Here is a 288358-nt window from a genome sequence, read left to right as displayed (position 1 = left end):
CAACAAATTTCCTTCCACCCAGCGTTCCCCCAAGTCGCCAGATAAAAATGGTACCTCACTTGTGTGGGTAGGCCTAGTGCCTGCGACAGGAAATGCCTCAAAACACAACGTGGACACATCACATTTTCCCAAAGAAAACAGAAGCGTTTTTTCCAAAGTGCCTACCTGTGGATTTTGGCCTCTAGCTCAACCGGCACCTAGGAAAACCTACCAAACCTATGCATTTTTGAAAACTAGACACCTAGGGGAATCCAAGATGGGGTGACTTGTGGGGCTCTCACCAGATTCTGTTACCCAAAATATTTTGCAAACCTCAAAATATGGCTAAAAAAACTAGTTTTCCTCACATTTCGGTGACAGAAAGTTCTGGAATCTGAGAGGAGCCACAAATTTCCTTCCACCCAGCATTCCCCCCAAGCCTCCCCAAAAAAATAATACCTCACTTGAGTGGATAGGTCTAGTGCCCGCAACAGGAAATGCCCCAAAACACAACATGGACACATCACATTTTCCTAAAGAAAACAGAGGCTTTTTTCCAAAGTGCCTACCTGTGGATTTTGGCCTCTAGCTCAGCCGACACCTAGAGAAAACTACCAAACCTAGGTATTTTTGAACACTAGACACCCAGGGGAATCCAAGATGGGGTGACTTGTGGGGCTCTCGCCAGGTTCTGTTACCCAGAATCCTTTGCAAACCTCAAAATCAGTCTAAAAAAATAATTTTTCCTCACATTTCGGTGACAGAAAGTTATGGAATCTGAGAGGAGCCACAAATTTCCTACCACCCAGCGTTCCCCCAAGTCTCCCGATAAAAATGATACCTCACTTGTGTGGGTAGGCCTATTGCCCGCAACCGGAAAAGCCCCAAAACAGAAAGTGGACACATGACATTTTCCCAAAGAAAACAGAGGTGTTTTTTGCAAAGTGCCTACCTCTGGATTTTGGCCTCTAGCTCAGCCGGCACCTAGGGAAACCTACCAAACCTAGCCATTTTTGAAAACTAGACACCCAGGGGAATCCAGGATAGGGTTACTTGTGGGGCTCTCACCAGGTTCTGTTACGCAGAATCCTTTGCAAACCACAAACTTAGGCTAAAAAAATCTTTTTCCTCCCATTTCGGTGACAGAAAGTTCTGGAATCTGAGAGGAGCCACAAATTTCCTTCCACCCAGCATTCCCCTAAGTCTCCAGATAAAAATCATACCTCACTTGTGTGGGTAGGCCTAGTGTCCGCGACAGGAAATGCCTCAAAACACAACGTGGACACATCACATTTTCCCAAAGAAAAAAGAGGTGTTTTTTGCAAAGTGCCTACCTGTGGATTTTGGCCTCTAGCTCAGCCGGCACCTAGGGAAACCTACCAAACCTATGCATTTTTGAAAACTTGACACCTAGGGGAATCCAAGATGGGGTGACTTGTGGGGCTCTCACCAGGTTCTGTTACCCAGAATCCTTTGGAAACCTCAAAATTTGGCTAAAAAACCACTTTTTCCTCACATTTCGGTGACTGAAAGTTCTGGAATCTGAGAGGAGCCACAAATTTCCTTCCACCCAGCATTCCCCCAAGCCTCCCGATAAAAATGATACCACACTTGTGTGGGTATGCCTAGTGCCCGCAACAGGAAATGCCCCAAAACACAACATGGACACATCACATTTTCCTAAAGAAAACAGAGGCTTTTTTTCCAAAGTGCCTACCTGTGGATTTTGGCCTCTAGCTCAGCCGACACCTAGAGAAAACTACCAAACCTAGGTATTTTTTAACACTAGACACCCAGGGGAATCCAAGATGGGGTGACTTGTGGGGCTCTCGCCAGGCTTTGTTAACCAGAATCCTTTGCAAACCTCAAAATTTGGCTAAAAAAACACTTTTTTCCTCGCATTTCGGGGAAAGAAAGTTCTGGAATCTGAGAGAAGCAACAAATTTCCTTCCACCTAGCGTTCCCCCCAAGCCTCCCGATAAAAATAATACCTCACTTGTGTGGATAGGTCTAGTGCCCGCAACAGGAAATGCCCCAAAACACAACATGGACACATCACATTTTCCTAAAGAAAACAGAGGCTTTTTTTCCAAAGTGCCTACCTGTGGATTTTGGCCTCTAGCTCAGCCGACACCTAGAGAAAACTACCAAACCTAGGTATTTTTGAACACTACACACCCAGGGGAATCCAAGATGGGGTGACTTGTGGGGCTCTCGCCAGGTTCTGTTACCCAGAATCCTTTGCAAACCTCAAAATCTGTCTAAAAAAATAATTGTTCCTCACATTTCGGTGACAGAAAGTTATGGAATCTGAGAGGAGCCACAAATTTCCTACCACCCAGCGTTCCCCCAAGTCTCCCGATAAAAATTATACCTCACTTGTGTGGGTAGGCCTATTGCCCGCAACCGGAAAAGCCCCAAAACAGAAAGTGGACACATGACATTTTCCCAAAGAAAACAGAGGTGTTTTTTGCAAAGTGCCTACCTCTGGATTTTGGCCTCTAGCTCAGCCGGCACCTAGGGAAACCTACCAGACCTAGCCATTTTTGAAAACTAGACACCCAGGGGAATCCAGGATAGGGTGACTTGTGGGGCTCTCACCAGGTTCTGTTACGCAGAATCCTTTGCAAACCACAAACTTAGGCTAAAAAAATCTTTTTCCTCCCATTTCGGTGACAGAAAGTTCTGGAATCTGAGAGGAGCCACAAATTTCCTTCCACCCAGCATTCCCCTAAGTCTCCAGATAAAAATCATACCTCACTTGTGTGGGTAGGCCTAGTGTCCGTGACAGGAAATGCCTCAAAACACAACGTGGACACATCACATTTTCCCAAAGAAAAAAGAGGTGTTTTTTGCAAAGTGCCTACCTGTGGATTTTGGCCTCTAGCTCAGCCGGCACCTAGGGAAACCTACCAAACCTATGCATTTTTGAAAACTTGACACCTAGGGGAATCCAAGATGGGGTGACTTGTGGGGCTCTCACCAGGTTCTGTTACCCAGAATCCTTTGCAAACCTCAAAATTTGGCTAAAAAACCACTTTTTCCTCACATTTCGGTGACTGAAAGTTCTGGAATCTGAGAGGAGCCACAAATTTCCTTCCACCCAGCATTCCCCCAAGCCTCCCGATAAAAATGATACCTCACTTGTGTGGGTAGGCCTAGTGCCCGCAACAGGAAATGCCCCAAAACACAACATGGACACATCATATTTTCCTAAAGAAAACAGAGGCTTTTTTTCCAAAGTGCCTACCTGTGGATTTTGGCCTCTAGCTCAGCCGACACCTAGAGAAAACTACCAAACCTAGGTATTTTTTAACACTAGACACCCAGGGGAATCCAAGATGGGGTGACTTGTGGGGCTCTCGCCAGGCTTTGTTAACCAGAATCCTTTGCAAACCTCAAAATATGGCTAAAAAAACACTTTTTTCCTCGCATTTCGGGGAAAGAAAGTTCTGGAATCTGAGAGAAGCAACAAATTTCCTTCCACCCAGCGTTCCCCCAAGTCGCCAGATAAAAATGGTACCTCACTTGTGTGGGTAGGCCTAGTGCCTGCGACAGGAAATGCCTCAAAACACAACGTGGACACATCACATTTTCCCAAAGAAAACAGAAGCGTTTTTTCCAAAGTGCCTACCTGTGGATTTTGGCCTCTAGCTCAACCGGCACCTAGGAAAACCTACCAAACCTATGCATTTTTGAAAACTAGACACCTAGGGGAATCCAAGATGGGATGACTTGTGGGGCTCTCACCAGATTCTGTTACCCAAAATATTTTGCAAACCTCAAAATATGGCTAAAAAAACTAGTTTTCCTCACATTTCGGTGACAGAAAGTTCTGGAATCTGAGAGGAGCCACAAATTTCCTTCCACCCAGCATTCCCCCCAAGCCTCCCGATAAAAATAATACCTCACTTGTGTGGATAGGTCTGGTGCCCGCAACAGGAAATGCCCCAAAACACAACATGGACACATCACATTTTCCTAAAGAAAACAGAGGCTTTTTTTCCAAAGTGCCTACCTGTGGATTTTGGCCTCTAGCTCAGCCGACACCTAGAGAAAACTACCAAACCTAGGTATTTTTCAACACTAGACACCCAGGGGAATCCAAGATGGGGTGACTTGTGGGGCTCTCGCCAGGTTCTGTTACCCAGAATCCTTTGCAAACCTCAAAATCTGTCTAAAAAAATAATTTTTCCTCACGTTTCGGTGACAGAAAGTTATGGAATCTGAGAGGAGCCACAAATTTCCTACCACCCAGCGTTCCCCCAAGTCTCCCGATAAAAATGATACCTCACTTGTGTGGGTAGGCCTATTGCCCGCAACCGGAAAAGCCCCAAAACAGAAAGTGGACACATGACATTTTCCCAAAGAAAACAGAGGTGTTTTTTGCAAAGTGCATACCTCTGGATTTTGGCCTCTAGCTCAGTCGGCACCTAGGGAAACCTACCAAACCTATGCATTATTGAAAACTTGACACCTAGGGGAACCCAAGATGGGGTGACTTGTGGGGCTCTCGTCAGGTTCTGTTACCCAGAATCCTTTGCAAACCTCAAAATTTGGCTAAAAAAACACTTTTTCCTCGCATTTCGGTGACAGAAAGTTCTGGAATCTGAGAGGAGTGTCAAATTTCCTTCCACCCAGCGTTCCCCCAAGTCGCCAGATAAAAATGATACCTCACATGTGTGGGTAGGCCTAGTGCCCGCGACAGGAACTGCCTCAAAACACAACGTGGACACATCACATTTTCCCAAAGAAAACAGAGGTGTTTTTTGCAAAGTGCCTACCTGTGGATTTTGGCCTCTAGCTCAGTCGGCACCTAGGGAAACCTACCAAACCTATGCATTTTTGAAAACTTGACACCTAGGGGAATCCAAGATGGGGTGACTTGTGGGGCTCTCACCAGGTTCTGTTGCCCAGAATCCTTTGCAAACCTCAAAATTTGGCTAAAAAAACACTTTTTCCTCACATTTCGGTGACTGAAGGTTCTGGAATCTGAGAGGAGCCACAAATTTCCTTCCACCCAGCATTTCCCCAAGCCTCCCGATAAAAATGATTCCTCACTTGTGTGGGTAGGCCTAGTGCCCGCGACATGAAATGCCCCAAAACACAACGTGGACACATCACATTTTCCTAAAGAAAACAGAAGCGTTTTTTCCAAAGTGCCTACCTGTGGATTTTGGCCTCTAGCTCAGCCGGCATCTAGGGAAACCTACCAAACCTAGGTATTTTTGAACACTAAACACCCAGGGGAATCCAAGATGGGGTGACTTGTGGGGCTCTCGCCAGGTTCTGTTACCCAGAATCCTTTGCAAACCACAAAATTTGGCTAAAAAAACACTTTTTCCTCGCATTTCGGTGACAGAAAGTTCTGGAAACTGAGAGGAGCGACAAATTTCCTTCCACCCAGCGTTCCCCCAAGTCGCCAGTTAAAATGATACCTCACTTGTGTGGGTAGGCCTAGTGTCCGCGACAGGAAATGCCTCAAAACACAACGTGGACACATCACATTTTTCCAAAGAAAAAAGAGGTGTTTTTTGCAAAGTGCCTACCTCTGGATTTTGGCCTCTAGCTCAGTCGGCACCTAGGGAAACCTACCAAACCTATGCATTTTTGAAAACTTGACACCTAGGGGAATCCAAGATGGGGTGACTTGTGGGGCTCTCACCAGGTTCTGTTACCCAGACTCCTTTGCAAACCTCACAATTTGGCTAAAAAAACACTTTTTCCTCGCATTTCGGTGACAGAAAGTTCTGGAAACTGAAAGGAGCGACAAATTTCCTTCCACCCAGCGTTCCCCCAAGTCGCCAGTTAAAATGATACTTCACTTGTGTGGGTAGGCCTAGTGCCCGCGACAGGAAATGCCTCAAAACATAACGTGAACACATCACATTTTCCCAAAGAAAACAGAGGTGTTTTTTGCAAAGTGCCTACCTGTGGATTTTGGCCTCTAGCTCAGCCGGCACCTAGGGAAACCTACCAAACCTAGGTATTTTTGAACACTAGACACCTAGGGGAACCCAAGACGGGGTGACTTGTGGGGCTCTCGCCAGGTTCTGTTACCCAGAATCCTTGGCAAACCTCAAAATTTGGCTAAAAAAACACTTTTTCCTCGCATTTCGGTGACAGAAAGTTCTGGAATCTGAGAGGAGCGTCAAATTTCCTTCCACCCAGCGTTCCCCCAAGTCGCCAGATAAAAATGATACCTCACATGTGTGGGTAGGCCTAGTGCCCGCGACAGGAACTGCCTCAAAACACAACGTGGACACATCACATTTTCCCAAAGAAAACAGAGGTGTTTTTTGCAAAGTGCCTACCTGTGGATTTTGGCCTCTAGCTCAGTCGGCACCTAGGGAAACCTACCAAACCTATGCATTTTTGAAAACTTGACACCTAGGGGAATCCAAGATGGGGTGACTTGTGGGGCTCTCACCAGGTTCTGTTGCCCAGAATCCTTTGCAAACCTCAAAATTTGGCTAAAAAAACACTTTTTCCTCACATTTCGGTGACTGAAGGTTCTGGAATCTGAGAGGAGCCACAAATTTCCTTCCACCCAGCATTTCCCCAAGCCTCCCGATAAAAATGATTCCTCACTTGTGTGGGTAGGCCTAGTGCCCGCGACAGGAAATGCCCCAAAACACAACGTGAACACATCACATTTTCCTAAAGAAAACAGAAGCGTTTTTTCCAAAGTGCCTACCTGTGGATTTTGGCCTCTAGCTCAGCCGGCATCTAGGGAAACCTACCAAACCTAGGTATTTTTGAACACTAGACACCCAGGGGAATCCAAGATGGGGTGACTTGTGGGGCTCTCGCCAGTTTCTGTTACCCAGAATCCTTTGCAAACCACAAAATTTGGCTAAAAAAACACTTTTTCCTCGCATTTCGGTGACAGAAAGTTCCGGAAACTGAAAGGAGCGACAAATTTCCTTCCACCCAGCGTTCCCCCAAGTCGCCAGTTAAAATGATACTTCACTTGTGTGGGTAGGCCTAGTGCCCGCGACAGGAAATGTCTCAAAACATAACGTGAACACATCACATTTTCCCAAAGAAAACAGAGGTGTTTTTTGCAAAGTGCCTACCTGTGGATTTTGGCCTCTAGCTCAGCCGGCACCTAGGGAAACCTACCAAACCTAGGTATTTTTTAACACTAGACACCTAGGGGAACCCAAGATGGGGTGACTTGTGGGGCTCTCGCCAGGTTCTGTTACCCAGAATCCTTTGCAAACCTCAAAATTTGGCTAAAAAAACACTTTTTCCTCGCATTTCGGTGACAGAAAGTTCTGGAATCTGAGAGGAGCGTCAAATTTCCTTCCACCCAGCGTTCCCCCAAGTCGCCAGATAAAAATGATACCTCACATGTGTGGGTAGGCCTAGTGCCCGCGACAGGAACTGCCTCAAAACACAACGTGGACACATCACATTTTCCCAAAGAAAACAGAGGTGTTTTTTGCAAAGTGCCTACCTGTGGATTTTGGCCTCTAGCTCAGTCGGCACCTAGGGAAACCTACCAAACCTATGCATTTTTGAAAACTTGACACCTAGGGGAATCCAAGATGGGGTGACTTGTGGGGCTCTCACCAGGTTCTGTTGCCCAGAATCCTTTGCAAACCTCAAAATTTGGCTAAAAAAACACTTTTTCCTCACATTTCGGTGACTGAAGGTTCTGGAATCTGAGAGGAGCCACAAATTTCCTTCCACCCAGCATTTCCCCAAGCCTCCCGATAAAAATGATTCCTCACTTGTGTGGGTAGGCCTAGTGCCCGCGACAGGAAATGCCCCAAAACACAACGTGAACACATCACATTTTCCTAAAGAAAACAGAAGTGTTTTTTCCAAAGTGCCTACCTGTGGATTTTGGCCTCTAGCTCAGCCGGCATCTAGGGAAACCTACCAAACCTAGGTATTTTTGAACACTAGACACCCAGGGGAATCCAAGATGGGGTGACTTGTGGGGCTCTCGCCAGGTTCTGTTACCCAGAATCCTTTGCAAACCACAAAATTTGGCTAAAAAAACACTTTTTCCTCGCATTTCGGTGACAGAAAGTTCTGGAAACTGAAAGGAGCGACAAATTTCCTTCCACCCAGCGTTCCCCCAAGTCGCCAGTTAAAATGATACTTCACTTGTGTGGGTAGGCCTAGTGCCCGCGACAGGAAATGCCTCAAAACATAACGTGAACACATCACATTTTCCCAAAGAAAACAGAGGTGTTTTTTGCAAAGTGCCTACCTGTGGATTTTGGCCTCTAGCTCAGCCGGCACCTAGGGAAACCTAACACACCTAGGTATTTTTGAACACTAGACACCTAGGGGAACCCAAGATGGGGTGACTTGTGGGGCTCTCGCCAGGTTCTGTTACCCAGAATCCTTTGCAAACCTCAAAATTTGGCTAAAAAAACACTTTTTCCTCGCATTTCGGTGACAGAAAGTTCTGGAATCTGAGAGGAGCGTCAAATTTCCTTCCACCCAGCGTTCCCTCAAGTCGCCAGATAAAAATGATACCTCACATGTGTGGGTAGGCCTAGTGCCCGCGACAGGAACTGCCTCAAAACACAACGTGGACACATCACATTTTCCCAAAGAAAACAGAGGTGTTTTTTGCAAAGTGCCTACCTGTGGATTTTGGCCTCTAGCTCAGCCGGCATCTAGGGAAACCTACCAAACCTAGGTATTTTTGAACACTAGACACCCAGGGGAATCCAAGATGGGGTGACTTGTGGGGCTCTCGCCAGGTTCTGTTACCCAGAATCCTTTGCAAACCACAAAATTTGGCTAAAAAAACACTTTTTCCTCGCATTTCGGTGACAGAAAGTTCTGGAAACTGAGAGGAGCGACAAATTTCCTTCCACCCAGCGTTCCCCCAAGTCGCCAGTTAAAATGATACCTCACTTGTGTGGGTAGGCCTAGTGTCCGCGACAGGAAATGCCTCAAAACACAACGTGGACACATCACATTTTTCCAAAGAAAAAAGAGGTGTTTTTTGCAAAGTGCCTACCTCTGGATTTTGGCCTCTAGCTCAGTCGGCACCTAGGGAAACCTACCAAACCTAGGTATTTTTGAACACTAGACACCTAGGGGAACCCAAGATGGGGTGACTTGTGGGGCTCTCGCCAGGTTCTGTTACCCAGAATCCTTTGCAAACCTCAAAATTTGGCTAAAAAAACACTTTTTCCTCGCATTTCGGTGACAGAAAGTTCTGGAATCTGAGAGGAGCGTCAAATTTCCTTCCACCCAGCGTTCCCCCAAGTCGCCAGATAAAAATGATACCTCACATGTGTGGGTAGGCCTAGTGCCCGCGACAGGAACTGCCTCAAAACACAACGTGGACACATCACATTTTCCCAAAGAAAACAGAGGTGTTTTTTGCAAAGTGCCTACCTGTGGATTTTGGCCTCTAGCTCAGTCGGCACCTAGGGAAACCTACCAAACCTATGCATTTTTGAAAACTTGACACCTAGGGGAATCCAAGATGGGGTGACTTGTGGGGCTCTCACCAGGTTCTGTTGCCCAGAATCCTTTGCAAACCTCAAAATTTGGCTAAAAAAACACTTTTTCCTCACATTTCGGTGACTGAAGGTTCTGGAATCTGAGAGGAGCCACAAATTTCCTTCCACCCAGCATTTCCCCAAGCCTCCCGATAAAAATGATTCCTCACTTGTGTGGGTAGGCCTAGTGCCCGCGACAGGAAATGCCCCAAAACACAACGTGAACACATCACATTTTCCTAAAGAAAACAGAAGCGTTTTTTCCAAAGTGCCTACCTGTGGATTTTGGCCTCTAGCTCAGCCGGCATCTAGGGAAACCTACCAAACCTAGGTATTTTTGAACACTAGACACCCAGGGGAATCCAAGATGGGGTGACTTGTGGGGCTCTCGCCAGGTTCTGTTACCCAGAATCCTTTGCAAACCACAAAATTTGGCTAAAAAAACACTTTTTCCTCGCATTTCGGTGACAGAAAGTTCTGGAAACTGAAAGGAGCGACAAATTTCCTTCCACCCAGCGTTCCCCCAAGTCGCCAGTTAAAATGATACTTCACTTGTGTGGGTAGGCCTAGTGCCCGCGACAGGAAATGCCTCAAAACATAACGTGAACACATCACATTTTCCCAAAGAAAACAGAGGTGTTTTTTGCAAAGTGCCTACCTGTGGATTTTGGCCTCTAGCTCAGCCGGCACCTAGGGAAACCTACCAAACCTAGGTATTTTTGAACACTAGACACCTAGGGGAACCCAAGATGGGGTGACTTGTGGGGCTCTCGCCAGGTTCTGTTACCCAGAATCCTTTGCAAACCTCAAAATTTGGCTAAAAAAACACTTTTTCCTCGCATTTCGGTGACAGAAAGTTCTGGAATCTGAGAGGAGCGTCAAATTTCCTTCCACCCAGCGTTCCCCCAAGTCGCCAGATAAAAATGATACCTCACAGGTGTGGGTAGGCCTAGTGCCCGCGACAGGAACTGCCTCAAAACACAACGTGGACACATCACATTTTCCCAAAGAAAACAGAGGTGTTTTTTGCAAAGTGCCTACCTGTGGATTTTGGCCTCTAGCTCAGTCGGCACCTAGGGAAACCTACCAAACCTATGCATTTTTGAAAACTTGACACCTAGGGGAATCCAAGATGGGGTGACTTGTGGGGCTCTCACCAGGTTCTGTTGCCCAGAATCCTTTGCAAACCTCAAAATTTGGCTAAAAAAACACTTTTTCCTCACATTTCGGTGACTGAAGGTTCTGGAATCTGAGAGGAGCCACAAATTTCCTTCCACCCAGCATTTCCCCAAGCCTCCCGATAAAAATGATTCCTCACTTGTGTGGGTAGGCCTAGTGCCCGCGACAGGAAATGCCCCAAAACACAACGTGGACACATCACATTTTCCTAAAGAAAACAGAAGCGTTTTTTCCAAAGTGCCTACCTGTGGATTTTGGCCTCTAGCTCAGCCGGCATCTAGGGAAACCTACCAAACCTAGGTATTTTTGAACACTAGACACCCAGGGGAATCCAAGATGGGGTGACTTGTGGGGCTCTCGCCAGGTTCTGTTACCCAGAATCCTTTGCAAACCACAAAATTTGGCTAAAAAAACACTTTTTCCTCGCATTTCGGTGACAGAAAGTTCTGGAAACTGAGAGGAGCGACAAATTTCCTTCCACCCAGCGTTCCCCCAAGTCGCCAGTTAAAATGATACCTCACTTGTGTGGGTAGGCCTAGTGTCCGCGACAGGAAATGCCTCAAAACACAACGTGGACACATCACATTTTTCCAAAGAAAAAAGAGGTGTTTTTTGCAAAGTGCCTACCTCTGGATTTTGGCCTCTAGCTCAGTCGGCACCTAGGGAAACCTACCAAACCTATGCATTTTTGAAAACTTGACACCTAGGGGAATCCAAGATGGGGTGACTTGTGGGGCTCTCACCAGGTTCTGTTACCCAGACTCCTTTGCAAACCTCACAATTTGGCTAAAAAAACACTTTTTCCTCGCATTTCGGTGACAGAAAGTTCTGGAAACTGAAAGGAGCGACAAATTTCCTTCCACCCAGCGTTCCCCCAAGTCGCCAGTTAAAATGATACTTCACTTGTGTGGGTAGGCCTAGTGCCCGCGACAGGAAATGCCTCAAAACATAACGTGAACACATCACATTTTCCCAAAGAAAACAGAGGTGTTTTTTGCAAAGTGCCTACCTGTGGATTTTGGCCTCTAGCTCAGCCGGCACCTAGGGAAACCTACCAAACCTAGGTATTTTTGAACACTAGACACCTAGGGGAACCCAAGACGGGGTGACTTGTGGGGCTCTCGCCAGGTTCTGTTACCCAGAATCCTTTGCAAACCTCAAAATTTGGCTAAAAAAACACTTTTTCCTCGCATTTCAGTGACAGAAAGTTCTGGAATCTGAGAGGAGCGTCAAATTTCCTTCCACCCAGCGTTCCCCCAAGTCGCCAGATAAAAATGATACCTCACATGTGTGGGTAGGCCTAGTGCCCGCGACAGGAACTGCCTCAAAACACAACGTGGACACATCACATTTTCCCAAAGAAAACAGAGGTGTTTTTTGCAAAGTGCCTACCTGTGGATTTTGGCCTCTAGCTCAGTCGGCACCTAGGGAAACCTACCAAACCTATGCATTTTTGAAAACTTGACACCTAGGGGAATCCAAGATGGGGTGACTTGTGGGGCTCTCACCAGGTTCTGTTGCCCAGAATCCTTTACAAACCTCAAAATTTGGCTAAAAAAACACTTTTTCCTCACATTTCGGTGACTGAAGGTTCTGGAATCTGAGAGGAGCCACAAATTTCCTTCCACCCAGCATTTCCCCAAGCCTCCCGATAAAAATGATTCCTCACTTGTGTGGGTAGGCCTAGTGCCCGCGACAGGAAATGCCCCAAAACACAACGTGAACACATCACATTTTCCTAAAGAAAACAGAAGCGTTTTTTCCAAAGTGCCTACCTGTGGATTTTGGCCTCTAGCTCAGCCGGCATCTAGGGAAACCTACCAAACCTAGGTATTTTTTAACACTAGACACCCAGGGGAATCCAAGATGGGGTGACTTGTGGGGCTCTCGCCAGGTTCTGTTACCCAGAATCCTTTGCAAACCACAAAATTTGGCTAAAAAAACACTTTTTCCTCGCATTTCGGTGACAGAAAGTTCTGGAAACTGAAAGGAGCGACAAATTTCCTTCCACCCAGCGTTCCCCCAAGTCGCCAGTTAAAATGATACTTCACTTGTGTGGGTAGGCCTAGTGCCCGCGACAGGAAATGCCTCAAAACATAACGTGAACACATCACATTTTCCCAAAGAAAACAGAGGTGTTTTTTGCAAAGTGCCTACCTGTGGATTTTGGCCTCTAGCTCAGCCGGCACCTAGGGAAACCTACCAAACCTAGGTATTTTTGAACACTAGACACCTAGGGGAACCCAAGATGGGGTGACTTGTGGGGCTCTCGCCAGGTTCTGTTACCCAGAATCCTTTGCAAACCTCAAAATTTGGCTAAAAAAACACTTTTTCCTCGCATTTCGGTGACAGAAAGTTCTGGAATCTGAGAGGAGCGTCAAATTTCCTTCCACCCAGCGTTCCCCCAAGTCGCCAGATAAAAATGATACCTCACATGTGTGGGTAGGCCTAGTGCCCGCGACAGGAACTGCCTCATAACACAACGTGGACACATCACATTTTCCCAAAGAAAACAGAGGTGTTTTTTGCAAAGTGCCTACCTGTGGATTTTGGCCTCTAGCTCAGTCGGCACCTAGGGAAACCTACCAAACCTATGCATTTTTGAAAACTTGACACCTAGGGGAATCCAAGATGGGGTGACTTGTGGGGCTCTCACCAGGTTCTGTTACCCAGACTCCTTTGCAAACCTCACAATTTGGCTAAAAAAACACTTTTTCCTCGCATTTCGGTGACAGAAAGTTCTGGAAACTGAAAGGAGCGACAAATTTCCTTCCACCCAGCGTTCCCCCAAGTCGCCAGTTAAAATGATACTTCACTTGTGTGGGTAGGCCTAGTGCCCGCGACAGGAAATGCCTCAAAACATAACGTGAACACATCACATTTTCCCAAAGAAAACAGAGGTGTTTTTTGCAAAGTGCCTACCTGTGGATTTTGGCCTCTAGCTCAGCCGGCACCTAGGGAAACCTACCAAACCTAGGTATTTTTGAACACTAGACACCTAGGGGAACCCAAGACGGGGTGACTTGTGGGGCTCTCGCCAGGTTCTGTTACCCAGAATCCTTTGCAAACCTCAAAATTTGGCTAAAAAAACACTTTTTCCTCGCATTTCAGTGACAGAAAGTTCTGGAATCTGAGAGGAGCGTCAAATTTCCTTCCACCCAGCGTTCCCCCAAGTCGCCAGATAAAAATGATACCTCACATGTGTGGGTAGGCCTAGTGCCCGCGACAGGAACTGCCTCAAAACACAACGTGGACACATCACATTTTCCCAAAGAAAACAGAGGTGTTTTTTGCAAAGTGCCTACCTGTGGATTTTGGCCTCTAGCTCAGTCGGCACCTAGGGAAACCTACCAAACCTATGCATTTTTGAAAACTTGACACCTAGGGGAATCCAAGATGGGGTGACTTGTGGGGCTCTCACCAGGTTCTGTTGCCCAGAATCCTTTACAAACCTCAAAATTTGGCTAAAAAAACACTTTTTCCTCACATTTCGGTGACTGAAGGTTCTGGAATCTGAGAGGAGCCACAAATTTCCTTCCACCCAGCATTTCCCCAAGCCTCCCGATAAAAATGATTCCTCACTTGTGTGGGTAGGCCTAGTGCCCGCGACAGGAAATGCCCCAAAACACAACGTGGACACATCACATTTTTCTAAAGAAAACAGAAGCGTTTTTTCCAAAGCGCCTACCTGTGGATTTTGGCCTCTAACTCAGCCGGCACCTAGGGAAACCTACCAAACCTAGGTATTTTTTAACACTAGACACCCAGAGGAATCCAAGATGGGGTGACTTGTGGGGCTCTCACCAGGCTTTGTTACCCAGAATCCTTTGCAAACCTCAAAATTTGGCTAAAAAACACTTTTTTCCTCGCATTTCGGGGACAGAAAGTTCTGAAATCTGAGACAAGCAACAAATTTCCTTCCACCCAGCGTTCCCCCAAGTCGCCAGATAAAAATGGTACTTCACTTGTGTGGGTAGGCCTAGTGCCTGCGACAGGAAATGCCTCAAAACACAACGTGGACACATCACATTTTCCCAAAGAAAACAGAAGCGTTTTTTCCAAAGTGCCTACCTGTGGATTTTGGCCTCTAGCTCAGCCGGCACCTAGTGAAACCTACCAAACCTATGCATTTTTGAAAACTAGACACCTAGGGGAATCCAAGATGGGGTGACTTGTGGGGCTCTCACCAGGTTCTGTTACCCAAAATATTTTGCAAACCTCAAAATATGGCTAAAAAAACACATTTTCCTCACATTTCGGTAACAGAAAGTTCTGGAATCTGAGAGGAGCCACACATTTCATTCCACCCAGGATTCCCCCCAAGCCTCCCGATAAAAATAATACCTCACTTGTGTGGGTAGGCCTAGTGCCCGCAACAGGAAATGCCCCAAAACACAACATGGACACATCACATTTTCCTAAAGAAAACAGAGGCTTTTTTTCCAAAGTGCCTACCTGTGGATTTTGGCCTCTAGCTCAGCCGACACCTAGAGAAAACTACCAAACCTAGGAATTTTTGAACACTAGACACCCAGGGGAATCCAAGATGGGGTGACTTGTGGGGCTCTCGCCAGGTTCTGTTACCCAGAATCCTTTGCAAACCTAAAAATCTAGCTAAAAAAACACTTTTTCCTCACATTTCGGTGACAGAAAGTTATGGAATCTGAGAGGAGCCACAAATTTCCTACCACCCAGCGTTCCCCCAAGTCTCCCGATAAAAATGATACCTCACTTGTGTGGGTAGGCCTAGTGCCCGCAACAGGAAATGCCCCAAAACACAACATGGACACATCACATTTTCCTAAAGAAAACAGAGGCTTTTTTTCCAAAGTGCCTACCTGTGGATTTTGGCCTCTAGCTCAGCCGACACCTAGAGAAAACTACCAAACCTAGGTATTTTTCAACACTAGACACCCAGGGGAATCCAAGATGGGGTGACTTGTGGGGCTCTCGCCAGGCTTTGTTAACCAGAATCCTTTGCAAACCTCAAAAATTAACTAAAAAAACAATTTTTTCCTCGCATTTCGGGGACAGAAAGTTCTGGAATCTGAGAGAAGCAACAAATTTCCTTCCACCCAGCGTTCCCCCAAGTCGCCAGATAAAAATGGTACCTCACTTGTGTGGGTAGGCCTAGTGCCTGCGACAGGAAATGCCTCAAAACACAACGTGGACACATCACATTTTCCCGAAGAAAACAGAAGCGTTTTTTCCAAAGTGCCTACCTGTGGATTTTGGCCTCTAGCTCAGCCGGCACCTAGGAAAACCTACCAAACCTATGCATTTTTTAAAACTAGACACCTAGGGGAATCCAAGATGGGGTGACTTGTGGGGCTCTCACCAGATTCTGTTACCCAAAATATTTTGCAAACCTCAAAATATGGCTAAAAAAACTAGTTTTCCTCACATTTCGGTGACAGAAAGTTCTGGAATCTGAGAGGAGCCACAAATTTCCTTCCACCCAGCATTCCCCCAAGCCTCCCGATAAAAATGATACCACACTTGTGTGGGTATGCCTAGTGCCCGCAACAGGAAATGCCCCAAAACACAACATGGACACATCACATTTTCCTAAAGAAAACAGAGGCTTTTTTTCCAAAGTGCCTACCTGTGGATTTTGGCCTCTAGCTCAGCCGACACCTAGAGAAAACTACCAAACCTAGGTATTTTTTAACACTAGACACCCAGGGGAATCCAAGATGGGGTGACTTGTGGGGCTCTCGCCAGGCTTTGTTAACCAGAATCCTTTGCAAACCTCAAAATTTGGCTAAAAAAACACTTTTTTCCTCGCATTTCGGGGAAAGAAAGTTCTGGAATCTGAGAGAAGCAACAAATTTCCTTCCACCTAGCGTTCCCCCCAAGCCTCCCGATAAAAATAATACCTCACTTGTGTGGATAGGTCTAGTGCCCGCAACAGGAAATGCCCCAAAACACAACATGGACACATCACATTTTCCTAAAGAAAACAGAGGCTTTTTTTCCAAAGTGCCTACCTGTGGATTTTGGCCTCTAGCTCAGCCGACACCTAGAGAAAACTACCAAACCTAGGTATTTTTGAACACTACACACCCAGGGGAATCCAAGATGGGGTGACTTGTGGGGCTCTCGCCAGGTTCTGTTACCCAGAATCCTTTGCAAACCTCAAAATCTGTCTAAAAAAATAATTGTTCCTCACATTTCGGTGACAGAAAGTTATGGAATCTGAGAGGAGCCACAAATTTCCTACCACCCAGCGTTCCCCCAAGTCTCCCGATAAAAATTATACCTCACTTGTGTGGGTAGGCCTATTGCCCGCAACCGGAAAAGCCCCAAAACAGAAAGTGGACACATGACATTTTCCCAAAGAAAACAGAGGTGTTTTTTGCAAAGTGCCTACCTCTGGATTTTGGCCTCTAGCTCAGCCGGCACCTAGGGAAACCTACCAGACCTAGCCATTTTTGAAAACTAGACACCCAGGGGAATCCAGGATAGGGTGACTTGTGGGGCTCTCACCAGGTTCTGTTACGCAGAATCCTTTGCAAACCACAAACTTAGGCTAAAAAAATCTTTTTCCTCCCATTTCGGTGACAGAAAGTTCTGGAATCTGAGAGGAGCCACAAATTTCCTTCCACCCAGCATTCCCCTAAGTCTCCAGATAAAAATCATACCTCACTTGTGTGGGTAGGCCTAGTGTCCGTGACAGGAAATGCCTCAAAACACAACGTGGACACATCACATTTTCCCAAAGAAAAAAGAGGTGTTTTTTGCAAAGTGCCTACCTGTGGATTTTGGCCTCTAGCTCAGCCGGCACCTAGGGAAACCTACCAAACCTATGCATTTTTGAAAACTTGACACCTAGGGGAATCCAAGATGGGGTGACTTGTGGGGCTCTCACCAGGTTCTGTTACCCAGAATCCTTTGCAAACCTCAAAATTTGGCTAAAAAACCACTTTTTCCTCACATTTCGGTGACTGAAAGTTCTGGAATCTGAGAGGAGCCACAAATTTCCTTCCACCCAGCATTCCCCCAAGCCTCCCGATAAAAATGATACCTCACTTGTGTGGGTAGGCCTAGTGCCCGCAACAGGAAATGCCCCAAAACACAACATGGACACATCATATTTTCCTAAAGAAAACAGAGGCTTTTTTTCCAAAGTGCCTACCTGTGGATTTTGGCCTCTAGCTCAGCCGACACCTAGAGAAAACTACCAAACCTAGGTATTTTTTAACACTAGACACCCAGGGGAATCCAAGATGGGGTGACTTGTGGGGCTCTCGCCAGGCTTTGTTAACCAGAATCCTTTGCAAACCTCAAAATATGGCTAAAAAAACACTTTTTTCCTCGCATTTCGGGGAAAGAAAGTTCTGGAATCTGAGAGAAGCAACAAATTTCCTTCCACCCAGCGTTCCCCCAAGTCGCCAGATAAAAATGGTACCTCACTTGTGTGGGTAGGCCTAGTGCCTGCGACAGGAAATGCCTCAAAACACAACGTGGACACATCACATTTTCCCAAAGAAAACAGAAGCGTTTTTTCCAAAGTGCCTACCTGTGGATTTTGGCCTCTAGCTCAACCGGCACCTAGGAAAACCTACCAAACCTATGCATTTTTGAAAACTAGACACCTAGGGGAATCCAAGATGGGATGACTTGTGGGGCTCTCACCAGATTCTGTTACCCAAAATATTTTGCAAACCTCAAAATATGGCTAAAAAAACTAGTTTTCCTCACATTTCGGTGACAGAAAGTTCTGGAATCTGAGAGGAGCCACAAATTTCCTTCCACCCAGCATTCCCCCCAAGCCTCCCGATAAAAATAATACCTCACTTGTGTGGATAGGTCTGGTGCCCGCAACAGGAAATGCCCCAAAACACAACATGGACACATCACATTTTCCTAAAGAAAACAGAGGCTTTTTTTCCAAAGTGCCTACCTGTGGATTTTGGCCTCTAGCTCAGCCGACACCTAGAGAAAACTACCAAACCTAGGTATTTTTCAACACTAGACACCCAGGGGAATCCAAGATGGGGTGACTTGTGGGGCTCTCGCCAGGTTCTGTTACCCAGAATCCTTTGCAAACCTCAAAATCTGTCTAAAAAAATAATTTTTCCTCACGTTTCGGTGACAGAAAGTTATGGAATCTGAGAGGAGCCACAAATTTCCTACCACCCAGCGTTCCCCCAAGTCTCCCGATAAAAATGATACCTCACTTGTGTGGGTAGGCCTATTGCCCGCAACCGGAAAAGCCCCAAAACAGAAAGTGGACACATGACATTTTCCCAAAGAAAACAGAGGTGTTTTTTGCAAAGTGCATACCTCTGGATTTTGGCCTCTAGCTCAGTCGGCACCTAGGGAAACCTACCAAACCTATGCATTATTGAAAACTTGACACCTAGGGGAACCCAAGATGGGGTGACTTGTGGGGCTCTCGTCAGGTTCTGTTACCCAGAATCCTTTGCAAACCTCAAAATTTGGCTAAAAAAACACTTTTTCCTCGCATTTCGGTGACAGAAAGTTCTGGAATCTGAGAGGAGTGTCAAATTTCCTTCCACCCAGCGTTCCCCCAAGTCGCCAGATAAAAATGATACCTCACATGTGTGGGTAGGCCTAGTGCCCGCGACAGGAACTGCCTCAAAACACAACGTGGACACATCACATTTTCCCAAAGAAAACAGAGGTGTTTTTTGCAAAGTGCCTACCTGTGGATTTTGGCCTCTAGCTCAGTCGGCACCTAGGGAAACCTACCAAACCTATGCATTTTTGAAAACTTGACACCTAGGGGAATCCAAGATGGGGTGACTTGTGGGGCTCTCACCAGGTTCTGTTGCCCAGAATCCTTTGCAAACCTCAAAATTTGGCTAAAAAAACACTTTTTCCTCACATTTCGGTGACTGAAGGTTCTGGAATCTGAGAGGAGCCACAAATTTCCTTCCACCCAGCATTTCCCCAAGCCTCCCGATAAAAATGATTCCTCACTTGTGTGGGTAGGCCTAGTGCCCGCGACATGAAATGCCCCAAAACACAACGTGGACACATCACATTTTCCTAAAGAAAACAGAAGCGTTTTTTCCAAAGTGCCTACCTGTGGATTTTGGCCTCTAGCTCAGCCGGCATCTAGGGAAACCTACCAAACCTAGGTATTTTTGAACACTAAACACCCAGGGGAATCCAAGATGGGGTGACTTGTGGGGCTCTCGCCAGGTTCTGTTACCCAGAATCCTTTGCAAACCACAAAATTTGGCTAAAAAAACACTTTTTCCTCGCATTTCGGTGACAGAAAGTTCTGGAAACTGAGAGGAGCGACAAATTTCCTTCCACCCAGCGTTCCCCCAAGTCGCCAGTTAAAATGATACCTCACTTGTGTGGGTAGGCCTAGTGTCCGCGACAGGAAATGCCTCAAAACACAACGTGGACACATCACATTTTTCCAAAGAAAAAAGAGGTGTTTTTTGCAAAGTGCCTACCTCTGGATTTTGGCCTCTAGCTCAGTCGGCACCTAGGGAAACCTACCAAACCTATGCATTTTTGAAAACTTGACACCTAGGGGAATCCAAGATGGGGTGACTTGTGGGGCTCTCACCAGGTTCTGTTACCCAGACTCCTTTGCAAACCTCACAATTTGGCTAAAAAAACACTTTTTCCTCGCATTTCGGTGACAGAAAGTTCTGGAAACTGAAAGGAGCGACAAATTTCCTTCCACCCAGCGTTCCCCCAAGTCGCCAGTTAAAATGATACTTCACTTGTGTGGGTAGGCCTAGTGCCCGCGACAGGAAATGCCTCAAAACATAACGTGAACACATCACATTTTCCCAAAGAAAACAGAGGTGTTTTTTGCAAAGTGCCTACCTGTGGATTTTGGCCTCTAGCTCAGCCGGCACCTAGGGAAACCTACCAAACCTAGGTATTTTTGAACACTAGACACCTAGGGGAACCCAAGACGGGGTGACTTGTGGGGCTCTCGCCAGGTTCTGTTACCCAGAATCCTTGGCAAACCTCAAAATTTGGCTAAAAAAACACTTTTTCCTCGCATTTCGGTGACAGAAAGTTCTGGAATCTGAGAGGAGCGTCAAATTTCCTTCCACCCAGCGTTCCCCCAAGTCGCCAGATAAAAATGATACCTCACATGTGTGGGTAGGCCTAGTGCCCGCGACAGGAACTGCCTCAAAACACAACGTGGACACATCACATTTTCCCAAAGAAAACAGAGGTGTTTTTTGCAAAGTGCCTACCTGTGGATTTTGGCCTCTAGCTCAGTCGGCACCTAGGGAAACCTACCAAACCTATGCATTTTTGAAAACTTGACACCTAGGGGAATCCAAGATGGGGTGACTTGTGGGGCTCTCACCAGGTTCTGTTGCCCAGAATCCTTTGCAAACCTCAAAATTTGGCTAAAAAAACACTTTTTCCTCACATTTCGGTGACTGAAGGTTCTGGAATCTGAGAGGAGCCACAAATTTCCTTCCACCCAGCATTTCCCCAAGCCTCCCGATAAAAATGATTCCTCACTTGTGTGGGTAGGCCTAGTGCCCGCGACAGGAAATGCCCCAAAACACAACGTGAACACATCACATTTTCCTAAAGAAAACAGAAGCGTTTTTTCCAAAGTGCCTACCTGTGGATTTTGGCCTCTAGCTCAGCCGGCATCTAGGGAAACCTACCAAACCTAGGTATTTTTGAACACTAGACACCCAGGGGAATCCAAGATGGGGTGACTTGTGGGGCTCTCGCCAGTTTCTGTTACCCAGAATCCTTTGCAAACCACAAAATTTGGCTAAAAAAACACTTTTTCCTCGCATTTCGGTGACAGAAAGTTCCGGAAACTGAAAGGAGCGACAAATTTCCTTCCACCCAGCGTTCCCCCAAGTCGCCAGTTAAAATGATACTTCACTTGTGTGGGTAGGCCTAGTGCCCGCGACAGGAAATGTCTCAAAACATAACGTGAACACATCACATTTTCCCAAAGAAAACAGAGGTGTTTTTTGCAAAGTGCCTACCTGTGGATTTTGGCCTCTAGCTCAGCCGGCACCTAGGGAAACCTACCAAACCTAGGTATTTTTTAACACTAGACACCTAGGGGAACCCAAGATGGGGTGACTTGTGGGGCTCTCGCCAGGTTCTGTTACCCAGAATCCTTTGCAAACCTCAAAATTTGGCTAAAAAAACACTTTTTCCTCGCATTTCGGTGACAGAAAGTTCTGGAATCTGAGAGGAGCGTCAAATTTCCTTCCACCCAGCGTTCCCCCAAGTCGCCAGATAAAAATGATACCTCACATGTGTGGGTAGGCCTAGTGCCCGCGACAGGAACTGCCTCAAAACACAACGTGGACACATCACATTTTCCCAAAGAAAACAGAGGTGTTTTTTGCAAAGTGCCTACCTGTGGATTTTGGCCTCTAGCTCAGTCGGCACCTAGGGAAACCTACCAAACCTATGCATTTTTGAAAACTTGACACCTAGGGGAATCCAAGATGGGGTGACTTGTGGGGCTCTCACCAGGTTCTGTTGCCCAGAATCCTTTGCAAACCTCAAAATTTGGCTAAAAAAACACTTTTTCCTCACATTTCGGTGACTGAAGGTTCTGGAATCTGAGAGGAGCCACAAATTTCCTTCCACCCAGCATTTCCCCAAGCCTCCCGATAAAAATGATTCCTCACTTGTGTGGGTAGGCCTAGTGCCCGCGACAGGAAATGCCCCAAAACACAACGTGAACACATCACATTTTCCTAAAGAAAACAGAAGCGTTTTTTCCAAAGTGCCTACCTGTGGATTTTGGCCTCTAGCTCAGCCGGCATCTAGGGAAACCTACCAAACCTAGGTATTTTTGAACACTAGACACCCAGGGGAATCCAAGATGGGGTGACTTGTGGGGCTCTCGCCAGGTTCTGTTACCCAGAATCCTTTGCAAACCACAAAATTTGGCTAAAAAAACACTTTTTCCTCGCATTTCGGTGACAGAAAGTTCTGGAAACTGAAAGGAGCGACAAATTTCCTTCCACCCAGCGTTCCCCCAAGTCGCCAGTTAAAATGATACTTCACTTGTGTGGGTAGGCCTAGTGCCCGCGACAGGAAATGCCTCAAAACATAACGTGAACACATCACATTTTCCCAAAGAAAACAGAGGTGTTTTTTGCAAAGTGCCTACCTGTGGATTTTGGCCTCTAGCTCAGCCGGCACCTAGGGAAACCTAACACACCTAGGTATTTTTGAACACTAGACACCTAGGGGAACCCAAGATGGGGTGACTTGTGGGGCTCTCGCCAGGTTCTGTTACCCAGAATCCTTTGCAAACCTCAAAATTTGGCTAAAAAAACACTTTTTCCTCGCATTTCGGTGACAGAAAGTTCTGGAATCTGAGAGGAGCGTCAAATTTCCTTCCACCCAGCGTTCCCTCAAGTCGCCAGATAAAAATGATACCTCACATGTGTGGGTAGGCCTAGTGCCCGCGACAGGAACTGCCTCAAAACACAACGTGGACACATCACATTTTCCCAAAGAAAACAGAGGTGTTTTTTGCAAAGTGCCTACCTGTGGATTTTGGCCTCTAGCTCAGCCGGCATCTAGGGAAACCTACCAAACCTAGGTATTTTTGAACACTAGACACCCAGGGGAATCCAAGATGGGGTGACTTGTGGGGCTCTCGCCAGGTTCTGTTACCCAGAATCCTTTGCAAACCACAAAATTTGGCTAAAAAAACACTTTTTCCTCGCATTTCGGTGACAGAAAGTTCTGGAAACTGAGAGGAGCGACAAATTTCCTTCCACCCAGCGTTCCCCCAAGTCGCCAGTTAAAATGATACCTCACTTGTGTGGGTAGGCCTAGTGTCCGCGACAGGAAATGCCTCAAAACACAACGTGGACACATCACATTTTTCCAAAGAAAAAAGAGGTGTTTTTTGCAAAGTGCCTACCTCTGGATTTTGGCCTCTAGCTCAGTCGGCACCTAGGGAAACCTACCAAACCTAGGTATTTTTGAACACTAGACACCTAGGGGAACCCAAGATGGGGTGACTTGTGGGGCTCTCGCCAGGTTCTGTTACCCAGAATCCTTTGCAAACCTCAAAATTTGGCTAAAAAAACACTTTTTCCTCGCATTTCGGTGACAGAAAGTTCTGGAATCTGAGAGGAGCGTCAAATTTCCTTCCACCCAGCGTTCCCCCAAGTCGCCAGATAAAAATGATACCTCACATGTGTGGGTAGGCCTAGTGCCCGCGACAGGAACTGCCTCAAAACACAACGTGGACACATCACATTTTCCCAAAGAAAACAGAGGTGTTTTTTGCAAAGTGCCTACCTGTGGATTTTGGCCTCTAGCTCAGTCGGCACCTAGGGAAACCTACCAAACCTATGCATTTTTGAAAACTTGACACCTAGGGGAATCCAAGATGGGGTGACTTGTGGGGCTCTCACCAGGTTCTGTTGCCCAGAATCCTTTGCAAACCTCAAAATTTGGCTAAAAAAACACTTTTTCCTCACATTTCGGTGACTGAAGGTTCTGGAATCTGAGAGGAGCCACAAATTTCCTTCCACCCAGCATTTCCCCAAGCCTCCCGATAAAAATGATTCCTCACTTGTGTGGGTAGGCCTAGTGCCCGCGACAGGAAATGCCCCAAAACACAACGTGAACACATCACATTTTCCTAAAGAAAACAGAAGCGTTTTTTCCAAAGTGCCTACCTGTGGATTTTGGCCTCTAGCTCAGCCGGCATCTAGGGAAACCTACCAAACCTAGGTATTTTTGAACACTAGACACCCAGGGGAATCCAAGATGGGGTGACTTGTGGGGCTCTCGCCAGGTTCTGTTACCCAGAATCCTTTGCAAACCACAAAATTTGGCTAAAAAAACACTTTTTCCTCGCATTTCGGTGACAGAAAGTTCTGGAAACTGAAAGGAGCGACAAATTTCCTTCCACCCAGCGTTCCCCCAAGTCGCCAGTTAAAATGATACTTCACTTGTGTGGGTAGGCCTAGTGCCCGCGACAGGAAATGCCTCAAAACATAACGTGAACACATCACATTTTCCCAAAGAAAACAGAGGTGTTTTTTGCAAAGTGCCTACCTGTGGATTTTGGCCTCTAGCTCAGCCGGCACCTAGGGAAACCTACCAAACCTAGGTATTTTTGAACACTAGACACCTAGGGGAACCCAAGATGGGGTGACTTGTGGGGCTCTCGCCAGGTTCTGTTACCCAGAATCCTTTGCAAACCTCAAAATTTGGCTAAAAAAACACTTTTTCCTCGCATTTCGGTGACAGAAAGTTCTGGAATCTGAGAGGAGCGTCAAATTTCCTTCCACCCAGCGTTCCCCCAAGTCGCCAGATAAAAATGATACCTCACAGGTGTGGGTAGGCCTAGTGCCCGCGACAGGAACTGCCTCAAAACACAACGTGGACACATCACATTTTCCCAAAGAAAACAGAGGTGTTTTTTGCAAAGTGCCTACCTGTGGATTTTGGCCTCTAGCTCAGTCGGCACCTAGGGAAACCTACCAAACCTATGCATTTTTGAAAACTTGACACCTAGGGGAATCCAAGATGGGGTGACTTGTGGGGCTCTCACCAGGTTCTGTTGCCCAGAATCCTTTGCAAACCTCAAAATTTGGCTAAAAAAACACTTTTTCCTCACATTTCGGTGACTGAAGGTTCTGGAATCTGAGAGGAGCCACAAATTTCCTTCCACCCAGCATTTCCCCAAGCCTCCCGATAAAAATGATTCCTCACTTGTGTGGGTAGGCCTAGTGCCCGCGACAGGAAATGCCCCAAAACACAACGTGGACACATCACATTTTCCTAAAGAAAACAGAAGCGTTTTTTCCAAAGTGCCTACCTGTGGATTTTGGCCTCTAGCTCAGCCGGCATCTAGGGAAACCTACCAAACCTAGGTATTTTTGAACACTAGACACCCAGGGGAATCCAAGATGGGGTGACTTGTGGGGCTCTCGCCAGGTTCTGTTACCCAGAATCCTTTGCAAACCACAAAATTTGGCTAAAAAAACACTTTTTCCTCGCATTTCGGTGACAGAAAGTTCTGGAAACTGAGAGGAGCGACAAATTTCCTTCCACCCAGCGTTCCCCCAAGTCGCCAGTTAAAATGATACCTCACTTGTGTGGGTAGGCCTAGTGTCCGCGACAGGAAATGCCTCAAAACACAACGTGGACACATCACATTTTTCCAAAGAAAAAAGAGGTGTTTTTTGCAAAGTGCCTACCTCTGGATTTTGGCCTCTAGCTCAGTCGGCACCTAGGGAAACCTACCAAACCTATGCATTTTTGAAAACTTGACACCTAGGGGAATCCAAGATGGGGTGACTTGTGGGGCTCTCACCAGGTTCTGTTACCCAGACTCCTTTGCAAACCTCACAATTTGGCTAAAAAAACACTTTTTCCTCGCATTTCGGTGACAGAAAGTTCTGGAAACTGAAAGGAGCGACAAATTTCCTTCCACCCAGCGTTCCCCCAAGTCGCCAGTTAAAATGATACTTCACTTGTGTGGGTAGGCCTAGTGCCCGCGACAGGAAATGCCTCAAAACATAACGTGAACACATCACATTTTCCCAAAGAAAACAGAGGTGTTTTTTGCAAAGTGCCTACCTGTGGATTTTGGCCTCTAGCTCAGCCGGCACCTAGGGAAACCTACCAAACCTAGGTATTTTTGAACACTAGACACCTAGGGGAACCCAAGACGGGGTGACTTGTGGGGCTCTCGCCAGGTTCTGTTACCCAGAATCCTTTGCAAACCTCAAAATTTGGCTAAAAAAACACTTTTTCCTCGCATTTCAGTGACAGAAAGTTCTGGAATCTGAGAGGAGCGTCAAATTTCCTTCCACCCAGCGTTCCCCCAAGTCGCCAGATAAAAATGATACCTCACATGTGTGGGTAGGCCTAGTGCCCGCGACAGGAACTGCCTCAAAACACAACGTGGACACATCACATTTTCCCAAAGAAAACAGAGGTGTTTTTTGCAAAGTGCCTACCTGTGGATTTTGGCCTCTAGCTCAGTCGGCACCTAGGGAAACCTACCAAACCTATGCATTTTTGAAAACTTGACACCTAGGGGAATCCAAGATGGGGTGACTTGTGGGGCTCTCACCAGGTTCTGTTGCCCAGAATCCTTTACAAACCTCAAAATTTGGCTAAAAAAACACTTTTTCCTCACATTTCGGTGACTGAAGGTTCTGGAATCTGAGAGGAGCCACAAATTTCCTTCCACCCAGCATTTCCCCAAGCCTCCCGATAAAAATGATTCCTCACTTGTGTGGGTAGGCCTAGTGCCCGCGACAGGAAATGCCCCAAAACACAACGTGAACACATCACATTTTCCTAAAGAAAACAGAAGCGTTTTTTCCAAAGTGCCTACCTGTGGATTTTGGCCTCTAGCTCAGCCGGCATCTAGGGAAACCTACCAAACCTAGGTATTTTTTAACACTAGACACCCAGGGGAATCCAAGATGGGGTGACTTGTGGGGCTCTCGCCAGGTTCTGTTACCCAGAATCCTTTGCAAACCACAAAATTTGGCTAAAAAAACACTTTTTCCTCGCATTTCGGTGACAGAAAGTTCTGGAAACTGAAAGGAGCGACAAATTTCCTTCCACCCAGCGTTCCCCCAAGTCGCCAGTTAAAATGATACTTCACTTGTGTGGGTAGGCCTAGTGCCCGCGACAGGAAATGCCTCAAAACATAACGTGAACACATCACATTTTCCCAAAGAAAACAGAGGTGTTTTTTGCAAAGTGCCTACCTGTGGATTTTGGCCTCTAGCTCAGCCGGCACCTAGGGAAACCTACCAAACCTAGGTATTTTTGAACACTAGACACCTAGGGGAACCCAAGATGGGGTGACTTGTGGGGCTCTCGCCAGGTTCTGTTACCCAGAATCCTTTGCAAACCTCAAAATTTGGCTAAAAAAACACTTTTTCCTCGCATTTCGGTGACAGAAAGTTCTGGAATCTGAGAGGAGCGTCAAATTTCCTTCCACCCAGCGTTCCCCCAAGTCGCCAGATAAAAATGATACCTCACATGTGTGGGTAGGCCTAGTGCCCGCGACAGGAACTGCCTCATAACACAACGTGGACACATCACATTTTCCCAAAGAAAACAGAGGTGTTTTTTGCAAAGTGCCTACCTGTGGATTTTGGCCTCTAGCTCAGTCGGCACCTAGGGAAACCTACCAAACCTATGCATTTTTGAAAACTTGACACCTAGGGGAATCCAAGATGGGGTGACTTGTGGGGCTCTCACCAGGTTCTGTTACCCAGACTCCTTTGCAAACCTCACAATTTGGCTAAAAAAACACTTTTTCCTCGCATTTCGGTGACAGAAAGTTCTGGAAACTGAAAGGAGCGACAAATTTCCTTCCACCCAGCGTTCCCCCAAGTCGCCAGTTAAAATGATACTTCACTTGTGTGGGTAGGCCTAGTGCCCGCGACAGGAAATGCCTCAAAACATAACGTGAACACATCACATTTTCCCAAAGAAAACAGAGGTGTTTTTTGCAAAGTGCCTACCTGTGGATTTTGGCCTCTAGCTCAGCCGGCACCTAGGGAAACCTACCAAACCTAGGTATTTTTGAACACTAGACACCTAGGGGAACCCAAGACGGGGTGACTTGTGGGGCTCTCGCCAGGTTCTGTTACCCAGAATCCTTTGCAAACCTCAAAATTTGGCTAAAAAAACACTTTTTCCTCGCATTTCAGTGACAGAAAGTTCTGGAATCTGAGAGGAGCGTCAAATTTCCTTCCACCCAGCGTTCCCCCAAGTCGCCAGATAAAAATGATACCTCACATGTGTGGGTAGGCCTAGTGCCCGCGACAGGAACTGCCTCAAAACACAACGTGGACACATCACATTTTCCCAAAGAAAACAGAGGTGTTTTTTGCAAAGTGCCTACCTGTGGATTTTGGCCTCTAGCTCAGTCGGCACCTAGGGAAACCTACCAAACCTATGCATTTTTGAAAACTTGACACCTAGGGGAATCCAAGATGGGGTGACTTGTGGGGCTCTCACCAGGTTCTGTTGCCCAGAATCCTTTACAAACCTCAAAATTTGGCTAAAAAAACACTTTTTCCTCACATTTCGGTGACTGAAGGTTCTGGAATCTGAGAGGAGCCACAAATTTCCTTCCACCCAGCATTTCCCCAAGCCTCCCGATAAAAATGATTCCTCACTTGTGTGGGTAGGCCTAGTGCCCGCGACAGGAAATGCCCCAAAACACAACGTGGACACATCACATTTTTCTAAAGAAAACAGAAGCGTTTTTTCCAAAGCGCCTACCTGTGGATTTTGGCCTCTAACTCAGCCGGCACCTAGGGAAACCTACCAAACCTAGGTATTTTTTAACACTAGACACCCAGAGGAATCCAAGATGGGGTGACTTGTGGGGCTCTCACCAGGCTTTGTTACCCAGAATCCTTTGCAAACCTCAAAATTTGGCTAAAAAACACTTTTTTCCTCGCATTTCGGGGACAGAAAGTTCTGAAATCTGAGACAAGCAACAAATTTCCTTCCACCCAGCGTTCCCCCAAGTCGCCAGATAAAAATGGTACTTCACTTGTGTGGGTAGGCCTAGTGCCTGCGACAGGAAATGCCTCAAAACACAACGTGGACACATCACATTTTCCCAAAGAAAACAGAAGCGTTTTTTCCAAAGTGCCTACCTGTGGATTTTGGCCTCTAGCTCAGCCGGCACCTAGTGAAACCTACCAAACCTATGCATTTTTGAAAACTAGACACCTAGGGGAATCCAAGATGGGGTGACTTGTGGGGCTCTCACCAGGTTCTGTTACCCAAAATATTTTGCAAACCTCAAAATATGGCTAAAAAAACACATTTTCCTCACATTTCGGTAACAGAAAGTTCTGGAATCTGAGAGGAGCCACACATTTCATTCCACCCAGGATTCCCCCCAAGCCTCCCGATAAAAATAATACCTCACTTGTGTGGGTAGGCCTAGTGCCCGCAACAGGAAATGCCCCAAAACACAACATGGACACATCACATTTTCCTAAAGAAAACAGAGGCTTTTTTTCCAAAGTGCCTACCTGTGGATTTTGGCCTCTAGCTCAGCCGACACCTAGAGAAAACTACCAAACCTAGGAATTTTTGAACACTAGACACCCAGGGGAATCCAAGATGGGGTGACTTGTGGGGCTCTCGCCAGGTTCTGTTACCCAGAATCCTTTGCAAACCTAAAAATCTAGCTAAAAAAACACTTTTTCCTCACATTTCGGTGACAGAAAGTTATGGAATCTGAGAGGAGCCACAAATTTCCTACCACCCAGCGTTCCCCCAAGTCTCCCGATAAAAATGATACCTCACTTGTGTGGGTAGGCCTAGTGCCCGCAACAGGAAATGCCCCAAAACACAACATGGACACATCACATTTTCCTAAAGAAAACAGAGGCTTTTTTTCCAAAGTGCCTACCTGTGGATTTTGGCCTCTAGCTCAGCCGACACCTAGAGAAAACTACCAAACCTAGGTATTTTTCAACACTAGACACCCAGGGGAATCCAAGATGGGGTGACTTGTGGGGCTCTCGCCAGGCTTTGTTAACCAGAATCCTTTGCAAACCTCAAAAATTAACTAAAAAAACAATTTTTTCCTCGCATTTCGGGGACAGAAAGTTCTGGAATCTGAGAGAAGCAACAAATTTCCTTCCACCCAGCGTTCCCCCAAGTCGCCAGATAAAAATGGTACCTCACTTGTGTGGGTAGGCCTAGTGCCTGCGACAGGAAATGCCTCAAAACACAACGTGGACACATCACATTTTCCCGAAGAAAACAGAAGCGTTTTTTCCAAAGTGCCTACCTGTGGATTTTGGCCTCTAGCTCAGCCGGCACCTAGGAAAACCTACCAAACCTATGCATTTTTTAAAACTAGACACCTAGGGGAATCCAAGATGGGGTGACTTGTGGGGCTCTCACCAGATTCTGTTACCCAAAATATTTTGCAAACCTCAAAATATGGCTAAAAAAACTAGTTTTCCTCACATTTCGGTGACAGAAAGTTCTGGAATCTGAGAGGAGCCACAAATTTCCTTCCACCCAGCATTCCCCCAAGCCTCCCGATAAAAATGATACCACACTTGTGTGGGTATGCCTAGTGCCCGCAACAGGAAATGCCCCAAAACACAACATGGACACATCACATTTTCCTAAAGAAAACAGAGGCTTTTTTTCCAAAGTGCCTACCTGTGGATTTTGGCCTCTAGCTCAGCCGACACCTAGAGAAAACTACCAAACCTAGGTATTTTTTAACACTAGACACCCAGGGGAATCCAAGATGGGGTGACTTGTGGGGCTCTCGCCAGGCTTTGTTAACCAGAATCCTTTGCAAACCTCAAAATTTGGCTAAAAAAACACTTTTTTCCTCGCATTTCGGGGAAAGAAAGTTCTGGAATCTGAGAGAAGCAACAAATTTCCTTCCACCTAGCGTTCCCCCCAAGCCTCCCGATAAAAATAATACCTCACTTGTGTGGATAGGTCTAGTGCCCGCAACAGGAAATGCCCCAAAACACAACATGGACACATCACATTTTCCTAAAGAAAACAGAGGCTTTTTTTCCAAAGTGCCTACCTGTGGATTTTGGCCTCTAGCTCAGCCGACACCTAGAGAAAACTACCAAACCTAGGTATTTTTGAACACTACACACCCAGGGGAATCCAAGATGGGGTGACTTGTGGGGCTCTCGCCAGGTTCTGTTACCCAGAATCCTTTGCAAACCTCAAAATCTGTCTAAAAAAATAATTGTTCCTCACATTTCGGTGACAGAAAGTTATGGAATCTGAGAGGAGCCACAAATTTCCTACCACCCAGCGTTCCCCCAAGTCTCCCGATAAAAATTATACCTCACTTGTGTGGGTAGGCCTATTGCCCGCAACCGGAAAAGCCCCAAAACAGAAAGTGGACACATGACATTTTCCCAAAGAAAACAGAGGTGTTTTTTGCAAAGTGCCTACCTCTGGATTTTGGCCTCTAGCTCAGCCGGCACCTAGGGAAACCTACCAGACCTAGCCATTTTTGAAAACTAGACACCCAGGGGAATCCAGGATAGGGTGACTTGTGGGGCTCTCACCAGGTTCTGTTACGCAGAATCCTTTGCAAACCACAAACTTAGGCTAAAAAAATCTTTTTCCTCCCATTTCGGTGACAGAAAGTTCTGGAATCTGAGAGGAGCCACAAATTTCCTTCCACCCAGCATTCCCCTAAGTCTCCAGATAAAAATCATACCTCACTTGTGTGGGTAGGCCTAGTGTCCGTGACAGGAAATGCCTCAAAACACAACGTGGACACATCACATTTTCCCAAAGAAAAAAGAGGTGTTTTTTGCAAAGTGCCTACCTGTGGATTTTGGCCTCTAGCTCAGCCGGCACCTAGGGAAACCTACCAAACCTATGCATTTTTGAAAACTTGACACCTAGGGGAATCCAAGATGGGGTGACTTGTGGGGCTCTCACCAGGTTCTGTTACCCAGAATCCTTTGCAAACCTCAAAATTTGGCTAAAAAACCACTTTTTCCTCACATTTCGGTGACTGAAAGTTCTGGAATCTGAGAGGAGCCACAAATTTCCTTCCACCCAGCATTCCCCCAAGCCTCCCGATAAAAATGATACCTCACTTGTGTGGGTAGGCCTAGTGCCCGCAACAGGAAATGCCCCAAAACACAACATGGACACATCATATTTTCCTAAAGAAAACAGAGGCTTTTTTTCCAAAGTGCCTACCTGTGGATTTTGGCCTCTAGCTCAGCCGACACCTAGAGAAAACTACCAAACCTAGGTATTTTTTAACACTAGACACCCAGGGGAATCCAAGATGGGGTGACTTGTGGGGCTCTCGCCAGGCTTTGTTAACCAGAATCCTTTGCAAACCTCAAAATATGGCTAAAAAAACACTTTTTTCCTCGCATTTCGGGGAAAGAAAGTTCTGGAATCTGAGAGAAGCAACAAATTTCCTTCCACCCAGCGTTCCCCCAAGTCGCCAGATAAAAATGGTACCTCACTTGTGTGGGTAGGCCTAGTGCCTGCGACAGGAAATGCCTCAAAACACAACGTGGACACATCACATTTTCCCAAAGAAAACAGAAGCGTTTTTTCCAAAGTGCCTACCTGTGGATTTTGGCCTCTAGCTCAACCGGCACCTAGGAAAACCTACCAAACCTATGCATTTTTGAAAACTAGACACCTAGGGGAATCCAAGATGGGATGACTTGTGGGGCTCTCACCAGATTCTGTTACCCAAAATATTTTGCAAACCTCAAAATATGGCTAAAAAAACTAGTTTTCCTCACATTTCGGTGACAGAAAGTTCTGGAATCTGAGAGGAGCCACAAATTTCCTTCCACCCAGCATTCCCCCCAAGCCTCCCGATAAAAATAATACCTCACTTGTGTGGATAGGTCTGGTGCCCGCAACAGGAAATGCCCCAAAACACAACATGGACACATCACATTTTCCTAAAGAAAACAGAGGCTTTTTTTCCAAAGTGCCTACCTGTGGATTTTGGCCTCTAGCTCAGCCGACACCTAGAGAAAACTACCAAACCTAGGTATTTTTCAACACTAGACACCCAGGGGAATCCAAGATGGGGTGACTTGTGGGGCTCTCGCCAGGTTCTGTTACCCAGAATCCTTTGCAAACCTCAAAATCTGTCTAAAAAAATAATTTTTCCTCACGTTTCGGTGACAGAAAGTTATGGAATCTGAGAGGAGCCACAAATTTCCTACCACCCAGCGTTCCCCCAAGTCTCCCGATAAAAATGATACCTCACTTGTGTGGGTAGGCCTATTGCCCGCAACCGGAAAAGCCCCAAAACAGAAAGTGGACACATGACATTTTCCCAAAGAAAACAGAGGTGTTTTTTGCAAAGTGCATACCTCTGGATTTTGGCCTCTAGCTCAGTCGGCACCTAGGGAAACCTACCAAACCTATGCATTATTGAAAACTTGACACCTAGGGGAACCCAAGATGGGGTGACTTGTGGGGCTCTCGTCAGGTTCTGTTACCCAGAATCCTTTGCAAACCTCAAAATTTGGCTAAAAAAACACTTTTTCCTCGCATTTCGGTGACAGAAAGTTCTGGAATCTGAGAGGAGTGTCAAATTTCCTTCCACCCAGCGTTCCCCCAAGTCGCCAGATAAAAATGATACCTCACATGTGTGGGTAGGCCTAGTGCCCGCGACAGGAACTGCCTCAAAACACAACGTGGACACATCACATTTTCCCAAAGAAAACAGAGGTGTTTTTTGCAAAGTGCCTACCTGTGGATTTTGGCCTCTAGCTCAGTCGGCACCTAGGGAAACCTACCAAACCTATGCATTTTTGAAAACTTGACACCTAGGGGAATCCAAGATGGGGTGACTTGTGGGGCTCTCACCAGGTTCTGTTGCCCAGAATCCTTTGCAAACCTCAAAATTTGGCTAAAAAAACACTTTTTCCTCACATTTCGGTGACTGAAGGTTCTGGAATCTGAGAGGAGCCACAAATTTCCTTCCACCCAGCATTTCCCCAAGCCTCCCGATAAAAATGATTCCTCACTTGTGTGGGTAGGCCTAGTGCCCGCGACATGAAATGCCCCAAAACACAACGTGGACACATCACATTTTCCTAAAGAAAACAGAAGCGTTTTTTCCAAAGTGCCTACCTGTGGATTTTGGCCTCTAGCTCAGCCGGCATCTAGGGAAACCTACCAAACCTAGGTATTTTTGAACACTAAACACCCAGGGGAATCCAAGATGGGGTGACTTGTGGGGCTCTCGCCAGGTTCTGTTACCCAGAATCCTTTGCAAACCACAAAATTTGGCTAAAAAAACACTTTTTCCTCGCATTTCGGTGACAGAAAGTTCTGGAAACTGAGAGGAGCGACAAATTTCCTTCCACCCAGCGTTCCCCCAAGTCGCCAGTTAAAATGATACCTCACTTGTGTGGGTAGGCCTAGTGTCCGCGACAGGAAATGCCTCAAAACACAACGTGGACACATCACATTTTTCCAAAGAAAAAAGAGGTGTTTTTTGCAAAGTGCCTACCTCTGGATTTTGGCCTCTAGCTCAGTCGGCACCTAGGGAAACCTACCAAACCTATGCATTTTTGAAAACTTGACACCTAGGGGAATCCAAGATGGGGTGACTTGTGGGGCTCTCACCAGGTTCTGTTACCCAGACTCCTTTGCAAACCTCACAATTTGGCTAAAAAAACACTTTTTCCTCGCATTTCGGTGACAGAAAGTTCTGGAAACTGAAAGGAGCGACAAATTTCCTTCCACCCAGCGTTCCCCCAAGTCGCCAGTTAAAATGATACTTCACTTGTGTGGGTAGGCCTAGTGCCCGCGACAGGAAATGCCTCAAAACATAACGTGAACACATCACATTTTCCCAAAGAAAACAGAGGTGTTTTTTGCAAAGTGCCTACCTGTGGATTTTGGCCTCTAGCTCAGCCGGCACCTAGGGAAACCTACCAAACCTAGGTATTTTTGAACACTAGACACCTAGGGGAACCCAAGACGGGGTGACTTGTGGGGCTCTCGCCAGGTTCTGTTACCCAGAATCCTTGGCAAACCTCAAAATTTGGCTATAAAAAACACTTTTTCCTCGCATTTCGGTGACAGAAAGTTCTGGAATCTGAGAGGAGCGTCAAATTTCCTTCCACCCAGCGTTCCCCCAAGTCGCCAGATAAAAATGATACCTCACATGTGTGGGTAGGCCTAGTGCCCGCGACAGGAACTGCCTCAAAACACAACGTGGACACATCACATTTTCCCAAAGAAAACAGAGGTGTTTTTTGCAAAGTGCCTACCTGTGGATTTTGGCCTCTAGCTCAGTCGGCACCTAGGGAAACCTACCAAACCTATGCATTTTTGAAAACTTGACACCTAGGGGAATCCAAGATGGGGTGACTTGTGGGGCTCTCACCAGGTTCTGTTGCCCAGAATCCTTTGCAAACCTCAAAATTTGGCTAAAAAAACACTTTTTCCTCACATTTCGGTGACTGAAGGTTCTGGAATCTGAGAGGAGCCACAAATTTCCTTCCACCCAGCATTTCCCCAAGCCTCCCGATAAAAATGATTCCTCACTTGTGTGGGTAGGCCTAGTGCCCGCGACAGGAAATGCCCCAAAACACAACGTGAACACATCACATTTTCCTAAAGAAAACAGAAGCGTTTTTTCCAAAGTGCCTACCTGTGGATTTTGGCCTCTAGCTCAGCCGGCATCTAGGGAAACCTACCAAACCTAGGTATTTTTGAACACTAGACACCCAGGGGAATCCAAGATGGGGTGACTTGTGGGGCTCTCGCCAGTTTCTGTTACCCAGAATCCTTTGCAAACCACAAAATTTGGCTAAAAAAACACTTTTTCCTCGCATTTCGGTGACAGAAAGTTCCGGAAACTGAAAGGAGCGACAAATTTCCTTCCACCCAGCGTTCCCCCAAGTCGCCAGTTAAAATGATACTTCACTTGTGTGGGTAGGCCTAGTGCCCGCGACAGGAAATGTCTCAAAACATAACGTGAACACATCACATTTTCCCAAAGAAAACAGAGGTGTTTTTTGCAAAGTGCCTACCTGTGGATTTTGGCCTCTAGCTCAGCCGGCACCTAGGGAAACCTACCAAACCTAGGTATTTTTTAACACTAGACACCTAGGGGAACCCAAGATGGGGTGACTTGTGGGGCTCTCGCCAGGTTCTGTTACCCAGAATCCTTTGCAAACCTCAAAATTTGGCTAAAAAAACACTTTTTCCTCGCATTTCGGTGACAGAAAGTTCTGGAATCTGAGAGGAGCGTCAAATTTCCTTCCACCCAGCGTTCCCCCAAGTCGCCAGATAAAAATGATACCTCACATGTGTGGGTAGGCCTAGTGCCCGCGACAGGAACTGCCTCAAAACACAACGTGGACACATCACATTTTCCCAAAGAAAACAGAGGTGTTTTTTGCAAAGTGCCTACCTGTGGATTTTGGCCTCTAGCTCAGTCGGCACCTAGGGAAACCTACCAAACCTATGCATTTTTGAAAACTTGACACCTAGGGGAATCCAAGATGGGGTGACTTGTGGGGCTCTCACCAGGTTCTGTTGCCCAGAATCCTTTGCAAACCTCAAAATTTGGCTAAAAAAACACTTTTTCCTCACATTTCGGTGACTGAAGGTTCTGGAATCTGAGAGGAGCCACAAATTTCCTTCCACCCAGCATTTCCCCAAGCCTCCCGATAAAAATGATTCCTCACTTGTGTGGGTAGGCCTAGTGCCCGCGACAGGAAATGCCCCAAAACACAACGTGAACACATCACATTTTCCTAAAGAAAACAGAAGCGTTTTTTCCAAAGTGCCTACCTGTGGATTTTGGCCTCTAGCTCAGCCGGCATCTAGGGAAACCTACCAAACCTAGGTATTTTTGAACACTAGACACCCAGGGGAATCCAAGATGGGGTGACTTGTGGGGCTCTCGCCAGGTTCTGTTACCCAGAATCCTTTGCAAACCACAAAATTTGGCTAAAAAAACACTTTTTCCTCGCATTTCGGTGACAGAAAGTTCTGGAAACTGAAAGGAGCGACAAATTTCCTTCCACCCAGCGTTCCCCCAAGTCGCCAGTTAAAATGATACTTCACTTGTGTGGGTAGGCCTAGTGCCCGCGACAGGAAATGCCTCAAAACATAACGTGAACACATCACATTTTCCCAAAGAAAACAGAGGTGTTTTTTGCAAAGTGCCTACCTGTGGATTTTGGCCTCTAGCTCAGCCGGCACCTAGGGAAACCTAACACACCTAGGTATTTTTGAACACTAGACACCTAGGGGAACCCAAGATGGGGTGACTTGTGGGGCTCTCGCCAGGTTCTGTTACCCAGAATCCTTTGCAAACCTCAAAATTTGGCTAAAAAAACACTTTTTCCTCGCATTTCGGTGACAGAAAGTTCTGGAATCTGAGAGGAGCGTCAAATTTCCTTCCACCCAGCGTTCCCTCAAGTCGCCAGATAAAAATGATACCTCACATGTGTGGGTAGGCCTAGTGCCCGCGACAGGAACTGCCTCAAAACACAACGTGGACACATCACATTTTCCCAAAGAAAACAGAGGTGTTTTTTGCAAAGTGCCTACCTGTGGATTTTGGCCTCTAGCTCAGCCGGCATCTAGGGAAACCTACCAAACCTAGGTATTTTTGAACACTAGACACCCAGGGGAATCCAAGATGGGGTGACTTGTGGGGCTCTCGCCAGGTTCTGTTACCCAGAATCCTTTGCAAACCACAAAATTTGGCTAAAAAAACACTTTTTCCTCGCATTTCGGTGACAGAAAGTTCTGGAAACTGAGAGGAGCGACAAATTTCCTTCCACCCAGCGTTCCCCCAAGTCGCCAGTTAAAATGATACCTCACTTGTGTGGGTAGGCCTAGTGTCCGCGACAGGAAATGCCTCAAAACACAACGTGGACACATCACATTTTTCCAAAGAAAAAAGAGGTGTTTTTTGCAAAGTGCCTACCTCTGGATTTTGGCCTCTAGCTCAGTCGGCACCTAGGGAAACCTACCAAACCTAGGTATTTTTGAACACTAGACACCTAGGGGAACCCAAGATGGGGTGACTTGTGGGGCTCTCGCCAGGTTCTGTTACCCAGAATCCTTTGCAAACCTCAAAATTTGGCTAAAAAAACACTTTTTCCTCGCATTTCGGTGACAGAAAGTTCTGGAATCTGAGAGGAGCGTCAAATTTCCTTCCACCCAGCGTTCCCCCAAGTCGCCAGATAAAAATGATACCTCACATGTGTGGGTAGGCCTAGTGCCCGCGACAGGAACTGCCTCAAAACACAACGTGGACACATCACATTTTCCCAAAGAAAACAGAGGTGTTTTTTGCAAAGTGCCTACCTGTGGATTTTGGCCTCTAGCTCAGTCGGCACCTAGGGAAACCTACCAAACCTATGCATTTTTGAAAACTTGACACCTAGGGGAATCCAAGATGGGGTGACTTGTGGGGCTCTCACCAGGTTCTGTTGCCCAGAATCCTTTGCAAACCTCAAAATTTGGCTAAAAAAACACTTTTTCCTCACATTTCGGTGACTGAAGGTTCTGGAATCTGAGAGGAGCCACAAATTTCCTTCCACCCAGCATTTCCCCAAGCCTCCCGATAAAAATGATTCCTCACTTGTGTGGGTAGGCCTAGTGCCCGCGACAGGAAATGCCCCAAAACACAACGTGAACACATCACATTTTCCTAAAGAAAACAGAAGCGTTTTTTCCAAAGTGCCTACCTGTGGATTTTGGCCTCTAGCTCAGCCGGCATCTAGGGAAACCTACCAAACCTAGGTATTTTTGAACACTAGACACCCAGGGGAATCCAAGATGGGGTGACTTGTGGGGCTCTCGCCAGGTTCTGTTACCCAGAATCCTTTGCAAACCACAAAATTTGGCTAAAAAAACACTTTTTCCTCGCATTTCGGTGACAGAAAGTTCTGGAAACTGAAAGGAGCGACAAATTTCCTTCCACCCAGCGTTCCCCCAAGTCGCCAGTTAAAATGATACTTCACTTGTGTGGGTAGGCCTAGTGCCCGCGACAGGAAATGCCTCAAAACATAACGTGAACACATCACATTTTCCCAAAGAAAACAGAGGTGTTTTTTGCAAAGTGCCTACCTGTGGATTTTGGCCTCTAGCTCAGCCGGCACCTAGGGAAACCTACCAAACCTAGGTATTTTTGAACACTAGACACCTAGGGGAACCCAAGATGGGGTGACTTGTGGGGCTCTCGCCAGGTTCTGTTACCCAGAATCCTTTGCAAACCTCAAAATTTGGCTAAAAAAACACTTTTTCCTCGCATTTCGGTGACAGAAAGTTCTGGAATCTGAGAGGAGCGTCAAATTTCCTTCCACCCAGCGTTCCCCCAAGTCGCCAGATAAAAATGATACCTCACAGGTGTGGGTAGGCCTAGTGCCCGCGACAGGAACTGCCTCAAAACACAACGTGGACACATCACATTTTCCCAAAGAAAACAGAGGTGTTTTTTGCAAAGTGCCTACCTGTGGATTTTGGCCTCTAGCTCAGTCGGCACCTAGGGAAACCTACCAAACCTATGCATTTTTGAAAACTTGACACCTAGGGGAATCCAAGATGGGGTGACTTGTGGGGCTCTCACCAGGTTCTGTTGCCCAGAATCCTTTGCAAACCTCAAAATTTGGCTAAAAAAACACTTTTTCCTCACATTTCGGTGACTGAAGGTTCTGGAATCTGAGAGGAGCCACAAATTTCCTTCCACCCAGCATTTCCCCAAGCCTCCCGATAAAAATGATTCCTCACTTGTGTGGGTAGGCCTAGTGCCCGCGACAGGAAATGCCCCAAAACACAACGTGGACACATCACATTTTCCTAAAGAAAACAGAAGCGTTTTTTCCAAAGTGCCTACCTGTGGATTTTGGCCTCTAGCTCAGCCGGCATCTAGGGAAACCTACCAAACCTAGGTATTTTTGAACACTAGACACCCAGGGGAATCCAAGATGGGGTGACTTGTGGGGCTCTCGCCAGGTTCTGTTACCCAGAATCCTTTGCAAACCACAAAATTTGGCTAAAAAAACACTTTTTCCTCGCATTTCGGTGACAGAAAGTTCTGGAAACTGAGAGGAGCGACAAATTTCCTTCCACCCAGCGTTCCCCCAAGTCGCCAGTTAAAATGATACCTCACTTGTGTGGGTAGGCCTAGTGTCCGCGACAGGAAATGCCTCAAAACACAACGTGGACACATCACATTTTTCCAAAGAAAAAAGAGGTGTTTTTTGCAAAGTGCCTACCTCTGGATTTTGGCCTCTAGCTCAGTCGGCACCTAGGGAAACCTACCAAACCTATGCATTTTTGAAAACTTGACACCTAGGGGAATCCAAGATGGGGTGACTTGTGGGGCTCTCACCAGGTTCTGTTACCCAGACTCCTTTGCAAACCTCACAATTTGGCTAAAAAAACACTTTTTCCTCGCATTTCGGTGACAGAAAGTTCTGGAAACTGAAAGGAGCGACAAATTTCCTTCCACCCAGCGTTCCCCCAAGTCGCCAGTTAAAATGATACTTCACTTGTGTGGGTAGGCCTAGTGCCCGCGACAGGAAATGCCTCAAAACATAACGTGAACACATCACATTTTCCCAAAGAAAACAGAGGTGTTTTTTGCAAAGTGCCTACCTGTGGATTTTGGCCTCTAGCTCAGCCGGCACCTAGGGAAACCTACCAAACCTAGGTATTTTTGAACACTAGACACCTAGGGGAACCCAAGACGGGGTGACTTGTGGGGCTCTCGCCAGGTTCTGTTACCCAGAATCCTTTGCAAACCTCAAAATTTGGCTAAAAAAACACTTTTTCCTCGCATTTCAGTGACAGAAAGTTCTGGAATCTGAGAGGAGCGTCAAATTTCCTTCCACCCAGCGTTCCCCCAAGTCGCCAGATAAAAATGATACCTCACATGTGTGGGTAGGCCTAGTGCCCGCGACAGGAACTGCCTCAAAACACAACGTGGACACATCACATTTTCCCAAAGAAAACAGAGGTGTTTTTTGCAAAGTGCCTACCTGTGGATTTTGGCCTCTAGCTCAGTCGGCACCTAGGGAAACCTACCAAACCTATGCATTTTTGAAAACTTGACACCTAGGGGAATCCAAGATGGGGTGACTTGTGGGGCTCTCACCAGGTTCTGTTGCCCAGAATCCTTTACAAACCTCAAAATTTGGCTAAAAAAACACTTTTTCCTCACATTTCGGTGACTGAAGGTTCTGGAATCTGAGAGGAGCCACAAATTTCCTTCCACCCAGCATTTCCCCAAGCCTCCCGATAAAAATGATTCCTCACTTGTGTGGGTAGGCCTAGTGCCCGCGACAGGAAATGCCCCAAAACACAACGTGAACACATCACATTTTCCTAAAGAAAACAGAAGCGTTTTTTCCAAAGTGCCTACCTGTGGATTTTGGCCTCTAGCTCAGCCGGCATCTAGGGAAACCTACCAAACCTAGGTATTTTTTAACACTAGACACCCAGGGGAATCCAAGATGGGGTGACTTGTGGGGCTCTCGCCAGGTTCTGTTACCCAGAATCCTTTGCAAACCACAAAATTTGGCTAAAAAAACACTTTTTCCTCGCATTTCGGTGACAGAAAGTTCTGGAAACTGAAAGGAGCGACAAATTTCCTTCCACCCAGCGTTCCCCCAAGTCGCCAGTTAAAATGATACTTCACTTGTGTGGGTAGGCCTAGTGCCCGCGACAGGAAATGCCTCAAAACATAACGTGAACACATCACATTTTCCCAAAGAAAACAGAGGTGTTTTTTGCAAAGTGCCTACCTGTGGATTTTGGCCTCTAGCTCAGCCGGCACCTAGGGAAACCTACCAAACCTAGGTATTTTTGAACACTAGACACCTAGGGGAACCCAAGATGGGGTGACTTGTGGGGCTCTCGCCAGGTTCTGTTACCCAGAATCCTTTGCAAACCTCAAAATTTGGCTAAAAAAACACTTTTTCCTCGCATTTCGGTGACAGAAAGTTCTGGAATCTGAGAGGAGCGTCAAATTTCCTTCCACCCAGCGTTCCCCCAAGTCGCCAGATAAAAATGATACCTCACATGTGTGGGTAGGCCTAGTGCCCGCGACAGGAACTGCCTCATAACACAACGTGGACACATCACATTTTCCCAAAGAAAACAGAGGTGTTTTTTGCAAAGTGCCTACCTGTGGATTTTGGCCTCTAGCTCAGTCGGCACCTAGGGAAACCTACCAAACCTATGCATTTTTGAAAACTTGACACCTAGGGGAATCCAAGATGGGGTGACTTGTGGGGCTCTCACCAGGTTCTGTTACCCAGACTCCTTTGCAAACCTCACAATTTGGCTAAAAAAACACTTTTTCCTCGCATTTCGGTGACAGAAAGTTCTGGAAACTGAAAGGAGCGACAAATTTCCTTCCACCCAGCGTTCCCCCAAGTCGCCAGTTAAAATGATACTTCACTTGTGTGGGTAGGCCTAGTGCCCGCGACAGGAAATGCCTCAAAACATAACGTGAACACATCACATTTTCCCAAAGAAAACAGAGGTGTTTTTTGCAAAGTGCCTACCTGTGGATTTTGGCCTCTAGCTCAGCCGGCACCTAGGGAAACCTACCAAACCTAGGTATTTTTGAACACTAGACACCTAGGGGAACCCAAGACGGGGTGACTTGTGGGGCTCTCGCCAGGTTCTGTTACCCAGAATCCTTTGCAAACCTCAAAATTTGGCTAAAAAAACACTTTTTCCTCGCATTTCAGTGACAGAAAGTTCTGGAATCTGAGAGGAGCGTCAAATTTCCTTCCACCCAGCGTTCCCCCAAGTCGCCAGATAAAAATGATACCTCACATGTGTGGGTAGGCCTAGTGCCCGCGACAGGAACTGCCTCAAAACACAACGTGGACACATCACATTTTCCCAAAGAAAACAGAGGTGTTTTTTGCAAAGTGCCTACCTGTGGATTTTGGCCTCTAGCTCAGTCGGCACCTAGGGAAACCTACCAAACCTATGCATTTTTGAAAACTTGACACCTAGGGGAATCCAAGATGGGGTGACTTGTGGGGCTCTCACCAGGTTCTGTTGCCCAGAATCCTTTACAAACCTCAAAATTTGGCTAAAAAAACACTTTTTCCTCACATTTCGGTGACTGAAGGTTCTGGAATCTGAGAGGAGCCACAAATTTCCTTCCACCCAGCATTTCCCCAAGCCTCCCGATAAAAATGATTCCTCACTTGTGTGGGTAGGCCTAGTGCCCGCGACAGGAAATGCCCCAAAACACAACGTGGACACATCACATTTTTCTAAAGAAAACAGAAGCGTTTTTTCCAAAGCGCCTACCTGTGGATTTTGGCCTCTAACTCAGCCGGCACCTAGGGAAACCTACCAAACCTAGGTATTTTTTAACACTAGACACCCAGAGGAATCCAAGATGGGGTGACTTGTGGGGCTCTCACCAGGCTTTGTTACCCAGAATCCTTTGCAAACCTCAAAATTTGGCTAAAAAACACTTTTTTCCTCGCATTTCGGGGACAGAAAGTTCTGAAATCTGAGACAAGCAACAAATTTCCTTCCACCCAGCGTTCCCCCAAGTCGCCAGATAAAAATGGTACTTCACTTGTGTGGGTAGGCCTAGTGCCTGCGACAGGAAATGCCTCAAAACACAACGTGGACACATCACATTTTCCCAAAGAAAACAGAAGCGTTTTTTCCAAAGTGCCTACCTGTGGATTTTGGCCTCTAGCTCAGCCGGCACCTAGTGAAACCTACCAAACCTATGCATTTTTGAAAACTAGACACCTAGGGGAATCCAAGATGGGGTGACTTGTGGGGCTCTCACCAGGTTCTGTTACCCAAAATATTTTGCAAACCTCAAAATATGGCTAAAAAAACACATTTTCCTCACATTTCGGTAACAGAAAGTTCTGGAATCTGAGAGGAGCCACACATTTCATTCCACCCAGGATTCCCCCCAAGCCTCCCGATAAAAATAATACCTCACTTGTGTGGGTAGGCCTAGTGCCCGCAACAGGAAATGCCCCAAAACACAACATGGACACATCACATTTTCCTAAAGAAAACAGAGGCTTTTTTTCCAAAGTGCCTACCTGTGGATTTTGGCCTCTAGCTCAGCCGACACCTAGAGAAAACTACCAAACCTAGGAATTTTTGAACACTAGACACCCAGGGGAATCCAAGATGGGGTGACTTGTGGGGCTCTCGCCAGGTTCTGTTACCCAGAATCCTTTGCAAACCTAAAAATCTAGCTAAAAAAACACTTTTTCCTCACATTTCGGTGACAGAAAGTTATGGAATCTGAGAGGAGCCACAAATTTCCTACCACCCAGCGTTCCCCCAAGTCTCCCGATAAAAATGATACCTCACTTGTGTGGGTAGGCCTAGTGCCCGCAACAGGAAATGCCCCAAAACACAACATGGACACATCACATTTTCCTAAAGAAAACAGAGGCTTTTTTTCCAAAGTGCCTACCTGTGGATTTTGGCCTCTAGCTCAGCCGACACCTAGAGAAAACTACCAAACCTAGGTATTTTTCAACACTAGACACCCAGGGGAATCCAAGATGGGGTGACTTGTGGGGCTCTCGCCAGGCTTTGTTAACCAGAATCCTTTGCAAACCTCAAAAATTAACTAAAAAAACAATTTTTTCCTCGCATTTCGGGGACAGAAAGTTCTGGAATCTGAGAGAAGCAACAAATTTCCTTCCACCCAGCGTTCCCCCAAGTCGCCAGATAAAAATGGTACCTCACTTGTGTGGGTAGGCCTAGTGCCTGCGACAGGAAATGCCTCAAAACACAACGTGGACACATCACATTTTCCCGAAGAAAACAGAAGCGTTTTTTCCAAAGTGCCTACCTGTGGATTTTGGCCTCTAGCTCAGCCGGCACCTAGGAAAACCTACCAAACCTATGCATTTTTTAAAACTAGACACCTAGGGGAATCCAAGATGGGGTGACTTGTGGGGCTCTCACCAGATTCTGTTACCCAAAATATTTTGCAAACCTCAAAATATGGCTAAAAAAACTAGTTTTCCTCACATTTCGGTGACAGAAAGTTCTGGAATCTGAGAGGAGCCACAAATTTCCTTCCACCCAGCATTCCCCCCAAGCCTCCCGATAAAAATAATACCTCACTTGTGTGGGTAGGTCTAGTGCCCGCAACAGGAAATGCCCCAAAACACAACATGGACACATCACATTTTCCTAAAGAAAACAGAGGCTTTTTTTCCAAAGTGCCTACCTGTGGATTTTGGCCTCTAGCTCAGCCGACACCTAGAGAAAACTACCAAACCTAGGAATTTTTGAACACTAGACACCCAGGGGAATCCAAGATGGGGTGACTTGTGGGGCTCTCGCCAGGTTCTGTTACCCAGAATCCTTTGCAAACCTCAAAATCTGGCTAAAAAAACTATTTTTCCTCACATTTCGGTGACAGAAAGTTATGGAATCTGAGAGGACCCACAAATTTCCTACCACCCAGCGTTCCCCCAAGTCTCCCGATAAAAATGATACCTCACTTGTGTGGGTAGGCCTAGTGCCCGCAACAGGAAATGCCCCAAAACACAACATGGACACATCACATTTTCCTAAAGAAAACAGAGGCTTTTTTTCCAAAGTGCCTACCTGTGGATTTTGGCCTCTAGCTCAGCCGACACCTAGAGAAAACTACCAAACCTAGGTATTTTTTAACACTAGACACCCAGGGGAATCCAAGATGGGGTGGCTTGTGGGGCTCTCGCCAGGCTTTGTTAACCAGAATCCTTTGCAAACCTCAAAATTTGGCTAAAAAAACACTTTTTTCCTCGCATTTCGGGGAAAGAAAGTTCTGGAATCTGAGTGAAGCAACAAATTTCCTTCCACCCAGCGTTCCCCCAAGTCGCCAGATAAAAATGGTACCTCACTTGTGTGGGTAGGCCTAGTGCCTGCGACAGGAAATGCCTCAAAACACAACGTGGACACATCACATTTTCCCAAAGAAAACAGAAGCGTTTTTTCCAAAGTGCCTACCTGTGGATTTTGGCCTCTAGCTCAACCGGCACCTAGGAAAACCTACCAAACCTATGCATTTTTGAAAACTAGACACCTAGGGGAATCCAAGATGGGGTGACTTGTGGGGCTCTCACCAGATTCTGTTACCCAAAATATTTTGCAAACCTCAAAATATGGCTAAAAAAACTAGTTTTCCTCACATTTCGGTGACAGAAAGTTCTGGAATCTGAGAGGAGCCACAAATTTCCTTCCACCCAGCATTCCCCCCAAGCCTCCCCAAAAAAATAATACCTCACTTGAGTGGATAGGTCTAGTGCCCGCAACAGGAAATGCCCCAAAACACAACATGGACACATCACATTTTCCTAAAGAAAACAGAGGCTTTTTTCCAAAGTGCCTACCTGTGGATTTTGGCCTCTAGCTCAGCCGACACCTAGAGAAAACTACCAAACCTAGGTATTTTTGAACACTAGACACCCAGGGGAATCCAAGATGGGGTGACTTGTGGGGCTCTCGCCAGGTTCTGTTACCCAGAATCCTTTGCAAACCTCAAAATCAGTCTAAAAAAATAATTTTTCCTCACATTTCGGTGACAGAAAGTTATGGAATCTGAGAGGAGCCACAAATTTCCTACCACCCAGCGTTCCCCCAAGTCTCCCGATAAAAATGATACCTCACTTGTGTGGGTAGGCCTATTGCCCGCAACCGGAAAAGCCCCAAAACAGAAAGTGGACACATGACATTTTCCCAAAGAAAACAGAGGTGTTTTTTGCAAAGTGCCTACCTCTGGATTTTGGCCTCTAGCTCAGCCGGCACCTAGGGAAACCTACCAAACCTAGCCATTTTTGAAAACTAGACACCCAGGGGAATCCAGGATAGGGTTACTTGTGGGGCTCTCACCAGGTTCTGTTACGCAGAATCCTTTGCAAACCACAAACTTAGGCTAAAAAAATCTTTTTCCTCCCATTTCGGTGACAGAAAGTTCTGGAATCTGAGAGGAGCCACAAATTTCCTTCCACCCAGCATTCCCCTAAGTCTCCAGATAAAAATCATACCTCACTTGTGTGGGTAGGCCTAGTGTCCGCGACAGGAAATGCCTCAAAACACAACGTGGACACATCACATTTTCCCAAAGAAAAAAGAGGTGTTTTTTGCAAAGTGCCTACCTGTGGATTTTGGCCTCTAGCTCAGCCGGCACCTAGGGAAACCTACCAAACCTATGCATTTTTGAAAACTTGACACCTAGGGGAATCCAAGATGGGGTGACTTGTGGGGCTCTCACCAGGTTCTGTTACCCAGAATCCTTTGGAAACCTCAAAATTTGGCTAAAAAACCACTTTTTCCTCACATTTCGGTGACTGAAAGTTCTGGAATCTGAGAGGAGCCACAAATTTCCTTCCACCCAGCATTCCCCCAAGCCTCCCGATAAAAATGATACCACACTTGTGTGGGTATGCCTAGTGCCCGCAACAGGAAATGCCCCAAAACACAACATGGACACATCACATTTTCCTAAAGAAAACAGAGGCTTTTTTTCCAAAGTGCCTACCTGTGGATTTTGGCCTCTAGCTCAGCCGACACCTAGAGAAAACTACCAAACCTAGGTATTTTTTAACACTAGACACCCAGGGGAATCCAAGATGGGGTGACTTGTGGGGCTCTCGCCAGGCTTTGTTAACCAGAATCCTTTGCAAACCTCAAAATTTGGCTAAAAAAACACTTTTTTCCTCGCATTTCGGGGAAAGAAAGTTCTGGAATCTGAGAGAAGCAACAAATTTCCTTCCACCTAGCGTTCCCCCCAAGCCTCCCGATAAAAATAATACCTCACTTGTGTGGATAGGTCTAGTGCCCGCAACAGGAAATGCCCCAAAACACAACATGGACACATCACATTTTCCTAAAGAAAACAGAGGCTTTTTTTCCAAAGTGCCTACCTGTGGATTTTGGCCTCTAGCTCAGCCGACACCTAGAGAAAACTACCAAACCTAGGTATTTTTGAACACTAGACACCCAGGGGAATCCAAGATGGGGTGACTTGTGGGGCTCTCGCCAGGTTCTGTTACCCAGAATCCTTTGCAAACCTCAAAATCTGTCTAAAAAAATAATTGTTCCTCACATTTCGGTGACAGAAAGTTATGGAATCTGAGAGGAGCCACAAATTTCCTACCACCCAGCGTTCCCCCAAGTCTCCCGATAAAAATGATACCTCACTTGTGTGGGTAGGCCTATTGCCCGCAACCGGAAAAGCCCCAAAACAGAAAGTGGACACATGACATTTTCCCAAAGAAAACAGAGGTGTTTTTTGCAAAGTGCCTACCTCTGGATTTTGGCCTCTAGCTCAGCCGGCACCTAGGGAAACCTACCAGACCTAGCCATTTTTGAAAACTAGACACCCAGGGGAATCCAGGATAGGGTGACTTGTGGGGCTCTCACCAGGTTCTGTTACGCAGAATCCTTTGCAAACCACAAACTTAGGCTAAAAAAATCTTTTTCCTCCCATTTCGGTGACAGAAAGTTCTGGAATCTGAGAGGAGCCACAAATTTCCTTCCACCCAGCATTCCCCTAAGTCTCCAGATAAAAATCATACCTCACTTGTGTGGGTAGGCCTAGTGTCCGTGACAGGAAATGCCTCAAAACACAACGTGGACACATCACATTTTCCCAAAGAAAAAAGAGGTGTTTTTTGCAAAGTGCCTACCTGTGGATTTTGGCCTCTAGCTCAGCCGGCACCTAGGGAAACCTACCAAACCTATGCATTTTTGAAAACTTGACACCTAGGGGAATCCAAGATGGGGTGACTTGTGGGGCTCTCACCAGGTTCTGTTACCCAGAATCCTTTGCAAACCTCAAAATTTGGCTAAAAAACCACTTTTTCCTCACATTTCGGTGACTGAAAGTTCTGGAATCTGAGAGGAGCCACAAATTTCCTTCCACCCAGCATTCCCCCAAGCCTCCCGATAAAAATGATACCTCACTTGTGTGGGTAGGCCTAGTGCCCGCAACAGGAAATGCCCCAAAACACAACATGGACACATCACATTTTCCTAAAGAAAACAGAGGCTTTTTTTCCAAAGTGCCTACCTGTGGATTTTGGCCTCTAGCTCAGCCGACACCTAGAGAAAACTACCAAACCTAGGTATTTTTTAACACTAGACACCCAGGGGAATCCAAGATGGGGTGACTTGTGGGGCTCTCGCCAGGCTTTGTTAACCAGAATCCTTTGCAAACCTCAAAATATGGCTAAAAAAACACTTTTTTCCTCGCATTTCGGGGAAAGAAAGTTCTGGAATCTGAGAGAAGCAACAAATTTCCTTCCACCCAGCGTTCCCCCAAGTCGCCAGATAAAAATGGTACCTCACTTGTGTGGGTAGGCCTAGTGCCTGCGACAGGAAATGCCTCAAAACACAACGTGGACACATCACATTTTCCCAAAGAAAACAGAAGCGTTTTTTCCAAAGTGCCTACCTGTGGATTTTGGCCTCTAGCTCAACCGGCACCTAGGAAAACCTACCAAACCTATGCATTTTTGAAAACTAGACACCTAGGGGAATCCAAGATGGGATGACTTGTGGGGCTCTCACCAGATTCTGTTACCCAAAATATTTTGCAAACCTCAAAATATGGCTAAAAAAACTAGTTTTCCTCACATTTCGGTGACAGAAAGTTCTGGAATCTGAGAGGAGCCACAAATTTCCTTCCACCCAGCATTCCCCCCAAGCCTCCCGATAAAAATAATACCTCACTTGTGTGGATAGGTCTGGTGCCCGCAACAGGAAATGCCCCAAAACACAACATGGACACATCACATTTTCCTAAAGAAAACAGAGGCTTTTTTTCCAAAGTGCCTACCTGTGGATTTTGGCCTCTAGCTCAGCCGACACCTAGAGAAAACTACCAAACCTAGGTATTTTTCAACACTAGACACCCAGGGGAATCCAAGATGGGGTGACTTGTGGGGCTCTCGCCAGGTTCTGTTACCCAGAATCCTTTGCAAACCTCAAAATCTGTCTAAAAAAATAATTTTTCCTCACGTTTCGGTGACAGAAAGTTATGGAATCTGAGAGGAGCCACAAATTTCCTACCACCCAGCGTTCCCCCAAGTCTCCCGATAAAAATGATACCTCACTTGTGTGGGTAGGCCTATTGCCCGCAACCGGAAAAGCCCCAAAACAGAAAGTGGACACATGACATTTTCCCAAAGAAAACAGAGGTGTTTTTTGCAAAGTGCATACCTCTGGATTTTGGCCTCTAGCTCAGTCGGCACCTAGGGAAACCTACCAAACCTATGCATTATTGAAAACTTGACACCTAGGGGAACCCAAGATGGGGTGACTTGTGGGGCTCTCGTCAGGTTCTGTTACCCAGAATCCTTTGCAAACCTCAAAATTTGGCTAAAAAAACACTTTTTCCTCGCATTTCGGTGACAGAAAGTTCTGGAATCTGAGAGGAGTGTCAAATTTCCTTCCACCCAGCGTTCCCCCAAGTCGCCAGATAAAAATGATACCTCACATGTGTGGGTAGGCCTAGTGCCCGCGACAGGAACTGCCTCAAAACACAACGTGGACACATCACATTTTCCCAAAGAAAACAGAGGTGTTTTTTGCAAAGTGCCTACCTGTGGATTTTGGCCTCTAGCTCAGTCGGCACCTAGGGAAACCTACCAAACCTATGCATTTTTGAAAACTTGACACCTAGGGGAATCCAAGATGGGGTGACTTGTGGGGCTCTCACCAGGTTCTGTTGCCCAGAATCCTTTGCAAACCTCAAAATTTGGCTAAAAAAACACTTTTTCCTCACATTTCGGTGACTGAAGGTTCTGGAATCTGAGAGGAGCCACAAATTTCCTTCCACCCAGCATTTCCCCAAGCCTCCCGATAAAAATGATTCCTCATTTGTGTGGGTAGGCCTAGTGCCCGCGACATGAAATGCCCCAAAACACAACGTGGACACATCACATTTTCCTAAAGAAAACAGAAGCGTTTTTTCCAAAGTGCCTACCTGTGGATTTTGGCCTCTAGCTCAGCCGGCATCTAGGGAAACCTACCAAACCTAGGTATTTTTGAACACTAAACACCCAGGGGAATCCAAGATGGGGTGACTTGTGGGGCTCTCGCCAGGTTCTGTTACCCAGAATCCTTTGCAAACCACAAAATTTGGCTAAAAAAACACTTTTTCCTCGCATTTCGGTGACAGAAAGTTCTGGAAACTGAGAGGAGCGACAAATTTCCTTCCACCCAGCGTTCCCCCAAGTCGCCAGTTAAAATGATACCTCACTTGTGTGGGTAGGCCTAGTGTCCGCGACAGGAAATGCCTCAAAACACAACGTGGACACATCACATTTTTCCAAAGAAAAAAGAGGTGTTTTTTGCAAAGTGCCTACCTCTGGATTTTGGCCTCTAGCTCAGTCGGCACCTAGGGAAACCTACCAAACCTATGCATTTTTGAAAACTTGACACCTAGGGGAATCCAAGATGGGGTGACTTGTGGGGCTCTCACCAGGTTCTGTTACCCAGACTCCTTTGCAAACCTCACAATTTGGCTAAAAAAACACTTTTTCCTCGCATTTCGGTGACAGAAAGTTCTGGAAACTGAAAGGAGCGACAAATTTCCTTCCACCCAGCGTTCCCCCAAGTCGCCAGTTAAAATGATACTTCACTTGTGTGGGTAGGCCTAGTGCCCGCGACAGGAAATGCCTCAAAACATAACGTGAACACATCACATTTTCCCAAAGAAAACAGAGGTGTTTTTTGCAAAGTGCCTACCTGTGGATTTTGGCCTCTAGCTCAGCCGGCACCTAGGGAAACCTACCAAACCTAGGTATTTTTGAACACTAGACACCTAGGGGAACCCAAGACGGGGTGACTTGTGGGGCTCTCGCCAGGTTCTGTTACCCAGAATCCTTGGCAAACCTCAAAATTTGGCTAAAAAAACACTTTTTCCTCGCATTTCGGTGACAGAAAGTTCTGGAATCTGAGAGGAGCGTCAAATTTCCTTCCACCCAGCGTTCCCCCAAGTCGCCAGATAAAAATGATACCTCACATGTGTGGGTAGGCCTAGTGCCCGCGACAGGAACTGCCTCAAAACACAACGTGGACACATCACATTTTCCCAAAGAAAACAGAGGTGTTTTTTGCAAAGTGCCTACCTGTGGATTTTGGCCTCTAGCTCAGTCGGCACCTAGGGAAACCTACCAAACCTATGCATTTTTGAAAACTTGACACCTAGGGGAATCCAAGATGGGGTGACTTGTGGGGCTCTCACCAGGTTCTGTTGCCCAGAATCCTTTGCAAACCTCAAAATTTGGCTAAAAAAACACTTTTTCCTCACATTTCGGTGACTGAAGGTTCTGGAATCTGAGAGGAGCCACAAATTTCCTTCCACCCAGCATTTCCCCAAGCCTCCCGATAAAAATGATTCCTCACTTGTGTGGGTAGGCCTAGTGCCCGCGACAGGAAATGCCCCAAAACACAACGTGAACACATCACATTTTCCTAAAGAAAACAGAAGCGTTTTTTCCAAAGTGCCTACCTGTGGATTTTGGCCTCTAGCTCAGCCGGCATCTAGGGAAACCTACCAAACCTAGGTATTTTTGAACACTAGACACCCAGGGGAATCCAAGATGGGGTGACTTGTGGGGCTCTCGCCAGTTTCTGTTACCCAGAATCCTTTGCAAACCACAAAATTTGGCTAAAAAAACACTTTTTCCTCGCATTTCGGTGACAGAAAGTTCCGGAAACTGAAAGGAGCGACAAATTTCCTTCCACCCAGCGTTCCCCCAAGTCGCCAGTTAAAATGATACTTCACTTGTGTGGGTAGGCCTAGTGCCCGCGACAGGAAATGTCTCAAAACATAACGTGAACACATCACATTTTCCCAAAGAAAACAGAGGTGTTTTTTGCAAAGTGCCTACCTGTGGATTTTGGCCTCTAGCTCAGCCGGCACCTAGGGAAACCTACCAAACCTAGGTATTTTTTAACACTAGACACCTAGGGGAACCCAAGATGGGGTGACTTGTGGGGCTCTCGCCAGGTTCTGTTACCCAGAATCCTTTGCAAACCTCAAAATTTGGCTAAAAAAACACTTTTTCCTCGCATTTCGGTGACAGAAAGTTCTGGAATCTGAGAGGAGCGTCAAATTTCCTTCCACCCAGCGTTCCCCCAAGTCGCCAGATAAAAATGATACCTCACATGTGTGGGTAGGCCTAGTGCCCGCGACAGGAACTGCCTCAAAACACAACGTGGACACATCACATTTTCCCAAAGAAAACAGAGGTGTTTTTTGCAAAGTGCCTACCTGTGGATTTTGGCCTCTAGCTCAGTCGGCACCTAGGGAAACCTACCAAACCTATGCATTTTTGAAAACTTGACACCTAGGGGAATCCAAGATGGGGTGACTTGTGGGGCTCTCACCAGGTTCTGTTGCCCAGAATCCTTTGCAAACCTCAAAATTTGGCTAAAAAAACACTTTTTCCTCACATTTCGGTGACTGAAGGTTCTGGAATCTGAGAGGAGCCACAAATTTCCTTCCACCCAGCATTTCCCCAAGCCTCCCGATAAAAATGATTCCTCACTTGTGTGGGTAGGCCTAGTGCCCGCGACAGGAAATGCCCCAAAACACAACGTGAACACATCACATTTTCCTAAAGAAAACAGAAGCGTTTTTTCCAAAGTGCCTACCTGTGGATTTTGGCCTCTAGCTCAGCCGGCATCTAGGGAAACCTACCAAACCTAGGTATTTTTTAACACTAGACACCCAGGGGAATCCAAGATGGGGTGACTTGTGGGGCTCTTGCCAGGTTCTGTTACCCAGAATCCTTTGCAAACCACAAAATTTGGCTAAAAAAACACTTTTTCCTCGCATTTCGGTGACAGAAAGTTCTGGAAACTGAAAGGAGCGACAAATTTCCTTCCACCCAGCGTTCCCCCAAGTCGCCAGTTAAAATGATACTTCACTTGTGTGGGTAGGCCTAGTGCCCGCGACAGGAAATGCCTCAAAACATAACGTGAACACATCACATTTTCCCAAAGAAAACAGAGGTGTTTTTTGCAAAGTGCCTACCTGTGGATTTTGGCCTCTAGCTCAGCCGGCACCTAGGGAAACCTAACACACCTAGGTATTTTTGAACACTAGACACCTAGGGGAACCCAAGATGGGGTGACTTGTGGGGCTCTCGCCAGGTTCTGTTACCCAGAATCCTTTGCAAACCTCAAAATTTGGCTAAAAAAACACTTTTTCCTCGCATTTCGGTGACAGAAAGTTCTGGAATCTGAGAGGAGCGTCAAATTTCCTTCCACCCAGCGTTCCCTCAAGTCGCCAGATAAAAATGATACCTCACATGTGTGGGTAGGCCTAGTGCCCGCGACAGGAACTGCCTCAAAACACAACGTGGACACATCACATTTTCCCAAAGAAAACAGAGGTGTTTTTTGCAAAGTGCCTACCTGTGGATTTTGGCCTCTAGCTCAGCCGGCATCTAGGGAAACCTACCAAACCTAGGTATTTTTGAACACTAGACACCCAGGGGAATCCAAGATGGGGTGACTTGTGGGGCTCTCGCCAGGTTCTGTTACCCAGAATCCTTTGCAAACCACAAAATTTGGCTAAAAAAACACTTTTTCCTCGCATTTCGGTGACAGAAAGTTCTGGAAACTGAGAGGAGCGACAAATTTCCTTCCACCCAGCGTTCCCCCAAGTCGCCAGTTAAAATGATACCTCACTTGTGTGGGTAGGCCTAGTGTCCGCGACAGGAAATGCCTCAAAACACAACGTGGACACATCACATTTTTCCAAAGAAAAAAGAGGTGTTTTTTGCAAAGTGCCTACCTCTGGATTTTGGCCTCTAGCTCAGTCGGCACCTAGGGAAACCTACCAAACCTAGGTATTTTTGAACACTAGACACCTAGGGGAACCCAAGATGGGGTGACTTGTGGGGCTCTCGCCAGGTTCTGTTACCCAGAATCCTTTGCAAACCTCAAAATTTGGCTAAAAAAACACTTTTTCCTCGCATTTCGGTGACAGAAAGTTCTGGAATCTGAGAGGAGCGTCAAATTTCCTTCCACCCAGCGTTCCCCCAAGTCGCCAGATAAAAATGATACCTCACATGTGTGGGTAGGCCTAGTGCCCGCGACAGGAACTGCCTCAAAACACAACGTGGACACATCACATTTTCCCAAAGAAAACAGAGGTGTTTTTTGCAAAGTGCCTACCTGTGGATTTTGGCCTCTAGCTCAGTCGGCACCTAGGGAAACCTACCAAACCTATGCATTTTTGAAAACTTGACACCTAGGGGAATCCAAGATGGGGTGACTTGTGGGGCTCTCACCAGGTTCTGTTGCCCAGAATCCTTTGCAAACCTCAAAATTTGGCTAAAAAAACACTTTTTCCTCACATTTCGGTGACTGAAGGTTCTGGAATCTGAGAGGAGCCACAAATTTCCTTCCACCCAGCATTTCCCCAAGCCTCCCGATAAAAATGATTCCTCACTTGTGTGGGTAGGCCTAGTGCCCGCGACAGGAAATGCCCCAAAACACAACGTGAACACATCACATTTTCCTAAAGAAAACAGAAGCGTTTTTTCCAAAGTGCCTACCTGTGGATTTTGGCCTCTAGCTCAGCCGGCATCTAGGGAAACCTACCAAACCTAGGTATTTTTGAACACTAGACACCCAGGGGAATCCAAGATGGGGTGACTTGTGGGGCTCTCGCCAGGTTCTGTTACCCAGAATCCTTTGCAAACCACAAAATTTGGCTAAAAAAACACTTTTTCCTCGCATTTCGGTGACAGAAAGTTCTGGAAACTGAAAGGAGCGACAAATTTCCTTCCACCCAGCGTTCCCCCAAGTCGCCAGTTAAAATGATACTTCACTTGTGTGGGTAGGCCTAGTGCCCGCGACAGGAAATGCCTCAAAACATAACGTGAACACATCACATTTTCCCAAAGAAAACAGAGGTGTTTTTTGCAAAGTGCCTACCTGTGGATTTTGGCCTCTAGCTCAGCCGGCACCTAGGGAAACCTACCAAACCTAGGTATTTTTGAACACTAGACACCTAGGGGAACCCAAGATGGGGTGACTTGTGGGGCTCTCGCCAGGTTCTGTTACCCAGAATCCTTTGCAAACCTCAAAATTTGGCTAAAAAAACACTTTTTCCTCGCATTTCGGTGACAGAAAGTTCTGGAATCTGAGAGGAGCGTCAAATTTCCTTCCACCCAGCGTTCCCCCAAGTCGCCAGATAAAAATGATACCTCACAGGTGTGGGTAGGCCTAGTGCCCGCGACAGGAACTGCCTCAAAACACAACGTGGACACATCACATTTTCCCAAAGAAAACAGAGGTGTTTTTTGCAAAGTGCCTACCTGTGGATTTTGGCCTCTAGCTCAGTCGGCACCTAGGGAAACCTACCAAACCTATGCATTTTTGAAAACTTGACACCTAGGGGAATCCAAGATGGGGTGACTTGTGGGGCTCTCACCAGGTTCTGTTGCCCAGAATCCTTTGCAAACCTCAAAATTTGGCTAAAAAAACACTTTTTCCTCACATTTCGGTGACTGAAGGTTCTGGAATCTGAGAGGAGCCACAAATTTCCTTCCACCCAGCATTTCCCCAAGCCTCCCGATAAAAATGATTCCTCACTTGTGTGGGTAGGCCTAGTGCCCGCGACAGGAAATGCCCCAAAACACAACGTGGACACATCACATTTTCCTAAAGAAAACAGAAGCGTTTTTTCCAAAGTGCCTACCTGTGGATTTTGGCCTCTAGCTCAGCCGGCATCTAGGGAAACCTACCAAACCTAGGTATTTTTGAACACTAGACACCCAGGGGAATCCAAGATGGGGTGACTTGTGGGGCTCTCGCCAGGTTCTGTTACCCAGAATCCTTTGCAAACCACAAAATTTGGCTAAAAAAACACTTTTTCCTCGCATTTCGGTGACAGAAAGTTCTGGAAACTGAGAGGAGCGACAAATTTCCTTCCACCCAGCGTTCCCCCAAGTCGCCAGTTAAAATGATACCTCACTTGTGTGGGTAGGCCTAGTGTCCGCGACAGGAAATGCCTCAAAACACAACGTGGACACATCACATTTTTCCAAAGAAAAAAGAGGTGTTTTTTGCAAAGTGCCTACCTCTGGATTTTGGCCTCTAGCTCAGTCGGCACCTAGGGAAACCTACCAAACCTATGCATTTTTGAAAACTTGACACCTAGGGGAATCCAAGATGGGGTGACTTGTGGGGCTCTCACCAGGTTCTGTTACCCAGACTCCTTTGCAAACCTCACAATTTGGCTAAAAAAACACTTTTTCCTCGCATTTCGGTGACAGAAAGTTCTGGAAACTGAAAGGAGCGACAAATTTCCTTCCACCCAGCGTTCCCCCAAGTCGCCAGTTAAAATGATACTTCACTTGTGTGGGTAGGCCTAGTGCCCGCGACAGGAAATGCCTCAAAACATAACGTGAACACATCACATTTTCCCAAAGAAAACAGAGGTGTTTTTTGCAAAGTGCCTACCTGTGGATTTTGGCCTCTAGCTCAGCCGGCACCTAGGGAAACCTACCAAACCTAGGTATTTTTGAACACTAGACACCTAGGGGAACCCAAGACGGGGTGACTTGTGGGGCTCTCGCCAGGTTCTGTTACCCAGAATCCTTTGCAAACCTCAAAATTTGGCTAAAAAAACACTTTTTCCTCGCATTTCAGTGACAGAAAGTTCTGGAATCTGAGAGGAGCGTCAAATTTCCTTCCACCCAGCGTTCCCCCAAGTCGCCAGATAAAAATGATACCTCACATGTGTGGGTAGGCCTAGTGCCCGCGACAGGAACTGCCTCAAAACACAACGTGGACACATCACATTTTCCCAAAGAAAACAGAGGTGTTTTTTGCAAAGTGCCTACCTGTGGATTTTGGCCTCTAGCTCAGTCGGCACCTAGGGAAACCTACCAAACCTATGCATTTTTGAAAACTTGACACCTAGGGGAATCCAAGATGGGGTGACTTGTGGGGCTCTCACCAGGTTCTGTTGCCCAGAATCCTTTACAAACCTCAAAATTTGGCTAAAAAAACACTTTTTCCTCACATTTCGGTGACTGAAGGTTCTGGAATCTGAGAGGAGCCACAAATTTCCTTCCACCCAGCATTTCCCCAAGCCTCCCGATAAAAATGATTCCTCACTTGTGTGGGTAGGCCTAGTGCCCGCGACAGGAAATGCCCCAAAACACAACGTGAACACATCACATTTTCCTAAAGAAAACAGAAGCGTTTTTTCCAAAGTGCCTACCTGTGGATTTTGGCCTCTAGCTCAGCCGGCATCTAGGGAAACCTACCAAACCTAGGTATTTTTTAACACTAGACACCCAGGGGAATCCAAGATGGGGTGACTTGTGGGGCTCTCGCCAGGTTCTGTTACCCAGAATCCTTTGCAAACCACAAAATTTGGCTAAAAAAACACTTTTTCCTCGCATTTCGGTGACAGAAAGTTCTGGAAACTGAAAGGAGCGACAAATTTCCTTCCACCCAGCGTTCCCCCAAGTCGCCAGTTAAAATGATACTTCACTTGTGTGGGTAGGCCTAGTGCCCGCGACAGGAAATGCCTCAAAACATAACGTGAACACATCACATTTTCCCAAAGAAAACAGAGGTGTTTTTTGCAAAGTGCCTACCTGTGGATTTTGGCCTCTAGCTCAGCCGGCACCTAGGGAAACCTACCAAACCTAGGTATTTTTGAACACTAGACACCTAGGGGAACCCAAGATGGGGTGACTTGTGGGGCTCTCGCCAGGTTCTGTTACCCAGAATCCTTTGCAAACCTCAAAATTTGGCTAAAAAAACACTTTTTCCTCGCATTTCGGTGACAGAAAGTTCTGGAATCTGAGAGGAGCGTCAAATTTCCTTCCACCCAGCGTTCCCCCAAGTCGCCAGATAAAAATGATACCTCACATGTGTGGGTAGGCCTAGTGCCCGCGACAGGAACTGCCTCATAACACAACGTGGACACATCACATTTTCCCAAAGAAAACAGAGGTGTTTTTTGCAAAGTGCCTACCTGTGGATTTTGGCCTCTAGCTCAGTCGGCACCTAGGGAAACCTACCAAACCTATGCATTTTTGAAAACTTGACACCTAGGGGAATCCAAGATGGGGTGACTTGTGGGGCTCTCACCAGGTTCTGTTACCCAGACTCCTTTGCAAACCTCACAATTTGGCTAAAAAAACACTTTTTCCTCGCATTTCGGTGACAGAAAGTTCTGGAAACTGAAAGGAGCGACAAATTTCCTTCCACCCAGCGTTCCCCCAAGTCGCCAGTTAAAATGATACTTCACTTGTGTGGGTAGGCCTAGTGCCCGCGACAGGAAATGCCTCAAAACATAACGTGAACACATCACATTTTCCCAAAGAAAACAGAGGTGTTTTTTGCAAAGTGCCTACCTGTGGATTTTGGCCTCTAGCTCAGCCGGCACCTAGGGAAACCTACCAAACCTAGGTATTTTTGAACACTAGACACCTAGGGGAACCCAAGACGGGGTGACTTGTGGGGCTCTCGCCAGGTTCTGTTACCCAGAATCCTTTGCAAACCTCAAAATTTGGCTAAAAAAACACTTTTTCCTCGCATTTCAGTGACAGAAAGTTCTGGAATCTGAGAGGAGCGTCAAATTTCCTTCCACCCAGCGTTCCCCCAAGTCGCCAGATAAAAATGATACCTCACATGTGTGGGTAGGCCTAGTGCCCGCGACAGGAACTGCCTCAAAACACAACGTGGACACATCACATTTTCCCAAAGAAAACAGAGGTGTTTTTTGCAAAGTGCCTACCTGTGGATTTTGGCCTCTAGCTCAGTCGGCACCTAGGGAAACCTACCAAACCTATGCATTTTTGAAAACTTGACACCTAGGGGAATCCAAGATGGGGTGACTTGTGGGGCTCTCACCAGGTTCTGTTGCCCAGAATCCTTTACAAACCTCAAAATTTGGCTAAAAAAACACTTTTTCCTCACATTTCGGTGACTGAAGGTTCTGGAATCTGAGAGGAGCCACAAATTTCCTTCCACCCAGCATTTCCCCAAGCCTCCCGATAAAAATGATTCCTCACTTGTGTGGGTAGGCCTAGTGCCCGCGACAGGAAATGCCCCAAAACACAACGTGAACACATCACATTTTCCTAAAGAAAACAGAAGCGTTTTTTCCAAAGTGCCTACCTGTGGATTTTGGCCTCTAGCTCAGCCGGCATCTAGGGAAACCTACCAAACCTAGGTATTTTTTAACACTAGACACCCAGGGGAATCCAAGATGGGGTGACTTGTGGGGCTCTCGCCAGGTTCTGTTACCCAGAATCCTTTGCAAACCACAAAATTTGGCTAAAAAAACACTTTTTCCTCGCATTTCGGTGACAGAAAGTTCTGGAAACTGAAAGGAGCGACAAATTTCCTTCCACCCAGCGTTCCCCCAAGTCGCCAGTTAAAATGATACTTCACTTGTGTGGGTAGGCCTAGTGCCCGCGACAGGAAATGCCTCAAAACATAACGTGAACACATCACATTTTCCCAAAGAAAACAGAGGTGTTTTTTGCAAAGTGCCTACCTGTGGATTTTGGCCTCTAGCTCAGCCGGCACCTAGGGAAACCTACCAAACCTAGGTATTTTTGAACACTAGACACCTAGGGGAACCCAAGATGGGGTGACTTGTGGGGCTCTCGCCAGGTTCTGTTACCCAGAATCCTTTGCAAACCTCAAAATTTGGCTAAAAAAACACTTTTTCCTCGCATTTCGGTGACAGAAAGTTCTGGAATCTGAGAGGAGCGTCAAATTTCCTTCCACCCAGCGTTCCCCCAAGTCGCCAGATAAAAATGATACCTCACATGTGTGGGTAGACCTAGTGCCCGCGACAGGAACTGCCTCATAACACAACGTGGACACATCACATTTTCCCAAAGAAAACAGAGGTGTTTTTTGCAAAGTGCCTACCTGTGGATTTTGGCCTCTAGCTCAGTCGGCACCTAGGGAAACCTACCAAACCTATGCATTTTTGAAAACTTGACACCTAGGGGAATCCAAGATGGGGTGACTTGTGGGGCTCTCACCAGGTTCTGTTGCCCAGAATCCTTTGCAAACCTCAAAATTTGGCTAAAAAAACACTTTTTCCTCACATTTCGGTGACTGAAGGTTCTGGAATCTGAGAGGAGCCACAAATTTCCTTCCACCCAGCATTTCCCCAAGCCTCCCGATAAAAATGATTCCTCACTTGTGTGGGTAGGCCTAGTGCCCGCGACAGGAAATGCCCCAAAACACAACGTGGACACATCACATTTTCCTAAAGAAAACAGAAGCGTTTTTTCCAAAGTGCCTACCTGTGGATTTTGGCCTCTAGCTCAGCCGGCATCTAGGGAAACCTACCAAACCTAGGTATTTTTGAACACTAGACACCCAGGGGAATCCAAGATGGGGTGACTTGTGGGGCTCTCGCCAGGTTCTGTTACCCAGAATCCTTTGCAAACCACAAAATTTGGCTAAAAAAACACTTTTTCCTCGCATTTCGGTGACAGAAAGTTCTGGAAACTGAGAGGAGCGACAAATTTCCTTCCACCCAGCGTTCCCCCAAGTCGCCAGTAAAAATGATACCTCACTTGTGTGGGTAGGCCTAGTGTCCGCGACAGGAAATGCCTCAAAACACAACGTGGACACATCACATTTTTCCAAAGAAAAAAGAGGTGTTTTTTGCAAAGTGCCTACCTCTGGATTTTGGCCTCTAGCTCAGTCGGCACCTAGGGAAACCTACCAAACCTATGCATTTTTGAAAACTTGACACCTAGGGGAATCCAAGATGGGGTGACTTGTGGGGCTCTCACCAGGTTCTGTTACCCAGACTCCTTTGCAAACCTCACAATTTGGCTAAAAAAACACTTTTTCCTCGCATTTCGGTGACAGAAAGTTCTGGAAACTGAAAGGAGCGACAAATTTCCTTCCACCCAGCGTTCCCCCAAGTCGCCAGTTAAAATGATACTTCACTTGTGTGGGTAGGCCTAGTGCCCGCGACAGGAAATGCCTCAAAACATAACGTGAACACATCACATTTTCCCAAAGAAAACAGAGGTGTTTTTTGCAAAGTGCCTACCTGTGGATTTTGGCCTCTAGCTCAGCCGGCACCTAGGGAAACCTACCAAACCTAGGTATTTTTGAACACTAGACACCTAGGGGAACCCAAGACGGGGTGACTTGTGGGGCTCTCGCCAGGTTCTGTTACCCAGAATCCTTTGCAAACCTCAAAATTTGGCTAAAAAAACACTTTTTCCTCGCATTTCAGTGACAGAAAGTTCTGGAATCTGAGAGGAGCGTCAAATTTCCTTCCACCCAGCGTTCCCCCAAGTCGCCAGATAAAAATGATACCTCACATGTGTGGGTAGGCCTAGTGCCCGCGACAGGAACTGCCTCAAAACACAACGTGGACACATCACATTTTCCCAAAGAAAACAGAGGTGTTTTTTGCAAAGTGCCTACCTGTGGATTTTGGCCTCTAGCTCAGTCGGCACCTAGGGAAACCTACCAAACCTATGCATTTTTGAAAACTTGACACCTAGGGGAATCCAAGATGGGGTGACTTGTGGGGCTCTCACCAGGTTCTGTTGCCCAGAATCCTTTACAAACCTCAAAATTTGGCTAAAAAAACACTTTTTCCTCACATTTCGGTGACTGAAGGTTCTGGAATCTGAGAGGAGCCACAAATTTCCTTCCACCCAGCATTTCCCCAAGCCTCCCGATAAAAATGATTCCTCACTTGTGTGGGTAGGCCTAGTGCCCGCGACAGGAAATGCCCCAAAACACAACGTGAACACATCACATTTTCCTAAAGAAAACAGAAGCGTTTTTTCCAAAGTGCCTACCTGTGGATTTTGGCCTCTAGCTCAGCCGGCATCTAGGGAAACCTACCAAACCTAGGTATTTTTTAACACTAGACACCCAGGGGAATCCAAGATGGGGTGACTTGTGGGGCTCTCGCCAGGTTCTGTTACCCAGAATCCTTTGCAAACCACAAAATTTGGCTAAAAAAACACTTTTTCCTCGCATTTCGGTGACAGAAAGTTCTGGAAACTGAAAGGAGCGACAAATTTCCTTCCACCCAGCGTTCCCCCAAGTCGCCAGTTAAAATGATACTTCACTTGTGTGGGTAGGCCTAGTGCCCGCGACAGGAAATGCCTCAAAACATAACGTGAACACATCACATTTTCCCAAAGAAAACAGAGGTGTTTTTTGCAAAGTGCCTACCTGTGGATTTTGGCCTCTAGCTCAGCCGGCACCTAGGGAAACCTACCAAACCTAGGTATTTTTGAACACTAGACACCTAGGGGAACCCAAGATGGGGTGACTTGTGGGGCTCTCGCCAGGTTCTGTTACCCAGAATCCTTTGCAAACCTCAAATTTGGCTAAAAAAACACTTTTTCCTCGCATTTCGGTGACAGAAAGTTCTGGAATCTGAGAGGAGCGTCAAATTTCCTTCCACCCAGCGTTCCCCCAAGTCGCCAGATAAAAATGATACCTCACATGTGTGGGTAGGCCTAGTGCCCGCGACAGGAACTGCCTCATAACACAACGTGGACACATCACATTTTCCCAAAGAAAACAGAGGTGTTTTTTGCAAAGTGCCTACCTGTGGATTTTGGCCTCTAGCTCAGTCGGCACCTAGGGAAACCTACCAAACCTATGCATTTTTGAAAACTTGACACCTAGGGGAATCCAAGATGGGGTGACTTGTGGGGCTCTCACCAGGTTCTGTTGCCCAGAATCCTTTGCAAACCTCAAAATTTGGCTAAAAAAACACTTTTTCCTCACATTTCGGTGACTGAAGGTTCTGGAATCTGAGAGGAGCCACAAATTTCCTTCCACCCAGCATTTCCCCAAGCCTCCCGATAAAAATGATTCCTCACTTGTGTGGGTAGGCCTAGTGCCCGCGACAGGAAATGCCCCAAAACACAACGTGGACACATCACATTTTCCTAAAGAAAACAGAAGCGTTTTTTCCAAAGTGCCTACCTGTGGATTTTGGCCTCTAGCTCAGCCGGCATCTAGGGAAACCTACCAAACCTAGGTATTTTTGAACACTAGACACCCAGGGGAATCCAAGATGGGGTGACTTGTGGGGCTCTCGCCAGGTTCTGTTACCCAGAATCCTTTGCAAACCACAAAATTTGGCTAAAAAAACACTTTTTCCTCGCATTTCGGTGACAGAAAGTTCTGGAAACTGAGAGGAGCGACAAATTTCCTTCCACCCAGCGTTCCCCCAAGTCGCCAGTTAAAATGATACCTCACTTGTGTGGGTAGGCCTAGTGTCCGCGACAGGAAATGCCTCAAAACACAACGTGGACACATCACATTTTTCCAAAGAAAAAAGAGGTGTTTTTTGCAAAGTGCCTACCTCTGGATTTTGGCCTCTAGCTCAGTCGGCACCTAGGGAAACCTACCAAACCTATGCATTTTTGAAAACTTGACACCTAGGGGAATCCAAGATGGGGTGACTTGTGGGGCTCTCGCCAGGTTCTGTTACCCAGAATCCTTTGCAAACCTCAAAATTTGGCTAAAAAAACACTTTTACCTCGCATTTCGGTGAGAGAAAGTTCTGGAAACTGAAAGGAGCGACAAATTTCCTTCCACCCAGCGTTCCCCCCAGTCGCCAGTTAAAATAATACTTCACTTGTGTGGGTAGGCCTAGTGCCCGCGACAGGAAATAGCTCAAAACACAACGTGAACACATCACATTTTCCCAAAGAAAATAGAGGTGTTTTTTGCAAAGTGCCTACCTGTGGATTTTGGCCTCTAGCTCAGCCGGCACCTAGGGAAACCTACCAAACCTAGGTATTGTTGAACACTAGACACCCGGGGGAACCCAAGATGGGGTGACTTGTGGGGCTCTCGCCAGGTTCTGTTACCCAGAATCCTTTGCAAACCTCAAAATTTGGCTAAAAAAACACTTTTTCCTCGCATTTTGGTGACAGAAAGTTCTGGAATCTGAGAGGAGCGTCAAATATCCTTCCACCCAGCGTTCCCCCAAGCCTCCCGATAAAAATGATTCCTCACTTGTGTGGGTAGGCCTAGTGCCCGCGACAGGAAATGCCCCAAAACAAAACGTGGACACATCACATTTTCCTAAAGAAAACAGAAGCGTTTTTTCCAAAGTGCCTACCTGTGGATTTTGGCCTCTAGCTCAGCCGGCATCTAGGGAAACCTACCAAACCTAGGTATTTTTTAACACTAGACACCCAGGGGAATCCAAGATGGGGTGACTTGTGGGGCTCTCGCCAGGTTCTGTTACCCAGAATCCTTTGCAAACCACAAAATTTGGCTAAAAAAACACTTTTTCCTCGCATTTCGGTGACAGAAAGTTCTGGAAACTGAGAGGAGCGACAAATTTCCTTCCACCCAGCGTTCCCCAAAGTCGCCAGTTAAAATGATACCTCACTTGTGTGGGTAGGCCTAGTGTCCGCGACAGGAAATGCCTCAAAACACAACGTGGACACATCACATTTTTCCAAAGAAAAAAGAGGTGTTTTTTGCAAAGTGCCTACCTCTGGATTTTGGCCTCTAGCTCAGTCGGCACCTAGGGAAACCTACCAAACCTATGCATTTTTGAAAACTTGACACCTAGGGGAATCCAAGATGGGGTGACTTGTGGGGCTCTCACCAGGTTCTGTTACCCAGACTCCTTTGCAAACCTCACAATTTGGCTAAAAAAACACTTTTTCCTCGCATTTCGGTGACAGAAAGTTCTGGAAACTGAAAGGAGCGACAAATTTCCTTCCACCCAGCGTTCCCCCAAGTCGCCAGTTAAAATGATACTTCACTTGTGTGGGTAGGCCTAGTGCCCGCGACAGGAAATGCCTCAAAACATAACGTGAACACATCACATTTTCCCAAAGAAAACAGAGGTGTTTTTTGCAAAGTGCCTACCTGTGGATTTTGGCCTCTAGCTCAGCCGGCACCTAGGGAAACCTACCAAACCTAGGTATTTTTAAACACTAGACACCTAGGGGAACCCAAGATGGGGTGACTTGTGGGGCTCTCGCCAGGTTCTGTTACCCAGAATCCTTTGCAAACCTCAAAATTTGGCTAAAAAAACACTTTTTCCTCGCATTTCGGTGACAGAAAGTTCTGGAATCTGAGAGGAGCGTCAAATTTCCTTCCACCCAGCGTTCCCCCAAGTCGCCAGATAAAAATGATACCTCACATGTGTGGGTAGGCCTAGTGCCCGCGACAGGAACTGCCTCAAAACACAACGTGGACACATCACATTTTCCCAAAGAAAACAGAGGTGTTTTTTGCAAAGTGCCTACCTGTGGATTTTGGCCTCTAGCTCAGTCGGCACCTAGGGAAACCTACCAAACCTATGCATTTTTGAAAACTTGACACCTAGGGGAATCCAAGATGGGGTGACTTGTGGGGCTCTCACCAGGTTCTGTTACCCAGACTCCTTTGCAAACCTCACAATTTGGCTAAAAAAACACTTTTTCCTCGCATTTCGGTGACAGAAAGTTCTGGAAACTGAAAGGAGCGACAAATTTCCTTCCACCCAGCGTTCCCCCAAGTCGCCAGTTAAAATGATACTTCACTTGTGTGGGTAGGCCTAGTGCCCGCGACAGGAAATGCCTCAAAACATAACGTGAACACATCACATTTTCCCAAAGAAAACAGAGGTGTTTTTTGCAAAGTGCCTACCTGTGGATTTTGGCCTCTAGCTCAGCCGGCACCTAGGGAAACCTACCAAACCTAGGTATTTTTGAACACTAGACACCTAGGGGAACCCAAGATGGGGTGACTTGTGGGGCTCTCGCCAGGTTCTGTTACCCAGAATCCTTTGCAAACCTCAAAATTTGGCTAAAAAAACACTTTTTCCTCGCATTTCGGTGACAGAAAGTTCTGGAATCTGAGAGGAGCGTCAAATTTCCTTCCACCCAGCGTTCCTCCAAGTCGCCAGATAAAAATGATACCTCACAGGTGTGGGTAGGCCTAGTGCCCGCGACAGGAACTGCCTCAAAACACAACGTGGACACATCACATTTTCCCAAAGAAAACAGAGGTGTTTTTTGCAAAGTGCCTACCTGTGGATTTTGGCCTCTAGCTCAGTCGGCACCTAGGGAAACCTACCAAACCTATGCATTTTTGAAAACTTGACACCTAGGGGAATCCAAGATGGGGTGACTTGTGGGGCTCTCACCAGGTTCTGTTGCCCAGAATCCTTTGCAAACCTCAAAATTTGGCTAAAAAAACACTTTTTCCTCACATTTCGGTGACTGAAGGTTCTGGAATCTGAGAGGAGCCACAAATTTCCTTCCACCCAGCATTTCCCCAAGCCTCCCGATAAAAATGATTCCTCACTTGTGTGGGTAGGCCTAGTGCCCGCGACAGGAAATGCCCCAAAACACAACGTGGACACATCACATTTTCCTAAAGAAAACAGAAGCGTTTTTTCCAAAGTGCCTACCTGTGGATTTTGGCCTCTAGCTCAGCCGGCATCTAGGGAAACCTACCAAACCTAGGTATTTTTGAACACTAGACACCCAGGGGAATCCAAGATGGGGTGACTTGTGGGGCTCTCGCCAGGTTCTGTTACCCAGAATCCTTTGCAAACCACAAAATTTGGCTAAAAAAACACTTTTTCCTCGCATTTCGGTGACAGAAAGTTCTGGAAACTGAGAGGAGCGACAAATTTCCTTCCACCCAGCGTTCCCCCAAGTCGCCAGTTAAAATGATACCTCACTTGTGTGGGTAGGCCTAGTGTCCGCGACAGGAAATGCCTCAAAACACAACGTGGACACATCACATTTTTCCAAAGAAAAAAGAGGTGTTTTTTGCAAAGTGCCTACCTCTGGATTTTGGCCTCTAACTCAGTCGGCACCTAGGGAAACCTACCAAACCTATGCATTTTTGAAAACTTGACACCTAGGGGAATCCAAGATGGGGTGACTTGTGGGGCTCTCACCAGGTTCTGTTACCCAGACTCCTTTGCAAACCTCACAATTTGGCTAAAAAAACACTTTTTCCTCGCATTTCGGTGACAGAAAGTTCTGGAAACTGAAAGGAGCGACAAATTTCCTTCCACCCAGCGTTCCCCCAAGTCGCCAGTTAAAATGATACTTCACTTGTGTGGGTAGGCCTAGTGCCCGCGACAGGAAATGCCTCAAAACATAACGTGAACACATCACATTTTCCCAAAGAAAACAGAGGTGTTTTTTGCAAAGTGCCTACCTGTGGATTTTGGCCTCTAGCTCAGCCGGCACCTAGGGAAACCTACCAAACCTAGGTATTTTTGAACACTAGACACCTAGGGGAACCCAAGACGGGGTGACTTGTGGGGCTCTCGCCAGGTTCTGTTACCCAGAATCCTTTGCAAACCTCAAAATTTGGCTAAAAAAAAACTTTTTCCTCGCATTTCAGTGACAGAAAGTTCTGGAATCTGAGAGGAGCGTCAAATTTCCTTCCACCCAGCGTTCCCCCAAGTCGCCAGATAAAAATGATACCTCACATGTGTGGGTAGGCCTAGTGCCCGCGACAGGAACTGCCTCAAAACACAACGTGGACACATCACATTTTCCCAAAGAAAACAGAGGTGTTTTTTGCAAAGTGCCTACCTGTGGATTTTGGCCTCTAGCTCAGTCGGCACCTAGGGAAACCTACCAAACCTATGCATTTTTGAAAACTTGACACCTAGGGGAATCCAAGATGGGGTGACTTGTGGGGCTCTCACCAGGTTCTGTTGCCCAGAATCCTTTACAAACCTCAAAATTTGGCTAAAAAAACACTTTTTCCTCACATTTCGGTGACTGAAGGTTCTGGAATCTGAGAGGAGCCACAAATTTCCTTCCACCCAGCATTTCCCCAAGCCTCCCGATAAAAATGATTCCTCACTTGTGTGGGTAGGCCTAGTGCCCGCGACAGGAAATGCCCCAAAACACAACGTGAACACATCACATTTTCCTAAAGAAAACAGAAGCGTTTTTTCCAAAGTGCCTACCTGTGGATTTTGGCCTCTAGCTCAGCCGGCATCTAGGGAAACCTACCAAACCTAGGTATTTTTGAACACTAGACACCCAGGGGAATCCAAGATGGGGTGACTTGTGGGGCTCTCGCCAGGTTCTGTTACCCAGAATCCTTTGGAAACCACAAAATTTGGCTAAAAAACACTTTTTCCTCGCATTTCGGTGACAGAAAGTTCTGGAATCTGAGAGGAGCGTCAAATTTCCTTCCACCCAGCGTTCCCCCAAGTCGCCAGATAAAAATGATACCTCACATGTGTGGGTAGGCCTAGTGCCCGCGACAGGAACTGCCTCAAAACACAACGTGGACACATCACATTTTCCCAAAGAAAACAGAGGTGTTTTTTGCAAAGTGCCTACCTGTGGATTTTGGCCTCTAGCTCAGTCGGCACCTAGGGAAACCTACCAAACCTATGCATTTTTGAAAACTTGACACCTAGGGGAATCCAAGATGGGGTGACTTGTGGGGCTCTCACCAGGTTCTGTTGCCCAGAATCCTTTGCAAACCTAAAAATTTGGCTAAAAAAACACTTTTTCCTCACATTTCGGTGACTGAAGGTTCTGGAATCTGAGAGGAGCCACAAATTTCCTTCCACGCAGCATTTCCCCAAGCCTCCCGATAAAAATGATTCCTCACTTGTGTGGGTAGGCCTAGTGCCCGCGACAGGAAATGCCCCAAAACACAACGTGGACACATCACATTTTCCTAAAGAAAACAGAAGCGTTTTTTCCAAAGTGCCTACCTGTGGATTTTGGCCTCTAGCTCAGCCGGCATCTAGGGAAACCTACCAAACCTAGGTATTTTTGAACACTAGACACCCAGGGGAATCCAAGATGGGGTGACTTGTGGGGCTCTCGCCAGGTTCTGTTACCCAGAATCCTTTGCAAACCACAAAATTTGGCTAAAAAAACACTTTTTCCTCGCATTTCGGTGACAGAAAGTTCTGGAAACTGAGAGGAGCGACAAATTTCCTTCCACCCAGCGTTCCCCCAAGTCGCCAGTTAAAATGATACCTCACTTGTGTGGGTAGGCCTAGTGTCCGCGACAGGAAATGCCTCAAAACACAACGTGGACACATCACATTTTTCCAAAGAAAAAAGAGGTGTTTTTTGCAAAGTGCCTACCTCTGGATTTTGGCCTCTAGCTCAGTCGGCACCTAGGGAAACCTACCAAACCTATGCATTTTTGAAAACTTGACACCTAGGGGAATCCAAGATGGGGTGACTTGTGGGGCTCTCACCAGGTTCTGTTGCCCAGAATCCTTTGCAAACCTCAAAATTTGGCTAAAAAAACACTTTTTCCTCACATTTCGGTGACTGAAGGTTCTGGAATCTGAGAGGAGCCACAAATTTCCTTCCACCCAGCATTTCCCCAAGCCTCCCGATAAAAATGATTCCTCACTTGTGTGGGTAGGCCTAGTGCCCGCGACAGGAAATGCCCCAAAACACAACGTGGACACATCACATTTTCCTAAAGAAAACAGAAGCGTTTTTTCCAAAGTGCCTACCTGTGGATTTTGGCCTCTAGCTCAGCCGGCATCTAGGGAAACCTACCAAACCTAGGTATTTTTGAACACTAGACACCCAGGGGAATCCAAGATGGGGTGACTTGTGGGGCTCTCGCCAGGTTCTGTTACCCAGAATCCTTTGCAAACCACAAAATTTGGCTAAAAAAACACTTTTTCCTCGCATTTCGGTGACAGAAAGTTCTGGAAACTGAGAGGAGCGACAAATTTCCTTCCACCCAGCGTTCCCCCAAGTCGCCAGTTAAAATGATACCTCACTTGTGTGGGTAGGCCTAGTGTCCGCGACAGGAAATGCCTCAAAACACAACGTGGACACATCACATTTTTCCAAAGAAAAAAGAGGTGTTTTTTGCAAAGTGCCTACCTCTGGATTTTGGCCTCTAGCTCAGTCGGCACCTAGGGAAACCTACCAAACCTATGCATTTTTGAAAACTTGACACCTAGGGGAATCCAAGATGGGGTGACTTGTGGGGCTCTCGCCAGGTTCTGTTACCCAGAATCCTTTGCAAACCTCAAAATTTGGCTAAAAAAACACTTTTACCTCGCATTTCGGTGAGAGAAAGTTCTGGAAACTGAAAGGAGCGACAAATTTCCTTCCACCCAGCGTTCCCCCCAGTCGCCAGTTAAAATAATACTTCACTTGTGTGGGTAGGCCTAGTGCCCGCGACAGGAAATAGCTCAAAACACAACGTGAACACATCACATTTTCCCAAAGAAAATAGAGGTGTTTTTTGCAAAGTGCCTACCTGTGGATTTTGGCCTCTAGCTCAGCCGGCACCTAGGGAAACCTACCAAACCTAGGTATTGTTGAACACTAGACACCCGGGGGAACCCAAGATGGGGTGACTTGTGGGGCTCTCGCCAGGTTCTGTTACCCAGAATCCTTTGCAAACCTCAAAATTTGGCTAAAAAAACACTTTTTCCTCGCATTTTGGTGACAGAAAGTTCTGGAATCTGAGAGGAGCGTCAAATATCCTTCCACCCAGCGTTCCCCCAAGCCTCCCGATAAAAATGATTCCTCACTTGTGTGGGTAGGCCTAGTGCCCGCGACAGGAAATGCCCCAAAACAAAACGTGGACACATCACATTTTCCTAAAGAAAACAGAAGCGTTTTTTCCAAAGTGCCTACCTGTGGATTTTGGCCTCTAGCTCAGCCGGCATCTAGGGAAACCTACCAAACCTAGGTATTTTTGAACACTAGACACCCAGGGGAATCCAAGATGGGGTGACTTGTGGGGCTCTCGCCAGGTTCTGTTACCCAGAATCCTTTGGAAACCACAAAATTTGGCTAAAAAAACACTTTTTCCTCGCATTTCGGTGACAGAAAGTTCTGGAAACTGAGAGGAGCGACAAATTTCCTTCCACCCAGCGTTCCCCCAAGTCGCCAGTTAAAATGATACTTCACTTGTGTGGGTAGGCCTAGTGCCCGCGACAGGAAATGCCTCAAAACATAACGTGAACACATCACATTTTCCCAAAGAAAACAGAGGTGTTTTTTGCAAAGTGCCTACCTGTGGATTTTGGCCTCTAGCTGAGCCGGCACCTATGGAAACCTACCAAACCTAGGTATTTTTGAACACTAGACACCTAGGGGAACCCAAGATGGGGTGACTTGTGGGGCTCTCGCCAGGTTCTGTTACCCAGAATCCTTTGCAAACCTCAAAATTTGGCTAAAAAAACACTTTTTCCTCGCATTTCGGTGACAGAAAGTTCTGGAAACTGAGAGGAGCGACAAATTTCCTTCCACCCAGCGTTCCCCCAAGTCGCCAGTTAAAATGATACCTCACTTGTGTGGGTAGGCCTAGTGTCCGCGACAGGAAATGCCTCAAAACACAACGTGGACACATCACATTTTCCCAAAGAAAACAGAGGTGTTTTTTGCAAAGTGCCTACCTGTGGATTTTGGCCTCTAGCTCAGTCGGCACCTAGGGAAACCTACCAAACCTATGCATTTTTGAAAACTTGACACCTAGGAGAATCCAAGATGGGGTGACTTGTGGGGCTCTCACCAGGTTCTGTTACCCAGACTCCTTTGCAAACCTCACAATTTGGCTAAAAAAACACTTTTTCCTCGCATTTCGGTGACAGAAAGTTCTGGAAACTGAAAGGAGCGACAAATTTCCTTCCACCCAGCGTTCCCCCAAGTCGCCAGTTAAAATGATACTTCACTTGTGTGGGTAGGCCTAGTGCCCGCGACAGGAAATGCCTCAAAACATAACGTGAACACATCACATTTTCCCAAAGAAAACAGAGGTGTTTTTTGCAAAGTGCCTACCTGTGGATTTTGGCCTCTAGCTCAGCCGGCACCTAGGGAAACCTACCAAACCTAGGTATTTTTGAACACTAGACACCTAGGGGAACCCAAGATGGGGTGACTTGTGGGGCTCTCGCCAGGTTCTGTTACCCAGAATCCTTTGCAAACCTCAAAATTTGGCTAAAAAAACACTTTTTCCTCGCATTTCGGTGACAGAAAGTTCTGGAATCTGAGAGGAGCGTCAAATTTCCTTCCACCCAGCGTTCCCCCAAGTCGCCCGATAAAAATGATACCTCACATGTGTGGGTAGGCCTAGTGCCCACGACAGGAACTGCCTCAAAACACAACGTGGACACATCACATTTTCCCAAAGAAAACAGAGGTTTTTTTGCAAAGTGCCTACCTGTGGATTTTGGCCTCTAGCTCAGTCGGCACCTAGGGAAACCTACCAAACCTATGCATTTTTGAAAACTTGACACCTAGGGGAATCCAAGATGGGGTGACTTGTGGGGCTCTCACCAGGTTCTGTTGCCCAGAATCCTTTGCAAACCTCAAAATTTGGCTAAAAAAACACTTTTTCCTCACATTTCGGTGACTGAAGGTTCTGGAATCTGAGAGGAGCCACAAATTTCCTTCCACCCAGCATTTCCCCAAGCCTCCCGATAAAAATGATTCCTCACTTGTGTGGGTAGGCCTAGTGCCCGCGACAGGAAATGCCCCAAAACACAACATGAACACATCACATTTTCCTAAAGAAAACAGAAGCGTTTTTTCCAAAGTGCCTACCTGTGGATTTTGGCCTCTAGCTCAGCCGGCATCTAGGGAAACCTACCAAACCTAGGTATTTTTGAACACTAGACACCCAGGGGAATCCAAGATGGGGTGACTTGTGGGGCTCTCGCCAGGTTCTGTTACCCAGAATCCTTTGCAAACCACAAAATTTGGCTAAAAAAACACTTTTTCCTCGCATTTCGGTGACAGAAAGTTCTGGAAACTGAAAGGAGCGACAAATTTCCTTCCACCCAACGTTCCCCCAAGTCGCCAGTTAAAATGATACTTCACTTGTGTGGGTAGGCCTAGTGCCCGCGACAGGAAATGCCTCAAAACATAACGTGAACACATCACATTTTCCCAAAGAAAACAGAGGTGTTTTTTGCAAAGTGCCTACCTGTGGATTTTGGCCTCTAGCTCAGCCGGCACCTAGGGAAACCTACCAAACCTAGGTATTTTTGAACACTAGACACCTAGGGGAACCCAAGATGGGGTGACTTGTGGGGCTCTCGCCAGGTTCTGTTACCCAGAATCCTTTGCAAACCTCAAAATTTGGCTAAAAAAACACTTTTTCCTCGCATTTCGGTGACAGAAAGTTCTGGAATCTGAGAGGAGCGTCAAATTTCCTTCCACCCAGCGTTCCCCCAAGTCGCCAGATAAAAATGATACCTCACATGTGTGGGTAGGCCTAGTGCCCGCGACAGGAACTGCCTCAAAACACAACGTGGACACATCACATTTTCCCAAAGAAAACAGAGGTGTTTTTTGCAAAGTGCCTACCTGTGGATTTTGGCCTCTAGCTCAGTCGGCACCTAGGGAAACCTACCAAACCTATGCATTTTTGAAAACTTGACACCTAGGGGAATCCAAGATGGGGTGACTTGTGGGGCTCTCACCAGGTTCTGTTGCCCAGAATCCTTTGCAAACCTAAAAATTTGGCTAAAAAAACACTTTTTCCTCACATTTCGGTGACTGAAGGTTCTGGAATCTGAGAGGAGCCACAAATTTCCTTCCACGCAGCATTTCCCCAAGCCTCCCGATAAAAATGATTCCTCACTTGTGTGGGTAGGCCTAGTGCCCGCGACAGGAAATGCCCCAAAACACAACGTGGACACATCACATTTTCCTAAAGAAAACAGAAGCGTTTTTTCCAAAGTGCCTACCTGTGGATTTTGGCCTCTAGCTCAGCCGGCATCTAGGGAAACCTACCAAACCTAGGTATTTTTGAACACTAGACACCCAGGGGAATCCAAGATGGGGTGACTTGTGGGGCTCTCGCCAGGTTCTGTTACCCAGAATCCTTTGCAAACCACAAAATTTGGCTAAAAAAACACTTTTTCCTCGCATTTCGGTGACAGAAAGTTCTGGAAACTGAGAGGAGCGACAAATTTCCTTCCACCCAGCGTTCCCCCAAGTCGCCAGTTAAAATGATACCTCACTTGTGTGGGTAGGCCTAGTGTCCGCGACAGGAAATGCCTCAAAACACAACGTGGACACATCACATTTTTCCAAAGAAAAAAGAGGTGTTTTTTGCAAAGTGCCTACCTCTGGATTTTGGCCTCTAGCTCAGTCGGCACCTAGGGAAACCTACCAAACCTATGCATTTTTGAAAACTTGACACCTAGGGGAATCCAAGATGGGGTGACTTGTGGGGCTCTCACCAGGTTCTGTTACCCAGAATCCTTTGCAAACCTCAAAATTTGGCTAAAGAAACACTTTTTCCTCACATTTCGGTGACTGAAAGTTCTGGAATCTGAGAGGAGCCACAAATTTCCTTCCACCCAGCATTCCCCCAAGCCTCCCGATAAAAATGATTCCTCACTTGTGTGGGTAGGCCAAGTGCCCGCGACAGGAAATGCCCCAAAACACAACGTGGACACATCACATTTTCCTAAAGAAAACAGAAGCGTTTTTTCCAAAGTGCCTACCTGTGGATTTTGGCCTCTAGCTCAGCCGGCACCTAGGGAAAGCTACCAAACCTAGGTATTTTTTAACACTAGACACCCAGGGGAATCCAAGATGGGGTGACTTGTGGGGCTCTCGCCAGGTTCTGTTACCCAGAATCCTTTGCAAACCTCAAAATTTGGCTAAAAAAACACTTTTTCCTCGCATTTCGGTGAGAGAAAGTTCTGGAAACTGAAAGGAGCGACAAATTTCCTTCCACCCAGCGTTCCCCCAAGTCGCCAGTTAAAATAATACTTCACTTGTGTGGGTAGGCCTAGTGCCCGCGACAGGAAATACCTCAAAACACTACGTGAACACATCACATTTTCCCAAAGAAAACAGAGGTGTTTTTTGCAAAGTGCCTACCTGTGGATTTTGGCCTCTAGCTCAGCCGGCACCTAGGGAAACCTACCAAACCTAGGTATTGTTGAACACTAGACACCCGGGGGAACCCAAGAAGGGGTGACTTGTGGGGCTCTCGCCAGGTTCTGTTACCCAGAATCCTTTGCAAACCTCAAAATTTGGCTAAAAAAACACTTTTTCCTCGCATTTTGGTGACAGAAAGTTCTGGAATCTGAGAGGAGCGTAAAATTTCCTTCCACCCAGCGTTCCCCCAAGCCTCCCGATAAAAATGATTCCTCACTTGTGTGGGTAGGCCTAGTGCCCGCGACAGGAAATGCACCAAAACAAAACGTGGACACATCACATTTTCCTAAAGAAAACAGAAGCGTTTTTTCCAAAGTGCCTACCTGTGGATTTTGGCATCTAGCTCAGCCGGCATCTAGGGAAACCTTCCAAACCTAGTTATTTTTTAACACTAGACACCCAGGGGAATCCAGGATGGGGTGACTTGTGGGGCTCTCGCCAGGTTCTGTTACCCAGAATCCTTTGCAAACCTCAAAATTTGGCTAAAAAACATTTTTTCCTTGCATTTCGGTGACAGAAAGTTCTGGAAACTGAGAGGAGAGACATATTTCCTTCCACCCAGCGTTCCCCCAAGTCGCCAGTTAAAATGATACCTCACTTGTGTGGGTAGGGCTAGTGCCCGCGACAGGAAATGCCTCAAAACACAACGGGAACACATCACATTTTCCCAAAGAAAACAGAGGTGTTTTTTGCAAAGCGCCTACCTGTGGATTTTGGCCTCTTGCTCAGCCGGCACATAGGGAAACCTACCAAACCTATGCCTTTTTGAAAACTTGACACCTAGGGGAATCCAAGATGGGGTGACTTGTGGGGCTCTCATCCGGTTCAGTTACCCAGAATCCTTTGCAAACCTCAAAATTTGGCTAAACAAACACTTTTTCCTCACATTTCGGTGACTGAAAGTTCTGGAATCTGAGAGGACCCACAAATGTCCTTCCACCCAGCATTCCCCCATGCCTCCCGATAAAAATGATACCTCACTTGTGTGGGTAGGCCTAGTGCCCGCGACAGGAAATGCCTCAAAACACAACGTGAACACATCACATTTTCCCAAAGAAAACAGAGGTGTTTTTTGCAAAGCGCCTACCTGTGGATTTTGGCCTCTCGCTCAGCCGGCTCATAGGGAAACCTACCAAACCTATGCCTTTTTGAAAACTTGACACCTAGGGGAATCCAAGATGGGGTGACTTGTGGGGCTCTCATTTGGTTCTGTTACCCAGAATCCTTTGCAAACCTCAAAATTTGGCTAAACAAACACTTTTTCCTCACATTTCGGTGACTGAAAGTTCTGGAATCTGAGAGGACCCACAAATTTCCTAACACCCAGCATTCCCCCAAGCCTCCCGATAAAAATGATACCTCACTTGTGTGGGTAGGCCTAGTGCCCGCAACAGGAAAAGCCCCAAAACACAACGTGGACACATCACATTTTCCTAAAGAAAACAGAAGCTTTTTTACAAAGTGCCTACCTGTGGATTTTGGCCTCTAGTTCAGCCGACACCTGGAGAAAACTACCAAACCTATGCATTTATGAAAACTAGACACCTAGGGGAATCCAAGATGGGGTGACTTGTGGGGCTCTCGCCAGGTTCTGTTACCCAGAATACTTTGCAAACCACAAAATTTGGCTAAAAAAACACTTTTTCCTCGCATTTCGGTGACAGAAAGTTCTGGAAACTGAGAGGAGCGACAAATTTCCTTCCACCCAGCGTTCCCCCAAGTCGCCAGTTAAAATGATACCTCACTTGTGTGGGTAGGCCTAGTGTCCACGACAGGAAATGCCTCAAAACACAACGTGGACACATCACATTTTTCCAAAGAAAAAAGAGGTGTTTTTTGCAAAGTGCCTACCTCTGGATTTTGGCCTCTAGCTCAGTCGGCACCTAGGGAAACCTACCAAACCTATGCATTTTTGAAAACTTGACACCTAGGGGAATCCAAGATGGGGTAACTTGTGGGGCTCTCACCAGGTTCTGTTACCCAGAATCCTTTGCAAACCTCATAATTTGGCTAAAAAAACACTTTTTCCTCACATTTCGGTGACTGAAAGTTCTGGAATCTGAGAGGAGCCACAAATTTCCTTCCACCCAGCATTCCCCCAAGCCTCCCGATAAAAATGATTCCTCACTTTTGTGGGTAGGCCTAGTGCCCGCGATAGGAAATGCCCCAAAACACAACGTGGACACATCACATTTTCCTAAAGAAAACAGAAGCGTTTTTTCCAAAGTGCCTACCTGTGGATTTTGGCCTCTAGCTCAGCCGGCACCTATGGAAACCTACCAAACCTAGGTATTTTTGAACACTAGACACCCAGGGGAATCCAAGATGGGGAGACTTGTGGGGCTCTCGCCAGGTTCTGTTACCCAGAATTCTTTGTAAACCTCAAAATTTGGCTAAAAAAACACTTTTTCCTCGCATTTTGGTGACAGAAAGTTCTGGAAACTGAAAGGAGCGACAAATTTCCTTCCACCCAGCGTTCCCCCAAGTCGCCAGTTAAAATGATATTTCAATTGTGTGGGTAGGCCTAGTGCCCGCAACAGGAAATGCCTCAAAACACAACGGGAACACATCACATTTTCCCAAAGAAAACAGAGGTGTTTTTTGCAAAGTGCCTACCTGTGGATTTTGGCCTCTAGCTCAGCCGGCACCTAGGGAAACCTACCAAACCTAGGTATTTTTGAACACTAGACACCCAGGGGAACCCAAGATGGGGTGACTTGTGGGGCTCTCGCCAGGTTCTGTTACCCAGAACCTTTGCAAACCTCAAAATTTGGCTAAAAAAACACTTTTTCCTCGCATTTCGGTGACAGAAAGTTCGGGAATCTGAGAGGAGCGTCAAATTTCCTTCCACCCAGCGTTCCCCCAAGTCGCCAGATAAAAATGATACCTCACATGTGTGGGTAGGCCTAGTGCCCGCGACAGGAACTGCCTCAAAACACAACGTGGACACATCACATTTTCCCAAAGAAAACAGAGGTGTTTTTTGCAAAGTGCCTACCTGTGGATTTTGGCCTCTAGCTCAGTCGGCACCTAGGGAAACCTACCAAACCCATGCATTCTTGAAAACTTGACACCTAGGGGAATCCAAGATGGGGTGACTTGTGGGGCTCTCACCAGGTTCTGTTGCCCAGAATCCTTTGCAAACCTCAAAATTTGGCTAAAAAACACTTTTTCCTCACATTTCGGTGACTGAAGGTTCTGGAATCTGAGAGGAGCCACAAATTTCCTTCCACCCAGCATTTCCCCAAGCCTCCCGATAAAAATGATTCCTCACTTGTGTGGGTAGGCCTAGTGCCCGCGACAGGAAATGCCCCAAAACACAACGTGGACACATCACATTTTCCTAAAGAAAACAGAAGCGTTTTTTCCAAAGTGCCTACCTGTGGATTTTGGCCTCTAGCTCAGCCGGCATCTAGGGAAACCTACCAAACCTAGGTATTTTTGAACACTAGACACCCAGGGGAATCCAAGATGGGGTGACTTGTGGGGCTCTCGCCAGGTTCTGTTACCCAGAATCCTTTGCAAACCACAAAATTTGGCTAAAAAAACACTTTTTCCTCGCATTTCGGTGAGAGAAAGTTCTGGAAACTGAGAGGAGCGACAAATTTCCTTCCACCCAGCGTTCCCCCAAGTCGCCAGTTAAAATAATACTTCACTTGTGTGGGTAGGCCTAGTGCCCGCGACAGGAAATACCTCAAAACACAACGTGAACACATCACATTTTCCCAAAGAAAACAGAGGTGTTTTTTGCTAAGTGCCTACCTGTGGATTTTGGCCTCTATCTCAGCCGGCACCTAGGGAAACCTACCAAACCTAGGTATTTTTGAACACTAGACACCCGGGGGAACCCAAGATGGGGTGACTTGTGGGGCTCTCGCCAGGTTCTGTTACCCAGAATCCTTTGCAAACCTCAAAATTTGGCTAAAAAAACACTTTTTCCTCGCATTTTGGTGACCGAAAGTTCTGGAATCTGAGAGGAGCGTCAAATTTTCTTCCACCCAGCGTTCCCCCAAGCCTCCCGATAAAAATGATTCCTCACTTGTGTGGGTAGGCCTAGTGCCCGCGACAGGAAATGCCCCAAAACACAACGTGGACACATCACATTTTCCTAAAGAAAACAGAAGCGTTTTTTCCAAAGTGCCTACCTGTGGATTTTGGCATCTAGCTCAGCCGGCATCTAGGGAAACCTTCCAAACCTAGTTATTTTTTAACACTAGACACCCAGGGGAATCCAGGATGGGGTGACTTGTGGGGCTCTCGCCAGGTTCTGTTACCCAGAATCCTTTGCAAACCTCAAAATTTGGCTAAAAAAACATTTTTTCCTTGCATTTCGGTGACGGAAAGTTCTGGAAACTGAGAGGAGCGACAAATTTCCTTCCACCCAGCGTTCCCCCAAGTCGCCAGTTAAAATGATACCTCACTTGTGTGGGTAGGGCTAGTGCCCGCGACAGGAAATGCCTCAAAACACAACGGGAACACATCACATTTTCCCAAAGAAAACAGAGGTGTTTTTTGCAAAGCGCCTACCTGTGGATTTTGGCCTCTTGCTCAGCCGGCACATAGGGAAACCTACCAAACCTATGCCTTTTTGAAAACTTGACACCTAGGGGAATCCAAGATGGGGTAACTTGTGGGGCTCTCATCCGGTTCAGTTACCCAGAATCCTTTGCAAACCTCATAATTTGGCTAAACAAACACTTTTTCCTCACATTTCGGTGACTGAAAGTTCTGGAATCTGAGAGGACCCACAAATGTCCTTCCACCCAGCATTCCCCCAAGCCTCCCGATAAAAATGATACCTCACTTGTGTGGGTAGGCCTAGTGCCCGCGACAGGAAATGCCTCAAAACACAACGTGAACACATCACATTTTCCCAAAGAAAACAGAGGTGTTTTTTGCAAAGCGCCTACCTGTGGATTTTGGCCTCTCGCTCAGCCGGCTCATAGGGAAACCTACCAAACCTATGCCTTTTTGAAAACTTGACACCTAGGGGAATCCAAGATGGGGTGACTTGTGGGGCTCTCATTTGGTTCTGTTACCCAGAATCCTTTGCAAACCTCAAAATTTGGCTAAACAAACACTTTTTCCTCACATTTCGGTGACTGAAAGTTCTGGAATCTGAGAGGACCCACAAATTTCCTAACACCCAGCATTCCCCCAAGCCTCCCGATAAAAATGATACCTCACTTGTGTGGGTAGGCCTAGTGCCCGCAACAGGAAACGCCCCAAAACACAACGTGGAAACATCACATTTTCCTAAAGAAAACAGAAGCTTTTTTACAAAGTGCCTACCTGTGGATTTTGGCCTCTAGCTCAGCCGGCACCTAGGGAAACCTACCAAACCTAGGTATTTTTGAACACTAGACACCCAGGGGAACCCAAGATGGGGTGACTCGTGGGGCTCTCGCCAGGTTCTGTTACCCAGAATCCTTTGGAAACCTCAAAATTTGGCTAAAAAAACACTTTTTCCTCGCATTTCGGTGACAGAAAGTTCTGGAATCTGAGAGGAGTGTCAAATTTCCTTCCACCCAGCGTTCCCCCAAGCCTCCCGATAAAAATGATTCCTCACTTGTGTGGGTAGGCCTAGTGCCCGCGACAGGAAATGCCCCAAAACACAACGTGGACACATCACATTTTCCTAAAGAAAACAGAAGCGTTTTCTCCAAAGTGCCTACCTGTGGATTTTGGCCTCTAGCTCAGCCGGCACCTAGGGAATCCTACCAAACCTATGCATTTTTGAAAACTAGACACCTAGGGGAATCCAAGATGGGGTGACTTGTGGGGCTCTCACCAGGTTCTGTTACCCAAAATATTGTGCAAACCTCAAAATATGGATAAAAAAACACTTTTTCCTCACATTTCGGTGAGAAAAAGTTCTGGAATCTGAGAGGAGCCACAAATTTCCTTCCACCGAGCGTTCCCCCAAGTCTCCTGATAAAAAGGGTACCTCACTTGTGTGGGTAGGTCTTGTGCTCGCAACAGGAAATGCGCCAAAACACTATCTGAACACATCTAAATTATCAAATACAAAACAACCTGTTTTTGCGGGGGGGGAGTGGGGAAGGGGCACCTAAGTTTTTGGTCCTCAGCAGCCATCTAGGGAAACCTACCAAACCCAGACATTTCTGAAAACTAGACACCAGAGGGAGTCCAGGGAGGTGTGACTTGTGTGGATCCCCCAATATTTTCTTATCCAGAATCCTCAGCAAACCTCAAATTTAGCTAAAAAATCACATTTGTCCTCTGTGTGGGATCACTGCACCAGGACAAATTTCGTACCACCCAATGTTCCCCTCAGTCTCCCGGTAAAAATGATATTTCACTTGTGTAGGTGGGCCAAGTGCTTGTGACAGGGAAGGGCCAAAAACATGTCAAAATTGAGGGGGAACCAAAGTGGGTCCAAAAGGGCAGTTTGGAAAAAAAATTTTTAGGCTGACAAGTGCAGCAGAATTTTTATCAGTATGAGACAATGCTGGGTGGTAGGAATTCTGTGGATTCCTGCAGATTCCGGAAGGTTCCATCACAGAAATGTGTGCTTTCCAACAAAGTTGCACGCTTGCAGGGCATTATGGGTAAGGAAATGGTGCGGGTGCATATGAGACACACCACCCTGGAATCAACCAGGTGTTTAGTTTTCAGATGTGTCTAGGTCTTGTGGATTTTTCTACATGGCAGGGTCCCAAAGTAAAAAAAAAAGTACAGCCCTCACCATTCCAAGTGGGACGATTTTGAGAGTTACCAAGCTCTCATGGCCCAAATGTAAAACAAAAAACAAAAATAATCAAATGTCCTCTTGCTTGCAATGGGATAGGATGTTTTAGTGTGCGGGGGAGAGGTGAAAGACTGTTAGCCCCTTCAATTCGGGTGGGGGCATAACCAGGCCCATACTGGTTGGTAGCCACCACCCCACTATTTTCTTTTATTTTTTTTATTCCCTGGCATCTAGTAGACTTTCTGTCACCCCGGGGTGTGGATCGAGGGTAATTGTCCAATCTGACCAGTAGTGGGCAGAACTACTTTGGCCCCATTTATTTTTGGTGGGGGTATGGCCATACCCCCAACCTCTTATTTTGAAAAAAAATCTTCCCTGATCTCTGGTGGGCTTTCTGCCCCCCTTGGGGGCAGATGGGCCTTCCAAAAATGGGCCAATCTGCCCCCAAGGGGGGCAGTTATGGCCAATAGTAATGTGCCCCCATGGGGAGCGACCCTTGCCCAAGGGGCTGCCCCCCCCAAACAAAACACACACATACACACACACCAATCCATGGTGTCTAGAGGTTTCTGCCCCCCTTGGGGGCAGATTGGCCTAACAGAAATAGGCCAATCTGACCCTAAGGGGGGCAGAAATGGCCTAAATACAATTTGCCCCCAAGGGAAGCGACCCTTGTCTAAGGGGTCTCTTCCCATACATAAAAACATATAGTAAATAAACATATATATATATATATCCCTGGTGTCTAGAGGTTTTTGCCTCTCCTGGCTGCAGATCCGCCTAATTGTATTAGGCTGATATGCCTGGGGGGGGAGGGGGCAGAAAAGGCCTAAAAATATGTTGCCCCCGCTGGGGGGTGGCACTTGCCAAAGGGGCCGCTCCCCTTATGCGTTAGTATAAAAAAAAAAGAATCCCTGGTGTAGGAAGTTGTCTCTGTATGTACTATTTCAAAGTAAGAAATAGCATGCACAGAGTTCAAGGGTTCCCCTTAGAGGTAAGATAGTGGCAAAAAGAGATAATTCTCATGCTCTATTTTGTGGTAGTGTGGTCGAGCAGTAGGCTTATCTGAGGGTAGTGTTAAGCATTTGTTGTACATACACCCATGCAATAAATGAGGAACACACACTCAAAGACAATTCCAGGTCAATAGGTTTTTGTATAGAAAAATATCCTTTCTTAGTTTATTTTAAGAAACACAGGTTCAAGGTTTACAATCAATACTTTAAATGAAAGGTACTTCACTCGGGTATCATAGGAACATTAAATCAGCAAAATAGTATGTTCAGTTTTGACAAAAATGGCAATAACCTATTTTAAAATTAGACACTGTGCAAATTTCAACAGTTCCTGGGGGAGGTAAGTATTGGTTAGTTTTGCAGGTAAGTAAACCACCTACAGGGTTCAAAGTTGGGTCCAAGGTAGCCCACCGTTGGGGGTTCAGGGCAACCCCAAAATTACCACACCAGCAGCTCAGGTTTTGTAGGGCACCGGGGGGGACACAAGTCAGCACAAAAAGTACACCCTCAGCGGCACGGGGCGGCCGCGTGCAGAGTGCAAACAGGCATCGGGTTTGCAATGGAGTTCAATGGGAGACCCAGGGGTCTCTTCAGCGAAGCAGGCAGGCAAGGTGGGGGGTTCCTCGGGGTAGCCACCACCTGGGCAAGGGAGAGCACCACCTGGGGGTCGCTTCTGCACTGGAGGTCGGATCCTTCAGGTCCTGGGTGCTGCGGGTGCAGTGTCTTAACCAGGTGTCGGGTTCTTAGAAGCAGGCAGTCGCGGTCAGGGGGAGCCTCTGGATTCCCTCTGCAGGCGTCACTGGGGGGGCTCAAGGGGGTCAACTCTGGCTACTCACAGGGTCGCAATCGCCGGGGAGTCCTCCCTGTAGTGTTGTTTCTCCGCAGGTCGAGCCGGGGGCGTCGGGTGCAGAGTGGAAAGTCTCACGCTTCCGGCGGGAAACGTGCAGTCCTTTAAAAGTTGTTTCTTTGTTGCAAAGTTGTTTCTTCTTTGGAGCAGAGCCGTTGTCTGCGGGAGTTCTTGGTCCTTTTAGATGCAGGGTAGTCCTCTGAGGCTTCAGAGGTCGCTGGACCCTGGGGGACGCGTTGCTGTTGCAGTTTTTCTTGAAGTGGGGAAACAGGCCGGTAGGGCTGGGGCCAAAGCAGTTGGTGTCTCCGTCTTCTCTGCAGGGCTTCAGGTCAACAGTCCTTCTTCGTCTTCAGGTTGCAGGAATCTATCTTGCTAGGTTCTGGGAGCCCCTAAATACTCAATTTAGGGGTGTGTTTATGTCTGGGGGGTTAGTAGCCAATGGCGACTAGCCCTGAGGGTGGCTACACCCTCTTTGTGCCTCCTCCCTAAGGGGAGGAGGGCACATCCCTAGTCCTATTGGGGGAATCCTACATCTGCAAGATGGAGAGTTTCTAAAAGTCAGAGTCACCTCAGCTCAGGACACCTTAGGGGTTGTCCTGACTGGCCAGTGACTCCTCCTTGTTTTTCTCATTATCTCCTCCTGCCTTGCCGCCAAAAGTGGGTCCGTGGCCGGAGGGGGCGGGCATCTCCACTAGCTGGAGTGCCTTGTGGCGCTGTAACAAAGGGGGTGAGCCTTTGAGGCTCACCACCAGGTGTTACAGTTCCTGCAGGGGGAGGTGAGAAGCACCTCCACCCAGTACAGGCTTTGTTACTAGCCACAGAGTGACAAAGGCACTCTCCCCATGTGGCCAGCAACATGTCTGGTGTGTGGCAGGCTGGCAAAACTAGTCAGCCTACACTAGAAGTCGGGTGTGTTTTCAGGGGGCATCTCTAAGATGCCCTCTGGGGTGTATTTCACAATAAAATGTACACTGGCATCAGTGTGCATTTATTGTGCTGAGAAGTTTGATACCAAACTTCCCAGTTTTCAGTGTAGCCATTATAGTGCTGTGGAGTTCGTGTATGACAGACTTCCAGACCATATACTCTTATGGCTACCCTGCACTTACAATGTCTAAGGGTTTGATTAGACACTGTAGGGGCATAGTGCTCATGCACCTATGCCCTCACCTATGGTATAGTGCACCCTGCCTTAGGGCTGTAAGGCCTGCAGGAGGGGTGACTTATCTATGCCATAGGCAGTGTGAGGTTGGCATGGCACCCTGAGGGGAGTGCCATGTCGACTTAGTCATTTTCTCCCCACCAGCACACACAAGCTGGCAAGCAGTGTTTCTGTGCTGAGTGAGGGGTCCCCAGGGTGGCATAAGACATGCTGCAGCCCTTAGAGACCTTCCCTGGCATCACCAGCTTGTGCAAAGCCTCAAAGGACACATGGATCAACAACCTCAACACCACCCACCCGATCTCCTCCAACAATATAGACAGAATGTCAGAAACTTTAACAGTTGGATCACCACTGCGCTGTGTTGCTGCTATCGACAACAAAACTCACAGAAAGTCCACTAAGCAGTCTAGCTGGTACACTGAAGACCTCAGAACCACTAAATGACACTGGAAACAACTGGAAAGAAGATGGCACATCAGCAAGGACAAGACCGACAAGACCGCCTTCAAGACAGCTCGCAACCTCTACCTTAGACAGTTGAGAGAATCGGGAAACAAGGCCTTAGCCTAACGCATCCAGTCAAGCTCCAAACAACAATACCTCCTCACAGGACCTCTGCAACAACCTTGCAAACGTCTTCCACAAGATCACCAACACCTACAGCAACTTCAAACCCCAGCCCAAGGCCACCAACTTTTTCAAGCAGCACAACGATCCTGCTACCACCAAAGACATCCGACTAACTGAATGGAGCCAGCTTAGCCCACAGGACATGGCCTCCATCATGAACTCAGGAGCACTAACCTTCCCATGCCCTCTCCATTCAACCTAGATGGAGCCATAATCAGCCACGTACTCACAACCTTGTTCATCATCTCAGTTGCCACAGTCACCCTCCCAGAGGTCTAAAGCATGCAGATGTCAACACCCTACTAAAGAAACCATCAGCAGACCCCAGCAAACTCAACAGCTACAGACCAATCTTCTTGCTCCTGTTACCGGCCTAATTATTAGAAAAAGCCATCAACCAACAACTCTCCTCACATCTCTAACAAAACCTCATACTCAACTACTCCCAATCCCGATTCCGCAGTAACCACAGCACAGACACAGCCCTCATCGCATCTATCGACGGCATCTAAGCCCCACTCGACTGAGGAGAGACTACGGATTTGATCCTCCTAGACTGCTCTGCAACTTTGGATGCAGTCTCCTACCACACATTCATCACAAGGCTGCACAACATAGGCATACAGGGAGCCTCTCTAAGATGGATTGCCTCTTTACTCACTAGAAGAATGCAAAAAGCCCACCTTCACCTCCAAACCCAAGGAAATCATCTGTGGTTTACCCCAAGGATCCTCGCTCAGCCCCACTCTCTTCAACACTTATATGACACCTCTGGCCAGCTTCACCAAAACTCAAGGACTCAACATCATATCCTATGCCGATGACACAAAACGTATCCTCTCCCTCTTCGAAGACACCACCAACACCAAGACCAACTTCCACAACTGCCTGACAGATGTTGCCAACTGGATGAAGCACAAGTGCTTGAAGCAAAACAAGTATACGACTGAGGTACTGATTTTCGGGAACAAAAACTCCCTATTGGATGCATCCTGGTGGCCCTCAGAACTCAGACTTAATCCTACCTCCCCTGACCACGCTAGGAACCTAGGCATCATTCTGGACAACAAGCTAACATGACAACTGAGGTTAACTCCATCTCGTCATCCTGCTTCTTCATCCTCCTCCTGCTTTGTAAGATATTCACATATCTATCTCAAATCTCCAGATGCAACATCACCCTGGCCCTCATTCCCATCCGACTATACTACGGCAACACTCTGTATGCAGGGATGGCAACTCACCTCCTCCGATGACTACAGACCACACAGAAAGCTGCAGACAGACTTGTCCTGGATCTCCCTAAATGAACCCACATCACTCTCTACCTCCGGGAACTCCACTGGCTCCCTGTACAGAAAAAGATGCCAGTTCCAGCTTCTGACCCATGCATACAAGGCCTACACAACTGTGGACCCGCTTTCTTGAACCACAGCCTGAACTTCCATCAGCCCACCGGACACCTCCATTCTGCGTCCCTTTCTTTAACCGCCACCTCCCACATCTGATGTAGCAGATGCGAAGTTCGCTCCTTCTCCTACCTAGCAGCGAAGACATGGAACAAATTACCCTTTCATCTATAGACCTCCCCATCTCTTCTAGAGTTTTGAAAATCCTTGAAGACTTGGCAATTTGGCTAATCAACTGGACCCTGCCTGTGCCTGGATACCCTCAAGGGTGACAAGTAGCACTCTACAAATTTGTTGGTTGATTTACTGAGTGTTGAAGTGCTTGTGCTATCTCCCTAAAACATGATTTAATTGGTTTATACTTAACTGGCATATTTAATTTACTTGCAAATCCCTTGTAGAGTGGTATACTATATACGTAGGGTCTGTAAATGAAATGCTTCTAGTGGAACTGCAACACTTATTGTTCTACCCACCTAAGTAACCCTCTAAAAGTGTCCCAGTCCTGCCATTGCAGCCTGAAAGCAGTGTCACACTGCCATGTAGACTTGGCATTTAAAACTCCCTGCCAAGCCTTAACTTCCCTTTTATTACATATAAGTCACCCCTAAGGTAGGCCCTAGGTAGCCCGTAGAACAGGGTGCCATGTAACTAAAAGGCAGGACATGTACTTTTAAGTTTTGTATGTCCTGATTGTGCAAAACTCCCAAATTTGTTTTTCAGTACTGTGAGACCTTCCCCTCCCATAGGAACTAATTGGGATTCTTCATTACATTTAATAAAGTGTAATTCCTATATGAGAGGAGGTACATATGGGATGTTTAGCACCTACGGAATTGTAATGATCAACCCTCTTTAATGGTTAAGTCGAATTATCATTACAATTTTGAAAATGTCACTTTTAGAAAGTTGGCATTTTCATGCCCTCTGTGCCTGCAGTTTGTCTTGGGTCACATGACTGTGTGTAGCTGGCAGTCACACAATAGTGGGATTAGCAAAGCCTTAATGGGCCATCAAGTGGCAGAATGGGAGCGGAGCTGAGCACAGCCCCACTTGCACCTGAATAGGCTCTATACTGTCACCTCACAATAAGCCTAACGACGTGGTATTGTCAGTGCAGCCAGCATGGAGCCAGTGCAGGGGAAGCAGGAAACTCCCAGAACTTTAAAGAACCTTTACAGAAACTTCTCCCACCTTCTAGGAGCAGGGCATCAGGGTACGAAAATAGGACTCTCAGATTAACTCTTCAATACACTTTTGGACCTGTGGATGATCTGCCAGGAAGAAAGACTGCTGTGCTGCTACAAGGACTGCCACTCTGCTGGACTCTTGCTCTACACGAAACTGCTGACCTGCTATGCTCACTTGCTGCCCTGTGCTCTCTTGCCTGTGGAAAAAGAACTGGACCTGCACCACCATTTTGAACCCAAGAACTCAGAGTGACTCAAAAGGCTATGCTGCTGGCTCCCTAATTTGAGCCTCAGCCACAACAGGCTCCCCAGAGTTCCTGGACCCACCTCCAATGAGTTTCTGACCGCCCAAGCTGCACCTATCAGGTCCTCTGCCTTTAGTGTGGTTCTCAAGCTCTTAAAGTCAAGCTTTTGGCCTCTTTGTGACTGCAAATGGCCCATTCCCACTGAAGTTGTGCTGCTTGCACAGCAAATCAGAGCAAGCTGCTACAAGACGTCTCTTTGCAGAGCAAGCATCGTCGACCTGCGTGGATCGCCAACGTGAAGCTCCACCCTACGCATCCCCTACACCCGGCCTGCTCCTCATACCATGCTGACCATTGCCAGCGACACTTTCTGTGCTCCCAGCGAACTACTTCCACGCGAACAGGACCCTTGGCACAAGACCTGAGAAGGTAAAACTTTAGCTGACTAATCTGGGACTGTGTCCGACCCACGCTCCATCACCGTTGAACTTTTTATTTTGACTTGGTCCAGAACGACCAAATGTTCCCAGTTGGCGCTTTATGCTTTTAGGCGCTATTCTAAAGTTTATTCTTTAAAAATTCATAAGTCGAGTTCTACTAATTGGATCTATGTTGTTTTGGCTTAAAATAATTTATTTTTCTTGTTTTGTTTTTTCACTTTATTACTGTTTGTGTGTTGCATTGTGCTAAGTTAAGCCTGACGGCTTTTGTACCAAGCTACCTTGGGTTAAGCACAGGTTAATTTAGTGTTTTTTTTGTGGTTCAGCCTGCCAGGGATTGTGGCTCCAGTCAACCAACAACCCGATTTCTCACATGAGTTGTGTCTGCTTGCAAGATGCAAGTACAACACAAGGTAGCCCAATTCCTTAATTCAGATTTACAGAGTCACACTTGGGGCTATTTGCACTGTCTTGCATGATTTTGTAAAAACAAAACAAAAAAAAAACAATACAATGCAACATAGCTTCTTGTACTGCGTTATGTTACATATCAAGCTGGGGAGGTGTGCCATGGTTGGAGCTTAGGCATTCCTGTGTAACCACCCATGGGTCTGACACAATTCCAGACTTTATAAAGTTTGTAGACCTGGGTTTGTGTTAAATTGTTACGCCTTCCAAATGATGGCGCAACAAAGAACACAATATTTTGTTCTCCTCGCTATTTCCTCTTCGGATTGGTTTTGTGCAGGAAGGTAGCCTGCACATAACAAAGACCTCTTTACACTATGTTACAAGGGTGCCTGCACTGGCGATAGGCAGCACCCAGTGTGCCCGGGCAAGGACAGAGCAGAAATGCTTCTTATCTTTGTAAATATGAAGCATTTACGGTCACTCTCTTTCATACAACCAAAGTTGTGTGGCATGAAACAATAGTAAATGTGCCACTAAGTGCTTTGTACTAGATCATTCAGAAAATTGTTAAAATACAAATCTATCTTAAAGTTCTTAGCCTCTGCATTTTTTTTACCCAGTATATTTATACTTTGTGGTGATGTATTTGTCATTCGGATCACCCCCATCTGGGTCTTTTAAACTTTTTGCGTATGTGTCCCTAAGCTTAACATAAAGAGCCCTGGAGTTGTTGTGGACATGCAGCACTTTACATGCGCAGAATACACTATATCCAACAAAATACTTCAGAATCTCAAAACCTGTAACTGCTTCTCATCCTGCTGATGTAACTGCAGAACACTTGCCTCTCATGTAGCTCAGGGGAAGGGGATTTCATAAACGAAATTGGGTCCAATCATTGGAGGGAACAGTATTTGGTTGATGTAGACTGAAAGGAAGATGGTACTCTAGGAAACTGCTTACACTGTGTCACACACTCACCTGGTTCCAACCGTGGAGACGATGCTGGACCTCCAATCCCAGCGTGGACAGCGTAGTGAAACAAAAAACAACTATCTGGTTCCAAAAACTGTCCTCAGAGAGAAAAGGGGGATAGGATAAAACAAAAAGAGATGAACTTACGTCACTAAGGGGGACTGCTCTGCTGTCTCGTGCACTGCCTCGTAGATTCAGGACTCCCTGGACCTAGTTATCCTCGATGCAGGTGTGATACACTATAAATAAGAGGCAATGTTATCCATAGGTTCCTGATTCAAAATGTCTAGCAATTGTTTACACTATATGTACACCTACAGCTGTCATCATAAATACTGCATGAGAGAGAGTAGAAACCATTTCTAGAATAAACGTGAGATTTTCTGGCACTCCGGATCATACAGGTTTCAGGTTCAAACTCAAATACAACTTCAAGCTCTAGAAGTTTCTCCCACAATACTAGATACAATCTGTTAAGAACTCAGTGGCAAACTTTCAGTTCAGATACAATAAAGCTGAATCAAGAGCACCGGGCCTTATGGAGGTCCTTGGTACAACGTCCAAGGTCAAAAAACGTGCTCACGCCTTCAAAGGAATCAATCTTTGACTAATTTGCTAGCCTATGGATTAGCGTGTACTAACCTGAGGGGAAGGTTCTCAGCCATGTCTAGTACTTTAACAGGAATCCAAAGTTGCCAGGAGATTCAGTGCAAGAAGCTCAAGAGGAGGCAGAATCGTAGATCATGAAAGAAGACACTGGAAGTGTTGAAGACGCCAGGATCACAGGATAATCAGTAAGGCTTGAAAGACTAGAGCGCTAGAAATTATGGGTGACTCTGGAGGTGAGTGCAGGGAAAATGCTTGCGTAGGACTGGAACGAATGCAAGCGCTGATGCAAGTTTGGAGGGGGTATTTAAGCTGGAAGAAAAGAGTGTTTTCTGAAGGCAGGCGCCCCACATGGAAGCACAGAATATTTACAAGAACCTGGGAAAGATCACATGTTACATACAACAGCTATGAGGTCTTCCAGGTGTCAAGTGCAAACAGTAAATGGCAACAATAAACAAGTACAACTGAACCTTGAATGCATGATGGTACAATTCCGTGGTTCACATTGGAAATGTAACTATCCTAGATAGACAAGGGATAATCTGCAGGTGCAAAACAGACCAAGCTTGCATAGCAACAGAACAGGAGGGTCAATGGTTCAAGCTTCCTGGGAGGACGACTATGGAGTGCTCGAGACTGGAAAGCGCCAAAAGAGTAAGATGATTTGGAGTACTTGGGGGAGGGAGGCGCAACAAGAGAAGGGTGACATGAGTCCAGTGAGTAAAACCCACCGCACATAGGGCACAAGATGGAGTCATGACACGCTAGATTCTTAATTTAATATTAAGAATATAGGTGTTTGATCTACATCTGCAAAATCATGGGATTGACATGGGCAGCATTCAAGAACTGAATTCATTTCCACTCAAATACAACCTGACACCTCCTCCCTTCCATCCAAAACCCAGAAATAGAAATAAAATTCAACAACAGAAATAAACAAGAAATCTATACGGGAAGTTTGTGTACCTCGCAAGGCATATCATTACATAACTGTAGCACATCTCAAATATATCTTAATTCTTGACCACTGTCACATACTCTTTCAAGTACACAGGTTTTGATCAGTATTTTCTGGGAAGCCCATTTTTCTGAGTCATCAAATCATTTTCCAGACAACTAATGTTTAGCATACCCCATCAATGACCACTACTAATGCCACTAATACTTTGCCCCTATTCCACCGCCTACCACTGTCCAATATCCTTCATCATTCCAACCACTCTTACGTGCATAAAATCTTTTACCCTTGTTTACCAGCCAGTCTCTCATTCTCTCAAAATCACCCTCTTTCACCACTGCCACCCTGGACACTACCCTTCTATATTTCCCTTACATCTAGGGTCTCACATCCTTCAGTCATTCCTGTGGTTGTACAATGAAGTATGCACATGCTTAATTCCACACACCCTGAAACACTGTTATGTGTGTGCAGAGCCCAAACTTGAGCCATCATCCATCACAAGTTCTCCTGGTATTCCTTCTAGATTGAAAGCATCTCTCAAACTCTATGATTACATTTAAACTCACATTTTCTGCAAACCTCTATTCAGACCTCTTTGAATGGTAGTCCACATGACTAAGGGACTTTCTCCGAGCTCACCAAACAGTCTAATCACATCAGGAGGGAATGTGCAATCTGGACATTTGTGAACATCACTAACTTTAGATGAATTGGGACACTTTCTTGTGACATCACAAATTGTGCGAGACATGAACTATCTGAGAAAGTGTCCCTCTACTATGCCCAAAGCAGGCCACTAAATTCTTCACACATTTACTGCTTCAATGAACACATTTCTCAGTGACCTTTGTTGACAACCTTTATACCTTGCTTCTTATTGGAACAGGCAAAACCAACAATCACAGTTGCCTCACGACACATTATCACCAATTAGTTGATCACCCACATCACCATAGGTTTATTGTTCAGTTAACCTTCCTTTGCCAAGCCCCTTTGATGTATTCTGTTATTTTGTCTAACACTGCATCTTCATCAGTTCTGTGTCTTGACTCCATTCATTACTGAATCCACTAGACTGACCAATACACCATCTTTGTTATCCATTCATTCAATTTTTCCTACTCTATTTTTTTCTCCTCTGCCCTTTGTGGCAAACAAGATAAGAAAAGTCTAACACCAGGAACACTATCCTGCAGCAATATTACCATAGACTATACTACCACCTCACTATTTTGGTTGTGTTACCCTCTCCCCCTATCTAGCACCTTTAAAACAAATCCAGTGAAGTGTTTGTGATCTGTGCTCTGTAGAAATTTCACTTCCTCAAAGATAAACTTCAAGGTGGGTGATATCCTTTAAGGGTTTTGTATTAAGTAGGTCAATATGTGAATTCCAAACACCTAAAAGCCCTGGCTGCAAATGCTTCAACCTCCTCAGATCCTTCTCTAATTTGTATCAAGACTGACGTAAAATGACTTCCACATGTGTTCATTATGAGAACACACTTAATATTCACAACTTAAAACTGTTGTGAACTCCTTAAGTCAGACTTCATTTTGAGAGGGTTAAATGAGCTTGTCTGTCTTTGGCCCAAATTGAACATGGCATTATCTTTCTCAAAAGATGCAAAAGCATCATTTAATTTAAACAATGACTTTGTTATAACATCAGGTAACACATGTCTGCCACAAGCTGTGTGATATTTATGTTTCAAGGTTTTACAACAAACATGTATGATAAGTATGTAGTCTGAGTTGACATATTTGCATCCTGCTAGTTTAGACTGGCTACATCTCTTATTATTGGAAAGTCCCCACTAGATCTTGCAATGTAAGCTAAATGTAAGTGGTCAATCCTATATAAACCCCTTGAATTAACCACTGAGTTGGAATGGCCTTTGTAAAAGGTTATCACAAAAAGGCCAGACTGACGTAGAAGCCACTCTTATGGTAAGAGTCTATCTTTGGATGACAGAGGATTAGACCACCTTCCGAAACACTCTCTCCTGGTTGAAGTCTGATAACTACAGCTGATCTGTTGTGAACAGGTATGGAGTGTACTGGGCCCCAGCAGGAAACTCTAGGGGCAAGCTGGCTATTCCATGCTCTCATGGTATAGCATGTAGAAGTAGCTTTAGGCTAGTAGGCTGCCAGGAACATTCTAAATATATAAGTACTGTTCATTTTGCTCTCACTACTAGCAGCATGCATTGCTGCAGTTCTAATTATATTCTGTATTGTTATTACTCGTGTAATAAGTAACGGGATAAAACTATTAAAATGAAACACTTTCAAATATACTTTTTCTTTTCTTAATGCAATGCTTGAGCTTGCTCTTCTAGGAACAACATTGAGTTTGAATTCCCATGGCATCCGCGAACCCTTTAATTTACTTTTAGTAATCCGGAAGGCATGGACACCACACTAGCAGGGATGTTCAGTAGGTTGTGTGGGGCTACAGTAATCTGGACTTCCCTACTCATCGATGGTGCTCTGAACTAAGTCGCAGCACCTGTGGGTTGGGAATCTAAGCCCCGCAAACATAGGCTCAAGGGCGGCTCCTTCATAATGGCGAAGGAGTGTCGCCCCCCCCCCCCAGTTAAGCCAGGAGCTGAAAAATAAACAATATTTCCTTATCATTTTATCTTTCAGCTGTTGGCTCAGCCAGTGGCATGTGAATGAAGGGGCGGGGCTGCGCCACAGGAGGGTAGAGAGGGGAGAGGGAGGAGAGAGTGCACCTAAGTGTGTATGTGTGTTTGGCCGGCTGGCTTAGGCTGGCCACACACACGCGCACTTAGGTTTCTCCAACCCAGCTGTGTTGAACAGCTGGGCTGGAGAAACTGCACAGACCCCTGGGCAGTGTCTGAGCAGCAGTCCAAGCTGCTCAGACCAATCTTGATACTGCTTTCATGCTAAGTTTAGCATGAAAGCAGCAGGATTGCTGGGGAGCCAATGGTGGTGTCCCAGTGAATGCTGGCAGACCAGAAGAAGAGCAGGGGAGAGAAGCGGCAGAAGGCAGCAGCAACGGGAAGAGGTAAGTTTTCTTAACTTATTTTTTTATTCCCCAGCTTCCCTCCCCTTGAGATTTGCCGTTTCCTGGGCCAGAGTCCCAGGATGTGCAAAATGGCGTCAGAGATAGACATTCAGATTTTATTTAACCTTTGAGTAGCATTTGAATATGAACACTCAAAACCTGTTCAACTAAAATGACGGCTTCTGTCACGATAGCAGTATTTTACTGAGAGGTAATTATACAGCATCTAAAGAATCCAGGTTACCCAGTGCAGGGAATACCAGTATCTGGAAATGCTTTTTACTTAACAGGAACACCAAAATTGGTTTGCTGGTGAGCTACCACATAAACATAGGAATGTTAGATTGGGTGCCCTGAGTAATGAAGGGGCTACACCGTCTGTATTAGCTGTATATATATATACCATTTCCACATCTTAAGGACCTATCAATTGCTGAGGTAATAGGAGTCTTACATTATACATTCTTTTTTCACAGAAACCACTAGACACCAGGTATGTTTTATTCACTATGTTGCTGCTACTGTTGTGGGGAGTGGCCCCTTGGGCATCTGCCCCCCAGCTTGGTGTTTGTGGACTGGTGCATTATTTGTATTTGTGATCTAATGTTTATTTCTCCTTTTTATTCTAGTGGAAAGCTTTTGATTCCTTTGCTGTGACTCCTGCTTGCAGTTTCAGCAGTGGTAGATCTGCAGTTTGCACAGTGGCTTGTGTTTGTTAAGAAAAACGTTTTTGTCCTGTTTGCTTCAAAGAGTATTATTGCCATACATTAATGAGTTTTATGTAAATGGTGTGATAATAGCAGCTATTTAGCTTATGTTTTATTGTGTGGGAAATTCTCCTTAAATTTGTGCAGTGTGTATTGTCTTGTCTTGTTTTATACACTGTTGGTTGTTGTTGACTTATTTATCAAGTTACTTTTATTAGTAAGGATTATAGCTAACCGTAAGATGACCACTCAGCAGGTTGTTGGTATGCTTTTTGAATCTTCTTCTGACCATGGTTATGAGACTGACTCTGCATCTGAGGCAGAGGAAGAAGTGCAAGATTCTGGTAGTTAATTTTCTGTTTGAGAGGAATCATCTGATGCTGAAGCCACTCTTAGTGCAAATGAACTGCCTGTATCAGAAGAGGACATTGATGTGCCTATAGTGCAGCAGGAGGCATCTGGATTCCAGCCTGGTGCTAAAAGGCTTCCCATTGGAAGAGCTTGTAGTGAATCCTAGCTTTTTTTAATAGGAAATAGGAGTTAGCTTAGCCTTTGGCTTGCAGACTTGAGCCTCCCCATCACCTAGTGACTTTTACCCTACTTAGCTTGCTCTGTATTAGCGCATTTATTTCATTATATCTTTTAAGATGGCTGCCTTGTTTTTAGTTAGGCCTATGTTTTAGTTTCACGTTATCAGTGACACTGCGGTAAGGCGTCAATATCAAGCGACAAGGATAAACAAACTGTCGGTGTTCACATTAGGTACTTTCCCTTCATGCCTTCGAGGGAATTGTTTATATAAATTACTGTCCCAAGCACGTCTTGTTATCTATTGTTTGGGAACAGACCTATGCCAGGGGTCCAAGCAGATCTGTATAAATACTCCTCACTTAAACAGATAGTTAGAGGGATTCCGACCAGATGCCATCGCTGCTATTGATGCTGCACGTCACCTTGATGCTGACCCAGTCTTCGTGTCCCTACAGAGTCTGAGCTAACAAGGGTTGGGGGCTCTTCTCATGGACATGGCATTGCAAGTTAGGTTTAACATACCTAGCTCTCTTTTAGGTTAGAGGTTAGGCTCATTATGCTAGGGTATAAGGACATCTCTCATACTTTATTTAATTACATAATATTGCAAGATGGTGGGGGTCTTTGTATTAATGACTCTTGTCTTTACCATTCTGTTTCTTGCACTCTTCATTATCATTGCAACCCATGCAACTTATCGCAGATTGCAGTTTTGCTAAATAAAACCTATTGAAACTTAACTACATCTTCTTCATTGCCTGTGTTTGATTGAGACATGTTGTTCATGTGAGAAAGGGGTAATCTCTGTTTAACCACAGCACTCCCTGAGATGTCACACTCTTGAGTCCATGCATAAAGGCTGCCACAAATCACCTTTTACTGTTTGGGGTTTTTGGTGAGCTGCTGCTTGTGAGCCAGAAGGGTTGGGACGACATTTGCGGTTTGTTGTAGGATTGGCAGTTGCCTACAAACAGAAGTACTGTCATCCCTAAACCAGCACTCTTGCCTGAAACAAGAGTCAAACTATGACATGGCGCCACAAACTATGGTGTTTAGGCACTAATTTACGGATACCCCGACTGTCACTGTCTCACATACTTCAGGTACACTAAGTACTATTGTACGGAGACGTCCGTGGTCTTGGGGAAGACCTTCCTGAGGTGAACAGGGAGTACCTAATTAGGCTGTAGGTTGTTCGAGCTCGAAATTTTAAAAGGACTTTGCTACCCATTTGGTGTTCCATATCTCTTACCCATTTCACAATATGGCTAACGCCATACACATTCCTGAGAATGCTAGACAAGCACCAACTCTACACCTAGTAGCGCATTGCTTAAGAGAAGAGGGAGGGGATGTTAAATTCATAGTAGAAGCTAGTGAAGCTTACCAAACAGAAACATTTTATGCCTGGGTTCACTTTCCTAAGGAAGACAACTGTACATTCATATTCCACACATACAGATTTGCAAATGTACCTATACGGTACCAAGCATACCAGTATCATGAAATACTGCTTATCTGGAGCATCAGAACTGGTTTAAAGGCAGCCTACCACATGTAACACAACCTGTGAGATTAGGTCCCTTAGGTAATGAAGGACCAACGTGGCCTATGTTTGCCACATACACACTTCACCCAGGTATACAAAACATGCGGGCAGAAGACCTGCGAAACTTATACATTGAGCTAGTAACACTCTACAGACGACTTGTTCAGTTCGTAATGCGAACTTTGAACACTACACCAGCGCGTCCAGCACCACCAGCACCTGCTGGATATCAATTGGCTACTGGGATTAATCCACAAACAGAACATCCTATCATGGGTAAGGTATCCACAGAACAGGAGAAAATACCGTTCTGGATAGCTCAGAAAACAAATCAGCTGAAAGCTGTGTTTCCCTATACGGGACCAGAGGAGAAACATAGAATTCCCTCAATGTGCTTTCCCTTCGGGATGGTTCCCTCGGTAGATGACTGCGCCACATGGGGTACAGTCTTTGCTGCAATTTATACTACCACACATCATACCCCAACACTTGCCAATTTACCGAAAGTGTTAAAACAAATACACAATGAGAATGGGGCTGGATGTGGGGATGAAATTAATGCGTAACTTTGACGCAATCTACTATTAAAGGGGAAGCGGTAGTACTGGCTATACGCCAGCGCCTCCGAGAGATTCCACATTTGGACCGGGAGAAAGAGCTACCAAAAATTATTTGCGACACCTATACTAGTATAGGATGGGATAGTTTGGGAGCCAAGCCAAAGAAGCTTGAGATACAGAGTACCACCCCTAAGGAAGGTACTAAACAGGCACAGGAGGGTTCAAGAAGCACTGGGTTAAGTAAAAACAATTTAAAGATAGATGAAACCAGAGAGCTGATTCTCCACATCTGGAGAACTCTGAAAGGTGATATACTCTCAGAAATAGAGAAAATATAAGAGCCCCTGACCGATATACTGATTCACGTCCCTCTCGTTCCTTTCAGGATGCACTGGATAGACGTTGCAAGAGAAAAATAGCCTTTCTCAGTGTATTGTTCCTGGGATACGAGCTATCAAACGAGGGGAAGAGCCTGGCCCCCCACTTTATGGAGAAATGTGCTCAACTCCATCCACATAACACTCTCAAGAAACTACAGTCTTTACTTGGTTTCTTCAACTTTGGCAGAACTTACATTCCTGACTATGCACAACTTATCAAGTCACTCTGACTCAATACACCCTGATTTTTCTAGCAGACACTGGACAGTTGAACACACATGCATTCTTAGGGAATTGCAACAGGACATGCTAGAAGCAAAACACTTAAACACACGTGACAACAAAACAAATTTGGTCATCAGAAAAATTGCTGGTGCCATTAGGTTTAATTATGTAACCTTTAACGAGGGCAACACAGTGCCCATAGCATACAAATCTCATTTATATTCTAATGCAGAACAATGTTTTTCACCCACAAAAACATTGTAACTTCACTTCAAATGGCTGTCATTAAGTAGAGGCCACTTGCCCAAGGGAAACACATCACTGTTGTTACCCCAGTGCCAGCCTTAGAGGCCGTCACCAAAGCAAGCATTCCTAATGCTAAAGCATTACATCCACGCTGGTTTCAGTGAGCAACCTCCCTGACTGCCACCGATGTTGACCACATCTTTGATCCAAAACATCACACACAAGAATTTCTCCAATACGAACAGGAGTACCTCGCTCCTCTAGATATCTTGCCTCTTGACAGATACAATGTTGTCATATACACTGATGGTTCAGCACAACCAGCAGTAGGTACGGAACATCAATATTCAGCCGCTTGCACAGCCATGAGTGGAGTGATGAAAGTTGGAGTTTTCTACCCTCACAATACCTACACGCAGACCCTAGGGGACTGCACAGCTCAGCTGGCTGAACTTAAAGTCCTTATTCTAGTGCTAGAACATACAGAGCCACAATTGCCGACTTTAATTGTCTGTGACTCATACTAATGCGTCCAGTCCTACAATGATTACCTTAATCATTGGCGATTTAATGGGTTTAGAGAGTCCAAAGGGAACACCATAAAACACAGAACTATGTGGGGGAGGGTGGCTGATCTTAAGGATAAGCTACCTTGTGCCCATGCAGCGGGCCACCAACGTGTAGGAGTACACATTATCGGCAACACTTTGGCTGATGAAGCAGCCAAATCCGCAGTAGGTACGGCTTCTGTGCCGGTAGTGACTCGTTCTCAGACGAGACTGGATAATGAAATTCGGACTGCTGTGAAAGCTTCGGCTGAAGGCAAGTGTCTCCCAAAAGCATACTCTACAAAATATTCCGTATCAGTGCGAAGAATGTTGCTTATGCAACACTTCCTGGGGTTGGAGATCTGACGATCCCCAACGAAGACCAGGGATTAGATCTAATAAAAGCAGTGCATGAGGGTGTCGCTTCTGCACATGCTGGTATCTCGGCCACAGTAACACTCTTACAGAAACGCTTCTGGTGGCAAGGTCTGTACAGACAAAACAGTACGTTCTTTGGTGTGACTTTTGCCAGCAAATTAAGGGCTCAAACATCAAACGCCCACCGCAGACATCCCTCTTAGTGTCCAGCAGGCCTCTACAATGTGTGTACCTGGACCATTGCGGTCCACTTCAACCTCATGGTGCATACAAATACATCTTAGTCACTGTAGATTTTTGTTCTAGATTCCTGTGGGTATGGCCTCAGCAGTCGGCTGAGACTCAAACTGTTATAAAAGACTTGCTGATCTTTATCAGTACATATGCGGTTGTAGCATTCCATTTGGACCAGGGCCCTGCATTTGCCTCTAAGGCATTCAGGGACACTATGGCGACAATGGGTGTGGAACTCCATTACTCCTCACCATAACATCCTGAGGGAAATTTGGTCGTGGAGAGGCGGAACCGTGTTCTAAAGCAGTCCTTAACAGCTAGAGTATTAGGATCAGGCAGCAGCTGCCTTCCTCACCTTTATGGGGTGCAGGGAACACTCATGGGACACACACACTCCCTATGAGGTTCTCTTTGGGATACCTATGTATGTCCCAGATCTTGATGGCCCTGGTTTGGTGGCAGCAGACACATCTTTTGACATAAACGAACGTCTCACTGTTTTACAGGAGCCTCAGGAAGTTTGTGACGATAAATCATCCGCCAGTGCTGCCACTTTAGGAATAAGGGATTTACCAACTACTTCCACTGGCAGGATTCCTAAAGTCGGGGATCTGGTTCGTGAGAAGATCGCTGTAAGGAAGGAATTCGGTCCATACCAGAGAGCACTGGTCCCAGTCCTGGGAGTACAAGGTACTAGAACTGTCATCTTACCACCACTGCCTGGTTCCAGAGCAAACAGATTCATCTCCATTCATGATGTCAAAGTTCACCATGTGGCTGATCCTGCCCAGTAAACCCAGAGGTTCCCTGGGTAGTTCCCGGTCCCCTCTCACTACCCAACAGGGCATACCTCTTCAAAGTAGAAATAACAATACTACTTCGGACTGCACAACAATTTCCACCAATGCTACAAATACCTCCTTAATTGTGGGGAGGGCGGAAAATTAGCTTTTGCTGATTCCAGTTACCGCTTCAACGACAGCACCTGTCCAAGATTTGGCTGTTTTCTACACCAACACTACACAGACTGACAACATCGTCTACTATGAGCCTCCATGCGAAGTGGATCCGTCTCCTGCATTTGCAGAGACTGCTTCTGGTTACTTCATCGATATTTATGACTTTTCTTTAGACTCATCCACTCAGTAATTGAAAATGTTTCAAAGACACGCAAGCTGTACCAATGGCTTAACAATAACTATTTCATTCACCAATGGAACTATTTATGGTTCTGCTTGACATTTTTTGCATTGTTTCTATGGATTGGTTTAGTGACTGTTTTTTTTGCTCATGATTGGTCATTACCTTTCTGAACGCTCCTCTGTTGCACCTGGATGAAGTCTTCACTCCATATCATTCCTCACATAAGGTCCGAAGAGACTTGTCCCTTGTTAACATTTCAGCTGTACCAATTCCTGATGGGATTGTATGGGACAACGTTCCATTTGATATATACGGGCCTACTGAAGTCATTCAAATTCCATATGTATTCAAAACTTCTATGACATATGTAATTACACCCGGTGTTGTATCTGATGATTGGGACGTCCAGGCAGTTGATTCCATGTTAACTGAAATGAAGGACTTCTCAGAGTTTGAAAGGGATGATGTATATAGACATACAATGAATTATGGGGAAATGTTCTGTTACAATAACTGGGGACATTACTACCTGTATCGTGCCACTAAACACAGACCAGTATTTAACTACACACAGTGGGAACACTGTTCAACACCACCCTTTGGGGAGCCCAAAACGTCATGTAGATAAATGTACTTATTTTTCTGGGCATGACACAAAACATCCAGGATCATACTATTTCAAATTACCTCCTTCAAAAATTAGGAAACTTTTGCTAACTGATATAAAGCTGATTTATTCAGATTCCTTTGTTTTCCGTCTTGAAGTTGAAGGTTATGAATACTGGAAGAACACTGTTGATTTAGAGTGTATGGGGAACACAAGATTGGCAAATACAGGGTAGGGAAGACATCCTAGAGTTTGCAAAAATAAAAGAAATGAACACGCCCAGTATCCCCACACCGGCAAAGTTTGATTATTGGCAATTCTTTCTGAATGTCACCGAGGAACAGCTAGATGCAAAGATTTAGGCTGGTACCTATAACTCTTCACTTTACAGTCCCGGCAGGTGGTTGATTTGGCCAATAGACACCAATGGATGTCAGCCACATTTTAGCCGGCCAGAACCTCGCTTCATCTCGGGTCAACACACGGGTATAGTTACAACATACAGTGTGGGTAAAGTGTGACAACAATGGATATAGACTAACACGTTAGCCACAGTTAAGGAACATCTTAACACTCTTTCTGAGGATACAGACTTGCAGGACTTTTTGCTATTTCCTAGAAAGCCATATTCTAAAATATTAATCTACGCTATGTATAATGATATCTGGAAGCTTTCTCAGATAGAAGCTGCTGCGTGTTTAAGGCAGATAGACAAGGAAAAATTAGAAAAGGCTTTAGCTGTTGTTGATAACGGCATGAACACTCTTTCCAACAGGATTTATTCCCTAACAAACATAGGTGGTCATTATGAACATGGCGGGAAACACTGCCGACAGCCGTGGCGACGGTGAACAGAAGACCGCCAGTGGCAGTGAACAGCACACCACCATATAATGATGCCCAAACCAGAAACCTCCAAAAAAATCTGCTACCTCCAGCCACCGCCAGGGCCCTTGATGGCAGAAAGGGTGCATAGCCCACCGCCAAGCAAACAAATCCCCTCACTCCAAATAATGATGCAAAAATCACCACGGCAGATAGTGGATATCGAACGACCATTGGCAGTACGGACCGCTACGGCCAACAAGTGGACCCAACAGCAAGAAATGCACACATTGGCAAGTTTGAAACCCACACACCTGACACACAAACAAAACACAATAAACACACACATACACACCCCACAATCCTTTGCATCGCCAATAGGACAACTGAGATTGACAGCACAACACTCATACACTGGACGTAACATCACACAAGTCACACACCCAACCACACAACGTAACCCTCACCAGTAATCCTACAACACACCACCCACAACACACACCATGGCACCCCCTAAGCACCCCCGCTTCACAGTTAGGGAGCTAAGAACAATGGTGGACAAAATACTGAAGGTCGAGCCACAAATCTTCGGGGCACAGGTCAAGCACACATCCATCACCAGGAAGATGGAGGTATGGCAGACTATAGTAAACAAGGTCAAGGCAGTGGGAAACCATCCACGCACAAGGGACGACATCCGCAAGCGATGGAACGACCTGCGCAGAAAGGTGAGGTCTATGGCATCCATGCACAACACTGCGGCCCAGAAGACTGGTGGACGACCCCCACCTACACCCCCGAATACACTGACTGGGAGGAGAAGGTACTGGCTATCCTGTACCGTGATTGTCTCACTGGACTCACTGGAGGACTGGACTCGGGTAAGTCATCTACAATTACTTCATATCCACCACACCTGTAATGCATTACCACCCCACCCCTCCAACTACCACCAGGACCACTACCCCACCCAGGCCACAATCACTACATCCAGTCACCCTGCATGCCCACAAACCCATTAACAGGCCAACATCCATCCATTGGTGCACAGTCACCTATCCCTGCAAGGAATTACAGTGGCACTACTGCACTCACTATGCACCTCCACATTCCATGCAAAATGTTAGGACAACCCCACAATAGGTCCCTGCATGGCCTGACAGGGGAATAAACAGCACAAAATAGGACAGAGCTGTGCATCCTAATTCAAATTAATACATGTAACATACATGTCCATTCCCCCCCATAGGCACCACCACCCATGCCACCCTGACGGAAAGGCCAAGGAGTGCCAGCGCCCCACATGGAGACAGAGGCCCCACTCAGGAGACTGGAGAGGGAAGTATTGACAGTGAGGATTACTCTGGCCCGTCACACAGTCCTGGACTGTCACCCTCCAGCAGCCCCACCCAGGATACCACTGACACCCCTACCACCCAGCCACCAACATCAGCTCTGGCCAAACAACCTCACACCAGTGTCTCCAGGCCACAGACTGGCGGATCACAAGTACAGAGGCCAGAATCACCACCTATTAACAGGCAGGATGATGATGGCCCCAGTGCAAGTAGGTCTAGGCACAGTGGGATGGCATCAGTAGCCCAGGGGGGGAGGCCAATGGATGGATGGTGCAGTCCAGAAGGTGATCTCTGAGGTCCTGGGAGCATACCACCATACACAAGACAGGATGGGCCAGATACTTGCCACCCTGGAACAGAGTCAAAGGCTTCAGATAGCCCAATATCATGAGACCATGAAGCAGTGGAAACAACTCAATGCCACCATGGCCACTATTGTAGGGATGCTGCAGCACCACTACCTTACCCAGCCTGAGACCCCCACAAACCTGGAAGCCCCTACCACTGCTCAGGACACAGACCTGCCCGCTACATCAGAAGCAGCAACTGGATTGGTGGCACTGGCAGAGGACACACAAGAGACCAGCACCCCTACCTGTGCAGCCCAGCACCAGACATTGAAACGGTCCCTCTGACCCAGATATGGCACTGGAACACCTGCCAAGACCAAGGCCGCCACAAAGAAGTGACTTTGACCTGAGCTGTCTCCCAGGTGTGCCACGGCGCCACCATCCTCACCTGCCAATAGCAAATTAACAACTTGCAAGGGACATATGGACTAATACCCACTGCCACCAATCGCTGAGCCCATGAACCCAATATGGACATCCACCATGAGCCCACTCCCTATCACTGGACAGCGCACCAATGCATTTGTGACAGCAAATAAAACACATTTACACCAATTTGTATGTCCCCTGTCATTATGAAGATTCAATTGTAATTGTGAATGCATTTGCCAGTTAATTCCATATTCATAACTCTACTGCAGGAATGGTACCCCACACACAACATGGTCTGGAGTAAACCAAAATGTACACCATGGTTGGTTCTGGTTCCATGGCACAGGACTGTAACAAACTGACATTACTTGCATACAGCCTGGCTGTCAGCTATGTACTGATCCAGTGTCATATACACTCACCTATGAGGCATCCACTGTCCCCTTGTAGTTGTTCTATCATGTGTGGCACACTGCTGTTCCTCAGGACAAAGGAATCCTGAACTGATCCTGGAAACATGGCATTTACATGTGAAATGTACTGGTCAGCACTACACACAAATTGTATTGTATTGTATTGGTTTATTTATAGAGCGCATTCCGGCAAGAAGCATCGAAGCGGTAATCTGATCGAGAACACCGGGAAAAGCACAAGCTACCAACTAAGAGTGCCTATTGAGAAAAAAGCCAGGTTTTTAGGCTTTTCCTAAAGCTAAAATGAGTCACAGTTTGTTGGAGCGTGAGAGGCAGGGAGTTCCAAAGCCTTGCCGCTTCTACCGTAAAGGCACGGTCTCCCAACCTAGCCTTGTTACAGCGAGGGACCGCGATCATATATTCATTGAGTGGACGTTCTTTCTGTTCTTGTACACCTGTTCATTCACTCTTGGGGGGATAAGAGCTATGTGGGTGCCATTGATGGCACCTATCACATGGGGAATGTTAGCAAAGGCATAGAATTCTGACTTGATGGCATGGAGTTCAGCCCTTTGGGGAAACTTGACATATGTCTGCAGGTGTTGTACAAATGCATCCAGGAATTTGAATAGGACAAGGCTAAACACTGGCTGTGAGAACCCTACACCCATGCCCACTGTCACCTGAAATGAGCCTGTAGCCAAGAAATGGAGTACAGAGAGTAATTGCACTTCAGTATGGATGGCATGCTGATTCCGATTAGCCAGTCTCATTACAGGATCCAGTAAACTACATAGCTCATGGATTGTTACACAATTGAGTCTGTAGTTGACAATGATGTGACGTTCCACTATGGTTTCCAATTCAACAAGAGGTCTGTACACAAATAGGGCTCTCCCTCGCCACATGGGTCTGTACCTATGGAGAGGAAAGAACACATATGAGGGATACACATGCAAAACATGTTGTGTATGAATAACTGCTGTAAAATATGTTGGTAACACACACAAGCAATGTATGATGTACAACCTTTGGGACATGTATGCAGTGATACCTCTGGACTGATGTGAGGAACAGACACTCATGTGTGCAGACAACAAAGGGCTGTGACCTGAAGGCCCTGAATGGGGCCCCTGATCAGGAAATATGTACGTGGTGCTAGCAAAATGGCAGCAACCTGCCATCCAGATATGGAGTGGAAGTGACCTCATTCCACTGGCGGTAGTTGTCATGGCAGAAGGTGGTGTTCACCGCCGTGCACCCATTCATTGGTTTACATGGTTGTCAATGGGGAACCTGGGTCTATCATGATCGCCGCTGGCGGTGACGGCACGTCACCCCAATTTCACTTGACTCCCGGATCCCATGCGTGAAAAGTACTCCACTGAGTGTGCTGCTGTGTCCTGACTCTGGTTACTCCAATGGCACGAGTCACAGGGGAAAGGGTCCCGGCCTTCACCACGGAAGGGGTGCCCGTTGGACCCCGACCCCCCTAACGTGCCACATTCTGGCGGTGGCATATCCGGATTTGGATGGCCGCTTGAAGGCAGCACAGCAGCCACAAGGGGTGAGTACCCACACCGTTTCATACAACTTTGATGGATGTGTTTGGGTGCTGTAGTATATATGCTGTGTAATGCCAGGAACTCTAACAGGTGTCTTCCAGCAGTCCTGTCCCCCATGGGCATGAAAATGATTAGGGGCAAGTCTAACAGTTCATCAGATCCGTGTGTCATATGTGAAATGTGTTATATTCAGGGGTAGTCGCCACTAGTCAGAGGCATAGTCATGACTATTGTTGTAGGTGCTGCGTGTACGTGTGTAGGCTTGATGGGAGTGTATGTACATCAATTCAGGTATTTACAGATTTCTCTCATGTTTTGTCTCCCCACACCTATGCTCTTGTGTTCTTTGTGTACATCAGCATCATCTGGCGAGGGAGCAGTGGCACTGGCAAGTGGGGATTCAGCGGCCCACGGTTCCAAGGAGGCAGAGTCGACCGACGCCAAGGGGACCAATGGGTTGGAGGATGAGAGTACCACCACCGGGGAGGCAACTACCACTGGAGGTGGTGACTCTGATACCTCTTCCGAAGGGAGCTCCCTGGTGGTGGTGGACCCTAGTGGGCCCACCCACTCTGTGTAATCTTCCGCCACCCCCCATACCATCACCATCCTCCCAGTTGCCCATGCCCGCTCACCCAGAAGGGTGGGCATCTCCTTCGCCCCAGGCACCTCATCCCCTGCCCCAGTCAGCCCTGCTGCCCTCACAGAGGAGGCTATTGACTTCCTCAGGACCATCTCTGTAGGGCAGACAACCATTGTGAATGCCATTCAGGGACTAGCTTCCCAGATGCAGCAATGCAATGCATGCCTGGAAGGCATTCACAGTGCCATCTCTGGCCTACAGAGATCTTTTCAGGCTCTGGCCTCCTCTTTGACGGCAGCCAGTGTCCCTGGTCTTTCCGTCCCCCCTCCCAGCACCTCTACCCCATCCAACACCCCACTCCCTTCACCCATCCCAAGCACACGTTCAAACAGCCATGCACACACCTCAACGCACAACAAGCACACAGATAAACACACACACCACACTTCCCACCACAGGCATACACACAGCCAACATACAAAGGCACACCCAACAACATCCAGTTCCCCCAGTGTGTCCACCTCTCCCGCCTCCCTGTCATCTCAACATGCACACCCACAAGCACTGTACCCTCAGACATTGCTGCTGGCTCCATTCTTGCAGTTACCACAACATCAGACATCCAGTCATGCACCCCAGATACCACACCTACACTGACCACAACGACATTGAGTGACACATGCAGCACACTCACCAGACCTGCAGACACCCAGACAACATCCATTTACACTGGCAGCCTGTCTTGTCCCACTGTCTCCACCCACCCTCCTCCCAAGACACTCAAACATTCCCAAACACCCACTCAACACACATCCACCACACCTCAGCATACTGTACAGGCACCTGAATCCACGTCCAGCACACCTACACCAGTTACAAGCACTCCTTTTGCCTCCACTCCCACACCTTCCTCCATGTCCAACCCAACTGCCCCTAAAAAACTTTTCCTGTCCTGTGTTGACCTTTTCGAACCCACTGGCCCACCCTGTCTCGTTCCTAAACGTGCCCATCTCCTTGCCCTGTCCACTCCTTCCTCCTCTAAGTCTGACCCAGTCTGCCCTTCCCAATCCTGTGCCCCTTCCCCAGAGAGGAAGAAGCCCCGTGCTGCCCCCGGTCCAAGCCTGCTCCCCCACCTTCCAAGAGCAAACCCAAACCCTGTCCACCTCCCAAACGTAAGCCCAAGCACCCCCCCCCCCAGACGCTAGTCCCCACCCCTGCCACCTCCTGCTCCTGTTCTCTGAGGTGCCTCACTGATGTTCCTTTACAGTGGAGTAGCATGTGCACATGTGGGAGTTAAGTTCGGGCCATTTGGGCCCTTCAGGTAGTTTCTCATGGACTGGCCTATTTGGACATCACTTTTTTCTGTTCTATTAAAGTTTGTGTGCCCAGTGGTGCTGTTGGCGCAATATGGAGACGTGGTTCATCGTTTCATTGTGGGGGGGTGGTGTGCACATGTGTGTGTACTTTGGACAGGTTTTATTTACCTTGTGTCCGGTAAGTACCTCTTGTTCTGGTGTGTATGTGTCAGAGTCACCAGATCCTCGGGGTCTGTGCACGTTCCCAACACGTCCACCACTGAACAGCTCCAAGACTCTGATAGATAAATCACAGAGAGTTCAAGAGGGGAAGAGGGGATTAGGAAGGGAACAGCTGGGAAGGAGACCTGTAGTAAGAAAAATTAAAAATTATATCTCCTGAAATCAATACTAGGCTATGATTCTAAGCCTAGTCACTCTGAAAACATGAACAATCTAAGAGTTAAGTTTAAAATGGCTAAGTTTCAAGATGGCCGGATACCTGTAGGGGAATCAAGATGCATTAAATGAAAACTTTCTTATTCAAGTACTTTCATTTACATGAGAATCAGAAAAAACATTCTGACTAAATTTTAAACCAGTCATATAAATCCTGTTTTTGAGAATGTATACTAGGACCATACAATATTGCATCTAGAAACTCTGGCCTTCTGTGTACTCTTAAAATGTTTCAACACAAATTGTGCATATTGCAGATATATATGTATACATATATATATATATATATATATATATATATATATACTGTATATATATATATGTATAGTAAACACCATAAAAGGATTGTGCACCATGAATAACACAATATGGAGTCAGGAAACAAATCACATAACTTGTCAACTCGAATATTACATAATAAATATCTTAGAATAGTAGCATACAATAAACAACATGAATTAAACTTGAGGAGAGAATTGTGCGTCTTGCCAATTCGAGTGTTACCATGTAAAATACCAAGAAATGGTAGCATGCAATGAATATCAAAGTCAAATCATCATTAATCGAATCACGCGTCTTGCCGATTCATAAAACACGATGTAAATGTCAAGGAATAACAGCTCACAATAAATAACAAGATCAAAGTACAATGAAACGGATTGCGCTTCTTTTGCCGATTCTTAAGCCACCATGTAAAATGTCAAGAAATGGTAGCGCGCAATGAACAGCAAAGTTAAATGCTCATGAAACGAGTTGTGTGTCTTGCCAATTCGTAAAACATCATGTAAATGTCAAGAAATAGTAGCGCGCAATGGACAACAATGTTTAAACACCATAAAACGAATTGCGCGTCTTGATGATTCTTAAGCCACCAAGTAAATGTCAAGAAATGGTAGCGCGCAAGTAATCTGTTACTCATTTAAGAATTTAAACCAAGAATATGAAAATTCTAAATAACGGTGTCTGGACAGTCCAATCACCGTCTTACCGCTTTGAACAATGATCACCAATGAAGGATTAGGGCAGAAGACTGGAAGATCCAAATAGGCCGCTGGGACAGGAGCTCAGGAAGAAGCTGCTGCTCTGCACCAGGACCTCTGAATAGTGAGCACTGGGAGTTGGGCTGGCTCTCTTTTATGGAGTCTTGGCCCAGCCCAGAACCACGCCCAGGCATGTTGCAGGGAAAGTCTCTGGAAGGCCACACCCTAACACACTCTGAAAAACCTGCAGCAATACATTGCAAAGGAACAGTATTTGTAAGCATATTAAAAATAAGTTTTCAGGATTGAACTCTGCAGTGCAAAAGGTTAAACCACAACATATCAGCACAATGCATTAATTACTTTGTTTTGAGAGTGCTGGGTTTTTGCATTTTTGTCGCCAATAGAGCGCGTATTGTTCTGGTGTTGACAGTATGGCTTGTGATGGTGTTAGGGGTTGGGAGTTGGTTGCAAGGCTGTGTAACTGTGCCTTTTCTTCCCTTGTTTACTAGGTTGTGGTACTTACTGTCGTCGTCTTCATCGGCGGTCACGGTCGTGGAGGTATATGGCAAGGAGCAGGACGGGCATTATTTGCAACTCTCTCTCCATGTCTGCTTCAGCGTGTTGTGTGTACTTACGTTAAGTGTTTCCTTTTATTTGGTTTGTTTCTGTGGTTCCCGTCCTGGAACTGATGGCGCTCTTGTGCTTCATTACTTGTTGGTTGGGTGGGGCCTTTCCGGCGGCCTGTGGGCGGCCTCTTCCGTCGTTTCACAGTGTCAGGAAAACTATTGCCAGCGTTGTTAAGTTCTTCCCTCAGCAAAACTGATTCCCCTTTTCCATGTACCCAGGTTGGTTGCAGCGGCGTCCTCACTTCCGGTGGCTCTTGCGGAGGCTGTTCTTAGAACTAGCTTCTTCAGATTTAACTGCCACTCAAGATGGTGGCCACAAATCCTTGTGAGGTCAGCACTATAGTGTTTCTACCTTAGTCTCCTGCTGAAGCTTCCCTCCAGCTGTTTCTCTCTGGGAGCCCTGCACTTCAACTGTCATCCTGAGGAGAATGAGCAGTGTTCCTTAGGTGCTTTGTTTCATAGAGAATTCTTCCAGTTTTGAGTAATTCATTCTTTTTTTTGTAACGGTGTGCACACCAGTTACTTTTTCTCTTTTGAAGAAGCTGAATTTTGTCCTTCTTCCAATAACTGGCTAGCAGCTTTCTGAGGAGAATTTGTTTTGGCTTAACAGAACTTCAAGCAACTGCAGTAAGGAATCCTTTTGTATGATTTCCAGACTTGCCATTGTATATATGTACATGTATACTCAAAAACTCTTGCTTTGCAGAATTGTCAGTCTTAGAGACAAACCTCAGTGCTCAGACTAATTCCTAGAGACTGTGATTGAGAAAACTGAACCTTGAGAAGGACCTTTCATTTCCTGTAAAAGACATTAGTAGTTTGTATATTTGTGAACTTTTGAACTGGTCTCCAGGGAACCTTGGAAACCTCTGACTTCTGGAGAAAAGAAGATATCAAGTTAACATTGTCCTCTTAGAGAGAGGCTAGTCTCTCAAAAAATCCAGGTTAGGAGAACGAAAGAATTGGGTGAATGTGAATGGCTGAACAGTTGAATGCACAGTAGGAATGTACTTATCTATGCTCTTATCACCTGACTGCAGGTCCTTCCTTTAAAGAAATCCCAATAAAAAGAAAGGTGCAGGTTTTCAGAGACACACGCTAAATAGCCTAACTTCAAGTGGGAAACACAGGCTGGAACTGGATCTGGAGACAGTCTCTCTTTTTCTATTCCCATTCCCCTTTCCCCTAGCGGATGCAGGGTTCAGATAATCAGTTAAAGTCTGAGCACGCATCTGTTGGATGGAGTTGGGTAAAAGGCATCTGCCTCTGTGGAAGTTTGATTTAATGGGTAATCTCCTGACACACGGTTGCAGAAAGTCCTTCAACATTATGGCTCCAACATAGCATCACTAATCTGCCCATCTCCACTTTTAATTTTTTGAAATGCCTGAAACATCTTGCTGTGGGCAGGTACGAGTGACTAGGCAATAGCTATATTAAAGAAGAGTGGGAGTTGCCCTTTGAATACAAATGTCTGAACGGCGAAACAGGGGCCTTTCTCAGCGGAAGTGAATGCAAGACTACTGTTAGTCATTCAATGATCAGCAAGCAGGTGTCCCTTCACGGCCTTTGCAATGTAGGGGTCGCGAACTTGGCATGTTTTTCTGAAGGGTACCCTCGAACCTTTGATTCGACCAGCATTTCATGTACTTTCGAATGGAAGTTATGTGGTGCTGAGCGACCAAAGCTGCTGCGGTTATGCGACCAGGAATTTCCTACGCGATTTCAGTCTCTAAGTTGTAGACATGTTTTATTCCACCCCACACGAGAGATAAAATTATCAGAAATGTGGCCTCACATTGATACTGTTAATGTAAATTATGACAAACTGAGCAGGCTAAAGGCACTACTGTTCCAAAAACAAGTCGTGTTGACATCAGCAAGAGTGACGTATGCTCTCCAGATTGCAAGATCATCGGCTGAGATACAATCCCTATTAAATACCATCCCCAAGCACTATGGAGAGCTGGTATCCAGAATTTTCAACACCTTGAGCACTACTGGGATTATCCACTTCTTTAAGGCTGTTGGGTCTGGATTTGTGTCCTTCTAGACTATCTGCAATCATTCCATCGGCCATCCATTCACTCTTTTCCAATGTGTTTGGTGGCCTCCCTATAACTCTGGCATTAACTGGCGGAATACTGCTGCTATTTCTTCTAATTCACAGTGGTTGTGTCTTTCCAGCTACGCAATGCAATGGAGCCACTGCCACCAGCTCAACTGTGCCGTGAATGTATGGTTCAGGTCTTTGATGCTTCATTGCTGGAGGAATTGGAGTGGGATTGGTCACTGTCATTCCAACTACTCCCATAGTTCATGCAACTAGTCTTTTGCTGCGTATGGTGTCTCTTTGAACACTTGCCTACAGTGTGTCTTGCTGTTACAACAGTGCCTCCTGTGGAACAAGCACTGCTGATGTCCCAGATGAGGGTTCATTCACGATTGTGCCCCTTGAGAATAAGGCTGATTCGGGAGGCCACTTATGAGCCACCCTTGGTGAATGATCTAACTCTTTTTGGTGCTGTGGAGAGTGCCACTCCCGCAGGTGGACCTGCACAAGACACTACTACGTACTACTGCTCCGTGGATCTGTCTGCCTATCCTGTGATCGATCTAACATCTGACGATGTGGCCTCTTTACTGAGGTTCTTTCCATTCGATGGCTTTGAAGATGCTCTTCAAGATCATGACTATTGTTAGACAATTTGATGATTGGCTTATAATACCAAATTTAATATTTGCATTCCTTGCCCTTACTTTGGCCTGCTGTGCTTGTCATGGTTGACATTATGGCCCTCATTATGACAGTGGTGGCAAAAGACCGTTGTCGTGGCTACCAGCTGACCGCCATATTATGACTGTAGCCGGAATACCGTCAGAAGGATGGCAGAATTTCAGCTACGGTCATGGCGGCGTACGGCGGTAAGGTGGCGCTGCTGCCAGCAGCACACCATGCCAGTAGACAGCGCAGACCGTATCATGACCGATGATACGACCTAGGGGTGTTATGCTAGTGGACGCTGCTGCTGGCAGCAGCGCCCTGTCCTGTCTCCTGCCGGAGGACCCCCTGCAGTCAGGTAAGTCGGGTGCTCCGACAGGGGAGGGGGGTGGGGGATGTTGTGTGTGTGTGGGGGTGTGTGCGTGTGTGTGTATGTTTGTGGGTGCATGAATGTGGGTGTGCGTTGTGTGTGGAATGTGTGTGCATGTGCAGATGTGTGAGTGCGTGTATGTTGTGTTGTGTGAATGCATGTGTGCTTGTTAGTATGTCAGTGTGTTTGGATGTGTGTGTGAATGGATGAATGCATGCGTGGGTGCATGTGGGTATAAGCGTGTGTATGAGTGTGTGGGATGGTGTGTGTATGTTGAGGGGTGGGTCTGGAGCCAAACCGCCAATGTCATATTATGGGGAGAAGTACCGCCAGCCTGTTGGCAGTACTTTTCTCCATAATACCGCCATCCGCCAGGATCATAATGAAGGCTTATGTCTCTTCGTATGTTTTTTTAGCTATTTTGGGTTTTAACATGTTTTTAAATATGATTTTTACCAAGTTTTTATGCTTTTAGCTTTTAGTGCACAGTGCTTTTTAGCATTTGGGTTCATTCACCTTTGGTGGCATCACTACTATGGCGTCATACTTGTTACGGCAATGGGATGGGTGTAGTGAATCCTAGTTTGTTTTAATGGGAAACAGGAGTTAGCTTAGCCTTTGGCTTGCAGACGTGTGCCCCCGTCACCTAGTGACTTTTACCCTACTTAGCTTGCTCTGTTTTAGAGCATTTATTTAATTATATCTTTCAGCTGCCTTGTTTTTAGTTAGGCCTATGTTTTAGTTTCACATTATCAGTGTCACCATGCAAAGGCGTTAATATCAAGCGACAAAGATAAACAAACTGTAGGTGTTCACATTAGGTACTTTCTCTATTCACGCCTTCGAGGGAATTGTTTATATAAATTACCGTCCCAAGCATGTCTTGTTATCTATTGTTTGGGAACAGACCTACATCAGGGGTCCATGCAGAACTGTATAAATACTCCTCACTTAAACAGATAGTCAGAGGGATTCCGACCAGATGCCATCGCTGATATCGATGCTGCACGTCACCTTGACCTGAACCAATCTTTGTGTCCCTAAGGAGTATGAGCTAGAGACCTCATTCCAAGGTAATGAGGGTTGGGGGCTCTTCTCATGAACATGGCATTGGCAGATTAGGTTTAACATACCCAGATCTCTTTGTAGGTTACAGGTTAGGCTCATTATGCTAGGATATAAAGACATCTCTCATACTTAATGTCATTACATATTATTGCAAGATGGTGGGGGGGGGTCTTTGTATTAATGACTCTTGTCTTTACCATTCTGTTTCTTGCACTGTTCGTTATCATAATCATTGCAACCCATGCAACTTATCGCAGATTGCAGTTTTGCTAAATAAAACCTATTGAAACTTTACTGCATCTTCTTCATTGCCTGTGTTTGATTGAGACATGTTGTTCATGTCAGAAAGGGGTAATCTCCGTTTAACCACAACACTCCCTGAGATGTCACAATCTTGAGTCCATGTGTAAAGGCTGCCACAAATCACCTTTTACTGTTTGGGTTTTTGGTGAGGTGCTACTTGTGAGCTGGGAGGGTTGGGACGACAGTTGTGATTTGTTGTAGGATTGGCATAGTCGCCTACAAACATAAGTACTGTCATCCTTAAACCAGCAGTCTTGCCTAGAGCAAAAGTCAAACTATGACAAACTGAACTCTGCATTGTCCCAAACATGGTGCAGCTGGCATTGCCTGCCTTTACTGGTGTTGCAGGGTGTAGAGTGAATACTGAACATTTTGTGCCTATAAATTTCTATCAGTTATTTATGGACGATGTATTTTTGGGTGAGACTGTTGAGCAGACTCATTTGTATACTGAACAATATTTGAGGGACAACAGTGCCAGACTTAAGCTCTGCTCTAGAGATACCCACTGGATCCCCACAAATATGGAAGAGTTTCTTCTGTTTAACTTTTTTGATGGACTTGATAAATAAGCCGTCTCTGTCTTCATATTTGGTTAATCAGTCCCATGATTACAATGGTCATATTTCCTACAATCATGAGTCGTGATCAGTACTTCCTTCTGCTTTGGAGGCCCGCATTTTGTTGATAATGCTTTAGCGTAGCCACAAGATCACCCTGATTGTGACCATCTTTTTAAGATTTGGCCTGTCCTTGTTCATTTTGTAGATAGATTTTCTATGTTCCATGGAAAGAAATAGCTTTGGATGAGTCTTTGGTCCTGGTCAAGGGCCATTTGTTTTTTAGGCAGTAGATTCTGGATCTACAGTGGTAGGGATTCCACTATTGACCCCCCTGATTGTCCATCCACTTTCGGAGTTAGATAACTTGTACACTGGTGTGCAATTGTTCAGGGAATTTTCAAAGTGTACACTGTTGCTTGTGGCACATTCTGCTCTAACCGTAAAGGTTACCCTGAGGAGCTTGTTTGCGAAACACTTGAGGGGACAGGGCAGTGCCTTGTGTAGTGATGAACTGCTATCTGTGAAATTTGCAGTTAGGAGGGATGTCTACACGTTGACTACCATCCATGATGAAAGTACTTCAGCTGTGACTGTTTAGGGTCAGGGTTGCTAGAGTATGCAAACCTGTGTGCAGTGTAGGCTACAATAAGCACATGGGTGGTGTAAATAGAATAGGTCAGAGGTTGAAATCTTACACTGCTGTTCGTAAGGCTTACGTTTGGTATAAGAAGTTTGCTAGCTATCTTTTCGATTTAACAATCTGTAATGCTTTTGTTGTGTTCAAGGATTGTTCTCCATTGTTCAGTTTCAGGAATCTGTGAGAGGCAATCTTGTTGTAGTGAAACAGGCAAGTGTTCCTAGAATTGGAGTGGTGGGGCATGTGGCTGGATTGAATAATCACCACTTTGCTGATCCCATTCCTCCCACACCCTGAAAAAAATTATCCCTGTAAGCGATATAGGGTCTGTATGTGAAGAGGCATGCAAACACAGTCATATGCACTGCCATTATTGTCCTTCTAAACTTGGGCTGTGTGTGCCTGCTTGTTTTAGAATGTACCACGCGATTGGCATCAGTGTGATGTATTTAGTTAGAGCTGTTGTGTTTGTAGTTTTGTATTTACTTACAAATGGTTTGTGTTTTCTTTTTTGTTGAAAACAATGTGATGGCAGTGTGCATGGACTGGAGCTTGGCTGGCCGTGTGCGTGGACTGGTGCTTGGCCGGCGGTATGTGTGGTCTGGCGCTTGGCTGGCATTGTGCATAGGCGCTTGGCTGGGGGTGTGCATGGGTGGTGCTTGGTGGCGGTATGTGTGAGCTGGTGCTTTGCTGGCATTATGTGAGAGCTGGCATTTGGCTGGGGACGTGTGCGAGTAGTGACTTATTGCTGGTCACTACACACTGCTAGCCAACCACAAGTCCACTCACTTTGTTAGCTGGTGTGATTGCTGTGTCAGGAATGTGGGCGTATGAAAGTGATGGACCCTTGAATGTCTCTCTCCGTAGATGTGAATGTTGTAATGTGCTGGGCCCGCGACTGTCAGCGTGAACGGACTTGAGTGTGTTGCATATGAAAGGTGTGTGGATGGACTGTAAAGTGGTTTGTGCCTTGATGCGGCTTCACAGCTCACGAGCTGTGAGTCATTGGTTCAGTTTTTTTATCTTTCTATTATTAACAGTGCATTTAATTTTTGTGAAATCTCTTATTAATAAAAGTTTATATATTGAACCATCACTCACCAATCCAACCAGTATGTATGTGTAATAAGAACAGTGGGTAGCCACAGGACAATTTTATTGCACTTCTCCTCATTTGGGAAGTCAACTTAAAAAAAACAAAAAACGCCCCACTGTAATCAGGCGTCAAAATACACCGCTGACACGCTAGTTGTCTCGGGTGGAACCCCAGTGATGAAGCATGCCACCAGATAGGTTGGTGGGTGAGGGGTTGTTTTAACAAAACATACTGGATTTTTTTCACAATTTAAGTGTTTAGGACATTACAGAAATGAGACTTGGTAACATTGTTAGGGGCGACTGGTAGCCTTAGAAAGTGGTGGGGTGAGAAAAGTTTCCCACCGCTTCCCCACAACCCAAATTAAACAACCTCTCCCTCCAAAAGTAAAGAACAACCAACCCCTCCCTCCAAAAGCCCTAATAAATCAACCCCTCCTCCCTAACCCCTTAAAATACATAACTGCCAGCTTAATCACTACACTTACATGAATTACACATTTTTAATAAAATTAAATAAAATTCTACGTACCCACAAGCTCTGCGTGCTCCTTGGTGTTCCCCTGCAGTCTGATGCACTAAGGATGATCCCCTCTACACTCTAGATACTGTTGTCATGCTGCTAATCAGCATTACAGAAGGGCATGCATTGGATGGAGCGGGTTGGCTGAACGCTTCTTCAGGCCCTGGAGGCCTATGCTTCTTCTGCACTCAGCTGTTTAAGACAACAACAGCCATCCACCTCACACATGCACACTGTCCATGCATCTGCACCCAATTCCAGCACACCTACTCCTCCTATAACCACTCCCTAACCTCCTCCCACAACCTGCCCAATTGGTCCTAAGAAACTTTCCCTTTCCCGCCTTGACCTCTTCCCTCCCCGTCCTGCCCATGAGAGAAAGATCCCTCTCCCCTCCCCCTCTCCCAGCGCAGTACCTCCAGCTCCCAGTCCTCTCATGTCCCTCACCTGCAGCAAAACCTAGCAGTAAGGGACACAAGGCTACCACTCCGCCCCCACCCGCTCAAAGCCCTCCTCAACCCCCTAAACAAAAGAGTAAGGACCCGTCCCCCGTCCGAACCCAAGTCCAAGGACCCCCTCCCAAAAAAAAGAGTAACTTAAGATGTCAGGAATCAAGCTGGGCCTTGGATGTTGCCCTGTGGCTATTCATTGACAATGGACTGGCCAATGGCCCTTTAGAGAGAGTATTTTAAATTTAAATTGAGGTTGCTGTTCCCAAATAATTACAGTGGTTGGACAGAGGTATGTGTCCTGGCTTTCTTTGCTCCTGGGTTATGTTGATGTTGATTAACTTTGCAGATGGTTCTCAGTGTTGTATATGTGTATGGTGTGTGTTGTACGACTGGGAGTGTCACTCTCCCCTCCCTCCCTTGTGTGCTAGGTGGCTGTACTCACTGTTGTCGTCTTCGTGGCTGCTCCTGAACTGCCATTGCATGGTACAGCATCGCTAGGACTTCTAGTTCGGGTTTCATGGCTGCCACGGACTCCTGTGTCTCTGGAGGTGAGTGTCTCCTTTTATATGATGTGTTTCCGCCAGGCTTTGGTGGCGGTGGGCCTGCCCCGGAAATCCTGGTGGTCTGCTGTGTCATAATATGGTGGGCGGGTCGTTGTCTTCCGCCAGCTTGAAGATGCCTACCGCTGTGGTCAGAGGATGTACCGCACTAGCGGTTCGGGTGGAACATTGGCTGTCTATAGAAGAGATCATTGCCATGGTCATAATTTGGCGGTCTTCACCGCCAGCCTGCGTGGTGGTCACCTGACTGCCAATGTCATAATGAGGGCCACAGTCTCTGAAATGAAAGTCAGTAAACCTCCAGCAGGACAAGGCAGAGGGCTGTAGCAGAAGACAGTTCCACAAGTTTGGATACCCCTTTGTTGAAGTGTAGGAGGCTGGACTGGCTTGTAGTGAGTACCAAGGGGTACTTGCACCTTGCACCAGGCCCAGTTATCCCTTATTAGTGTATAGGGTGTCTAGCAGCATAGGCTGATAGATAATGGTAGCTTAGCAGAGCAGCTTAGGCTGAACTAGGAGACGAGTGAAGCTCCTACAGTACCACTTAGTGTCATATGCACAATATCATAAGAAAACACAATACACAGTTATACTAAAAATAAAGGTACTTTATTTTTATGACAATATGCCACAGTATCTCAGAGTGTACCCTCAGTGAGAGGATAGGAAATATACACAAGATATATATACACAATACCAAAAATATGCAGTATAGTCTTAGAAAACAGTGCAAACAATGTATAGTTACAATAGGATGCAATGGGGACACATAGGGATAGGGGCAACACAAACCATATACTCCAAAAGTGGAATGCGAACCACGAATGGACCCCAAACCTATGTGACCTTGTAGAGGGTCGCTGGGACTATTAGAAAATAGTGAGAGTTAGAAAAATAACCCTCCCCAAGACCCTGAAAAGTGAGTGCAAAGTGCACTAAAGTTCCCCCAAGGACAAAGAAGTCGTGATAGAGGAATAATGCAGGAAAGACACAAACCAACAATGCAACAACGATGGATTTCCAATCTAGGGTACCTGTGGAACAAGGGGACCAAGTCCAAAAGTCACAAGCAAGTCGGAGATGGGCAGATGCCCAGGAAATGCCAGCTGTGGGTGCAAAGAAGCTTCTACTGGACAGAAGAAGCTGAGGTTTCTGCAGGAACGAAAAGGGCTAGAGACTTCCCCTTTGGTGGACGGATCCGTCTCGCCGTGGAGAGTCGTGCAGAAGTGTTTTCCCGCCGAAAGAACGCCAACAAGCCTTGCTAGCTGCAAATCGTGCGGTTAGCGTTTTTGGACGCTGCTGTGGCTCAGGAAGGACCAGGATGTCGCAAATTGCGCCAGGAGGTAGAGGGGACGTCGAGCAAGACAAGGAGCCCTCTCAGCAGCAGGTAGCACCCGGAGAAGTGCCAGAAACAGGCACTACGAGGATGCGTGAAACAGTGCTCACCCGAAGTTACACAAAGGAGTCCCACGTCGCCGGAGACCAACTTAGAAAGTCGTGCAATGCAGGTTAGAGTGCCGTGGACCCAGGCTTGGCTGTGCACGAAGGATTTCCGCCGGAAGTGCACAGGGGCCGGAGTAGCTGCAAAAGTCGCGGTTCCCAGCAATGCAGTCTAGCGAGGTGAGGCAAGGACTTACCTCCACCAAACTTGGACTGAAGAGTCACTGGACTGTGGGAGTCACTTGGACAGAGTTGCTGGATTCGAGGGACCTCGCTCGTCGTGCTGAGAGGAGACCCAAGGGACCGGTAATGCAGCTTTTTGGTGCCTGCGGTTGCAGGGGGAAGATTCCGTCGACCCACGGGAGATTTCTTCGGAGCTTCTAGTGCAGAGAGGAGGCAGACTACCCCCACAGCATGCACCACCAGGAAAACAGTCGAGAAGGCGGCAGGATCAGCGTTACAGAGTTGCAGTAGTCGTCTTAGCTACTATGTTGCAGTTTTGCAGGCTTCCAGCGCGGTCAGCAGTCGATTCCTTGGCAGAAGGTGAAGAGAGAGATGCAGAGGAACTCGGATGAGCTCTTGCATTCGTTATCTAAAGTTTCCCCAGAGACAGAGACCCTAAATAGCCAGAAAAGAGGGTTTGGCTACCTAGGAGAGAGGATAGGCTAGCAACACCTGAAGGAGCCTATCAGAAGGAGTCTCTGACGTCACCTGGTGGCACTGGCCACTCAGAGCAGTCCAGTGTGCCAGCAGCACCTCTGTTTCCAAGATGGCAGAGGTCTGGAGCACACTGGAGGAGCTCTGGACACCTCCCAGGGGAGGTGCAGGTCAGGGGAGTGGTCACTCCCCTTTCCTTTGTCCAGTTTCGCGCCAGAGCAGGGCTAAGGGGTCCCCTGAACCGGTGTAGACTGGCTTATGCAGAATTGGGCACATCTGTGCCCAAGAAAGCATTTCCAGAGGCTGGGGGAGGCTACTCCTCCCCTGCCTTCACACCATTTTCCAAAGGGAGAGGGTGTAACACCCTCTCTCAGAGGAAGTTCTTTGTTCTGCCATCCTGGGCCAGGCCTGGCTGGACCCCAGGAGGGCAGATGCCTGTCTGAGGGGTTGGCAGCAGCAGCAGATGCAGTGAAACCCCAGGAAAGGCAGTTTGGCAGTACCAAGGTCTGTGCTACAGACCACTGGGATCATAGGATTGTGCCAACTATGCCAGGATGGCATAGAGGGGGCAATTCCATGATCATAGACATGTTACATGGCCATATTCGGAGTTACCATTGTGAAGCTACATATAGGTAGTGACCTATATGTAGTGCACGCGTGTAATGGTGTCCCCGCACTCACAAAGTCCGGGGAATTGGCCCTGAACAATGTGGGGGCACCTTGGCTAGTGCCAGGGTACCCTCACACTAAGTAACTTTGCACCTAACCTTTACCAGGTAAAGGTTAGACATATAGGTGACTTATAAGTTACTTAAGTGCAGTGTAAAATGGCTGTGAAATAACGTGGACGTTATTTCACTCAGGCTGCAGTGGCAGGCCTGTGTAAGAATTGTCAGAGCTCCCTATGGGTGGCAAAAGAAATGCTGCAGCACATAGGGATCTCCTGGAACCCCAATACCCTGGGTACCTCAGTACCATATACTAGGGAATTATAAGGGTGTTCCAGTAAGCCAATGTAAATTGGTAAAATTGGTCACTAGCCTGTTAGTGACAATTTGAAAGAAATGAGAGAGCATAACCACTGAGGTTCTGATTAGCAGAGCCTCAGTGAGACAGTTAGTCACTACACAGGTAACACATTCAGGCACACTTATGAGCACTGGGGCCCTGGTGAACAGGGTCCCAGTGACACATACAACTAAAACAACATATATACAGTGAAAAATGGGGGTAACATGCCAGGCAAGATGGTACTTTCCTACATGAAGAACCATTGAAAAAAATGTGCTGCTGCGGAGAAGAATATAGTGGGAAAAAACGCAGTCATCCCACCAGCGATGCACCTCGGGCAAATAGACAAGCAGGCTGGTCACAGTCTGTTCTTGGTTCTAGGAGCCGTTTTTTGGCCTTATTTTTCTAAGTCCTCAGTTTGGGAATTTGCCATTCTTGGCACATTTAACACCACAACCAAGGGTCCAGACCTGGTGGGACACCTCTTGGGGAGTTCAGGACTCACTCAGGCTGGTTCCCGATGTGGTTTCAAGATGGTGGGAGCCTTTTGTGTTCCTGTGGCTCTTAACAGGATGCCAACAAATAAGCCCTTGGTGTCACTCTGGTAGTCCTGGGTTCAGGTGAAGATGCAGGCCTCAACAGCAGGGCTGGCCTCTGAAGATTCAAGGCAGACTCCAGGCTGCATTGCAGTCTTGCATTGTGCACAGCATGTCACAGCAGCAGGCAGCCCTCTGAGAGTCCTTCCACATGTCCAGGAGTGAACTGAAGAGTTGGGTCTGAAGGTCTATTTTTATACCTTGGTGTTTCTTCTGGAAGGTGGGAGAAGCTTCTAGAAAGATACTTTGACGTGCATAGTATAGCCTGACTCCCCTGCCCTGGGTGCAAGCTGTCTGCAGTGATAATGTGAGATTGTTAGGCCCTTAGTGAAAAGGCCGAGCCCATCCTATTCAGTTGCAGGCCCCTATAGTGTGTGTACCTGGGAGGAATTCACAGTCTGTCATTTACACCCAGACATGTGACCCAAGACAACCTACAGGCACAGATTGTCAAGGGAAGGAAAATGCCAACTTTCTAAAAGTGCCATTTTCAAAATTGTAATGTACAATTTTACTTTACCATTAAAGAGGGTTTATTATTAGTTTCAAAGATTTAGCTACCTGCTCCCAATCAGGAATTACAGCTTATTCAATGTAATAAGGAATCCCTAATGTTATAATATGAGAGGGCTAGGACTCATAGTAGTGAAAAATAAATGTAGTATTTTTTCACTACTAGGGCATGTACAACTTAAACGGACATACCCCATTATTTAATTACACAGCACCCAGCCCTATGGGCTATCTAAGGCCTACATTATGGGTGACTTTTAAGTAATGTAAAGGGAGATTAAGGCTTTGCAAGGGGGTTTAAATACCAAGTCAAAATGGCATTTTTTTAAAAACATTCAGGCTTCAGTCGCAGGACTGGGACATGTTTATGGTGCTACTTGAGTGGCACAAAAAGTACTGCAGGCCTACTGGTAGCATTGCATTTACAGGCCCTGGGTATATTGTGTACCACTCTACAATGGGTTTATAAGTAAATTGAATATGCCAAACAGGTGTAAGCCAGTCAAACCATGTTTAGTGGAGTGAGCACCAGCATGTTAGCACTGGTTAGCAGTGGTAACATGCACAGAGACCTATGGCCAACAAAACACATTTCAGCACCAAAAATGGAGGGAACTAGGCAAAATATTTGGGGGAAGACCTCCATAAAGCTGACAGCAGGCCTCAAGCAGCAGGGCAATCCTCTGAAGTACTAGGCAGTCCTTCTGGGGGTCTTCCGCAGGTCCCGGAGGGAAATGAAGAGTTGGTCTGAGGAGCCAATATTTATACCAGGTGCCACCCTTTGAAGTGGCAGAAACTTCTTGACCTTCCCCCACATATGTTTCTGGAATTTTCATTCCTCCTCAACCAGGCTCCAAGAGGTCTAGGGTGACAAAGCATTGGTACAAGCTCTTTGAGGGCGTTCTGAGGCCGTACCTTTGAAATGTAAGTAGGGCAGGGAACATCTGCCAACACCTAGTACCCTTTTGTCTCACTGCCTGGGAGGAATACACAAAAAAATGCCAACTATTCATGGTCACATGACTCAGGATACAGGTTCCAAATACATAGGACAAGAAAATGCCCATTTTCTAAAAGTGACATTTTTAGAATTGTGGCTTAAAATCTGACTTAACCATTAAAGAGGATTTTAAATTACAATTCTTTAGGGACCAAGCATGGCATTTCCTCCTGATCCTGAATAGAAATGATAATTTATTAAATAAAATAATGTTATTCAATGGGAGAGGTAGGCCTTGCAGTAATGAAAAGTGAATACCAGGGTTTATAAACCTTAAAAGTACAGGTCCAACTATTTAAATACACTGCACCCTGCCCTATGGGCTATTTAGGTTCTACACAATGGGTGACTTATATGTATTAGGATCAGGCCTGGCAAAAGGTTTATTTTGCCAGGTCTAATAGGCAGTTTTAAATGGCTCACAGGGTGCAATGGCAGACATGAGACATGTTTAAAAGGCTACTTAAGTTGGTGGCACAGTAAGTGCTGTAGGCCCATTAGTAAACAAACACAAATGATGGACAGAATGCGTATTGACCCTGTTCTCTATGGGTACAGTCGAGCCAAAACTGCCTGGCCAGGTCCTCCCTGGACCGGAAACAAGCATCCTGGGACCGGTTTCAGGGATATCATCCTTCATCAGTCAGGCTAGCTTGAATCCAGTTCCATAGTGAGCCTGAGACCCACGTCTGGGCATACTCTGCGCACTTAGGGCAACAAAAGCAAACAAACACAAATGATGGATGGATCCTGCTAACCAGGACCCCAGTGATTATGCTCTCTCCCTTCTAACTTGGTAACTTGTACCATTTTCACCCCACATTTGGCATACTGGTGGCCCCATATAAGTCCCTACTATATGATACACAGGTACCAAGGGCATTGGGGTACCAGGGGATTCCCATGTGCTGCAGCATGTATTATACTACCACCCATGGGGAGCCCATGCAAGGTGTTATGCAGGCCTGCCGTTGCAGCCTGTGTGAAAGGGTGCATGCACCCATTTTCACTACAGGTCACTGTAAGTCACCACTATGGCAGCCCCTCCTGGCCCAGAGGGCAGGGTGCAAGTACCTGTGTGTGAGGGCACCGCTGCACTAGCAGAGGTGCCCCCACGACCTCCAGTGCCATTTTCATGGACTTCGTGAGTGCGGGGACGCCTTGTTATGCGTCACTACCTATGTCCAGCTACATAATGGTAACTCCAAACCTAGGCATGTTTGGTATCAAACATATACTGTTGCCTGTATTGGAAGTATCATTCCATGCACTCCGGGCGCTCTTTAGAGGACCCCCAGCCTTGCTCCTACCAGTCTTCCAGGCTTTTCCAGACAACCCAAGTTGCTGCCTCTCCTCAGACAGGTTTCTTCCCTTTTGCAGAAGGCAGAACAAAGGATTTCCTTTGGGAGAGGGGGTGACACCCTCTCCCTTTGGAAACATGTGTTACATGGCTTTGGAGGGGTAGCTTCCCCAAGATACTGGTATACTTTTAAGGGCCCATTTGGTGCCCTCCGTGCATAAATCAGTCTACACCACTTCAGGGACCTCCAGTTCCTGCTCTGGCACAAAACTGGACAATGGAAAGGGGAGTGAACACTCGCCTGTCCAACACCACCACAGGGGTGGTGCCCAGAGCTCCTCCAGAGAGTCCCTGGGTTCTGCTAACTTGAATCCAAGGCTGGCAGGGACCTCTGGGAGCATGTGAGCGGCCAGGCCAGGCAGGTGATGTCAGAGATCCTTCCTGATAGGTGGTCACCTGGCTAGGTGACCAATCCCCCTTTAAAGGCTATTTAGGGTCTCTCTCTTGGGTGGGTCCTCAGATTCAGCTTGCAAGACTCCTCTGCAACGTTACTTTGACTTCTGGCCCCTGGAGCTACGACTGGACCCTCCAGGGACCAACAGTCTGCATCCAAGACTCTTCTTCCAACATTGTTTTCACTGCTCTTTCCAGATTCTGCAACATTTCCCTGGCTGTGCATTCTCTGAGGACAGCATGTCTTCAGCCTGCACGAGAAGGAAGAAGAAATCTCCAGTGGAGAGAAGGAGTCACTCCCCTGGATCCGCAGACACCTACTGCAACGACGACCGGCTGTGTGGATCTCTTCTCATCCTGAGCTGCGTGGATCCTGCATCACAGGTGGTGGTCTGGAGTAGTCCTTTTGGTTCTCTCAGCCAGTTGTCCAACTTTGGTGGAGGTAAGCCCATGCTTTCCTGTGCAGGACAGTAGCCCTGTGCACCTTGTCTCTTGCAGCTGCCAAGACTTATTTGCATCTCCTCCAAGGGATCTTTAGGCTGCGTGTAGCTCCACCCCTCAGCACTACTTCCTGCAACTCACAGCCCTCTGCGTGGTTCTGTGACGTAGACCTTTCTCCAGTCGTGCTGTGTGGGCTCTTCTGGGACTCCTGGGTCTCCATCCTGTGGGACTCCTCTACTGGGCTGAGTCCTCCTGGGCCTTGCTGGTCCCCGGCAGCTCCACTTATCGCTAACCGCGACATTTGCCTTTGCCAAGGTTTGTTGATCGAATTCCTGAACCAACACCCAACTGCAATTCTTCTTCTGGCGTGGGACGTCGTCAGCATCCCTCAGGTACTCTTCACTGACTCCAGGTCTGCGCTGCTGACCTTCTCCACATCACCGTCGACCAACTTCTGCATCCACAGCTGGGTGAGTAGTAGCTTCTACTCCTCCGGGACGCTTCTGTGACTTCTGGACTTGGTACCCTTCCTCCACATGTCTTCCTCTTTAGGAATCCATCACTGGTTTCTTTCAGTTTTGTCTGGGTGTTACATTTTCTTCATTTCCTTCCTTTTGGGTGGTTTGCGGATACTCCACTAACTTCCTCCTTTTGTCGTGGTCGCAAGAGAGCACTGTGGTACTTACCTTTGAGGTTTCCTACCCCCAGGTTCCCTCTGTACATTCCACTTACCTAGGAGGGGGTCCTGTGTTCGCATTCCATTTAAAAAAAAAATATGGTTTGGGCTCCCCCTAGGGTCACTATTGTCTAACTGCATTTGCACTGTTTTCTATCACTTTCTATGCCTATTGCTGCTAACTAGTGTATATATTTGGTGTGTTACTTACCTCCTATTGGAGGGTTGCCTCTAGTACTTTTTGGTATTGTGTCACTAAAATAAAGTACTATTATTTTTGTAATACTGAGTGTTTTCTTTCATCTGTATAAGTTCTGTGAGTACAGTGGTACTGCATGTCTGCTTAATAAGCCTTGGCTGCTCATCCACTGCTACCTCTAGAGAGCCTGTCTTCTAGACAATGCCCACACTACACTAATAGGGGATACCTGGACCTGGTATAAGGTGTTTTTAGGTACCCACCACACACCAGGCAAGCTTCCTACAACCTTTGTAAGTATTCTTGTTGTATTTACCTCGACCCCGCAACTTTATGTGGGTCATTTGCCTTACTCTTCCACATCTCATTAGTTACTGCTACTACATAGGGACATCCGTAACACCTAAGGGGCACTATTCTGGCTTCAGTGAGGTAGTTTTTTTTTAATATACTGCCTTCCATCAATTATTCATTGTTGTTTTGCTTCGAAGAGCTAGGTCTTGATGTCCTTCCTGAAGTGAGCCAGTGAGGGGGACTGCCGGAGGTGAAGCAGCAGAGTGCTCCAGGCCTGTGCGATGAGATAGGAGAAGAATCTTCCCCCAGCCATGTTCTTCCGTGTCCTAGGCATGGTGGGGAGAGCCAGTTGAGGAGAGCAGAGTTGCCTGAGGGGGTATAGAAGGAGAAGTGGGTCCGATAATGTGTCTATAGAATACAGAACACAGCGGCCTGACTCATCCTGGATATCCCCTGCCACAGCCTCATCTCTGCCCACCTGAGAGACCTACACTGGCTCCCTGTCAACAAACGCATCACTTTCAAACTCCTTACAAAGGGCCTTGTAAGCCTTTGTAAGGAGTTTGAAAGTGATGCGTTTGTTGACAGGGAGCCAGTGTAGGTCTTTCAGGTGGGCGGAGATGAGGCTGTGGCAGGGGATATCCAGGATGAGTCAGGCCGCTGTGTTCTGTATTCTATAGAGTCTTGTTTGGAGTTTCTTGTTAATGCCAGCATAGAGTGCCTTGCCGTAGTCGAGTTCGCTGCTGACGAGTGCATGGGTGACTGTTCTTCTTCTGTCTATGGGATTCACTTAAGAATCTTCCAGAGCAGATGGAGTGCGTGGAAGCACAAGGATGAGACGGCGCTGACTTGTCAGGCCATAGACAGCAAGGAGTTGGGAATGATGCTGAGGTGGCGTGCATGGTCGGTGCGGGATGGGGCAGTTCCGAGGGCCACCAGGAATTGTCCTAGGCAATAGGAGTGGGCCCCAGGATGAGGATCTCTGTCCTATCCGAGTTGAGCCTGAGGTAGCGGTCTTTCATCTAGTCGGCAACTGTCTTCATTTTGTTGTGAAAGTTGCTTTTGGCTGTTGATGGTTTGTCATTAAGGGAAAGAATCAGCTGTGTGTTGTTGGCTTATGAGATGATGTTGAGCCTGCGGTGTCTGATTATCTGGGTGAAGGGGGTCATGTAGACATTGAAAAAAGTGGGGCTCAGAGAGGAGCCCTGAGGAACTCCACAGCTGATTTCTGTTGGTTTTGAGGTGAAAGGTGGGAGCCTGACACTCTGGGTTCGGCCGGTGAGGAAAGAGTGGATCCATTTCAAGGCTTTGCCACGGATGCTGGCGTTGTGTAGTCTGGTGCATGAGGTGGTGTGGTAGATGGTGTCAAACGTGGGGAGAGGTCAAGGAAGATAAGGGAAGCTGTTTCGCTGTGGTCCAATAGGATGCAGATGTCATCCGTGGCCTGAGGGTGAAGGAGGGCCTCGAATACAGAGCCGGGTAGGCCCAGAGCACACAGAGCGCAGCAACAGGTGATGCTGTGTCAAGAAGCATGTATGCTGGATGTTAATCGTTCCCAGTCCTCCTTTGTTTCGATATAAAATAAGCTAATATCAATTGGAAACAAGGTTGTACGTCGACCTCATTAGCTGAATAAATAGTCTTTCCTCTCTAGACCGGGGGGACAATGGGGAGGGGGAGCAGGGGCATCCCTGCCTCTTCCTGTATATGATGGGCGAAGATGGGCCTGGGCGCATTCCATTCTGTGGGATACTTGATGCGCTTTTGAGTGCACTGTGTGTTCATCTGGTCTCACCTACTGCAAGGAAGATTTGTGGACACTATCCCATGCCAGTCGATGCCACTCCTAAAGTTTGAAAATTGCAGGCCGGGAAACCGCTGATACTCGCACCTGCACTGCAGGATCCTTGATGCACTTTTGAGTGCACTGTGTGTCTCTCTAGTCCCGCCTGCTGCAAGGGAGACTGGGGGACGTAGTACCATCCCAGTCGTTGTCATTACCAAAGGTTCAAAAATTGTGGGGCGGGTAACGGCTGATTCTCACACCAGCTTAATTAATTTAATCTAAGGTTGGACATATACCTCATTTGGTGTCCATGTGGGTTGTGATGCGTCAGAATGACTATACGCACAATAAAAACACGTATCACTGAGCATAACTATTAGGCGTAAAAAAGGCAGGCCACTTAATTGACAAACTACTTTCTAGAGAAGAGTCATCTAGTCGATGACTTGTGCGGGACAGTTCTGGATAAACCTAACATACCATCACCAGTTGCAAACATCTCACAATTACTGTTGATCAGGGAACAGAAATGGGTACACAGGTTGACAGGGATGGTTTGAAAGATGAGATTTCCTGGCTTTCTATCCTTTAATGATGGGTTCAATCCACTACCAAAGATAAGCCAAGTCTGGGTAGATAGTGGATTATTGGCTTTTTCTCCACCTGAAGTCTGAGTGTGTGCCTCATATCTTGTACATTCACTACAATTGCCACTCTACAGAAAGTGCTTGGTTTGCTGTAGGCACTGTTGCCTAACTTCTTGGGCGGCTCTCCTCCAAGGTACACATGAAGACGGAGATTGGGTTTTGGTGAAACTCTTCCTTTTGTTTTTTGTTTTTAATGGCGGAAAGGCAGTGAATTATTGCTTTTTGTATCGTAACTTGCCATAGCCTTTAAGTTGTGTTTCACACTTGTAAAGGATTATCTCTTATCAATTTGCACTATTCACGCAACAATCCTTTCTGTGGCGATTTGTTTCTATAGTGGTACACTGTAGCAGGGTGACTTGAATGATATAAGGTGATCCGTGAATGTTTTGACTACAATTCTCAGCAGCACTTCAATCACATGACTGGGAGGGGTTGTTTCCCCAGCTGTTCCGCGTGAGGGAGAACGCGAAATGTCGGCAGAGACTTGATAAGGGGCTACCAACTTTGTGTCAGTTGCCCTCAGTCGTGGTGATATTAAAGGCTATGTGACTCGCTGGTGCAAGGTGAGAGTGTGCCCATTTAGTTTTGAATGTGAGAGCTATGGGGGGTTTTGACTTGCTGAATGGCATGATTTTTCCCTTATACTGCCGGTGAGAATGTATGGCTTTTGCGAAAGGGTTGTGAATAGGGCAGCTGCCACGTTACAGTGCCGATAACTCCAGTGTTTTGGAGAACGGGTATTTTGCTCTATCACAGGCGTCCTGAGGAGATGCAGGGAGAAAACGTGCAGCTTTTATATATCGGGAAGCATGTAGTCTGTTTCTGTGTGACAAGTATTGAAACGATGTCCTCTAATATCGTTAGTGTACATTTTTTCAAAACTATACAGTAAGACCATGCTTAACCCAGGTGTCCTGGGAGAGTGCGGGAAGATGTCATGAGACGCCACACGGTGGTCTATTGCAGATTTGCCAGCACACAGCAGATTTGTATTGCCAGAGACTGCAATTAGTTTCTAGGTCTTTTTTGGTGGGGTTTTATGTTTTTGAGAAGTATAAGATGCCAATAAGAACTGTTCTAGTGAGCGTATATATTGATTTTAAATTATGGCTGTACACAAAGGAGTTTGACTTGTGAGTTGAAGATTCTGCTTCTGCATATACCTTTTGTAGGAATTTAGAGTTAGTCCTGCCACATCCATAATACAATAACTCCGCCGGGGTCAGTGCAAGTTGTACATGTTAAACTTATATCTGGCAATACCACATTTTGCATATTTTTTCTTTTTTCTTCCTATATTCTGATTTTCTTGCTAGGTCTTCCATATGAATGCTTTATATGGTTGAATGAACTGTTAGCGCTACTCCAGGGTCAGAGTTGAGGCGCAAACACCAGGGCTGGGGGGGTAAACTGCAATTTATGGTTCCCTATTTTTTGGGTGATTGTGGCACACTAAGCAGTGTTCTGTGACATTCAGTAGTGTGTCTTAGCATTATGACCCTAGGTTATCGTAGTCAGTGATGATTGGTCTAGAAGCTTGCTTTTGATTTAAAACGTGTGCATTCTTTTTTTCCAGAGATGTCCACCAGTAAATTCTCTTACCTCTATCAGTTTGAAGTTTCATAAGGGCCACTGGATGGTTTTGTATAATTATAATATCACATTTCTCACACTTGAGCACTCATAAGAGGAGAAGTTTCATTTGCTTAGGTCTTGAAGAATACCACAGCACCTCTGTTGAGGGCAATAGGCAGAAATATGTTGACCTTTCCTGAGGACACCAATAGACAGGTCTAATTTTCCTTTAGTGTCCTGGTTTTTAACCTTGACATAGAGGCACACTAATGAAATGTTTGCATACCCTGTAGTCAGTTTTAGTTTCTTCTTTTATTTTCTTTATCCTCTGCTGCCCTCATCACCCTGTGCTCATTATTGGATATTGTTCATAGCTCTCAAAACATCAGCAGAGCTCCTCCCTCACAGTGAAAGGTGTTGTAGTAGCCCATACTGTGACTAGATATCACGGTGTGAGGAGGTTCCCGATGACGAAGCATGCCACCTATGGTGGGTGAGGGACTTAGGGGGTGATTCTGATTCTGGCGGGCGGCAGAGGCCGCCCGCCAGAATTCCGCCCCCATTATACCGCTCCGCGGTCAGAAGACCGCGGAGGGTATTATGAGTTTTTCCCTGGGCTGGCGGGCGGTCTCCAAAAGACCGCCCGCCAGCCCAGGGAAAAACTCCCTTCCCACGAGGATGCCGGCTCGTAATCGAGCCGGCGGAATGGGAAGGTGCGACGGGTGCAGTGGCACCTGTCGCGTATTTCAGTGTCTGCTAGGCAGACACTGAAATACTTTGCGGGGCCCTCTTACGGGGGCCCCTGCCGTGCCCATGCCATTGGCATGTGCACGGCAGGGGCCCCCAGGGGCCCCGCGACCCCCCCTACCGCCATCCTGTTCATGGCGGCTTTCCCGCCATGAACAGGATGGCGGTAGGGGGGGTCAGAATCCTCATGGCGGCGGAGCGCGCTCCGCCGCCATGAAGGATTCCCCCGAGCAGCGGTAAGTCGGCGGGAGCCCGCTGACTTGCCGCTTCTGACCGCGGCTGAACCGCCGCGGTCAGAATGCTCGTGGGAGCACCGCCAGCCTGTTGGCGGTGCTCCCGTGGTCGGTGGCCCTGGCGGCCACCGGCCGCCAGGGTCAGAATGACCCCCTTAGTCCTTTAAAAGGATTATTCCTTTTACAGCTAGGCCTTTCATTTCTTCTCTTTTTCTTCTTTCTTCCTGTCTTGGTTTCTATCTGGCTTTTCATTATAAACCCAGGAGTTTTGTAGTGTTTTGATGTAACAGTGTAAATAAAACATCCTGGCACACAGAGGCCCGCATTGCAAGAAAATTAAGTGATGGCAGGTACCTGAGACAACTGATGATAATACCAGCGAACTGCGCCCACATGACAGACATTAAAGGCCAGTTTGAAGGAAAATACTTTCCAAGAGGTGAGGGACTAAAAACCAAAGTACAACTGGGGGAGCAAAGACTAAAGGAATGGGGCCAGGAGAGACAGGCATCGGCCAGAGAACAAACACCACAAGGCACGGGTGGATCAAAGAGAGCAAATGAGAAGAGTCGAAAGGCAGTGATGACAGGTCTATGTAACAGCATAGAGCTTAGGACTGGGAATCAAGGAGTTTAAATTGTAGAAGACCCTTTTATCCACACTACCGGGGAGTACTGGAGCTGTGCTTTAGGATCTACTTTGGCCTTCCTGCCTCCTGTAGCCTCTCTAAGCTCCATGGTGCAATATATTTGTCGGCCCTGCAGAAATATGGGCTGCTTTCAGCAAAAACTCCTACTAAATTTAATCACAGCACAGAACTGGCCCCTGAGCCCCACCCGAGCTGTTTCCCCAATATCAAGATATGCTTTAAAAGGTGGGACAGCGTCAGGACGTTCCCAGTCAATTCCAGACTGGAGTCCATGTATGGACTTCTAAAGAACCGTGGACCTACGCACACTTTTTTACCCAAGTTAACTGGATTTTTTTCAGCATTTCCGATTGATTGAGCACAAAATTGGCACAGCTTTGTTCTAGTTTATTGTTCATTAAAAACTTCTGACATTCTTTTTCTTGCAATATGCATGTGTGCAGCCATTGTATTCATGTTACCAGAGGTCTAGTGCTGTAACGTTAGAACAACATAATCTGCCTCAATGTACCCAGAAAGATGTACAGAAACTCCATGTGAATCATGAAGCAAGGATCTGTCCCAATTGGAGGAAATCCTGGATTACATAATTCTTTGCGCCGTTGCTGTCGGATGCTACTCCTGTCCTGAGTGTCCCTCTTTCAGTATATCATTTTGCAAGGGAACTCCGAAATATATAGTTCCTCCCCCTCCTCAAAAAATAGTGGCGGTCCCATTAACTTATGAACATTAGACCAATGCCAAAAAGTCCCTATTCTAATGAGATACTGACGGACGAGTTTACAGCAAACTACAAATTTACGGAAGCAGTTTTCTACAAAACAATGAATAGCTTAGAAAACCTTTCCCCTAAATGTGATCCAGCCAATTACAGTAATATTCAGGTCTCTTGGCAGCCTATCCAACAACAGAGAAATACTGCTAATATATCAGGACCCTTTCTCAAGGCACAAAAATAACATGGATTGGTTAATCAGGACTAGGTCTTCTTCCTTATGCCAATGTTAAGTGTGTGCAGGCAAGTCTAGGCACACGTGATTTCAGCAAAGCTACCTCCACTTCCAAATATATTCAGAGAACACACAGATCTGCCACCCGTTGGATACTGTGCTGTGCTTTGAACACTTCTGGCAAAATGCCTCCTATATCTAACTGAGCCTAATACAGATCTACTCAAGGTTGGATAGTGCCACTTTACAAATCATGTTGTCGTCCTAGAATATAATCCAAACCCTTTTGGCATATGGACAAGAACCTTGAGTTTTTTTATTTTTATTTTATTTCATTTGATCTTTTACTCAACAAGTCTACATGATAAGAAAGGGCACAAACAACCACCTAAATACACTGAATGATCCAGCCCTTACACTAATAATTATGAAGTACCGAGCTAATCAGTGAACTCGCTCCAAGCCTGATATTTTACAACCTTTGTTTTGCAATCTGTAGTGTGTTACTTGACAGACACACACACACACAGCGGGCCGCCAGGGGATCAAAAAGTAGAGCCTTGATGCACTTATGCTTCAGTTTAGGAGTGACTTCCCCATGTGCGTGTCCCTTCCTTCACTGGCCTGCTCAGAACCAGTGAGACCCTTCGTAGCCCTAGCGCACTCCAATGTACGAGTGCCAAGCTGCAGAATTCCTTCACACTCAAAGCAGTTCACACCCTCAGTGATGGAAGCAACTGCGCCTCCCTTCCAGCAGTGAACATGTGCATGAGGTGAAGAGGGGTGACTTCTCTCCACACTGGAAATTAGGTTGGAGGTTAGACGTTCCCACCCCTACAAAAGAAAAAAAGGGAGGAGAACTCTACTCACAAAAGGAAGAACAAAAACACTAAATAAATGCTCTTTTAACTACCACAGTTCTCTCCATTTGAATGAGAACCCCTCAACTATTGTATCAGCAAATAACAGTCACTAATGCACTATATCACGTGTGGGGGGGAGTGTGACAATCACAGTAGTGTTAGGCACTATGCTGTTAGAAACTACAGACTTAAAAGGTTGTGACAACGGGGGACTACGAAGAGGCAACATGGACAACCCTCAAGGTGATGCAGTAGCAGATCCAAGCCATCCAAAGGCAGCACTTGCCACAAATCCAACTCATGCCTTTCACAAGCTGGCTCTTAAGGAAGAATGTAATGAACACAAAACTGAATCAGACAACGCAGTCCTCAAAGGCACCACCACCACCCTAATCATTTGCCAAGCCACAGAATGAAGGCAAAGACCACAACGTCTGTGGATACTGTGGTCTTCCCCCACATTCTGTCAGACTGCCATGCAAATGGAAAGATCTGCTTAACTTACTAATGACTCAGCCACTTTGCACAAGTGTGAAGAAGTAGCAAGCAATGCACCTAATCCCCGATGCGCGAAAGCCCAATGGAGCAACTACCACATGGTCACTGACAACAAAGACGTGACCTTCTAAGAAACAGCTGACACATTCTACCTAATTACGAGGATGAAGATGGCAAGATCTTCCTGTTATTGTTCACAAAGGGTCAATCAGAACATAATCAAAAACATCAATCCACCTGCCAAGCTGAAACACAAGGCAGCATAGTTATTGCATTAATAGACACTGGAGCCTCAAGGAATGCTATGAGCAAACAACAAGTCGACGATTTGCAAGGATGATCAACCGTGGCACAAAAATGTGCAAAATTCCTTACATATAGTAGCACGGACATATTGCCCCGGTCGAAACATTCAAAGCTACCATATCACATGATGGAGACCTCTATAACACCAAGTCTATATTGTTTTTGCTAGCACAGGGACTCTGGCAAGTTGCACAACAGCAGAGGAGCTGAACCTTGTCCATTTTGCATTTGCCATGCAACTGAAGGATACACATTCTTGGGGAATTCAGCAGCCTTTTTAGTGGCCTCAGATGCTTAATGACAACCCAAGGGTGTAGATCAACACCACTGTATGACCAATGGTCCATTGCCGCTGGCAAGTGCCATTCCATCTGCAACCAGATGATGAATCATAGTTTTAGAGACTCGAGAACCAAGGTGTCACTGAGAAAGTGACAGGACCCATCCTTTGGGTCTGACCTGTGGTTGATGCAAGTAAGCCAAAACAACTTGGAGATATTTGCTATGTGTAGATAAGTGACTCCACAACAGGGCAATTAAGAGTGAGCAGCATATAACACTCACAACTGACGACCTCATGTCGGAGCTCAATGGAGCAAGTATCCTCACAAAACTGGACCATGTCAATATGTGGCCACCATTCCCAGTCGCTCTGGTCTAGGAAGAAACTGCTGCTTAAAATTTGGTATTTCCTCTGCCACAGAGGTTTTCCAATTACCCTCAAAGAAGTGTTAACAGAATTTAGATAGTAGGGGTGGGCTGACTGATATTAGTGATGACATTTTAGTATGTCACCTCAACTTCCTAGTACACCACAAACTACTAAAAGATATCCACTGAGACAAGCCACCCTGGGACTGGATCACCACAAGAAAACAATGTGAATTTCTGAAGCTGAGGATAAGTAATATGGATAGATCTCCCCAGGGGATGGGATGAAAGTTCACCTCTCCAAGGCAATGGACATCATAAACAATGACCCCCTCACTAAGACAGAAGTTGAGTTTTTTTTTTAAGATGGCAATATACTGTTAGAGGTTTATCCTAAAACTCACCACATTGTCTGCACCATTAACAACCCTCATGAAACTGGCAATGGTGCGGAAGTGGGATGCTGACAACGAAAAAGTATTTAAACTACCAGCGTCCCTGCTATGGAATACTACAATGGGATTCTTCAACACATCTTAAACATCCAAAGAATTGCAACTGGTTGTTAATGCTGGTGCTGTTGGGCTTGGGTCGATTATGGGGCAACTTCACAAAGCGAAAGGTTAGAAACAGATTGTTTTCACCATTAGAGCACTTTCCACCACTTAAGAGATGCTCATAAAAAGAAAGGGAGGCCCTGGTGCTAACTTTGGGCTGCAACCACTTTCATTAGTACATTTACGTATAACCTCTCAAAATTATAACAGACCAAAAGCCACTTTTGCCACTGTTTGCTGAGGCCACCCTGCACCATGACCTAACTGGTAGATAGTCCAAGTCCAAAAATATCAATTCTACCTGCAATGCAAACATGATTGCACTAACCCTGCTGATTATTTATCAAGATGCCATTGTAAAAAACAAAATGAACAAGCAACAAACAAGGTGCTATACACATATATTGGGTCAAAACCATGTCATGCCAATGGGGCCACGACCTGGAAGACATGGCACATTAAAAGACAACTGTATACAAATAGCAAGGCAGCCATCATAATCCCACCAATGGAAACAGTTCCTAGAGGACATGTGTGAAAAATACAGTACCGAAGTTGCAGACCTAAGAGCTCTACAGTGAGTTAGGTACGAGCTGAGCAGTAAACTAGAGGGCAGGGCATTCTACACTCGGTGGCAGGCTCATCATTCCACAGTTGATAAGATACATGTAGCTCATCTAGCACACTATGGTCATCAACAAGTGACAAAAAGCACAAAGGCCAGCCTCTGGAAAAAAAAGTGTGGCTCTCTGGAATAACCACCTTAAGTGACTTCATTGTCAAGGAACGTCAATGGTTCCAAACATCAGGAGCTACAGTTAGATTGCCTCCATCAAAACAACAGAACCCAGCATAGTCTTGGCAGGATGCGGCGGAGCTGAGCCGCGACCGCGTGAGTTGGGCCTGTAGTGCCGGGCCGCGGGGCAGCATGGCAGAGCGAGGAGGAGTGGCATGAGCGGCTGGGGCAGGATGCCCGAGCCGGGGCACCCCCACGACGCGCCCTTTCGGCAGTAGCTGTTCCCCAGAGAGGTGAGGAGACACCCTTGCTGGACGAAGAGGACGGAGCAGACGTGCGGGCCTCCTGGTGGCCAGTGGTGGGCCCGGGCTGGGCCTGCGGAGCCCTCTTGTGGGCTGGCGAGGCCCCGGCAGAACTTGAGTGGCCCCTGATTGCGGTGACGGAGGGGGGAAGGCGCCCCCCCAGAGGATTGAGTCCCGTTTTGGAGCGTAACAAAAGAGTTGCCAGGAGGAGATGACTGGGGCCTCGCCGGGCCCGGGAGAAGCAGCTGGTTTACACCTGTGCCCGCTTTGAATTTGACTGGCCTGCTGGGAATTAGAGGGCTATTGGTGGGACCTGTGAGACCAGAGTAAGTGGCGGAAGATTGGAGGTTAGGAGACAGTTGGCCGGGCTGCTCGTGCTGTCAAGTGGAGGCGGTCTGGTGCCCCCGACAAGCGGGCCCAGCCTGACCCATCATCTTGGGCGCCTGCGCCAGAGAAAGATATGCGGAGGCCTTCGCGACCAGCTACTTGTCAACAACGTGGAGTACGCCGAGTGGGGGGCAGCGCCTGGTGCTGCTCTTTGTGGTGCCGGCTGCAGCTGAGGATCAGCAGCGCAGAGTTGGAAGCAATCGTTGGTGGTCCTGGCTTGCGTCAGGTGGTGCTTCCTTGGCGACGGGTCGCCCGTTTGGCCCCCCCCTTTACCCCAACTGAGACTGATCAAAGGTACGGAACGGACCCAATGGACGGCGGGGCGGTGAGTGGAGACTTGGGAGCAGACGGGGTCTCCTTCCCACCTGGAGCATGGCCGGGACGGGGCATTTGCACTCTGGTGCCAGAGCCGGGAGATCACAGGACTTGGTGGTGCAGGACAGTCAGAAACTAGATGCAGTTCTTGCTGCAGTAGAGCGCATTGGAGATTCACTGGAGCATGCCCGTACATCGTTGGAAGCCAAGATAGACAAGGTGGCAAATGATCTTGTCCTGCTGCATGCTGATCATCGTAAGCTGGCAGACAAAACTGGTGAGATCGAGGCAAAAGTGGACGAGCTGACACCGACGACCTCCTGTTTGAAAACACAAATGGAGGATGTGCAGACCAGAGTGGCGGAGTTAGAGCGTCGGGTGGAGCTTGCAGAGGGCCGCTCTAGGAGGAACAATATTCGAGTGGTGGGCTTGCTGGAGGGCACGGAGGGTCAGGATCCAGTGGCCTACTCGGAGAATTGGCTGCGGGGACTGGTGCCAGCGGGCGGGCTTACTCCTTTATTTTCTGTGGAGTGCGCCCATCGGATTCCTGCGCGGTTGAGACCACCGGGAAGTGCCCTTTGTCCATTTATCATCCGCCTCCTCCACTATGCAGACAGAGAGGTTATACTGCGAACTGTGAGGGCCACCTCGCCTCCCCGGGTGGATGGTGCGCAGATCTTACTATTCCTGGACTATACCCTAGCGGTAGAGAGAAACCAGGCCTCCTACCTGCCTTTGAAGCGTAAGCTCAGATCCCTCAGCTTAAATTACTCTTTGCTATTTCCTGCCAAGTTGCGTGTCATAGCGGAGAACAAGTCACATTTCTTTGCTACACCTGAGGGGGCGTGGGAGTGGCTTGAGTCATCGGGACTGGCCTCGGGTGGCACTATGGAGCAGAATGTGCCAGGGCCTCAAGGCAGGCGTAGCCGGACCAAATGCGCCCGGAGGAGAGGTGAGGCTCGTGCTGAACCTGTGGCGTGTGCGCCAGACTTGGAATAATTATTACAAGAGAGAAGGGAAGCGATTCACTCTGCTGCGGCGATCAGCGCGTCCCCCATGGCGTCAGAGTTGGACACAGAACTTTCGCAGCCGACTAGTGACCGACCTGTTACTCCGGATTGCCCATCAGAGTTAGGCCTTGCTGGGGGCCATCCTGTGACACCGGCCACTGCAGACGAGCTCTTTTAAAAGATCCTAGAGCTGTGTTGAGAAACTGTACATTACTGGAACTGCCCAGCTGGCTAACTAGACTTACATTAGTATGATTCAGGAAATGAGCAGGTGGCGGATCCGGTTGATGAATGTGGGTATCTGACCGTGTGTGTGTGGCTGATGGCACGGTGTCCGCCCTCGCATACTGTGCCCCCTTGCGGCTGAAAAGTGTGAATTTCCTCTTATGCTCCCCTCTATTTTTCTGTTATCTGCTATAGCTGGATAGAATGGCTTGTGTTTGAACTGCTTTTCTGTGGGTTTGGCCTACCCCATACACCTGCTAGTAGAGACACATAATGTGTGGTTGCACGCTACTGTTTTAGTCGTCGGGTTTGGGCGGTGACCTGTTGTCTATCTGCTCTGATGGTATTAGTTATGTTTTGGTTCTGCTGGAGGGCGTCTATTGAATACCCGATTGGTGGCTGGGAGTGGGTAGATGTCGGGGTGGTGCTCTGTGGAGGGGCAGGGCGATGAGGGGTGGTCTGCTACCTATGGTATGTCTTCATATACAGCGATTACCTGGAACGTGAGAGGTATACAAACCCCCAAGCGGCGATACGCTATCTATTCCTATCTTAGAAGACACTCAGTCCATTTGGTGTTCTTGCAGGAGACGCACCTGGTGGGGCCGGAGATCCCCCGGTTGCATTGACGCTGGAGAGGGCAATTGTATGCGGCAGGTCACTCTGCGAATGCTAGGGGCGCACTGATTTGGATCAGAGCTGGCACTCCCTTTGCAGCAGAGGAGCAGATTGTGGACCCGCAGAGAAGATTTGTGTTGGTTCGGGGAGGCTGGCAGGTCATATTGTTGTTCTAGGTTCTATATATGTTTCAAACATAGACCAGACATCTTTTCTGCATGGCCTGTCTCAACATTTGGCGGGCTGGAGTGACCTCCCATGGCTGCTGGGTGGAGACTTTAAAAGTGTGCTTGATGTAGATCTGGACCGCTCGCTTCCCCCACTGCCTACGTCCCCGGTGGTGGCTACCTCACGCGGCCTGGTGACCTGGACTCAGCAATGGCAATTGGTAGATATATGGCGGCAGCGGCATGCGGGGGACAGGGTCTATTCCTTCTACTCTGCCCGCACTCACTCCATGTGCGTCTAGACAGAATGCTCTGCACCGCGAACTTGGCCTCAGTGATAGGGAATACGGACTACTTGGGACGTACGCACTCGGATCACAACCCGCTGCTTGTGAGCCTGAGTTGGGAGTCCTCCCGCCCGGCTGTTCCCACCTGGAGGCTGAGGCCAGAACTGTTTGAAGAAGGTGCATTCAGAGCATCACTAAGCGCTGCAGTCCCAGAATATTTCGAGCACAATGATGGCACGGCTTCGTCTGGTTTGGTGGAGTGGGATGCATTCAAAGTTTTTATCCGGGGGGCACTGTTTGGGAACTCAAAGTAACTTGCATTGTTCCGTTGAACGCGATCTGACCCGGGTGGAGCAAGTTTTGCTGCGACCGGAAGGGTCAGGTAGCTGGCAGTCAGGCTGAAAATTCGATGTTCAGTGATACACGCTGAACACCTGTCGCTGCTCAAGCGCCTGCGATGTTTGAACTATGCTGCGCACTCTGCGAGAACTCATGCTTCGGCCAATAAAGTGGGTAAACTATTAGCTTGGTTGATCCGTCGAGATTGTGAGAGGGGACCGATAGTGGAAATCCGCTTGCAGGCGGTGGCACTGGTACACGCGCCCGGGGAGATACAGGCGGAGTTTACGAGGCATTACAGGGCGCTCTATGCCTCGGGGGCACCTTCCAGGGATGATTCTTATGCCGAGTTTCTCGCGGAAGTGGAGCTACTGTGTTTAGAGGGCGAACAGAGGCACTTGAGGCACCTTTCGACCTTGAAGAGATCAGGTCTAGTATTCGTGAGCTTGCATCCGGTAAAACGCTGGGCCCGGATGGTTTGCCAGTTGACCTCTAAAAGGCCTTTACGCTGCAAATGGCACCCAGGTTGCTTCGTGTGTACGAGAAGGCTGAGCAGAGGGGTTGTCTGTCGGCTACCCAGAGGGAAGCGTTGTTGGTCTCCCTTCCCAAGCCTGGGAGGGACCCAGCGGAGATGGGAACGTACCGGCCCCTGGCAATACTGAACACTGACTATAAAATATTAGCTAAGGTGCTAGCGACGCGTCTTGCGCAGAGTGTGCCGGGTCTGGTCCACCCCGATCAAAACAGGTTTGTGCCGGCGAGAGACACCTCCCACAATATTAGAAGGTTGTTCCGGGTCATGCAGTATGAGAGGCAGGATTGGCCGCGGGCGGGCTGCCTTGTCCTAGATTTGGAGAAGGCCTTTGACTCTCTGGAGTGGCCCTACTTGTTTAGGGTGTTGCAGCGGTTTGGTATGGGACCATCCTTTATTTGCTTGGTTAAACTGTTATACACCGAACCGCAGGTCAGGGTGAAGTTGGGGTCTGTGATATCGGAGCCGATCAGAGTGTGCAGGGGCACGAGGCAGGGCTGTCCTCTTTCGCCGTTGTTTTTTTCACTCCCCATGGAGCCTCTGGCGGCGGCCTTGCGCAGACGGGGGAGTGACTGGGGGATTACCCTAGGGGACGGTCTGCACAGTGTTGTTGTATGCTGACGACCTCCTTCTGTACTTCAGAGATGTCATGCAGATCCTTCCGGAGGTTGGGTCGCTCCTACAACGCTTTGCGATGATATCCGGCCTCAGGGTCAATTGGTCTAAGTCATGCCTCTTTCCCTTTGATCCGGGACTTTCGGATCTGGGGCTTAGTCTGGCTGGGAGTCCTGTTCCATGGCAGTCATGCACGTTCCGATATCTGGGCATCCGGGTCTACCATTGTGAGGAGGATCTGCTTGAGGGCAACCTCACAAGGGCGGTGTCCTCATTCAGGTCCCAAATGTCATATCCGCTATCAGTGGCGGGCAGGATAGCACTCTTGAAGATGGTGGTCCTGCCGCGCCTCTTGTATTTTTTCTTTAACCTCCCGCACTATGTTCCCCCCGGTTTCTTTAGGGCCCTGGAGATGGGGCTGAGAGACTTTATCTGGAACGGCGGCCGATGCAGAGTTGTCCTAAAGACGTTGTACCTACCACCCGACAGGGGCGGGCTGGCAGTCCCTAATTTGGAGCACTACTACCTGACGGCCCAGCTTCAGTGGATATCTAGGTGGCTGGCGGATTCCCAGCTCGCTGACACAGCGTTGGAGCAGGGTCCCTGGTCGCTGCCGCAGGTTCAGCACTTATTTCATCCGCTTACACGTGTGCCGACTCCGCGAGTTCCTCAGGGTAGCCTATAAATGTTTCCGTAGATCTTTCTGCCTCACAGGGTCGTTGGTCCCGTTTTGTGCCGGCCCTGGCACTGTCAAGCACGCTACGGGTCCCAGGGTCACGTCGGACTCCGAATTACACAAGTGGCACGAAGTGCAATTGTGTACATTGGGCGATCTTTATGAGGAAGGTCAACTGCTCCCATTTAGTAGACTTCAGGAACTGGGGTTGCTGCCCGGTCAGTTCCTACTGTACAGCTCCTTGTTGCGGGCCCTGAGGTCCGGATGGGGCAATATCTCTGTGGCTCCTCCCACTCATTTGCTGATTCAATACTTACAGGTGATGGGTCGGGTCGTCTGATTAGTTGGCTAACAGATGTGTTGCGAACTCATACTGCCCTGGAGAATGAAGCGCTGCATGCGGCGTGGGAGGTGGATGTAGGCGGTCCAATCGCGGAGACGCAGTGGAGGTCAGCTCTTTTGGGCCACCTTAACATACCCCGTAATTCCAGATTTCATTTAATCCAGTACTATATAGTTAACAGAGCCTACCTTACAACAGCCCATGTGAATTAATACTTTCCCCCCCGCTGGGACGCGGCTTGTCCCCGGTGCCGTGAAGTTGGCGTAGATTTTTGGCACATGGTGTGGTCCTGTCCTAGTTTTTGCACCTACTGGAGGGTGGTAATTGACAATTTGTCTGACTGCACAGCTCGGCGGATCCCTTTCACATGGGTGGCATGCATACTGGGGTTATTTCCTAGAAGCAAGCGGCACAGAGCGGAGGTGCGCTTCATGGACCTGGGGCTTATTGTGGCGAAGCGACTGGTGACTCGTAGGTGGAAATCACCAGATCCCCCGCCGGTACAGGCTTGGAGACGCTCTCTCGAGGTATGGGCGGGAGCAGAGGGTACAGCACTGAAGAGGGAGGAGGTGTTGGGGCAGCGCCAATTTCCGTTGTCGACTGGTTGGGAGGAGCTGATGATGCGATTGCGGGACGTGGGTGGTGACCCGGTGGAGGGAGGTTCGGACTAGTACGAATGAGTGTCCATTAAAAGAGTGGTGTGCTGCGTTGGGGGACTATGTGTGGGATCTAGCGAGATCTGCTGCACTGCTGGAAGACGGGAAGGTAGAGTTTGCTGAAATTGGTGCTTGGCTTAGCCCCTCTACCGACATGACGGTTTGGAGCAGCTTGGTCATCAGCCCGATCGGGAAGTGATTGTATGGAAAATAATAGTATAGATGTCCGCTACCAGCAGTTGTTATTGTTTTCACGGTTAGTTTATATAAAGTTTATAGCATCCGCCTCCTCAGTAATGACACTCAAGCTGCAAATCTGTGATGGGAGTAACGGTGCACCAATGGGTGTTGTCAAGTGGCGCACTTATCAATTGATGTTAAGCAGACTATTATCCTCTAAGGCCGCAGTTGCAAACTAGGATGACACTAGTAGAGTATTCTAAGCGAGCAAGTACTACTGGACACAATTTGCAGATGGTTCAGAAGACAAACCAAGCACCTGGGCGGCTGCAGGATATGTTGTATAGTATAATGCACCATCATATCATTATCCAAATAAGTAGTAGTTAGCGTTACCGACGCTGCACAATGCATTGTGTTAAAATGTTGTTGGTTCATAGATACGATGTAATGTTGTGATAAAATGTCAATAAACAGATTCATAAAAACAAAAAAAATAGTCTTGGCAGGATTTAAAAAATGACTTTAGCCCTCCTATGGATGGACGGAAATTACTAATCATATTTAATTCATATACAAAATATCCAGTTGTTTAAATAATAATGTCAAGAGGTTTTGACAACGTACACCCAAAGTTAGAGAAAATTCTTAGCATTTTCAGACTGCTAAAAAACCCTCAAACCCGACATCAGAGCCCAAATCAAAAGGATGGAGTTTGAACCACGTCAGGCATACATCATAGTGAACAACCGTGAAATGGCCACAAGTCAATAGAGAAACTGAAAGACTCACGGGAACTCTGAATAAAGCATCAGTTTACATCAAAACGAGGATACAGCGACTGTAATCCATCAATCCCTTTGTCCATACAGAAATGCTCCTCATTGCACAATTGGGTGAACCGTAGGGACCCTGTTTGGAGGCCCATTAATGGACACAATACCAACTGCTGCCACCTGGACACCAAGGGCCTGATTACGACCTTGGCAGATGTGATTACTCCGTCACAAATGTGACAGATATCCCGCCTTCTGTATTACAAGTTCCATAGGCTACAATGGAACTTGTAATATGATGGGCGGTATAACCGTCACGTTTGTGACGGAGTAATTCCCTCCCCCAAGGTCATAATCAGGCCCCTGACTTAGTGAACACCGAACAGAGACTATGCCAGCACAATGAAGCCACCTGCCTGCCAGAGGTGCAAAGGACAATAGGGTCAAGTTAAGACAATGGGTCCTCATAAGGAACAGACAGCAAGGAGAGAAATGCAAGCTGCCATTCATGTAGTAGCACTGATGAGTAACGGCCTGGAGAATACAGCCAAGAGGATACAAGAAAGGGAAGAAGCTTTGCCCCAAAAGAAGAAGAAAAAAAAGAAATAAAGGATAGGTGTAGGACAACCAGCCAACCAGTCAAGACTTGCTGACCATCAACTTGCGCCTCTGGCATCTACTAGCCAACCTATGCAAATTATGTATCCAACCAGCCAGCAAAAAGTCAGTCCAACTAGGTTGATAAGCACATTGGTAGCATCTGTCACAATCCCCAACTACCGTAATGTCTGGGAGACTTTTCTTGGCAAAGCAGACCAGACTGAAGCTGCAGTTTTATAACTGTTCAATTTGAAACATTCCTTTGTAAACAGAATTCAGGAAGGAATTTAATGAACCATCAGATGCGCGCACTCGTGCATCCTGATGACTGGCAAAGTGTCAGGGTATCAACAAATTGAACGCTGAGGCGCATGTCTTCATTTGATGAGAAACTTCCAATACAAGTGTCCCTATCTTGAAAGGGCTGTGGTCACCCACCAAAGAACTCTGCAGAAAATAAACCCTCAAGACAACAGAGGAATGCAGAACAATGCCGGCAAGGAGAATACAACGTCCATCCTTCTTGAAGGCATTGCGATGGCTCATGGAAAATGGTTGAGTCAATCAACCATATATGGCAGTGGTTCTTACCCTTTTCACTTCTGTGGACCCTCACTTAATCATTACTGCAACCTGGGAACCCCACCTAAATCATTACTGGTATTTGGGGACACCCTATGAGTCATTACAGGAAGCTGTGGACCAAAATATTAATTATTTTTGATGATTTTAACTGCCAGAAAAATACCCTACAAATTACAGAAATTTTCCAGGCAATAGCGGACCGAGCAGGCTTCGCGGACCACAGGTTAAGAACCACTGCTTTATGTAGTAACCAAAGATTTACAAGTTTGAAAGTTACAACTACTCCGGTGAAATACCTGAATTATTGATTTTATGTATGTAGGTTGAAAACGATCACCTATGGACCACCTTTAGACTCAAGAAACGTACAAACAAAAATCCTTCAGGCTTTGCCAAGTTTAAGAAAAAGTACGGACCATGCACAAAAAGCATAAATCTAGGAACTGGCGAATTAAAAAACCACTAATCGCGAAAACTGATAAATTCCCCATCCTGAACTAGAGTCCACGGTAACTACAAATGTCTTGGGTGTAAAGCACAGCATACTGAATGGTCACTGAGTAAATAAAACTACTATGCAACATGAACACCCGAAATGTAAAAGTGGGCTACGTGTAACGTATCTCTTAGCCATAACTACAGCACAGATGTTTAGCTAACTCTGGGTACTATTTGCTGTCATTTTCCGCTGCACCAGACTGCACAGTACACTTCATTATAACGTGGAAAGATAAGCGGACCTTTCCAAAACTAACTGCGCGAGCCGGTGAGAAGATAAATTCAACGCGTTCCTCTAAAGGCTTCCTATAAGGCCCCCAAGGAGAAGAGTGACACATAAGTATACTTAATCCCTACGAGAAAACGCAAAAAAATAAAGAAAAGATCGTTTTCTGAGGCTGTGGCAACGCTGCGTGTCACTGCTCTCCGGGGAGCCCCACTCCCGCGTAGCTGTCAAAATCCGCGGTGACATCTCTAGTATTAGTTTTTTTTTTGTTTTGTTAAGAGAGTGCCTTGGCCTACTTCGTACTGGTAGAAAACCCACAGAAGGTGGTGCCATTCGGTGCTAGTGGAAACGTTGCCGTCTTGGCCCCTAACGTACTCCAGAAAAGATCGCGGACGCTCATTGTCCCCAGACTCTGCCAGACAGCCACGGGTGCCAAGCGGAAGTCCCAGCATCCCTGACCCCGGAACCGACAAGTCGTTTGCCCAATCAGCGCTCAGCTCCCGTCGAGCCGAGCCAATACCGGCAGAGAAGAGGGGCGGAACTTCCGTCTCGTGACGTTTGCTTTCCCCCCTCGCTTGGCTGCAAGCCCCACCTTTTGTGTTTTCCCGCACCGTCAATCAAAAAAATAAGGGGAAAAAACCCGCCCGGGTCTGCTGGACCCGCAGCCCGTGCTCCGCACCGTGGCCCGGTGCTGAGCCCCTCCCGCGGCAGCCATGACCCGGCGCTGAGCCCGCCTCACCGCGCGCGGTATGACCGGTACGTAGTGCACATTCCGGGCCCGCGGGGGAGGGGGCGGCGCGGCCTGTGCGGCCGGCTCTCATCTCTCGTGTCTCCCGCAGCTCCAGAGAAGCCCGTGAAGCGCGAGGAAATGGCGGCACTTGAGGTGGAGAGCGGCGGCGGAGGCGGCGGCTCCGAGTACCTGCAGCACGGCGGTGGCGGCGCGCAGGTGAGAGAGGTACAGGCCCTGCGCCTTTCCCTGGCCCCCTCGTGCACCCCGGCCCCGCATGCCTTGTGATATGTGCAGGGGTCACCGGTTTGTACATTTTGATGTTGTGTGAGAGACAAGCTGTACTTCCTGTGTGAGCTCCGCACTAACGGCCACCCACTTTCTCTTTTTGAACCCGCCCACTGTGGGTAGGACACTCAGCCGTCACCGCTCGCTCTGCTGGCAGCTACCTGCAGCAAGATCGGGTCGCCATCGTCAGAGGAGGAGGCTGCGGCTGCTGCCGCGGACCGCGCGGTAAGTCTCAAGCACAGCGACAGCAGATAACTCGGGCCCCGCCTCCGCTGGGAGCGTTGACTCCCTCCCCCCGGGCGGCCTCCCCTTCATGCCCTCCGCCCCCCGGCGGCCTCCCCTCTCATGCCCTTCCCATCCACCACTTAAGCCTGCTGAACCCACGAGCCTCATTTCTTTTAAACCACTCCCCTATTAGCTGTCACATTTTCAGACCATCATCCATCGACTCCTTGTCTCTCCAGCAGCGTCTTCTCAGTCCACACCAACCCGTCATCCTTTATTCACCTCTACATTTCACCCGATCACTTTCTTCAAGACAGCCTACAACCACCCTTTCCTCGACAAGAGCCCTTCATTAAACTTCTACCATTTAAACTTTTCATTAGTCATAGTTTGTTAAAATGCTTACTCATTAACCATCACCCTTCAAACTCTCCTAGCAGCCGCCATATCCATTCAAAGAAGTCCAGTAAATCCCTTCCTTTGCCCGTTCCCCCTTTCACATTAGTCTTTCTACAACAAGCGCCCATTAGCCAACTATATCCAATAATTCATATTCTTGTCAAACCTCCCACTATGACTTCCTCTCAGAAAATGTTCACATTATCATTCAGCAGCCCCCTCTTTCTCTTCTTTTCTGTATTATCATTTAGGTACCATCCAACGATACCACTTTTCTTTCTCCCACTGCTAGGTTTTGGGTCCTTGTTCTCTTCCGTTTGCAAGCTAATGACTAAAGACCCATCCTGAGTAGTCTTTCCAGTAATGGCATTAAGTCACGAGCCAACATACATAACCTTTTCATCAGCCTTTTCCATATTCAGAATGGCCGTCATAGTATTTAGTCTGTCACCTCCTGCTTAAATGTGCACTATGCCCTGATCATCCTTTGCGTCTTCTCCGTGTAAACTGCTTGTGCTATATCATCCTATTCTGTCACCCTAAGCCTCCTTCCTTTAACCGTCGTCAGCCACCTTCAACATTTGTGGCTTGCCCTTCAGCTGTCTGCTTCCCACTTCGTGTCTTCCTTCAACATCATTTCTCTTCACGAGTTTCCTTCTTGTCCACTTCTCCCATAACACGCTAAACTTCATGTTGCTCTCCTTATGTACCTGAGCTCTCCAGTTGACCAGTGGTGGTTGATGGAACCGTTTTGATTTCAACTTTGCATTCTGGTGCTGTATTCCTGCACGTGTGTTGTGATTCATACGAGTAAGAATGCCAGAAAGCAGAGTCAAAACCTGACCTACATGGGTTAGTCAGGCATCTCAGGGAGCAACCTAAGAGCATAGTACAGTAATTATTCCATTACCCATCTCACCCTTATGTCTGCCGTCATGCCACCTTCCTAAATCTGCTTAACTTCTCCATTTGCCCTTATCACCCACTATCTTCAGTATTAAGTGTTTCTCGTTCGCGTCCATTCCACCCAGTATGTCCATACGTTTTTTTTCTCTCATTGTACACAGATGCAGTCTCCCAGGCGGACCGTGATTATTCTATCCCTTATTATTCCTTCCTTTAGTCTGTCATTACTTAGAATCGACACCAATAAGCCACCTCCTTGCCCATTTACCTCATGGATGCATAATGATGCAGTCTCACCGTCCCTTAAAGCTGCACCTGTCAGCAATGAACGTTTTGAAATGGCCCGACTTTTTCTGGTCGCAGAAAGTGTCTAAAAAATGGTTATCTTTCAGACTGTCGATTAAGCACGGTGACGATCGAATGGCAAAAGGAGCTCTTGATATTAGAAAGACTCTCCCTAAAGCTTGTCAGAAGTAATTAGCTTTATTGTCAAGACGTGCAGTCCCGAAATCAGAGTAAGCAGCATACTTGCCTATGGTCATGGTTATCTTTTTCATGTAAAAGATTTGATTATCTTCATTTTAGAAATTTAGACCCTTTGTCACATGGATCTTTTACGTTAAGGTGCAGTGAGCATAATCCTTATTATGTTGTTTTATGGTCATTGGCATTTCATATGGTGTTTGTATGGTTAAGATACAAAAGTGCAGTCCACTCTCTTATCGCGCCTCCATTTTGTTTGTTGCCATTTTGAATTGAGCCCAAACTGGGGGTGCTCGCTAAAGATATTTAGATAGCTGCAAAGACTGCAGTGCATTCAGCACCTTTCACCTACCTTAGACGAGGTATAGTTCTCACAATCATGTTTAAGTTTGTTTTACACAATCCTTTTTGGATTGCATTTTACTTTCATCTGAGTAAATTGTCAACGATTAGTCCCATCAAATACCTTTTTGTTTATGGGCATTATTAGTTGTCATGCGTTGTCTTTGTAATTGGAGTACGCAATATTGCAAACTGCAATATTAATATGTTTTATTCAGCTATGCAATACGAAATGCAACCGAATTAATTTTTGTAAAATCCATTGGCTCGGTAGGCGCTGTGTTCCTAACGGAAAAGCCATAGAATTAAAGTTGTTAGGTGGAATTTGGATTGGCTAATGGAACTGAACACAGAAGATCACTGGCGTTATCCATCAAGGGAGAGATCCTGGATGCTGAAAACATTTCCTTGGACATTGGTCACTAATTTAGTGATGGGTGATTATGCCCTTTTTTGAAATGTAATGAAACGGTTGTTTTGCAAGCCGTTGATAGCTGCACGGTATTCTGAATTATAAGAAGATAAACAAACGTAGGTTTGGTATTTGGTTAATTTATTCCGAGTACGTTGCTACCCTTGCTATTGGAGCATGTTTTGTGTCCACTGTTGGTTAACTCTTGTATGAGCAAACTTTCAGAAACGAGTGTTGTGTAGGATTTATCACAGAGTAGGCATTCATGGGGTATTGGTGAGATATCAGTGACAGATCACAGTAACTGGACATGCTATCTTTGCCATAGAGCATTTTTGGCCCGGTTTCAAGTTGGATGCTCATGGATGCTAATCCGTGGTAGGTATAGTACTCGAAATTCAGCTTTTATTTCCTTGTATTCTCTCCACAGTTGACCAGATGTTGACAGTAGTGGCAGGTTGTGTGCGTTCACACTGGGTTTGTTTTGGTTACCTTTTTATGATTGTATAAAATAGAAAAAAGGTGTTAATATGAGGCTTACACAGCAAAGTGGCTATTGGAAAATTTTTTCCCAAGACGCGTAGCAACTTAACATATTCACAAAAACATGTACAGTGTGGAATATTATGTGGGAGAGATGAGGTAAGATAACCTCTCCACTTTGTCATCTCCCCCTTTCTCTAGTCGTGGGGAGACTTTCATCACAGTTTGAAGACCACTTTTTTTTTTAATGGGGTTTGGGTGTATAGCTTGGTATATTCATTCAACTGCAGTTACAAAGCTAGGCAATAATGCCCTCAAGTTCGTGTGAACCATTGCACAGTATGTTTGTTTCACTGCTTATTGAGTATTGGGGCTGCACATTTCACTAGAGAGGAGCTCCAGCTCTTGCCTTACTGAACGTGCGCTTATTCTTTATTCAAGTAAGATTGCTTCAGGTTCGTTTTTATTACAATGTCTTTTTGTGATATTGTTTATTGGAACATGTTTGCACATATAATTGGACGTAATAATAAATGGGTTGTAAGGAGGTAGCGAAATGTTTTTCTTAAATGGGAATAAAATCCCATGCAGAAAGCCTTATTTAATTTTGTCAATACATTATTTTTATTATTTTTTTTCCATCAGTTTGCTTTTGAGTATATTGGTTTCTCTCTCATATTTTTAATTTGTGTAGTGCCACCTTCTCCGGTTGTACCCAGTTACCACATCAACATTTGTAGTTCAAGCTACTGTGCACTTCTATGTTTTTATGTATTCTAGAATGAAAGGTTATGTTGCGTGAGGGTTTTCCAAAGCCCTGGTCCGTATGCTTTGATGGACCATTCTTTGTGTTTATGGGATTTTAGTTTGTGGCTGATGGATTGGTAGTATTGCTTGATTTGGTATTCTGGTAGGTGCTCATTGTGCGATCAAATGCAGAAGTAACTTACCACCAGTTACAGGCTGCCTTTTGCATAATGCAGAAGACTTGATTTGATTATGTCTCCATCAGAGTGCTTTTTGAGGTGGATTTCGTGGCATACTGTTCCTTTATGTCGGGACATGATGTTGCCTTCATCTTTTTGACTTGTGTCCTGTCGGTCATTTTTTTAATCTTTTTTATTTTTTATTTTTTTAGGTCGAGCCTAGACCACATGCATGTGCTCTGTCTGCAAGACCCTTTTGGGTTGAGTATAGGACTTTGCTCACGCTTGCTGCTGCCTGCCACTCACTATAGGTGGAAGACAGTGTTGCTCTTGTTTAGCTGCTTCCTAGCTGGTTTGGCAGCAGATAGGTCACAGTACAGTTTAATTACGCCTGGAATGTTTTTCTGTTTGGACGGACTATTTTTTTTGTTGTTTTTTTTTTTTTGTTTCCGGTCTCTTGTTTTTCAGTAAGCTCGCGGTTCGTTTTCCGTGTTTTCCCTTCCCTTGGTCCTTACTTTATATAATCAGTAAATACAAGTAGCTGTGTCCTGTGTGTGTTGTAATTTTTTTTTTTTTGTGGCCGTATATAGCATTAAATCGACCCAGGGATGAATCCTCAGCAGCGTCTCTCCCCACACAACGAGAAAGCCAGTACTACAGTATTCACTCCACTCGGGTAAACCCACCCCACAAGGCTTTACAAGCATTCCTTTTACAACACATTGGTGGCCATAACTCTGCCAGTGGTGGTCCTATGGCAACGGTACCACCACCAAAACATTCAGAAAGATGTGCTCTTTCTGTCCAGGCCATCATGTGGGTCACGCTAGGTTAGTTGGGGCTCAAAAATCATAACCTCTTCCACCATTCAGTGCATATTTAAACTTCTCTCTTATAGCATTGTTTTTACAGCTGAGAGAAGCTTGTGGTATAGGGGCCTTGTTTGTAAGCACTCGTGTTCAAGCAGGGGGAGTATTTTCTGCGCTTTCCTTTCACTTGGTCCGTACTTTTAATAATCCGTACATAGAAGTAGTTGTGTTGTGCATTTATTTAGTGGCTTATAATAGCCTAAAATTGACCAAGGAATGAATTCTCAACATCGGCTCTCCCTACACAGCGGGAGAGCCAGTACTACAATATTCACTGCTCTCGGGGGAAACTCATCTCATAATGCTTTGCAGGCTTTCCTTTTACAGCACATTTTTGGCCTAGGGCAGTGGGACCACCACCAAAACATTCAGAACAATGTGATCTTTCTGTCCAGGCCACCTTGTGGGTCACACTAGGTTAGAGGGAGCCCAAAAATCATAACCTCTTCCACATTCAATGCATATTTAAATTCTCTTGTTGCCGGAACCTTTGTTTTTACAGCTGAGTGGAGTTTGTGTTAAAGGGTCTTCTTTGCAATAATATTCTGACAGCCTTGCTCGGCCTGCAAATGTGCAATGCACTATGCTCTCGAAGGGCTGAATGTTAATTTTCCCAAGGCAGTATTAACTCTGCAGGCTCCACAGTGATATTTAGCCACGACTAGTGATATTGCACTTTCTGCTAATGGACAAACAGTTTATTGCTGATAAAGGTTTAATATATGCACAAACACAGTTTTTCTGATAAAGGTTTAATATACAGCATGGCTAAATATTTCAGCCATTTCACTGTGGACCTGGTACTTCTCCACCCGTTTCCAGATGTGGGGGGCATTCTGAGCTTCTGACATTATAATAAGTTCTGACAGTTTTCTGTGACACTGAACTCTGAGTTCTTTTGGCTCCACTGGGACATCTAGCCATGACCAATGGTACTTCACCTTCTGCTGTTGACTCTGCAGGGACATCTAGCCGCAGCCAGTAGCACTTCACCTTCTGCTGTTGACTGTACAGGGACATATAGTCACCACCAGTGGTACTGCACCTTCTGCTATTGACTCTACAGGGATATCTAGTAACGACCTGCGGCACTGCACCCTTGTGCCACAGGCTCCACAGTTAAATTATATTTAAAAGGCCTGCTAGGCCTGAAAAGGTGTAATACACTGCCCTCATGGGGTTGATTATATGGTGACATTGCTGTGTTCTTTGTCCTTTTTTCATGTGATCTAGCACTCTAGGAGCTGACTATATGGTTACATGACCATGTTTCTTCTGAATGCTATTTTTAATGTGGTGCTCTGCAGGGCAGTTCGGACCATTACAGTCTAATGCCAAGTGTATGAAGGAATGCACAGTTTATGTCTAATAAAGGTTTAATGTGCTGCATGGCTAAATACTTATAAGGTCCCAAATGCAAGGTTGTCATTATCATTTACAGCGCCATCAGCTCTAACGCTTGCTAATGCGAGACCTATTGCATTTCAATTGCTTGTTTATTTTTGTTTGTAGGAGTGGGCTGTATGTGCAGCAGTTGTTGAAGTTCCAAGTGACCAGGGATTTGGGGATGTAGTTAATTGATCTGTAAAGGATTTGTGGGGAAGTGGCAAGGGTGAGATTTTCATATGCTCAGTTGGGTGACAGTTCAATCTTAAGACTATTCTGCTCTGTTTGGAATGTTTTGCAGGTTTTCTGGAAGAATCTAGAAATGCAGATGTGGTTATTTATGCTTATGCATGGTATTATTTGTTTGAAACTCAAGTTACAATTTAGCAGCCTCCACTTCATGTTCTACCAATCGGTTTTCAGATGTGGCTGAAATTAGTAAATACACATTTTCCTGTTTCTGTAAGATTAATGTCTATTTTTTTTTTCTTTACATTTTTTGAGTTTAAAGACTACGATTCCCCACTGCCCTGTAGCGCTTTCCCAGATGCTGGGCCATCCAAGAGTTTGATAGCCTGGATATTAAAATAGCCTACTTTGAACTCTTACTTTGATGCCATATTTCAAAACACTAAATATAAGCAAGGTTACTTTAAAAGCATAACAGGAAAAATACAAACTTTAGCACCTCTAAAACGTAAACCTTTTTAATAATGCATTCCCTATATTCTCTTATTGAGCAAAAGATAACCATGACAGAAAACACTTTTTTTTTTTTTTTTTTTTTAAGTAGTCGAGCATTTATTTACATGATTGAAAGGAGCTCCTCAAAGTGGACTTAGTCTTGTGCTGTCAAAAGTGCCATTTTGAAAGGTGCCTGATGAAACCATTTACTTACATATTGGTTTTAGTGCAATCTTGGAGGTCCTCTTTTTCATTTGTTTCCCTTTTTTTTTTCTTTATTATGCCTGAGCACGGATACTTTCATTTTAACTTCTTTCTTTGAGTACATCTTTCCTTGCGTTTTTTTTTTTTTCCAACTTCCTGGTATGAGTCTGATTAGTTGTTGAAGCAAAGTCACAATACACTTTATCTTGCGCTTATTGCTACACATTCATAAATAAACCATAGCTTGTTCGAAAGTTGTACTTTTTTTTTCAAAACGATTATTGGTTTTGTCTTGTCCATTATATTGTGTTGGACAGCTCATGGAGTAGGTCATTTGCTGTTGCAAAAAGTGATAGTTGGAAATACTTCAGTTGATCTGAATCATTGGTAATTGTGCTGGACATGTTCCATACCATCATTTTTTAGCTTGTCTACCTCTTAACAAGTGGACATTGTGATGCAAATTAAAATTGTAATTGCCTCATTATGAGCAGTGCAGTAGTACTGATAGGCCATGTTCTCCCTGCTAACTGGGAACCGTAGCAATCAAAATCACATTGAACTACAGTTGTGACTGGGAGGCATCCATTTTGCACCCCCTTTTGTAAAGTGAAGGGGTTTGCTGTAAAAATTTTGTTGTAGGAGTTGATGCACCAAGGCTTAATATCACCATAGACTTGTAAAACTATTAGTACAGGTTTGTTTAGCAGAGTCTAAATATTAGAAATGACCACTTTGTAATCAAATGCTTATTCTCTGTCCAGCTGTAGCTACATACCAGACAAGGTATTTTTACTCAACACTTACTTCAGGTCCATCAATCATTGTATCTTTTTAACAGTGATATTGTTGGGATACTTATGCATTTCCTTTTCAGCTACAGCTGAAATGTAGTGTCCAAATTTTAGTCAAACGTTTGTAGTTTGTTTTGAAAACCCATAGTAGTCCCAGTTGGTATTCATATCTGTTCTATTCTTTGTGATTAGTAAGGTCTGACATCTTCATCTGGGACGGACAATCATTTTACCAAAAGTATTAGTTTAATGTTCTGAAACCCTATGTTTCAAAAACTCCAAATCATATCCATCCGGTTAATTGGGAGCTGTAGTGTAGGGGATTTTACTGGTGGTAGGCTGTAGAGTATCAGTAGGTTTGCAACATCCATGAGAGGAAAGACAGATTAAAGAGCCTGAGGTGGATGGTAGCAGTTCATTTGTTTGAAGTACCAGTGGGACCTTTTTGTAAAGGCATTTGTGCTCAAGGTGGCTGCAGGGGTGTGGAATTCCTATAGCCCCAACACCCAGAAAATATTGCTTGTGGTCAAGGACAACAATTGTTCATATATTATCTTGTCCTTGGGACAGCTAGGCCCAACCCCCTGTAGCACAAACCCTTAGGCTGCTAGTTTGCAGGAAAGGGAACTGGCTGCATTTGAGGTAAAATTTGTTTCCATGTGTTAATGCTGTTCGAACCTTATTTATGGTTCACGAATGCAAAGCCTTTATTATTAGGGTGAGCGCTCTAAATAAATGTTGTAAACTCACACTGCGCTACTGACAATGGTTCCACAAAAAAAAAAAATTGTGTACACAAGTTTGAAATGTTTAACAATATGAGGCCATGTATAATGCTGCCAGAATGCTCTGATTCGGTGCAAGTGTTTGTAAAAGCTTGTAAGCAAGATTGACTATGCTTTACTTTCAAAATAAAATGCTCAGAAACAATGCATGTAGGGAAAAAAAAAGTTTTTCTAAATTACTATGAAATTTTAGGTACTATTTATTTGAGACATAATTTAGTAAAATGTGTAGGTGCATGCTAGTATTGAAAAAAAAAAATGTTCATAATAGAAAATCAGTGTAACCAGTTCCAACAAGATTATGAGAAACATTAAAATAAGCAAGCACTGTCAAAGCCAACCTATCCGACAACGGCGGCCAGTGTTTTGGTTTTGTCAATGCATTTCTTATTTTGACATTGCTTTTGTAAAACTTTGTTGTGAGAGCTGCCAGGCCCTCACCATTCTGACAGACATTGGCAAAAAAAAAAACAATTGTTGGTCTCAAAATGCACACATTGCCACAGTAGTTCCTGGCATCGAAAACACTACTTTGTGTGCCCGTATGCTCCTTGTGGAAGAGCAGAATGCTATCACTTACAGGAAGGCCAGCCGATAGATGAATAGAGAGAGAAATGGAATTTTGATAAAAATAAAAGGTCTTGGGTAATGCCAAACCTAATTAGGAGGCCAATTCTGAAAGAAAGTCACAAACATTCATCTATGGTGTATGTCTTTGTACTAGTGCAGTATTATGGCTTTCATGAATTCACAAGACTTTACAAAAGTAGACCATGAATTTGTACTCCTAGAAAATATTTGTGAATTGTACTTCAGCACTAGTAAATATGCATGTGTAGAGGTGCTAATGCGAGAATCTTTTAAGCATTTATAAGTTCATTTTCCCTCCAACCACTTTTTTCCCAAACCTGGAAGTATATCCACTTCTACCCATGTAAGGAGTAAACCTTTCTCAGTACAGGAAAAGATTAGTGAAGACCTGGTGAAAATCCTTAAAACATGAAAGTTAGCAGGCAGCTATGGAACTATTGCTTACTGCTTACTCCAGCCACAGTATGTTAATCTGCGGAAAGGTGGCAAAATAAGGAAATCGCTAGTATTCAAGCCCTACTATAGTATTAGCCCTTTAATTTACCAACCAAGTGTATTCTTGGAGTACTATCTCTGACTCACGTCAGTTAAACCAGTTGCAATAAATGTGCAGTTGTACAAACACCAGACCTGCTGGCTTTGCCAGTGGTTGTTAATACGTGTTAGTTCTATTTGATTTATGCCCTTTTATTTTGTTATTTGCCTTCGAACTTGTAATTCTGTATGGTGTGTCAGACTTCAGGGCTGTTCTCACATAAATTGATTTCTAATTTTAATGAACAGCGATAGTGCAGAATAGAAACTGTTGTATAACATACTATAAAAGATGAGAAAGATGTTGCCTGGGGCTGACCTTTGGAAATTTTATAAAAGAGATGCTTGAAAAATATGATTAATCTTCTCTTTTACAGAATGTAATAGGTGCCCTGCTTCTATGAAAAGCATTCTCTGTGACTCACAACTATGCGTTCTTTTTGCTTACCCGCTGTAGACATAGTCTGTACTTAAGTCTGTGGGTGTCTTGAGACCAGTCACAATGTGAGGGTGTCATCTGGTGGGTGCAATCAGTTGCTAAGTCATGTTGCCAAGGACTTGGCTAATGCAGGTACTTACTACAAATTCATTTAAAAATCCTCCTGAAAAATTGGAGGAACTGTCAAAGGTTGAAAATGTATCTCCTCTGCATGGGTCTGTTATGTTTAACTTCACCATCCTGTCTTATGACATGATGGACGTGTGAGAAGATGGATGCTTGTCATCCTTCTGCAGTGAAAGATATAGCCCAAAAACCTCTTGTGGTTAGGGACCTTCTAGCAGATAGGTCCTTTAGCCTCTCAATGTGCTAATGACAATCTTCACTTGAGTAACTACTAGGGGTAGTCAAAGCACCCCATAATACAGTTCTCCAGATCCTTCCAAAAGGAAAAGCACCCCAACACGCTTTTGGGCTTGCCTTGGTGTGCCTCCCTTGTAACTTCTTTCATTCTGTGAACTCTGATTATAGAATCAGCTAGTTGATGCATTGCTAACTTGACTGGTCCCAACAAAAACTTGAGGCCCGAAACCTTTTAGTTCGATGCTTGTCTTTTCAAGGGAAGTAACTGTAAAAAAAAAAAAAAAAAAAAAGAAATATAAATAGATATAGACATATATCTATATCTATATCTAGCTCATCGATGAGTCGCCAAAGGGCACCCAGTAGGAATGAGTGATTTTCTCTTTATGAACATAAAATATTTCCCCAAATGGCATGTTTAGCCCAGTCAGATAAAATCTTAAGGGAAGTCACTCTACCCAATCCCCTTGCCCCTTCAGCCATATCCAAGATTTTTGTTAGAAGCCCTTTGATGTCCAGATGCTCATGCTGATACACTAGTCAATACCCGCCGAGCCCTTTCGTCAGATCCTCGATTAACGTTTTCAGAAATATGTTGATCTTTATGACAGTTTTGGATGTAAGGTACATCTTTGCATCAAGTGAAGGATACTCTGCCCTGAGGTGTATTTGGATTCCTTATCCAGAGGCCTAAACAATGTATTACTACCAATGAGTGAACTCATCTGGGATCCCTCCATCATAGTGCTAAGGGCAGGTCTCCCCAGAGAGGATAACTGCCCCTGATTATAAACCTGTCAGTACTTCCACTGGGGCAAGTGTATAGAGCACACAGTGCATGAGCCTTTGAGGACTGCCTCTAAATCTGTCTAAAGTGTTGTCGTCCCTCCAAGTTGGTGGTTCCTGTTGCCAAGCTTCCTGTAACAGGCGGTGTCAGCCCAATGTTTTTAGGAACTCATTGACAGCCATCTCTGCAATGGAGATAATGGCCTCTGTCTGACAAGGGTCCCCCAACAGGTGTGAAGAACTTTCTCCACCTTGGTGTATGCATCAACTCACAACATATTTTCTACCGTGGCTGCATGCTAAATATCGCAACCTAGTGAGGCAGAGCCCAGTATACTGTTCTGAGACTGGGAATGCAACCCGGGGCTCAACAAGATATTATCCTCCCTGTATTCCTTGGAGACCCCACCCAGGCAAGGCTTTGTCAAAGGAAGAATCTTAATTCTCCAAGCAGCCTGCAGTGTGGGTGGTAGCAGGAACCCAAACATGAAGAAACAATGGGGAAAGAGAAATATCTGAAGACTCAGGACACCAAAGTGAGGATTTTCTGGTGTGTACTACTGTACCTGGGAATGAAGGTTTTGGAGTTGAAAGCTGAGGTCCACGATGTAATCACACAGTGGAAAGAAACTGCAGTTAGTAGGCAGAGCCACATGTCAGGTCGCTTTTTACAGTTTCAGAATGGACACCAACTAAATAACTCACAACCCTGTCCTGCCACTGAATGAGAGCTAGACCACATTTAACACCCCCACTGCTCCCTCAGTGTAGAGATTGTGATTCCACAAATGTTCAGAAATCTGTGGAAGTAATGAGACAAGTAATACGGAAAACACAGCAATAGTAGAATTCCGCCATGGCAGTCTGATCCTCGTGCCCCTATCCTAAAAAAAACATTCACTTACTCCTGTTTCGTTTTTCCTATTTCTTTCCATCTTTAATCTTTTCATTTTCTCTTCCTGCTCCCTGCACCTTTCATTGAAGGTCGCAGTGCAAACAGAACACAGATTACTGGAAAAACGTTCCCCATAACTAATTACCCTAGTGTCTGACTTAAATGTTCTGATGAAATTATATTTTTCATAAAATATATATATACTCATTTTTTATATGATTTATTACTTTTTCCAGACGGGGAAAGGATTTTGATTTTGGACAGGTTAGTTTTGTTGGAGAAAAGACTGTTTAAAATGTATATTTCTCCACAAAGGTGTTTTATAATTTTGTAGTAATCTGAAATGTTTTTAGAGTACCCACATCTTAAGTCTCATTAACTTATTGACCCATATTTCTTTAACGTGGTTTATGTGGATATGCAAAATCTCTTTCAGTGTTCTTTATGGATTATGTCACCTCAGTTTCAGGCTACATTTACTGAAGAAGGACCAAAAGATCACGTTTTAGACGTGGTTCTGCATTTCTCAACAAGCATTGTCGAAACCAAGGGGTCTGGCGTTGGCCACCATCATTTCTGATTTGCAGTTTTTGTTTTGTTCTGTCATGGTTTTATCATAACGTTTTTGTTAGGGAAGCTGCTGCACCCACCTCAATCAAAACAAATTGTTAAAAGCAGAAATAGTTTTGGTAAGCAAAAAGAACAGCTCATTATAGTAGTCCCTGGCGTAGAAGAGAACTATTTTGTGTGTGGATGTTATCCTTGTGAAAGGGCAGCAGGCCGTAAATCACAGTGATGCCAGCCAATGGTTGAAAGGGGACAGACTCATTGCACCATTATGCATATTGGAGTAGGTGGAAGAAAAATTCAAATAACCAAACACTCATGAATTAAGTCTGACTGAAAAGCCCTATAACTTTTTTAGTAAAATAAAAATGTTTTGGATAACACCAGACCTTTAAAAAAATGGTTGGCTGGCAGCCCGTTTGCTAACGATTTTTTTCTGTAATGTTTTTGTAGTTATTTATTACCAATAGATAGCAAGCATTGCAAAAATAGGTGAAAAGTGAGGCCTGTAAAGACCGATAATAAGAGTTGAATAGCTAGATAGTCAGCTAGCTAGATAAGCTGATAGATAGGAAGATAACGCTCCATTCATAGACAAGGTTGCATAGATAGTTGCCTGGCTGGATAGATGCAGGAAGACTGACAGCCAGGTACATAGTCGGGTAGAAAGGCAGATAGTCAGTCATAGATAGACAGATACATTAGGAAGCCATAAACAGAGAGAAAACTGATTGGTAATAGCATTGTCCTTGTCTGTGTCCCGCCACTTCTACCTATAAAAGCAGTACCCCTTTTGCGTGGCGAGCCTACATCCCATGGCAGAGGAGACTACAGAGCCTGACATGTGTACATCATAATTGTTGCATGAAAAAGCACAAAAACAGTCCTTTTTGTCAGCGTAAGTAGCTGAAGAATTTGGGCTAGTACGTGGCTGCCACCCAGGGAAATCTACCAAACCCAGACATTTTTGAATTCTAGACACCCAGGGAAGTCTAGGGTGGTGTGACTTGTATGGATTCTGCTATGTTTCGTTACCCAGAATGCCCTTAAACATCATACTCTGGCTAAAATCACACTTTACTCACATTTCTGCAATGGAAAGTTCTGGGATCTGTGGGCATACATAAAATGACTACCAACCAAAGCTGTACCCCGCTTCTGTAGCTAGGCCTGGTTCCTGTGACAGGAAAGCCCCCGATACGTGACTGACTGATCTACCAGGGAGTGAAGCACTGGAAAGTGGAAATTATTCCCTGTCCAGCACTGCCTCTTGCAGAGATCAGTGCTCGGGGGCAAAATTATTGCCCCCCCTCCCCCCAACATTCAGAAGAAAAAGTAGACCATGCTATTAGTGCAACCTACTTTCAATTTGTTTTGCTGTGACGTTGGCGCACTGTGCATGGTTGCACCATACAGTAGAAAGTGCAGTGTTGTTCAGCCCCAAGCAGAATAGTTTCTAACTGCCATAAGATAACCTTAATATAAACATTTCTTGTTGCAGATTCCTTATTTCATGAATGTCCCCAAGGGCCATACTTGATCTGTGAATTCTCCTTAAGTAGTAGCTCTCGAGCACGAGTAGGCCCTCGGCACTGCTTCAACTCGTTGAAGTGGGACTTTTTTTGTGACACTCAATAAGGTGAAAGCTTCTTTTGAGGAGCACTCCCTTCTTGAAGATTCAGATGCACTGGACATACAGGGAGTGCAGAATTATTAGGCAAATGAGTATTTTGACCACATCATCCTCTTTATGCATGTTGTCTTACTCCAAGCTGTATAGGCTCGAAAGCCTACTACCAATTAAGCATATTAGGTGATGTGCATCTCTGTAATGAGAAGGGGTGTGGTCTAATGACATCAACACCCTATATCAGGTGTGCATAATTATTAGGCAACTTCCTTTCCTTTGGCAAAATGGGTCAAAAGAAGGACTTGACAGGCTCAGAAAAGTCAAAAATAGTGAGATATCTTGCAGAGGGATGCAGCACTCTTAAAATTGCAAAGCTTCTGAAGCGTGATCATCGAACAATCAAGCGTTTCATTCAAAATAGTCAACAGGGTCGCAAGAAGCGTGTGGAAAAACCAAGGCGCAAAATAACTGCCCATGAACTGAGAAAAGTCAAGCGTGCAGCTGCCACGATGCCACTTGCCACCAGTTTGGCCATATTTCAGAGCTGCAACATCACTGGAGTGCCCAAAAGCACAAGGTGTGCAATACTCAGAGACATGGCCAAGGTAAGAAAGGCTGAAAGACGACCACCACTGAACAAGACACACAAGCTGAAACGTCAAGACTGGGCCAAGAAATATCTCAAGACTGATTTTTTTAAGGTTTTATGGACTGATGAAATGAGAGTGAGTCTTGATGGGCCAGATGGATGGGCCCGTGGCTGGATTGGTAAAGGGCAGAGAGCTCCAGTCCGACTCAGACGCCAGCAAGGTGGAGGTGGAGTACTGGTTTGGGCTGGTATCATCAAAGATGAGCTTGTGGGGCCTTTTCTGGTTGAGGATGGAGTCAAGCTCAACTCCCAGTCCTACTGCCAGTTCCTGGAAGACACCTTCTTCAAGCAGTGGTACAGGAAGAAGCCTGCATCCTTCAAGAAAAACATGATTTTCATGCAGGGCAATGCTCCATCACACGCGTCCAAGTACTCCACAGCGTGGCTGGCAAGAAAGGGTATAAAAGAAGGAAATCTAATGACATGGCCTCCTTGTTCACCTGATCTGAACCCCATTGAGAACCTGTGGTCCATCATCAAATGTGAGATTTACAAGGAGGGAAAACAGTACACCTCTCTGAACAGTGTCTGGGAGGCTGTGGTTGCTGCTGCACGCAATGTTGATGGTGAACGGATCAAAACACTGACAGAATCCATGGATGGCAGGCTTTTGAGTGTCCTTGCAAAGAAAGGTGGCTATATTGGTCACTGATTTGTTTTTGCTTTGTTTTTGAATGTCAGAAATGTATATTTGTGAATGTTGAGATGTTATATTGGTTTCACTGGTAATAATAAATAATTGAAATGGGTATATATTTGTTTATTGTTAAGTTGCCTAATAATTATGCACAGTAATAGTCACCTGCACACACAGATATCCCCCTAACATAGCTAAAACTAAAAACAAACTAAAAACTACTTCCAAAAATATTCAGCTTTGATATTAATGAGTTTTTTGGGTTCATTGAGAACATGGTTGTTGTTCAATAATAAAATTAATCCTCAAAAATACAACTTGCCTAATAATTCTGCACTCCCTGTACTTTACCTGCATTTTAGGTGCTCCGAGGATGGTGGTTTGGAGGCCGATAATCCCCTCTTATAACACAGAGGTCCTGTTAGGGTGTTCACTATGCGAATGGCTTTGATAGAGCACCGAAAGGGAGGGCTCCTCATCCTTCAAATCCTCCTATTGAGGAAGTTTGCAAAGTCACAGTTATTGTGTGTAAGATATGGTGGCACTTCAGTTGTCCTTTCCCATGCAGAAACAATATTCATCATCCTTATAGAATTCGTGCAGCCATCTTCAGTGGCTCCTGACACTGTCCTGTCTTTTAACAAAGTCCTGGTAAACCTGGAGCCAGCTGCTTGGGGAAGAAGTACGGTTAAGGCCACAGGCAGGTTGCTTGATGCTCTTAGTCCAGGCTGTCTCATCCTCCATTTTTGTTAATCCATCTTTCTCTGGAGTTTTGGTGGTTCAAGCGTTTTTGATTAAACTGAATCCAAACATCTACTCACTCCATTGTATGCAAAAGTTTTGCTTTTGGCAGTCTAATGCTGCATGCTTTCTAAGACGATCTACACATGGTCTTAGAGGAAATGGCAAACTGTCTGTGATTAGCTCCCGAATGTGCATGGAGGGCAGTTTATGAGCCGATTAAAGAGGACCTAGCTTCCTTAAAACATATTCTAAAATATGGATTAGATTTGACTGATACAGTGGCCCTTTCTATCACTATGGCAGTTACTCTGTGTAAGCATGCTTGAACGTGCTCCGTTGGATTTTCTGGGACTGCCCAGGCTGCCTTAATGGATATGCCCTTGATAGGGAAAAGACTACTTGGTCAAGAGGCCAATTCCTCTGTGCTTGCTAGGTGAGAATTCATCACAACGGATCTCAGTGCTCCACGTGGTCCGAAAAGGTTACCCCCTCACCTTACTGCAGACTGTCCAGATCACCAGCCTTCCACCAGGAACTGTACCAGCCCATGCCTCGATCTTAGAGGTGAAAGTTGTTGCCCTGCTGCGAATACGGTGCCACTTTATACGGTGCCACTTTATATGGTGCGAAAGAACACCATATAAAGTGTGCCCTTAGAGGAATGAGGCATGTAAATCTACTTTCTTTATTATTTGGTCCCCAAGAAGACCTCCAGCCCATTATGTATTTGAGGCTCCTGCATCTTTGTTCATCAGGACAAATTCAAAATGCTGTCCCAGTCAGATACTCATGTCCTGAATACACAGGATTTGATGGTGTCCCTGACCTGCACAAAGGTTTCCTCAATCTCAGGGGATCTCTGATTTTCAGGATATGATCGCAGTGTTTCACGCGCAGACCCAAATTCTGGCTCTGCAGATTCTTCATCTAGTGAGTCATAGGGTTTCATGCATCTTGTTGGTGCCGCACACCGGGTGGTGTATAATGCGACTTCAGTTTTGTCTGAGCAGACAATGGCTGAAACATCATGGGGGACTCTGCTTGTGTGGAGATTTTCCGTTCTCTTCTTCGAAACCTCAGTTGGTAGACATGCCCATCCAACATCATGTTATGTTGTCACTGCTGTTCTCTGCAGACGTTAGCCACTGTCATTACGGACATCTCCTTGTTAAGCTGAGACACTCCCTTGGGGCACATAACTGCCAGGGTAGAGTGGATGCATGGACTCGAGTGAGAGGTGCCTTCGAACTGTGATAGTCTGTTCTGCCATAGAGCATATGTCCAGTGGCAGCTCACCTGGCAGGTGCTCTGTGAAGGTCGATGGTTTGCATTCTGTGTCTCTAGAGGATCATGAATGGAAAATCCACCCCACTGTCATGGGTGTGATGTTTACAAGCTGTGGATTCCTTGCATCAGCTTCACCATGGAAATGCCATCAGCTTACCACCAGTGGTAGTGAATGTCATCTTTACTTCTAGAAAACCATCTGTCAAATGTAGAGGTTTGTTTACTGCTGCTAACCTGCACTTGGAAACTTATCTGAGGGGTCACTATCTAACATCATGTGCTTTCTCTTGCCCTGCATGGTTTCGTCAAAGGGTATTTGGTTGCTGTTTTTGCATTCTTTTATTGAGTCAACCTTTTTCGTTCTCTACATTTCTTGAAAGATTTGTCTTATGCTTTCACCCACGCCCTAGTGCAGTTTAGCGCTTTCCGCTTTGCATATTTGTTTGAACCAATGCACAGTTATGTTAGCATTCTGACCTTCAATACTCTCTTCCTGGTGGAGATTGATTCCGTAAGGTCAGACAATTGCCAGCTTTATCGGTCTGGCCACGATCAGAGCTGGTGGACAATCAACTTCTCGTAGGTTTCGCTAGAGCCAAGAAAGGATGAGCTGTGACCAAGTATAGAGTCTTGCTTTGGATCGTTATTTACATTAAGATGTGACACATCTTGGTTAAGAAAAACCCTTTGGCTTGCATTAATTCTTCTCACAGATTAATCAACTCCCTTCTTTCTGAATTAATGCTGCTCATTATGTGCTGATATTAAAATATTTTCGTTCCTCTCTGCACACATCTGTTGTCACTGAAAAAAATGCAAAGAACTGACACTGTCGCCCACTGCCTTCATTCACTTCCTGGGTATGTGGAGCACAACTGGAGTTGCATGGCGCTACTTGGTTGCTCTAGACGGCTATCATTTGAGGAAAGGTTTCCGAATCCAGTCTTGCTCCTAGAAGTATTCATAAGATAAGATAAAAAACGACATCACCTGCTGAATCTATAAGTTCCTCCCACATACCTGCTTAGAATGGAATCTGTCTGGTATTATTTTTATATGTTCCACTCCTTAGCATTCTTTATCCGTGCTTTAGAAGAAGGGATTGTTAAAGCATTGAATTTTGTTTTATCAGCTTGTCATATTAACGCAACACTTCAAGATCTGCTGATTGAACATTTACGCAGATGAGTCTTCAGTTTTCATGTACTATCTAATCATGCACCTCCCTTGACCGAATATGGTCCTAGTGTATTCAGTGCTGATTTGTAGAAGGTGTCTCTTCAAGTGGAAAGAATTTTGAATTGTAAAGCTCTTCCTCTATAATGGGACCTACCTTATTATGCTCACTTTCATTTGGGTCATCATGTGCATACCCTAGACATGTCACTGTATCACGTTATTGGTGATAAAGTAGCCAATGATTAGCTTACTTGTGGAATCTACATAATGTAGCTGGATAATCAGAAGGCCTTGCAACATTGACAGTCAGAAGTACAAATTCCACCACAATCTCTAAAAAATATGTTCCTGGCAGGCCGTTAAACAATCAAATACATGTCATGCAAGAATACACAACATATCATAGACCCCTGTTCTTCCATGGGATACTATTATTTGGGGTTAGATTTTCGCCTCATAATGCCAGATACCTCTGATATACCATGAAACTGTCGAAGTAAAATTAAGTTGTCCATTGATTCTAAAGCTTCTTCATAGATCAGACCATTTTGATACAGAGTCTAATATCAGTCTGCCAGTAGCCCGCCCAAGTTCAGAGTTAATAAGTGGTTATTCATTCTGCAGCAGTGTCAAATTGTGTCTCCTGTCGTACCACCTGGAATCTCACAATGTGATTGTAGATTACTTGGAGTGTATACCTTTTGAGATTTCTGAAAAATGTAGAGGTTTGCATTTAGCAAAAGCAACGGCAACTAGGAGAACATAATATACGATATGAAAAATGATGCAAAGAGAATGGTTTGCAGTGTGAAATGACTTGTTCCAGTCGGACCCCATTTTCTCATTTATCTTGGTATGGGCTAAGAAATTTTCCATAGTACGTTTCGGGACCAGTTAATGGAGCACAAGATGTCGTCTTCAGACATCTCCTTTTGAGAATAGATTGGCGAAGTAGAAGATTATTAATTATACAGTTGAAAAAAGTTACTTATGGAACGTTCACACTTTCCTACTCAACTAAGGGGAGTTGAGCTGGAATTCATCACCTGGATTTATTTAAGTAAATACATCTTAATCTTGAGTCTGCAAAATATAAGCTTTTTCACTTGAAGCACATACTCCTTGTTTTTAGTGTGATACTGAAGATAAATCCTAGCTTTCTTTGCAGGGTGCCCGCTAATTTCCTTCTTCATATACTAATAAGTCTTTCCAAGACTTCGTTTCATGTATGTGTTAAATTTGTTTACAGTGTCCTCACCAGTGCTGGAGTCAGCAGCGAAAAGGTTTGGAGGTGGTTTGAGATAAAGTTCATGAACTATTTCTTTTTAGCACATTATAAAATTGTTAGTTTCTAAAACTTTTAGACACAAGGAAGTTAGTTGACTTGTCGAAAATGTTTTTTTTTTTCTTTTCTTTCCCTCAAATGGTGGAAGCTCGAATTTGGGCCCAAGGGCCGAACGTATGATGTATTTTACCAGTCCTAAATGGCTCATCGGGCCGTTTGTGACCTGTAAAATGCATTTCCCTTTGTACCATCCCTATTTTGCAAGTCAGTAGCTATTAGTGACTTGCAAAATAGGGGTTGCTAGTCACTATTAGGAAGTGCCGTGTAAAGGGCGTCACTTTCTAATAGCAAGTCGCACTGGCATGTATTAATTTTTTTTTTGCGACTGGGAATTTTTTTTTTTTTTTTTAATGTGTCATGCATTCCTTTAATGAAAACTGCTACATAAAAAAAAAAAAAAATGCTTTATTGAAAAAGCAGTCACAGACACAGTGGTCTGTTGACCCCAGCAGGCCACCATCCCTGAGTGCTGACTATTCCCAGTGAATCACAAATTGCGACTGGCCTCATGAATATTAATCAGACCGGTCCCTTGCGACCCATTTACGAATTGCAAGCAGTGTCTCAGACACTTTCGTACATCAGTGTTCGCGACTCGCAATTTGTGAGTTGCAAAACATGCAAATTGCAAAAACTGAGGGTTATACATCTGGCCCTAAGTCTCTGGGGATCAACATCTTGCTTTGGTCATTTTGACTACGCATATTCTCAGAAATCTGAATGCCGCACCCAGGCGTATAGGGAATGAAAAATGTTAGTTTGACAAAAAGACCCAGATAATGAAGTCAACACATGTTTTGTATCCGTCATTTTAGTACTGCCTGGTTGAAGTTATTAAAGATTTCCGATCTGGTAATAATTCAAAAGCTTGCAAGTAATAGTAGTGAAAGTTAGATAACTTTGTCTGGCAGCAGTGCAATTGTCAGGTCATAAGCCTGATGGAAAAGCCACTGTCTAGTGGTTTGACCTTCGGTCACATAATTCTAAAGTGACCAAGTACACAAGTTCAACGTTTCTGTTGCAGAAGTGCTGTAAAGTTGATGCAAGATTACATTTGTGTTTTCTATAGCAAAACAAATGCTAAATATGTTATGTTGGTGGCATTTGGTTCTTTGGCATCTCTCCGAAATGTGTAGTACTTTTTTGTAGGCTAACAAAACCAGTGTCTTATTTATCAAACTATTAACTGTGCACTTTTACCTAATGATTTAACAGTAAATGCCTTGTAATGCCTGTTGTATTTCAATCCATTAGAATTGTTTCTGAATGTGAATTACGGATCATTTCTGTAAATATTCGGGTATCTGCAATTTTCAACTGTCTTCTACTAAAATCCAGAGTTTGTGTTCTGTTTTTTAATATGGTGCTTTCATTTTGATTATGATGCACATGCTTAGTGTTATGCCAAAAGTTCATACATGTGTTTTCTTCCCCCCTCCTAGACTGAAGATTTGGATTCCCTAAATTTGGCAGAAACTCCAAATCGATGGGAAGTCTTTTCTACTGGTTCTACGCTTAAGGATGAAGCTGGCAATTTGGTACAGCTTCCGTGTGGTACTACAGTGACGTCAACTGGGCAATATGTCCTTCCTCTTCAGAGTTTGCAAAACCAGCATCTATTTTCAGTTGCACAAGGAACCGATTCATCTAATGGTACATTATCCAATGTACAGTATCAAGTAATTCCTCAGCTCCATACAGCAGATGGTCAGCAAGTGCAGCTTGGTTTTACTACTTCAGAAAGTGGCAGCATCAATCAAGAATCTGGTCAGATTCAGCTAATTTCTGGCACCAATCAAACACTCATTGCCTCTGGAACTGCATCCGGTAATCTTTTGGCTTCTAACTCAAATTTGTTATCTCCATCCGGCCAAGTCCAGCATTCAGGTGGATCTGTTCAGATTCAGGGAGTTACTATCAGTGGTAGTGGTGGGTCAAGCTTTCCTGGTCAAGCACAAGTGGTTACAAATGTACCACTCAGCCTTGGGCAAGGCAACATCACTTTTGTACCCATCAATAGTGTTGATCTTGACTCTTTGGGTTTGCCCGGAGGATCTCAAACCATGACTGCTGGCATTGATGCAGATGGACACATGATAAATGCAGGGCAGGCTATGGATAGTTCAGATACTTCTGAAAGGACTGGTGAACAAGCCTCCCCAGAAGCAAGTGAATCCAACATGGATACAGATTTATTTGTGCCAACGTCTTCACCATCCCAGCTGCCGGTAAGCATGGACCACACAAGCATGTTGCAGCAAAGTTCAAATAGTTTGACCTCCAGTCCTAGTGAGCAGGTGCACACTTCTGACCTTCAGGGAAATTACATGCAATCTCCTATCTCTGATGAGGCACACAATATTCAGGTCTCCACAGCACAGCCTATCCTACAACTTCAAGAGACTCAGCAGCATACCAGTCAAGCCCAGCTTGTGCAAAGCATTGCACAACAGACAATCCATGGTGTCCAAGGCATATCTCAGCAGGCTTTGCAAAATCTTCAATTACAGTTGAACCCTGGAACGTTTTTAATTCAGGCTCAAACCGTGACCCCTTCTGGACAGATAGCATGGCAAACATTTCAAGTGCAAGGAGTCCAAAATTTGCAAAACTTGCAGATACAGAATCCATCACAGCAGCAAATTACTCTAACACCTGTGCAGACGCTTACTCTTGGTCAAGTTGGAGCTGGAGGCATTTCAGCATCGACCTCTGTTAGTCAAATGCCAAATCTTCAGACTGTTACCGTGAACTCAATAGATTCTGGTGGCATGCATTTGCAACACGGAGAAAGTGGAGATAGTCCATCAGGTATTTGTTTATTTTTTATTTGACTGTTTGTTGTTCATTGTTATTGCTAATCTTTACAGAATTTTGCACCCCTTGCCCATGCTTTTGAGCAGATAGTCATGAAGGTAAATGCTGTAAGTAATTCAGGTCTGGGATTGGTCTAAATCTGCTACCTTGGTTTGCTATTACCACAAACCACATAGCATATTGTGTTGTGCTCCATACTCTACAGGCATAAAGTACGAACATTATTGGACCACAAGAATTGTAGTCTGTGGAACAAGATATTCAGATTACTTTCCAAGCATGTGTACAATAAATACACATCGGGTAACGCTCCATTTCACTTTTCTAACCATTTAACGTAGTCACTAAGAACCAAAGGCTATACCCAGTGCATCAAATGCCAAATGTAATTGGCTAAAATCAACCTTGTGCGAGAGAATACTTAATAGTTAATGCATTTTGTTAATAGTAACCTGTTATCTTAAAGACAAATAGTACACATTGTACAGCATTGTAAAAATAGTGCCAGTTCTTGTCCATTTACAAGCAGAGCATTGGCCTAGGTGCATACCACAATTTGTATTTTTTTCTTTCATGAAATTCCTAAGTGAGATGACCATTTAATGAGGTGATTGGATCTTCGTTTCTAACCTCTGAAGCCCTACACCCCTTTTCACCTTTTTATTTTTTGAAAATTTTACTATACAAAAACAGTATTTGGAAGGTCTTCTACTAGCTAATTTCCAAAAGTAATTTACCTTCTCTTGCAAAGTAAGATTGATACAAGATTAGACTCTTAATGCTGGGACCATGGCAACAGAGCATGAATACCTCCTCCATTTCGACCCTCTCTTCTGCCAAGTAGAAAATAATTTTCTAAATAGTTAATGAAATAATGTAGTAGACCTGGATAGCATGTCCCTTGGTTTACCCCACTCCTCTGCTTCTAAATTTTACAAAGTGTTTGCCACTACATGTAACTGAATGATGAAGACTTACATGAGGGAAAAGAAGTTCAAAATGACTGATCTCTCATGCTCACCTTCATGGGTGGAACCCATGGTCTTCGTCTATGAATCTCTAGCTCATACACCGAGAACAGGCCAGGTACAAGTGATAGACACTTTACCATCTTTAAATGGGAGATTTTCTCTCCAAAAAGCCACATATAGTGTACTGTACACTAAGAGACAGAACATTTCTTAGAAAGATTAAATTTATCATTGTGCTAGCTGGTGTGATCTGCCATCTGTCCTATAACCTAATACCATTCGGGGGAAAACAATCAATCATCTAGTTCTGCCTATCCAAGTTGACATTTTCAGAGCCTTGAAAGGTGAAGGTTTTCTGATGTCTTGACCTCATTGAGACTAGGCTTTAGAACTGCTTTAACTAGATTGTACAGTAAACCATTTTTCAGGTGGCTGCATAGGTGAAGATGAATTATGTTTAGGGAGACTTTAACGTTCATCACTGCGTATCAAGTTGTAACCCAAAATTCCCAATGGGTTAAACATTTAGTTCTGCTTGTGAAGAGGTTACGTCAAACGTCATTCATTTCTTCTAAGCCCTTGCCTCATAAACTTTTTTTCTTTTTAACAGAAATAAATAAAATAATAGATTAAAAAAAGCTGAGAGGAAAGACATGTCAAGATTCTGTGGTTTACACAATATCTGTTACAAGTGCCATAACCCAGGGGAGTTGATACTTTTGTATTTTCACTTACGATCTGAACTGGAGCTGGTGCCTCAACTGGAGTTCACTGGCGTGGAGAAATGTGACATAAGAGTCGAGCATAATGACGTTTTATTTTTTATTTTTTTTATATATCGTTTAGAACTCGTGAATTCAGTGAAGCACTGAGTAATCGTAGTTGGAGTCGTTTTTTTGTACGATGGTGTGATGGGTTTATGATTCTAAGAGGTATTTTAATAGTGATTTACACACTATATTAAAGAGTTATTCTAGTCTGGAATTAAAGAATAAAATTGAAGTATTAGTAAGGAATATGTTAGAGTAAACTAAGGCATTTTCACTTTGAGAGTGCAGTCCAGTGACAGTTACAGTTTTTAAATTCTTGAAGCAGAGGAATTACTAGTGCACATATTCACTAGGTGTACTACACCTGTGAAAAATGTAAAGGAAGGTCTCTGAACAGGAGGAATGTTAATTATTATTATTTTTTTTTTTTTAAACCAGTGGCATGCACCTGTATTTTGCTTGGTGTTACACCACAGTCACTTAAAGCAGCATGTAAGACACCCAGACAATAGGAATAGTCATAGCTGAAAGGTAGGACTCAGACGCGTATCAGGAGATTTTCAGATCTGCCTGAACAAGTACTTAATTGCTAAAAAAAAATATTGAAATGTAAGTAAAATTAATTGATTGAACTTTATTTACCACAATGCGTGGGGAAAGTGGTGCTGCATGGTCAATGAATGTGTGAGCTTGCACCTGCAAGACAGGTGAAAGGCCATTTGTTTAGGTGCTCTGAACTGTGAACACTGCCCTTTTGATCTTACTAGAAATCTCTTTGGAAAACATCCTTAATGACACTGTAACATCCTTTGGTGGCTTCAACTTATTTCAAGCACTTTTGAATGAAAGTGGATACTTTAAATGTACTTGTTTTAACACCCTGCCCTCCCCTCCCCCCCCCCTCCCCCCCCCAAGCATTAAAGTCGGGTAGTCTGCGTGCCCTCATTGATGTGCTTCCTCCACATGGAGTGCTAGATTTGCACTTTGCTGCTATCTACAAAATGCCATCTCTGTTCTTGTTTGTTCACCCGAAGCCCAGATGACGACCATGCAGCTGTAGAGCAGTCAGTATTGTAATATCAAGGGTGAAAAAATAAGTGAGAGCAAGCACATACAGACATCTTATCTCCTGAAAGTAGACATAGCTTATGGAACCCATTGTTATTCCAAGCAGGGCATGCACTACATGGGACACCAGATGGATGGTGGTTGAAAGAGGAAAACAAAAACATGCCTCGGATATTCTAGGAGCACCACTAACCAAATGGACACTCATCTCACACCCAGCCTAGTATGCTTCTACCTTCCCTTCACCTCTTCCCCCCTCAATTGAATAGTGGTGAATACAACCTGGAAAGATAGATTCAATCAATGTCTATGTGCAGTTATGGCTTGGTGGGTCGCAGCACCCATGGGAAGACGTAGAATAAATGTTCGCATTGTGCACATCTACTGATCACCTTTAGCAATCACTGCATATTCCTAAGTCCCAAGCTAAAGATTTACCCTTATACAGTACAAGTGGCAACCACAAATCAATCTTCTCTTCTGGCCAAATTCCTGAAAAATCTCCAGCCCTCTTTACCCATGCCCCTCACTCACCTGGGCCCCTCTTCTTCCCACAGGCTCCCCCCCCCCCCACCCCCCCCCCCTCAACCATGACATCTTGTTGTTAAGACCAGTCCTTCAGTTTCAGCTACTTTTCATTGGGGCCCGAAGACCTAATTTAAGCTTTGTGTATCATAAGAACTGCAGAGGTCTCTGCTTTGGTGGGAAATCTCTACTAAACAAGTGACATGAGTGATCAGCGGGTCTCAGTTTATCAGAGCTCTCACTTGTGTGTTGAATATAGTGTGTGAGCTTTTCAAGGGCTGTGACCCGCCACAGGAAGTGTATCTAGTGGCTCACGGTGTGGGTTTCCTCCTGTTTCCAGTAAGTCTTTCGGCATTGCACTCTATCACTGAACCTATAATTGTCAAGTATGGCTGAGTATCTCTTTCCAGTACATCTGGATTCATGCACATTCCCACCAAATCTGGATCGTTGACTCCACACGTTCAACACATCTCCGTCTAAGGCCCAATGAATGTGGATATATATCTGTTGAAATACCAGTACCCTGTGCTGTAGGCATATCACAGTGCTTCTCCAGCTATGCTCCTAGTTTATCTTGGGTATCTTTTTCTCAAGTTGAGGTTTCCACTCTAGTTGATAGTCCCGTCTACTAGGGCACAGTAAGTGCTCCAGTGCACACTAAAGTAAATTGTTGACCAGAGCCCTTTTGCAGTTCAATATGTACTTCAGTAGTTTTTCCAATTTGTGGGCTGTATGGCTCAATGTCTAAGTTGAGCATATTTAAGTTTATCTTGCTCAGTGATTTCAGTGACCTTTTTACAGCCCATGAAGGTTTTGATGTACTCTTTTGTTAATGTCTTTTTTCATGAACACTCTCCCTGCTTCAGTCTCTCAAACCTAGAGTTCTCTTGCTGGTGAGTGTTGGTTGAGGTGCATAGCTGGGAATGTGGTAATCCTCTCCTTAGTTGCTTGTTTACCCCATAATTTGAGTGTGGTTTTATTTTATCTCTGATATATTTAAGTTTTAAAGGCAAGACTTTCTGTAATCGGGGTTTCTCCCTTAGAGGGTGACCCGCCAGAGCCCTCTCATATCGAGCCAGTGTTTCTTAGATTCTTGCATCAACTATTCAAAAATGTGCAGGTGACCTGCTATTAGTACGTCAATATGCCCATGCCTGTTAGACCTCCTGGCTCCTTTGGAACCATCATTTAATGTAGTCTAGTATCGCTACCTGCCCAGACAAAGGAAAATATTGGCTTTTAGATGGACTTCAGTTACATCAATGATATAGTGGTTGGCGGCGCCTGGAAAAAGTTAACAGCTGGGTCAACATGCTTATTATTTATTGCATTGCTACTCAGCCGTGAGATGTATAGTTTACACCATTGTGCTAGGTCAGTGGAATACATGTTTTTTAGGCTGGCCAAATGGTCTTGATCCTTATCCCCATAGAGTTTGTGAAGTTAGTTCTTAAGTACTTGGTTTGCTTGCCCAGTTCATCAGACATTGATCTTTTAGCTTCAGATACTCTCCCGAGGAAGACTGATATTTAGCATCTCACATATGTCCGTATTTAGTTTACCAACATGTTTCTGCCCTCTGTACGTGCTGGAAGGTCAGGGGCTTTCGTCAGGGTCAGGGATCCCCTGGAGGTGGATGCTATTTAAGCACGCTCTCTGAATGGTAAAGGAAGAATAGACAGCCTACCTAAACTGATTGTTCATATTAGGGTAGGTCCCAAGGAAAAAGGCGAATTGCATCTGGTCTGGGAAATGCTGGGGGAAGGTATCCCTTGTAGTCACACTCACTCCAAAGGGAATACCGGTGGGTGTACCTACATGCCGGTGCCCACCCGCTCAAGTCACTGGCATGTAAATAGCATCCACCTCTAGGGGATCCTTGACCCTGACGAATGCCCCTTACCTTCCAGTGCGTAGAGAGGGCAGAAACATGTTGGTCCCTGACTTTTAGAAATTTCCATTTGCCTTCTTTCCACTTTTAAAACATCATGGTTCTGGATCAAGCCTCTGAAAAGTTTGTCTAGGAAAAGGCAATCTATTCTGGATTTGTATATTGTGCTTTATTCAGCCTAGCATTATGCTTTTGAAAGCTTTTTTTGTGTATCTAAAATGGGTGGAGGCATATGACTCCTAATACCACCAATATTAAGCACAGTGCCTTGCAGCAGATAAGCCCTTTTCAGTCCGTTTTCCTCTGGCCGGCTTTGAAACCTGATTTCACACTGTAAATTGTATATATCTTTCTTCAGTGCTTGAACCCCAGCAATGGGAAGAAATTACCTACAACACTGGAAAAAGCAAATGTTTCAAATAATCAAATTTTGGCACCTTAGGCGTTGATAGCATAGGTCTTAGTTTTCTACTTTGCATCTTTACATTTGATATTTTTGTGTTTTTTTTTTTTTTTTTTTATGTCTGAAACAAAAACTGTAGCCTACAATATCACTGTTTATGCCCATGGAGAGAATTGAAGTGTTTGCAAAATGTTTCTTCCCACACGTTCAGGGCACTCTGTGACAGGCTTGTGCTCCTTTCAGACCAAAAACCCATTAAGAAGAGTGCTGGCCTTTTGTGATGGAGTTGTTCCAACAAAGTACAGATTTTGATTCGGCTTTATGATGCTTAGGCACTGTGGTCAAAATCCCTGATGTGGATCTAATGGTATTAGCAAGGCGCAGCAATTCCCTGATGAGGAGCCAGAGTTTGTTGATCTTCCCAGGTACTTACGATTGATTACATTTTACTTTAAAGCCCCAAACTTACAATCTTCGAAACTGCTAAATCACAGGGCAAAAAAACACCTAAAAATAAATTGACTAACCCTTTGAGGAGCCAGTCCCTTAAGAGTGGAACAGTTGAAACTGTGTTTTGTCTAACCATATCTCATTGTCTGAAAATTCAGGCTAGTTAGTGACATTGATCTCAACGGGAAACTATTTTACTTCAGTAACAGTATTATTTTGGATTTCTTTTTTTCTTTTGTGGTTTGCCATCCTTAAAAAAAAAAAAAAAAATCTCATGAGGAAGCATTACCTTCTTGCATCACAGTCCACGTTTAAAAAAAAAAAAAAAAAAGTTTGAGAAGTGGGTATAGCCTATAGTCCTCCTCTGGCCTCTTACATTGTGATGCTGGTGATTCTCATATTAAATCAGCAGACACTTCAGACAAAGCAGAATCACTACTTGAATTATGATGTAGGAAATGGGGATAAATGGATTTCAGTGACTTTCAAACAAAAATTGTCACTCGTACCTTTATACCCTTCACCACCAGGCAATGTGAGCAGATGTCTCACTGAATACAGAGATGGGCTCATACCATTGTAGTACAGTGGAAAAATAAGAAAAGGAATCTTACTTTTTTGGCTAAACACCATGGATTGAGAAAAGCCAATCATAGCCAAGTGTCATTCATCAGGGTAGTTATATCATTAAAGTGGCAACATCTGCTAAATCTGTTCTACCCACATGTAAGCAAAAGTTTAAACTTTCGTATCAAGACCCTTTATATTCACTTGGTGCCAGTCAGCATCTGACGTAACATTACAACTAGCCACTTTTGTCATTGCTACGATATCTGTTAAGATTCACCAAACAGGGTTATTTGTCACTTGGCAGGCTGACATCATACTGGCTCCAAACGTTTGCCATGTCTGGCAGGGAGGTTGCATAGAGTGCATAAAGCATCAGGGGCCAGAAAGTGCTAATGGAGAAAGAAATTTGCACCAGCCACTCCAAAGCAAATGAATATATCAAACGAGTCCAAGTTGAGGAATTGTAGGTACAATCCTTGAGGATGAGGTGAATAATCAGGCAAAACTGACCCAAGTGGAGCTGTTGGCCACTGGGGTAGCTCACCATAAGTGAAACATGGTTAGTTACACTGTATTACTGTACATAAGGGGAAAACCTGAAGCCTTAGTAGCCCCAACGGAGTTCCTTGCCAGATCCCATGCAGAATCAATAGAATAATGTAGTAAATATGAAAAAGTGGCACAGGGCAAGCTGGAAAAAATCCACACGCTTGCTCAGTTTTATCTAATGCTTTAATGGCATTGTGGACCAGATGTCATACTGTGCTTCACTTGACCACTGTGAAGCTAGGAGACCAAAGTCATGTGCTTTTTAGTGTGGATTTTATCTTCCTATTTAACCTTCAGTGGCTCAGTTCCCTTACCAACCTCCTCCCTTGCGTAGACTGAGGTTTTTTGCTTGCCCTCCTTCCCTGTGTAATCCCAGTCCACTCTGATGATGATTCCCCCTCCCTGCCCCCTCCCTTCGTCTCTATATCACAAATGTAGAGCTCACTGTAAAGCGTCAACAACATTTTTTGTTATAAGAAATCAAAACATTCCCTTTCCTTAGGCCGAAGGTATCCCCAAGCACCCTGGACATGGGATGGGTGTCATTAAAAACAAAACTGCTGCTGTGAGAGACATCATTTTATAGGTTTTCTGTCACATTTCTCACCAGATTTTGTAAGAGTTGTTTTTGTCTACAGGGCCCAGGGTCTTAGGCGTGTATATGGATTTAAGTTATGTTACTTTTATAGCTCCAGCTACCCAGTGAATCTAGAGCACCCATAATTACATATAACTGAATCCCCCTAGCCACAAGCACTCCATGATTTACTTTGAGAGCACGTTGGAGTCCTCACCACCACTTCACACTCACAGCTGAAGCTGTGCTGCTTTTCATTTCTTAAACACCTCTCCTGTGGCCACGTCATATCTGGTTTCTCTCTCTCTGAACATGCATTTGAATGCCACTTCTGCCTCCTTCATGAACACGATAGCACATGTATCAGTAAATGCTTTCTCTATACCTGTGGGTAAGCTAGAGGGTATATTTATCTTAATATTTTCACCTGCCAAATAGACTTCTTATAGAAGAAATGAGCAGGTATGTGATTGAGGCATTCATGGGTGGGTACTGGGCTGGTATCTCATCCAGGATTGGATGAACATAAAGCAGACACTGAGGTTATTGTTGAAATAGGTCTGTAAAAATGTGTTGGCAGAATTTGGCCAGAACTCGGCATTACAAGAGTAATGCGGAGTCGGCAAAATTTCACCAGCGGAATGGAATATTTCGCCCACCCCTAATAATGCCACTGTTAGGAAGCCTAATAGATCTAAAAGCAAACAAAATATGGTATTTAGGGCAGGTTTTAAACCACCTCTTTTCTTAGAAGTGTTTTGTATTTCTCAGTCTCATTGCTACTTAAGTGCCTAGTTATATGCTCTTATCTTGGAGATGGTTGACTCAAGTTGTTCACCAAATGTTTTGATTTGCTCACTCAAGGAAAAGTTATGACATAATTACTTCTCATTTTTAACTTGAGGGACAAAACACATGGGTCTTAAGTATTCAGTGTCATGATTTATTGACTGTAAAAGTTGGGTGGGTGTTTTAGGATTAACCTTCAAGATTAGAAAACTAAAAATCATGTGGACAGGCAACAATTTAAATCTGTTTATTCAGACAGCTATCCACTCTTGCCTATTTTCATAGTTGCAGACTACTTTGTAAGAATCGTTTGATAGTACCCTGTAAAGAGAAATCGAAGATGTTGCATTTTTGTAGGTTTTGTACTTGGTGTAAAGTACCATATTGGCTCTTAACATAAAGCCATATGTGAAAACGGTGCCAGCACTGCCACTGACACTTAATATGTAAACAATTACTGCATATTTTGAGAAATAGAAATATAAGCTTTCTTACAAATAAGGGCATCTGCTTCGAGGCTCATATTGCTATTAAATACCTTATCCATTGATGAGATTTGAGGCTTGCAAGTACTGCATCACCAAATGTAAATATAGATAATGTTAGTGTTGTTGTACTTACCAAAGTCTTCAAGCTCCTCCATCTAGGAGGCCATTCCAGAAAACATACTTGATTAATTTTGATCACATTGCTTATGTTGATTTGTAGAGCCTCTACCTCTAAAGGCTGGTCCTCCTGCTTTACCTCAGACACCCAGTTACTATTAATACTCACATCGGAAACCACACTCTTGGATATTATAGTCATGATCATAAAATAAGGTTCTCCTAGGTCTTTATATGCTTATTTCAGTTAGCTCATTTGTCATTCTTAATGACCTTGTCTTAATGGTAAAGGATAACTTTGAGAGTACTAGCATTCTGACGTTGCAGGGGTGCTTCCTATTTGATTTTTGTAGCAAGAAGTAATTTGTTCACACATGGCTGAGACCTGCGGTACAAGCACATGCACAAATCTAGCTGTACAGCTCCTTCAGAAGGGGACTGTTAGCTCTGTGCTGACATTGAAATTTAATACCACTAGGCCTGCCATTGTATCATTGTGAAGCGAAGGTAACCACAACCTTTCCTTTCCAGACAGACGCCTTCTTAGCTTTCCATTCCCTGACACTTCATGTTGGTTTTCTCAAAAGAATAGCCCCACCTCTGGTTGCTTAGACCTTTTTTATCAGATGTACAATTTTCTCCTAGTTCACTAACCACTGTTTTTTCTCCACGGTTTGCAAATAACTAGGTTGTGTTTTTTGTGGTCTTGGATGACTAGCTGGCTGGCTCTCTGTAGTACTGGAATATGCTGGACCGCCTGACTCCTGGGTCTCCAGACCCTGGCGTGTAACTCTAACAAGTTCATAAGAGTTTTAGGTTTAGTTTCAAATTTCTTATTACTAGATGTTTGCGTTGACAAGCTCTGATGTTGAACAATTGCATGCATGTGTGACAGTTGGTTATGGCTGAGGCATATTTTCACTGTTTCGTTAAGAGAGCCCTGAGATTACTGTTTTTTCTGGGCAGGTTGCCTCACAATACTAACCATAGATGCTAGCTACAGGTCGGGATAAACTTCTCCCTGAGAATGTAGGTTTAATCAGTAATAGTTGTCCATTTCGTAACAGGATTTAATACATATAACCAATCCACATCTGTGCCAGTTTTGTCTTGACTCTCTCCGATTTTTAAGCCTGAGAGGACACACAAACAATTTAAGCTTTTCAAGTTCATACTTAATGTCTTTTGGCTTTTAATTTGTTTTAGTCTTGGCTCATGTGTTTGTCGCTGATGAGTAAATGTCCCTATTTACTCCCTGGTAGGAGATTTTACTGTTCGATATCCTGGATAATTTTGCACGTATGGTAATTGTATCTGACTTCCCCTGCCTAACTTGCACTTGTTTGTTTGTTTTCTGTTGAATATTAGTGCATACCTCAGAAGCAGTAGCCCATGTTTATTTTTTAGCAAGCATTTTCTATTACTGTCTATAATAACACTTAAATATGTTAAATTGGACTCCAGCTGGCACTATGAATGTACTCTAGTGCCATAGCGTCTATTTTTATGGCTAGACATGAGTTTTTAGGAAGGTGTCTTGCCCTTTTTGAAAGGAGGTTTCTCAGGAAGTTGTTTGCAAAAGATGTTTAATCTTCATCCAAATATTCACGGCTTGGAGAAAGGCAGAATTGCCCTCCTTAAGACACATACAAGTCATTAGTTGGCTGGAATATTAAGAGACTGAGACCTTCCCAAACAAAAGATAAGTTAGTTACCTATTAATTTAATCAGTTCACTTGCTTACAAAATATGTGGTACTTTATTGATACTTCAGTTTCCCAAACTTTTTACAACCCTTTTTAGTTTGAATGCTTGCCCATCTATGCAGGTTTTAAAAAAATGAAATTGGAAGAAAAAAATAAATAAAACAAAAAATTAAACATTTTAAATCCCACACCAACCTAGCTTTTAGCATTACATGGGGTGTTAAATCCCATTGAGTGCATTTAATGTCCCAGATGTTTGTAGCTGGCTTAAAAATTGTAGTTGCATCTTTGTTTCTCCCCACCTCTGCTGCCTTTTTTGTTTTTAATATTCCAATATAATTCAGACTGGCAAGGAAAAAAACGCATGTGTCATTTTGTAGATGCTCCCATGCTTTGACTTTCCTACAAAATGACACGGCTGGCTGCACATGGCTTGTGTTTGTAGTTTTTTTCCCTCCCTTTCCTAAAAAAAAAAAAAGAAATGCCATGGTGATGCTGTACAGCATGACTAGAAACATTGCAACGCCCATAGGTCCCAACAGAGTGTAACCTGTTAGCTTTGCCAATGCTGTGTTTTTGTGTGATAGTTTTAGTCTTCTGCTTGATGTCTTGTAAATATTACAGAGGGTTGGTCACCTTCCTGCCCCCATTGCTGTGCCATTACGTTTTGTGTCCGCCAGTAGTAGTATATCTCTGTCATCATTCTTTAGGGTAGATTAGTCCACCTAAGACATTTCTGTGTTGCTATGTATGGAGAAGTGTTGATGCCCCAGGCCATTTATTGCCAGTCGTTGCTTCCAACATAAGTTATCACAGTGCACTGCATTGAGACCATTGTTGGCTACCATGCAAATAATCCATCCCTCAGATCTCAGCCAGTCTACCAGCCTGTTGTCACCTGTACCATGATCCTCCCTTCTCAAAGCCCGGCATGAAGCAGGACTGTTGTTCCCCTCTGCCCCCATCTTGGGAGGATTAACTCTGCATTCACAAAGGACCATTGAACTGCTGTCTCTGCAGCCCCACCCACTGTTTTCCCAGGGGTGTACACAATTATGGCATATAGGCTCTGTTGGAAATGGCCTTTCTGCAGGGTCACCCCCAAACTTGTTGCCTTCCTCCTTCTCTTTTTCTGACCTCATTTTTGCTGGCTTTAGGACTCTGTGCACTTCACCACTGCTAATCAGTGCTAAAGTGCATATGCTCTCTCCTTAAAACATGGTGACATTGGCTCCTCCCCAATTGGACTATTTCATTTACTTATAAGTCCCTAGTAGAGTGCACTATATGTGCCCAGGTCCTGTAGATTAAATGCTACATGTGGGCCTGCAGCACTGGTTGTGCCACCCACTTAAGTAGCTCCCTAACCTTGTCTAAGGCCTGTCATTGCAAGGCCTGTGTATGCAGTTTCACTGCCAATTCGACTTGGCATTTAAAAGTACTCGCCAAGCCTAAAACTCCCCTTTTCCTACACATAAGATCCCCCTAAGGAATGCCCTAGGTAACCCATAGGGTAGGGTGCTGTGTAGGACATGTACCTGTGTAGTTTACATATCCTAGTAGTGTAAAACTCCTAAATTAGTTTTTACTCTGCTGTGAGGCCTGCTCCCTTCATAGGCTAACATTGGGGCTGCCCTCGTACATTGTTTGAGTGGTAGCTGCTGATCTGAAAGGAGAATGGTGATACACAATCCTGCTGACTGGTGAAGTTGGAGTTTATATTACTATTTTAGAAATGTTACTTTTAGAAAGTGAGCATTTCTCTATACTTAAATCCTTCTGTGCCTCACAATCCACATCTGGCTGGGTTTAGTTGACAGCTCCTTGTGAATTCACTCAGACACACCCCAAACACAGGATACTCAGCCTCACTTGCATACATCTGCATTTTGAATGGGCCTTCCTGGGCTGGGAGGGTGGAGGACTTGACACTTGCATGTCAAAGGACAGGGGCCTGCCCTCACACACAGGACTGCCACAACCCTACTGGGACCCTGGCAGCCAGATGGAACTGAAAAGGGGACCTTGTGTACTTCTGAGCCAGTCTTTGAAGTCTCCCCCACTTCAAAGGCACATTTGGGTATTTTGGCAGGGTCTCTGACCCTACTAACTTAGACACTTCCTGGGGGTAGACACTCTATCTCTCAGACACTTCCTGGAGAAGAGAACCTGAACCAGAACCTGCATCCTGCCAAGAAGACCTGCCTGGCTGCTCAAAGGACTCGCCTGTCTGCTTTCTGTGAAGGACTGCTACCTTTCTGTTGCCCTGCTGCCTTGCTGCTCTATGGCTGTGGTGAAGAAGTGCTCTCCAAGGGCTTGGATAGAGCTTGCCTCCTGGTCCCTGAAGTCTCAGGACCAAAAAGACTTCATCTCCACAAGAAGGACTCCTTGTGTGGTGAAATTCGACGCACAGCCTGCCAGAAACGACGCGCAGCCTGCACCGTGGTGAAAATTTCACCGCATGCTTAACCGGAACAAGACAGTTCGACTTCCCAACGTGAAGATTGATGCAGCGCCAGCGTAGCGACTGGAAATTCGATGCACAGCCTCACTGGATCAATGCATCCTGACTTCCAGAGAGGAATCAGCACAGCGCCTGCCGTGCGGTAGAAAATTCAACGCACCACCCACCAGATCGACGCAGCTCCTTTGACTTCGCCCTGTCAGTGCCGGAAATCCACACATTGTCGCTGGGGTGTCTGAAAATCCTGAAGAGGATCCACGACCAGGCGCTGGAAATTTTCACCCCTGCGTGAAAACGAAACGACGCATCGCCGTGTGCGGCCCGAGAAAATCGACGCACACCCCTTTGTTTCCACGCATCTCCTCCTCTGCAGTTCTTTGCTGGGATTTTTCACGCGTACCAGGTACTTTATGCTTGAAAAATACTTTATTTGCTTTTAAAAGACTTAAGACACTTTATATCACTTTTCAGTGATATCTCAACACATACTTACTGCATTTTAATAATTTTGACCTTCATCTTATCAGATAAATATTATATATTTTTCTAAACACAGTGTGGTGTATTTTTGTGGTGCTATACTGTGTTATTGTAGGATTTATTGCACAAATACTTTACACATTGCCTTCTAAGTTAAGCCTGACTGCTCAGTGCCAAGCTACCAGACGGTGGGCACAGGATAATTTGGATTGTATTTGACTTACCCTGACTAGAGTGAGAGTCCTTGCTTGGACAGGGGGTAACTGACTGCCAACCAAAGACCCCCATTTCTAACAGGGTCTATTTTTCAGCCCGTTTACCATGGCTAGGGAGTATCACAGTGGTACTTGATTATACAAGAAACCCATCAGAAGTAGAAAGGAATGGCTGAAAGCTTTCCCTTGATTTTTAGTACCTCAACCTTGCATGAGAACATTATATAGTTTAAACCCGGGTGATTGATTTTTGAAAATGTTTTTGTTTAATTTTAACATGTATTATTGCCACTCAGAAGGGAAACAACCAAATTAAATTAGAATACAATTATTAGTATTAAAGAAGCATGGAGTTAAGTTGGAGGATTTGTTTGTATTGAAGACGCGTATGTGTTTCTACACCAAGATGGCGACAGACAGCGGGAAATCAGAGTATACACAAGATTGCCACCAATGTTTGTCTGTAATTTCTTTTTGTCTCTCGTGTTCTTTTGCACATCATTAGTGAGCCAGAGTGCAGAGATCTCACGCTAGCACTCTAAGATACAAGTGTGCACCCCAGGATGGTTGTCACTTGCATGGTGAGCATGTACTCTTTCTTTTTTGCACTCTGGACAGAGTAAAACCAAAACTGAAGACCAGATTTAAAACATTTCTCTGACCACTCTGCGTTCTTTGCCTTTACTCTCGTTTAGTCCTGATTGTTTGCCATGTCACTTGAGTCGGTTACTGGTTTGATCTCTATAATGGCAGCTATTTTGTCTTCGGAAGACCTTAGGACTCTCCTCCTGAGCTTTCACTTTTCCCTGTGGCATCATGACATCTCCATCTTTTTGTTTTGTATCCTTTTTGATTACACTAATTTCAGCCAGAGGCATTTCCTATATCCAGTATCCCCTCCCTCCCAAGTATGTTTGGTTTAAATCACCAGAAACCTCTCAATATAGATTATTGCCTGAGGGTTCTTCTGGAATGCAGTAAAAATATTTCTAATACGAGAATGTCTGTGGAGAGACTGCTTATTACCATAATTTTTCTCCAGCCAATCATTTCTCCTTTGGTTTATATTACCCATTTATTTTGCTTTTATATGATAGGGAAACCCATGCCAGGTTTGTCATATCTTAACACTTTCACCCATTGACTGTAATTGCATTGCTACATACTTTATCAATGCCAGTAGGTTCACCAAACTGTTTCACCCTGTTTCACCCTTCTTGATGTAAGCAGGCTTTATGATACTTACAGCATCTCCTACTTTAAAGCCAGGTACATATGTCCTCTTCCCTGTATAAAGAAAGAAAAACTTATTCTGATTATCTTGGACTTCTGCCATGGTTTTCCATTACACCCTGTTTCACCCACTTGACATCCATCCTGGAACAATGACCTCCAAAGGAGACTTAATGGTAGTGGAATGAGGAGTAGTATGGAAAAACAACCATGAACATGCAGTATTATGAACCACACACCTGTATGTAGTATTCTGTGATGTTTTTCCCTGTAACCCATCTGCCAAACTCTAATCAAGACCTCGGTCTTTTTCATTGGGGAAATTCACATTGACAGTCTTGGTGGTGACTCAGGCTGCAGGTTAGAGCTGAAGAACAACTCATTGATGGCAGCCTAATGGAGTCGCAGTTGCTGGTCGCAATGTTGTGGTGGGGGAAACACAGACTGTTCTTGATGCAAAGAGCTCTGCGCCGGTGAAGTATGTAGTCTGCCGTTGAGACCCTTCCGGAAACAGTGTGATGCATATTCTGTATTGGACTCAGTGAAATCCATTTATGGGAGACTGAAGTCTGGTGTCAATATGAGGAACCCTATTCGGAACAACTGGCCAGGTTAATCCGAGTGGCAATGTGGGAGCTGCGGCTTTAGTGCCGTCCCAGTTTTAGCCTCTGGTTCTTTATAGAGAAAGTCAAGAAACAAAACTTAAGTGTCCAGGTCTGCAGCCCTTGGGAGAGAAGAGTGCACTTTAATACCAGGCTTGAGACTTGGGGGAACCACTGTGGGATTAGGACTCAGTGCTCTCATAAGCCACAAGTAGGGCCCAGATAAATACAGTTGTAACTGATCAGCTGGGCTTGGCGAAATCTTGGTGGTCCTATAGCTTTAGTGTCACTGGAGCTTAACAGAAAGCAAGCAAACTAGCCCACAGAGACAACTTTTCAGTCCTGGGTACAAGTGGAATCAGGTCCAGCCCCTGGGGTCTCTTGTGACAGGTTACAGGAGCCCCAGTCCTTCTTCTGACTTCCACAGGTCCAGAGGGTTTCTGAAGAAGGTCATCAGGGTGCCACTTTTAATGCCTGAAACTAGCCTGTGGGTGGCGGGAGACTCCTTGACAAATAGGGGAAAGGTCCCAGGGGCTATTCTACCCACTTTGATATCACTTCCTAGGGATTTGGCCCTAAACAATCCCACAGTGTCTTGGACTGCCAAAATCCAACATGGTGGGATCTTTCTTCCCTTAGTCACAACTCTAGGCACAAACGTGAGATTTGTCTTAGGGAAATGAGGCACTCTTCCATGCAAAACCATTTGGTGGCACGTCTCTACCCTACTGGGATTGGTTCCACCCTGGCTACTGAGACAGCGGCAGGGCCTGCCGCTTTGAAGCTTGTTCAGTTGCTGGCCACCACCTCCTCCCAAGCCATCCTGTCAGGAGGTCACACCTCCTCCCCACCAATGCCCTTATGTTCAGTTTCTTGAGAGCAACTCTTACCTACAAGCAGGCTGCCAGGTGACAGTCTGGGATTATCCCAGAAAAGGCCATCTGAGGCTTTAGGCAGGAAAATGCCAACTTCCTAAAAGTGGCATCTTCAGAATAGTAATTGAAAATCTATTTTAACATCCGATTGAATTTAAAATTTGTTTCAATTTGAGTCCTTGAATTATGGTTCTAGATAGTCCCAAACTGACATTATAAATTAGAAGATGTTCTAATGTAACACAGCTCTTTTCTAAAGAAGAACAGTTGGCCCTTTGGACATTAGGGTCTACCTTTGGGGTGACCCATAAGTGTTAAAAGGAAGGGTTAGGCCTTTCAAAAGGTGTATGTTGCCAGTTCGAATTTGCATTGTAAAAACTACATATTCAGCCTGCATGGGCAGACCTCCAGACATTTTGCTCTGTCTTTAGTGGTGGCACAGTAGGCACTGCAGTCCACTAGTAACATTTAACTTGCAGGTCCTGAATGCATAGACCACCATATATATGTATATGCAAGAGGCCTATAGATAAGTTAAATCTGTCAATCGGATTTGCCATTTTTACATGTTTTTACAGGTCAGAGCACAACATTGGGCGCTGGTTGGCAGCTCTCCAGTGTTGAAAAGGCCCATACACCAGCAGACCAGCAGCGTCAGTCCCCAAAGAGGGGCGAAGTGACCTTTCCTTACAGCTGAATTGAGAAAGTAGGCTGGTTTCAAAGGTCTTAATTGGAAGCACTCTTTAAATGTAGTGGGTAAAAGGACATCATACTGTTTTTATCCATGTCCCATTCATAAAATGCCAATACAGTGGTTTCCTTGTAGTCATACAAAAGCAACACTATGCCAATACTGAAAAATAGTTTCAGGTTTTATAATATTTAGACCAAATCTTTCAAGTATTTTTATCAATAGTGCTTTCTAAGCTACAGTCCCAATATACATAAATAGAAAGTTGGGGATGCCCAGTTTAGATGAATTGTGATTTTCATTTTTGTTTCTGCAGAAATATTATAATGGAATGTTTCCTTCTCTAAACAAATTTGCGTAAGCTGCAGCGTTTTGTCATCCTTTTAGAAAAAGGGGCATTTCTTATTAGGTATTTTATTTGGTATTATGATTTAACATTAGTTTTGAATGCAGCGATTTGCTCATCTGCTGGTTTCCATTGGTTGGGGTTGGAGAAAGACTGGGTTTGTGCGTGTAGGTTATCAACATACAGACGAGTGCTGTTAGACAAGTTCCAAGAACAGAGTTTTAGAAACCTGCCAAGTTAAATGTTTGTTTCCTGGAATAAGAACGTCAGTCGGCACGTAGAAGATAATACATTACCTGCTGCCGAAGGAGTTTCAAAAGTAGAAACTTGGGCAGTGTGAAATTACATTTAAAAAAAAAAGTCAAAACAAAGTGACTAATTTCCTAGCATCAGTCACTTTGATGCATAGCTAGCTATGCTGTTTTACCATTCGAGAATTTTGAAACGTAGTACAGTTTCAGGTATAGGCTCAGCTAAAAAAATAAAAGAAAAATCCGGACAGATGGCATCGTTCGGCTCTTGCGTTTTATTTTCGTTGAATACGGTAACTGAGGTGTCTACTGTAAATTTAACTGAAACTTTGATGCTTCTGATCTTTAGCTTTTAACATAATTATATCACGTGCTTTGCGTTTTCTTTGGGTTTTAAGTGAATTCTTAGACTGGCTCACATCCTCAACTTATTGGGGTACGTACTAAGACACTTGAATCTAGCTAGTAAAACTTGTACCTTTATGGCACCTGTTCAGAGGTATTTCACAGGGTTTGAGGCCACGAAGTGCACTTTTCCTGTTTATAGAAGCCCTTCACCAGCCAGAAATGCCTTTCCGACTTGTAAAAGGGCTTTTGTAACCCTGTCCGTAAAGCAAATAGGAGGGGTGTTAAATAGCACCCCACTAGTATGTGCGATTCTCAGAGGACTGTATAAAATTGAGCAAATACACACTGGGTGGAAGGGGGGTACAGGCAGTGGTCCAGAGGATCTCTGACTGCTGTCTCCTCAATGTCTTCCCGAATGGAAGCTAAAAAAATATATATAAATATATATATATATATAAATATATATATATATATATATATATATATATATATATATATAATATGTGTTCGATGGCATGTGTAGCTGCAGATACCAGATACACATGCTGTGCATTATCCTGCCATCTAGTGTTCGGCTCGGAGTGTTACAAGTTGTTTTTCTTCGAAGAAGTCTTTTCGAGTCACGAGACCTTTTGGCTCCATTCTGCTCTTTAGCGGGGCCTGGTCGGCCCGACCGCGTCCATCGTCGAAACTAATGGACCGGACCCCCTTCTGCTTCTATCCGAAGTGCCACGCGAAGTATCCTTATACAGACCAACACTTGGTTTGTAATCTGTCTATATCACCGGAACACAGGGAGGATACTTGTGAGGCCTGTCGGGCATTTCGATCGAAAAAGACCCTACGCGATTGAAGAGCCAGAAGACTACAAATGGCGTAGATGCCAAGAGAACAGCTCGACGTCGAGGAGGAGGAGGAAAGAATCTCCATCCAGGGAACGGACTCAGACGACTCTGAAAGTGAGCGACCCGCGACAACGCAGAAAACTGTGAGTAAAACTGCCCGTCCAAGACACTCCAAGATCGTAAAGGCCAAGGGGATGCCACCGCCAGCAGTCCATGGCTTAACCTATTGAAAAGACTATGACCAACCATCGGCACCGAAAAAGGCCAAACAGCTGCCGAAGACATCCGACTCGGGTCGAGATTCAGGCTCCAAACTATCTCGGCACCGAGAGTTCGACTCACCCAAGGTGAAAAAAGTTACCTCGGAACCGAAAAAGACTGTTTTGAAACCTTCGGTACCGAAAAAAGCAGCCTCTGAGCCGAAATTAGGCTCTTACACGGAAGAGCAAGGACTTTCCGGCCAAATGCATGAACATAGATTTGTGCAGGAAATAGGTATGGGGGAACCAGACCATACCCAAAGGAGGCTGCATATCCAGAAAGAGACTGGAAAAATACAAACTCTTTCTAGAAAGCTGCCATTTCATGAGTCAGAAATGCAGCTGAAGGCTAAGGTGGCAAGAGATAAAACACCACCACCAAGGTTTTCGCCACAACCTTCTCCACTACATTCACCACAGCTGTCCCCGGTAACAACACCCCCAATGCAGTCACCGACCCATACAGGGATGACACAGGATGATCCAGATGCATGGGACTTATATGATGCTCCGGAATCCGACAACAGCCCAGATTGTTACCCAACAAGGCAGTCACCTCCAGAGGACAGTACTGCATACACGCAGGTACTATCAAGGGCAGCTACATTCCACAGTGTAGCAATGCATTTGGAGCCAATAGAGGATGATTTCCTATTCAGCACTTTGGCTTCCACCCACACTTCCTACCAAAGTCTGCCAAATGCTCCCAGGCATGCTCAAGCATGCAAAACAGGTCTTCCAGGAGCCAGTGAAAGGGAGGGCTATCACGACCAGAGTGGAGAAAAAATACAAACCTCCTCCAAAGGACCCTGTGTTTATAACACAGCAACTGACACCAGATTCGGTGGTTGTGGGAGCAGCAAGAAAGGGGGCAAACTCAATCATCAGGAGACGCACCACCTCCTGACAAAGAGAGTAGGAAGTTTGATGCAGCGGGCAAACGAGTGGCAGCACAGGCAGCCAATCAATGGCGGATCGCAAACTCACAACCCCTACTGGCTCGCTACGACAGGGCACACTGGGACGGGATGCAACACATTATACAGCACTTGCCCAAAGAGCACCAGAAATGTGCCCAACAGGTTGTTGAAGGAGGACAAGCAATATCCAACAACCAGATAAGGTCCGCATTAGACTCTGCAGACACAGCAGCACGGACAGTCAACACTGCGGTAACCATTCGCAGGCATGCATGGTTACGGAGCTCAGGATTTAAACCAGAAATCCAGCAAGCTGTGTTAAACATGCCTTTTAACCAGGAACAATTGTTTGGGCTGGAGGTGGACACAGCAATTGAGAAATTAAAGAAGGACACAGACATGGCCAAAGCCATGGGCGCGCTCTACTCCCCACAAAGCAGAGGCACATTTAGAAAGCCACAGTTTAGAGGGGGGTTTTGTATGCAAACACCAGAGCCTTCCACCTCGCAAACCAGACCCACCTATCAGGGGCCATACCAGAGAGGAGGGTTTCGAGGCTCCAATAGGGGTGGACAATTCCCAAGAGCAAGGGGAAAATTCCGAAGCCCTAAAACAAGTCAAATCAGTGACTTCAATGTCACAAAACCCCAACACTTCACACCAGTGGGGGGGAGACTTACTGCATACTACGAAGACTGGACACTCATAAATACGGACGCATGGGTCCTAGCCATCATCCAACTTGGTTATTGCATAGAATTCATAAATCTCCTGCCAGATGTGCCCACAAGAGCACACAATATGTCCAAACAACACTTAGACCTGTTACAACTAGAAGTCCAAGCATTGTTACAAAAACAAGCAATATAGTTAGTACCCAACCATCAAAAAGGAACAGGTGTCTACTAACTATATTTCCTAATTCCAAAGAAAGATAAAACATTGAGACCCATATTAGACCTCCGAACGCTGAATCTCTTCATCAAATCAGCTCACTTCCACATGGTAACACTTCAAGACGTGGTTCCCTTGCTCAAAAAACAGGACTACATGTCAACGTTAGATCTCAAGGATGTGTACTTTCACATACCCATACATCCTTTGCACAGAAAATACTTAAGGTTTGTAATACACAGCATGCACTATCAATTCAAGGTGTTACCGTTCGGGATAACAGCCCCAAGGGTATTCACAAAATGCCTTGCAGTAGTAGCCGCTCATATAAGGAGACAGCACATGCACGTATTCCCATACTTAGACAATTGGCTAATAAAAACCAGCACTCAACAGTGTCTTCTTCACACACAATACGTTATAGAAACTCCACACAAACTAGGGTTTTCTATAAATTACCAAAAATCACATCTGCAACCATCCCAGATACGACAATACTTGGGAGCAACACACAAAAAGCGATTGCCACACCAAGTCCACAAAGGGTACAAGCGTTTCAGAATATTACATTAAACATACAGCCAAACCAACACTACCAAGTAAGGTTTGTAATGAAACTTCTAGGCATGATGTCCTCATGCATAGCCATTGTCCTAAACGCAAGAGTACACATGCGGCCCTTACAACAGTGCCTAGCAAAACAATGGACGCACGCACAGGGTCAACTCCAAGATCTAGTGTTGATAGACAGCCAAACACACTTCTCGCTTCAATGGTGGAACCCTATAAATTTAAACCAAGGGCGGCCATTCCAACACCCAGTGCCTCAAGACGTGATCACAACAGATGCTTCCATGATAGGGTGGGGAGCACACCTCAACCAGCACAGCATTCAGGGACAATGGGACAATCAACAAAAACAACTGCACATAAACCAGTGGGCAGTGTTTCTAGCATTAAAAGCATTTCAACCACTGATAGCCCACAAACACATTCTTGTCAAAACCGACAACATGACGACAATGTATTGCCTCAACAAACCAGGAGGGACACACTTGTCACAACTGTGTCTCTTAGCACAGAAAATGTGGCATTGGGCAATTCACAATCACATTCTCCTAATAGCACAATACATCCCAGGCATTCAGAACCAGTTAGTCGACAATCTCAGTCGAGATCACCAACAAACACACGAATGGGAAATTCATCCCCAGATCCTACAAGATTACTTTCTACGCTGGGGAACACCAAAAATAGACCTATTCGCAACAAAAGAAAAGGCAAAATGCCAAAACTTCGCGTCCAGGTGCCCACACCCTCAGTCCAAGGGCAATGCGTTATGGATCAGTTGGTCAGGGATATTTGCTTACGCTTTTCCCCCTCTCCCACTCATTCCTTATCTGGTAAACAAACTAAGTCAAAACAAACTCAAACTAATACTTATAGCACCAACCTGGGCTCGCCAACCGTGGTACACAACACTGCCAGATTTATCAGTAGTACCTCACATCAAGTTACCGAACAGGCCAGACCTGCTAACACAACACAACCCAAACAGCAGATCAGACACCCGAATCCAGCATCGCTCAATCTAGCAATCTGGCTCCTGAACTCTTAGAATTTGGACACTTAGACCTTACACAAGAATGTATGGAGGTCATTAAACAAGCTAGAAAACCTACTACAAGACATTGTTATGCAAAAAATGGAAAAGATTTGTTTACTACTGCCACAATAATCAAATTCAACCACTACATGCTTCCGCAAAGGACATTGTAAGGTACTTATTACACTTACAAAAGTCTAAACTAGCATTCTCTTCTATTAAAATACATCTCACAGCAATATCTGCCTATCTGCAGATTACACATTCAACATCGCTTTTTAGAATCCTATCGCCCGACGCCCGGGACATCTTGTTTGGGGTCAAGGGCAACAAGTTTTTATGTTTACTTTGTCCTTGGGACAAGTAGGCCCAACCCCCTGCAGCACAAACCCTTTGGCTGCCTGTTTACAGAGAGTGGAATTCTCTGCAGTTGAGGTAATGTGTTTCCAAAAGATAATGCTGTTCGAACTTGTATTTATGGTTCATTATTTGAAAGCCTTCATTATTAGGGTGAGTGCTGTAAATAAATGTTTTAAGGTCACACTTCACTACTGACGTTGGTTCCAGTACAAAAAAAAAAAAAAACGTGTACACACATGTTTGAAAAGTTTAGGCTAAGAGGCTAAGTATAATGCTCCCAGAATGCTCTCTGATTATATGCAAATGAAGTGTCATTTAGTAAAATGTGTTGATGCATGCTAGTATTTCCCAAAAATATTTCTAATGGAAAATCAGTGTAACCATTTTCAACACGATTATGGGAAGCATGAAAATAAACAAACACTGACAAAGCCAACTGATCTAACATATTTTTATAAGTCTTTTAGTTTCATCAATGCGTGTCTTGTTTTGACATGGCTTTTGTAACACTTTATTGTTGTGGAGCTACCAGGCCCTCAACATTGTAACAAACATTGGCAAACCCCCCCAAAAAGTGTTTGAACTCTTAAAGCACACGTTGCCACCAGCGGCATAACAAAGGCCCCGCAGCCGCCCTCCAGGGGGCCCCTCCAGCACAGCACCTGCCCTGAGTGAGTCTGGAGAGGGGGCTCCTCCATGTTCTTTGCAACGGGGCACCCTCCAGTTTCGTTACGTCACTGATTGCCACTGTAGTTCCTGACACTGAACAAAACTACTTTGTGTGGCAATATGCTCCTTGTGGAAGAGCAGAATGCGATCACTCACAGTAAAGCCAGCCAAAAGAGAGAGAAATAGAAGTTTAATGACAACAAAATGTCTTTGTTAACACCAGACCTAATTAGGGACCAAGACCCACATGTAGATAGCTTTTTGCATGTCGCAAACAGCGACTTTCGCTGTTTGCGACATGCAAAAAGCACATTGCGATGCACAAACCCAGTTTTGCGATTCAGTAACCTGGTTACCGAATCACAAAACGGGTTTGCGACTCGCAATTAGTAAGGGGTGTTCCCTTCCTAATTGCAACTCGCAGTGCAATGTAGGATTGTTTTGTGACCGCGAACGCGGGCGCAAACCAATCGCAGTTTGCACCCATTTCAAATGGGTGCTAACACTTTTGCAAAAGGGAAGGGATCCCCATGGGACCCCTTCCCCATTGTGAATGTCACTGTAAAAAAAAATTCAGAGCAGGCAGTGGTCCTGCGGACCACTGCCTGCTCTGAAAAAATGAAACGAAAACGTTTCATTTTTCGTTTTTGTTATGCATCTTGTTTTCCTTTAAGGAAAACGGGCTGCATTACAAAAACAAACAAAAAAAAACTGCTTTATTGAAAAGCTGTCACAGCCATGGTTGTCTGCTGTCTCCAGCAGGCCACCATTCGCGAGGGGGTCGCAAATTGCGACCCACCTCATGATTATTCATGAGGTGTGGGCATTTGCGAAGCCCTTGCGAATCACAGATGGTGTCAAGGACACCATCCTACATTCGGATTTGTGACTCGCAATTTGCAGGTCACAAATCTGAACCTACCTACATGTGGCCCCAAATTCTTAAAGAAAGTCACAAAAGTGCACCCATGGTATATGTCGTACCCCTATAAAATATTTGTGAACTGTATTTTAGCATGGGTAAATACGATGTGTAGATTTGCTCATGTGAAAATCTATTGAGCATTTGCAAGTTCATTTTCCCTCCAGCCACTTTCTTCCCAACCCTGGAAGAAGTTCTAATTCTGCCATTGTCAGGAGTAACTGTCCAACCTTTCTTATTATGGGAAAATATTAGAGAGAAGCTGGTAAAAATCTTTAAAACATGCAGGTTAGTAGGTTTGCAGACTTAAAGGCATTCCAGTCCTGAAACTATTGCTTACTGCTTCCTCCAGCCCCAGTATGCAGATCTGCAGAAAGGTGGCAAAATAAGGAAATTGCTACAGTAGGGATTGAAACTCCAAGTATTCAAGCCCTACTATGGTAGTAGCCCTGGCATAATCAGAGAGGCTATTAATTGCTGCCATAATTTGTCGCCACACTACATGGCACCAAAGGGACAAGTAGATCTTTTTACAGGACAAGTAGATTTGAGAAGCAGCCTGTCCCCTGGACAAGTAGATATTTTAATAAATTCCACACCCCTGGATTAAAAAGAATCATACCCCCGAGAACACCACCAGTACCTTCGTGGAACCTTAATATTGTATTAACATGACTCATGGGACCACCATTTGAACCCATGCACTCTTGTGAAATGCAATACTTAACTTGGAAGGTAGCCTTTCTAATAGCTATCACATCACTTAGAAGAGTAAGTGAGATACAAGCATTTACTATACAAGAACCCTTTATACAAATACATAAACATAAAGTGGTTCTCCGTACAAATCCCAAATTCTTACCAAAGGTTATATCACCATTCCACCTAGACCAAACAGTGGAACTCCCAGTTATCTTTCCACAACCAGACTCAGTAGCCGAAAGAGACTTACATACATTAGATATAAAAAGAGCACTAATGTATTACATTGACAGAACAAAACAGTTTCGTAAAACAAAACAATTGTTTGTAGCCTTCCAGAAACCTCATGCTGGTAATCCTATATCCAAGCAAGGCATTGCCAGATGGATAGCGAAATGTATTCAAATTTGCTATATTAAAGCAAAAAGATCTACCTATTACACCAAGAGCGCATTCCACTAGGAAAAAAGGCGCCACAATGGCTTTTCTAGGAAATATACCTCTGACAGAAATTTGTAAGGCAGCCACATGGTCTACGCCTCATACATTCACAAAACATTACTGTGTAGATGTGTTAACAATCACAACAAGCCACAGTAGGACAGGCTGTGTTAAGAACATTATTTCAGACAACTTCAACTCCTACAGGCTAAGCCACCGCTTTTTTGGGGAGATTACTGCTTATTAGTCTATGCACAGCATGTGTGTCTGCAGCTACACATGCCATCGAACGGAAAATGTCACTTACCCAGTGTACATCTGTTCGTGGCATGAGACGCTGCATATTCACATGTGCCCTCCCACCTCCCCGGGAGCCTGTAGCCGTTATAAGGTGAATGAAAATTTTAAATTTGTAAATAAATACTATTTTAATACACATTATGTACATACATACTTACTCCATTGCATGGGCACATTTATTTAGTATATTCACAACTCCTACCTCACCCTCTGCGGGAAAAACCATCTAAGATGGAGTCGACGCCCATGCGCAATGGAGCCGAAAGGGAGGAGTCCCTAGGTCTCGTGACTCGAAAAGACTTCTTCGAAGAAAAACAATTTGTAACACTCTGAGCCCAACACTAGATGGCAGGATAATGCACAGCATGTGAATCTGCAGCGTCTCATGCCACGAACAGATGTACACTGGGTAAGTGACATTTTCCATTATGTATGTATATATATGTGTGTGTATGTATGTATGTATGTGTGTATGTGTATATATATATATATATATATATATTTTTTTTATCTTCACCGGTGCATTTACTAAACATGGCTTTATTTATTTATTTTTTTAAATATAAAAGTTTCTTGTTTTGGAATGAAAACAGAAGACCTGAGGTCTGCTGCCTCTTACAGCCTCCATTTTTGCATTTGTAGCCAATGAGAAGGGGTCGTAAACTGTGACCTGCTTCATTAACATTCATTAGACCGGTCATTTTGTGGCACCTCGTGAATGTACCGTTTGCAAACCGACCTATTAGTACATAGTCTGCAATACAAATTGCATTCCCATTCTCAAATGCAAATTGCACATACCTCGTTTGTGAAAGGGAATAGCCCATTGGGACCCAGGCTTTTTTTCCAATCTGAAATGGCGAGCAGTTACTGAGGAGCTGGAAGAAAACTGAGACTAGTAGGCACATTGGTGGTGCTTCCCACACCAACAAATAGTTGATCTGTCTTAACACTTTACTTTAAAGGTATTAAAATTGAGCTGGCTTGGGTATTTTTAGACTGCTTTATCCCAAAGGACATTTGTTTGTGAGATTTCAGCTATTGTAAGATCTTCGGGTGTAAGTTCTTACTTTACCTTTGTTTTTGGTCCTTAGTGGAACACTGGTGGCAGAAAAAAGTGCCATTTATTCTAAGTTTTGGGGCCTGTAATTGAGTTCTGAGGTGGTGGTCGGGCAGGACAGCAAAGTGAGTTTGAGCCCACTTGTTGCAGATTTAACAGAAATGTCACAAACGCAAAAACTGTCACTAAAAAGAATTGGGATTTCTGTGACAAAAGTTGTTGGGCAGTACCACCTGATTGGTTTGACAAGAAGTCCAGTTAACAGAGCCTTTGGGCGCTAGTGGTTGGTAACAAAAACTGTACACAGTTGGAGGAGGGGTAGTTACTTTGTGCAGGGAGGGTGAACGGGTGCTGGGAATGGTTAGCACTCAAAGTATATTGCCCTACAACCTGGTTACATTGAAGACTTGAGTGCTTCGGCATCCACAGGACGTGGGGGCCTCCAGTGCACAAACTGGCTTGCACTAACAAATGGGAGCTGTACTTGAATGATGGGGTCTGTCACACATTTAAATTGTGGTATAGAAGGTGGTTATGGAATGAAGGTGACCAGATTAAGCCCTAGCGTGAAAGAGGAGCATATGCTATAAAGTCCAAAAATGGTATTCGATTTCTAGTACAAATTGAAAACTGTCAAACCTGCCACATTTGCTGTATTCTAATGGCTCATGCTTGGCTTTCACCCTTTTGTGAAGGAGATACTTTCAGTTTGGTTCTGGTAAGCTGGGATGCAAGGCCCTTGACTATTGTAGTCACTTTCCTTCACTCACCACCCTCGCTCACATCCCAAATTGCACGTTCTCCCCTCAATCTATATTTATATATAAGTACCTTGAGCTTATCAGACAAGAATCACCGCCCTTCCCATCCACCAGAAATATGACTATTATTCTGGCATGTGACTTATTCTGTGAACTCACACCATCTGCCAGTATTTGTTTGACATGGCCCTCTGCATTACATTCCCAAGTACCCAACCTATTTTTTTTTTTTTTTTTTTTTTTTTTAAAGAGTGTGGACCAAGTAGTGACCAGACATCCTGTTTTTGCCCAGAAAATCCTTCTTTTTTTTGTGTGTGTATGTATATGTGTGTGTGTATGTATGTATGTGTGTGTGTATATATATGTTCGATGGCATGTGTAGCTGCAGATACACATGCTTTGCACATCCCGCCATCTAGTGTTGGGCTCGGAGAGTTACAAGTTGTTTTTCTTCAAAGAAGTCTTTTCGAGTCACAAGATCGAGGGACTCCTCCCCTTTCGGCTCCATTGCGCATGGGCGTCGACTCCATCTTATATTGGTTTTTTTTCCGCCATCGGGTTCGGACGTGTTCCTTTTTGCTCCGTGTTTCGGGTCGGAAAGTTAGTTAGAATCTCGGAAAAATCAACGGTATTGTTTGCGTTAGGTATCGGGTTAGTTACAACAGATCGACACTGACTTTTGAAGAGCTCCGTTGGCCCTTTGGGGTTTTTTCGATCCTCCCGTCGGGGCCTGGTCGGCCCGGCCACGTGTCTCTTGAAGGCTGATGGAACGGACCCCATTCCGCTTCTGCCCAAAATGTCCCAACAAGTATCCGTATACAGATCAGCACCTGGTCTGTAACTTGTGTTTGTCTCCAGAAGATACTTGTGAAGCCTGTCAAGCGTTTCGGTCGAGGAAGACATTAAGAGACCGAAGAGTGAGAAGACCGCAAATGGCATCGGCGCCGACAGGACAAGGGCATTTGGAGGAGGAAGAAGAAACCTTCTCCATCCAGGAGTCAGACTCGGACGAGCTCGATCCAGAAGAAACGCCGAAAACCGTGAGTAAGACGTTGAAACATAAAACTCACGAGAAGACCACAAAAGCCCAGGGGACGCCACCGCCAACAGGCCATGGCTTAACCCGAAAAATAGGTGACCGATCATCGGCACCGAAAAAGGGCACGCTTGTGTCGAAGTCATTCGACTCAAGTCGAGATACCGGCACACAGCAATCTCGGGCCCGTGACAGCAGCTCCGAGCAAGTTCGGCACCGAGAAGGTGGCACCAAAATGGGTCGGCACCGAGAGACCACGACGACGAAAATAAAGAAAGTGTCGTCGGAGCCGAAAAAGGCTACCGAAAAGGTTTCCATTCCGAAACATCCAGCCTCTGAACCGAAATCAGGTTCCTACACAGAGGAACAGGGATTGTCCTCCCAAATGCAAGGACATAAGTTCGGACAAGAACTAGAATCAATGGAGCCAGACTACACTCAAAGGAGGCTCCACATTCAAAAGGACACAGGGAAGATAAGCACTCTTCCCCCAATTAAAATGAAAAGAAGACTTGCCTTTCAAGAAAAGGACAAGCAGCCACAGGCAAAGATGGCAAGACAAGCAACTCTGCCACCATCTCCACCACCATCAATGCACACATCACCGGTAGTCACTCCACCACTGATGCAATCCCCAACTCATACTGCAATGAGTCAAGATGATCCCGACGCATGGGACCTTTTATGATGCGCCGGTATCAGATAACAGCCCAGACTGTTACCCAGCGAGACCGTCGCCACCTGAGGACAGTACATTCTACACGCAGGTGGTGTCAAGAGCAGCTGCTTTTCATAATGTCACCTTGCATGCAGAACCGATTGAGGATGACTTTCTGTTTAATACACTATCCTCCACTCATAGCCAATACCAGAGCTTGCCTATGCTACCTGGAATGCTAAAACACTCCAAACAGGTGTTTCAGGAGCCTGTGAAGGGCAGGGCCATAACTCCAAGGGTGGAGAAAAAGTACAAGCCACCGCCTACAGACCCTGTGTATATCACGCAGTAATTAACACCACACTCTGTGGCAGTAGGGGCAGCTCGTAAGAGAGCAAACTCTCACACCTCGGGAGACGCACCACCGCCAGACAAGGAGAGTCGCAAATTCGACACTGCAGGGAAAAGGGTTGCAGCACAGGCAGCAAACCAATGGTGCATTGTCAACTCACAAGCACTTCTGGCAAGATATGATAGGGCTCATTGGGACGAAATGCAGCATTTCATAGAACACTTAGCCAAAGAGTTCCAGAAAAGGGCACAAGTGGTGGAGGAAGGGCAAAGTATCTCAAATGATCAGATACGGTCAGCAATGGATGCAGCAGATACAGCTGCAAGGACAGTAAATACTGCAGTAACAATAAGGAGACACACATGGTTGCGTACGTCAGGATTCAAGCCGGAAATACAAGCCGTGCTGAATATGCCTTTTAATGGACAGCAGTTGTTTGGGCCGGAGGTGGACACTGCTATCGAAAAACTTAAAAAAGACACTGATACGGCCAAAGCCATGGGCGCACTCTACTCCCCACAGAGCAGAGGCACATTTCGCAAAACACAGTTTAGAGGGGGGTTTCGAGGACAAGCTACAGAACCCACAACCTCACAAACAAGGCCCACTTATCAAAGCCAATATCAGCGGGGAAGTTTTCGGGGGCAATATAGAGGGGCACAATTCCAAAAGAATAGAGGGAAGTTCCAAAGCCCCAAAACTCCTCAAAACAAGCAGTGACTTCCAAGTCACAAATCCCCAACACATAACACCTGTGGGGGGGGAGACTAAGCAATTCTTACAAACATTGGGAGGAGATAACAACAGACACTTGGGTACTTGCAATTATCCAGCATGGTTATTGCATAGAATTTCTCAGATTCCTTCCAAACGTCCCACCGAAAACACACAATATGTCAAAACAACACATGGATCTTCTAGGACTAGAGGTCCAGGCATTGCTACAAAAAGGAGCAATAGAATTAGTACCAAATCAACAGAAAGGAACAGGGGTTTAATCTCAGTACTTTCTCATACCCAAAAAGGACAAAACACTGAGACCTACATTAGATCTCAGAACATTAAATACCTACATCAAATCAGACCACTTTCACATGGTGACATTACAAGACGTAATCCCACTGCTCAAACAACAAGACTACATGACAACACTAGACCTAAAGGATGCATATTTCCATATACCAATACATCCTTCACACAGAAAGTACCTAAGATTTGTATTCCAAGGGGTACATTACCAATTCAAGGTGTTGCCATTCGGAATAACAACTGCGCCAAGAGTTTTTACAAAATGCCTGGCAGTATTAGCTGCGCATATCAGAAGGCAGCAAATACATGTGTTCCTGTAGTTAGGCGATTGGTTAATCAAAACCAACACACTAGAACGGTGTTCACAACACACAAAGTACGTCATAGAAACCCTACACAAACTAGGTTTCTCAATCAACTACACAAAGTCACACCTTCAGCTGTGTCAGACACAGCAATACTTAGGGGCAACAATCGACACAGCAAGAGCGATTGCCACTCCAAGTCCACAAAGAGTACAAACATTTCACAACTTAATACAGGTCATGTATCCAAACCAAAGAATACAAGTCAAAATAGTAATGAAACTCCTAGGCATGATGTCCTCATGCATAGCCATTGCCCCAAACGCAAGATTGCACATGCGGCCCTTACAACAGTGCCTAGCATCACAATTGTCACAGGCACAGGGTCAACTTCTAGATCTAGTGTTGATAGACCGCCAAACATACATCTCGCTTCAATGGTGGAACAATATAAATTTAAACCAAGGGCGGCCTTTTCAAGACCCAGTGCCTCAATACGTAATAACTACAGATGCCTCTATAATAGGGTGGGGAGCACACCTCAATCAACACAGCATCCAGGGACAATGGGACTCTAGGCAAAAACAGTTTCACATAAATCACTTAGAACTATTAGCAGTATTTCTAGCGTTAAAAGCATTTCAACCAGTAATAAGCCACAAACACATTCTTGTCAAAACAGACAACATGACAACGATGTATTACCTAAACAAACAGGGAGGGACACACTCAACACAGTTGTCTCTCCTGACACAGAAAATATGGCATTGGGCGATACACAACCACATTTGCCTAATAGCACAGTTCATTTCAGTAATTCAGAATCAGTTAGCAGACAATCTCTCTCGGGATCACCAACAGATCCACGAATGGGAGATTCACCCCCAAGTACTACACACTTAATTCCAAAATTGGGGAACACCACAAATAGACCTGTTTGCAACAAAAGAAAAGGCAAAATGCCGAAACTTCGCATCCAGGTATCCACAAGATCAGTCTCTGGGCAATGCGTTATGGATGAGTTGGTCAGGGATATTTGCGTACGCTTTTCCCCCTCTCCCACTCCTTTCATATCTAGTAAACAAGTTGAGTCAAAACAAACTCAAACTCATACTCATAGCACCAACTTGGGCAAGGCAACCTTGGTACACAACACTACTAGACCTCTCAGTAGTGCCGCATATCAAACTACCAAACAGACCAGATCTGTTAACTCCACACAATCAACAGATCAGACACCCCAATCCAGCATCGCTGAATCTAGCAATTTGGCTCCTGAAGTCTTAGAGTTCGGACACTTAGACCTTACACAGGAATGTATGGAAGTCATAAAACAAGCTAGAAAACCAACCACTAGACATTGCTATGCAAATAAGTGGAAAAGGTTTGTTTATTTTTGCCATAATAATCAAATTCAACCCTTACACGCATCTGCTAAAGACATCGTAAGCTATTTGCAAAAGTGAAAACTAGCTTTTTCATCCATTAAGATACATCTTACCGCAATTTTAGCTTACCTGCAAATTACCCACTCAACTTCACTATTTAGGATACCAGTCATAAAAGCCTTTATGGAAGGCCTAAAAAGAATTATACCACCAAGAACACCACCAGTTCCTTCATGGAACCTCAACATTGTCTTAACACGACTCATGGGGCCACCTTTTGAGCCCATGCACTCATGTGAAATGCAATATTTAATATGGAAAGTTGCATTTCTAATTGCCATCACATCTCTAAGAAGAGTAAGTGAAATCCAAGCATTTACCATACAAGAACCATTTATTCAAATACACAAGCATAAAGTAGTTCTATGGACAAATCCATTTTTTTTAACCAAAAGTCATATCTCCGTTCCACTTGAATCAAACAGTAGAACTACCAGTGTTCTTCCCACAACCAGATTCTGTACCTGAGAGAGCACTACATACACTAGACATCAAAAGAGCGTTAATGTACTACATTGACAGAACCAAACAAATGCGGAAAACAAAACAATTATTTGTTTTCCAAAAACCTCACACAGGAAATCCAATTTCCAAACAAGGCATTGCTAGATGGATAGTTAAATGCATTCAAACATGTTATCTCAAAGCAAAAAGAGAACTGCCTATTACACCAAGGGCACACTCAACTAGAAAGAAAGGTGCTACCATGGCCTTTCTAGGAAATATTCCAATGACTGAAATATGTAAGGCAGCCACATGGTCTACGCCTCATACGTTTACCAAGCACTACTGCGTGGATGTGTTAACAGCACAACAAGCCACAGTAGGCCAGGCAGTACTACGAACTTTGTTTCAAACAAGTTCAACTCCTACAGGCTGAACCACCGCTTTTGGGGAGATAACTGCTTACTAGTCTATGCAAAGCATGTGTATCTGCAGCTACACATGCCATTGAACGGAAAATGTCACTTACCCAGTGTACATCTGTTCGTGGCATGAGACGCTGCAGATTTACATGTGCCCACCCGCCTCCCCGGGAGCTTGTAGCTGTTTCAAAGTTGATTTTGAACATTTGTAAATTTGTAAATATATCACCTTAAGCTACATTATGTTCATACATGTTTACTCCATTGCATGGGCACTATTACTGTAATACACAACTCCTACCTCACCCTCTGTGGGGAAAACAATCTAAGAGTCGACGCCCATGCGCAATGGAGCCGAAAGGGGAGGAGTCCCTCGATCTTGTGACTCGAAAAGACTTCTTCGAAGAAAAACAACTTGTAACACTCCGAGCCCAACACTAGATGGCGGGATGTGCAAAGCATGTGAATCTGCAACGTCTCATGCCACGAACAGATGTACACTGGGTAAGTGACATTTTCCATATATTATAATTTTTTTTTTTTAAGGTCCGCCCTTGCATCCTAACACTTTCTGTCAAAACAGACATGTCCTGGTTTTTGAGAGTGTGTCGGATGAACATGCACATTAATCAGGCTCACGTTTCATCTGGCCCACTCATCGCACCAGAGACCAAACTTAACATTGATAGTCACCTGCTTTGCTGCCTCGCTTCATTCAGATATATAATATTCCTATTTCTGTTTGTGTCCAAATCAGGTCACCTTACAACTAAGTCAAGTAACAAAATAACAGCATACCTTTTGTGAAGCCAAGTCCTTCTTCAAACACGTATATCCCACCTTTACAGGCCAGATGGCTTTCTCAGTTCCTGCCATCACACTGATTAGTTTGTCATCTCTCAATCATTACATTTGCTGTCTTTTCACCATTCTTCCCTGTAAGACCTTCACATTCTCAGTCTCTCTTCCACCCTCTTGTTCTCCATGGCACGTCCTCTCCTTCCCACACACTGAGAACCTAGCCCTTATCCTTTTTTTCACTGACACGTAGTACACACCTTAAAAATATTGTACTCCTCATAATGAAAATGGCTTCCATTCTCACCACTTCACAAACTATGCTACTCAACCAGTATCCCCTTGGCATACCCTATGTTTCCTTTAACCTCCACCTTTTTTTAAAACATTCTTCTCTCACTTCTTTGAAGCTGTGAAAATGACTAAGACTACCTCACAGTTACCAATATTTCTTTGCTTTTCTCTGGGGAGCTGCCTGTCGGTGTGTAGTCGTCTAATCTGCCCCCAGAAGAGCACATGCCCTTCATATTTGTGTTTTTGACAACTCCTTCTGGAGACTCATTCCTACTTGATTTGTACCACCCAGCCTTGTGCTGACTGTATAGAGCCTTTGACTTCCTGTCCTTTCTGGTGGTCTTTCTGGACCAGCTGATGATGTGCAGGGTATTGTGAGCCAACTTTTTTTTTTTTTTTTGTGCAATGTACAAATATGCCTTCTTGTTCTGTAGTAGACCAGGATTCAACTGTGCTGATGGTGCCTTTATTATTCGCTTGGGTGCAGCATTGTCTGTTACCATATATTCTGTATACTGAAGTGGTGCTAATTATGAACTCACTACGTTGCTTTATGTAGTCTTTTCAAATCCTGAAACAAATTGCCTTTTTTAAAACATTTTTCTTATTGTTTTGTTATACTACTTAAGGAAAACTATTGTTGATCCCGACAGATCACACTCTTCCAGGATTTTATTTGTCTTGGGTGCACACGTTTCCATCAGTTTTAAGGCTGTTGATGCATGACTGGATTTCTAGATCACATACTGTTACTGGTACACAAGACTTGGAAGACTTATTGCTTCTGAAGTGAAAGGGTCTGTGCATCCTGCAACTTCGACCCACCCTCCCACTAGTCTGCAAGATCACATTGCATATGAAAAAATCATGAATTTGCTGTGTAATTGTAGAATACCATTTCAGCAGTATCGCCTTTTCTGATTTCCAGCCCTAGTGGTGATGCTTACCCTAGCCCAAGGTCTGTCTGCCTTGGATCCAGGCAACTGGCTGGTGGCCTTGGATTTGCATGACACCTCTTTCCACATCCCTGTCTGACAGATGTTACCTGTGGTTCCAAGCAGACCCCAGGCTTTATCAACTCTGTGATCCCCCTTCCACCTTACGAGGGCCACTTGGATGTTCACAAAAACAAATTTGTCGTCATTGCACATCTTTGGAGGCTGGGAATACTAGTCTTCCTTACCTAATCATCTGGTTGCTTGAGGCATACTCAGCTCAGTCAGTCGTGGACCATGTCCAGATGGCGGCAAACCTCCTGACTTCATTTAGGTTCTTAATCAACTTGCCAGTCCCTTTTGATCTGGATGTTTCAACCCTTGACCTAGGTCTCTATGAAAGTTGCTCTTTGACTTAGTCTCCTGCATCCTAGTGGGTCATGTCAGAGAGCACATGATGGCACTGCTGTGGGATCTCAAGTATTAGTGGGCTCAACTCCAAGGGACCCTATCTGAATTCATCCAGGTGTCAGAGAAGACTGCCAAAGTTCTGCAATGTTGTTTAGACTGCAATTGGACCAGTGACAAACTCCTTTCCGCACCCTATCCAGAGCGAACTGTTGTGAATGATGCATCACGGATGAATTGGGTAAGCTACCTGGGGGAGGTGGATATCCGAGGATTCTGATCTCTACGGATAAACTGCTCCATATCAGTTTGCTGGAGGTGTGGGTGATCTGCTAGGCACTTTAAGCCTTATTCCCATCCAAGGGAGAACAGGTGCAGGTCCTCATGATTACTATCTGCTTGTGGCACTGTGACAAGCAGGGCTGGGTGATGTCATGGATCCTGTGCCAGGAGCCTTTTGTCTCTGGTACTGGCTGAGTCTTCAATGCGTTTCCTTGGTCATACACCACCTGGCAAGATTTTTTAAAAGCCAGGGCAGATGATTCCTGTCGGCATTGCTTAGCAGATCATAAAAAGCAGATGCACTCCATTGTGGCGCAGGCAACCAGCAATGGAGAGACCGAAACCATGCTTGATCTTTTCACCACCACCAAGGACACTGGGACAAGTTTGTGGCTTGGCATGGCACCCATTGCATGCTCCCGTAATTCTGTTTGTTTTGTCTTCGGCTCAGCAAAGTTTTGCAGTGTGCACTGTTAAGTTATTTGTCCGCCTTTTTGGCCTCTGCATTTACTGAATCCTCGTTCTTGTTTGAATTAGCAGTTGTGATGCAATTTCTCAAAGGCTTATTTCATGTGTTTTCCCCATAACCTTTAATTTGGTCCTTAATTTTCTTATGCATGCCTTTTCTTGAGCTAATACCTATGCCTTTTGACTCTGAAGACTGTCTTTCTTATTAAAATAACTTAAGCTCTTCTCTTGAATGAGCTTCTGGATCTGAGAGTCAAAGCACCCTTCGCTACCTTCTTTCAGGACAAACCTAGGGATGAGGAGTTGAGCAACCTTTCATGTTGGACAGTCCTTCATATTTCTGATGTCTTTGCTCCACATCACCCCTCTAACGAGGAAGAGAGACTTCATTGTTTGGACCCTAATAAGGCGCAAGCTTTTAAACAGATTCTTTTAAGGTTACTAGGTGAATCATCAGCTCTTTGTGGGTTTCTCTGGGGCAAAGAATGGCAAAGCAATGTCGGAAGAGTTTTGCCCAGAAGGATTTTCCTCTCCATCAAGATCTGCTACACACTGGTCAAGAAGCAGCCACCAGGTGGACTAAGGGCACATTCTTCCAGTGTCAAGGCTGCTACCAGCGTGTGTAAACTGAGTCCCTGTCCTGAATATTTGTTAGGCCACCACATGGACATCAGTGCACACGTTCATGAAGCATTAATGCCTTGACTGCAAGGCTCACTTCAAGACCATTTTGGCCATTTAGTCCTATGGGAATTTTTTGTCTGAGTCATTCCACAGACCTTCCACCTGGGCAAGTACTGTTTTTTGTTATCTGCTCAAAAGGCGAGGAAGCTAAAGTTATCTATTTATCAGAAGGACAAGTTACTTATCTTCCTTAGCACTCTTTCTTTTGGATAGTATATCAGACTGCTGGTCCCTCACTGTCCTCTCACCTCCTTGTTCTGTGGAATGGCCTGTTTTCCCATATAAAAATGTCCCAAATTAGAGATTTTCCTACTAGCACAGTTAATTAGGCTCTGAGCCCCAGTGAGTGGACACTGTCAAGAAAGGAGCTGACGTCAGCATGCTTACTAGCTGCTTGCTTGCTGCTCCAGCTATGGCTTGCAGGATGGAGTGAAGTCAACTTGGGGCTTACACAGCACCACCCACCGGCTTGCAGGAACTATGCTAAAAAATCTTCTGGATTCATTCTGGCCCTTGGGATATTTTATAGGTGAAGAATCTGTGGTTGGAGTACTCACCCGAAAGAATGTTACAGAAGGTAAGAAACTTGTCCAGTGCAAATAAAGAATTATTTTAGATGTGCAGTTAAACCCCAAAGGCCATTGATAGAGGATTTGCATGATTTTGCTGTAGACTGTTGCCTACACTGTCTCAAACGTACTTCCATCCCTCCCAGAACCCAGCAACACCCATGATCTCCAGATTGATGTACGCTGGTTAGGTTTTATTATTTCAGTTTCTTGAATCTATTACACAGTGTCGGTGGATTGTCCATTATGTGTTGAGATATTGTCTACAAATTCTACAAATTAATAATGAATACCATTTCTCCTGATTTTTTTTTATTTATTTATTTTTTTTTTTTTTTTACGTATGTGCATCTGACAAAACGTTTAAAACCATGTTATGGCTCCGAACATCGTGCATCAACTTGGTATTTTTTGCTTCCCTTTGGAAGTGTCCACTGCAAGTGTCCGCATTGCAAATTCGTTAGTGAGCAGTTCATTGAGGCACAACGGTTTTGGAAGGCCTTTTGTAGATTTAGGAATAGTACTACTTAATGATGATTGCGCAAGTAAGATCAAACTTACTTAGTTCTAAAGATATAGTCACTTACATTGCTTTAGGTTCATATCTCATTTCTCCTACAAACCCACAATTCTTTCCTGTAGCTAAATATCCTTGACAAGAACGAAGGCTCCATTTGTATGGCAGCTGCTTGGGAAACTCCATGTCTCTATTTGGATGCTGTTGCTGAAGAGGAGGTTCAATAAAACTCAGCTGTTTAGAAAATTCAGTTGGTAAAACCTTGGACTGCACACTGTCAGCCTGTCAATTTCTTCAGTATGGTGTGTTTTTTTTCTTATTAGTACTAATTGTTATAGCTATACTTTATTATTATTAATATAAGTTCGATTAATTAAAATCATGAATGTATAAAACTACATAGCATTAGCACATAAAGAGTGGTTAGTTCAACCAGCCCCTAATTAGTAAAACCACAATTAAGAGTCAAATCACTTTGGGACCCTCGAAAAGACAAGGCATTTATCAGTCTGAGGGAAGAAAGAATCGCATCCTTTGTGCATAGCATTAGCACATAAAGAGTTGATAATTCGATCAGCCCGTAATTAATAAAACCATGATTATAAAAATTTTTAATTGCTTTGGCAACTTCAACAAGGTATTCATAGGTCTGAGGTAAGAAAGAATCACCACTTCAATAAGTAAGACTGTGTTAAGAGGATGGTTGCACGCAGGGCAAAGAAGTACATGAACTGAACATAGCATGCGACCCTTGAAGTTAGCTGGTTAGTTAGCAACTCTCCTCACACAGTGACATGGTTAAAAGCTACCAGTGGCAGCTTTGGAGAATGATTGGTGGATGTTGTATGTAAATTTCCCTAATCTAGCTAGAAGGCAGGGAGTGTTTTCCATAAAGTTCAAGTCTGAGGCCTGACTGCTGATTGCCTTGGCCAACCATGTTTGCCATGGGGATTCCGCCTCTTCAATGATTACTTTAAGATGGAATTTAAGGATGGACTTTGGGGTTCGCTGGACCCTAAGGAAATACTTTGTCCCCCTGGCATACAAGGTCTGGGCACCAAAGGCTCAGCTGCAATCTCAGCCTGGTTCTTCTGGCGTGGCAAGGAGCGAGCAATACTTTCTTGAACACCTTGTTCTGGGTGCCTTTTAGAAACTTGTTGAGGGCCCCCGGGAAGGCCAAGTGGCCGTAATTAAGAGCTGGAATCAGTTTTGCTCTAAATGCAGTCAGCATGGGCTCAGCAGTGGGACTGTGTAGGCGATCGCTTAGGCACTTCAATAAGTTGATGACACAGAGGGATTCAGATCTTAAATGCCTTAGGTGAACGGCCGGCATGGTATCTTCTGAGAACCAAACTCCCAGATAGTTGTAGGCGGTAGCTGTCGAAATATGTAGTAGTCCCAGCCACCAGGGAGTTTGTGTTTTATGGGGGTACTTGCCAAAAACGATCTTGATTTTACTCTTTCACCTGCAAATTATTCTCCTGGTTGTAGCTCCACAGTGCGTTCAGGTCTCTCTGTAAACCGGCTTTTGTGTGGTCCATAATTACAGTATCATTTGCATACTGCGGGACGGATAGACGCACCCCGTCCTGCTTTGGAGTAACTAGGCTAGTTCCCTTCAGGGCAGCATCCAGGTTGGCAGTGTAAAGATTGTAAAGGAGATGAGCCAGCACACAGCCCTGTTTGAGCCCGTTGTGCTTTGACACTCTGGCAGTTAATGTACTGAGGTTTGTTTTTACCCGGACCCATGACTCCCGATTTTCTTTTCTTCTTGATTGTTATGTTTTGCATTTTTGCATTTACAATCATTGCTCGCTGTCCCAGTTCTCTTCTTTTTATTGCATTTATCACATTATCAACAAACATTTGACATGGCTGTGTTCCTGGAAGTTCTAGGCTTGTTGTCTTATCAACGTTCAGTTGTGATTCAGATGAGCATATGTTGCATTTTGCACAATTTTTTGTGTGGTAATACCTCTTTAATTGAGGTTTACATTGTATCTTCTGGGGCGTAGATTGGGATCCTGTCAAGATGGCCACACTCTGCTAGAGCTCTGGCGGCTGACAACACGTAATTGTGCTGAATATGCCAGATTGCCATACAGTTGTGTTGCAGGACTATGGTCCATGCCTTTGACACCTTGATGGTAGTGGAGAGGCCTGGTCAAGCAGCTGAGAGGCTACAGCAGGCCCGGAAGAAGAGCACTTGCGGGTGTTGCCTTGGACTCACTGGACTGGCGGGCGATGCTGGCTGCACCACTCCCAGTGTGAGTGTAATTGAGTGGCTGCTGGGAGGAGCCACGGCACACTCTGTTGTGGGGGGGCAACTCAGTGAGCGAAGCTGTTGTGCCAGCTGGGCCAAGCTGCACAAGCTGCCATACATGCATTAGAGCGCAAGCACATGAGCACAACCGAATGCTGCGAATGGGGAAATGTAATAGGCATTACTAGGTCATGATCAACCACTGTCACATATCAGACTGCATTTCGTACGTTTACCACCATATTCCTCTGCATATCCCGCTGTTGTAATTGTCGTCCACACCTGTCAAGTAAAGGAGGAAACAATGAGCCTCTGCATTCACTATAGGCCCCAGCACCTGCCTTAACTAACGGCATCTGTGAAGTGTTCCTCACCGCAACACATTCGTCAGAGGAGATCCATTGCATGGCAAAGTAGCATTTAAACCTAAAAAGGTTCTTCCCGTCCAAGATAAAGACGTGGAGGCGGACACGCACAGGTGCAGACAGCGGACAGACGTGTAAGGGAACCGAACACTGACTGAAGGCACTCCTAGAAAAGATTAATAGTAAAATAGCCAAAATTGACAAACTTTGAGTTGAACTTTGAGGCTAGACACTGTGAGGGAGAAGGTGGTGAAGCATGAGCAGCATCTTGATCTTGCCATCTCTGATGCGGATGCCTATACTGACTGATGTGAGCAACTCACCAAAGAAAATGGTCACAGGACTTGGCACTGTGAATAGGAAGAATGAACGAGGCGTGATCTCGCAGGAACAACACTTGCTTTGTGGGTGTGCACAAGACCACAGCAATGGAGAAAAGTGGAACGTATGTGGAGAATCTGATTGTCGAGCTGTTTGGTCACACAAAATTGCCCTCTGTGTTTGTGGTTGAGAGCACATCACACTATAAGATCCTGGCTTGTCCGTGGTGCCCCCACTGTGACCCATCCTTGCCAAAATCCTTAATTACAGAGATCACTGTGCCCACCGGTTGTAACGCCACAGACATGTAATTGTACAGAAATATCTTTATTATAAGTCTTCTTCAGTAACGCCAGCATGAACTGTCGCCCTGCATTCCATCCCTCACCACATTCTCTCTTCACTCCCACATTCTATCCTACCTCACAGCATTCTACCTATGGACACTTAACATTCCACATACTATGTAACACCGCCTGGAGATAGCGCGAGAAAGAAAATACCTCAATGAAGGGTCACATCTTTTATTTTATCCTGACCACACAATCAAATCAAATCAAATCATTAACATTTATAAAGCGCGATACTCACCCGTGCGGGTCTCAAGGCGCTAGGGGAAAAGGGGGGGGTTATCGCTGCTCAAACAGCCAGGTTTTTAGGAGTCTCCGGAAAGCGGAGTGGTCCTGGGTGGTCCTGAGGCTGGTGGGGAGGGAGTTCCAGGTCTTGGCCGCCAGGAAGGAGAAGGATCTCCCACCCGCCGTGGAGCGGCGGATGTGAGGGACAGCAGCGAGTCCGAGGCCAGAGGAGCGGAGGCGGCGGGTGGGGACGTAGAAGTTGAGGCGTCTGTTGAGGTATTCCGGTCCCTTGTCGTGGAGGGCTTTGTGTGCGTGGGTGAGAAGTCGGAAGGTGATCCTTTTGCTGACTGGGAGCCAATGCAGGTGTCTCAGGTGTGCGGAGATGTGGCTGCTGCGGGATACGTCGAGGATGAGGCGGGCCGAGGCGTTTTGAATGCGTTGCAGGCGATTTTGGAGTTTGGCTGTGGTCCCGGCGTAGAGAGTGTTGCCGTAGTCCAGGCGGCTCGTGACGAGGGCGTGGGTCACGGTTTTTCTGGTGTCGGCGGGGATCCAGCGGAAGATCTTGCGGAGCATGCGGAGGGTGAGGAAGCAGGTGGAGGACACGGCGTTGACTTGCTTGGTCATGGTGAGAAGAGGGTCCAAGATGAAGCCGAGGTTGCAGGCGTGGTCTGTGGGGGTCGGTGCGGTGCCGAGGGCCGTGGGCCGCCAGGAGTCGTCCCAGGCGGACGGGGTGTTGCCAAGGATGAGGACTTCCGTTTTTTCGGAGTTCAGCTTTAGGCGGCTGAGCCTCATCCAATCTGCGACGTCCTTCATACCCTCTTGTAGGTTGGTCTTGGCGCTGGCGGGGTCCTTGGTGAGGGAGAGTATAAGTTGGGTGTCGGCGTAGGAGGTGATGATGATGATGTCGTGCTTGCGTACGATGTTGGCGAGGGGGCTCATGTAGACATTGAAGAGTGTCTGGCTGAGCGATGAGCCTTGAGGTATGCCGCAGATGATCTCAGTGGGTTCTGAGCGAAACGGAGGGAGGTAAACTCTTTGGGAACGGTTTGCGAGGAAGGAGGTGATCCAGTCCAGGGCCTGGCCTTGGATCCCGGTGGAGCGGAGGCGTGTGGTTAGGGTGCGGTGACAGACGGTGTCAAAGGCAGCCGAGAGGTCGAGAAGAATGAGGGCGACTGTTTCACTGTTGTCCACACGGAAGGTGCAAGATCCCCAATGTAAATTTGCACCGGTTATAAAAAATGACTGTGTGAGATGGACATAGGATATTGCATGCTATGCCTGCCACTGCTTTCTTTCACTCTAGAAAGCAAGATCCATTACTTCACAAGCATTGGTGATATTTCCTGGATAAATAACTCAAGCAGCCCACCAAGAGTCGCTGTGATGCATATCCCAGCCCTGGGCAGAACCTAAGTGACATCGAGTAACATTGCTCTTTACAGACTTCACATGACTAAACTAAAATACACAAAGCATCTGTGAAAGATGGTAGTGCTCACTGGACTTTCAGAGCCATTGATGTGAATACAGTGATCTTATTGGGAAGTATGCCTGGGTCAAAGAAGGTGGGATGCCTGCACAGTAGAAAGGTACTGTACATTTAGTTAATGACACAACTTACTCTGAATATACTGTACATTGTTTGACGTTTGATTATTACAACACAGAGCAGTGTACATGAGACCTAACTCATGAATCGGCAGGACAAGCTCTTTAACAGCAACTGGGATCACATGTTTTGTCTCGTGACACATTTGTGGCGGAATTGCTTGGTTTCAGATCCTGGAGGGGGAGGAGGGGAATTGTTGTGTTCAATAAGTGGGATTGCGGTGTGGCGACTGCTAGGAATTTGAACTGAGTGTGGGTGAGGGTAAAGAGGCTTTGGGGACACTTGAAAATGCATATGTTATTTTCTTCATGCCCGGTTAAACCACGGCACGTGAAACAGCACATGCACATCCAGCTAATATAATAAATTGATGAGTAGGGTTGAGCTTGTCTATCTTTGAGTGATGACATGGAACATGAGAGGCCTCAATGACAGGAGTAATAGGAGTCATATTTTCGCATATGCCAAGAGACACCATATAGATTTTTTTTTTTATTACTGCAAGAGACCCATCTTGTTAAAGAGAAATCACATTGGGTGGTGAGAAGTTGGAGAACAGATTACTACTTTGCAGGATACTCTGCCTATTCTAGAGGGATAGCTGTGCTTTTCTGCTGAGGCATACTATACCAGCACATTGCTGCTGTGGTGGACTCTGAGGGTTGCCAACCAGAATTGTGGACCTGCGAGCTGGAAACTGAAATAACGGACAAGCAATGGACTTCTTGCTCGGAACATACTAAAGAAGTCTCCATGAATGGGAGAGACAGACTGACTCATTATAAACGTTTTCTCCATCTAGCCTGGGACTGCCCACCAATTAGTGACTACTGGAGGAAGCTATTCTAGGTTCTTAACACCATTACAGGCCTGACACTGGTGGCAGACCCAAAGACAGAACTGTTGGGCTTTGTTTTAAAAAAATAAAACTAAAAAATCCCTAAGAGAGTGGAAATTCGTAGGCCTGGCACTGTTGATAGTCAAGCACAAAGTAGCCATACACTGGGGCAAAGGCAAAATTCCCACAATAGCTGACTGGATCACAGACTTGGCCATATGCTGCATGCGTGCCGAAAAATACAGCAACCTGCTACCCCAGCGTCCTACTACCCAGGGCATTATGACCTAAAAACATACGGGGGACCCCTAAAGGCATATCTGGGTCGTGCAATGTCAGATGCAGAAAATATGACACTCTGAGAAAGACCAATGGTCCAGTCGCTGCCACAGTAGCAGTAAATACTAGGTACAAGGTTCCATGCAATATACCGATACGAACACCCCCGTTGGATATGCGTTAGCATGAGATTAATGTATTGTCCCTTTCACTTTGTGTCCACACTGCTGTATGGAATACTTACAAATGGATTTTTGAAGTGCATTGTACTGGACATTGGCTGCATGATACCTTTTGTTTTTTCCCAACGGTATCTATACATACATACACACACATACACACTGTTTTTAGTTTATGTAGTAAATAACATTTCTTTATTTATAAAAAATAATTTGTGTGTCAGGTTTTAGTTCTGTGCATAATATTTCCGCCATCCAAACTTTACATTGACAAACTAGATGTTCAAGAACTGAGTCATCTCGCATTTACACTTTCAGGTTACATAAACAGTTTACAGATCCTAGTCATGTGCCTTATTTCCAATCTCTTTCTAGTACTTTCCTTCTGATTGCATTTTTTGTTTATTTCCCACCACGGTTTCTAGAGTTTTTTGTTGTTGTTTTTTTTGCCTTTAGATGAGATACCATTACTTTTGTTTTTTCTTTAGGTATAAGAATTAAAGAGGAACAGCCTGATCCCGAGGAATGGCAGCATCTTAGTGGAGACTCCACTCTAAATACCAATGATCTGACACATTTAAGGGTGCAGGTGGTAGAAGAAGAAGGGGACCAATCTCATCTAGAAGGGAAAAGGTTGCGAAGAGTAGCGTGCACTTGTCCTAACTGCAAAGATGGTGGAGGAAGGTAAGAAATAAGCTTTTACAGCATGAAATGTTCTTGTAATTGTCAGTGCAATCTAAATTTGAATTGAAATAAAACCTATTAAAAAGTTCCAACACCAGTTACAGGTCCTGTTACCAATGTCTTTTGAAATATCGAAATATTATGACTTTTTGTACAATCAGGATTTTACTATCTTACTTTCTGTTGCAGCATCTTAGAGCTCATTTTGCTCATTTAATGTCCAAATTTATGTCAATAGAAAACAATGCACATTCTCCTTTTCAGTTTTACATTGTTCTTGGACATTTGTTGTAGCTAATTCGAGAGCAAGGTACTTTGCCACCTTATCAGCATATCTTATTACGAAGTGTACATACCAGAGCATGTTTTATGAGATGAACATTTCACTGCAGATATTTCTTCAGGCATTTGCAGTGATTCTAGCAAATGCAGAATGTGTCTCATTTCGAATTGCACTACCTGGGACGTCATAAAACACCTTTAAGACTACAACTGTCTAGTCATGGACCACACCAAATCCACGCTAGCTATCAGTGTAAATTGTAACACTCAGTCCATCAGATAAGAAACATGCTCTTGTAAGTGCAATAAATTCCTCTATTTGTGTTTACGTTAAATCATGCATGATGCTTCCTCGATACTCTATATAGAGCAAGCTGCATATGCTGGTCTTCATGCATCACAGTGGTCTCAAAGACCAGAACCATCTACAGAGTCTGAGCAGCCTGTTCAAGTGGAACATCAGGTATGTCAGGTCATAGCCTGATGCACAGTTCTGTTACCTTCATGCAGTCATGGTCCGAATCACGCTCATTTTCATCATTTTCCTCATATCTGCTTACAATTGGCAAAAGTGTTGCAGGAATCAATGTATTGTATCTTATGATTTGAAACATTGTCTGCCATCAAATTATTTGCTCTTATTTGATAAGACAACTGTTAGTAAGGGGTTGAGTTTGTGTGCTAGTCAACAAAATCTCAATTGAATGATGGACTTCCACAATACATGTGTAAATCGTTACAATTCCCTCACTCGGTTCAGTTGCAGGGCAGTGGGCTGCAACCAATGTTAAACATTCAAGAAGTGCAGAAGCAATTTGGTCTAATTTGGCAGAGAAATAAGCCATGGGTCTCTTGATTTCACCATGCTCTTTAACCAGAACTGACAAAGCTCACACTTCTCTCGTGAAAAAAATAGCTAAAATTCACTTTTTGTATTTTGGCATTCCTAGAGGAGGTGCACAACTTAGTTTATCTCTGAGCACGAGGAAGTCAGTCATACATTCCTCATCAAATGACACTGGATCAGAAACATCATTGTGGGTAAGACTAAGTAAAAGTTTTAGAATGAGGGAAACATTTATAATCCTCTGTCAACAGTAGCTAACCATTCTCAGGAACATCCTTGTTTCCCTTAAGGGACTTCGAGAATTCATTTTTAGAATTTCAGGAATGTTTTCTTTGGGCGGTTTTCTCACCCACTTTACAATTTGATGTGCCAAAGAGATCACTTATTATATACAGTACTTCATATTTGAGGAAGACATTTTATGACCATTGTCAGCAAAGTGGTTCAAAAGCGCAATTGTGTCCAACTTTCAATCTTTGGTTGCACATATCAGATTATTTATGTATTGCACCAGCACTGATTGCAGGGCAATTGTAGACTTCGCAAATCATTTTTAGTATCGACTAAAAATTGAGGGCTCTCTGTGTACCCTTGCAGAATACAACACCAAACCAGGATTTTATTGAGGAATCTGAATGCAAAAAGACACTGTCTATCTTCATGAGGAGGAATGGAGAAGAATGCTTGGCAAAAGTTAATGACTGCGTACCATTCTGTATCTACAGGAATCTGAAACCAAATCAAAGCAGTATTTGGTACCACAGGACAACATGGAACTACAATTGTATTTATTTTTTAGAAAATGCTTGGACTACTCTTGATTTGACACTGTTTTTTTTGTTGGGGTTTTTTCCCTTTTTAAACTACCATCACAGGTGATTTACATGGGCTGCCTAACATTTCTTGTAAACTTGCCATTTTGTTTAATTTTTATTATTTCATCTTCTTGATTATGGGCTTCATCCCCTTTACTTCCTTGGTAAGCTTGTATTCAGGAGCTAAGGAATAACCTGCATTTGGTTTCACTGTCATTTTCTCTGGTTCTGCACTTTTGATTAGTCCCTCTCTTTACCCGTAAAACCCCATATCTCCGTTCACTCCGTCTTCATTTGGGTGGCAAAACATCTTATTGTGAGAACTGGGAGTAAGTTTACTCTACACTTTTCTGATTTAATTGTAAAGGGGAAGTCTTTATGTTGGGTTTGAATTCCTCTACCAAATGGCATATAATAAACCATGCAATTAATTCAGCAAAGAAGATCCCTCTCAAGTAACTTTATAGGACTCATCACAATATGAATCATGGCTGTTCTCAAATGGGCAGATTTTTTTCAGGGACATTAGCTGAGACTACATTCATAATTTGTCCATTACTAATGGAAGCAATTTGCATTTGTTTTCCCCACATGGGTAGATTAGGAACCTCCCATCGGACAGGGTAGCATCTGTATCTGTTACATATGATACTGGGTGGCCATTTACCTCTCCGTCTCGATATGGGCCACTCTGGTATACTTCTCGGACTGCTCCATGCATGCAGTTGAATTATTTCCTTTATTTTGTATTATAAAAAAAAACATAAAAGTACAATGCATATAAATAGTAATAAAATGTACAGTAAAAACATATGTCTCCACTTACAATGCAAAAGCCAGATGTTATCGCCTTTAAGAACCCTTGTGCATATTCATATTACATAGTGCAAACAGTAAAGGTCAGAATGTGCTATTGCAGCCTTGTAAAATTAGGGCTCCCGGTTTATGCCATTTATTTGTTTGACACTTCGTTTGTATTCATCCATATTTATTTTTTGCTAACTACCTGTATTCATCCACTTTCATTTTGGTGTTTGCAACAAAAATAAAATAAAGCTGAAACTGGTATATTTCCACATTTACTTACCTGAGAAATGTACACACTTACATGAACTGCTGAAAGATTCCATTGGTATGAACATCCACAAATGACAAATCAATATACTTATATGAAAACCTGCATGTTTGAAACCATCATTCAAGCACATTATTATTGCAGAGTTCTAACAGTAAAAATATTGGAATGCATATATAATCATAAAAAGAACAATACATGTAAAAGGTTAGGTACCCCCGGCATAAAGGGAGACTTTCCTCAGAGGTACAAAAGGAAAACCTACAACTGTATTGTGGATTATCCGAACTTTTGCCAAGTATCCCGGATCTAATTTGCCAGGCCAAGGATATGGCGAATGTATCTTGCTCAGTTTTCACATCTCAAGAGCCCGAGTGCATCCCAAAAATGTACAATTCCTTAGTCTACAGATGGGGCAATCCACTTTTTTCTGGGAGTGATTACCCAGGGCAAAAGAATAAAAAATTGTCTTTTGTCTCTGAGGACAAGGGGCAGAAGGATCAGAAAACCATTGAAATAGTATCCTTTGCCTATTTAGCTGTGAATGTTTTGAGGGGTAGATTACCAATTCTAAATCTTATATGTACTCTTTTGTTTGTGTAACTGGGTCTCATCCTATTCGGATATGGCTCAAAGCCGGAAATACATTTATGAACTTTTGCAGTAAAACCTTCCTCATTTTGATCATTCCACAGCCTGAATAGCATACAGTCCCAGAAGATATTCTACTCTCTGAATGCGCTAGTTTTTATTATTGTCATTGACGCCTTCCAAAATTCCTCCATTTTAATAAGTGTACAAAGATGTTTAATTTTACTAAGCCAAGGAGTAAGTACACTTTTTTTTACCTAGCTCTTTAAGTTCGACCAGGGCCTCGCAGTATGGAGCAAATTCCTTTGTTTTCCAGAGACACATCCAATATTGTCTTATTATAAGGAGCACCAATAGATCAACCCTATTCAAAGCTAGATCAGAACTAATGGGTATCAAGAGAGGGTTCCAGGCATGCCGTGACCCTTCCCCTTCCGCCACAGTCGTTGTGAATTAGTCAAATTTGGTGAAAATTATTAGAAGTAATGGATTTTTCTGCATAACGTGCATTTGATTTCTAGCATTTTGCAAAACTGGGGCTCTGCCAGATTTATATTGATTACCCCTTGATTCTGCATGTTTTGCACATTAGGCAGTTGTGCTGGAACCATTGACTAAAGAACTTGCAGTGTACCCTGTGCTAACTGATTTGGACTCTGTTGTATTTAGGGAACCCAATATTTCTGAGTTGTTTCAATCCAGATTTGATTTTCATTCTTGTTTCCAGTGGCTAAGATGCCTGCAATATTGACAGGGGCTACTCTTCTTGTTTCGTTTGAGCCAGTGACAAAGTCCGTAACTCTCCCTTGAGGAACAACTTGTTTTCTGATCACCACTTCCTTGCACAATTACATCACAATTTGTACCACCCACACAACCAAAATCTGCCAAATCCTCTTGCTTATTTAAATCACATTGCTGAAAGTGCTACATCTGAGCATCATTAAGATCTCGTTTGGTTTCTGTTGCTTTGCTTCAATTGTGTACTTTATTATTTCATCAATTAACTTGAACTAAAGCTGACATAAAATCACTACTTTTCTTTTGTGGGATTTTCAATTCTCTTGATTTTTTTATAAATTTGCATACGCCTCTCATAATATGGACACTCTCTTTCTGATGTTGAGTAGCTCTCATAATCTTTGACCAAATTCATCTCTTTTTCTGGGACCTGTCACCTCGAATGTGCTTTCACTTGTACGTATCCGGGACTAAAGCAGCGGGGGTATGTAAGGAAAGGACTCCTTGGCATGGTTACCCCCTGACTTTTTGCCTTTGCTGATGCTAAGTTATGAATTGAAAGTGTGCTGGGACCCTGCTAACCAGGCCCCAGCACAAGTGTTCTTTCCCTAAACTGTACCTTTGTCTCCACAATTGGCACAACCCTGGCACTCAGGTAAGTCCCTTGTAACTGGTACCCATCTTGTGTGTGCTGGTGGGGAGAAAATGACTAAGTCGACATGGCACTCCCCTCAGAGTACCATGCCAACCTCACACTGCCTGTGGCATAGGTAAGTCACCCCTCTAGCAGGCCTTGCAGCCCTAAGGCAGGGTGCACTATACCACAGGTGAGGGCATATGTGCATGAGCACTATGCCCCTACAGTGTCTAAGCAAAACCTTAGACATTGTAAGTGCAGAGTAGCCATAAGAGTATATGGTCTGGGAGTATTTCAGACACGAACTCCACAGCACCATAATGGCTACACTGAAAACTGGGAAGTTTGGTATCCAATAAATGCACACTGATGCCAGTGTGCACTTTATTGTAAAATACACCCAGAGGGCATCTTAGAGATGCCCCCTGAAAACATACCCAACTTCCAGTGTGGGCTGACTAGTTTCTGCCAGCCTGCCACACACCAGACATGTTGCTGGCCACATTGGGAGAGTGCCTTTGTCACTCTGGGGCAAGGACCAAGGCCTGTACTGGGTGGAGGGGCTTCTCACCGCCCTCTGCAGGAACTGTGACACCTGGCGGTGAGCCTCAAAGGCTCACCCTCTGTTACAGTGCCACAGGGAATCCCAGCTAGTGGAGATGCCTGCCCCTCCAGCCACTGCCCCCACTTTTGGAGTCAAGGCTGAAGGAGATAATGAGGAAAGCAAGGAGGAGTCACCCCCCAGTCAGCTCAGACCCTAAGGTGTCCTGAACTGAGGTGACTCTTACTTTTAGAAATCCTCCATCTTGTAGAAGGAGGATTCCCCCAGTAGGATTAGGGATGTGCCCCCTCCCCACAGGGAGGAGCCACAAAGAGGTTGTAGCCACCCTCAGGGCCAGTAGCCATTGGCTACTGCCCTCCCAGACCTAAACACACCCCTAAATTCAGTATTTAGGGGTTCCCAGAACCAAAGAAGACAGATTCATGTAACCTAAAGAAGAAGAAGGACTGCTGGCCTGAAGCCCTGCAGCGAAGACTGAGATGACAACTGATTTGGCCCCAGCCCTGCCAGCCTGTCTCCCTACTTTGACAAAAACTGCACTAGCGACGCGTCCAACAGGGACCAGCGACCTCAGGACTGCCCTGCATCTAAAGGACCAAGGAGCACCTGAGAACAGCGGCCCTGTTCAAGAAACTGCAACTTTCTGCAACAAAGAAGCAGCTTTAAAGACCCCACGTTTCCTGCCGAAAGCGTGAGACTTTCCACACTGCACCCGATGCCCCCGGCTCGACCTGCAGAAAACAAACCCCTCAGGGAGGACTCCCCGGTGACTGCGAGCCTGTAAGTAGCCAGAGTTGACTCCCTGAGCCCCCACAGCGACGCCTGCAGAGGAAATCCAGAGGCTCCCCTTGACCGCAACTGCCTGTAACAAGGAACCCAACGTCTGGAATCAACACTGCACCCGCAGCCCCCAGGACCTAAAGGAACTAAACTCCAGTGCAGGAGTGACCCCCAGGTGACCTTCTGCCGAGCCAAGGTGGTGGCTACCCCGAGGAACCCCCCTGTGCCTGCCTGCATAGTTGAAGAGACCCCCGGGTCTCCCCATTGATTTCTATCTGAAACACAACGCCTGTTGGCCGCCCCTGTGCCGTTGAGGGTGTACTTTCCGTGCCTGCTTGTGTCAAAACACCCCCCGTGCCCTACAAAACCCCCCCTGGTCTGCCCTCTGAGGACGCGGGTACTTAACCGCTGGCAGACTGGAACTGGGGCACCCCTATCACCATTGAAGCCTAAGTGTTTTAGGCACCACTTTGACCTCTACACCTGACCGGCCCTGAGCTGCTGGTGTGGTAACTTTGGGGTTGCCTTGAACCCCCAACGGTGGGCTACCTTGGACCCAACTTTGAACCCTGTAAGTGTGTTACTTACTTGTGAACTTAACATTTACTTACCTCCCCCATGAACTGTTGATTTTTGCACTGTGCCCACTTTTAAAATAGCTTATTGCCATTTTTGTCAAAACTGTACATGCTATTGTGATTATTCAAAGTTCCTAGAATACCTGAGTGAAATACCTTTCATTTGAAGTATTACTTGTAAATCTTGAACCTGTGGTTCTTAAAATAAACTTAAAAGATATTTTTCTATATAAAAACCTATTGACCTGGAGTAAGTTTTTGAGTGTGTGTTCCTCATTTATTGCCTGTGTGTGTACTACAAATGTTTAACAATACCCTCTGATAAGCTCTACACAAAATAGAGCATTAGAATTAACTCTTTTTGCCACTGTCTTACCTCTAAGGGGAACCCTTGGACTCTGTGCACACTATTTCTTACTTTGAAATAGTATATACAGAGCCAACCTCCTACAGGGTATTATTAGAAAGTAATCTGTGACTTATCTGTTGGACAATTTATGGCTGCTTTACACTACAGCCACGAATCGTTGTGAATCACAATTTCACATAGCGCATTGAAATCAACCCAAAGCACCATTGACATTTTCACTGATCTGTCCACTTCCATAAAACAGATTTCTGGTTCTTCCATAAACTGTGGAAAGTTCACTTTAAATGCAAAGAGATCAGACAGCTGTAAGAAACCGTAATATAGACACCTCCTATGTACTTCTCGCGCAGGAACCTCTGTAATAACCATTTCTTTTCCAGGCTTATTCACATTAGTTTCTTTTGGTATTTCTTTTTCTTTAGTACTTTGCCACTTCCTTAGGTTTCAGTCCCCATATGTCTCTATATTTCTGTAGATTCATCCATTCCTTAGTATAGTTTGCTAATTCTTTAATATGAGCCTGTAAGGGCAATTAACCCATTTTATTAGTCTCCGTTTCTATCACATACGTTCCTAAGGTTTCACGCAGACCCCTTTTCTTAGTCCAATTGGCACCACAATCTTCTGCCATCTCTTCAAATTTCAGATATGCATCACACACTCGCTGCTTCTTTACTCTGGTTCATCCACATTTTAGACAGCTAATCTCTCTAATGTACTAGTACTCATATTACATTTTCAATTTGTAAATACTATTCTCTCTTCTGGCTTGTGCTTCTGGATGCATCACAGTAGCAGCAGCAATGTTAACAGTTGTTTTACATCTGTCAGCAGGAGGCACTGTGGCAACAGTTGCAGGATCAACCATACCCAGTCCTGCAACTTCATTCCTTGGTGCTGTTGGGGTTATTAGCAATGTACACAAACCTGTGCCAACTGCACCAGGATCTCCTGCACCTCCCTGCTGTACAAATCTGAATCTCGGATGTTCATCATTAAATGGAGGAGGTCTTATGTCCAATAAAACATCTAAAAATGTATTCTCATTTCAATTGGTATTAATAATTTACTTTTTTGGGGGGGTGGGGGGGGGGTTTGACGACCCCATTATATTTTTTTCTTTTTGTTATCACTTACTATTGCAGGAAACGCACAAATACGCAGCATTACAGCAAAAGGAACAACCTAAAATTGAATTTGCAGCTCCTTTATGAAAGGAAAAAATTAATGCAATTAATATAATGAAATCGGGCAGCAGCTGTTGGAAGCTAGAACTTGTCTCATCCATTGAGGAAATCAGAAACTTCCATGTCTCACCATGCTGGGTCCCAGCAGTTTTCTTTTTTCTGGCTTGTGGGATCCGATCTTCAGAGTTAGTGCTAAACCTGCAGAAATAGTCAAGATATTTTTATAATTACTACAATAATTTTTGTAATCATTGTGAGTCACCATGGCTTCTCTTTTGTCGTGTTTTCTGTGTGGTTTGGTAGCTTTCTGTGAAGAAATTTTATTTTTGGAACTTAGACGCAATAATTAAAGTATTTATGCAGTCCTAAAACAGTAAAAGTTGAAATGCAAAGCAATAAAAATTTAGAAAAATAAGAGTAAATGTGACAAACAAAATTAAAACAAAAACCACAAAAGTCCAATTAAAATTTGAAGTATAATTTAGTGGTAAAAAGCAAAAAGTCCCAATGATGGTCAGTGGTCTTGGTAGCCTAGGACCTAGGTGCGGGTTGGCCCGGACTGTGATGGAGCGCAGATCGGATACTCTAAACAGGTTTATCCTGTTAAAGATTTTACCTTGTGATATTAGTCCTTTAAGTCCAGGCTGTCACATAAGTACCGTTCTAAAGCACCTTAGCACCTCAGGGAGACACTTTGAGACTGACAGGGTGACACACAGAATCCAGTCCAGGTCCAGTTGCCACTTAACGGGACAGTTGCAGGAAAGGGCTCTTGTAGCACCCCTGTATCTTAAACAGAAGGTCAGTCTTATGACACTTGGAGTCCACTTCGTAGTCCTGGGAGGACCTTCAGGTCTCATCTCAGGTGTCAGACAGCAGGGTTAATTCTCTTTGGATTTTCCACGAGTCCAGGAGTGTTCTGAATTGGGCCCTGGAGATGCCATATTCGTGTCTGGTATGAGCTAGTATGTGTGAATGACTAGGGGATGTCCTAACCGAAGGGGCAAAGCTCCTTGGGGGCTAACCCTCCCCACTTTGGGTGTTTTCAAGATGGGTGAATTCTTCAGCTGCACTAAACTTGGGCTGTGAAGGCTGGGAGTGAGAGTGGGGAGTGTATTATGGTAGTCCTAGTGTTCTCCCACATCTAATGCTAAAATCCTGCTTTAGACGTCCCCTGTATCCCCAACAAACTCTGGGACAGACGTCTGGTAGGATAAAGCTGAACTTTCAGCAACAGACAGTGGATAAGACCCCAAATGTCATCTGAAAAACCTCAGCAAACCAGTCCCAACACTCCAGCAGGATCAGGCACTGATGTAAACATGAGGCCCACAGTGATGGCGGCTGGTTTGGCTGGTAGGACAATAGCAGGGTGCACGTCTGGGGTGTTAGCTTTATCTACTTGTAACGGGGTTTGCCTCCTTGAAGTTAATCAAGTACTTGGGCCCGAAAGGCAATCCCCCTCAAGGGCACATCAGCATCGCTCCACACCAAAACCTTTTGTTGTTGTCTGTGGAGCAAGATCACAACTTTGTTCACGTACATTTGCACTGCCATTTACTGGATGGCAGAAGGGAGACTGCAACATGCTGATTTAGTTTCAAGGGACTTCATGCAGAGGCAAAGGTAACTTTCTAAAAGTCTGTTTTCCAAAATATTTATCACAAACCCGACTTACCATTGAGTTGATCTTGTAATAAATGTTTAAAAACGTCCCAAAATAATTGTTTTGCTTTTCCTTATGCAAGATAACAATTATTAACAATATTGTGTCCTAGTGCTTGCCTATCAAACACCCATTTGTGCAACAGTGGAAATAGTTTTGAGGGCATTTTCACTTTAAAGGGCTACCTTTAACTACAATGCACCCTGCCTTATGGACATTAAGGCCGCCTTAATATTTAAAAGGAACATTTAGGCTTTTCTTTTGAATGTTAAATTTGATGTTTGAAACTGCGCACCAGGCTACATTGGTAGGGTTAGAGATGTTTGACAGGTGCCAATGCAGCACAATGAGTGCTGTAGTCAACAGCTTGCATTGTAATTCACCCGCCCTAGGTACAATGGGTACCATATACTGAGGGCTCATAGGCACTTAAATTTAAACAAGGCTGGTGCAATTTCACCATGTTGAAAGGAGAGCAAGAGTATTTTACCACTGGGTAGCAATGGTAAAGTGTACAGCGTTCTATAACCAGCAAAAATAGGTTCCAGGGTAAAGGCAAAATCCAAGGTTTTCCTATTGCTTCAGCTCTGAAGGTTTAGCGAAATGCAAGCATCCCTTGGGTACCATTTCCAGCATATTCCTCATCTTATGAAGACTGTCCAGGTGGCAGACTAGATCTATCAATAGCTCCCCATCATCATCGCATGGCACCACTGTGCTTAAGCCATCACACTGCCACCGGATATGAGGGCATTGGAGTGTATTGGAAGCTAAGTGGCACACTGTAATCCGTTTCTTTATTTTTTTGTTGTTGTTTTTTTTTTAACCTCTCATTGACAGAATATAGAACTTTGTTGTAAAAAAAGAAAAAAACATGCTCAGATTTTCTACAGGGACTAGATCAATTTTCTCCTCCAAAGATTTCAAGGCTTACGCCCCCTCACATGCCTCAAGATAATGTCTTTGTCGACCCAAATTGCATCTGCTCATGGTTTCTGATCTGATCAACATCCTTTCTCCTGCAAATCATGTTGCTTAATTCACCCAGAGGTCATCGGGCAGCAGGAAGCGACACTATATATGCCCGACATTTGCAGGGACCGGCTTAAGCATTCCTTTTTTAGAGAAGTCTGCTGACAGGGAACAATCTCCCAAACATTCTTCCCAAAAGTAACACAAAGCTCCATTGGGCAGGAGAAATCCCTTTCTTAACACTGTTCCCTTAGTGTTGCACTCTTGATCCAGACGTCAAAAGAAGATAAAGCTGGAATTGTTTATAACCATTGGTCAAACTTACACAAGTCAAGATCTTGGGGCGGTCCATGCCGGATGTGATCAGGACGTCTCTGATACCCTCTGGTCCACTCAGCAATGATACGCCTGCTGTTGCAAGTTTGATCACTTTGGCAACTCCTTTGACTACAACTTGTGACTCTGTTCCTTTGCAGGACCAGGGCGACTCAGCCCTCCGAGGTACTGTCCCTGATCGCTCAGCGCAATCAATGCAGACTCAGCCACCATTCTTGGAACCCCCTGGGGCAGTCTGTGTAGTTGGCTGAGGTAATCCAGACAGCCAAGGGGTAACTTGAGGCATGTTTTGATCACAATCCAGTTGCAGAACATGTTTCTAGGACCTAGTAGAATATTCCTGGATAGTACTGGTCCGACACTATGGCCAACTCAGACGCACCTGCCAGGCCTGATGGGGGTTGTGGCTGTATGGAAGGCCATGACTCAGCAGCCATTCTTCTTCTTCCCCTTTACACACTGATGATGGCCTATATCTTAATTTCCAAATTGCAGGAGTTGGTCTACTTCTTTAGAATCTGATATGCATTATCCAGCTGGTCCTTTTAATTTGCTTCAGCGCTGCAAAAAGCAGCAGAAGCATTCTACTCTGCTGCTCTCCAAAGAGGCTAAATCTCAATCAATCAGTCAAGGATATTTAAAGCGCGGTTGATCACACATAGGGTCTTAAGGTGCTGAAGGAAGTTGTGCTGCTCAGTCGAAGAGACAGATCTTGAGGGCCTTCCTCGACTGCTCCAGTGATGCGGTCTGCCTGACCTTGAGGGGAAGTGTGTTCCATGTCCGGGCTGCTAGATAGAAGAAGGATCTTCCTCCTGCAACACCTTTCCCGTATCTTGGTGACAGCTGCATTGGTGGCCTGGAAGAAACAGACGTCTGTTGGCATGTAGGTGAGGCAGTGGTTGAGATATGCTGGTCCTATGTTGTGCAGTGCCTTGAAGGTGGGGATCAGGAGTTTGTATGTGATGCGCTTGTTGGCTGGGAGCCAGTGTAGGTCTTTGAGGTGGGAGGAGATTCAGCTGTGTTGGACGATGTCCAGGATGAGTCCGGCTGCTGCATTCTGGACTCGTAGTCTTGATTTGAAGTTGATTAGTAATGCCGGCATATAGTGAGTTGCCATAGTCCAGTTTGCTGGTGATGAGTGCTTGGGTGACTGTCTTCCTCATGTGTGTGTTGGGGGGTGGAAGAGGTTTCCATTTGATCTCACTTGGCATCTTATGTGATGGTTGTGTGAAAGTGGACGGTGGTTTGAAGCCCGACACATCTGCTTGACTTGCCTGATAGCCCCCCTCCAAAGAATTGATTCAATCGTAACTTTCAGAATAATCTCTGCATCTCCAGTTCGACTCCAAAGAAGTTTGTGCGGGCAGTGGGCACAAATGAAAGTCCTCTACTGAGGACCGATATTTCATCAGGTGAAAGTTTGTCAAGATAAATTGAAAATGGGAACCATACTTTGGTTGATAGTGTTGAGCTCCATGGCAGGGGTAGCAATGTCCTGCCTTGCAAGGGTAACAATAGGAGTGTCTTGTTCTACCAAGAGTACTGTTGCCGTCTTGTCTGGTGCACCTGTGAGAGTCTCGGAAGTAACCCCTGCTCCTGCCCCAGCCTCTGCTCCTTTGGGGTCCCATGCCCCCTCCCCCCCATCATCCACTTCTGGCTAAAAGTGTGGTGGTCTGGTTGACCTTGTCCTCCCAGGTTGACTGTCGAACTAGGTCCTGGTGTCTCGTCTGAGCTTTCTGAAGCAGAAGTGTTCAAGAAAGTATTGTTCTTCCTGTAATCTCTTCTAGCCCTATTCACATATCTGCCTGTTTCATTTTGCTTGCAATCATTTTCTTGCAAGTATGGATATGTTAGATTCTTGTCATGTTTGGCTAAATCTTTAGTTAAATTGTCTTATTTCTTTTCTTGTGTAATGTATGTAAATTCTGCAGAAGTTATTTTTTCAAGGGCCTCTAGAGCTTCTTTGGCATTTGTAAATTCTGTGTCATCTAGAATCTCTCTTGTAATCTTTCTGTAGCCTGCTTATATGTTTATGTGCGGTATCTATACCCAAGACCGTCCAGTGTTGCGAGCTCTGGTTGGCCACAAAACTGAAATGATTCCTATACTTCTGGTCCTCAATAAATATTGCAGGCTCATTTCTAACTCGTAGTCCTACTGGGATAGTGTTATACCGCAAATAATCCTTCATAAGATGGCCATGTAACTGTGTTTTTACTGAATTCTTTTTAGCTTTGTGATTTTCTCCTATAGGGCAATAAGGCATCTACTACTCTTGTAGGTGTCTTACATACAAAGGAGGGGCCCTTCAGCAGCCTATCAGTATAATCCTCAGTGTAAGATAGTGTCTTTTTCTGACATGTTATGTAGTGAGAATTTTTAAGAATATATTTCAAGTAAGTAAGTGACGGCGCAGTGCAGGTGAGAAAAGTGAGCATAAAGCGCACCAGTGTTATTTACAACACAGTATATACATATGTGAATGATAGGGATCATGCTTTCCTGATAAGCCATCTGTTTAAATCACCTGATGTTTTTCCTGAAAGGGCTGACCCGTACTTTCCTGCCAAAACCTTTTGTGATGCCCCAGTTGATCCTAAATGTGGTTCTCATATTTGTGATGTGCATCCCATTCAAGCCAATACGCAGTTCCCCGCTGAAGTTACTCAGACTTCACTGTCCTTCATTTGTTCCTCATTGTGTTCCCATCAGCTTGGCGCATGAGATACAAGCACTGTCTGTCCAGCAGCTGTCACCATCTTCTTCCCAGACACGCTAGTGTTAAGAGCCAAGGGAGCTTTCCTTTTGAAGGTGATACTGCCTTTCCTCATTCGGCTCTTTATCATTTTGCCAGTGTTTTTTACCCCCTCAGGAGAGCAGCAAGAGAGTCTCCATCGCCTAGATCCTAAGAGAGCTCTGAACGTTTACATTGAGAGCACCACAGACCATTCAGGTAGACAATCAGCTGTTTGTTGGGTTTCTGGGACAAAGAAGGGAAGAGATGTTTAGGAGCTGAAAATCTCCAGCTGGATCGACTTTGCTAAAAGATTTGCTATGGACTGACTAAGAAGCAGAGTCCAGAATGGGTAAAGGCTTATTCCACCAGAGCTAAAGCTGCTACCACCACCTTAGCACACAGAGTATCTGTTTTGGACATCTGTCAGTTCACACGTTCACAAAACACTACTGCCTGGATAACCAGGTCTAGCAGCAGGGGAATTTTGCCTTTTCAGTCCTAACCTAACGTCTGAGGTTCAACTTTGATATCCATTCACAAGAGAAGGAAGATGTGGGTTGGAAGTATTCATTAGAAGAAAAAAACTTACCTACTTTTAGCTTTCTGGTGAATTCTCTATTTAACTGCAGAGTCCTCACTGGCCCACCCTCCTCCCTGTTGTATAGAATGGCCTCTTTTGTTCCACACTAAAAAGATTCCAAATTAGAGATCTGCATACTTACACAATAATGGCCCTGCATCCCATGGCTCGAACAAATATCAGAAAGAAACTGATGTCAGCCTGACGAGGTGGACGTTATGTTGCTGATCCGACGTCAGTTTGAGGGCCAAATGATTAGAATCAGGAGCTGCACAGCACCACCTACTGGTGTGAGGATTACTGACAAAAAATCTCCAGGTACACTCTGGCGCCCTGGGATATACACACAAGTTGAGAAATATTCAGTTAGAGTATCCACCAGAAAGAGCATTGCTAAAGGTAAGTAACTTGTTCTTTTGCATTGTTTTGCACCACCTGTGTCATAAGCAACCTGCCTTTAAATGGCATTATCACCTTCAAAAACGGACACATGCTGCCAGTCACTGATGTGTTCACAGATCTTTACAAACAAAACAATAATCAAATCACAAAATTCTGAAACTGATTTAGTAAAAAGGATAAACTTTACTAATCCAATGTAGACCATTTGTGTTACTTTGTTTAAGGGAACAGCAGAAATTAACTTTAAAGCAAAAAGTGCCAAGACAACGTAAAGCACTAATACAAGTCAGTGGGTCCATTTGACTGGGATCTGTGCATAATTTGTAAACTTTTGTGACAGAGTGGAGAGTGGCTTAAAATCTTAGGGTCCCACAAGTCCAAGGTATATCTTGGAACAAATGTTTTCTCCGAGTTGGACTCCTTTAGTGGGGCAAGACAGGGTAACTGGCAATGGTCTCTTAAAGTTAGATATGTTGAGCCTAGGTTCTTGCTAAAGCCTTATGCTTTGTTACAAAACTGAGTGGCACCAGCCTGGATTCTGTAGGCATGAGTTTGCTTTCCTGCTCGGACGATTCTGGAGCCATTTCCTAGTCTCAAGTTTTACATTTGGACTTTATTTTGAATCTCAGAATTCTCCAGCGGGACAATGGCATGATACTGTCCCTGATTAGGGCTCCATGGCGGTCCAGCAGTAGCCGTGAAGTTTGTTTTAAAATGCTTTGAGTGGGAGAAACCCAGCAGTTTTTGATGCAGTGGTGCCATCTTATCCAGGGAGCCTCAGCACCTTCAAGCAGGTCCATAAATGACTGGGTGCCACTTTTCAGCAGGTGTTACAGAATTCCCACCAGGACTCTTCTACAGATTCCAGTCAAGGATCTTTGGAACAATCTCTCACTTTAGCAAGGGGTCACATATACACTTTGACAGTCCACTCCCAACTGGGCAGGTAGTTCTTCCACACAGGGGAGCCATTCTTTAGCCTTTTGAACCTGGGAGAGCTCTTCTAGTCCCTCTCGTCAGGGACCTCTTCCCAGAGCTTCCTCCTTCTGTGGCTTCACCATGTCCAGTTACATTATGAGGTGCTTGTAGTAGTTAGCCAGTTATGTTTGCTTTTGTGCAAACCGTCCCAGGGTGCTTAGTTCTGGGGTCTTCCAAGGTGTCAAGACCCTTGCTCGATGGCTCAGAGCTCCTAAATGCAACCCAGATCTTGCCTTATTACAAGGTGGACCAATTGGTGACAGACGTCACCTGACTGTTTCTAGAAACAGATTTTCCCCTTCCTACCTCCAGGCCCTTCCCTCTGATATACTGTTACCATAAATGTACAGTCTTAAAGGGCAACAGTGTGCCTGGGGTGTTTCCACCCTACCTTGGTGTACTTCTATTTTGTTCCTTTTTGCCGACTTTATATGTATATACTTACATTCACATAAATCTTCTACATTAGTATAAAATGGTTAAACCATTTTGGAAGTATTTCACATAGTCTTGATGGTGGTCTCCAAAAGACCAAACCTTCAAGGATTATTCCACATTGGCCTCTACGTTTTTGTTCACGATGCCTCCTTCATTACAGATTCGAAGACTTTGATGGGCACTTTGTCTGGGACCAGCTAAACGTTTTCCTGAATAATGCCACTTAGATCTGTGGGGGAATTTGAATAAAATAACTGGCAGACATCAGTCAGTGAAATTTTACTGACCCTGTGTACACATACACCTCTCATGTCTCTAATTTAGTATTGAAAAAGTGTTATCAAAATAAATTCTTTACTTTTGTTCATTAGTATGCGCATCGATTGTTACATTGGTTTTCTCTTTTGATGATGATCATTTCAGTTGAATAAGTTGGGCGTGTATGCTGCAAACCTTCCTGTTGTGTACTGAAGTTTTCTTTTGGGAGCTCCTTTAGCACTTAAACTTTCATACATTAAGCACACAGCCTCGTGGGCTAGAAGGCACACTTGGAGGTGATGCAAATAATGATTAAAAGTAGCTTTTTGTAAATGTCAAAACACAGGTTCTTTTGACATGCTGCAGCAGTGGTTTAGGCTGTAGTCAGTGATGGGAGGTCCAAGGACATTCTTTCATAGTCATGTGTTTATGGTGTAAATGAACTCAGCAGCCCACAGGTGACTTAACGTTTGTATTGTGGCATATCTGTGCGTCTATCTGTGTGTGTGTGTGCGCATGTGTGTATTTGTGTGTGTGTGTGTGTGTGTGTGTGTGTGTGTGTGTGTGTGTGTGTATATATATATATATATATATATATATATATATATATATATATATATATATATACACATACTCTGTGGAATGTGTAGCTGCAGATACACATGCTATGCACAGGTCCTGCCATCTAGTTTTCGGCTGGGAGTGTTACCAGTTGGTTTTCTTTCGAAGAAGTCTTTTCGAGTCACGGAACTGAGTGACTCCTCCTTTTCGGCTCCATTGCGCATGGGCATCGACTCCATCTTAGATTGTTTTCTTTCCACCATCGGGTTCCGACGTGTTCCTCTTCACTGCGGCTGTTCGCTTTGGAAAACTTAAAATTCACAGAAAAATCGGCTGTATTGTTCTCGATCGCACCACAAGAAGTGTTCAGATTCTGCCCTCGGTGCCACGCCAAGTATCCCTACACAGATCAACATCGGGTCTGTAATCTGTGTTTGTCACCAGATCACCGAGAGGATACTTGTGAAGCCTGCAGATCCTTCTGTTTCAAAAAGACCTTGAGAGACTGAAGGGCGAGAAGACCACAAATGGCGTCCAAGAGCACCGAATGCCTCGACCCGGAAGAAGAGGGGATGATCCATGCTGCCATCTCCGTTCAAGGATCCGATTTGGACGAATCCTACGTCGACCGACCACCGACCCGACAGCAGTCCAGCATGTTAGTACGCTTGCCCCGACCCAGACCAAACAGAAGGCCATGGCTCCACCCGGAAAAAATCAAGCGGTGACCAAGTAACACCTTCGGCACCGAAAAAGGCCACACCCGCATCAAAGTTTTCGAACTCGAGTCGAGGCACAGTCTCCGAAAAAGTACTGCACCGACCTATCGAATCGAGACCCCGAAAGTCCCTTTCGGAACCGATGCCTACTACCACTAGACATTTCGGTGCTGAAGAAACCGGCTTCGGAGCCAAAAAGACAATCTTACACAGAGGAACATGGACTTTCAAAACAGCTCAAAGAAAGCCATAGATTTGAGGAAGAGCTTCAACAAATTGAGCAATTCGATGACAGACAAGACAGGATACAGATCCACAAGGATACTGGCAAGATCCTCACAGCACCTCCCCTCAAATTTAAAAGAAAGCTGGCATTCCATGGATGTATGGACACTTATCAGCCGAAGGATAAAGTGCCAAGAGAGCAATCTCCGCCACGCCAGTTTTCTCCAGCCCAGTCTCCTCCTCATTCTCCTCAACGACCTGTCTCCTGCTACACCCACTGCACAGCCTCCCACACACACACTATGCAGCAAGACACAGATCAATGGGATCTTTATGATGACCCTGTGTCAGAAAACAGCCCAGAGTGCTATCCATCTAATCCCTCTCCACCTGAAGATAGCACCTCCTACACACAAGTCTTGGCTAGGGCTGCAGCTTTCCACATTGTAAGCATGCACGCGGAACCAATGGAGGACGACTTTTTATTCAATACTCTGTCCTCCACACACGCAACATACCAAAGTCTACCCATGCTCCCGGGTATGCTCTAACATGCCCAACAGATATTCCAGGAGCCGGTTAAGGGAAGGGCTATAACCCCAAGGGTAGAAAAAAAGTATAAACCACCACCTTCAGACCCAGTGTTTATCACACAACAGCTGCCCCCAGCTTCGGTAGTGGTCAGCGCAGAGAAGAAAAGAGCTAACTCGCAGTCCGCTGGAGATGCACCCCTTCCAGATAAGGAGAGTAAAAAGTTTGATGCGGCAGGAAAGAGGGTAGTGTCACAAGCAGCCAATCATTGGAGCATAGTGAACTCACAGGCCCTCCTTGCTAGATACAACAGGGTTCATTGGGATGAGATGAAGGACATTATTCAACATCTCCCCAAGGAACACCAAAAGAGAGCTCAACAGGTAGTAGAGGAGGGGCAGGCGATAACAAATAACCAGATAAGATCAGCGCTAGACTCAGCTGATACAGCTGCAAGAACCATAAATACGGCAGTTACCATTAGGCGCCATGCATGGCTCAGATCATCAGGTTTTAAACCTGAAATCCAACAGGCTGTCCTCAACATGCCCTTCAACCAACAGCAATTATTCGGCACACAGGTGTACACAGCCATAGAAAAAATGAAAAAAGATGCTGCCACTGCTAAAGCGATGGGAGCGCTTTATTCATCCCAATACAGAGGGATATTTCGGAAGCCTCTGTTTAGGGGAGGATTCAGGCCACAGCCCTCCGAGCCATCCACCTCACAAACAAAGCCCTCATACCAAACACAATATCAAAGAGGGCGATTTCGAGGGTCCTTCAGAGGGCAATTTCCCAAAGCCAGGGGAAAATTCCAATCTGCAAAGCAAGGCACTAGCAACAAACAGTGACTTTGTCATCACCTTCCCCCAACGCACATCCCCTGTGGGTGGAAGACTGAGAATGTTCCACGATCAATGGTCAAACATTACAACAGACACATGGGTACTACCAATTATCCAACATGGTTACTGCATAGAATTCACAGTTTCCTCCAGATATTCCCCCAAAAACGCACAAACTTTCATCGCAATATCTTACAGTGTTACAAACAGAGGTGCAGGCACTGTTAACCAAACAAGCCATATAACTAGTGCCTCATCATCAAAAAGGAAGAGGGGTCTATTCCCTGTACTTCCTCATTCCCAAAAAAGACAAAACGCTAAGACCAATATTAGATCTCAGGACTATTAACCTCTACATTCGATCAGAACACTTCCACATGGTGACACTACAAGATGTAGTCCCATTACTGCAACAGGGAGAATACATGTCAACGCTGGATTTAAAAGATGCTTATTTTCACATACCCATCCATCCAGCTCACAGAAAATACCTCAGGGTTGTTATACAAGGAAAACATTACCAATTCAAAGAATTACCCTTTGGGATAACAGCCCCCAGAGTCCTTACAAAATGCCTTGCCATAGTAGCAGCATACATAAGGAGACAACACATGCATTGTATCTCGACAATTGGCTAATAAAAGCCAACACTCAAAAACAGTGTCAACATCACACGTTATGTAATAGATACCCTACACCCACTAGGGTTTTCGATAAATTATCAAAAATCACACCTGTAACCATCCCAAATTCAGCAGTACTTGGGAGCTAAACTCAACACTCAAAAGGCACTTGCAAGTCCAAGCCCACAGACGGTGCAATCATTCCACACAATGCTGCTAAAAATACAACCAAATCATCACTACACAGTCCGTTTTGTGATGAAACTCCTAGGCATGATGGCATCATGCATCGCAATTGTCCCAAACGCACGGTTACACATGCGGCCCTTACAACCGTGCCTTGCAAAACAATGGTCGCAGGCAATGGGTCATCTCCAAAATCTAGTGTTGATAGACCGCCAAACACTCTATTTGCTTCAGTGGTGGAATCCCACAAATTTAAACAAAGGGCGGCATTTTCAAGACCCTGTGCCTCACGCCATTCTCACAACAGATGCATCAATGATTGGGTGGGGAGCACACCTCAACAATCACAGTATTCAGGGACAGTGGAACAGCAAGCAAAAGCAGCTCCACATAAATCACTTAGAGCAGCTAGCAGTCTCTCTAGCACTAAAAGCCTTTCAACCTCTTCTGGCTCACAAACACATTCCTGTCAGAACAGACAATATGACAACAATGTACTACTTAAACAAACAGGGGGGAACACACTCATCGCAACTTTGCCTCCTAGCACAAAACATTTGGCATTGGGCAATTCACAACAACATTCACCTGACAGCTCAGTACATTCCAGGGATTCACAATCAATTAGCAGACAACCTCAGTCGAGATCACCAGCAAACTCGCGTGCGGGAAATACATCCCCAAGTACTACCCAAACACTTTCGTCAGTGTGGGACACCAGACATAGATCTGTTCGCACAAACCAAAACGCAAAATGCCAAAACTTCGCATCCAGGTACCCACACCCTCAGTCCGAGGGCAATGCTCTATGGATCATCTGGTCAGGGATATTTGCTTATGCTTTTCCCCCCCTCCCACTCATTCCATTTCTAGTCAACAAACTCAATCTAATACTTATTGCACCAACGTGGGCACGCCAACCATGGTATACCACACTGTTGGACCTCTCAATAGTACCACACGTCAAGCTCCCAAACAGACCAGATCTGTTAACACAAACAGCAGATCAGACGCCCCAATCCAGCGATGCTCAGTTTAGGAATCTGGCTCCTGAAATCTTAGAGTTTGGCTATCTAAATCTTCCAAATGAGTGTATGGAAGTCATTAAACAAGCAAGAAAACCTACCACCTGGCAAATGGAAAAGATTTATTTTCTATTGCCAAGCAAAACACAACACCTTTTGGATGCGTCCATACAAGACATTGTAGGTTATTTACGCCACCTACAAAAAGCAAATCTAGCTTTCTCATCCATCAAAATACATCTCACTGCAATTTCTGCTTATTTGCAAAATAAACAGAAAAAATACCTATTTAGGATACCAGTCATTAAAGCATTCATGGAAGGTCTAAAACAAATCATACCTCCAAGAACTCCACCAGTACCCTTGTGGAATCTTAATATTGTACTTACACGCCTCATGGGCCCACCATTTGAACCCATGCACTCTTGTCAGATCCAGTTCTTAACTTGGAAAGTAGCATTTCTAGTGGCAATCACTTCATTACGAAGAGTTGGTGAAATACAAACTTTCACTTTTCAAGAACCATTTATACAAGTACACAAACATAAAGTTGTACTACGCACAAATCCAAAATTTCTACCAAAAGTTATCTCACCGTTTCACTTGAACAGTGGAACTCCCAGTCTTCTTCCCACAGCCAGACTCAGTGGCAGAAAGAGCACTGCATACACTAGATATAAAAAGAGCTCTAATGTATTACATCGACAGAACAAAAGCATTTTGTAAAACTAAACAGTTGTTTGTCGCATTCCAAAAACCCCATACTGGTAACCCTGTATCGAAACAAGGCATAGCCAGATGGATAGTGAAATGTATACAAACTTGTTAACTGAAAGCTAAAAGACAACTACTCATTACACCAAAGGCACACTCCACTAGAAAGAAAGGAGCAACAATAGCCTTTCTGGAAACATACCAATGACCGAGATCTGTAAGGCAGCCACTTGGTCCACACCTCCACACTTTTACCAAGCATTACTGTGTAGATATGTTAGCAACACAACTAGCCACAGTAGGACAGGCTGTACTAAGAACGTTATTTCAGACAACTTCAACTCCTACAGGCTGACCACCGCTTTGGGGAGGATTACTGCTTTGTAGTCTATGCATAGCATGTGTATCTGCAGCTACACATGCCACTGAACGGAAAATGTCACTTACCCAGTGTACATCTGTTCGTGGCATGTTCCGCTGCAGATTCACATGCGCCCTCCCTCCTTCCCGGGAGCCTGTAGCCGTTTAAGGTATAATTAACATTTGTACATATGTATATAAATATTCCTTTATTTAAAACTTTGTACATACATCTCTATCCCATTGCATGGCCATCTTTCTATTCTCACTCTACCACTCCTACCTTACCCTCTGCGGGAAAACAATCTAAGATGGAGTCAATGCCCATGCGCAATGGAGCTGAAAAGGAGGAGTCACTCGGTCCCATGACTCGAAGACTCCTTTGAAGAAAAACAACTTGTAACACTCTGAGCCCAACACTAGATGTTAGGACCTGTGCATAGCATGTGAATCTGCAGCGGAACATGCCACGAACAGACGTACACTGGGTAAGTGACATTTTCCATATATTTCACCAATTGCCTCTGTGTGATGAGTTGAAATACATATCCACACAGGCTTGTGTGAATTGTCTTTGATTATGTGGAACGTGTTTTCAAGTCATGCATGGTGACTACCTAGTCCCAGTTATCATTATTGGGAGCAGTGCTTGACAGTGTGGTGGATAAGGAAGTGTGATATGCTGGCAGCTATGATTAGTTCTATAGATCCCTTTATTGTTTTAATTTTAATCTGTATGTTCTCAACATAAGTTTCTATGCTGGCTTTGAAATAAGATTCTCCACTTTGAGATCTTATGGATCTGGGGTTGGAAACTGGTATAGAGAAAGGAAGCTGAATATCGGATCTTCTGAAAAAGACTGCTGCAGTCCTTCTTTGTGGTTGCCCAAATAGACTGTGTTACTGTCCTTCTTACTATGAGTGCCATTATGAGACTTCAAGTAAGATTTGGAAAGATGCATTCAGTTTTAAGCCTTATTGTCATTATATGATGTCTGTGCTTAACAATATGGACTGTTTTGGACCTGATGGGCTTAGTCTGTAGCAGCCCTATTTGAAAGTTGCAGCCCATGTTGCTAGTATTGAGTGGTTAGTTTAGTGGGTTGGTATCTTCTGTAACACTGCCACTTGTTTGGCAGGAAGGTTCCTGTGGTATTTCATGTATTATTTACATGTCCCCTTGATGAATGGGGGAATCTGTTAGTGACGTCGGGTATGATATAATATAGTGATTCAGATTATATCAGGGTGTGATTAGGAGGATTGAGTTATTGTCCTCCATCTTGGGGCTAGAGATAGGAGATGGACAGACATTGTGTATAATGCTGTTTGTAGGTAGAGGGCTGTGGTTAGTCCTTAATTTCAAAAGGCAGGATAAACATCTTCAAGACCTGTCGGTAGTATTTAGTTGAGCAACGTAACTTATGATTGGGATGGCATAGTTAATTTCCATTTTTAGTTCAAGGTTATTCGAAGACCATTTGGTGGATGTCCCCAGTTTGGTAGGATGTCAGTCTTGTTGGCAGTACTGATAAGGGTTATTCCATAGCAGTGTTTCATACATATCTTAATTGGGATTACAGTTCTAGGTTCTATCCCACTGTCAGAGGTTGGTGGAATTGTGGAATATGTGGAAGATGATTGTTTTTTTCTCAAATTTAAGTGTTCTAGAACACTTCAAATCTCAGTTGGCAATGAGTTCCAGAGTTTGTTGGGTAGTATCGAGAAAGCTTATTCTTCTGTTGATTTCTTATTGTGAGACGGTATGATGACCAATGGTGCTATCCTAGAGTCCAATTCTGTTTGAATGGTTTAAACTGAATTGAGCATAGTGGTCTTTTTAGGGTCGAGCGCAAAGCGCTCTGTCCCTGGTGTAATCTCTGTGGGCTTTAAACTACACCCATGTCAAGCCCATCAGTTTGATTGATTTGTTTAAAATTAGCTTGATTTAATTTGTGAAAGGCATGCATATGTCATGCATTTTCCGGTGGTTAGCCCGCCTGGAGCGCACCGGGCAACTACTGAAAACATACGAGGCTCCATGTTTTCCATATGGCTTCTGCACTATTTTTTCTCTTTATTTTGTAGGCAGCGAGATCTCACTGGACAGCAGTAGAGGGCTTTGCAGAGCATCGACCCTGTTACATGGATAATTGCACTTTTGCTGATCCGTTTCACTGCGAGCGAACTTCTGTTTCCTTTTGTGTGTCTGCTTTGCGCTTATGGCTACTGTTGGCTTGCTTATGTGAAACTGTTTTACTTTTCAGTTTATGTGGCAAGAAAAGTCTGTTTAGGAGTTCACAACGCTGTTACTTTAACTTGAGTAAACGCCAGCCCCATTGCATTACAAATGCTTGTTCCTTGTGAGGCTTTGTGGACAATGTGAAATGCCTTTAACATCAATAAACTAGCTACCTTTATCCAGTAGAGTTGTATTCTAAATAATATGAAATGTGGGGCACCAAAGTATATACTAGTGGGATAGTCGAGCTTGGCATTCACAAGTGTGATGAAAGCTTGTAGTTTTTGTTGGTTTCCAAGATATGAGAAAATGTTAGTTTTTTTTTTTATTATGCAGAAGGTGCTCCTTTAGACCTCCTTAGCGTGTGGTATCTGGGATAGAACGGAATCCATAATTACCCCTAGAAGTTTCACTTTTCTTGATAAAAGTTGGTGGGCATTTCATTCCTTGGGCCATATGATTGGAGGCTGGTGTTTGTGCCATTGTCCTTATAGCCTCAGTCTTTGTAGTGTGGACCTTTTTAATTGGCTTATCATTATCATGCACTCATGACGTGTTGAAATCTTCTGGCCCATCCCTTTTTAGAAAGATTTGTAATAGGTAAGGTTGATCGATCTGGTCCAGTAAGGGGTTGGGTCGATGTTGAATAGCAGAGGAGAGCGGGGACTCCTGGGGGAACTACAATGTTGTGTGTATATAGGGGCAGATATGCATGAATACCTAAGAATACCAGGCTTTGTCTGTTTTTGTGATGGGGGAATTCAGTTTCAGAGCATTTTGTCCTGCCCCGAGATGAGTAACGCTGTCTTGTGGTGGAAAATCTCAAATGTGGTAACAGTCCAGAATCACTAGGATGTCCTCTCTGTATGTACAGTGAGTTTTAGGTCATTACGTACAGATATGAGTGCTGATAGTGCATCTACCTGGTCTGCATCCAGATTGTTGATCTGACATGTCTTTTGTCCAGTAGAACTATAATGCTGATGAGCACCGATCTTTTTTTTAAATAGTTTACATACTTATGGGCTTATTATATATTGGCCTGTAGTTTGCTGGGTTCCATGGGTGAAGGCTCTTCTTGAAGTTTTTAACTTGGGTGGGAAAGATGATAGTTCCTAGTGCTTTGTGGTATGCTTCTAGCTACTTCCTCTGCACGATTATGCAAAGGATGTCTTTAAAGTTCTTTTTTGGGTGCTGTGGGTGGGTCTCAAGGTGGTCCTGATAGTCTGCTTGTGTTGATAGTGCAGTAGATGTCTTTCAAAGAGAGGACATTGACCATGGTAAGCGATTAATGATTGGTAGAGTCCATCTTAGCTATGGTTGTGGTCTTTAACGTTATCAGGTTGTCCAGTTGCAGTAGATATGCACTTTAGGGGTAGGATGGCATGTTATGATATCTCCTGTTGGTTGAATTTTTTGTAAGACAGGAGTGAAGTTTTTCTGTTGTTTGAACGTGAAGTTGTTTGTGATGATTGTTAGTATCTGAGGGATTCAATGGATCATATGTTGATCCCCAAGGTAATGATGTGGTTGGTCCAAATTACTGAGGAATTGTCAGTCACTGAGGCAAGTTCCAGGGGATGAATGTGATGTCCAATGTATGGCTGAAGGAGTGAGTTGAACCAAAAATAATTTATGGAATGTTCAAGACCTGAAGATTTAATATGATGGGTGTGGTGGTTGTTAAATCCTCATATTTTAGAATGTATAGGTTGCAGTGATTTACTGAAGTCTTGCTACCTAAGTCTAGTAGAGTATCCTTAAATTTTCTGTTTGAGTGTTGGTCAATAGATCAAGAGGAAGAAATGGGTAAAGGTTGGAGTGGGTTGACATCTTACAAGCAAGGATTCTCTGTCACTTGTGGTGAAGTCTTTGATGTGGTTTATTTTTGAAGATTTCTTTTCCATGACTGATAGATTTCCAGTCTTGCTGAAGTATTTTCTGTTGATGTAATATTCATGTGGAATGGTTTCTTGACATCTGGTTGTGGAGTCCTCTCAGAGACGATTTTCCTTGATGAAAGTGAGATATGGAGCAGCTTCTGAAAATGAATCAAATATGTTAGGGCAGATCTTGTTCAAGAATCTCATTTTGAAGAGCCGTCAAGTTTTCTGACAGATCCCTGTCCTCTTGTTGTGAGACCTGGTATAGAAGGCAGAGAGGACATGGGTGATGTAGTTGAGTGTCAGAAAAGTTTGCCGACTGTAGGACTAGAGAGCAGACGTGGGTTAGAGAGGCCTGGTATTGTGGCAGCAAGTACAGATTTGGAGACAGGAGCCACTGGCTGTGTTAAAGCTGCATGGCTGCATAGTGGGTTGCGTGGTGTGAGGGTTGATGGGGAAGGTGCAGTCTAGTGATAGTGTGCACTCCTTTTCCTAATCTTCAGGTGACATTGTGTGGGAGCATGCGATTTGTGTCAGTCTCTTTGTGTGACTTGGTTGTCCTTTGGTATGTTGTGAGATTTAGTTGAGTGTTTGGATTTGTTGCCATTGTAGCTTGATTGGTGGCCCGGGTGTTGGTGTGAGGACTTCAGGCCTAGGAGTGGTTGTGGATGATAACATTAAGAGGAGAATGTTTACATCTTGTGGAACTTGAAAGTGGGTTGATTTGAGTGCTGCAAGCATCTGACTAAAGAGTTGTTCTATTGGTTGGCTGTATCGAGGGCAAAAACCTTCTACGGGCCCAGTCGGTGATCTGTTATTGGGAGTGCTAATCATTTTTTTGTTAGTAATTAATTTGACGAGTATGTACTGGTGGTAGTTTGACGATGATTCGCAAGAAATCTTGAAATTATGCATTTATGAATATAATGTGACCTGAGGCAAGTTGAGTTGTATTTCTGCTTAAAATATAATTACGGTCATAAAAAGAAATTTTACTAATGCTTGAATGAAGTCCAGTCTCTAGCACAACTAAGTAAAGTGCTTGATTTTTGGGTGGGTCGAGTTTTATGTATCGTTAAGTATGAGTCTTTGTCATGACGCAGTGAGGCTTCTGAGGGCTTAGTTAGTCTTACGAATTTGCATAAGGACTGCATGCCCCAGTGTAGCTTCTGAAGGCTTAGTTTCCTAGTCTTCTGATTTTGCCTAAGGATGGAGGTGTGGGTTAGTAAGAAGGTCGAGATTGAGCAAAATAACTTAATGCAATAATTGGAGGAGATACGGCTTTTATGTACAAAAAATGCAGTATATTCAACTAGAGGTGATCTTAGTGAGTCTATTGACTGCGTTTAGCCGGCTCAGGCCTCCCAACTTGCTTCCAGCTCCTTTCACTATAAGAGGTTAGATCCTATCTCTAATTACACACAGCTAATGGGTTGGTATGTTCTGAAAACTGTGCTTTGTATATTTCAAGCCAGCCAAGCTCTGTCCCTAATATGCTGGGCTGTTTTATATTGGCACCCAGAGAACCTGGCACCTTTGGTGACCTGGTATTAAAAAAAAAAAAAAACACCACTTTTGTGGTGGCAGTTGTCTGCAAAATAAGCATAAAAATGCTGAATGTCTCCTACGAAAAGATCAAAGACTAAACTTGATTGGGGTAAGAAGTTGCAAGGAGCTAAAGCTCACATCATGCCATTTCTAGTTAAATTATTCAGTTTTACGATTTCCAAAATCAATGTGAGGAACATATTTACCCAGGGCATAACAAATGTGTTGATTTTGCGACATCAATTTACCAAGGTTGTATCATTCAAATACTCAACTATCCATCCAATCATGTCGGTGAACTATCGTCCATTGCAGGATGGTTAATAGATAGCATCACGCTAGCATATCAGAAAGCCTTCAGAGTTCCAGGGACGGATGACTGCATATTGTAGAAACAATTTCTGATGCATTTATTGCCAATACTCCGGTGGTAGAAATCTGCAAGGTCGCTTTGTGTAAATGTTTTCATGGATTCCGTCAAAATGACTGCACTGTTGTAGACATGAATGTAGATATTGAATTGGATCAGACAGTCTTGATGTTAAGAGAAATATTGCACTGTTTTCTTGCCTCCCAGGTTCTTGCCCTTGGCTTTCTCTTTGTATAGGATGTAAATCTTTGAAGCTATGAAGCGCTCAATGCTGGGGAATAATAACTTAACCTGTATAGGTTGTTCTTCAGCATATTTTATAGATTGACTTGCAACACGCCATAGCTCTTCAGCAAGGTGTAATAAATGAATTAAAGAATCTATGTAACATGTTCAGAATCGTATCATAAATGGTTCCTAATGGTGGGATCACTGAAGGAGTATGTGGGTTGTGGTGAACTCAACTGGATGAAGAAAAAAAACTTGTTTAGAGCGTTATTCAAAAGACATGGCCTGTTGCATATTTTATTGAGGATTCCCAGCCTGGTGTGGGAGACTAATTTAAGTGGCATGCAAATTAATAAAATATTCTAAAGCTAAATATATTAAAATAGAGTATTGCAGGGTGCAGCCTTGCCACTCATATTTGACGATAACAGAATAAGTTATTTTATTCTAGACAAGGTTTTGAGATTTGTGCTAATTCTGTGAGACTTGTTTGTGTTATTACACTTTTATGCATTTTGATGACATCATCACAGTCTAACGTAATTGTTTTGTCTGCAACTCTTTAGAGGCACTAATTTAGGAAAAAAGAAACAGCATGTCTGCCACATCCCTGGGTGCGGTAAAGTTTATGGGAAAACATCGCATTTGAGAGCTCATCTGCGCTGGCATTCAGGAGAGCGTCCTTTTGTATGTACATGGATGTTCTGTGGTAAAAGATTCACTCGCAGTGATGAGCTACAGCGACATAGACGAACTCATACAGGTTTGCATATTTTTTTTCCTTTCTGCAGTTTCACTATGAAAATACTGTAATAATTTTTTCTGTGGTGACAATAGTATGTTTTTAAAATCTCTCTCTATTTGCAATGTACTACTTGGAGCGCATTAAAATTCTAATGTCTTATGTCCACTAGTTCTTCCTCACCACATTTTTATGGACAAATACTTTATGCTGCAGGCATCATCGGTTTGTGTGGTATATTCTTTAGTGGATTCTACTTTCTATGAAAGTACTAGTGCATTTACCTCCTTTACTTAGCAAGCATGCCATAGTAGAGAACAAGAAGATTACAGCACTAAAGTATTTTATTGATGCAAAAAAAAAAAAAGGTTCTTGCGGATCTGCTTAGCACAACACTTATTTTCTTTTCAGAGGCTGATTCAGTTCTCATGTGATGATAAATCATTCCAAAACGCCTTCAAGCTCAGAGGAGGCAAACAATACCTTAATTTATGTTTATCAATAGTACGCAAATAAGGTGTCCTATAGAAAGAAAAAGAAAATCCATTGTGCGGTACACAAGGGTTGTCATAAAGGTGGTGTTAAACAAAGTGTTGATTCAAAAATGAAAAAAAAAAAAAACACTTGGCCGTATTAACATTAAAAAACCAATATTATAGTTCAACTTGGTCTACAGTGCATGATAGAAATCATAGACTGCTCCTGCTGCACTGTGCTTGTGAAGTTGGACTGTCTGTGGCCCCTAGTTCAGAGAAGCGTTGATTCACAGCTCCAGATCAAATCAGTGGCACTAAGAATAAGTTGACTGATCCAGTTGAACCAGGTCCAGGAACCAAAGCCTCGAAGAAGCTCAAAATGTTGGTAGCCGCTACAGATGTTTTGCCATTTCCAGTCACCGGGCATGCTAGAGGACAAATCTGAGATCGCCAAAATTTGCACTCATGTCTGCTGGACCCAGGAATGTTATCAGAGTCCGGATTCGTTGCCCACAAAAGACAATAACCCCCACTTAAACATTTCGCTCCAACTGCGGTGCAAAGGGACCAGTAGACCAGCATCGGCTGGCTAGCTACTGCAACATAGAGGATTTTGAGGAACCCTGACCTCTGGGGTCGAAGCCACAGAACAAAACTCCACCTGTGGACAGAGGAACAACCACAAAGGCACCTTCATTGACTGCACCTCAACCGGATCAATGTTGAGCTTCTTTTTGCCTGCATCCCTAGCATCAGGAGTCTTTGGAGATCCTGTGAAGTATGGAATTTGACTTAAATATAGTCTGGCGGCCAGGTGACTGTCCGTAGTATCCTTTCTGGCCCCATAGACATCCATCCTGTGAGATTTAGTCTCCAAGCCGGGCCTGATAGCTAAATTAACTCTTTCAAAGTTTTCAAAAGTTTACAGACTTTTTATTAATAAATGATTGTTTGCATTTAAAAGTGATAATAGCTTTTAACATCAGTATCTCCAGAACCCTCCGATGAACTTTGTTATCATGGTCTCTATAAATTGATAAAAATAGTCTAGTTTTAAAAATTGGGGTCCTGGTTCTTTCTTTCTTTCTTTTGTTGTTGTTGCTGTTAAATTCTTTACCCGAAGTTTCTTTGTTAAGCCTTGCTGCTCAAAGTCACAGCTACCCAGGGTTGTGCTAAAAGTGATACAAACAAGCCTGTCTGGACCCAAGACAGGTTTTTGCAAGTGTATTCCACGATAAAGCCTCTCAGCCATATCATATAATACACCCAAATTCTCACACTCACTCTATATTCAAAGGTGTTTGTCGTGATCCATGTAGAATCTCACCTGTTCTGGGTCGAAGGTCATCTCCAAAAAAAAAACACTTCATCTAATAATCATACCCATTCTGAAATTTTAAACAAAAAATGTGAGGCTTTTTCTAGCTAGAACATGATAAAAAGTGTTAGGCACTTGGGTCAGAAGCTTTCTGTTGTCCACAATAGACCTAATGGTGCTTGGGGAATCGTGCTGGGGTGATGGAGGGGGCCAAGTGAGTGTTGGTGTATAATGACTCCCTGTCCATTGTCACCAATAATTAGTGAGTTGGGTAAAAGGTACAGTGCTCCACACTCTAATGTCCATTCTATTCCTAAAGTATTCTTTTGTTTAGGTTACAAACAGTTTAAGAAGGAAGTCCGTGTATGACAGTATCGATCTGCCTGATGGATTGTGTAGATGGTGAATGTTAGGAAGATTGTAGCTGGTGGGCATGCAGGGAAATTTCTTAATGAGATACTCCTCTTCATCCTGGCTAAGTAAGCCAGTCCGTAACGTGCCACCTTTAACTTACATGATTCAATTATTGATTTCTAAAAGTAGGGACAGATCTAAGTTTATTGTAGTGTGCTTCTACCAGTAATTGCAGTATGATCTCGCCTAATGTCCTAGACAACTATGGCACCTCCTTTAGCTGCTGATTTAACAACAATCTCTTTTGAAAAGCAATTAAAGCATCCGGTGTGTGTCTGTCTCTCTCCCTCTCTCGATGTAGCATGTGTACTGAATAAGCAATATATTAAGTTCAGTGTCTCTCTCTCTCTCTCTCTCTCTCTCTGTCTCTCACAACTTAAATATTGGGGCCTTCGTTCTAGAGCTTAGATGGTTGTTTACTATTTGTTTTGATGTCAGCGGGTCTGCCTCTCCCTGTGAAATCCCTGTGGGTAGTTTCTGCCCAACCCTTGCCTCTGCCTGTAATTCTTCCTTCCCTTTATCTGTCCCTCCTTACAAAAGGAAGCCACTGCGCTTGTCCCAGATTGTGGTATGTTATACAAGTTAAATCCACTTGAAAATGAGGAGTCTTAAAGAGTAGCAACCCTTTTCTGGCTAATTCATCTAAGAACACAGACTCAATATGAGCCTTCAGTAAGGGACTTCTTTTGTACCTTCCAATATAGCTGACTCGTTCAACATTAAGATGGAATCCCACTAGTTACAGGCCTGGACCAGAGATAGATATGAATGGAAATAGTTTTGGGGATAGGCCAGGTAATTCCTCTACCCAACCTGGCACCCGGTATAAAAATAGGACCTTCAGAAACATCCTGGCCCTCTGGAAAATTCAAATGAACTGCCTTACTGTCTGAAGGAGGAGGTTTGGGCCTCCTTGCCATGATCCCAGGCTACCCAGAGTGACTCCAAGGGTCAGTTGGCTGATCTCCTGTGTCCACTATAGGGACACAAGCTCCTGAGGCCCCCGCTCCCCCCCACAACTGGACTTACCTTAGCACTGCTGCTGTCCTCTCTTAGAGTAAGTCCTGATCCCCAGGAGACACCCCACCAGCCCTTGGGGGTCCTGGATCCTTGGCTGGCTAATACTGTGCTGCCCACGGCAGCAGCCAACACAAAGCTCCATCGACAGCTGGAAATTTGTGCTTCAGAAACTACAGTCTGGAATGCTTGAACTGCGCTTTGTGCTGAAAGCCTCGTCCTCCTAGCCTCCTCCAACACAAGCTTTGCGCCAAACATGAGACGGTAACTTTCCTAAATTGGTTTGAGGCTTTTCTTGTGTTGTGTTATCACTTTGGTCATATATATTTGCTCCTTGGAATATAGATTGTTAGGTCATTTAGAATGAAAGTCTGAGAACAAAGGAAGACTGGGCAGCAGTTGAAGAGGTTGGTTGAGACCTTCAGGAAAGAATAAACTTATTTTTACTTCGGACCTCCTGCGTATCTTTAACCCTCAACTTGATACACTGGCGACAACGATGGGATAAGGTCTCAACACTAGCGTTCTCTTTGAGCCCACTGTGATTAACAAACACCTTTGGCTGTTTTTGTTTGGAGATGTCGCTGAGCCTCACTTACTATTAAGAAAGTTTTCTTCTCTGGTCTGTTTGAGCTTTGTGGGATTCAAGTGCCTGATTTGAAGTGAGAGCTCCTTATTTGGGATGTGTCAACTCCAGCAAAATGAAAATTGGAGGTCATGTCAGTTTATTTGTGGATGTGCTTGTGAGCGATTTCTGTGTCTCACTCATGAGAAATGGGAGCCCAGCGCAATAAACTGTGGTGTTTTCACATGAGTTTTAGTTTTTTTTTTTCTTCAAGGTTACATTTCTATTATTAAAGTAAACTAACTCACACCAGAGCAAAATGCTTAACATTGGTGTATCAGGTGTACATGCGACTTGAAGAGATACAATTGTGTGGTTGGGCGAGAAGCTTAGAGCGAAGGAGGCCCTGAAAGCTTTATGTGCGAGGAAACTGAAAGGGGGCTTGCAGAGATCCGTGAGGTTCTGAGGCAGAGGAGCATGACGTGACATTCGTGCTCGGTGACACAGGCTGCGTGACAGTGTTTTGAACCTTAGGAGCATGAACCACAGTGCTCAGCCTGCTGCACAAAAGGCCAATGAGGATCTTGTTATGATCTGAGGAACTCTGAAGGAAAATATAAAGAATTAAGTACGACCTCCAGTTGGAATGTTGAAACTTGCACCTTCTTGGTAACATGTTCACTCTGTGTTGGGTTATGAGTGATCTGTCAACATTGGCTCCAAGATTGTATGAGGGTATGGCTTAATGAGCCCAGAGAAACTGCTAGACTGCACACCTGCAATGCTAATAACTTATATTCTTGTAGAGAGTATCAATGTGTTACTGTTCATCTTGGAGTAATACATTTTCTTTCAGGTATTTCTCCTGCACAGTGGTCAGGTCCTGGTGAATTTGAATGAACTATTGGTTGCTTTGTTATTTTAGTTGTTTTTTTGTTTTCATCTCTTTTTCATTTCTTTCCCATCTGTTTTCCTAATTTTTTTTTTACCAGAACTGTCGGGAAGGGTATGATTCACTTAGATTTGATTGGTTCACTTTGTGCATTTTGTTTGTATTTCTGCAATGCAGAACATTACAGCTCCACCATTTTTTATTTGTTTTAACAACACCTGGTGTTCCGCCAATTTAATGCAGAAAAGGAAGAAGGGATTTGAAAGGTATGCTAAGATTTGTGGTGCATTGTTATGTTATGGAGGAAAAACAGTCTTCCTTCCACACTGTTTGGGCTCTGAGGCCCAAGAGGTTTTCAATCATCCTCCAGAGGACATTGATGATGATTTTCTAGATCTTAACAAATATGAAATCTGCACAAGGAAATTGGATAAGCATTATCTGCCGAACGTTAGCACCGTTTTAGAGAGAGATATCATTTTGGTAGAAGAAATCTGCGGTGAAAGGGTAGAGAAGTATGTTAATGACTTTGGGTGTATTAGCTCCGGCCTGTAAATTTGATCCTTTAATAGAAGAAAGGATTAGAAGTCAATTTATGTTGGATTGCAATATTAGGAAACTGAGAGAAGAATGTTAGTGGAAAGACAAGACAACTGTTGTTGGTAGCTAAATAAAAAAAATAGCATTCAGTCAAATGTTTAGAGGTCAAAACATAGAAAGGTGCAAGGGTGGTAGTCTTTATGTAGTTACGAATAGCTCAAAGAAACAGGAGTAAGAAAGTAATTTCAAAGTGGAAAGGAAAAGCAGTTTCCAAGGGAAATATTTGAGGTTTGGAAAACCTGGTCGCATGCCCATCACTCAAGGGAGCATGCTGTTTTTGTAAGAATAGAGGACATTTTGCCAATGAGTGCAGAATGGAGGGCTTTAATGGGAAGGTATTTGAGGTTGGAGATGATTTGGGTCATAAATGTGACCTAGATACTGATTTTGATTGTTGACAAATTGTCTTACAAGTAAACAGTGATAAAGAAATTAGACCTGTGGATGAGATGTGTGGAAAGTGACGGCTCAAAGGTGCTCATAGACTGGAGCGAAAATTACAATAATCTCTAAAGAATTTCATTTTGTCAAACTCAAAATAAAAATCAAATTATTTAAGTCCGATATTAGGTCTTATGCTTATGGTGGTCAAGCAGTTAAGCTGTACGGTATTTCTGGGGTCTAACTGAGTATGAGCAATGGTATCTCAATTTTTTAAATTTTATGTTTCACAAAAAGGGGACAGCATTTTGAGTTGGTTCCATCAAAAGGATCAGGGACTGATGCTTGACCCCCACAGTTGTCCTCCCATAATACTTGATAGTGATTTTAAGAAAAATAAAGTGAATATGTATGGGCCATCTTATGATGTATTTATACAAGAACTAACGGTTGGTTTCCCTCAGTTTTTCCTGGAAAGGCCTGTTGTTTGCTGCACTGTATTCCAACATATGGTTGGTGGAGGAGCCAAGCCTGTTTGTAGAAAACTTCGCAATGTGCCTGTTGCAGTACGTAAACAAATTAGACCAGAGTTGAAAAAAAGTAATAGCATAGTTAAAGAAGTGGAAGAAATGTAGTGGCTGGGTCTGGTGGTTGTGGTTAGAAAAGCATATGGAAGTTTACGTTTATGCATTGATCCTAGGTAGTTGAGCAACAATATTACTGTGGATAAGTACCATTTGCCCAACATATCTGACATGCTAATGTTATTAGATGGAGAGAAGGTTTTTGTTGCCATTAACCTTACTTCAGTGAATCATCAGATAAATCTTGGTGAGGCTTCCATGGAATCTAACTGTGTTCTTTATTCCTTTTGGGGCATTAAGATATATAAGATTACGTTTTGGCTTAATATCTGTGGCCTTCAAGTTCCAAAGAGCCTTAGAATTTTTTTTGAAAGGTCTTGAGGGAATAAGAATGTATCAAGACAATGTGCTTAGTTTTGGGAAAGATGTTCTTGAACATGAGTGTGAAACATGTATTGGAGAGATTTAGTAAATTTAATTTAACCATCAGTGTAGGTACATTTAAATTTTTCAGAGATGCTATAGATTATTTAGGTCGTACCATCACAGTAGAGGGTGTCCTACCCGAGGAACAGCTGAATTTCATACAGAAACAAGTCATCATGTACTAAAGAGCAGTTGATGCTGTTTTGGGGAATTGCAGAATATTTGAATACATTTCTAAAAGGGTTTGCTGAGACCTATATTAATGTGAAGATTTTGCTTTGCAAAGTTGTGGAATTTGTGTGAAGTTAAATGAGTGAAGCAGAGTTCAGGGGAATAAGAGGGATTGAGTATGGCCCCCAGATTCAGGAATTTTGATCCAAAATGCAAATTCATTCTTAACACAGATGCCAGCATGAAGGGTCTAGGTGCAGTCTTGGAGCAAGGTGGATGCAATTCTGAAAGAACCATTTTGTGCGACTGCTGAAGGATGCTGAACTCCAGTAGTCAGTAATAGTACTGAGGGCCCGAGCTCTGTGTTAGGCTGTGAAGAAACTCAAGCTCTTGTAGGGAAACTCTTGAAGTACAAACAGATCATAAACTCCTGTGTAAAATTTGTTAAAAATAAATGGATAGATGATGTGTCCAGCAGAATAACAAAGTGGGTGATTGCTTTGCAAGAGTTTGACTTTGAGGTGAAGTATATAACTGGTGTGGAGAACAGGGTAGCAGACCTTTTATCAAGATTAGTGCTGTTGGATGAGAATGATCAGAGTTAAACTGCTGATGAGGATAATGAGTTTGACCACTAAATGGATTGTGAAGTTGATGCCACTGCTGTTACAGAAGAGACGTGGCGGTCTGAACGTAATTCTGACAGTCATGTTGAAAGAGCGGTCTTTGTGATCCAAGTGGGTGGTGTACAAGAGCCAAACGGAATGAGGAGAGCAAAAAAAGTTTGGCAGGTCAAGGATGAAGTATCAGAAAAACATGACCTGATTTTTAGAGGTACACGACTGATTCTGCCTAGTACTTATTCCTCTTGCTCACTGTGGCCATCGAGGCATGTCAAAGACCAAAAAAGGCTCAGATGGAGGTACTGGTGGCCATGCGTCGATTGTCAAGTTGAGTGAGCGATACAGGAGTGTGTACAATGTGCATTGATTGAGAAAGCAGCGAAGCCAAGAGCACAGCCTACGGTGATTAGGGACTGCCCCACTCGTCCCTGGGAGGAGGTTGCTTTATGTATCATGGGTCCCATACACGGAGAGGGCTGAGAGACTTATCGAATAGTCCTTATTAGACATGCATGTACTCTAGATGGCCAGATGTTTGTTTTCTCCAGAGGAATCGAAACAAAACATATTGTAGGATTTTTGAGGGAGTTATTTGGAAGAGAAGTCATCCATAGTGCTTTACTCACTAACAATGGAGGCCAATTGGGTTCCAGAGAGATGTAAAATTATTTGCAAGACAATGCAGTACGACACATTAAGTGTGCGTTTTATCATCATTAAACCACTGACATGGGGGAACGTTTTAAAGTGGGTGTTCAAGGAAACCATAGCCATGGCTAAAGACAATGGGTTGACTTGGAGAAAAGAGGTTGTAACAAAGAGTTGAGGCATACAGAATAACCCCACTCTAGCACAGGAAAAATTCAGTTTGAATTGTTCAGCGGCAGACCGCCCACCACACTAGTAGCAACCCCATAGGTTAATGACCTGAAACTAATGTTGGGTGAAGTGAATCTGGAAAAAGACAAGAGATTGAGAGAGGCAAAGAAAATTGAAACCCACAAAGAAGTTTGACCAAAGGAAGTCCGTCAAGAAAAAAGATGTTAAAGTGGGTGAATAGATGATGATTAGAACACTGGGCAAGCGGGAGAGATGTCCACGATTGTCTAAGCCTTTAAGGGTTGCCAAGCTATTCACTAATGCAGTTAGGATGGAAGATTCCAGCATGTGGACTCTTAATAGGGTGGGGATTTTCAAAAGAAAGTCTGTTGGTGATGATCGTAAATGTCATGATCTCTCAACCAGGCAAGAACCAATCATTTCAGTAAGGAGGTCAAACAGGAGCCCTGTGGCATACCCCTCTAGTCACCCAATCGCTGCCTTTGGCCATGCGCAGCCTGTCTTTCTGAGTGTGGGAGGGTGTCTGGGTGTGAAAGTGTATGTGAGAGTGTCTGATTGTGCTCCAATAAAATAAAGATGCATTCACCTCCACAAAGGATTTCAGATCGTTTTTCAATATGGAATCGTGGAGTAAACACACTTGCTTTGCCTTCGCCAAGCCTGGGAGTTAGGATCATTTGTCCTTTCCAAAAGTGGAGCTTTAACTGGGGCACCTGCTATGTTTATATTTGTAAATGCCTCCTGTTGAGGTTTAATTTCTGTGAAACAAGCATCATAGCCAGAATGGAAGCTCACCTGCTCGTTTATCCAACAAGAGCCCACGGTTTGTACAAAATGTCCGTCCAACTGGAGCGCTTTCTAATGGGTAGTAACTGCTACCTCATTGAGTAAATGTCCAGTGTGAGGAAGGCTGCCCCCCTCCCTCAGCTAATTTTAGGCCTGGGGACCCATGCCCCTGGGCCCACTACAGTTGCAGTGGGGGGCGGGGCTCCCCCCCTACCCTGACTGATTTCGGTCCTGTGTACCCCATCCCCCGGCCTTCAATAAATAGGAGTGGGGCTGCGCTGCCTCCCTCCCGTGGCTGATTTCGGTCCCGGTGACCCCATCTTCTGGGCCTGACCTTAATATATGTTTTGGGGGAAGGGACTGCACAAGCACCTCACCCCACCCGGGGACCCAGTCTTCCAGTGCGCAGTTACCTGTCCTGGGTGCAATGGGAGTCTCAAGGCCCCCTCGGTTCCAGCTGGCTCTTTGCCTCCTGTGGGAGCTGACATTACTGTCACAGGGAACTGCTAAACATGCAGCTCCCTGTTTGTGAGAGCAGTTGTTTCCCTGACTGCATATCTGCAAGCTAGAAAAACAGAGGAAACCTCCGCTCCCAGCAAGAAAGAGCTATTTCACAGCTCTTGCTTGTTGGGAGCTTTCAAAGCTCCCGCCAAGTGAGGGCAAACTGCTATGTCTCAGGACATAGCAGGAGCCAGCCCCAGAACTAAGGGGTCAGGGTGTCCTTACCCTGGCCCCTTATCTTATTTTTTTTTTTTTTCTTTTTTTCTGGATTTGGCTGAAGCGGAGTCCAAAGATGGCTGTCAACACTTCCTGGTTGAAGTGTTGGCAGCCAATCAAATCTCAGCTAGAGATCAGGAGGGTTTGTGGAGCCTTAACGTGTGTGTGTGTGTGTGTATATATATGTGTGTATATATATATAATATAGTTTTTTTCTTTTATATTTCAAAAACTACTGAACAGGTTTACACCAAATAACAAAAAGGGCTCTTTCTGGACCAAGAGCTAACTTTCTGCCACATTTGGTGTAAGTAAGTCCAGCGATTCGCTTTTATTCCTGTTAAAAAGCCCTATGGAAATGAACATATAGAGAACCTGTTTTGAGACTCACCTTTTCTCAGCCCCTGCTTGATGGATCACCCAAAAACTTTCGAGACAGCTGCTGACATGAGCGTTGAATTTTTTGGAAACTTTTGTGAAGATTTATCACCCAGCGCAAAAGATATAGGCACCTTAATAAAACGTTTTGTCTATAGAAACTAGGTCCAATGTATAACTACCTAGTGGTGACTGCCACTAGGCAAAAATCTGCATAACGTATTATATTTCATAGATTTTGCTTTACTTTGTTTTTTTATTTTTGTTCTGTAAGGGCGTGTGGAATAGGGTTTTAAGTTGTTGTAGAAAGTTGAGGATTTAATGTGTGTGTGTATATATATATATGTGTGTGTGTGTGTATATATATATATGTATATATATATATATATATATATATATGTGTGTGTATGTATACACATTGTATGTGTGTATATATATATATATATATATATATATATATATATATATATATTATAATATTAGGTCATTTAGAATGTAGAGCGTGAAGGTCCGAAAACAGAAGGAGACTGGGCAGTCGTTGAAGAGGATGAATGACACCTTCTGGAAAGAATAAGCTTCCTTTTAACCTTGATCTCCCAAGTATCTTTAACCCTCATTTTGTTACAACTTTATTACTGTTTGTGTGCTGCATAAATACTTTAAGCATTGCCTCGGAGTTAAGTATGACTACGTAGTGTCAAGATAAGATGGTTAATCACAAGTTAATTTAGTGGATTTTTATTGTTGTTGCCTCAGTTGGGCTTCCAGCCATCACCAAATTGATAATCCAGTTTCTTCAAGTAGTTCATTCTATTTTCTGACCAGGTAAATTTATTTCTTTATTTCTGCTTCTACTCCAGTTACAGTTGATACCAAGCGTAATCTCTAGAATAAGACATAGATCACTAGCCACATTTCCTCAGGCCACCAAAGAGAGTAGTGATAATGCTCGAACCATGGTCCTTTTGAACCTGAGATCATGGTTCCTGAATACTGGGATCTTTAAGACTCCTCAGATAGGTAGGAGTTGGCACACAAATCCCGGCACACCAAGCAGAATATAGACATTAAAAATTACTATACAAGGTGGAACTGTCCATATAGTGCATGAATAATGTCTGCATCTGTTCTGGTTCATCCATTACTAATGTATTTAGCAGAACTGGGTTTGAGAAATTAGTCCTTATGGGTTCAATTTGCTGCAGTTTCCTGTCCATACTGGTGGGTAATAGGTATTCCAAGGTGAATAGCTGACCTACTTGCACTGTCTTTAAAAGGATGGCCACAGACCTGCATGCAGGTGTACTACTGCATGATATTGGCATTTGAAGAACATGACACAGTCTTCATATCCTTAATAAAGTTGTTCTGTCTGGATATTGGATCAGTAAGTAAATCCAGAGTGGAAGTCAGTCTTGCAGAGGCCTTTTTTTTAAACTTTTTTTTTTTTTACTGTGAGGTAAACCCTGCTCACACCTTCCTCTTTTTACATTATTGTACTGATATTCTGTTAGTTACCCTAAGTGTATGCATGGAGTACTGAAATGTTACAGAAATTATACCTTTTAGTGTTTATTTCCATGTTTTTGTTCGCATTTATGAATTGACATAGCATATTGAAAACAAGCACCGTGGATCAGGTCTTTAGGCTGGCTGTTTTGTAATGGAAACATGTTGCTCTTTTTAAACCGCCCTTATATGTAGCATTTATAGATTTACGATCTGGCTTTGATCTGGTCCCCAGAGCTAAACTGTGGGATGTGTTAGGTAGACTGAGGGTTCCAGTCGACATACTACTTTTGCTAAAGCGACTCCATGAAAACACCTATGCACAATAAGATGGGGCAAGCAAGGCGAGTTGACCGGAAAATCTCAGTTAAAAGGGGTGTTCACCAAGGTTGCGTGCTGGCCCCTCTATTATTTACCTTTTCATTAATGAGGTGGTAAAGGATTTAACTACATGCCAGAATGATGCCCCATCTCTGGATGCACAAAAGATCCCTATTCTCCCTTTTGCAGATGACTCACTTCTCATTTCAAAGACACCAAGGGGGTTGCACACTCTAGTTGATTTAGTTTATTTTGTAGAGAACACGGGTTGGAGGTAAAATCCAAATTAGTGGTGCTTTGCACTGCTCCCAGTAAAAGATGTACTATCAACATTGATGGACTCCGTTTGAACAAGGTTAGCTCTATAGATTATTTGGGTGTTAGGCTAACCAGTAAATTATCCTGGGAAAACCAGATTTCGAAGAGTGCGGGGCTGCTACACTATAGAGCCGCGCCCATACTGCGATTCTATCAAAGTTCTACAACAAAGGCAGTATCCCCTGCGATTAAAATTTATATAGGCAAAGCGCAGGGTGCAGCCCTGTACGGGGCGGAAGTATGGGGATATTGCAATTGCAGTAAGATATCAGTGGGCGAAAATAATTTAGCAAGGGCTCTAATTGCATGTCCCCGCAGTACACCTTTGATTCCTCCTCCTTTTTTTTTTTTTTTTTTTTAACCTGGGGTTAAATCAAGTAGCTGACATAGTTGTTTTAAGACCTCTTTTATATTGGATAAGGCTATGGACTACCCCAGAGTTGGAAATTTATAAGGTTTCATTACTCGATCTACAAAAAAAGCCAAAATGTTGCTACAATTCCATGGATCAGACATGCGTCCCTATGGTTCCGTTTGTTGGGACTGGGTGATTATTGGGAAAATCCTCACAACCTAGAGAGACACCACAAAAATGTTTTAAAATCAGTTTACTGGTCCTATGTAAGGGACAATTATATAATCTGCAAATCACATGGCCGCTTGACGAATCTCTCTATTGATTTTAAATGGCTTCCGCAATATGAACCTTATCTAGATACCATATCCGACTTCCAGGGTAAGGGCTTGTATGCAAGATTTCGGTTTGGAAACCTGCCATTGTTGTCCTTAACCAGTAGCTGGGGGGCGTCCACTACTTCTGATATATGTCCTGTCTGTGGAGGTGCCTCAGAAACTGTTGATCATTTTATGTTTTTTTTTTTTTTTTTGTCCCGCATATTTTACCCCACGGTCAAAATGGAGCTGCAAAATTTGCTGAGATATGGGATTAAATAATTGTACTTCTGCACTAAGGATTCTAAAAAGTCACAGTTCATATGATCTTATTCCTGCAGTCAGTAAGTTTTTAGTGGCTGCGTGGCATATACGTCACTGTTTTGTAAAAATCAAGGACTTATGATGTTGTTCTAGATGAAATTTTTAGGTGTATTTTGATTTTATTCATAAGTATCATTGTTTTATTTTAGATTATAGATGATTGTATTTAATTGTGATTATTTATTGTACTGTGCTGCTTTGATGGTCAATGGACCGAATAAAGCCTCTTGTCTTCTTCTGGGTCAGTAAGTAAATCCAGAGTGGAAGTCTTGCAGAGGAGGGTTTTTATTTTGTTCTTTTTTTTTTCTTTTTTCTGTGAGGTATACCCTGCTCACACCTTCCACTTTTTATATTATTGTACTGATATTCTGTTAGTTACCCTAAGTGTATGCATGGAGTACTGAACTGTTACAGCAATTACACCTTTTAGTGTTTATTTCCATGTTTTTGTTCTCATTTATGAATAGACATAGCACATGGAAAATAAACACAGCATATGTCAGAACTTGATTACTGCTAGAAATACTCTTGAGTGACTCAAAGCCTGCAAAGTGTACAGAAGCTCACAGAGACCTTGTTACTATTGGAGTAATCTACTTACCACTTGGGTAGAGTAAAAGCGCTGAGCACAGACTTTGCAAGGGGGGAGAGGGGGGACAAATTTCAAGGCTTGTAGCAGCACTTGTTTTGCTCCCTATGACGCAACACAAGGAAGCAGACAGTTGAGGAATTCTGCCTCAAAGTATTCAGCCCATACAGTCATTAACAATGAAGGTAATGTACATACCTATTTTTTAAATTTAATTGTCATCTGTTAAAATCAAATCGCTCCATCAGCCAGGCTCACATGTGACCTGTAAATGTTAATAGTTGCAAACTCCCTCTGCTAAGAAGACATTCAAAATGCTGGCTACGCTAAGTGCTCAATAGGAATCAGGACTTCTTGCCAAATACCAGCCAACCCAGTTTCCAAAGCTCATTATATATATTGAATATTGATTATTCTATGTTGGAAATTAAGGGCAACTTGAGTTTTGCAACCTGTTCTGAACGGTCTGGCTTAAGTGAGTCCTATCAAGTGTCTGAAGTAACTTGCCTCATACAGGGAGTGCAGAATTATTAGGCAAGTTGTATTTTTGAGGATTAATTTTATTATTGAACAACAACCATGTTCTCAATGAACCCAAAAAACTAATTAATATCAAAGCTGAATATTTTTGGAAGTAGTTTTTAGTTTGTTTTTAGTTTTAGCTATGTTAGGGGGATATCTGTGTGTGCAGGTGACTATTACTGTGCATAATTATTAGGCAACTTAACAAAAAAAAATATATACCCATTTCAATTATTTATTATTACCAGTGAAACCAATATAACATCTCAACATTCACAAATATACATTTCTGACATTCAAAAACAAAACAAAAACAAATCAGTGACCAATATAGCCACCTTTCTTTGCAAGGACACTCAAAAGCCTGCCATCCATGGATTCTGTCAGCGTTTTGATCTGTTCACCATCAACATTGCGTGCAGCAGCAACCACAGCCTCCCAGACACTGTTCAGAGAGGTGTACTGTTTTCCCTCCTTGTAAATCTCACATTTGATGATGGACCACAGGTTCTCAATGGGGTTCAGATCAGGTGAACAAGGAGGCCATGTCATTAGATTTCCTTCTTTTATACCCTTTCTTGCCAGCCACGCTGTGGAGTACTTGGACGCGTGTGATGGAGCATTGTCCTGCATGAAAATCATGTTTTTCTTGAAGGATGCAGACTCCTTCCTGTACCACTGCTTGAAGAAGGTGTCTTCCAGGAACTGGCAGTAGGACTGGGAGTTGAGCTTGACTCCATCCTCAACCCGAAAAGGCCCCACAAGCTCATCTTTGATGATACCAGCCCAAACCAGTACTCCACCTCCACCTTGCTGGCGTCTGAGTCGGACTGGAGCTCTCTGCCCTTTACCAATCCAGCCACGGGCCCATCCATCTGGCCCATCAAGGCTCACTCTCATTTCATCAGTCCATAAAACCTTAGAAAAATCAGTCTTGAGATATTTCTTGGCCCAGTCTTGACGTTTCAGCTTGTGTGTCTTGTTCAGTGGTGGTCGTCTTTCAGCCTTTCTTACCTTGGCCATGTCTCTGAGTATTGCACACCTTGTGCTTTTGGGCACTCCAGTGATGTTGCAGCTCTGAAATATGGCCAAACTGGTGGCAAGTGGCATCGTGGCAGCTGCACGCTTGACTTTTCTCAGTTCATGGGCAGTTATTTTGCGCCTTGGTTTTTCCACACGCTTCTTGCGACCCTGTTGACTATTTTGAATGAAACGCTTGATTGTTCGATGATCACGCTTCAGAAGCTTTGCAATTTTAAGAGTGCTGCATCCCTCTGCAAGATATCTCACTATTTTTGACTTTTCTGAGCCTGTCAAGTCCTTCTTTTGACCCATTTTGCCAAAGTAAAGGAAGTTGCCTAATAATTATGCACACCTGATATAGGGTGTTGATGTCATTAGACCACACCCCTTCTCATTACAGAGATGCACATCACCTAATATGCTTAATTGGTAGTAGGCTTTTGAGCCTATACAGCTTGGAGTAAGACAACATGCATAAAGAGGATGATGTGGTCAAAATACTCATTTGCCTAATAATTCTGCACTCCCTGTACGTTCCTCAGTAAAAAGGTCTTTTAAAATACCACCTCCCACTCCCCGACGCCAAATGCCCAGCAGATGGAGCAGGAAGATTGGCTGGCTGTCAGTGACGATTTCCAGTGGAGTGGGGAAAACAAATGGGACCTCCAGGGAGGCACTGAAGGATTTATATCCATGGAAAGCTCCTGATTCTAGTCTCCAGGTAGAGATTTCCAAACACAGGGGTGTAACATATATCAGTATGACTGTCGAGACTTGGGGAATTTCATCCAAATATTAGGAATTGCGAAGTCAGCTTGAAAAGTGAGGCTATTCAATTGATCCATCAGGTAGATGCCAAAGTGCCACAGGTTCAGAGGTTGGTCCTGCAAGATCTGTCTTTGGACCATCACCAAACGCCTTTGCTGTGAAGAAAATAGGAGTGCAAATTGAGATTTTTGAGTCTGTGAAGGTGTTCTGTTTGAAGCGATTTGGCCTTTTCAGTTAAATACCTGTGTTTGGAATTCTTTTTCCACCACTTCCTCGCTGGCCCTATTCATGTACTAAACAGTACCCAAACCCATTACATAAGACTAACCACAGCCTTTGTGCCTTTGGCAGCAATTTGAAATGAAAGCTGGAGGTCATAACACAGGTATTTTTGTCAGCCATAAATTCAAGTGTGGTTTCCTTATGCCAATCGGTTTGTTTTTAAGAGTGTTTTTTTTTTTTTTTTTTTTTAATGCTTTAAAAAGGATACTAATGCTGAAGCACCTAGAAGTGCTTTCTTCTAGATGGAATTCACTTATGCTAGGGAGCCACATACTCTGAATTTTGTTCTTGCTCAATCTGTACTCAACATGAATTCATTATATTATTTGTTGCCTTTTAGCATTTTTTTTGTTAATCTACAGACATGCTTCATGTGATATTCATGGTTTTAGTAAAACTGCATTGCTGGTTTATGTTATATCTCTGTGAAGGTTGTGATGTTTAATATTTGCTAGTGATGTTTAGTAGAAAAGGCAATTGTAACTTGTATTAGTTTCAAAATAGTTGTTTTAATTCATGACTGTTGTATTGTGTCATAGGTGAAAAGAAATTTGTCTGCCCGGAGTGTTCAAAGCGCTTCATGAGGAGTGATCACCTTGCCAAACACATTAAAACGCATCAAAATAAAAAAGGTATTCATACTAGCAGCGCAGTACTTGCATCCATAGAAGCAAAGCCTGATGATACAATGATTTCTGCAGGAGGAACAACACTTATCCTTGCAAATATTCAACAAGGGTCTCTTTCAGCATTAGGAACTATGAATGCCTCTGGCACCAGCAATCAAGATGTCATTTCCAATTCAGAAATACCTTTACAGCTTGTCACAGTTTCTGGAAATGAGACAATGGAGTAAATATTCAAAAGATACCTATTAATTGTGGTTATTTTTATACAGTAGTGAAAAGAATATTGTTCCTAAGTTCTTAGATATCTTTTTATTGATGTGCAAACTATTTTGGATTGACAGTAACTTGGTTATACATGACACTGAAATGCCTTACTTTGTATGATATTCCAAATTATAATAAAATGGTAAAATTGCATGTTTTTGTAGGTACTTTTGGAATCTAGAAGAGATGAAATTTTACCAAGTTATGTAAAGTGACCATTAAACTTGGAAGATGGGAATGGTAATTGAACCAAATGCATCAATCCTGTGTGGTTTAGTGTAAAAATGAGAACATGCTGGTATTTATCTATTGTAAGATAACGAAGTTGATGGGTGAAAACAAAATCATGTTGTGATATGAACTTTTGTAATTTTCTTGATGACTGGAATTTTTATTATGCATTACTGACAAATCAAGTTTCCAAGCAAATGTTACATAGTGTAGGCTTTACCTAGTGCACCAATTTGTCATTTGAAAGCTCATTATTTTAATTAGGTTAAGCTTTGTACAATATTTTAAGCATTACTCCTGTAATATTTTCAGAACTGCGTATTAACATGGTACTCTGGAGATAGTCACCTTCCACAGTTTGTTAAAAAGCCATGTCTAGGATTTATTTTGCCAAATCTATCTTGTTCATATGATTTCAGTTGCTAAGTCTGGCAGAGACTAAACTAATGACAAAAGAACCATTTTCTAGGTTGAGGCATTTGGGTGATTAGGAAAACGTTCTAGTTCTGTAAACCCTTTCTTGGAACATTGGAGGACCAAAAATATGGTGTATTGTGTTGCCACTATTATCAATCTTGTTTCTAAATCATCTGTTTCAAGGGGCTTAAAAGCCATCATGTAAATTAAAGTATTGCATATGCAAAGATAGCAAAATCATTTTCATAGTAACAGTACTCCAACTATACAGACGCTAGTCATAAGACGCTGGAGAGGTTTAATATTTTTTTTCCTAGATAACTTGCATTAATATCAAACCTTTTTGCTTCTTCCTTTAAAAATTGTATGTATCGAATACATTTATCTGATAAATATGTATGTTTTTTTATCATGTTGCTGTACTTTCTTTTCATTTTTAATAACTGTTTATATTTTTCAATTATAGAAAATGTACAAATATACAGTTGCATTGCAGTTATGTGATAGCCAATTTTCCTAAAATGTAATAAAGCAGTAACTGCAACAATTCCAACAGTTCACGTATTGGCAAGCATTGCTTGAAATTCTGTTCATTTGTTACTCTTAAGAACACCTCAGATTTAAAGGCTACCTTATTGTACGTTTAAAGTGTATTATAACAGTGTGGTAGTTAATAAAACACTATTTTTTCCTTTGAGTTTGCTATATTTATATAAGTTAACTGACTTTTGTTGTAGGGAACTTGAAGTTTTACTTTCTAAGCATAAACATTTATTTTTGGAGTCAAATGTGGAGGCATTACTAGAACAAGGGAGTACACTATCTTCAGAGCCAGAAACACTTTTTGCTCCAGTTTCAGCATACCTTGCTACTGGGGTATTTTAATGTTTTGACATATTTTGTATTTAAGATGACAGCGTTGAAGGTTTACAAACAAGAAATGAAAAAAGGTGATAGGACACCTTGGTGCATTAATGAATTTGCAGTAGATATCAGTGTTCAGATTGAAAATTATATTTTATTGTATTGTAATCTTTATTGCATAGTTAATTAAACAAAAATTACAAATCACCTAAATCACACACAATTGAGAACTTCATTAGATATAAAATAGTCTGATAAAATTGCCACTAAAACTTTATTTACGTAGAATTCATTTCAAAGCAATACCTTCATAAAATTTGTTGAACACTTTTTTGTCTTTCAGCACTGCCCTTTTTATATGTAAATGCTATTGGGCGTTGGCATGCGATTTGGTTTCATACAAAATAGCTGTAACTGTTATTAGCTTTCGAAGTGGCTTTATAATTTAGCTAAATAGTTAAAAACTTTGCAAATCGTCTCGCTAACTGTGCATCTGTCGAGTTGGAACATTCTTCAACCACCTGGGCACAGAGCCTGCTGCCTAAGCGTCAGAGTGATGGAAGTGATAAAATGGCTCGCTCAGAACTGATGCATTTAGAGCATGTATGAGAGATTCTATTTATAATCTGAGCCTGCAGTGAGCCAAATACCTCTCCCTTTTATTTCCCCAATATCAAGCAGGCCTTATCTAAGTTTGGCATTATTATCTTTCAGGCTTAGTAACACTGCTTCTGATGGATGTGGATTCCTCACCTTATGAATTTGTCCTTGCGTCAGCATCCGACGGAAAGTCTTCTTCCTAGCTGTCGACGAGGACGTCATAATGGCACGGCTCCACGTGACTCCGTCTGACGTCAACGTGCCAATAAGAGGTCCTCGTCGGCGTACTGACGTCAGTTTTCCTTTTTTCTCTGCCTTAGACGCCAATGGTTTTTCTTCCTGGCTCGTTGATAACTGTAGTGCTTTTTGGTGGTTACAATGTCGCCTCCAAAAAAGTCCGGTTTCAAGCCATGTAGAGAATGCGGGGGTCGGATGTCAGTGACCGACCCTCATTCGGATTGTATTTGGTGCCTTAGTTTGGAGCATGATGTAGAAGGATGCTCTTCGTGCCAGAGCATGAATCCAAAAACTCTGAAGGAGCGCGAGGTGAAAGCAAAAGTGAAGAAGGGCCATAAAAAGGATTCCTCCCATGCTTCTCCCAAAAGGCATAAGAAGAGGCGTCATCATGACTCGGTGCCGTTCAGAGCAGAGCCGGTCGAGGTCGCGATCTTCTCGACGCCAGAAGACATGGGAGATGAGTCCTACTGTTACGCCTCAGCCCGAGAGTCCGGAGTTGTTGCCGGCGCCATCTGTTTTTGAGGTCGTTCATCGTAGCCCTCAGTTTTCGCTGGCGTCGAGGGAGCCTGATGTACAGCAGACATCTGCTCAACAGTACCCGGCTTTCCCAGCTCCAGGGACGGATCCAGCTGCATTTTTTAATGCAATGTATGCCGTGTTCCATTCCATGGCCCCTGCTGGTGCACTGGCGGGTCCCACAGGGCCATTGGCGTTTAATTTGGGCTCGCCAGCGCCATACAAGGCGGCTCCATTCATGCCCTTCAGAGACTGGCGGTTCGGCGCCGAGGGTATCCCCTGGCAGGAGTCCTCCACTTGTGACAGTGGATCCTCCTTCACATCAACCGACTCCTCCGCGCCATCTGACGTCGTTGATGTCCCCATCCAGACCAGCTCCATCACCTTCCTGCCAACCGACTCCGAGAAGGTCATCGTTCGACTCTGTGTTGGCGCCGGCGTCGGGTGAGTCTAGGAGTCATCCATCTCTTCCTGGACCATTTCGGGATTCGAAGACGTCGGCGTCGATTGACTCTTTATCGACGCCGGCCCTAGAGACGCATCTTCGATCTCGGAGAAAGGCATTTAGACTTTTGGAAGAGGAGGAATATAGACAGCTGGAGGAAGGCGAGATTAAGCCTTTAGATGAGTTCCAGGGTCTTGCCACTGCAAGTGGTCTGGATACTTCCCCGGAGTGGGACATTGCGGCTCCGGGGGAGATTACTGAAGAGGCCGCTTCCTTCCATTCAGTGGTGAGGAAGGCAGCTGAGTACCTGGATTTGCCTTTGTCTGTGGCGGAGGTGAAAACTAACCTGCTCACAGAGGTACTATATCCCTCTTCGTCCATTGCTGACCCTTTGCTGCCTTTCAATGAGGCTTAAACTGAGCCTATTTTGGACTTATGGAAGAAGCCAGTAACAACTCCTGCTGTGAACAGGGCAGTGGCGAGGAGGCATAGGGGCGCACCAGGAGATCCGGTTTTTCTATCACGACATCCAACTCCAGAAAGCTTAGTAGTCCAGGCGTCATGTTCTGCGAAGTCTGCTCCTGGGACATTCCCTGGAGTCCCAACTGATAGGGAGTCCAAGAGGATGGAGCAGTCTTCAAAGAAGATCTTCTCAACTTGTAGTATGGCGCTTAAGGCTACTAATTCTACCTGCGTGCTGGGCAGATATGTCCACGCCCTTATGGACTCCGCTAAAGAAATGGCGAAGGAACTGCCACAGGAGATGCAGAAATCGTTTTTATGGATGTGCAGGCTGCTGCACAGCAGATTATACAATCTGGCCTGGATATCCCGGATTCCATAGCCAGGGCCATGGGAACACCTGTGGCTACTAGGAGGCATGCCTGGTTAAGGTCCTCTGGATTTTCTTCAGATGTTCAATCCATCTTAATGGATCTTCCATTTGATGGGGAAAAGTTGTTTGGGGACAAGGCGGACTCTGCCCTTGAACAGTTTAAGGACTGTCGGGCGACAGCTAAGTCCCTGGGCTTGCACACCTCTGCTACAACGCCTTATAGACCCTTTCGCAGGTTTCGGGGGTTCACTCGAGGCTCTGCCTTTCGGAGGTCGCAGTCCTACGCCCAGCAACCTGCCAATCCGCCCTATCGACCTTTAGAGGGCGAGGTAGGGGTAGAGCTAGAGGTCCAGCCCAGCAGCTCTCATCTTCTTCATCCTCCTCTGGTGGACAACAGCAGAAGCAGCCCTAGTTTTCCCCACTTTATCATCCATACTTCTCCTGTAGGGGGAAGATTGAGTCTTTTTTTGCAGAAATGGAAGTCTATTACAACAGATTTGTGGGTGCTAAGTATTGTGGAAAAGGGCTATGCTCTCCCCTTTCAGGAGTTCCCTCCTCCCTGTCCCTCTTTTTGTTCAGAAGACCATCTTCTGTTGTTGCAACAGGAGGTTGTCACCATGTTGGCAATGGGCGCTATAGAGTTGGTGCTGTTGCAGGAAGGGGTCAGGGGTGTTATTCAAGATATTTCCTGATTCCCAAAGTGGACGGTCGTTTACGGACGATCCTAGACTTGAGGATTTTGAATTTGTTCCTCAAGCAGGAAAAATTCAAAATGCTGACCCTAGCGCAGGTACTATTGGCATTGAACGAAGGAGACTGGATGGTGTCTGTCAACTTGCAGAACTCCTACTTTCATGTTCCGATAATCAAGTCGCACAGGAAGTATCTCCGGTTTGTGGTCGGAACGGAACACTACCAGTTTGCGGTCCTTCCGTTTGGACTTACTTCAGCACCTCGGGTTTTCACGAAGGTGATGTCAGTTGTTGCAGCACATCTCAGAAGGAGGGGAGTAGCGGTTTTTCCCTACCTGGACGATTGGTTAATCAAAGCCAAGTCTCCAGAGCTTGTGTTGTCTCATCTGCGAATGACAACCCAGTTGTTGTTCGATCTGGGTTTTTCTGTAAATGTGCCCAAATCTCACCTGGAGCCCTCTCAACGCCTCCTGTTCATAGGGGCAGTACTGGATACAACAATGTTTCAGGCCTACCCCCCCGCCTCAGCGGGTTAGGGACATTCAGGCGCTGATTCCATTGTTTCAAGTTGGAGCGGCAGTTCCAGTCCTCAAGGTCTTACGCCTGCTAGGTCTGTTTGCTTCTTGCATTCTGGTGGTCACTCATGCTCGCTGGCATGTGAGGGCTCTTCAGTGGTGCCTCCACAGGCAGTGGTTCCAGCACAAAGGAGATCTCAGGGATTCAATAAAGATCTCCAAGGACGCTGTAGCGGATCTTCATTGGTGGGCAGAGGACGGCAACCTTTCCCAAGGAAAACCGTTTTCACTGCCACCTCCGGTGGCCACAGTGATATCGGATGCTTCCACTCTAGGGTGGGAGCTCATCTGGGGGACCTTGAGATCAAGGGTCATTGGTCTCCAGCGGAACAGATGTTGCATATCTATCTGTTGGAATTGTGGGCAGTACGTTTGGCGCTCAAGGCCTTCCTCCCTTCCCGGCCAGTCAGTTCAGGTCCTGATAGACAGCACTACCGCGATGTGGTATATAAACAAGCAGGGAGGCGTAGGGTCGTACCTTCTCTGCAGAGAAGCTCTGCGGCTCTGGTCCTGGGCTCAGGACCATCAGATTTGCTTAATAGCGAATCATTTGGCTGGAGTTCTGAATGTACGTGCGGACAGTCTCAGTCGTCACTGCTCAATAGATCACGAGTGGTGTCTCCATCCAGACCTGGTCCTCCACATCTTCGGGATGTGGGGTACTCAGGTGGATTTATTCGCCACTCGGGAGAACGCGCATTGCCCGTTGTTCTGCAGCCTCCAGTATCTGTTGCAAGGAGCATTGGGGGATGCGTTTCAGATGTCCTGGAGCGGCCAGTTGCTTTACGCGTTTCCCCCCCTTACCCTTGATTCCTCTGGTTCTGAGGAAGGTTCGTCAAGACCGGCCCCAAGTCATCTTGGTGGCTCCAGACTGGCCGAGAAGGGTATGGTATACAGACCTACTTCAACTCTCTGTGCCCTCCGCTCCGTCTCCCGCTCAGGGCAGACCTCCTCTCACAGTCGCAGGGGCAGGTTCTACACCCCCACCTCCAGAGCCTGCACCTTCATGCCTGGAGATTGAACGAGGCAACCTGAGTTCGTTTTCTCTCCCACCGGATGTAGTGGATGTTATTCTATCGTCCAGGCGACACTCCACTAAATCCATTTGTTTCGTTGCCTTCTGGACCAGCCTTCTTTGTTTAAGTCTCCAATTGTAAATAGGTTTCTTAAAGGTTTAGTGAATAAGTTTCCTCCTACGCCCTTTCACATGCCTCAGTGGGACTTGAATCTTGTATTGACGTTCTTGATGGGTTCGCCTTTCGAGCCCATGCATTCATGTCCGTTGAGATATTTGGTCTTAAAGACTGTTTTCTTAATTGCAATCACATCTGCTAGGAGAGTTGGGGAGCTTCAAGCCCTTTCCGTTAAACCCCCATTTACCCTGTTTTTCCCTGATAGTGGTACTGAAAACCAGGGCTGCTTTTCTGCCGAAAGTTGTCACTCCTTTTCATGTAGGGCAGTCTATTACCGTATCCTCGTTCTACCCTCCTCCCCACCCTTCTAAAGATGAAGAGAGGCTTCATAGTTTGGACCCTAAGAGGGCGCTGAGTTTCTACCTGGAGAGGACTAAAGACTTTCGCCTGGATGATCAACTGTTCGTTGGGTATGTTGGACAGCGAAAGGGCAGAGCGGTCCAGAAACGAACACTCTCCAGGTGGGTCATCTTGTGTATTAAGATTTGTTATTCTCTGATGAAAAAAGTCCCTCCTGAAGGTATCGCGGCCCATTCTACTAGGGCTAAGTCTGCATCCTCAGCCCTAGCGAGAGGAGTTCAGTTAGTAGATATCTGCAACGCGGCCACTTGGGCGTCCCTCCATACCTTCGTAAAACATTATTGTCTATACTCTGAAGTGAGGACGGACGGTCATCTTGCTCGTTCGGTATTGCAAGATTTCTTGGTGTAAGCATGCGGGCACGCACCACCTAGTGCGGTACTGCTTGAGACTCTATTCAGAAGGTGAGGAATCCACAGTTAGTTGTATCCATCAGAAGAACAAGTTACTTACCTTTGGTAACGCTTTTTCTGGTGGATACACTAGCTACCTGTGGATTCCTCACGGTCCCTCCCGCCTCGCCGTTGCCTGCCTGATTTCACGGTCATCTTGCAGTACTGGAAAAATGTTTCTATATATATTTGTATATACATGTATTTAAGGTAACACTGTAAATATATGGGTTCAATGGACAATGTTTTTGTGTTTGTGTTTGTGTGTGTGTGTGTGTGTATAATATATATATATATTTATGGTTTTTGATGGGTCGGTTCTCACCTGTTCGCCTCAAAGGCACGAAAAAAATGAGGTGAAACTGACGTCAGTACGCCGACGAGGACCTCTTATTGGCACATTGACGTCAGACGTAGTCACATGGAGCTGTGCCATTATGACGTCGACAGCTAGGAAGAAGACTTTCCGTCGGATGCTGACGCAAGGACGAATTCATAAGGAGGAATCCACAGGTAGCTAGTGTATCCACCAGAAAAAGTGTTACCTAAGGTAAATAACTTGTTCTTCAGGGAGGTAGGGTTGTGACATAAACACACTATAGGAGCTAGTAAAGTTTAATAGTGCTTTAGTGTGGAGCACATTTTAGCATCATGATTAAAAGACTATAAACAGTTGCTTTTTAAAAATGTATAGTGCGTTGGGGATTTTTTTAAAAAAAAGTCACAATTTCTTATACTGCTAACGGCTCTAACGCATTATGAATTGCCTATTTGTGGCATTGTTTACTCATTTAGCTGACCCTAAATTCAGCCCACAAGTAAAATTATATAAAAAGTATATCTAGGGGGTGGGGGCTGCCCTGAATGAACATTATAATACCCCAAACCCTCCCAATATAGCACCTGATCTGCTTAGCTCCCAACCTGACCCTCCTGGGGGGCAGATAGTAGGGCAGAAAGCCCAATGGGCACTAGGGATTTTTTTTTTTATTCATCTAGGGGTTGGCGCCGACCAGAATGGGCATTGCAATGGTCCCACACCTCCCCCAAAAAACCAGCACAGTCTTTCTTCCCCGCTGAAGAGCAGATGGGGCAATATAGTTTCCAAACAGGGTTTTTAGGTAATGTAGAGTTAGGGGGCTGTCCAGCATGCCATTGGCCATGTCCCCCGCCCCAAAAAATAAATGGGCAGTCTTTCTGCATATCCCACCCACCCCCAACTGCAAATTGGGGATTATTAGCCCAGTCTGCCCCCCAGGGTGGACAGAAAGCACTAGACACCAGGGAAAATTTTTTCTGAAATTAGAGGGGTGGGAGCTACCCATCACCATGGTCATGCCACCGCACTGCAACTGAAGGAGGCAACAGTCTTTCTGCCCCGTGCACCCTCCCACCCCCAATTAAAGCATCATACTAAATGACAAGCAATAGGACATTGGACTCTTGGGTTTTGATTTTACATAATAGGCCAAGAGAGCTTGGCTTACTTCCAATACCGTCCCACTTGCAGTGGTGCGCAGCTGTACTTTTTAGGGTCGAGCCTGCGCTAGTATGCGCTTGCGCATAAGTATAGCCCCGTCCATGTTAAGTCAGTGTCTTTCATTGGTTTGTGGGCTTGCCTTTTAAAATCTGCTTGCTTTCATTAGTGGAAGGCATGCATACATCATGCCTTTTCCGGTGGTTAGCCCTCCTCAAGCACAGCGACCAAGTACTGAAAACATACGAGGCTCGCTGTTTTCTGACCGGTTTGTGGACTTCTTTTTTCACAGCATGATCTTGCTTGGCAGACCCTGTTACATAGTTAATTGCACTTTTGCCGGTTACGTAGATAATTGCACTTTTGCCAATAGGTTTCACTACAAGTGAAGTGTAGCAGCGCGATCGCGCTTTTTTTTTCTCCCCATTTAATGAGGCAAGAAAAGTCCAGTTGGGAGTTTACAACTGCTAATAGCTATAACTCGGAGAAATGCAAGACCTGTTGCATTGCAAATGCTTGTTTGACTTGGTACTCTGCCACCTGGAAAAACCTAGTAAACCCATACACTTTTGAAAACTAAACAACTGAGTGAGTCCATAGTGGTGTGTTTCACATACGCCCACACCATTTTCTTACCCACAATGCCCTGCAGACCTCCAACTTTGCCTGAAATCGTGCATTTTCCCAGTATATCTGTGATGGAAATTTCCAGAATCTGCAGGAATCCATAACATTTCTGCCACCTAGTGTTACCCCATCTCTACTGATACAAACTCTGCCCCTCTTGTGTGGGTGCCCAAAAGCAGAGTCAGCCTAAAAACATATGAAAAAATGCCCTTTTGAACCTTCTTTGGTTCCCTCCTCAATTTGTTTTTGGCCCACCTACATAAGGGAGGTATTATTTTTTTATCAGGTTACTGAGGGGAAAACTGGGTGGTAGGAAATTTGTGCCCGCTCCTAGCCCAAGCTCCCCCCCCCCCCCCCCCACACACACACACACACACACACACACACACACACACACACACACACACACACACACACACACAAGGAAAATGTGATTATTATATTTTTTTAGGAAAGTTTGGGGTTTGCAGGGAATTTTGGGTAAGAAAATGGTGGGGGATCCATGCAAGCCCCACTTTCCTGGACTAGTTTTCAGAAATGTTTGTGTTTGGTAGGCTTACCTAGGTGACCATCGAGCCCAGCACCAAAAAACACAGGTGTACCCCCTCACTCTCAACTCAAGCCCCCCTCCCCCCTTTTGCAAAAATAGGTCATTTTGTGATAGACAATTTTGATGTGTCTACAATATGTTTTCGGCCCATCACTGTTGTGGGCACTTCGCTCACCCCCACAAGTGAGGTAGCACTGTTATCAGGAGACCTGGGGGAACTCTGGGTGGTAGGCAATTTGTGGCTCCCCTCAGATTCCAGAACTTTCTATCACAGAAATTTGAGAAGAATGTCTTTTTCTTTTTTTGTTGCTGTCACAGTTTGAGGTTTGCAAGGGATTTTGGGTACAGCAACCCCGTGAGAGCCACACAAGGCACTCCACCCTGCATTCCCCTAGGTGTCTAGTTTTTAAAAATCTATAGGTTTACAAGATTTCCCTATGTGCTAGCTGAGGTAGGGCCCAAAACCCACAGCAAAAAAGGGTCAGTTTTGCATTGAAAAAAAGTGATGTATTCATGGCTAGTTTTGGACCGTTTTCTGTTGCGGACACTAGGCCTACCCACATAAGTGAGGTACCATATCTCTCAGAAGACGGGAGCCCAAAATAGTAGAATTAGTGTTATTTCCAATTGTCTTTCTCTGCATTTCTGCCTTCCAAATGTAAGATTGTGTGTAAGAACGAAGTCATTAAGAGAAATGCCCTCTAATTCACCTGCTAGTATGGGTAACCTCAAATCCGAAATGTGCAAGTAACCATACTTATAAACTCCTTATCTTATTGTGCCCATTTTCAAAGTACTTAAGTTTCCTTGATACCTATGTTTTCACTCTTTATATTTTGCCAAATGAATTACTGTATACCCTGTACACAGTGAAAAACCAATGTAAGGTGCAGCTCAGTTATTGGCTCTAGGTACCTAGGGTTTTTGGTGAACCTACAAGCCCTATATATGCCTGCAACCAGGAGGGTCCAGGACATGTAACTGTGTACTGCTTTTGAAGATCTGCCATAGTTGGAAGAAGTTACAGATGAAAATGTAGACACATGGCTGTTTTTGTTCAGCTCAATTTCAATATTTCTTTTTATTTCACCACTTGGTTTCCTTAGGGAAACCTTTAAAGATCTACACAACTGACCCCTTGCTGAATTCAGAACTTTGTTTACTTTTAAAAAAATGTATAGCTTTCTTGGATTCACAATTGGTTTCACACCCATTTCTACTACTGACTGGAAGGCGGTTGAAAGTACAAAAATGGGCATAATAAAAATTGAAATAACTGGCTATGTCCCAGTAAAATGCTGAAAATGTGTTGAAAAATTTGGTTTTCTGATTCAAGTCTGCCTGTTCCTGAAAGCTGGAAAGATGGTGAGTTTAGCAATGCAGACCCTTGATTTGATGCTATTTGCCGGGGGTGGAGGGAGGGGGGAAACAAACCAAATGCTTTCTTCTGCAGCACTTTTTCCTATTTTTCCCCAAAAAAAACAAATGTAGCTGTATTTTGGCTAATTTCTCAGTCTCACAAACCCTAAGTACTTTTAGAATCCCCCAGGATATTGGACAAAAAGGATGCACATTTGGTGTGGATAGCTTATGTGTACAAAAAGTTATGGGGGCCTAAGCGCAAATGACCCCAAATAGCCAAAAAAAGGCTTATTCCTAGAAGCAAAAGGGTTAAAAACTGCCTGCTGGTTGGAAAAACATCCTGTATTTTAGAACCATACCCCCAAATATTTTTAAGTGTCAACAAAGGCAATCTGATCTTTTAGCAGTCATTTAGTTTTCCCTGGTTTCCTTCTGCCAAAGAAGAGCACATTAGATTTGTCATGATTCACTATGGAACGATTATTAGTACAGTAACTGTCTAAATATTTTCGGTGATGTAGAGCAAATTGGGATCTCTTTTAGAGACAAAACTAAGCATGTATGGGTCTGGCCAAGGACTAAGAATAGTGAGCGAGAGAGAAGGAGCTTATGAGAGGCGGTCGGATTACAGCATATCTAACATTAAGTAGCTGCAAACATTTTTGACTGAATATATGGTTGAAGCAGGAAAGCAAAGGAAGTAGTAGATGTTTGTGTCCATAATATTTCTGTGATGGGCAACATGAGATATCCATGTTTTTAATATACAATGCTTGCCTCTAGGTCCTGATTCAGATTCCTTTTCAAGTCTTGATATAGCAACTTGGAATGTTGGATGTGAATGAATGTCTTAAAAATTGCAGATTTTTCACATTATTATAATGGTAGTTATGTTACCAATGCCCGCTAGCAGTATTCCACCTACCCTCCACAAATAGAGCACTTAACTCAGAGACTACATATCATAAAACATAAGCTTAAGAGCATGTCAACATTTTGATTCTGAAATGTATTTTCTCATATTGGCAAAGGCCAGACAATGAAGGCAGATTTAATTGATTTTTCCAGTGAAAAGCGAGGTAACTGACTTGTTCCCACTACTTGTGGAAACTAGTGAACCAATAAGAGGAAATAACACTGAGTATTTGAGGGTAACTAGAGAAACTGGCTATTCAGATTTCATAGGACAAAGCTGGCTGGGAAGTGGGTTCAGCTTCTGATGAATTTATCTTCCCACAAATTTCTCACTTTATGTATATCATCAGGACAAAACGTAATACAGAAAATGTGTAGCTGTAGATACACATTTTGCATAAGTCCGCCATCTAGTGTTGGGCTCGGAGTGTTGCAAGTTGTTTTTCTTGAAAGAATATTTTCTAGTTATGAGATCCTCTCAGTGATATTGCACTTAGGCATGGAGTCCTTTTTTTGTCTTCCTTTTTAAATTGTTTTCTTTCCGTCATGGGGTTCAGATGTGTTTCCTCTTGCTCGGGTGAATCTCGGTTTGGTATCTTCTGAACTTTATTTCCTCCTTCCAGGGTTGGTTTAGTTTTTGATTGCGTTTTCTGTACTATTAATAGTCGATCTGATTTCTATGGTCAGAGTCGATTTTGAAGAACACCTTGGGGTCTTTTTTTTTTTTTTTTTGGGCCTACTTCGACAATTGTAGTTGGAGAATGATAGGCTGAGGGAATGAACTTCAGTTCTGTCCTCGTGTCACTCCAAGTTTCCCTACACAGATCAACACTTGGTGTGTAACTTGTGTCGGTCTCCGGGAACACAAATAAGAGACCTGCGATGCCTGTGGATCTTTTTGGTCGAAGAAGACTTTCCAGGACCGAAGAGTGCATTGACTATAAATGGCATCAAAAGCAATGGAAGTCACATCTGACATCTTTGGAGAAGAGCATGCGCAGGAAGAAATAGGACACCACTCAGCCTTCTCCATTCACGACTCAGACTCTGATAAAGACTAGGATGTCGAGAGCCAACCCATCCCACTGGCGCAATACGTGGGTACATCAGCACCATCGCACCACCAAAGACTGCATTGGTTGTCGGTCCTCCACTGCCCTCAGACTGGTAGGAGCTGAAAAACACATTTGGATGCCCCACCTTCTGGTTCGGCACTGAAAATACAAAAGACCAAAATGCATTCGCCACCAACCAAACAGACATCCCAATCTGTTTCGGTATTGAGCTGAAAATTGGACATTTCCACTTCGGAGCCGAAAAAAATCGCTAACCATTTCAGAGCTGGTTCAGAACTGAAATCTATGCCACACTCTATGCCGTCATCACCAAGGAGCTACTATAAAGACTACTAAGAATGCAGCAGCCAGACTTATTCTGGACAGCCCCCGACACAGCCACATCTCCTCCCACCTCCGAGACCTACACTGGCTTCTAGTCAACAAGCGCATCACATACAAACGCCTGATCCACACCTGTAAGGCACCACACAACATAGGACTGGCATACCTCAACCAACGCCTCACCTTCTATGTACCTAACAGACATCTCTGTTCTTCCCAGCTCATCCTTGCAGCTGTTCCTAAGATCTGGAAAAGAACAGCAGGGGGAAGATCCTTCTACCTACCTAGTAGCTGGGACATGGAACACGCTACCTCTCGAGCTCAGGCAGACCTCAATACTGAAGCAGTTTAGGAAGGACCTGGCTCTTCGACTGAGCAGCACGCCTACAAACAGTGCCTTGAGACCCTGCGGGTGATTAGTTGCGCTTTACAAATTACTGATTTGATTGAAAGCTGTAATCACTAAACTACTACAAATACAACAAAGGAGTCCTCTTCAATTAAGCCTATACTTGAAGTAATGGACGCTAGACAGCAAGCTTCATATACAAAAAGGAACAGGAAGGATTATAGCTTCCCCTCCTGTTCCAATTAAAAGGAGACTCATTTCACAAGACTTTGGAACTCTCCCTAAAAAGTCTCCAAAGAAAAGGACAGGGCTTCAGTACAAACTCTGCCTTCACCACCTCATTCACCTATGCTTCCTTCTACTCCACCATCACCTCCAAATTCTATTCATACACAATTCTCTCCACAAGCATCATCAGCATAATCTCATTGGGATGATTTAAATGATGCCTAGCAGGATACAGACCCATGGGATCTGTACGATCCTGATCCCATTTTATCCAATGACCCTGACTTATATCCAGCAAGGCCTTCTGAAAATCCCACTGCTTACAACCAAGTCATAACTAGAGCAGCTGCATGTCATAATGTGCAGTTACATACAGACCCAATTGAAGAGGACTTCTTATCCAATACTAACAAGGACACACACAGTGCCAAAGTCTATGTATGCTTCCAGGCATGCTTAGGCATGCCAATGATGTATTTAAAGAACCTGTCACGCAGAAGGCAAAATAGTGGCTTCTCAAGCTGCTAACCATTGGAGAATTGCAAATTCTCAAGTTCTCCTGGTGAGGTATGACAGGGCCCACTGGGATGAATTGGAAGAACTATTACAAGATCTTCCACAAGAACATAAAAAAAGAGGACAGGAGATAGTAACAGAGGGCCAGGCCGTTTCAAATAATTCCATAAGATGTGCCACTGAGGCATCTGACACTAGTGAATTAACACTAGTGTCATAAGACTGCACGCATGGTTAAGATGCTCAGGTTTCAAACCTGAAATACAACAAGTGGTATTAAACATGCCTTTTGATAAAGAGTATCTATTAGGCCCAGAGGTGGACACCACTATACTGTAGAAAAACGTAAAGACTCAAACGGCTAAAGCCATGGGTGTTTTATACACAGCACACACTAGGGGTACTTTTTGTATGACACAATTTATAGGTGATTTCAAACCATCAACCACAGAGCCCTCCACCTCACAACAAAAACAGGGAGCACATATCTATAATAGAGGTTCCTTTAGAAGGGTATATAAAGGATCAAACAACAAAGGAAGAGGTAAAACATCCGCCTTCAGAGGTTCTTCCTCTACTACAAAACAGTTACTTTTTACAAATCCCCCCACAGTGCATACATCTGTGGGAGGAAGATTGATACATTTTTATCCACTGTGGCACAAAACCACCACTGACCAGTGGGTTCTATCAATTATCCAACATGGCTATTGACTAGAACTCACTTCCACGCCACCAAACATTCCTCCTTGTTTCCACAACCTCTCTCACGACCATCTTGTTCTACTGAAGATAAGACACACTCCTTCTCAAAGGGGCTATAGAACCAGTTCTTCATCCCAGCATAGGTTAGGAGTATAGTCACTCCACTTCCTTATGTCCAAAAAGGATGATTCCTTAAGATCAGTTCTTGATCTCTGGCCTCTGAACCTGTACATACTTTCAGAACATTTCCACATGGTCGCTCTGCAAATTGTTATTTCTCTGTTACAGCAAGGAGATTACATGACAGCTCTAGATCTCAAAGATCCATATTCCCCATACATCCAGCACCCCACAAATATCTACGATTTGTCATTGCAGGAAAGCATTACCAATTCAAAGTACTACCAGTCGTGGTGACTACAACCCCAAAAGTATTCACAAAATGCTTGGTTGTAGCAGTGGCATTCCTCAGAAAACAACAAATACTGGTTTTCCCATATTTGGATGATTGACTAATACAAGCCAGTAAACATGCCAGCAACACACTCCGTACATAGTAAATCTTCTACACAATTTGGGTTTCACAATATATTACCACAAATTCCATCTTCAACCCTCACAAATACAGTCTGATCTTTAAGCAATTTGGAACACTCAGCATTATCATATGTAAACACAGTAAGGATTCAAGCTTTTCAAAAACTCATTACTCAATGACAAGAGAATCGTACTTGCACAGTAAAGCTTGTGATGCAACTGTTGCGGATGATGGCTTCTTCTATAGCCATCGTTCTCCATGTAAGACTACATGTGCGTACACTGCAGCAATGCCTTTCTCGTCAGTGGTCTCAGTCACCTTCAGGATCTAGTGTTGTTCGACTGCCAGACTCACCGTTCTCTGCAATGGTGGGATCCCACCAAGCTTTCAAAATGGTGTCCCTTTCACAACCCTGTGCTCAGATCACTCTCACAACAGGAACAAGCAACAACTCCACAAATGGGAAATTCACCCACAAGTACTTCACCAGTACTTTCACCTATGAGGAACACCAGAAATAGATCTCTTCGCCAGTGCAGAAAACTCAAACTGCCGAAACTTTGCGTCCAGATACCCACAACTGCAGGGCTCTATGGATGAATAGGTTAGGGATATTTGTGTGTGCTTTTCCACTTCTCATTCGTTCCATTTCTAGTACGGAAATTGAAACAAACATCACTCACCATGATTTTTATAGCCCCCATATGGCCACATCAGCCTTGGTACACAATGCTGTTGATCTGTCTGTGGTCCCACATCACAAACTTCCAAACAGACTGGACATTTTGACTCAAAAAAAGCCAAATTAGACATCCAAACTCCAAAACACTCAAACTTGTGATATGGCTCCTGAGGTCAGAGTTTGGGTATTTACAACTTCCTTCTGAATATATGGACATTCTTCTTTAAAAAAAAATTAAAAAAGCGCACAGATGTACAACTAGACATTGTTTTGCTGCCTAATGGAAACCTTTTGTATATTACTGCCAACCTAAAAATATTGATCCACTTAAAGCTTCTGTACAAGACATGGTTTGTTATTTGCTACATTTACAAAAAGCTAATTTAGCATACTCTTCTATTACACTTCACTTAGCAGCCATAACAGCTTACCTCCAAAACAGCATGTTTCTTTATTTAGAATCCCTGTTATTAAGGCATTTATAAAAGGGCTTAAAAGAGTTGTTCTGCCCAAAGTTCCTCCAGCTCCTCTTTGGAACCTGAACATTCTACTTACCAGACTTATGGGTCCACCGTTTTAACCCATTCGTTCTTGCTCTTTGCAATTTCTTTCATGGAAAGTTTCTTTTTTGGTAGCTATAATTCTCTAATAGTAAGTGAAATAAAAGCTTTCACTTCGGAGGAACCTTTTTTTTTTTTTCCCTTTCCAAGTACATAAAGATGAAATAGTTCTTAGGACAAACCTAACTTCCTACCTAAAGTAGTTTCACCATTTCACATTAACCAATCTGTGAAGTTGTCAGCCTTTTTCACCACAGCCAGAATCCATTGCTGAAAGAGCTCTCCATACACTGGATGGTAAAAGAGCTCTCATGAATTACATTGACAGGCCAAAACGTTTTAGAAAATCAAAACAACTTTTTATAGCCTTTTCAATGCCTCACAAGGGTTATCCAATTTCAAAGAATGGATTAGCTAGAGGGATAGTAAAGTGTATTCAAACTTATCTTAAAGCTAAAAGACAACTACCAGTATTTCCTAAAGCACACACTACCAGCAAAAAAGGTGCTTCAATAGCTTTTTTTGTTTTTAGGAAACATTCCAGTAGCAGGTATTTGTAAAGCTGCTTCTTGGTCTACACAACACACATTCACTAAAATCTATTGTGTAGATGTTCTAGGTCGTCAGCAAGCAAATGTTGGCCAAGCAGTCCTTAGAACACATTTTGAAGGTACTCCAACTCCTACAGGATAGCCACCCCTTACTTGGAGGGGACTGCTTTACAGTCTCTGCAAAGCATGTGTATCTACACCTACACATGCCATTGAACTGAAAGTGTTACTTACCCAGTAGACATCTGTTTGTGGCATGTAATGCTGTAGATTCACATGTGCCTTTCCTCCTCCCCGGAAGCCTGAGGTCATTGTAGTACAACATATTGTAAATATTTACATTTTATATATATATATATATATATATATATATATATATATGTGTTCGATGGCATGTGTAGCTGCAGATACACATGCTTTGCATAAGTCCGCCATCTAGTGTTGGGCTCGGAATGTTCCAAGTGACTACTCTCGGTGATAGTGCGCATGGGATTCGAGTCCTTTCTACGATTGTTTTCTTTCCGCTGTCAGGTTTGGACACGTTTCCTCTCGCTCCTGTAGATCTTGGTTCGATACTATCTGAACTTCTCCCCTCTTTTCCATAAACTTCGGTACAGTTCTGGATCGTGTTTTCTAACTTGCATTCAATATGATTTTAATCGTCTGGGCCGATTAAACGCCCTTCTTCGGGCCTACTTCGACTCGTGGTTGTCGAGCAATGTCTGGTTGATGGAACGGACTGCATTTTGCTTTTACCCTCAGTGTCACACCAAGTTTCCATACACCGTTCAGCAAGCTGTGAAGTGTGTCGTTCCTTCCGTTCAAAGAAGACTCTTAGTGATCGAAATGGCATCCAAGTCGGAACAAACGCCCGACATCTTCGGCAAAGAACACACAAGAAGAGATGGCTCATCAAACTGCAATTTCCATTGCAGACTCCAGTTCGGATCAAGATTCCGATGGCCACAGCCAATCCGTTCCAGCGGTGCAGTACGTGAGTACATCAGCCCCTTCCCATCCACAAAAGACAACCAAAAGGACTTTAACACCGATCTTGGGTCCCCCATTGCTTGCCGGCCATGGTCGGACCTGAAAAATACAATCGGAAGACCAACCCTCGGGTTCAGCACCGAAACATAAGACCAAAGTGTATTTGGCACTGACCAAATAGCATGCCATACCTGTTTCGGGATCGAGATGAAAATCAGAGACTTACACCTCAGAGCCAAAAGAACTTACCAACAATTTCAGAGTCTACATTTTCAGCCCAACTAAAACATTTGTTACCAAATTTTGGAGTTGAAACCTGTGGGTGGAAAATGTGCTCCAACTACTGAGAAGTTTTCTGAAATAAGACCCATATTGGAAGTAATGGATGCTAAACAGCAAAAAATCCATATACATAAGGACACAGGAAGAATTATTGCGTCTCCTCCTCCTACAAATTGACTTTCTAAGAGACTGTAGAAGCTGGGCCTCCACCTGCTAAAACATTTAAGCGAAAGGAGAAACCAAAGGCACCACAACAGCCTTCACAACCACCATCTCCTTTACTTTCTGCTTCTCCACCACCAAATACTCCACCACCACCTACACAATTTTCTCCACGATCCTCTATCTCAACACATGGGGATGATTTAGATGATACTCATCAGGATATAGATCCATGGGACTTATATGATTCAGATCCCATCCCTTCTAATGATCCTGATCAATATCCTGCAAGACCATCTCCACCAGAAGATACCACTGTTTACAATCAGGTTATAGCTATGGCAGCTGGATATCACAAGCTGCAATTACATACAGATCCCATTGAGGTTGACGCTTTATTTGACACACTAACATCCACTTATAAAGAGTATCAATGTCTTCCTATGCTCCCCGGCATGCTTAAACATGCAGAGGACATTTTCAAAGAACCAGTGAAGTCTAGAATTATCACACGAAGGGTAGATAAAAAGTATAAACCTGCACCCTCAGATCCACTTTATATTAGAGCCCAGATGCCACCTGACACTCTAGTCGTCAGTGCAACAAGGAAAAGGGAACATATCCAGTCCACATGCAGGAAAAGTCATACATTTTACACAGCTGGAAAAAGAGTGGCAACTCAAGCTGCTAATCATTGGAGGATTGCAAAATCTCAGGAACTGTTAGCAAGATATGACAGAGCTCATTGGGATGAGATGGAAAATTTGTTGCAATACCTTCCACCAGTACACCAGAAAAGGAGAAAAGGGCACAACAGATAGTAACAGAGGAGCAGGCTATTTCTAACAAACAAATTAAATCTGCAATAGATGCAGCAAATACAGCAGCAAGGGGTATCAATACCAGTGTAGTCATTAGAAGGCACACATAGTCAAGGCCTTCAGGGTTTAAGCCAGTGCAGGAGGATGGCCTGGTTTGTAGTGGGTACCCAAGGTACTTACACCTCTTACCTGGTCCAGTTATCCCTTATTAGTGGAATGTACACAGTGTCTAGAAGCCAGGCTCTCTAGGGGTAGTGTGGACGAGTAGCCAAGGCCTAACTAGGTGACATTCAAAGCTCATGCAGTAGCACTGTAGTCACACAGTACTCGCACACATGAAAGAAAATACTCAGTGTTACAAAAATAGACGTACTTTATTTTTGTGACACAAATGCTAAAAATGCTGTGGAGACTATACTCCCTTAGGAGGTAAATAAAACACAAATTATATACACCAGTAAGCAGAAATAGCTGTAAAAACAGAAAACAGTGCAAATATTAAAAATCACAATAGTTGGAAATGGGCCATGTAGAACACAAACCGTATACTAAGAATGCAAAAGTCGGTTTCCCACCTAGGCAAGTGTAGTGTGCAGAGGAGCGCTGGGAGTATTAGAAAACACCCCAGAGCCCAGCAAAGCAGGAGTAAATCACAGTAACTTTCCTAGAACACACAAGAACACGAGAAAGAAGATTATGCAAGAACCAGAAGAGACTTCAAGACACCAGCGATGGATTCCTGGACCTGAAGACCTGTGGAAGAAGGGTGCCAAGTCCAAGTAGCACTGAAGAGTCCAGGGAGAACAGGAGCCCCTGCTAACCCGGATAAAGGTGCAAAAGAGGAACCACTGGTGAGGAACAACAGTCAGTATTGCATCCAAGAAGACAGATGCGGGGTCCTGGTTGGTGCAGAAGATATCCTATGCTGGATGGATGAATGCAGTCTGGTTTGCGTCACTGGATCCCACAAACAAGCCTTGGCACATGCAAAGCACGCGGTTAGCGGAAAATGGCACTGCCCGGGACCCTGAGGAACCTGGTGGACTCTACCCCGGAGGGGGAGTCAGAGGGGACTCTCAGCAACTCAGAGAGCCCTCAGAAGACCAGGCAGTGGGCACAGGAGTCCCACAGCATGGGGACAAAGAAGGTGCAAAAGGAGGCCCATGCAGCACTACACAAAGGGATCCCACGCCGCCTGAAAACCACTCAGGAAGCTGTGCATTGCAGGATAGAGTGCTGGGGGTCGGAGCTGCACGAAGGACTTCGTGGAAGGATGCCAACAAGCCTTGGCAACTGCAAAAAACATGGTGCACGGGGTACTGTCTTGCGTGGGGAGGCAAGCTCTTACCGCCACCAAAGTTGGACAGTGAGACGTCAAGACCGTCAGGGCCACTTCAGTCCACCTTCTGTGTTGCTGGATCCACGCATTTTGTCAGGAGAGGGGACTCATGCCTCCGGTCATCGCTGCAGAGGGGTGCCTGCTGAAGCAGGGAAGTGATTTCACTTTAAGGGAAGAGTCCTTCGTTCTTCTGGTACAGGCTGAAGACAGGCATGTCTCTGAAGATGCACAACCTGGAAACAGTTGCAGTTGCTGGCAGGAGCTGAAGATACAATGTTGCAGAATTTGTCTTTGCTTCTTTGTTGCAGTTTGTAGAGTTCCTGGAGGGTCCAGGTGCAGTTTCTTCGGTAAGAAGGTGAAGTGAAGGATGCAGAGGATTCCTGCTGGAGTCTTGCAATCAAAATCGGACGAGAGAGACCATAAATAGCCCTGAAAGGGGAATTGGTCAGCTAAACAGGTAAGCACCTATCAGAGGAGGGCTCTGATGTCACGTGCTGCCACTGGCCACTCAGATGCTCCCAGAGTGCCCTGCCAACTTGGTATCCAAGATGGCAAAACCCAGGGACCCTCTGGAGGAGCTCTGAGCACCACCCCTGTGGTGGTGATGGACAGGTGAGTGGTCACTCCCCTTTCCTGTGTCCAGTTTCGCACCAGAGCAGGGACTGGGGGGGGCGGGGTCCCTGAATGGGTGTAGACTGAATTATGCAAGGAGGACTCCATCTGTGCCCTTCAAAGCATTTCCAGAGGCTCTGGGAGGCTACCCCTCCCTTGCCTGTAACACCTGTTTCCAAAGGGAGAGAGTGTCACATCCCTCTCCCTAAGGAAATCCTTTGTTCTGTCTTCCTGGGCTCTACCTGCTTGAGCAACAGGAGGGCTGAAACCTATCTGTGAGGTTGCAGCAGCTGGGTTGCCTGGAAAACCTCAGAAGGCTGTAATGGCAGGACTGGGGGTCCTCTAAGGAGCCCCCAGAGTGCATGGAATCATACAACCAATGCTTGCAAAAGCCTTAGGGTATGATTCCAACATGTTTGATACCAAACATGGCCATATTCAAAGTTACCATTGTGAAGCTGGACATAGGTAGCGACCTATGTCAAGTGCACGTGTAAAATGGCGTCCCCGCACGCACGAAGTCTGGGAAAATGGTCCTGGAGGTCATGGGGCCACCACTGCTAGTGCAGGGGTGCCCTCACACACAGGTACTCTGCACCCTGCCTTCAGGGCTGGAAGGCCTGCAATAAAGGTGACTTATAAGTGACCTGGTGCAGTGTAAATGGCAGTGAAAGGATGCATGCACCATTTCACACAGGCTGCAATGGCAGTCCTGTAGAAGACTTTGCATGGGCTCCCTATGGGTGGCAAAAGAAATGCTGCAACCCTTAGGAACCCCCTGGAACCCCAATGCCTTGGGTACCATATACTAGGGATTTATAAGGGGGGGGCCCAGTATGCCAATTTTGGGTGAAATACTGGGTTACCAGTAAGCAGTGACAAAATTTAGAGGAGTGAGAGCATAATCAATGGGGTCCTCGTTAGCAGGATCCCAGTGAACACAGTCAAACACACTGACACCAGGCAGAAATTGGGGGTAACATGTAAAAAGAGGGTACTTTCCTTCAACCAGAAATA

The 288358-nt window shown here is 44.8% G+C and overlaps 1 protein-coding gene across 3 annotated transcripts; it reads left to right on the top strand.

Annotated features, from left to right (window-relative positions):
* The first annotated feature begins 148558 nt into the window (after window positions 1–148558).
* On the top strand, window positions 148559–266663 carry SP3 (Sp3 transcription factor). 3 transcript variants are annotated; one of them, XM_069225363.1, is made up of 7 exons: window positions 148581–148768; window positions 148852–148958; window positions 149151–149252; window positions 171014–172382; window positions 218077–218272; window positions 247734–247930; window positions 264965–266663. In XM_069225363.1, exons 1-7 carry the CDS (start codon window positions 148762–148764, stop codon window positions 265279–265281), a joined length of 2295 nt encoding a protein of 764 aa, XP_069081464.1. In that variant the 5' UTR covers window positions 148581–148761; the 3' UTR covers window positions 265282–266663. The 3 variants fall into 3 exon arrangements, with proteins under 3 accessions (XP_069081466.1, XP_069081464.1, XP_069081465.1); XM_069225365.1 differs by lacking the exon at window positions 149151–149252 and having other exon boundaries at window positions 148559–148768; XM_069225364.1 differs by lacking the exon at window positions 149151–149252 and having other exon boundaries at window positions 148626–148768; window positions 148852–148967.
* The last annotated feature ends 21695 nt before the right edge of the window (window positions 266664–288358 follow it).

This window comes from Pleurodeles waltl, chromosome 3_1, assembly GCF_031143425.1.
Source record: "Pleurodeles waltl isolate 20211129_DDA chromosome 3_1, aPleWal1.hap1.20221129, whole genome shotgun sequence".
Taxonomy (NCBI): Eukaryota; Metazoa; Chordata; class Amphibia; order Caudata; family Salamandridae; genus Pleurodeles; species Pleurodeles waltl.
This window is presented reverse-complemented; position numbering and strand designations above follow the sequence as displayed.

Coding starts and splice junctions, on each gene's coding strand:
- SP3 (XM_069225363.1), top strand. Junction 148,959..149,150: donor ACGGCGGTGGCGGCGCGCAG/GTGAGAGAGGTA, acceptor CACTGTGGGTAG/GACACTCAGCCGTCACCGCT. Junction 149,253..171,013: donor CTGCTGCCGCGGACCGCGCG/GTAAGTCTCAAG, acceptor CCCCCCTCCTAG/ACTGAAGATTTGGATTCCCT.